General features: G+C 40.7%; 3 protein-coding genes across 5 annotated transcripts; 2 read left to right on the top strand and 1 right to left on the bottom strand.

Annotated features, from left to right (window-relative positions):
* The first annotated feature begins 26,854 nt into the window (after positions 1-26,854).
* CLN6 (CLN6 transmembrane ER protein) lies at positions 26,855-44,501 on the top strand. Of its 2 annotated transcripts, XM_058541934.1 has the most exons (7): positions 26,855-27,025; positions 33,727-33,841; positions 37,505-37,603; positions 38,708-38,896; positions 39,102-39,157; positions 40,797-40,919; positions 42,598-44,500. In XM_058541934.1, exons 1-7 carry the CDS (start codon positions 26,940-26,942, stop codon positions 42,866-42,868), a joined length of 939 nt encoding a protein of 312 aa, XP_058397917.1. In that variant the 5' UTR covers positions 26,855-26,939; the 3' UTR covers positions 42,869-44,500. The 2 variants fall into 2 exon arrangements, with proteins under 2 accessions (XP_058397917.1, XP_058397918.1); XM_058541935.1 differs by lacking the exon at positions 37,505-37,603 and having other exon boundaries at positions 42,598-44,501.
* A 2,882-nt stretch (positions 44,502-47,383) lies between these two features.
* CALML4 (calmodulin like 4) lies at positions 47,384-60,075 on the top strand. Its single transcript, XM_058541936.1, is given in 6 exon segments — positions 47,384-47,527; positions 47,529-47,558; positions 47,661-47,691; positions 53,842-53,982; positions 55,647-55,835; positions 58,710-60,075. Coding segments are annotated over 6 exon segments (594 nt in total). The 5' UTR covers positions 47,384-47,422; the 3' UTR covers positions 58,808-60,075.
* A 3,504-nt stretch (positions 60,076-63,579) lies between these two features.
* Positions 63,580-189,089, bottom strand: PIAS1 (protein inhibitor of activated STAT 1). 2 transcript variants are annotated; one of them, XM_058541933.1, is made up of 14 exons: positions 189,014-189,089; positions 158,537-158,981; positions 115,505-115,589; positions 115,196-115,243; positions 111,911-112,001; positions 111,112-111,246; positions 103,618-103,723; positions 92,112-92,185; positions 74,872-75,032; positions 73,041-73,171; positions 72,140-72,320; positions 68,423-68,565; positions 66,514-66,551; positions 63,580-65,888 (listed from the first exon to the last, which is right to left on the bottom strand). In XM_058541933.1, the coding sequence occupies exons 1-14, from the start codon at positions 189,035-189,037 to the stop codon at positions 65,595-65,597; spliced, it is 1,956 nt and encodes a 651-aa protein (XP_058397916.1). In that variant the 5' UTR covers positions 189,038-189,089; the 3' UTR covers positions 63,580-65,594. The 2 variants fall into 2 exon arrangements, with proteins under 2 accessions (XP_058397916.1, XP_058397914.1); XM_058541931.1 differs by lacking the exon at positions 189,014-189,089 and adding an exon at positions 185,802-186,333.
* Between the last annotated feature and the right edge of the window lie 99,269 nt (positions 189,090-288,358).

Raw genomic sequence — 288,358 nt, 5'->3', positions numbered from 1 at the left:
GAACAGTTGTGGTCATGTTGCTATGGGTGGTCTCAGTCCTTACTCAACAAGATCAACGTCTTAGCCTGAAATCCCCTTTCTCACAGAAGTGGAGGCCTACTTATTTTTGCTGTCTGTCCTTTTGGCACTGTGAGTTTACCATAGGCAGGGCCTAAATCTTATACTCCTAGATGTGCGGTTTGTTTGTTTTCTATACATTTGTATTCAAAATTTATAATATTTGCTTTATTTCTTGCTTTTTTAAAAACTTAATATTGTATCATAAACATTTTCCCATCATTTTATACAATCTTTATAAAAGCCATTTCAATGGTTCTATTATTGAACATCAGGTTGTTGGGAATATATTCTTAGCTAGGTTCTAAGAAATGGAATTACTGAGACAAAAGGTATAAATATTTTTAGGACTTTAATAACATTACCAATTGCTTTCCTAAATAATTTTGCCAATTTACACACCTTCCAGACACAGTGAGGAACCCTATTTCACCAAACTCTCCATAACACTGGATATTAATATTTTTTCAATATTTGCTAATTTGATAGTATAACTGATATCTCATTGTTATATGAATTTATATTTGTTTGATTCCTAAAAATATTGGGATTTTTTTGTGTATTTGTTTCCTAGTTCTATTTAGTTTTTGAGATTACTTATTGTTTTCTTTTATTCATTTTTTTTTAATTGGAACTTAGGTCCTCAAGTACAAAGAATTAATAAATCACTCTCCTCAGTCTATAGTTTATTGTCTTCACAGGTTGGTACAATGGCTTTCTCAAAATTTTTCTCTTTTTTCTCCCTCTCCTCTGATATATAGATGAATAAAAGAAGCCACATTAAAGAGTAAATACTATGTGACTCCATTTATATGAAGTTCAAAAGAAATCAAAACTAATCTTTGATGATAGAAGTTAGAAAAGAGGTTACGTTTTCCAGGGGGTATTGACTGGGAGGAGACACAGAAGTTTCTAGCATTCGAGAAATGTTCTATTTTTGACTTGGGTAGTTGGTTACATGGGGAAACTCATTTGTAAAACTCATTGAGTTTAGTGTACTTAATGTTTATGCACTTTACTGTATGTAAGTTATACTTCGACAACAATGTTTACCAAAAAAACCAATAAGATGCCTTTTTATACATGGGGATGTTCTGTTGATGAGGATTCCTTGTGCTGTACACTTTCCATATGTATGCAATATTTGAATAATTGAATTTCCTTTTAAAAAATACTCTTCTATGGATCATCACAGCTATTGATTCTTTTTCCTCCTTTTTATATCAGAATTCCTAGAAAGAGCTATCTGTATTCATTGTTTCTAATTACTCTCCTTTCATTCTCTTTTTTTGAAATGAACTTTTTTATTTGGAGAATTTCAAACATACACAAAAGTAGAGAGAATTGTAGAGTATGCATACCCAAATTCAACAATAGTCATAGTCATAGTCAGTCTCAGTTCATCCAGACCCCATCCCACACACACTCCCATTGCATTATTTGAAGCAAATATCGGACGTTGTATCATTTCATCAATAATTATTTTGAAATATATCTTTAAGAGATAGGATTTTTTAACCTAACCATAATACTGTAAAGCTAAAAAATAAAACCATAATATCTAAAATATATTATAAAATATGATAATACCATACTTGCTTAAAAAATTAACAGTAATTCCATAATATCATTAAATATCCAATTGGGGTCAAGTCCCAACTGTCTCATAAACGCTAGCACATGTTTCTTTGTTTGAATCAGGATCTACGTAAGGTCTATATATTGCATTTGCTTGCTATGTACCCTAAATTTATTTTAATTTAGAAACTCCTTGTCCCTCTTCTATTTTTTTTTTTTTCTTTCATTTATTGAAGACACTAGGTCACTTGTCCTGTAGAGTTCCTTACAGTCTGGATCTTGCCGACTACATCCCCTTGATAAGTTGCTTAACATGTTCTTCTTATCCCCATATTTTCTCTAACTTGGTAGTTGGTAGTTAGACCTACTGACTTGGTCAGATTCAGGTTTGGATGTTTAGGCAAGAATAGTTCAGAGAGAGTGCTGGGGTCTCCTCTCAGGAGCATAGGATGTCGAGTAGTCTCTTTCTCACTTTGTCTCAGTCTCTCTTGCAACCATGATGATCATTGCCTACATCTATGATTTCCTTAGCAATCGTATGATTCCTTCCTTATTTATTAATGAGAGTACTTTTATAGAGAGAAACTTCCTCTCATCAACTATTTGGTTATCCTGAGATACAGTTTACATAGAAAAGGCAGATCAGGGGCTGGCCCCGTGGTGCAGCAGTTGAGTGCATGTGCTCTACTGCAGCGGCCCGGGGTTCGCAGGTTCAAATCCCCAGTGCGCACCGACGCACTGCTTGTTAAGCCATGCTGTGGCAGCGTCTCCTATAAAGTAGAGGAAGATGGGCACAGATGTTAACCCAGGTCCAATCTTCCTTGGCAAAAAGAGGAGGACTGGCATCGGATGTTAGCTCAGGGCTGATTTTCCTCACAAAAGAAAAAAAAAGTGGCACATCGGGGCCCACCCCATGGCATAGTGGTTAAGTTTGGTGTGCTCCACTTTGGCAGCCCAGGTCGGTGGCTTCAGATCCCGGGCATGGATCTACACCACTCGTCAGCCACGCTGTGGCGGCGACTCACACACAAAAGTGCAGGGAGATTGGCACAGACGTTAGCTCAGGGTGAATCTTCCTCAGCAAAAAGAAAAAGAATAAAAATAAAAGGCAGGTCATACTTATTCTTTCCTTTTGTTTTCCAATTTGTTTTCAAAGTAGTGACATGTTTCTCTAGCATCCTCCTGAAGTGAACATTGAAGATTTGGGGGTTTTTTATTGTATCATTATAAACTCATGGATTTAAACACATTTCATGTTTCTGTTTATTTTTATTGGTGGGAATACCATTTTTAATCTATTATATTGTCAAAGATCAAAAAAGTTGAAAACATACAGTATTGGTGAGGCTATGTAAATTGGTTCAACCTTTATGGGCAGCAATTTGGCAATATAAAACAAATTATAAAATGCACATTTCCTTTGACCCAACAATTTAACTTTTAGCAATTTGTCCTACAGATACACTCACATATGTGCAAAGTGGTATATGTACAAAGATATTAATTGCAACCTTGTTTATTTTAGCAAAAAATTAAAAAGAGATAGTTGTACACTCTTGTTCATAGCAGCGTTTCACGATAGCCAAAAGGGGGAAGCAACCCAAGTGTCCGTCAATGGATGGATGGACAAACAAAATGTGGTATATACATACAATGCAATATTGTTCGATCTTAACAAGGAAGGAAACTCTGTCACATGCTACAACATGGATGAACCTTGAGAACATTATGCTAAGTGAAATAACCAGTCATAAAAAGACAAATACTGTACAATGTCAGTTAAACTCATGGAAACAAAAAGTAGAATGGTGGTTACCAGGGGCTATGGAGAGGAAGAAATGGGGAGTTGGTGTTTAATGGGTATAGAGTTTTAGTTTCACTTGATGAGAAAGTTCTGAGCCAGCCCTGATGGCTTAGTGGTTAAAGTTTGGTGCTCACTGCTTTGGCGGCCTGAGTTCGCTTCCCAGTCGCAGAATCACACCACCCATCTGTCAGTTGCCATGCTGTGGCGGTGGCTCACATAGAAGAACTAGAATGATTTACAACTAAGATATACAACCATGTACTGGAGCTTTGGGGAGGAAAAAAAAGAATAAGATTGGCAACAGATGTTAGCTCAGGGGGAACATTTCCCTGCCAAAAAAAAAAGAAAAAGGAAAGTTCTGGAGATTGGTTGCACAACAATGTGAATATACTTAATGCTACTGAGCTGTACACTTTAAATGGTTAACATGGTAAATTTTATGTTATGTATATCTTACCACAATTAAAAATTAGAAAAATATTTTTTTCAACCATTTAAAAATTAAAAATCATTCTTAACTTGCAGGCCATACAAACAGGTGGTGGGCTGGATTTGGCCCATGGGTTGTGGTTTGCTAACCCCTGATTTAGGGTAACTACATGCAAGATATTTGTAAAGTAACAACAACAACAAAAGATTGGAAACAACATAAATTTCCATCAAAAGGCACAAATTAACGAACTTTCCAACAAGGGAACATTCATTATTAAAAAGAATGAGTTAACTCTGTATTAGTGATATGAACAATCTCCATACTAGTGGGAGAGGAACAAAAGAGAAAAAAAAAAGTATATACTATGCTACAATATCTTACAATTTATGTAAAATTTTTACTAAACTAAATAGAAATATATGTGCTTGCAGATGCATAGAATTTGTCAGTACAAATATAGAAAAAGCTGATAACAGTAGTGGCTTCTTGGTAGAGTTGGAAGACAGATGTGAGGGAGACATACTTTTCGCTCTATATTCTTGTATATCCTTTTTTGGGGCTTTTTTGTGGTAAAATACATATAACATAAAATTTGACATTGTAACAATTTTAAAGTGTACAATTCAGTGGCATTAAGTACATTCACAATGTCATGTAATCTCACCACTATCTAGGTCCAGAACTTTTTCATCACCTTAAATGGAAATCCCATACCCATTAAACAGTCACTCCCTCATTCTCCCTGCCCCCTAGCCACTGGAAACCACTACCCTGCTTTCCATCTCTGTGGATTTGTCTGTTTTGGATATTTCACATAAATGAAACCATACAATATGTGGTATTTTGTGTCTGGCTTCTTTTATTTAGCATAATTTTTTCAAGGTTCATCCATATTGTAACAGGTATCAGTACTTCATTAATTTTATAGCTAAATAATATTCCATTGCATGGATATACCACAATTTGCTTATCCATCCATCTGTTGATGGACATTTGTGTTGTTTCCACTTTTTGGCTATTGTGAATAAAGCTGCTATAAACATTCATGTACAAGTTTTTGTTTGCTCTGTTTTTAATTATTTTGGGTATATACCTAGGAGTGGAATTGGTGAGTCATATGAGAATTCTATGTTTAACTTATTGAGGAAAACCACCAAACTGTTTTCCACAGTTGTGTATCTTTTTAATTGTATACTGTGTGCATGTCCTACCTATTCAAAAATAATTTTAGAATAATCTTTCTTTGAAGATTTAAAAGTGAATTAAATGGTGGTATACAAATTTTTGACCTTTACAATCTAATCCAGGGTTTAACATTACTATGTTATCATATTATATAGCATTTCTCTCTGACTTAATGGGATTTAATATATAAAATTAATTTTACAGTTTTTTGTTAAAGGGGTTAAATTAGTCTGTAGTCAATATGTAGTAAAGTTACAGAATGCAAATTTCTTGAAAAACAGCAGTTATTGTTACCGCCCAATGTGGGGCCTTCTGCTCGCTGCAAGACCTGCCAATAGTCAAGAGGCAAGGTGGTAGGAGAAAACGGACTTTTTTATTACAGCTTGCTAGCAAGAGGGAAGATGGCCGACTCATGTCCAAAAGAACCATCTTAAGGGGACACAAAATCTTACAGCAGTTATATAGGCCATTGGGTTACTGGGGAGGGGGTTAGGAATGTTGACCTTCTGGTGTTACAGACTGGGAGCGCCACACCTGATCTTTCAGTTTTCATTGATGATGGCTATCAGCACAGATTCTCTGTTCGGGGGTCATCACATTCCTAAGGAACTCAGAAAAAACAAAGTTATCATCTTATCGCAGCTGGGAGGTACATGCACAAGCAGGGGTTGTAAAATCTACAGAGCAGTTAGATCTCCTGGAGGCTGCATATCCAGCTGGGTTAGTTAGTCAGAGGTCATTCAGAGTTACAATAGAGTTTTTCTTTTCTACAATATGGCTTCCCTTATGTCAACCTTGTCTTGAGCCAGCATCATTATCAGCCATGCTTATGTCACCTGATGCAAGTCTTCCTTATTTTAGAAGTAACCGCTCAAGTTAGGAGACAGCATAGCATTGTGGTTCCATGCTCTGGCTTTAGACAGACTTGGTTTCAAATCTGGATTCTGCAACTTCATAGCTGTGTGACTTTCTGCAAATATTTTAACTATTTTGTGCCTTGATTTCCTTACCTATTAAATGGGCTTTACACTACCTACCTCATAATGTTGTTATTGGAAACAAGTATTATAATCCATGTAAAACATTGTACTCAGTAGATGTTTAGTGTTTGTTTTTTGAGTAGTCCTTTTTAGTCGTGTATGGTGATCAAATAATCATAATTCTGGAGAATTCAATGACTTGACAAAGTTGCCTCTCTCCTTCCTATTATCCTAACCACCCAGGTTGCTGGGGAGAGAGTATGAAGTTAATTTGCAGAAACTAAGATGCCTTCCGGAAAGAGAAAAATTAAGATCCACTTTCTTTCCTTTTAAGGTTTGTGGTAAATTGAAAAAAAGGGCCACAAATTTTTCCCATCTCTCTACAAACACCCTGTCGGGGGAAGAGGGGGAATCTCCCTCTGCCCTCTTCCTTAAAGTTCTTATGGTTGGCCAAATAATTAACAAGACAGGTTAACAGGAGAAAATAATACCAAGTTTAATAACATGTATACATGGGAGAAAGCAGGGACACTGCGTTTCTCAACACAATAGCAGAAATTCTCGTGTTAAATACCATGTTCAACCAAAGACAAGGAGGATGTTGGGGGTGGGGGTGTCAGTTACAGGAGATTATCACTAAAGCACTGTAAACAAGAGTAAGGTTTATTATGCATTTTTAAGGCCTCACCTTCCACATTGATAAGTTTCTAGAAATGAGGTCATCCCCCCTCTTCCCAATACAGAGAGGGAATACCTTTACAAATGGAGACTTCCCTTGTAAATGATTGTCTGGCAACTCCTCACAGGGCCATCCAGAGAATGTGGCCAGAGAGGCAGAACTTCCGATAAGATGGGCTTGTTGGTGCCTTTTCTATTATCTACATTATCCTACATTATCCTACATTATCTTTATAGCAGTCATGATAACAACTCCTTCCTGAAACAGATCTTTTGTTTTAAATTCTTTAGGCAGTTTGGGAGGGGAAACTCAAATATTCTTCCTGAGTTCTCTGAGTCCTTATTGTCTTCAGCTTGAAATAATCCGCATACCAGAGTGGTGCCTCCTGGGGTAGCTTGCCCTGAGCACCATCAACCCCTTTGCAATGTGACTTTGTGATACCAAACCTCTCAATCTCAAGTTTGTGTGCCAGATGCCCAGCAAGCCAAACACTTAGATGTTGGTGCTTGGAGACGGAGAAAGATTTATTCGAATTGGCCAAAACGAGTAGGCGGAAGCCTGGGTTTGCTCAAATCCACCACGTCAAGAACAGAAAGCAGGGGGTGTACAGAGCTAAGGGGCTTGGCAGGAGGGGCTTCAGAGAAACAAAGGGGTCACTCCCAAGAAGCCCCTGGGCAATCTGACTTCTGCGCTTCAATGGCTGCAGAGGGCCAGCTATCCGGTGACTGCAACCTCCCTGAAGGCATTCTCTTTCTTCTGCACAACAAGCTCACGACTCCTCGAGACGCCTGAGTCACCCCTCAAGTTAAATGGGAAAACAGCGATAAGCTCAGGTACTCGGCTTCATTTGTAGCTTCTTCCATCAAGAGGTGGAGTCTACTTCTCCACCCTTTGAGTCTGGGCTTGGCCATGTGACTTGCTCTGGCCAATGGGACATTAGCAAGGATGACTAAAGCAGAGACATGAACCAGGCTTGCCCACTGCGTCTTCCTCTCTTGCTGCTCTTTGGAATCTGGAGACTGCCGCGTCAAGGAGCCAGGGCTGTCTGGTGGAGAATGAGAGATCACATAGCAGAGAGCTGGGTTTTACTGGAATTTGCTTTTGTCAGATGACAACTATGAAGGAAGACAAGAGAGTTCAGGGTGTATTCAAGGGCGTGACTATTAATAGTGGACAATGATGTAACCACAGGGCCAGGAACAGAATTTGTCACCCCAAAATATGCCTCTTTGGCATAAGAATTATTTTAGGCTGATTATTTTTAAGAAACAGCAGACGCAGGGAAAACTCTGAAAACCCAGAAGTTACCCATTTGTAAGGGAAATTTACATTTATAAGAGAAATCTCCATTTGTAAGGGTGCCTTCCTCTCAGAGCCAGGAAGAAGAGGACGACTAAATCTCTAGAAACTCTTATCAGTGGGGAAAAGGAGGACTCAAATCTACATAACAATTTCACCCTTGTTTACTGTGCTGACCTCATCTTAACAACAGAATGTTAAGGCTATTTCTCCGGGGCAGCGGGGCAGCGAGCCAGCCTGGAGTATGCGCGCCAGCCTGGAGTATGCGCGGATGAGAAAATTTTGGTCTACCAGTCGCAACTCATCCCATCAGCGCTTCCGCATACCAGCCTGCCCTCCCTGAGCCGTTAAACCTTACCCCATACCCTGGATCGGGGAGACAGAATTGAGAACCCGTCCTTCTGTCGCCTTGCCAATCGATTGCGTAATAAACTGTCTTCCCTCAGAGACGGGGTACACGGTATCGGTTTCTGTGTGGAGGGGTGGAGCGATCCCCTGCTCGGTAACAATGACATTATAGCTAGGTAAGGAGGGAAGGCAGGATATGCTGGGAAGTGAAGGACAGAGAAAAGGTGGTAAGACAGATGGATTGTAGGTCCCACTGGAATCAGAGGTACTGGACTGGGGGTGCTAGAGGGAGTGAGCTGGGCGAATAGATGGAGTAGTCAGAACGTGGGATGCTTGAAATTGAGATGATGGAAGCAGGACCGGCTACATAATTTGAGGGCCCAGTGTAACATGAAGATGTGAGGCCCGTTGTTCAAAAGCAGGAAAAAGCTTTTTCCTTTCTTCCAGCGATGTCTCTTGACTTGTCATTGTGCTATTTGCTACTTAATGTCTAAGTAAAGAAAAATTAAAGTTTTTAATTATCAGCACGAATTTTACCATTCATCTTTATATTGTGCAATCCCAGTTTTAAATGGAAATATCATAGTATTTAACTCGCACGTGGAATCACCAAATTCACACAATTTGTGTTATGGCTTGTCACCCGGTAGTACCTTGAGCTGTCCAGAAGAGACAAATACAGAAAGACTGAGGAAGGTTGGAAGAATGAAGAGAAGATCCCTCACACCCTTCCCCCAAGCTCGTGCCAGACTAGGGCGCGCTCCCGCGGGCACGCGGACACTCTCAGGGCGAGGGCAGCCCCTCCACGGCGCCCGGGGCGCGGATCCCTTTCCAAGGGGAGCTCGCGAGTGGGGACCGGCCTGCACGCTGGTGGGTTCCGGCTCCCGCCAGCCTCTGACCTCCGGGCCGCGCCGTGGCAGGGCGGAGTCTGGAGAAGTCAAGCCAGGCGCTTCTCCTTCCCAAGGGCCCGGCGCCCAAACCAGGGCAGACAGGCAACTCCCAATGGTATTGCGACGCCGGCGTGGGTCGTGCCCCGCACCTGGATAGGGGTAGTCGAGAGACCCTGCGCTGCCAGCCCGGGTAAGGGATGGCCACCACCACACCCCGCCCTGACCCTCCCCACGACTGCGCCCAGGACCCTGTCGGGGAGGGAAGGTGGCGGCAGTTGCGAGGCCGGAGCCGGGAAGGAGAGACAGGCAGGGCCGGGGACGGGGGAGGCACCGGAGCCATGCCTGGGAGGCGGCGGGAGGTGGGACAGCGCAGGAGCCGGGTCTTCCAACTCCTGGCGCATGCTCTATTGTCCTATGAGACTTCACTTCCAAACTCAAATTCAAAGATGAAATGAAGAATTTCAAGGCGATGACAGCAGAGTATTAAACCAAATGCGAGGCCATTCTGAACATGGGGCCCTGTGCCATTACACTGGCCACACGTTCCTGTAGCCGCCCCCTAGGTACCGATCACAATTGTTGGTAATAACATCTAGAGAGTGCTGTCCAGCAGAAATATGAGCCCCACACCTGCGAGCTGCCAGTATGTAACTGTAAATTTTCTAGTAGCCACATAAAAAAAAGGTAAAAAGAAACAGGTGAAGTTAATTTAATAATATATTTTATTTAACCTAACATATCTAAAATATTATCATCTAGTGAAAGATGACATCAGTAGAGCCATATTAACATAGAGCCAGAACGGCTATTTCAGAGGAATTGGCTTGCATGGCTTGTTTTCTTTATCTTCCAGACTGGACCAAACCTCCAACGTTCCAAGAAGTCAGTAAGGACAAGAATATCCTGTCTATAAGTACTGATAAGACTGTACTTTGCTCATGACCAAATCACTAACCAATCAATGAAGTACAAGTCTAGCTTTCTGCCTGATGACGGAATCTCAAGCCAATCTCTGAAGTGCAGACCCAGTCTTACCTCATCTAGCACCAGTGAACTCTTCCTTAATACTACTCACCTCATCTTCCTTCCTTTTTCCCATAAAAACCCTGAGCCCCTCTCCTGTAATCAGAGCATATTTGAGTTTCTACTCGAATCTGTGTCTCCCGAATTGCAATTCTTGAGATTCCAAATACACTTTTTCTTCTCTTGCGTTTACGCCTCTTGTTTGCTGACAATTTCAACATGTAATCAATATTAATTAAGAGACATTTTACTTTTTTTTCATACGAAGACTTCAAAATCTAGCGTGTATTTTACACTTACAGCACATCTCATTCCAATTCAATTGAGGCACATGGCTAGTGGCTAATGTAGGGGACATGGCAGGTCCAGAGAATGAAAATAGAAGTGGGTGGCTGGAGCACTGTTGGTGCTTTTGCCACTTGGTGGCTTAACATTGGCTGCTAAAAACAGAAATACCTACCAACATTTGTCAATCACGTCACATGAACGAGCTATTTGGCACCAGAATTTCTGGGAGTGATTTTGATGACTATTGTGTTGCTATTTTAACATTGACGGTTACTAAATGTTTCTTTATATATTATAACAGCATCATCCAGACATTCATTAAACAATGGTTCTAATGCTTGAGCTGAAAACAGCCCCAAATCAATAAACACAGGAGGGGAAGTTAGACATGTCAGTTGCCAAGAGGAGGCCAAGTACCAACCTCACGCTCCACGTTGTTAATTTAAGAATGAACACCTTGGGAAATACTGGAAAATTCTGAGAAATAAAAATCAACATTCAAGCAGATATACTTTTAAGTTTGCAAAAATGGTTATATAATAAGGCAAAAAGAAAGGAAAAAACAAAACCTGGACACATGGCTTCAAGATCCACTCCAGAGCAATGTGGGGATTACACACCTGAGCTGCCCTGGTCATGCATGTAACACTTTGAGAACACAAAACCCTGTTTTATAAGTGTTGCTGTGGGGGAAACTGAATGGCACCAGAATGCTGCCATGAGTACATTTCCATTTTCACCAGCCTTCTCCTTTCAGGAGTTATTTTACTGACAGACTGGCCTGCCATGTAGTGGTAAAAAGGGGAAACTACAGGCCACCTTAACAAAGTTTAATGCAGAGTATTTGATACACTAAAAGAATAAATGCAACCTAAATTAAACACCTGGAAACGCCATCCAACTTAAACTAGAACATTACCTGTTGATGCATCCTCCTGTATGCCTCTTTCCTATCTTATCCTGCCTCCTCACCAGAAATAATACTACCTTGAATTTTATATTGACCATTGTCTTGATTTTTTAAAAAACATATAGTTTTATCATGTGTATGCATCCCTAAACAAAATATTGTTCAGTTTACTTGTTTGAGCTTTATGAAAATGGTATTATGACTTTATGCAGTTTTCTGCAACTTGCCTTTTTCATACATTATATTTGACCAGCTTAGGTGTGCAGCTGTAGTTCATTCACTGTATGAATATATAGCTATTTATTTATCCATCCTCCTATCAATGGACATTTGGTAGCCTCCAATTTTTCGCTATTTTAACAATACTGTAATGAATATTCTTATGCATGTGCAAGAATTTCTCTGTAATATATCTAGTTCAATTTTACAAAATATTGCCAGTGTCTTTCGAAGTTGTACCAATCTACACTCCACATGTGGTATATAAAAGGTCTCCTTGATCCTTATCTCCACCAGCACTTGATGTTACTAAATTTCTTAATTTTTGCCCATAGAGTTGGTGGAAAATGGTATCTTATTGTAGCATTGGTTTATATTTACCTGATTGTCAATGAAGTTGAGCATATTTTAATTTTTGTTGGCAATGTATGTTTCCTTTTTTGTAGAGTACCTGTTAATATATTTTGCCCATTTTTTTACTGGTTTGTCTTTTTCTTATTTTAAGATTAAGATCTTAATCTGGATCTTAATTTTTTATCAGTTGTATGTGTCACAAATACCTTCTCCCAGTTTTTGTATTTAGCAACCTTGCTGAACTCTCATTAATTCTAATAATTTGTCTGTATACAATTACATTAGCTGCAAATAATGACAGTATTGTTTCTTCTTTCCCTCCTTAAATCTGTCTTATCCATGCCTTATTGATCAGAAGGGGTAATGGCAGGCACCTTTGTCTTGTTCTGCTCTTAAAGGAACAATGCTTTCAATGACTCACCATTATGAATGATGACTACTGTAGGCTTTTAAAAAAAGATTACTTTTTAATGTTAGGTAGTTTCGTTTTATTTTTGCTTTACTAAGAGCTTTTATCATGACTTTTACTGAATGCCTTTACTACATTTAGTAAGATAATCATATAACTTCTCCTTTAACCCATAAATGTGATGAATCAAAGTTACAGGTTTTTATGTTAAGTCATCCTAATATTCTTGAGAGAAGTCCAGCTTAGTCATGATGAATCGTCTTTATTATATACCATTGGATTTGATTTGCTACTATTTTGTTTATAATATTTCCTTCTATGTTCATGAGGGATTCTGGTCTGTTATTTTCTTTCTCATACAGTCCTTGATTGATTTTATTTCAAGGTTATACTAACCTCATATAATGAGCTGGGGAGTATTGCTTCTATTGATATTCTTTGTAAGCATTAGTATAAAATCAGAATACTGTAATTTGTGCTATGAAAATTTGCCAGGAATTGCCTGAAAACCAGCTCGACTTGATTTTTTTAAAGCTACTGATTCAATTCCCTTAATACTATTGGAAACTCAGGCTTTCTTGATACAGCTTTGATCAGTGACATTTTTCTAGAAATGTTTCCCTTTCTAATAAGTTTCAAATTCATTGGTGTAATGTTATTCGTGGTATGCTCATCTCATCTTTCTAATCTGCTCTGTATTTGCGGCTTTCTTCTGTCCTTCATTATTCCTCTCCCATTCTTGCTTATTTGCGCATGCTACCACCCTCTTTTTTGCATGAATCTTGCCAAAGCTTTGTCTATTTCATCTGGCCTTGGTTTGTTGATCATCTCTATTGTATCTTTGCTTTCCATTTCATTAATTTTTGCTGTTATCTTTATTATCTTTTTCCTTATACTTTCTTTGGGTTTATTCTATTGTTTTCTTTCTCTGTTAGGGTTAAATCTCGCTCATTAATTTTCAGCCTTTTTTCTTTTCTAACGTAAGCATCTAAAGCTATCAATTTCCCTATAATTACCATTTTTGGTGTATCCACCAGTGTTGATGTGTAGAATTTTTATCACATATCATATAGTTGTTTCTATACAACTTTCAATTTCTCTTATGATGTCTTACTTGACTCATCAATTATTTAGAAGTGTACTTTCTAATTTCCAAATCTCAGGGGATGTGTTATTTATCTTTCTGTTACAGACTTCTACTATGATTGCATAAGTTAGATTTATGATCATAGGTCATAAAATGTGGTTTATGTGAATCAGATTCTTTGAAATTTGTTGAAACTGATTTTATATGGTCAATTATACGGAACTACTCCATATGCTCTTGAAAAGAATGTCTATTCCTTGATTGTTGGATGCAGAATAATTTATAAATATCCACTAAATCAAGCTGGTTAATTGTGTTATTCAAATCTTTCTTGACTCATGAATAATTGAGAGTATTGTATTAAAATCTCGCACTATGTTAGTTGATTAGTCAATTTCTCTCCATAGTTTTATAAATTTTTATTTTATGTATTTGGATGCTATTTTGGCAGGTAGCCACAACTTTAGAACTATTTTATCTTCCCGATGAATTAAACCTTTTAATGATAAAAGGCCCTTATAATACTTTTTGCCTTATAGCCTATTTTGTCTAATATCAATATAATTATACCAGCTTTCTTTTAATTAGTATTTGCCTTTTTTCATCATTTTACTTTCATCCTTTCTGTGTCCCTTTATTTTAGGGCTGTCTAGATTTTTAAAAAAAATCTAGGTCTGAGAATCTCTTTTAATTCATTGCTTAGCCCATTTACACTTATTGTGAATACTGATAATATTTAGATTTCTACCATCTTACTTTTTCCTTTCTATTTCTTCTCCTTTTCTAAACTTCTTTTTCTCTCTTTTTTTTTTCTAAATTGGGGGGTGGTTTTTTTGTTTGTTTTCTTATTCTATTTTCCCTTCTACTGGTGAGAAAGCTATACTTTCTCTGTTTTTAGTGATTATCCTTGAAATTTTGCCATGCACATTTAATGAAGTCTAAGGTGAATCAATACTTGAACCTTCCAACTCCTCTCACCAGCCTCACCTCTCCTTCCCCCACCTATAAGTTATTGTTCAGTATTTGTTCCTGTCTTTTTTTTTAACTCCACAAATTATATACTATCATCATGTTTTAGTAGTAGTTTTTTGCAGACAGTGTTTGTTTGGAATTATCTTCATATTTACTGATTCCTTTGCTCACCATTTTTTCTTGCATCTCAGACTTTCCTTCTGGGATCATTTTCCTTCTTCCTGAAGTACATGTTCTAGGAGTTGTTTTAGTGAAGATCTGTTAGTGGTAAAATCTCTCAATTTTTCCTAAACGTGTCCCTTTTTCACCTTCATGTTTCTATTTTACACTCATTCTTGAAAGATAGTTTTGCTGGGTACACAATTCTGGATTAACAGTTATTTTATCTTGGAACTTGGAAGATATTTTTCTGTCTTCTAAGTTCATTGTTGCTGTTACTGTTCAACTGTTGTTTCTTTGTAGACAATCTTTCTTTTCTCTCTAGCTGCTTTTTTTTGTTGTTTTGTTTTGGTGAGGAAGTTTCATCCTGAGCTAACATCCACTGCCAATTTTCCTCTTTTTTTTTTTTTTGCTTAAGGAAGATTAGCCCTGAGCTAACATCTGTGCCAATCTTCCTCTATTTTGTATGTGGGTCGCCACCATGGCTGATGAGTGGTGTAGGTTCATGTCCAGGATCTGAAGCAGTGAACCCCAGGCTGCTGAAGCAGAGCACACAAACTTAACCACTGCGCCACGGGCCCAGCCCCCAGTCCAGCTGCTTTTAACATTTTTCCCTTTAGTGTTCTGTGGTTTCTCTACAATATGTCCTGGTGTGGGTTTCTTTCTTTTTTAATCTGCTTGATGTATGCCGTGTTTCTTCTATCTATGGGTTCATGTCTTTCATGAGATCTGAAAATTGTCAGCCATTAGCTTTTCAAATATTGCTTCTTTATTCTCTCTATTCTCTCCTTCTGGGATTCTGGCTAAATATTTTTCAGACCTTCTCATTCCATCCTCCCTTCCTTTACTTCCATTCATATTTTTCATCTCCTTGACTCCCTCTGCTGTGTTCTGGGTGATTTTCTCAGATCTGTCTTACAGTTTACTAATTCACTATCTAGCTGTGTTTAATCTGTTGTTTAGCCTGTTTGTTGAGTTTTTAATCTCAATGATTAAATTGTTAAGTTCTATTTGCTTCTTTTTCAGATGTGCCTGGTCATTTGCAATAGTCTCTTTGTCTTGCTTATTTTTTTAAATAACAGCTTTATTGAGATGTAATTCATAAACAATAAGAGTCACCCTTTGAAAGTGTACAATTCATTGGTTTTTAGTATATTCACAGAAGTTGTGAAACCATTACCACTATCTGATTCCAGAACATTTCTATCACTCCAAAAAGAAACCCTGTACCCATGAGCAGTCACTACCAATTTCCCTCTACCCCTATCCTCCAGAAACCACTAATCTATTTTCTGTCTCTATGGATTTGCCTATCCTGGATATTTCATATAAATAGACTCATACAATATATGGCCTTTTGAAACTGGCTTCTTTCATTTAGCATAACGTTTCCAGGGTTCATCCATGTAGCATGTATCAGTACTCTGTTCCTTCTTATGGCTGAATAATATTCCATTGTATGGATCTACAACATTTTGTTTATTTATTTACCAGTTGATGGACATTTGGGTTGTTCTTACTTTCTGGCTATTATGAATAATGCTGCTATGAACACTCATGTACAAGTTTTTGTGTGAATGTACATTTTTCACTTCTCTTGGTTTTATACCTAGGTCATGTGGTAACTCTATGTTTAACAGTTTGAGTAACTGCCAGACTATTTTCCAAAGGGGATGCACCATTTTACAATCCCACTAGCAATGTATAAGGGTTCTAATTTCTCCACATACTCCTCAACATTTGTTATTGTTTGTCTTTTGGATCCCTTGCTTACTCCTGTGATCCCACCTTTTACTTCCTTAAACACTTCCTATCTAGTTATTCTGTATATCTGATAATTACAATAACTAAAAACCATAGGGATCTAAATGTGTTATTTTTGTCTTCTGTTCATGGTGGCTTATCTCCTTCTGTATTTCATGATACATTTCTGTGAAAACGTAAGGTAAGGTTTTGTCTTGTTCATCGCTATATCCCCATCTTCTAGAACAGTGACTGATATGTAACAGGTGCTCAACAAATCTTTTTTTCTTTTTTAAAGATTTTATTTATTTATTTTTCCCCCCCAAAGCCCCAGTAGATAGTTGTATGTCATAGTTGCACATCCATCTAGTTGCTGTATGTGGGACGCAGCCTCGGCGTGGCCGGAGAAGCCGTGTGTCGGTGCGCGCCCGGGATCCGAACCCAGGCCGCCAGCAGCGGAGCGCGCGCACTTAACCGCTAAGCCACGGGGCCGGCCCTCAACAAATCTTTGTTGAATGAATAAATAAGTCCTGAGGACCTAAGCAGGAGAGGAAACCCCAAGAAGATATGCATTTGCTTCTGCTGGGTACCAAGATGCCTACAGACCTCGGGCTATGTTAGCCTCTATCGGTCAGGGTCTCCTTGGGCAAACAGAAGCCATACACTCTACATATTCCAATGTATCCATTTGTGTCCAATCAGAAGCTGGAAACCACACAGCGATTTAAACAGGGACCTTTAATATAAAGAATTATTAAACTATGATAAAAGAGTAACTATAATATGTCAAAATAACTATAGGACTGAGATAAAGTACTCAAGCAGACAAACTTTGGAGGGGGGCTCCCTCCCAAAAGCTGGGGTTCAGACGTCACTAGAGAAGATGGGGTTGCAGCCCACTGGATGGCAGAGAAGTGTGCAAGGTGGGCTGGGCCAGAGGCTATCCTCAGTCTCTCGAAAGGCAAGAGCAACCTTCTGGGACATAGGTGAGCTACATCCAGGGGACAGATGGGCAGGCACACAGGTGCACAGAGGGAATCTGGGCACTGCTGCAGGAGGGAGGCCTGAAACACCCAGGTCAGAGGGCCACAGGGAGGTGATCACCAGGTAGATCAGGGGCTGCAAGGTCACTGATAGATGTGTGTTCTGGTTATGCAGCTGGGACAGAGCACCACCAGAATTCCTCCCATCCATACCACACCCCAAAGGTACACACCAGAACCAGCAAGAGAAACCCTTCCTCCCCCAATGTCTTTCCAGTGCCCTCTACTGAAAAAGCTTAACATTATGCTCACAGTAAGGAGGTATGTTTAAAGGAATTTTGCCCATCATCACAGTGCAGGTATTGAAAGTGAATTTGGAATGGGAGGCAATAAATTGATAATTGGCACACCAAGCATCTAAGTTTTGGATATAGGTAAATTGAGGTTTATACAACCATGAGAAGTATTGAGGGAGCAAAGGCAAGGGAGACTTCAACTGCCACTTCAGTCTATGGCACCCCTGTGGATGGTTCTCAAGGCTTGCCCTGAGGCCACTCTAATCTCAGGAGCCCCTGGGAAGCTCCCACCTATCCTCTCAGGCTGCAGCACCATTGCAGGTGATTCTCAAGAAGCACACCCAGAAGCTACTGTGAACTCACATCTGCCCATGAGTCGGCCTGCAACACCTCTGGAGAATTGTGCCCTCTTCCTTTCACCTGCTCTCCTTTACAAACTCTACTGGAACCCCACGGGGCAGAGGATTCTGGGAAATGTAGTTTCTGCTTCTCCTCTGCCACTTGACAATACACAGTCCCTTAGAGAGCTGAGCTAAGGTGGAGTCTTGAGTCAGATCCCCCACGTTGCCACTGGCCCTAGGGCAGGCTTTCCAGAGCAGCTAAAATGGGCACTTGCCCTCAGGGCCGCCCAACCTTTCCTTTGCTTTCCAATCAGGGCTCCCTACTCCAGTGCCAGGTCCATGATTTTTTGTTTGTTTGATTTTAGTGGTGAGGGGCCTTGGAGATTTCCTCTCTTTCCTGCATTCCCAACAAGGATTAAAAATATTTTTTTCCAGGATCCAGTTGTTTTATAGGGAGGAAGCCCCTCAGAGAATCTAGTCCGTCACACTGCCAAAAGCAGAAGATTCAGGCTACTTTTTAAAAGAATGATTCCAACTCTGAACACTCCTCTAAAGTCAGTGGAATAATTTTAATGCCACTGCTCGCAACAGAAGAAACCTAAGAAATAAGTGGTTCAAACTCGTGGCTGTATCACAGAGGCTTTTGAAGATCTGACGAAAGCCAGGAATTCCAAAAAATATATATATCCTCAAAACATGTTGCATACAATTTCAGGTGGTTCAAAGACCCCTGACACCCATCTGTGAACCCTGTCCATGGAAAGTAAGAACCTGATCAAAGAGAAGCAAGGGCACATACAAAATCGCAGTCCAGCTTTTATAAAAAGGCCAAAGCCATCGGAATTTTTCTCACAATGCTTTTCTAAACACAAATAAAAGCATTTCTAAGTAAATGTTCACTGTTCACCATTTCTAGCATATTAGTTTTAAATTATATTAAAGACATAGTAAAGTTTTTCATGTTGCATAAGGAAATTTGCAGTGGAATAGGGCCCCTTGTGTAATTAATGTCTACAATGCCTTCATGCCTGTTTCGTAATGACTGAGGGTGGTTTTACTAATAAGTTATTATAAGGGTTTCTTTGTAATAACTTTTCTTATATGAGATTTTCATCACTTAATTTATGTCAAGGGCTTAATCAGGAACAAAGCCTCAACTCAAGCAATGTTCTTAAGGGGAAAACACAGTTTTATGCCACGGTTAGTTTTTTCAACTGTTTTCAGGAATCCCCTGGCTGAAAAACTGGATTGTCTTGTTTCATGCGTTGTTAGTCTTGGCCTTACATGTTCCCCAGGGAAGAAAAGGCAGAGCAGAAAGACCTGGGAATCCATTCTGGTTTCTGCTGGGTAGCCTTGGGCCGGTTAGTTCACATCTCCAAGTTTCCGTTTAATCATCTGTCAAGGAGAAATGACAATACTACCGAGTGGTCAGGCAAGGACAGTAAGGTTGCAAGAAACACTGGTGCCGTAGTGCAGCTCAACACACGCTTATTGACTGCTTGGGTAACTGAGAACTGGCTCTGCTTAATTGTCTAGCTAGCAAAAGGGATCCAGCTTTTGTCTGCTGGGTCCATTTAGAATTATGACTTGCCCATTGTTCAATGGGGGATCCTGTAGCCAAACAAATGAATAGTTAATTTAAAGTCAGGCAACTAGGGCTTTTGCTTTGGGTGGAAACTTAATTCCCAGACAATCCATACATTATGTATAGACTGCCTTGACCTGCTTGTGCGCTGGACACTCAGGCCAGGGCCAAGCACAGAAGATCATGGAAGGGCAGGGGAGGACGAGAGATGGGGTGCGGGTGAATGACCCAGTTTAGAGCTTCCCTCTCACATTGCAGAGTAAGGAACTTCCAGGGCGTAGGAGTTGAACACGCAACTTGATTCACCATGAGAGTGATCACGCTGCGGTTACCTCTGCTATAGTCCAGAAGGTAATCTTTCTTGCCCGTACCGCGAGGAGAGCATCTGAAGTTTTTAAGATTAAAGATCACTTGAAATGGTTCAGCTACTCTGGAAAACAGTTTTTAATTTCTTATAAAGTTAAATGTATACTTACCATATGACCCAGCAATCCCATTTACCTCAGAGAAATGAAACATTTGTCCACACACAGACTTGTACAGGAGTCTTCCCAGCAGCCTTATCAGAATAGCCCAAACTGGAAACAACTCAAATGTCCTTCAGCTGGTGCATAGATTCACAAACTGGGGTACATCCAGACCATAGAATTCTCCTCGGTAATAAAAAGAACTGAGCTCTTGATACGTACAACAACATGAATGAACCTCAAAATCATCACACTAAGTAAAAGAATCCAGACAGAAAAGGGTAGATGATTTATACGTACATGAAATTTAAGAACAGACGAAACTATAACGACCTAAAGGAGATCAGTGGTGTCAAGGGTTGGGGTTGGTGGAAGGGGGTGACTGCAAAGGGGCCCGGGGGGAACGTTTTGAGGTGAAGGAAGTATTCTGTATCAGAAGTGTGGTGGTGGTTACAGGAGAACACACATTTGTCAAAACTCATTGAATTGTACCTAAAATTAAAGAACTCTATTGTGTGTAAATTATGCCTCAGTAAAGCTGATTTCTTAAAAATTATATGACTTGAAGCTATCATGTTTATCTCTCAATAAAAGCTGAGATTAGCAAAGTTTACTTAAGTCTGATGTTAGACTCATTTTTCAGGCAGATTGGGGGGCCTCAAAAGAACTCCTAAGGACTTGCTTCTGAGCCTGGGGTGGAAAAGGCTGATGTGGGCTCTAAAACTAGAACGTAAGTGGTGTTTTCTGCTTCTGGAGTCCATAGATTCAAAGCCCAGAAAGGAATTCAGGGTGACTCCTATGACATGGAGCAGGATACCGAACCACCTGGTGGGGTTTGAGGGGACCCAGGAAGTTCTCCTTCAGATGACTCCCCATTGGAGCTGAACTTCTAGTCTTAGGCCTCCTTTGGATTAAGCACCGTCTTCCGAGAGCTTCCCCCGGGAAACACATTTCTTGCCACTAAGACCATGATCATGAGTTATCAGGCTTCTATCACCTTCTCTGAGCCTCCCAATAACCTTGCAAGGGGGCTGTTTCATCCCCATTTTACAGGTAGAGAAACCAAGACTCAGAGAGCTTGAGTGGCTTTTCCAGGATCACACAGCTCTGAATCGACCTAGATGGGGCCAGATCCTATCTATGGCTTCTCTCTTCAAAGCCCTCTCTTTCCCAACCAGCCTGGGCCACCCACCAAGGCGGGGCTCTGGGCAGCATGGCCATCTACATGAGTGAATTGCTCTCCTACTTTTAAAGGATTAGACCTATGAAGACGCCCCCCAGGAAAAGCCAAGGTTTTTCGAAAGACCTACAGCTCTGGGTCTCTGTAACACTTGAACAGATGGTTAAATTTCAAAGTCCAACAGCCCAGAGTTCAGGGTTGACAATTCTTAAATAGCTTTTCAAAGCAGATATTACTCATTGTTTGCTATGTCCATGGAAAAACCTCCCTCAAGCCTGCATGGCTCATCTGCTCGGGCAGATTATGTGGTGGTTTCTGAAGAGCGTGGGCCCCAGAGGCAGGCTTCCCCAGTGGACTATGACCACACCACAGACAGGCTGTGTGGTCTTGGGTGGGTGACTCAGCCTCCCTGTGCTTGAGTTTCCTCATCTGTAAGCGAAGCAAAAGTTATTCTTACCCCTTAGAGCTCTGTGAGGATTAAACGAGCTCATACGCATAAAGCGCAGAGACCAGGGCATAGCACACAGCAATGGGGCAACAAACGCTAGCTGATCAGAGTGCAAGAAGAGAAAAGGACCCTGAATTCCTCTCTGGGCTTTGAAGCAGACAACACCACATAAGTTCTGGTTTTAGAGCCCGCATCAGTCTTTTCCACCATGGGCTCAGAAGCAGGTCCTCTGGAATTCTTTTGAGGCCCACCAACCTGCCTGAAAAATGAGTCTAAAATCAAACTTAAGTAAACTTCGCTAGTGTTCCCTTAAGTGCTGGGATGTGACATTAGGACAGTGGCAGGCCCCGGGGCCCTCCCAGCTTCTCCCAGCTCTCAGCAGCAGATGGGAGGGGAAGGGACTTGCTGAGAACAATCTAGCTATGGGCTGCAATGGGCGAGGCAGGCTTCTGGACAAGGTCTGAATTTATACCCACATGCAGAAGAAAGTGATCTCTTCCAGTGAGGAGTGGGGAAAGAGCATAGAATCTCCTGTCTCAGGGCTTTGGTTCAAGTGTGCAAGCCCAAGGTAGTGAACTGCCACTTCTCTTGCCTGTCCAGTCAGAGAGGGAGCAGCCAGGACTGTGCACGGCCTGGCCTCACTGACAGACCTAGGGCAAGCACCTGCCTCAGGCCAGGCCAACCAGAATCCTCATAGGCCCAGAAGAGTCCAGGCTCATTCTGCCTCTCTCATGAATGGAAGAGAGGTGAACTCGGAACATGCTGGCTGAGGCCATTTGCTGCCATGCTCACTAGGATGGAGGGAAAGCCAGTCTATAGGGAGACAGAAGGATGGAACAGAAATAGAGTTGGAGAGAGGTGATTTTTTGGGTTCTCCAAGTCCAGACCCTGGTTCTTGTCTGATCCCCAAGGCCCCGCTGCATCCTTGTGCTTAGATTTCTTAAGAAGCCCCTGTGTCCTTATAAAATCCCTTTTTGTCATCAGCCTATCCCCGGTTGCTTCTAACAGTCACAACCACAAGAATTTTAATGAAAGCAATTTGAGGCCAACACCTCCTTCTGTCTCTTTCTCCGCAGTGTGACTTCTGGTCACCTCCCAGCTCCCTAAAGGGCAACTTCAGCCTGGAGAAGGGTGTCCTTAGGTGACACCAGCTGCCAGAGAAAGCCAGTCTCCATTTCCCTCTGTGGCCCCTCCCTCTTCCCCCAGGCCTGTCCCCGACCCTTCCCTGGGGTCTGTCCCTGTGCAGCCTTCTAACCACGCGCAATCCCTGCTTCCCACCTTTCCTGACTGCCTTTCTCCCAGCATAACTGCCCGTCCCTGCTCCATTTCCCCTTTGTCTGCCCTCTTGGGTCTCAGCTTCTGAGTTCAGGGGCTGTGTGTCACATCTCCCAGGTGGTGGCTGCAGTCTAACAGTGGTTTTCAAAGCCTTCCGGGGGCAGGCCAGTGCGGGAAGACGTTTTGGGAAAAGAAAATTTTTCAGAAGTTCTTACATAGACTTGATAGAAAGATTAGGATTAGTCTCACGGATTAGGAGGGAGGAGACTGGATTCTGGTCCTGGCTTTGCTTCTAACTCACTCTGTGACTTTAGGCTTCAGTTTCTCCAGCTACAGAGTGACAGAATTCAATGAGATCAGAGGCTTTCCAGGGAGCCTGGTGGAGGTGCCTCGGTCACCCCCTTGGAAAACGTAAGGGGAAAAAGAGATGGTACCCAGGGCCCTGTTTCTCTTCACCCAGAGAAGCCCCACCTGTATCTGTTTTATACACAGAGCGTTCTTCTAAGAAGTTGTCTTAGCCTGGTTTCCCTGAGGAGCAGAACTTGAGGCAGAAGAGTATGTGCTAACACTTTACGAGCGCGTGCAAGGCCAGGAAGCTGAAGTGAGGAAAAAGGGGTCGAGACAGAGAGAGAGGGAGAGCACACAAGCCTGCTTTGCTGAGCTGGCCACCATGAGCATCGAGCGATGCTAGATCTTGTGGGACCTTCCTTAAAGAGGTTGTATGAAGCTTTGGACAGCCCATCCAGAAACAGGAAGAAAGAATGTATCTGCCAAGCCCTGTCTCTTGTTGGTCAAACATTCACCCCATAGTGTCCAACACTCCTGCACTTCTGAGGCCAGAAGTTTGGGGAGGGGGTACAGTTGGCTTGTGCTGGAATGAAACAAGTGGAAGGCCCTGGAAGACAGGCATAGCGAGAAGATCTTAGCAGGTACATTAAAGAGTATTAATACAGCTCTAATTGGCAAGAGTGAGAATGTCTGCTAAAATGAAGGTTGAAACCACTGGGCTGGATAATCCCAAAGGACCTTCCAGCTGAAAAGCTCCTTGGTGCTGTTCACTGAAATTGCAGCTCAGAAACCTGAGGCCATTTGCCCTTCTGGTGTGCAGGAACCATGTCCCCGGAGAGTTGCAAGAAGATCCTTGGAGATGTGTACCCCTCTGTGCCCGTGGGTTGGTGCCAACTTTGCTCTACCCCACCCCCCACCCCACACCCCTCAAAATGTCCATGCAATTTGAGAACTAATGAAGACAGTGTTTTTAAAGAGTCCTGATGGGACGGGAAAGAGAGGGACTGATAACCCCACCGGGCTGGGGGAGTTTTCATTGTGTTCATTCAGGAAGGCCTGGCCCCTCCGTCAGCCTGGGCTCCCCTCCACTCAGGGGGCAGCTGCCGGCTCCAGAGAGGAGGCAGATTTGATGGTATTTAAGGGATTGTAGGATGAAACGGGTCAGAGAGGCTCCCTCCACACAGCCTCATCCTCTAATGGCTGGAAGCCCACCCCTGGGTGTTATTAAATCCATGGTTACATCACGGACTCTTCATGCCCCTTCCTTTGGAGCCCAGCAGGCATGCAAAGCCAGCAGAGAATGAGAGATTGGGGTCAGAGCGGGCAGCCTCGGTTCTTCTCTGGTATATGCATAGATCAATCTGTGGATGGAAGATCAGATTCACCAAAATTAAACCTGAGATTCAGTCTGACATGGTCACTGGCCGGCCTTGGGCACACTACTTCAGCTCAGGACATTGGTTTTCTCTGCTGCAAAATAGGGCATCACCTGCTCTGCTTACGACATGGTGAGGAGCAAACGAGAGAAAGCAAGCTATAAAGTACACGTGCCCTTTAGTGGGGCTAGGATAGGCATTGTGGTGTGGCCTGCGGGCTGCAGGAGCCCAGGATGGGGTGGATGGGAAATGACCCCGATGCAGGCACTAGCCACAGCCAAGACAGGACACGTGGGCTCTGTTCAAAAGGAGAAGGAATAAACCCAATAAGAGTCTCCCAAGAGAAAAGATAGGGAAGAAAACAGAATAGGCATAGCTCAAAACTCCTCACATCACGGAGGGAAACATCAGGCCCAGAGACAGACTACTGTGAATAACTAACCCACCGTGCCAGGCTCTGAGCTACGTGCTTCATGTACATTACTTCATTTAATCACCACACTCCAATGCAGTAGATGCAATGGCTTCTCCTTGTTACCGACGAGTACACTGAGGCTGAGAGGGGTTAAGCAATTCACTCACGTGTCACAGCTCATTAGCAATGGTACCAGGACTGCAATGCAAGGCTTGGGCTTTGCCCTTCTTCTCTCTTCTCCCAGGGACGCTGCCTCCCCACACAGCCTCTTAGGTCCTGGTTGTCATCTGTATTCCCATGACGCTCAAGTCTGTCTGCCCAGCTCCCAGGTCTGGCCTAAGCTTCAGATCCATGGGTCCAACAGCCTTCCTGACACACCTCCACTTAATGTGTCCAAGGATGATTCTCATGTACCCCAAACCTGCTCCAACCCACCTCCCCGGGGTGCCTCTGCCATCCACCCAGCTGCAGAACCTGTCGCCGCCTGAACTCTTCTCCCCTCACCCCAGACATCCAAGCACCAGCCACAGCCCCTCCCACACAGCTCTGGAGGTCATCAACTCGCTCCTGCCCACTGCCAGGACAGCAGTCCAGGCCCCTCACTAGAACAACTGTGCCCCACGTGTTCCACCTGCTTGTCTGCAGTCCTGCCTCCTCTCATCCACCGCCCGCCGTGGAGGGGACAAGTCTAAAATGCAAATATGATGGTGCCGCACGCGCCTGCTCAACACCCTGGCACCGCTTGCCCTTGTTCTCGGGATTCAGGCCCTCCTCGTCGGCACCAGTCCCTGCCGGAAGTCAACTCCTGTTGCTCCTCCTCCCCGCACTCTGCTGTTACCACTGACCCTTCCTTCCTCCAAACAGCAGCGTCTCGGGCTGGCTGTTTCCTTTGCCTAGAACACGCTTCCCCACCCGCTCTGTGTTCGGTGGACTCCTGCTCAGACTTCATTGTCAGCTCTGAAGTCCAAAGTCACAGCTAAGATGTCCGTCCTCCAGAAGCCTTGTCTGACCCCCTCCAAGTCTCTGCGGGCACAATACTCAGTTGTGGCCCCATCATACCACTCACCAATGCTCCCCACCACCCCACCCCGCCAATGCAAGCCCCACCAGAGCAGGGTTTATCCGTTCCCGCCCGCGCGGTGCTGCTCACAGCAGGCAGTTAATACATATTTGAATGGGAGAGAGGGGAAGTGACTTCTCCAAAGCCACGAAGTCCAAGAGAACGACAAAGCCAGAACTGGAATCTGCATCACCCCCACCTTGGAAAGAATTCGCTGCTCCTCTGCGTCCTACCCTCCTAGCCCACCAATTATTTAATTCCCAGCGTCAAGGGCTACAGAGTCGACATTTTAGGAAGAGACCGCTTCCATTTGAGGCAGGAAGGCACGTGAGCACAGTGGAGGAACCCCTCAAGCCTTCGTGTCCCCACGGACAAGGGAAATCCCACCTCGCCTCCTCCCCAGGGGAGCATCTGGGTCAGGTTAGTGTTTCCCCGGGTCCCTAGCCCACGGCAGACCGATATCCGGGCCTCAGCCCGCCTAGCCTAAGCCTCCCGCCCCGGCCATGCAGGCGACCCCAGCCAATCTCAGCCCCACAAGGCCACACGCCGTGCGCGCAGGCCTCCGCCCCGCTCCCCGCCGGGGACGCCACCCTGGTCGCGTCCCTCCTTCCCCTCGCGGAGCTCGCCCCGCCTCCCTTGCTCCCTCCGTCCCTCTCTGTGTCCCCGCCTCCCGCCCGCGCCTCTGGGCCAGAGCGCTCCCCCGCCGGCGCGCCCTCGCGCGCAGTGTCTGCTGTCGCCGCCGCCAGGCCAGCGGAGCCCGTCTCTCACTCGGGAGAGCAGAGCCGAGGCGCCGGCCGGCGGGGCAGCCATGGAGGCGGTGGCGCGGAGGCGGCCGCACCCGGGAGCGGCGGGCGGCCCGGGCGCGCAGCCGGGCGCCTCCTTCCTGCAGGCCAGGTGGGCGCGCGCCGGCGGGCGGAGTGGAACCGCGTCCCCGCCACGTGACGGGGGCGGGCGGCGGGGGCCGGGTGAGCGGAGCCCGGGGTGGGCCGGAGGACGCTTCCGGAGTCGGTCTTCCCTGCGCTGCCCTTGCGGCTGCTCGCTCGCCCGAGCCCACCTCCGCGATCCTGTCTCTTCCCACGGGAGCCCGGCCCAGTGAGGCTCAGCGGCCCCCGAGACCCAGCTGGCGAGACCTCTCCAGGGAGCCAAGAAACTTGGGGTGGGGGCGGCGGGCCCAGAGGACACCTCCGCTCACTCGGGCCCCCAATGCATCTGCACGCCCGGGCGCCACCTCCGATTTCTCAGGGCCCCTCCAAGCATGAACAGGACCTGGATTCAGGTGTTAATCATGAGGCGCACTCCTTGCCCCGAGGCCCCCGAGAGTGTAAGAATGTAAACGGAAGAGACAGCGAAGTTGGGAAGCTCCCCTCCAGGGAACAATGAGGAAGGGCTTTTCTCACGCAGTTGCTGTTCCCTTCTCTCACCAAGAGGAAGAAGATATTGGTTTGTGTGATTGAGACCAGGCGGCGCAAGGGAAGAGGCACCTTTTAATCTTTCCCTCTATTCTGCCTTCATCCCGTTTTTCTGACCAGAAACATTCGTCGCGTTGATCAGGCATTCATTAACCATCTCTGGTGTGCCCAGCGCTGTGCCAGGCACTAAAAGGGTGGGTAAGGTGAAGCCAGGAGGGGCTAACAGTCTGGGTAAGGGCTGGGAGGGTCAGAGACCCAGTGGGGCTGAGAGGTCATGTTGGAGGGCTTCGTGGAGGAAGTGGCACTTGAGCTGACACAGGAAAGAAAGGCTGTTCCAGCCAGGGGGTAAGCTTGGGGAAAGGCAGGGTGTGCAGTGGTGCTGGAGCCTTCTGGGAGTACAGTGGCAGGAGGATGCAGACTGATGGTGAATGGCCTTTATAAAGGCAGCAGGGCTGGGACTAGAGTGAAAGCCTAGCATGCAAAATTTAAGAGGAGGCTCACTCCGGACAGGGCACAACCCTGTGCCTACTTAAAGGTTGGGCCCTGTGTGCCTCACTTGCCTCACCCTAGTTCCTGCCTAAATAGCAGGTTAAGGATGCAGCCTTTATTCTGTAGGCACAGGGGAGCCATGGAAGGTTTTTGAGCACTATTGTGCTCAGAGTCAATTTTAGGAAGTTGTGGTATGATTTGGGATGAGGGAAGAATTCTGAGAGACTTGGCTGAGGGTAGCTCTTTCTCCTGCTGTGGAGAAACATCTCTCTTCTGGATCCCCTTCAATTTGGGGGTCTTTGACTGCCCTGAACTGTGGTAGCCCAATTAGAATAGTCTGTGGGTTTCCAATATGGTTGCCACTTTACCTCCTATGTGGGACTTCCAGATGCAGCATCTTACCCAGCCTTTTTGTATTTTGTATACACGGAAACTGAGGCCCAGAGAGGTTACACCACTTTCTGGCAAGAACCAGGGCCTAAACCCAGGGGTGCTGACTTCTGGTTTCTGCTCTTACTATTCTACTTTGTCTACTGAGGAGTGATGTCCCTCTTTATTCCTGCATGAGCCGTTCACCAGCCAGCATGCTCCCTGGATGGCACGAGGGGCTGGATCTCTTCCAGGGTATCTCTGCCCCCTCACTGGCTGCCTCTAGGCCTGTGCTCAGTATCATTGCTGCTCAAGACAGTAGGCAAAATCATCCTGGCCAATTCCTAGGATGCTCGGATTTCCTCTGCTGCATCCATGCTTTGCTTACATACCTCTAATGACAAGGTGCTCACTACCTTTCAAGGTAGCCCACTCCAGCTTCCGCCTGCTCCATTGACAGTGTTTTGTATTGTAATCAAAGTAATACATGCCCATGATCAAATAAAATAGCACAGAATGGCTTAGAGTAAAAAGCAACGGTCCTCTGTTCCACCTCTCCCTGGCACCAGGGAGATCACATTAGCTTCTTTTAGCTGTTTCTTCCAGAGTTAAGTTCATATTTCTAAATAATAATAACAAACATTATGTAGCACTTTCTGTGGACCAGGCCCTGCTCTAAGTTTTTACACATAATTTTTTTTTTTTTTTAATGAGGAAGATAAGCCCTGAGCTAACATCCATGCCAATCCTCCTCTTTTTGCTGAGGAAGACTGGCCCTGGACTAACATCTGTGCCCATCTTCCTCCACTTTATATGGGATGCCGCCACAGCATGGCCTGACAAGCGGTGCATCGGTGTACGCTGGGATCCGAACCCGGGTCGCCAGCAGCGGAGCACGCGCACTCAACCTCTACACCATGGGGCCAGCCCCTACGCATAATATTAATTCAACCACAACTCTTGAGGTAGGATCTACTATTATCCCTCATTTTACAGATGAGAACATTGAGGCTCAAGAGGTTAAGTAACTTGCTCAAGATCTGGTTAGTGGTAGGGCTGGAATAGGAACCCAGGCGGTCCAGAGTCCATACTCTTAAAAGCTATGTTCAACTGCTATTTCTTTGTTTATCAATTTTAGCCTCTAAGCTAATGTTTACCTACTGACTTCATGTTATTATTTGGCTCCCTTATACCTCCCTCATCTTCACAAGATAGTTCTTTTTATCACTATTTTTACTTTGTTTAAATATGTTTTGTGATCAAGAATAGTAATATTTTATTAGAACCATTTTATTTTATTTTTTTTTGTGAGGAAGATCAGCCCTGAGCTAACATCCATGCTAATCCTCCTCTTTTTGCTGAGAAAGACCGGCTCTGAGCTAACATCTATTGCCAATCCTCCTCCTTTTTGTCCCCAGGGCCCCAGTAGATAGTTGTATGTCATAGTTGCACATCCTTCTAGTTGCTGTATGTGGGACGCGGCCTCAGCATGGCTGGAGAAGCGGTGCATCGGTGTGCGCCTGGGATCCGAACCCAGGCCGCCAGTAGCGGAGGGCGTGCACCATTATTTCTATTTTGGTCAGCTGTAGGCTGTATCTCTTGACTCCTTTTTAAAAAGAGAATGTTAGTCCCCTACCCTAAACTTTAGCTTTCCTTACCCTTTCCCCCAACTCCTGTCATCTATAGTTTTGCTTTCATGTTGTCGAGGTTGACAGTATTTACCTGCTGTCTTTTAACCATAGTCTTCCATGTTTTCTTTGTAGATTGATTCTAAACTTTGAAAATCAATGTTTTTTTAATTAAGCCATGTAAATATTGTTCCCTGCAGAGCCAAGCAATGTTTAACAGTTTTCATTTGCTTTCTTATATTGCTTTTGTTTATCCTGGAGTTTCTAATTGCCTTTCTTTTTTTCCCTCTTCGATTTGCCTTCATTTTCTTATTTTTTGTTCAAACTTTCTATCATGTATTTAACTATAACTATCGTCCCTGCTTGACTCTACCATGGCTGAGACTCCTTCCTTTTCTGCCAGGCAGTCCTGCAGATGCTGCTCACTGCTTTGAATATTTCAACTGTATGGTATGCGCTCGCCAACTGTCATGATATCAGTTTCCCATATGGTAGACTTGTAAAGCTGTGGAGGAGAGAAAAGGCCATCCTTGTTTCAGGTTACCTGCCATTGTGCTTTTACCATTGTTCTCGGTGGCAGTTTCTGATGATTGAGACCCAGAGCTGGCACAGGCTGGGAGCTCAGTGTGTGAAGTCTGTGGAGTCAGAACTGGGGACAGGCTTGAGGTTGCTCATCCCCAGGACAAGGAATGGGGGAAAGGATGCCTTCACCCTCCATGATTTGCCTCCCATGGTCAGAGTCCCAACAGAAGAAAACCAGTCAGATGCTGACCAGTCTTGATTCGCAAGTTGATGTCTGCCCTGTACCTGCCCTTTTTACCTGCCCTGCTAAGCCAGGCCGGAATAATGACAGGGATCTCTGTTGACTGAGGTGCCTCCTGAGGTGAAGGAGAAAATAGTTACTGAGCCCTAGTATGTGCTAGGTATCCTCATGTTCTAGAGACCCACACCTAAGTGCTTCCTCAGGCTTTCAAAATGCCTTTATTCCCTGTACCAAACATGCTACTCTTTGCCCAGTTTGGAAGTTTCCAGAACAAAACACTGAGGGCTGTTATCCGCCTTCTCCATCCAAGTTCTTCAGGCCTTGAGGTTATCACCATCTGCTTTTTGAGGCCTTGCCCTGATGGTCACTAAGAGAAAGGGGCAGGGTGGGGCCTCTGTGCCAGTCTTATCTCAGAGCAGTCCTCACAGTTAGTTCTGAGTATCTGCCCAGTTTGAAGGCCCACCCTGCCCTCCCTTCTCTTCCTCTCCACCAGTGAGCCAGGCATCTCAAGTCCATGCTGTGCCTTTCTCACCTCTACCTCCAGGCCTTTGATCCTGCTCTCCTGCTGCTTTTCTGCCTAGTTAAATCCACCCATCCACGCTTCCAGGCTCCCTTCCTTCCTGAGCCTTTGCATATTGCTCAGGCCACACTGATCCCTCTCTGTCTTGATCTCCTAACATGCTACATAGCTTATTCTAATAATCAGGAACAGAATAGCAAGCTATTTGGAGCATAGGTCTTGAATTTCTATAGACCCAGGTTTGAATTCTATGTTATTCAGGATTCCTGGGTTGCAGGTGACAGAAAGCCAGTGGGAGCTGCAGCACCCTTAGCAAAAGGGAATGTACTGGCTCATGTGGCCAAACCATTGCCTTGGGGATGCCTGGAAGCGGCAATGTGAGCACTCTCAGGGCTGCTCCTCTTTTTCTCTGATCCTCTCTGCAGGGCTGCTTCATTCTCACCTGGCTGTCCCTTGAGGCTGGAACCTGGGCCACAGGCAGCCCTGGGCTTGCATCCCTAGCACCCCAGCACCAGAAAGGAAGGTGTTCTTTCCACCAAGTCTAGTTAGAAAAGTCCCACTGGGCTGGACTGGGTCACTGGCCCTGCCTATGGCTAAGGAAACATCTCTTACCAGAAGAAGCAGGGAGTGGGAAATAGGCTGACAAAAGGACTACCTGCTGCAGCTCCTTAGACAGGGGTGACCTTGACAGAGCACTTAACCCCTGTAAGCCTCAGTCTCCTCATCTGTAAAACAGGCAGGTAGGAGCCTCCTGGTATTGCTGTGAGGATTAGAGGAGGGTGCAGGTGAAGCTCCTAGCATAGCACACAGGCGGCACTCAGCAAGTGGTGGGGGCACTGAGTAGAAGGGACAGGAAGACTTAGTTGACCGAGGGAAGGCCCACTCTACCTGTCTTGCCTGCCACCAAGGATGATATGATCCCCAAGAGCTTGCCTCCCTGGCTCTGGGTTGCTCCACCAGCCTAGTGTGGACCATTGGAACTGGCTGAGAAGGATCCTGGATAGTTATGGAAGCAATAGCAGCATTGACAAAGGAAAATCTTCATGGTGTCTCTAAGCTAACGTCTGCCACTAAAAAGAATGAATAACTGGTAATTGAGATTGTTCTAAACCAGCCAGTAATCAGTGAGCACAAACCAGGTACTGAGCTGAGAAGTCGGGAGCGTACGGCCCCATGTCACACAGCTCCTGTTCTCAGCGCAAATGGGGCGATAAAACTCACACCTCCATCATCTTAAGAAGTAGCCAGCTGCTTGTCACTGGAGGTGTGCAAGTCGTGGCAGGGATGCTGTAAAGAGAATTTGGACTCTGATGGAGAGGTGGGTGAGTTGAGAGAACCTTAAAAGTCACCCCTCTTCTTGAGGGTCTAGATAAGAGAGCAAAATTCCAGCCCGATGATGTCATGGCCAGATGGGGAGTTAGAGATGAAGCACTACCTGACGTGGGGCTGGTGGGGCTTTGGGAAAAGCTTCATCAGAGAAGCCTTCCTGGAGGAGGCGGCACATGCACTGGCCCTTGAACTTCAGCTCCTCTGTGAAGAGCAGATGGCTAACTGCTTTGCAGGAGGGACTGGCATCCAAGGATGTGTTGTCAGATGGTGCTCCACTTCTGGCCATGTCTCTCACATCAACTTGTCCCTGCTGGCTTCCTTCTTAGGTTTCCCTGTGGACTGATGAGTAAAGGGACACCAGCAGCCCCATTCGCACCTCCTCATGGTTCAGGAACCAAGGAAGAAGGAGGCCCTGTTCATCCCAGTCCATAGTCTGTAAGACAGATCTCACTAGAGGGCTCTGACTGGTCCAGCTCAGGTCACATGCCTATCCCACGGACTAGTCACTGTGGATACAATGATGGGGTAGGAGTTAAAAGCATAAGCTCTGAGCCAAATCATTTAGGTTCCTATATTTAGCTATGTAACTTTGGGCAAGTTACTTAACATCTTGGGCCTCAGTTTTTTTTTACTTGTAAAATGGGGGTAATAGTCCAACCTCACAGGGGTTCTGTGAGGATTAAAAGAGTTAAATGAGACAATACTTGTAAACAGCTACCACAGTACCTGGAATATAGTAAGTGGTCAGTAAAGGTGAGCTACCATCATCCGTCGTCATGTTTCACACTTTTCAGCTGTATTTGCATCCTGTTCCCCACTTGACTTCCTCATTCTACAGGTGAGAGAGCCCCAGGTGTTATACCTGTATGGCAGTTTCCTTCCCGAATCACACAGAAGCTAAGGTCAGGCAGCTGGAGTCCACTCCCAGGACATCTTCCCCTCGGCCACAGGGCCAGACCCCAGTATTTCCTGCAAACGTGTGTTTCCTCCTGCCCCCAAGTCCCCAGGCCTCCCTGTGGCTCATCTCAGGGGGAAGATTCCCAGGGGAGGAGAGAAGAGCTGACCCCTCTTGTCTGGCTCCTTCCCAGGCACAGCTCCGTCAAAGCTGAGGAGGCTGCTGGCACGGCTCCCTTCCACCTCGACCTCTGGTTCTACTTCACCCTGCAGAACTGGGTTCTAGACTTTGGGCGCCCCATTGCCATGGTGAGTGTGAAGCTGTGGACAGAGCCCCAACCCGCAGGGAGGAGAATTGACGGAGTGACCTTAGACGAGTCACTTCCCCCACGAGTAAACTACAAGAATAGGCCTGGATGGGGCCGGCCCCGTGGCTTAGCGGTTAAGTGCGAGCGCTCCACTACTGGCAGCCCAAATTCGGATCCTGGGTACGCACCGACACACCGCTTCTCCGGCCATGCTGAGGCCACGTCCCACATACAGCAACTAGAAGGATGTGCAACTATGACATACAACTATCTACTGGGGCTTTGGGGGAAAAAAAAGAGGAGGATTGGCAATAGATGTTAGCTCAGAGTCAGTCTTCCTCAGCAAAAAGAGGAGGATTAGCATGGATGTTAGCTCAGGGCTGATCTTCCTTACAAAAAAAAAAAAAAGAATAGGCCTGGATGATCTCAGATCCTTTGGTTCTATAACTGTGGCCAAGGAGGCAACTGCCAGCAAGTGGAGGGCCTGGGGGTCCTGAATGGTCATATTGTGCCTCAACTCTCACGGGGGAGCTGGTAGCCCTGAACAGTCACACTTTGCCCCCCTATATCCCACATCCAGGTCTAACCAAATCACCAAGCCAGACAGAGGGGTATGGGAAAGGAAGCAGAGCATCCCACCGGTCTTTCCCGCTGCGTTGGGATAGCATTATTTTTCTGGAGGTGAAGAGTATAGGCTGATTTTGCATGTTATATAAGATTCTGAGCTCAGGTAATTTTTAGTGCCACCTCGTGAAACCATCCCCTTCCGTCTAAGGCTACTTCATGCATCAGCGTCCAGTGGTGGCTTCCGTGGAGGAAATTAATACTGGCAGAGCACCAAAGCCCCTCACTTGTGATAGATAGATAGATAGATAGATAGATAGATAGATAGATAGACAGATAGATAGACAGATAGATAGATAGATAACAGAATGTGAAAAAAATTGAGTGAGGTACCACCAGGCACCAAGTTGTTAATTTTTGTGTGTGGGTGGTAAAAATAACAACATCTACTGCTGAAACTAACACCTGGTACATGCTAGTGATAATGCAAATTAGCAAAGCTCTTGGAAAGCAGTTTGTCAGGGTGACAACTAGTACCTAGAATAGTGCCTAACGTGATAAGTCCTCAATACATTTCTATTGAATGAATAATAATAACAGTGAGGTAGAAATATCGGTTAACATACATTGAGTGCTGACTCTGTTCTAAGCTCTTTATGTGTTTAAACTTATTCAGTTTTCACATCAATGCTATTATTAATCTCAGTTTTATAGATGAGAAGACTTGAGGATAGAGAGGGTAGGGAACTGGCTCAAGGTCACTCAACTAGCGAGTGGAGGAAGCAGTATCTACACCCAGAGCCCACCCCCTTCCTGTCATGTGTGTATCCAGAACCCTAATATATTCATCCCCCCTGACCCAGTAAGACTCATTCCAAGAATCTGCCCTGAAGAATAATCAGCAGGAAGACAACAGCCTTTATCCCCAAAGATGTTCGTTACAGTGTTGCTTACAGCAGTCAAAACTTAGAAGTGACTTCAGCTTCCAGCAGTAGGGACTGGGTAAATCAACTTTGCTGTATTCAGTATAGAGAATCTTACCTGGCCATTAAACAGGAATTATGGATACTATAGAGCATCCTGGAATGTTTAAGGAGAAGAAAGGTGCCGAAGTGGCATGCATACTGACTGACTGCCAGTCCGTAATGATCCTAACAGTCTTGTATCCGCGGGATCAAGGACTTGAAGGGGATGAAGAGCTGTCCCGGCAGCTGTGTCAGGGAAGACTTACGGTGGATGCCGGCTCTCCCTTCTGCAGACTTGCTGTGAGGTTTGCGTGTTGTTTTCTAAATGTAGGAGAAAGAAAAAGGACTAAGCCAGGAGTCAGGGCCCCTGGTCAGGTTTGTGGGTGACCCTGGGCAAGTCACTGTCATCTGGGCTTCGGTTCTCTCCTCTGCAAGACTGATCGGACGAGCTGCTCTGAGCCCCCTTCCAGCGTGAAGGTCCCACATACTAGGGGACAAAAGAGCTGCCGGTCTGGTGCTACGGGGTGGGGAGACATGAGGCCAGGAGCAGGCTCATGTCTCCTCACTCAGTAGGACTCGGCCTCAACTGGCCTAAAAGGGGTCTGCTGTTGGGCAGATCCCTTCCCCTATCCTGCCCAGAGCTGCTGTGGCCGCTCTAACCCTAAGTGGGCTCGTTGGGAGAGTATACATTTGAAAAGCTCATGTGTATACTGGAACTTTTCAAATGTATGCATGATACTCCCAAGTTTGTAATAACTACAAAATAAGACCTTTTACAAGTTATAAAAGTAATATGTCATAGGTGTGATGTCAGTTCATACCCAGGTGTATAAAGAAGTGTGAGGCTCTCCCTTTCTAGGCCCACCCTGACAGTTTGGGGCACATTCTTCCACTCCTTTCTCCACTCATACAAACATATATATATATATCTTTTTTCTTTTTCTAACCAAAATGAGATTTTACTTTATACCTTATTCTACAACTTGCTTGTTTCACTTTAGAATATAGCATGGATATCTCTCCATGTCAGGACACATAAGGTGTCATTTCTGTTAATGGCTACTTAACCTTCTATAGTAAAGATGTACTATCGTGTATTCAACTAGTCCTGTGTGGTTGAAGAGTTGGCTTATTTCTGGTATTTTGCTATCACAAAGAGTTTTCAGCCAACATATATGTATTTTGATATAGATAAAGATATAGAGATACAATCACACAGCAAGTTAGAAAGAGAGAGATTGAGATTCCTGTATCCTGGGAGTTTTATTTCTGTAGGTTAGTTTTATCTAATGTGGCATTTTTTGAATTAAAAGAGAGAAACATTTACGTTTTTGATTGAAATTTTTGGTCATCACACGTGTTGTCAATCAACAGATACTGGAAGTACAATTTGGCGGGGGAGGGGTGTATGTGAAATGTTTGACCTCAGATAGGGGTTTTCCCACTGACCCCGACAAGGCCAGGACTCACTGGGGTGACCAGTAGGAGGAGTGAGGGCATTCCAGACGGAGGAACTGCCCCTGGCCTGCCTCTCTCAGAGGAAGCAGGAAAGGAAGAACTGAAGCTACTTTGTAAACGCACTTATTTTCTTCTTTGTTTCATAATGTATACTTTTGACCTGATTTGGAAGCGGTCCATCTGCTCACTGGACAGGGCACTTTTCCACCCCCGGGCCTAGTGGCCAGGAGATCTTGTCATCATCATAGGACCTGGAGTGCCAGATCCCTAAGGGTCCAGGTAGACCACCTGGGCCACACTTCTTGTGTTACAGATGGAGAAACCAAGGCCTAGAGAGGGGAAGGACTTGCCCAGGGTCACCCAGGAAGCTGGTGGCACACCTGAGTCCCAAAGTAGCCTTCAACTCCCAGTCAAGTACCCAGGCACATTTATTTAGTACCCACTGGGAGAGGGGCCCAGGGTAGGCCCTGGATTTGCATCTAGCGTGTGCCTGGGGACAAGTTTGTTTACCCTCTCTGGGGCTCAGTTTGTCTGTCTAGAAACACTCTTGCCCCAGGGCTGCCGAGAGGACCCAGAGAAATCAGAGACAGAATGAAGTGTGTGTGGAGGAGGTGGGCTGCCTCCCGAGGGCCTCGTGGGGCTGTGCTAGTGAACACCACTCCCCACTTGCTCCCCAGCTGGTGTTCCCTCTCGAGTGGTTTCCGCTCAACAAGCCCAGCGTGGGGGACTACTTCCACATGGCCTACAACGTCATCACGCCCTTCCTTCTGCTCAAGGTACAGTCACAGCCCTGCCCTCCCTTCCCGCCCTCACTCCCTCCTACAGCCGGCAGGGAACTGGTGCTGAGCCCTGGGAGTGCCCTGCATCCGCTTTTCTGGCCTGATTCCTTTTCCGGCCTGATTGGGGGGGGGCGGGGGTGAAGGCTGTGAGAGAGGGATGCATCAGGGCCTGGGGGCGGGAGGGATGGAGAAGGCCTCCCCAAGGAGGGCTGTTTGATTTGGGCCTCAGCCTGGTGTGCCAAAGGGTGAGGGGGAGAGGCGCTCAGGCTCAAGGACCTGGGGACAAGGCCATGCTTGAGAAGCCATCATACCTCTGGGGAGGCTGAGGGGGAAGGAGCGGCCAGGTCGCCCAGGGAGTGGTCAGGGACCGGCTGGGAAGGCAGGTGGGGGCCAGTTGGCAGGAACAGCAGCAACAGAGGGTGACCTCTGTCCTCTGTCCTGGAGATTCCTGACTTTGAGATGCCACTGGGCACACAGAGCTAGCTAGGGCTGCCGGCTTTGCACTTTGCCAAATAAGGGCTCTTAAAACAACTATCGCTATCTACTATCCCCATCGTTTTGTTTCTAGAAAGACATTTCAAATCTCCAAAAGTAGGAAAGGTATAATCTCAGAATTCAGAGGAGTCTTTAATTAAATAATTTAGTTTCAGATACACCCACCCCATCCCTGTCATTTTCTGTGTTTGCCGTGAACCAATCACTCAGAAATCAGAGGTTCCCTTCAGCAGGCCAGCCCAGCCACCCAGGGGCACAACTGGTGGCGGTGGGAGGGCTGGGCCTGAGGCCTGCACGCCTGTGTGGGAGGCCTGGCTGTCACCTCCAGCACGGGGCTTGTGTGTGATCTTGGGCAATGAACTGGCCCCTCTGAGTCTCTTTCCTCTCTGGGAAAAGAGGGTGCTGTTCCCCGGTCCCTGCTGAGTTCACAGGGATCATGTGAGACTCCAGAGGCTGGGCTGGCCGGCTAAAGGGACTCACCAATTTGTGAGTGACTTTCCAGCTGGGGGCGTCCTTCCCACCCCAGGTGTGAGGGAGGGAAGCAGGGGGTGTCTCCTATTGTGATGGACGCGGGGGTTACGCTGTCGGGCCTCCCTCTGACCTCAGCTCATCGAGCGGTCCCCCCGCACCCTGCCGCGCTCCCTGATCTACATCAGCATCATCACCTTCATCATGGGCGCCAGCATCCACCTGGTGGGTGACTCCGTGAACCACCGCCTGCTCTTCAGTGGGTACCAGCACCACCTGTCCGTCCGCGAGAACCCCATCATCAAGAATCTCAAGCCCGAGACGCTGGTGAGGCCGCCTCCCCCCACTGCATGTCAATCCTGGGGGCACAGTCTGTCCTGGGTTGCTAGTAGAGGGCAAGGCCCTGAGGGCAGGGAATGAAGGCAGTTGGGGAGAGGGCTGGTTGTAGGGAGAGGGTGGCCGGAGTGCTGCGGGCCCCCAGCACCCCCCTGAGCGCCTCCCCCTCTAACCCGCCATGTCCTGCCGCCCCCAGATCGACTCCTTTGAGCTGCTCTACTACTACGACGAGTACCTGGGCCACTGCATGTGGTGAGTGATGGGGCCAGTCTCGGCCAGAAGAGCACGCAACAGCCAGCCTGTCTACCCAGGGGCCCTGGCCCCCGGCCAGCTCTGCCAGTGGCCTCGGGGACACAGGACACGACTCTGGGCCTCGGCTCGCCAGGAGTGGAGCGCAACGGCTGAAGGCGCTCTCTTCCCCTGCGGGGGCGCTGTGAGCGCGGCTCCGGAGACGGGCCCGGGCGCTGGCTGCCCTCCGCCTCCCAGCCGGCAGTGCCCGCGGCGGCCACTAGAGGGCAGCGAGCGGCCGTCCCTCCCTCGCCCAGCCTGGAGCCCGCGGCGGCGGGAAGGAGGCGGCCCTGCGCTGATAAACAACCCCGCCCCCCGCCCCATGGTGATGGGGTGCGTCTCGAGGCGGGACCCCACACTGTTAGGCCGTGGTCTTTGCAATGGAGGTGGGGAGGAAGCCGAGGAGGGCCAGCTGGACCAGGTTGGGGGCGGTTTGTGCTCCCCCTCCTCAGAACTCCTGGCAGAGCTCCTCCCCCCTTCACCCTGCAGTGGGAGGAAACCTCACAAGTGTGGGCTCAGCCACAGGAGATTCGGGGCCCAGGCTGGGAGCGGTCAGCTGTTGCAACCCCACACTTAACGCAGGATAAACGGGGGCCGGTGGGAGGAGGTTTGACCGTGGGTTGACAGCTAGGTAGTAACAGCCAGCCCTGGACCTGGGTGGTCCTGAGTGAGGTGGGCCCACTCATGTCACACATGCCCTATACTTGTGTTTCTAGGGTCTGTTTTGGGGCATGGAAAGTTGATCCTCCTGGCTCAGGGCTCCCTGGACAGGCCTCTTGCCAGCTCTCCCGGCCTTGGCCAGAAGTCCGTTCCGTGGAAGGCTGGGGATGGGAGGAGGAGAGAGAAACAGAGGCCGGGAGAAGTGAAATAGCAGGAGAGAATGTGGGAGAGTATGGGGGCCCCAGGAGGGGGGAAGAGAGGAGGGTGGGTGAGGAGACAAGATGGTACATGAAAAGAGAAAGGGAGTTGTGTAAGAGACGGCACAGGTGCATGGGAAAAGCAGCCTGTGTGTGGAGAGGAGAGAGGGAGGCACTTTTTGGGTGAGATGTTGCGTATGTGGGAGGGTGAGGCTGTGGGCCGAGTGTGAGTGAGGGGGCTTCCCAGAGCTCCTTGAGGCCCTGGCAGGTGCTGTTCTCCTTTTTTTTTTTTTTACCTGGGCCTCAGGCTTCTCCCTCCTCAGCCCTGCTGGGTATACCTGTTTCCAGGCCAGTGATGGGCTGGGGCTGCTGGTGTTTAGGGTGCGTGCATGAGGCGGAGGCACTCCCCCCCCACACACACACACAGAGTGAGTGAGGTGGCCAGGGCAGTGTGGGAGGGTGCCCCCGCCTTGTGGCCTATGGGCCCTGATTGGCATGGGAGCAGGCTTCATCTTCCTGCTTCCTTCCTATCCACCCTGGCCCCCTAGCATGGGACAGGCTGACAGGGACGAGTACCCTCACCCAAACCAGGCATTTTGTAAACCATGAGGTGACACTGCATGGGATGGTGCAAGGAACCAGCACAGGAGAACTAGTACGGGGACGGGAGGGAAAGAGGCTCTGGGTGGAGGCGGGTGGGCAGGGCAGCTGGACGGTCCTCTGAGGCTCTGGCCTCCCTCCTACAGGTACATCCCCTTCTTCCTCATCCTCTTCATGTACTTCAGCGGCTGTTTCACTCCCACCAAAGCCGAGAGCTCAATGCCAGGGGCGGCCCTGCTCCTGGTGGTGCCCAGTGGCCTGTACTACTGGTGAGTGGACATCAGTCCTGGGGTGGGAGGAGCAGGGGCTCTGAGTGAGCCAGGCGGTAAGAGTTGCTTTTGACCACAGAGTTGCTGCGAGAGCCCAGGTGATACTCTCCCTCCTGGGACCCCTGCTTCCTTGTCTGCCTAGGAGGGACTGTGACAGTGCCTTGTGGTGGCCTCTCTGTTACCAGGAAGCCAGGCCTGAGTGTGGCCTCTCCATCCTTCAGTGCCTCCACCCTGTTCCGCACCTCCCAGAACCCCAGTGCCACCTTGGGGCCAATAGAATCCATCTCCAACACCAAGCCCTACAGAGCCCCATGGGCCTCAGTTTCCTCCTCTGAAATGGGGACGATACCTACCTGTCTCCCTCTCAGGAGATGGTAAGAATCCAGGGGGAGAGAGAGGGCTTCATAAACTGTAAAGCACCATGGAGATGACAAGGACAGATAAGGGGGGAATTCCTGGGCCTCAGGAGCTCCCGCCTGGTTTCTTATTCCTTCCAGCTCTCTCTTCCCATTACAGAGGACCCAGGCCTCAGCCGGGCTCTTACTCCTCCTCTGTCACTTCTCCTCCGGAGACAGGCTCCCCCTGGGGTTGTGGGTGTCGTAGGAAGGACTGGCCCTTCTCTGATGGGAAGCCTCTGTCAAAATGAAAAGGGCCTCCTTTCCTGGGGCCAGCTCCCGCCCACCTCCAGGGTCTGGCCCCTGACCGCTGAGAGGGTCCACCAGGGTGAATCTGTATGGCCCCTGAGGACAGGATTAAAAGGAATGGGTGGCAACACAGCAAGAGGGAAAGAGGTCAGACATGGGAAAAGCTCGCTGCCCAGTTCTTACCCACAGCGTGTTAGTGCAGAGGCAGCTACAGTAGGAGCAGCGACCATTTGTTGAACAATATGCTTTTCCAAGTAACAGAGGTACACAGCTCTTGTCAGTAACCTCAGGAGACAGGGCCATTTATGCCCCTTTATGAGTAAGAAAACAGACGCTCTGAGATGTCATGTAAATTCCCCAAGGTCACCCAGCCACTAAGTTGCAGAGCTGTAGTTCCTTGAGTAGAATGGATCCACATTGTGGTTCTCTCTAGAGGCAGGGGAGTGGAGCAGATAACCTATCAGAGGCCCTCCAACGAGTGTTACTGAGTTCCTGGCCATGTGCTAGGTACAGTCATAGGAGCTGCAGGGAACCCTGGGAGATCTGAGACTGTGTCCCAGCCTTCAAGGAGACAGTAACAACAACCCCCGTAAATTGCAACTGCAGTCCCAAACTCAAATGCCTATAGGAACCAAGCTGGTAACAGAAATGCATCAAGCAGGCATCAAGTGAGGCAGTAGGGAATGGTGGGGACTGGGGCAAACTGTAGAATAATGCTCTCTTGAAAGGGGGCAGCTGCTTTCTCCTCTAATCAGTTGTTATCACATGGGAATACAAGCCTAATTCACCAGAGAAATTTGTAATTTAAATATTGGCAACAAACTCAACATATTCAAAAATAGTAACTACACAAGCCAAATCAACATGCAGCATATGGGCTGTGGCTCAGAGCTGTGTGGGTCCCTGAGCCCTGTCATTAGGTGAGCTGTTCTGACTGACTGGGAGGGCAGCCTGGTACTGGAGGAGAGGGAGGGATGCTGGGCTGAATGTGGCTGTCATGGCAGCCGCCTCACCTCACACCCTGGCCTTTTCAGGTACCTGGTCACCGAGGGCCAGATCTTCATCCTCTTCATCTTCACCTTCTTCACCATGCTGGCCCTCATCCTGCACCAGAAGCGCAAGCACCTCTTCCTGGACAGCAATGGCCTCTTCCTCTTCTACTCCTTTGCCCTCACCCTCCTGCTTGTGGCACTCTGGGTTGCCTGGCTGTGGAATGACCCTGTACTCAGGAAGAAGTACCCAGGTGTCATCTATGTCCCTGAGCCCTGGGCCTTCTACACCCTCCACGTCAGCAGCCGACACTGAGTCCCTGGCAGCAGCCGCTGGTGCTCTGCTGGGCGGGAGATGGACCACAGAGGGTGTCTGAGCATGGGTGTGTGTGTGTGCGTGTGTGTATGCATGCATGGGGGTGTGTGTATGCATGTGTGTGTGTGCGTGTGTGTGCACACGTGTGTGCCTGCGTGTGTCTATGTCCACCCACGTGTGTGCAGCCCAAGACTGAGAACACGGGTGAGTGTGCATTGTGCACATGGATAGGGGTGTGTGTGTGTGTGTGTGTGTGTGTGTGTAGAGTGCATCACCATGAGACTCGATTGTTTTGGTCAAGTTTCTTTTTGGTTTGGATCTTTTCAGAGTGGGCTTTAGTTTTAGGCAGTGTGTCCAGGCCCAGATCTGGGCCCTGCCTCCCTGCGCACCTGACTGGAGTTGGGGCCCCTCTCCTCCCACTGCTCAGGGCCGGTCTCTTCTTCCTGGGATGTCTTCTGGGAGCTGAGAAGGTGCAGGAGAGGCCTGAGTGGGGCAGAAGCCGGGAGGGGACTTGGCATATCACCCACCGCCTGGCTCACCCTGAGACCCGGCCTGACCCTGGGCACTGGATTACATAGGAACTGTATGTGTATCCTTGAGCAAAGCATGGGCCCTCTCTGGGCCTCGGTTGCACTAGGTGGGCCTGTGGTCCCAAAGTGGATTGGTGGGCTGGTTGTAGTCTCCTCTTGGGGCAGCCCTGGGATGGATGAGTAGTGTTATCCTGTCACTGCCCTCTCCTACCCTGGGAGAGGTATGTGCACCCCAAACCCTCACCCAACCTCAGGCCCTGCGGGGTTTTGGACCACCCCAACCCCAGGGAGCCAGAGGCCAGCCCCCTCCCCTAACCACCAGCCTGATCATGGGGTCTGGCGGTGGTAGCTCTCCAGTCATCTGCCTCTGCCAGGAGCTCTGGCTGTCTCCTCTCCCTCCATGAGAACTGTGCCTCCGACTTCGTTGTCGGGCTGACTGCAGGTTTCTGAGCTGCAGCTGAAGGCCGAGTTCTCGAACACTTGCCCTCTTCCCGGAGCTCCATTATAGGGCTGGGGGGACAGCTTAGGCTCTCTCCACTTAGCCTTGTCTCAGCCTGAATCTCATGCCTTTTGCCAGTGGCCCTGCAGGAAAGGGAGGCCTCATTCCTAGCAGAACGTCCCCCACCCCACGCCTTCTCCCAGCACTGGGGCCAGGTCTCCTCACACAGCTGCAGGCACCACAGCCTCCTTTTCCAGCCAGCACTGGTGCACCTGTGCTCGAGGGTCTCAGGAGGGCAGCTTTGCCTTCCCTGAGCCCCACCTCCTCTCCTGTGTTCTCAGGGAGCCCCGTGCCTCAGATTCGCCTTTCATGTTGGGGTCCCTCTGCAGCCCCTGGTCAGTCCCTGTCTGCTGGCAGCAACAGGTGGTGAGAGATGTGAATAAAGGCAGTATGGAGCCAAGCCTGGCTGGGGGCTGCTGCTTACTTTGGGTGTGAATTTGGGAAGGAGGGAGGTCCTTGGAGCAGGAGAGAGGGCAGCTAGTCTAGGGCCCAGGCGGGAGTCCTGGGCAGACCTCAAGGGCCCACTGGCCCTCCATGCCACTTAGTAGGATCCTGGGGTTGGGGGGGTGGCAAGAAGGGCTCTCTTTAGAGGAGTCTGGGGGCTAAGGGGGGGGGCCAGGATAGGGCATCTCCAGACCTGCCCCTCAGAGATGTCATGTCAAGCCTCCCAGCTATGCTGCCAGCCCATTCCAGAGGCTGAAGCAGAGAGGGTGCCCTTTGGGGGAAGGTGGGCAGGCTGGTTTGCTGGAGGCCAGCACTTAGCCTTGGAAAAGTCACGTGATCTCCAGGGCCTCGGCTCTTGATATGCAGTCTCGGCCTCACCACGAAGCCACCAGGGACTTACTGCGTGACTATTATCAGACAACCCAGAAGAGGGGCCGCGCCGGACAGGAGACGCTCGCACTGTCATAGGCCGCGTGCCCCGACCTGCCCAGCAACCTCACTTGATTCCTTCCCTACCTCGAGGCCACTGCTCCAAACCCCTGTGCTGGGCCTGTTCTCCACAGAAGGACTTAGTGGACATCTTATGGGCAGGGGCGGCCTGGTTCTGTGGGGCCTGAAGCTTATGCAATCTGGGGAGCCCTTGATAAGAAAACAGTAAAAAATGAATAAAAAATTAGTTATGAAAGTGAATATTTAGAATGGAAAAGAAATCAGCAAATGCATGGAGCCTTGCAGATTCCATTCCCTCTTGACCAAGATATCTTTGGGCAGTTTACTGGAAACGTTTCCCTAGAAATACGTCTTAACTGCAAGCTGGCTTCACTCTGCGGCCAATGGGTCTCAAAGTGGCCTGACTGGCAGCATCAGGATGGCAGAGGAAAATGCAAACTCTTGTCCCCATCCACCTGCTGAATCAGAACCACCAGGTGAACAAAATCTCAGCCCCCAAGTGGTATCGGACGGGCTTCTGTTTTTTCCTGTTGGGTTGAAGTGTGGCACACACACAGCGCAGTCAAGCGTACAGCTGGATGGGTGTTTGTACAGCGAACCCTCATGTAGCCACCGCCCCTACAGGTGAGACTCCTAAAAACATGAGGAAGGAGTTGGCAAGTTGGGACGCCTTTGGGGGCACACAGGCCCAAACCCCATGACACAATGGCCTTTGTTGTTAGTGGCCTTCGAGTCAATTCCAACTCCTAGCAACCCTGTATACGGCAGGGCTGAACTCTGCCTGATCTTGTGCCGTCCTCTCATCTTCCTGCGCTATATCAGACAATGCTCCACCACTGTTCCTAGGGTTTTCATGGCCAATTTTTTCGGAGGTGGGTGGCCAGGTCTTTCTTCCTAGTCTGTCTAGTCTGGAAGCTCCGCTGAAACCTGCCCACCGTGGGTGACCCTGCTGGTATTTGAAATAGCAGAGGCATAGCTTTTAGCATCACAGCAACATGCAGCCGCCACAGTATGACAACTGACAGATGGGTGGTGTGGTTCCCTGACCGGGAAATGAACCCGGGCTGCTGTGGTGAGAGCACCCAATCTTAACCACTAGACCCCCAGGGCAAGCCACACACTGACTTAAACCCAAGGAAATGTCTTATCTCCCCCATGAGCCCCTTCCAATGTCAGGGTGATTTGGAGCCAGAGCTTTGGCCTGGCTCCTCCAGGCTTCCCCACAAGCCTCAGCTCTGTGCCTCCCACCCTTCCGAGGCCTCACCTGACCTTCCTTCACTTCTCCCCCCAAGGCTGTTAGCGAGAATCTCTCTTCCTCTCCTGCCTCCTGCAGCCCAGCCAGCCTTTCCCTTTCTCAGCCCAACAGGGAGGAGTCAGAATCCTTGAGGTGAAATTCTCTGGGTCTAGAAACAGGTTGAAGAGGTGACTCAGGAGACATGATTTGGGGGAAAAGAAAACCTTCCACATGGATGTGGTCAGGAAAGGAGGGAGGGAGAGTGGACCAAGGGCAGGCCCCACCTGTCCATGTGCCTTGTACAAACACCAAGAGGTCCCTCTTCCTCTGAGCACGTGCTGCCCCTCGCCAGGACCCACTGCTCCCCTGGGCCGGGAGCCCTTGTGCAGGGCACAACCTGTGCAGCCATACAAGCTGGTCCTAACAAAGTGGGCGGAGCCCTGGATTGGAGCCCCACAGACAGGGCGGCCACCAGCTGTGGACAAGGAGATGGAGGGTGAGAACCCAGCTGTGTGCGCAGCTCTAGGGAACGCCCCACACTGCCCTCACTTCCGGGGGAGGAGGGGGACACAAACCGCTGAGGAAATGGGGAGGCAGCGGTTTCTGCCGGAAGGGGTGGGGGCTGCGGTGGGGAGAGGAGGGAAAGGAAGAAAAGAAGGGGTCTTCCTGGCCGGGGAAAGAAACCCAAGAGGCCTCCGGCTGAGACCCCAGCGCAAGCACCCACCCCCACCCCCACCCCCACCTCCAGGGTCCCCGGAAGGAGGGAAGGGTTTGACACGTGTTGAGAACCGACTGTGCGCTGGCCATTTGATTCTCTCCACAGCCCTGTGATGAGGCCCGGCGAGGAAACTGAGGCACAGAGCAGAGAAATGACCCGCCAAGGTCACTCAGCAAATGGGCGTGAAGGGAAGAATCTGAATCCAACCTGACTGAGAACACCAAAGCCTGTGTCCCTTCTACATACCGCTTCCCAAGGCCTCGGCGGTGGGGGCGTCTGGCCCGGGCCGTGCCATCGCGGCGGGGTTTCCGTCCCACCTACAAGGTGGTGCGCGATGAGCCTTTAAAAAGACACAGTGCGCAAAGTGCCCGACACCTAGTGGGAGCTGGTCAGTGTTCCAGCTTAGTCCCAGGAGAGACAGAGAAAGGTCCCCTAAGGCTCAGGAGCAGCTCCACCCTGGGGCCCCCTGTCTGTGTGTCTCTGACCCCTTCTCTGTGTCCGCGGAGGGCTCCCAGGAAGGAACAACGGCGTTTGTCCGTTTGCTACAGAGCATCAGCTTACCGATGCAGGAGCGGCCCCAGGGAGAGCCCTTCTGCAGCCCCGCTTTCTCAAAATCCAACCTGCTGCCTTGGCCCGCACGGAAGCTGGAATCTGACCCCTGGCGCTGGGCCTGGTCTCCATGGCAGCCGCGGATTTATTACTGGGGCCTCCACCCAGCTTGGCGGACTTTCGACTTGAAGCCGGGAGGAAGGGGAACCGGGAAGGCGGTTCTGGGAGCAGCGAGCCCACGGGTGGCAGCCAGAGGCCCCGCAATGGTAAGTGAGGGTCTGCGTCACCCCGCTGGGCTGACCGGGGCTGGGGGAGGGAGGGGCGCTGTCACGGAGGCCCTCCCTGACTGTTTCCTCTCTCTGTTGCAGGCCAAGTTTCTTTCCCAGGACCAAATTAATGGTAGGTTGGGTTTGCTCTTTAATTAGCAACTCACAGCAAAATATGGGTCTCATTAGGCAATTTGCTCTGCTCATTTTTTGTTGGTGGGAAGGAAGGCGCCTGGTCGGAGAGCTGGGCCCACCCACAGGCAAGGGGCGGGCTGCTGCTGGGGGAGGTGGGGAGGTGACAGGAGAGAGAGCTCACTAGAGAGCTTCCTCCAGAACCTGGTAGTTGGGTTTGGGGGAGAAGGGGGAGAGGAGATGGCGAGGAACACCATGAACTGGCTATGGCCAAGGTTCAAACAAAAGAAGGGGGCTTTGTAATGGGCTGAGATAGGGAAAAGAGCCCAGCTCTGCACCCTCCGGCAGGATACTTCTACTCTCTGGGCCTCAGTCTCCCCATCTGTAAAGTGGGGGCGTCAGCTTAGGTGGTCTCTGAGGTCCCTCTGCCCTGACATCAAGCCTGGTTTTGGTGTTTGGAGCACTTTATTCCAAGTCCCCTAACCTGCTGGTCCCCAGGCAGGCTTCAGTTTCTCACAGTGCATAGTTCTATTTCCACAAAGTGAAGGAGAAAGGGTTGGGTTACATAGAACTCAGGAGCCCAGACCTGGACCAGGGGAGGCTCAGCAGAGCCCAGGTAACATCCTGCAGGCCTTGGAGGTGGGCTTAGGGTTACCTGGGCAGGGATTCCAGAGTCCTAGGTACCCAGAGCTTGGTCTAGAAGGGAGAGTGGGTGAGTGGGTTGCAGGCTCCAGGTGGCACCTCCCCATAGACCCCTTGCTATCCTCACCCCAAGAGGAGGGCCAGAGCAGGGAAAAAACACAAGGCCCAGGGCAGGGGCCTCTCCTGCCCAGGTCTCAAGGCAAGACTGAACAGGTCTCAGGGCTGGAGTCCAGCTGTCAGCCTCAGTGTTCCCTCACCCACACCTGGTTCTGAGGCTCACTGACCCTCCCTCCTGGGGCCCCGAAGCCCCCAGAAGGGAATAAGATAAGCTTCCCTGTGTATCCCGGTATCTTACATCAAGAAAGTGGCTAATAAATGAATGAAAGACTGGGCAGGGGTGGCCTGCTGGAGTAGGAAGAACAGGGGCCTTGGGGGCCACAGACCTGGGGTCCAATCACTCTGAGCCTCAGTTTTCTCATCTGTGAGGCGAGGATAATGACACTGCCTCACCAGGCTGCTGTGAGTGAAGGACAGAGAGGATAATGTCAGTCATGTACCCCACACTGGGCAAAGCCTGGGTGTCACTGAGCCCTGTGCTGGGGCCATCTTGCCCTAGCTAGCGCCAGCCAGGTGGTACAGTCTTAGGAATTTTGTGGGCTGGTTGTTAAAATCAGTCATTATTACACAGTGTAAAATGAAACAATATTCCAATCCTGCATCTATGCAACAACAGAAAAAAGATAGCCCTGTTGCAATCAGCAGTGCCGAAGATTTGGAAGAGGCTTCCGTTTAATGAATGTAATTTGTACAAGGGTGAGAAACAGTTTAACAGTAGATCGTTTATCAGATTTAATTACAATATTCATTCATTGGGAAAAGAGGTGCATTCATTGGCATGCAACCTCATTGGTCAAATCATGGCTGAATCAAAACCGAAGGTTGGCAGCAGATACGAGAGTTGGCCAAACTCACTTGTGATAATCAATTGGCTCGATGGAATTTATAATGCAGAACATGGCATATTTTATTATTATTTGTGAATTACGTACTCCACATCCTTTATCTCTGTAAAATTTATAATAAACTTATATACATGTGTCATCAGAGCCAGTTGTTAAACCTTCGCCAGCACATTATCCCAGGCCCTGGGGACAGCTCTTTCTTGCCCTGGAGCATTTGTGTCTTCAAAGGAAAGACGTAAAGGGGATTTTTAATCCAATTCATTTAACCCAATTTATTCTTTCGTTCAACAAGTATATGAGTCTTTTCTTTGTGCCAGCCCAGTTCTAGGCATTCAAGATACAGCAGAGAACCCCTACCCTCACGGGGGTCACCTTCCAGGGAGGGGGCAACAAAGGAAAACCATAAAACGTATAGGATGCTAGACGGCCAGCCTGTCAGGAGAGAAGGCCGGAAGGTGACAAGGAGTTGCGGGGGGTGCTGGAGGTGTGTGGAGAACTGCCCTGTCTTCTTGTTCTACCGCTGGAATTTTAAGTTCAGATCTGGCCTTCCAGGTCTTACGTGGTGTATTTGTCAAGATAGGAAGACAGAACTGCCTTATGTAACAGTTTGTTAGGAGGTGGGCCTCCATTTGACCCTGGCCCTGCTGATATCAGGAGCCGCCAGCCCCAGGTACTGATACAGGGTACGTGGGAGGGGGCAGTTGGCCCGTCTGAAGAGCCAGGCCCCAAGGATGGGATGGCCCCTTCCAGCACAACTGTCGTAGGATGAGGTCTCAGGAGGGCAGTGGGCCCACTCCTCGCCCAGGATCAAATCCTGACAGGAGACAAGGTGGGGCAGCCATGAGAGGTCCCCAGGAGGGGCATGCGGGGAGAGCTGAGTTTAAGCCCTGCGTGCAGGGTGGCCCCCTCTCTGTCCCCCTGATGTCAGGTGCTGGTCCGGCTGGCACTGGTCCCTCTTGGAGGGAATTGGGTTTTGCAGGAATCAAAGGTGGGGTCTTAGGCCAGGCTCTGGCCTGCTCCCCTTGGGCCACTGCAGCCTCTGCCGCCTGGTCCTGCCTGTGGTCTGCCCCTCCCGAAGCCCAGGCTCTGGAAGTTCTGAACCTGGCAGGGAGAGGGGCTTCCTCTTCAACCTCTCCGCAAGCACAAAGGCAGCGAATTGTCTCTAGACCTCACCTGCCGGCCGGCCTTTTATTAGCTCCCCCTCTGCAATCCTAGGCTGCCGAGAGAGGCCTTATTTAGGGAACATGCAGGGACCCTAGGCCTGGGCTGGGGGGGTTGGGGGTTTCCTTCTCCCTCCCCTCTCCCACTCTGCTGCCCTCTCGTGGCTCCTGCCTGGGAATCGAGGATCCGGTGTGGCTTCAGGGGCGGAGCTGGCTTCAGGAGCCAGGCTGCCCACTGGAGGCCCTCAGCCACTCCAGCCTTCACTGCCCCATCTGCACAATGGGAACAATGAAGGGACCACAGCACAGCAGCGCTGCGAGGATTACACAAGGGCCTGGGGCAAAGCGCTCAGTAGTGTGAGCTGTCGTCGTCGTCGTTTTGTTATTATTATTATCAGCTAAGGAGCCGCTGGTCCAGGCCTCTGAGGAACCAGCTGGGTGGTGTGAGAAGCAGGAGAGGGCAGGGTGCTGAGAAGGCCAGTGCAGGGCCCAGGGCCGGCAGGTTCCCGGTGGGGCTCAAGCAGGGCTCACCCTGTGGGCCTCAGGGATGGGACGGGGATCACCTGGGGAGCTCTTGACCAATTCTTTTTTTTTTTTTTTTCCCCCATTCTACTTGGTGTGTAGTGGCACCTCATTGTGGTTTTAATTTGACTTTCCTTAGTGAACTACTTTTAAACATCTGTTATTCATTATGTAATATTTGATAGATGTAAATGAACATGCATAACAGAAGTATAATTTATAAAATACCCAATTTAGGACCCAAAACATTCTCAATATCATTGCACCTTCTGGTGCTTTTTCCTTCATTCATCTATGTGTATTCCTCCCTCCCAAAGACAGTTGCTCTACCAAATTTGGTGTTTATCTTTGCCTTCATTTTATTGAATATGTTTTTGTTATAATTTTTTGCTGTCTTTCAGAAAATAGTTTTAACATGTTTTATGTACTATTTGCTGGTTCTTTTATTTTCAATTACTGTTTTTATTTTTAATGTTGATAAAAACACGTAACATGAATTTTACTATCTAAATCGTTTTTAAGTGTACAGTTCAATAGTTTTTAGTACATTCACATTGTTGCGCTACCATCACCACCATCCATCTCCAGAAGTCTTTTCATCTTGCAAAACTGCAACTCTGTACCCATTAAACACTAACTCCACATTACCCCATCTTCCCAGACCCTGGCAACCACCATTCTACTTTCTGTCTCTATTAATTTGACTGCTTTTGATACCTCAAATAAGTGGAATCATCCAGTATTTGTCTTTCTGTGATTGGTTTTCTACACTAAGTGTAATGTCCTCAAGGTTTATCTATGTTGTAGTATGTATCTTCTTTTTTTTTTTTTTTTTTTTTTTTTTTTTTTTTTTTTTTTTTTGTGAGGAGATCAGCCCTGAGCTAACATCCGCCAATCCTCCTCTTTTTTTCGCTGAGGAAGACGGCCCTGGGCTAACATCTGTGCCTATCTTCCTCCACTTTATATGGGACGCCGCCACAGCATGGCTTACCAAGCAGTGCGTCGGTGCGCGCCCGGGATCCGAACCAGCGAACCCCGGGCCGCCGCAGCGGAGCGCGCGCACTTAACCGCTTGCGCCACCGGGCCGGCCCCAGTATGTATCTTCTTTTTAAGGCTGAATAATATTCTATGGTATGTATATATGGCATTTTGTTTGTCCATTTGGGTTGCTTCCATGTTTTGGCTATTGTGAATAACGCTACTAACAACATGAATGTACACATATTTTTTTTAGACCCTGATTTCAATTCTTCTGGGTATATAACCAGAAGCGAAATTGTTGGATCATATGGTATTCTATTTTTAATTTTTTGAGGACCTACCATAGTGTTTTCCACAGTGGCTGCACCATTTTACATTTCCACCAAGAGTGCACAAGGGTTACAATTTCTTCTTGAGAACCTTTGTTATTTTCTGTTTTATTTTTTTGATAGTAGCCATCCTAATGGGTGTAAGGTGGTTTCTTATTGTGGTTTTGATTTGTGTTTACCTAATGATTACTGATATTGAGAATTTTTTCATGTGATTATTGCTGATTTGTGTATCTTCTATGGAGAAATCTCCATTCAAGTTTTTTGCCCATTTTTTAATTGGGTCATTTGATTTTTGTTGTTGGGTTGTTGGAGTTCTGTATATACTCTGGGTATAAATGTCTTATCTGATGTATGATTTGCAAATATTTTCTCTCATTCTGTGAGGTGCCTTTTCACTCAGTTGATTGTGTGCTTTGATACCCTGAAGTTTTTTTGTTTGTTTGTTTGTTTGTTTTTATTGATGTTTTAATGGTTTCTAACATTGTGAAATTTTGGGTTGTACATTTTTGTTTGTCCATCACCATATATATGACTCCCTTCAGCCCTTGTGCCCACCCCTCACCCCCCACCCCCCACCCCCACCCCCACTGCCCCTGGTAACCACAGTCCAGTTTTCCCTGAGCTCTTGACCAATTCTGATGGCAGCCGCACCCCCGGTCCCTGAATCAGAATCTCTGGGCGGGGGGGGGGGGCTGGTATTTTCTGGAGCACCTAGCCTGCTTCACTGTGACGGAGATGCAGGGGATGCCCACTCCGCTAGGCCGTGAGACTGGATCTAGAGGCCTTAGCTCGGGCAGCCATTTCATCGCCACCCAGAGAGAAGGGGTTCGGGAGAGCAGCCAGCCGGCTCTGGTCAGAGCCTGGGAGGACGTCCCGCAGCACCCCTTGACGTCATTGAGAACAGGACCAGGACTTGGGCCAGAGGGCATCGTGAGAGTTCAGCAGCCTGCAGGCTGGGGGCTGGAGCAGTGGACTGAGAAGTGCCCACAGTCGTGGTAATAATTGCCACCACATCTAAGAGCCACTCTCTGCCAGGCCCTCCCAGAGGAGATTTCTGGTCCTCTCGGTAACCCAGAGGCATTATTATCTCCCTTTCCCACATATATTGTCTTTGCACAGGTCCCCTGGGCGTCTGGACGCCCTGCTCTGGGCACCTGGTCCCCCTGGGCTGAGAGAGCCTTCCTCTGGTTTTCATCAGTTGTAGGAGGGCAGAAAAGGGGGAAAAGAGAAAGGAGAAGGAAGGAAGGAGGAAGGGGGGAGGCGGAAGGGGACTTGGGAGAGGGAGGGAATAGCGTCGCCAGATAAAATACAGGACACCCAGTTAAATCTGAATTTCAGATAAACACAAATACTTGTTTTGATAAGTATATCCCAGGCAAAATTTGGGACATAATTGCACTAAAAATGTATTCATTGTTCATCTGAAATTCAGTTTAAATTGGCAGTCCTGTATTTTTATTTGTCAAATCTGGCACCCTAGGAGGGGAGGGAGAGGACGGAGAGGTTGTGGGGCGGGGTGGGGAGTGAGTGACTGTCCGTCTGGGCCTGGCAGAGTACAAGGAATGCTTCTCCCTGTACGACCAGCAGCAGCGCGGCAAGATAAAAGCCCCTGACCTCCTGGTGGTGATGAGGTGCCTGGGGGCCAGCCCGACGCCAGGCGAGGTGCAGCGGCACCTGCAGACGCACGGGATAGGTGAGTGCGCTGCCCCAGAGCCTGTTGCCAGGGGAGAAGCCGCCGGGGCTGGTGGGTGGGCCCTGAGCCCTGCAGCTGTGGTCCTGCAGAGGGGCCCAGCAGAAGGGTGCAGATGGTGGGGTGTGAACAGCTCAGAAGGTTGGGGTCAGGTGGTAGGCAGAGCTCACGGGCTCCTGCCTCACTTGGGCTTCCTTGAGTCCTCACAGCAGCCGGTGATACCCCCATCTCACAGAGGACTTCCAGATCTAGGCATTCCAACGAGGTTAGCACAGACCTGCAGTCAAGACAGTGATCCCGGTGGTGTTCTGATAGAATGGTTTCCCTGGATTGAGTGTTAGTCCTGTGCTCAGCTCAAATAACCCCATGAAGTAGGCACTATCCTAATCCCTGGTTATGGGTAAACACCAAAGTTCAGAGTCATTAGGTAACTTGCCCAAGTGCTTAATTAAGCCGATGGAACCCAATTCTTCTGATTTCAAAGACTGACCCCCTAAAAACAACACGATACTGTGAGAAAAAAGGTAGAAGAAAACCCACCCAAAACTTCCCAAGTGGTTCTCTCTAGTGAGGGGATTAGGGGTGATTTTCATTCCCTTTATTGTTGTTTCCTGTTTTTGACAACGGGAACACAGAGGACTTTTATAACCAGAAACAAACAAGTGGGGTTTTTTTAAGGAAAAAAAAGGAGGGGCGTCAGGAGGCTGGGGTGGCTGTTTGCGCTGGTAGCTGGACACTTAGGAAGGAAAGACTGGCCCAGAGGAAGGGGGTGCCTGGAAGGAGCACTTGACCTGGAGCCCAGAGGCAACTTCTCAGTCTCTGGACCTCAGTTTCCTCATGTCTCAGATGGGTTCTACCATCTGCTAGGGTTGTCCTGAGGTCCCGTCAGAGCGTGCCTGCAGCAGCACTGGGAGCCATCCCCGGGCTGGCCAAGCTGGGCCTGGGGCGGGCCTCTGAAGGCCTGGAGCCCAGTGATGGGGCACTCAGCAACTGAGATCCCCCGTTTCCAGCTCCGAAGGGGTGGTGGTTTCCTTTGGTATCTGTCTCCTCCAAACAGGAAGTTGTGGTCAGGGGAAGTTCTGATTTCCTGCAGTTGTAGCCTGGCCGGGTCCCCAGGCGTGCTCGGAGAGGGGCATGGACTGAGGAGACTGGGCTGGAGGCTGCAGTGAGGGGAAAGGCAGGTGAACAGCCCAGGTGGGACTGGGGCTTGAGGCCCCAAGGGGGGTCGCCCGTCTATCTTGGTGGATGTGCTGCAGTGGGCACTAAGGTGGGGGGTGGGGTGGACACATAGATGTACTTCCCTCCAGTTCAGGGCAGGAGAGAAGCAGCCAGAAGGGAGCAGAGGAGGTGGCGCTCCATCTTGATCCTGCTGCTGCTCTGTGATGTGACTCCACACTCTGAGCTTCTGCCTCCTTAGTGGGCAAAATGAGATGATGATAACCATAGTCACTGAGGATTGTTGGGAGGATTAAATGAGGCGTATCCATGGTAGCAACTCAGTAGGAGGGGCTGCATCCTCTTCACCATGACCTCTGCCACCATCATGGCGGCTCCTGAGTTAGGTGGCTCTTGAGCTGGCCATGAAGGCTTGGGCAGAAGGCCAGTTGGCTTCCCCAAGCAGAGCCTTTTCCTCCCTGTTCACTCTGCTGTGTTTGGGGGTTTCCTAGAAAGAAATGGAGAGCTGGATTTCTCCACTTTCCTCACCATTATGCACATGCAAATCAAACAAGAGGACCCAAAGAAAGAAATTCTTTTGGCCATGTTGATGGCGGACAAGGAGAAGAAAGGCTACATCATGGCGTCTGAGCTGCGGTCAAAACTCACGAAACTGGGGGAGAAGCTCACCCACAAGGAAGGTAATGCCCTGGGTCCATCTTTCCCAGTAGCAGGAGTGGATTAGGGAGTTGGGGGGATGACGCCAAAGCCCAATCCATGCCACCAGGATTGTGTGGACCCTGCATTAGATGCACGCTCCAGAGGCTGCTGCTGGATGTCAAGGTGGGTGAACTCTGGGCTGGAGTCCAGGGGAAGAACTAGGGAGCCTGGGGGTGACAGTGGAGAAGTCGGCAGAGCAAAGGGACGGCCTGTGGAAACCCAGCTGGGATCCACGTGGGCATCACGCTGTGTTTAAGCTTTCACTGTGGGCCTTCATTTAGTGCTTATGGCATCCCTGGGAGCACTAGTGCCCCCCTTATACTGATAAAGAAACAGGTAAAGTGGGGGGCTTATGAGTAGCTGAGCTAGAAGTTGAATGCAGGCCAATTAGACACTTGTCCACCTCCCAGCCCATCTCAGGCTCATCCCCTCCCCACAGCTGTCTTTTGAAGTTGCTGCTGATGCCAAGAGTTTCCAAACTGAGATGATACTTTGCCCCTTTTCCTCATGGCTCAGCCAACACTGAGAGCTCTTCCAGAAGGGGTGTCCATGGCGGTCTTGGCAGGGACTGCTGGTCACAGAACCCCACCAGTGGGTCTTTGCCTGGAATCTTCCAGCAGCCCAGCATACCTTCCTGCTTCAGAACAGCACCAGCAGCCTGGGTCTTCTGGGAAAGCCCTTTGTACATGGGAAAGGGCAACCTCAATGCTGGGCCATTTGCCCGCATTCTTCCAGCCTGCCTGGCTAGCCCTTCGGCCCTGCCACAGCTGCCATCCCGGGTCACTGCCAGAGTCCACATCCACCAACCGGAGGCTGGGATTTCTAGTTAGGCCCCTGGGCTGTGGTTGGGATGGGAGGGTTGGGGTGGGACACAAGTGGCTGGAGAAAAAGGGCTACAATCATGACAGCCTTTAGCCTTTGGTTAAGTCACAACAAGCCAGTGGAGAGGTTACAATGTCGTGGTTTGAATTAGATTTGAATCCTGGCTCCCCCTCCTTCTGGGGGCGCTCAGGCGAGTTTCTTAACCTCTCTCACCCTCCTCAGTTTTCTTGTTGGGAAATGAGGTTACAATAGACAATCGCTCAGGTCCCTGCAAGAGCTAACGTTCTGTAAAGCAGTCTGCTTAGATTTTATCTGCAGTCACAGAGGCACAGTGCAAAAGCATTTAAAAATAGTGCTCCAGAAGGCCGATGCAGCTAGCTCTCCCCCACTTCTTCAGGCTGGCAGCTATCACCATCTCAGCTTTCACTGGGGCTGTTTTATGTGAACAGGGGAAACATGGGCTCTCCTTCCCTCTCAGACTCTCAGGACACTGCTTGGCCATTTATGTACCAGGTGGAGTGTTAGCTGAGAGGGCCAGTGGGGGCCTTAATTCTCAGGGTTAATGATCTCTGTCTAAAGCAATACCATGGCCCCCAAACTCACACACATCTCTCATTTGTTTAACCATTAAAGAAATAGTTCAAAGAAACTAGCAATGTGTTCCAGACAAGCAGGGAGGCCGATTTCCTTTCCTCTTGCTGTGGGAAACAGGAAAGATGATACTAGAAGTAGGAATCCTTTACCTTGGGTGATTGAGAGAAAATCTTCAATTTTACTAAGAAGCATCCTTGGAGCAGCTGGAGATGGCTGCTGGGGAGGCCTCCCTTCCGAGGCCTGGGACAGGCTGACTTCAGCACCCTGGTTCTTTATGGGTTCGCAGAGGGAACTGCCATTCTACCCAGAAGGCATCAACAGGATCCAGCCCCCGGCTATGAGGGGCTGCCCCTCTTCTGGACAGGAGGCAGCTGCAGTAGTTGGCACTGGAGCTGGTGTTGGACCTGTCCACAGGGACAGTTTTAACCAAGTGGCTGATGGTAGAAGCTTCCCCACGAAATAAGATAAATCAGTCTCCTCCACATTCTAAAAATACTCAGAACTACTATCATCTCAGGCACAGAGCACAGTAATTACATTTTAGAGGATAGTTAAGCAGAGAATCACAGGATATTTTCTTACTGCCCAGAATTATGTATTGGGGATGTCTAGGGGCAGGGAAGTTAACACAGGGCAGTGAGACAGTTTTGCAAGATGGTGCGGATGGTCCAAAGAGCCAAAGGTAGGTTGGCCCTGAGAGGCCGCTGTGGAGAAATGTAAGCTGAAATGGCGCTTCTTGCCAGCGCCTGGGACAAGCTAGTATTTTGTCTCAGGAATCCAGAACCAGAAGAAACAAGTAAATGAAGTGATTTTTTTGGAGCAACATGCGAGAACAATGGCAGTTTTGTATACTATGAGCTTTAGACACAGTTGAATTTATTTTCTCTCATACTACCCCCACTCTCAAAACACACTTTTTAAAAAAGAGGTGATGGTGGCAGACACCGCTTGTCACTAAGTGCCCTCTTGGGGTGGGGGGTGGGGGGAAATGCCCATTTGGAAGGGAAGGCAGGCAGGCCAGGGGCAGGCCAAAGCCTGGGCTGGGTGGAGGGTCTCTGCTTTCTGCGCAGAAGCTGAGAGGGAGGGCTGTGGAAGGTAAAATCCATGCCAAAGTTTTCTGGAAATATAGGCACGGGGTCAGATATATTCTAAAAACAAAAAACACAAGGTGGCTTCAGAGACTGAATCCTCATCAGTACACCTCCCTGCCCCCTACCCCGGCCCCTGCAGAAAGCCTGATTAACTCAAAATTGAATCCATGGTCTCCAAGGGGGAGGGGGAGTGTTGTCCTGTTCTGTTCACTGGTTTACTTCCAGGTCTACAGGAACAGTCAACTGGACACTCAGGGAATACCTCTGGGGAGCCCCAACCCCTAAGAACTCGATGTCCTATAATGTAACACTAAAGCCAAACTGAAAAATTAATGTGATTTATTGCAGTGGATGAACTTTTCAGGGAAGCAAATATCGAACCAAATGGCAAAGTGAAGTATGATGAATTCATCCACAAGATCACGATTCCTGTGCAGGACTACTGAATGAAGAGAAAGCAGGAGAGCCTCCCTGGGCCTGAAAACTCAGACTGATTAATCTTTAAAAAGAAGTGTTCCTTTCACTCTAGGGTGATGGCAGACACAGCAGCAAGATGACATTACCCAACTGCAGCAGAGGATAACTTAGCAATGAAAATAAATGATTTCAGCCATGGTGTTAGCATGTCTTTAATAAAAGATTTTTATTGATTTTAATAACTACCATTAGTTCAGCCCTTTACAGCTGGAAAGAGTCTATGATTTGGAGTTGCGCCTGGTTCCAAGTCCTGACTCTGCCATTGCCCAGCTACGTGACTTTGGGCAAATCATTTCACCCCTCAAAACCTCAGGATCCTCACTAAAGTAGGATTCCTACTTCTTACCTCATGGAGCCTGTTGAGGATGGTCTGAGATAATGACTTGAAAATGCCTTTGCAAACTGTAGAGCACTGTGCAATCCTCACTTACCATGGTAGTGCTTTTCCTAAAAAGGGCAATCTACCAAAAGACTACATGGTCACGTGTCGCTTAACGACGGGGATACATTCTGAGAACTGCGTTGTTAGGCGATTTTGTCTTTGTGCAAACATTGTAGAGCGTGCTTAACAAACCTAGATGGTATAGCCTACTACACACCTAGACTATATGGTACTAATCTGGTGGGACCACGGTCATATATGCGGTCCGTTGTTGAGTGAAATGTTGTTATGCGGCTCATGCCTATATTCTATATCTGGGTGCTGGAACCATCTTCCACATTTCCAAGATAAAGCCAGTGCTAGCTGACAAACAGCGACAAGCAAAGAGCTAAAACAAGCAAACAAAAAAACTATGACAACATTTCTTGCGGCACCATGCGTGGCCGCATAACAAATTCTCATGCCCATCTCAACACACAGTAACATAGTTCAGGATATTCACTCATTCCGAGGATAGGGTGAAAACACTCATGTTAAAACAAGGCAGCATCAGTTAAACAGCTGGCAGAGTGACCTGACTTTACAGCCCACACCAAAGGAAACCAGACGTGACATGTTGCATTCACTGAAGCCTTACAGAGCTTGAGACGGCCCTTTCTGACGCTCCTGTCAGAATTTCGAGCTTTCCACTGGCTTGTTATCAGCGAGGGTCACGGGACTAGGACGATCTGCTTACGTGGACCAAATTGATCATGGCTTCCAGCCATTTCCCCAGGACTAATGGAGAGTAACAAGGGATGTAACAGGCCATGGCCATGATGCAGCAAGAGCCCTAGGAAACAGTAGTAGGGGTACCAGTCCTGCTGAGAGCTCTTCCAGCTCAGGTGGCTTTTTAAGTGAGTTACGTAGCCAAGAAGTGCCAGGCTGGTGCTGCCTGCATGCTCATCAAATTTGTGGATCCATTGGTAGTGGTAGCACAGCCCTAAAAGGGGGCTGCCAGGGCATAGCTCTAAGTATCGAGGTTTTCATCTTTATATGTATCAAAATTGGGCTCTCTGGGCTGTAGCTTTGTCTAATGGTGCCTTAGTGGCTAAAGCAAAAGAAAACCAAATTAAGAGGAGGAGGTGTGTCTTTTGGGAGGTTATCCAAGACACAAACCTAAGGGCCAGGCATAGGGGAAACTGCAGAGGACAAAACAGTCATGGTCTTAGTGCAACTATCTCACGATGCCGCGTGGCTTCTGACCAAACTGAGGTCCTGAGAAAGGAGACTCATTTTCTCAACAGCGTAATCGCCCATGGGAGTGAGTAGGAATTCCTAGACGCTGTAGAGGATGGTTTTGTGGGGGGCAGGCAGTAAACAGCCCAAACACCAAGTGGGTGAAGTGATGGGGAGCGTAGGTTCACACAGTGCAGGGGCAGATCCCAGTTTTGTGGGGTCTGAGTCTTATGACTTGGCAGCCTTGTTTAAGAATACAAAAATAGAAATATAGAATTGCTAGGGCTGCTCTCAGGACCCTGGAAGAGGCCAGACCAAGTGAGGGGCCCTGGAGCTTGAACTTCATTACCTGCATGGTAAATTGACCTGAGGGCTGGTTAGGTGCTGGCACCCCACAGAGAACTGCTATATTTCACTTTCAGGCAAAGCTCAAGGGTCCTAGCTCCACATCTCTCTTTAACCCATCATGGACGTTAGGACGCAAGTCCTGCACAGCCAATCTGGAATACCAATGATTAGACAGTAGATATCTAGGATTTAGATGGCACAGGAAAAGGAAGTTCTGGGTTATAATAATTGAGGGTACTTTCCCTCAAAGCTTTTTTTGTGTTTGTCACTGAGTGGTCCCAGTATGGTTTTAGAGCAAGTTTTATTAATCTCATTTGCCTAACAGGAACCTGAAGTATAGCTTGCCAAAAACACCTAAATGGCGTGGAGTGGCCATTAGAACCTGGGGCTCATCTCCGCTGACTCGGTGTTCCTAATTAAGGGTGTTCAGTGGCTAGGATTCTAAGATCCTATGATGTGTTCTGATTTAAACCTCTACCCCAGGGAAGGCTTTTGCACTATCCCATATCTGAGTTTCATGCTCATTCCTGAAATTCCAGTTAGTTTACCTAGCACCTAGTATTGTTTACAAAAAACACCACAGTGCTCTGAGCACTCAAACTGGAGATTATTAAACAGATTTAAAACTAAACAGATGCTGTGGTTCATTACAAAGCTAGCCATATTTCAATAAGAAAGGGGAATGATGGCTGTATACTCATTACTTACCTCAAAGCATGTTGCGAGAGAATTAGTTACTTGTCATGCTTTGAAATCTCTGGATGAAAGGTGCTTTGGAAGCACAAAGCATTAGCACTTTTCTCATAGGGATTGTCCCCCTGTATACCGAGCAGTATATTTTACAGAAGACAAATTAACTGAAGGCTTTTCTTTTATTACATCTAAAGAGCTCTACATAAACAGGTAACATTCAATAGGTAAACAATTTTTTTTTTCCAATGCATGTAATAAATATTTTCACTTGGAACTTTTATACAAACTGACATTGGTCTACTATACATTTTTAAAAGCCATTTTACTGGTTTGGCATGCGGTATGGAAATTCTAAGAGAGAAAGTTTTAAGGCAATGAATCACAGATTTAAGTTCATGGAATTTATGGTAACTTTTATATCTGTTTATATACATTTTCCCCTTTGTTAATTAAACAATTAACAGCAGCACACTCTGGGACCACCAGCTAGTCTCCCTCCCTCTTTCTGAAATCTAAGCTTTGTGATTTTTTTAATTGAAAAACAGAATTCAACATGTATTGGTAAAACAAAATTCTTACTAAAATAATTTCAAATGTGCTTTAAAGTCTTGAAGATCTTGAAGTGTCTTATGCATTTAAAATTGGAATTGTTTAAAAAACAATGTTCTTTCCACAATTAGTAATTTAAAATTGGGATATATTTTCATTCAGTTTCAGACATTTGACTCAAAGGAAAATCTGCCAAGAAATCACATTTTTCAGAAGCTTAAGTGAATCTTTTCTAAGTCAGTAATAATACAGAATTGTGATAATGTCTAAATTAATAGAAGTAGAAAAATTTTAATGCTCAAAATAAATTAGTCAACCAAGTGTGGTATGGTTAAGGTTCAGATTGTTTTAAAAAGATGTGTCCAATAATGCCCACAAAATAATTAAAAGCCACTTCAACCTTGCTAGTCAAATAGCTATTTTATCAAAGATGTGTGTGCGTAATATATATATATACACACACACGCACATATACATACAGTACTGTACAGAAACACAAACATATGCACACCTATTATGAAAGACCAAGGCAAGGAGGATGGTGGCAACTTGCCTAAAGATTCTGAGAAACACTATTTGTCCACAGACAGCATGTCAATGTTGGCATGGGTGGGAGAGTGAGGGTGGGCTAAGGAAAAAAGAGATGAAATGACTATGCGTGCTTTTTTTAACTTAGAAGATAAAGATGCAGTGCATGACTCTTACTAATAATTACTACAGATCATGAAAGTTTGATAGACTAACGCAACACTGTGGAACGTCAACAACTGAAGGAAACAAACTCCTTAGAGTGGAATGAACTAAAATAAAAAGACAACCGAACAGTTAGTTTCTCTTGTGGAGACATGACCAAAGCCACTAGACATTTATTTCTCCCTATTACCTGTTCTTCCCTTAGGATGGTATAGAGCAGGACACTGAGGGAAATTAACCCTCTCCAAAACTTGGCTGAAGAAAGTAGAGGGATGGGTTTTCAACTGGATCATTCAAAGAGTTTGTAATTCAGCATCATACACAAAGTTATTGATCAGAATTTTGAGGCCACTAACAACGACAGAAAAAAAAGAGAAAACTATTCATTTTGTCTTAGGTATCTGAATTAATAGAAATGTCTCCTATTACAATGTGAAATAAGAAGCAACTCCCCACAATTTAAGTAATTTCTATCCCAATCTGAATTTAGGCACACATTATGATACTATTAAATATTAGCCTAAGTTAATATGGCAATGAGAGTTCTTAAAGTGTTTATTCAGCATAATACCAGATTCATTTAAAAACTCAACTATTGGGCCGGCCCCGTGGCTTAGTGGTTAAGTGAGTGCGCTCCACTGCTGGCGACCCGGGTTTGGATCCCGGGCTCGCACCGACGCGCTGCTTCTCCGGCCATGCTGAGGCCACGTCCCACATACAGCAACTAGAAGGATGTGCAGCTATGACACACAACTATCTACTGGGGCTTTGGGGGGAAAAAATAAATAAATAAAATCTTTAAAAAAAAAAAAAAAAAAAAAAAACAAAAAAAAAAAAAAAAAAAAAAAAAAAAAAAACTCAACTATTTCCTGTTTTAACCGACAATGAATCTTTTTTTTTTTATTGCAAATTGTTTAGTGACTATAACTCAGCCATGTATGTGTGGAATACACATGCGTAGGGGAAGACTATGTAACTCACTTGTCACTCACACACACTTGTCTATAAATACATATATACACACACACATATACATATCAACACCAACTTGTTTTTCAAAATTCAAGTCAACAATTTAGTGGCACAGAGATGCTGTAAAAATAGATATTATTTTTAGATGCCACACAGTCATGTGAACCATTAATTTTATCATACAACTGAAGATACAGCCATCTTGAATTCTACCTGGATTAAAGTAGGTCATTTTGTTACCACTGCAAGGTTTAAAACGACAATTTTATACACAAAGGTGGTCCTTCATCAACTCTGAGAACAATAAGTTGTGATATAAAAATTCAGTCTGGAAAACTGGTAATCATTATGCCTTCTTTATCTTTTCTGTTAAACCTGCTAAACCTCTCAATCAGCTAAAAAATATTTTCCGCACCTTCAGTTATTACCTGAAGAATGTAATACCTTCTCTGATGAGGATTTTGGAACACAAGTAGAGCCACTTTTCCTTCCCTCCAACCCTCACTCATCTCCTGAAAAACAGTTTTCAATATATTTACATGTTCCATTATTAACAAGAATAGATCAGACTGATCCATGAAGTCTAAAAAAACATTGATTTTCCTATGTCATGCTTGTCTTTAAAAGGTGAAGAGAAAAATAAAATAAACAAGATAGCCAGGCTATGAAAATAAGTACACTCAGAACCAGAGAGTAAAAATGACTAAGGATCAAGCCCATTTTGAATTTCAACCGTTTATCAGATAGTGGATTTCTATGGATTGACATGTGTGGTGCAATGTATTTTCTGAAAAGAATTTACTTTTAGAATAATTGACTTGCTTTCTTTTTTGAGGTTATGTAACCTTACCTCTGTCAGCTGCACAAGACACCCAACAGGGCTTTCTAAGCTATTTTTACTTCCTACTTTGGTATGAAGATCTTACATGAAAACTTGTTACCCTGTGGCCAAAAAAGCAGGTGTTCACAGACTTGGTTTTAATACATAATACTGGCAATCCAAATTTAGAAGGAAGAACTAGACTAAAGTGTATTATTCACAGGTCTGCTAAGTCTACTCATTACCCAGACAGCTTTATTCCAATCTCTAAAACATATTCTCAGGGGATATCTAGCAAAAAGGAGAGAATATGTGATGGAGAACATGCAGTTGGGATAGTCAATAAAGATGCTCATATGCGAGTTCAAGACCTTCAAAGCACTTTGAAAGAAGCAGGCAACTGATTTATGAACTGAATGCAAACTCGGGAGGAGAAGAAACAGTAACGACAGAAAAAGACACACAGATACACACACTGAACACACACCCCCACGAATTATGTCCTGAAAATACAGAGGGAATGCAGTGGGGCAGATGAGATTTATAACTTAAGGCTGGATAAAATATGCACACACACAAACAGAATCCAAGTCTGTCATTTTTAGAAAATAGAAATTAAAACTATCTCCCCCAGCCCCCTCCCACAACAAAGAAAAGCCCACAATTTAAAACTTCATACATGCAATTCCTTTTCTGCTATTGCAAATAAAATAATGCCATTGAAGTAAAATAAAACCAAAACCAGAGACAAATGATGAAAAAAATCTTCAGAATCCAGAAAAAATGAACTGAAGGTGGTTTGTGGGTACTTGTTTTTTTTCTTTTTTTCTTTTCTTTCCTTTTTTTTGTTTTTTACAAGTGTTTTATCAGACAGGCAGTCTTAAATTTATATACAAAAGTAAAACTGAAAATATAGTTTTGTTCTCTGTACATTTCTTTTAATTTTTTCCCTAAAAAAAGGAAAAAAACACACTTGTGTACTTTTCTAAACAGAATAAGGTAAAACATAGCACAAAGTTCTCTTCTTTCTGCCAAGTTCATTTAATCTAGAGTGGGGATGGGAGCGGCAGGGGCAAAGGAATCAGTCCAACGAGATAATGTCCGGTATGATGCCAAAGATGGAGGCCGTGTCTGTGCTGCTCCTATTTGCGACAGGGTGGCTGTGGCTCTCCCTTAGGCTGTTGGAGGATACGAGGCTGCTATTACTGCCACTACTGCTTCCATTGGTGGTTGGCAGAGAAGTACTGCCTCCTGCACTTAACTGATCAAGAAACATCTGTGAGGAGGTATACGGAAAAAACCGAGACGAGTGTAAGAGGTCTTGATCATCTGAAACTGCTGCTGCAGCTGCCGCAAGAAGGGAGGTGTTATAATGCTAGAGAGGGAGACAAAAGACAGAACAAAATGCTCATTATACTTAGACATCAGGAAACTTTCTTCTTGGCAGAACAAAGTCCTAAATTTAATATATTCTGAGTATCTGGTGTTTCTGAAATATTTAATAAAACATTTTGCAAAATCAAATGGCCTTATGTAATGCTCACATCACTGATCTTGAGAGACATTTTGGTATCTGAAACTCGGGAAGAAAGGCAAAATAAAATTTTTATTGTTTTTTGTTTCAATTTTTATTGCAATTGGAAAAATTCTATTTCCAAAGAGGTAATATGCTCAGAAGCAGCAGGAAAGAGGACAGTCCACCCTCTTTCTCTTATGGAGATATTTGGTCAAGAAATTTATCAGTCAATATGACTCACTGCCCTATTTCCTTATAAAACAGTACTGGAAACCAACAAATAGATACTGTTCTTACTATACACTCAGGCACAGCTGAAACAAAGGGATTTTTATTTAAATTCTTAAAACCTTAACAATAATGGGGATGGCTACAGTATTCTGAATTTTTTAAGGAAATTTATTTTCTCTTGACTACATATTATACTTTTAAATATTTTAATGTACAATTAAAATAACAGTAATTTTTCTTTCACACAACCTACCTGATTGTCTCCTGATAAGAAAGGAAAGAAATCTAATCCTGTGGGAGAAAAAATTATTTTAGTTCTGAAAATAAACAAAAAAAAAACAGAGAGAAAACCCTCCCACATACCCCAATACTTCAAAAACAAATAAAAGTCTTAAATGCTAATTCTAAATTCATTTAGAATTTATTTAAACATGAAGAGTTGAGCTGAATGTTTCACATCCCTCCCATCTGTAGACCACCAAAACTGAAGTCCTGGCATTAGCGATGATTTGTCCTCCCTGTGACTCCATTTGTGGGACCTGGCCACTGCTGCCCTGCGGATCTAACAATGATCCCTTAAACTGACACAGCACTTTTCACCAAATGCTCTCACTGACTCCTCTTAAGTAACCTTTCAATCTACTCTAATTTACTTCTCACAAGTACCTCATGAGGTTTGTAATTATTTTTGGCCTCATTTTGTGGATGAAAAAGTTTGAAGCTGAAAGAAGTTAAAAGCAAGTTTAAGTACAGATTTTCTTTTTCTTTCTCAAATTTGCTCACTTGTCACTCTCTGTACCGGGTTCTGAGAGACTCTTCAGTGACATGAGAGGGGGAGAGATCTGAGGGGGTGTCTGACTGCTGGGGTAGAAGGACCAACTCTGATCCCCGGCTGCCATGGAGTCATTGCAAACCAGCCCTTCCAATTCACATTCTTGTTCATATCACCCCACATGTAATGTGATGAAGAGCTGGTAAACCAATGTGAATAAAATGCCTCATTGTGACATCTACACTTGGGGAACAGTAAAACAAGCAGATGCAGACAAAAATATGACAACAACACAAATACTCTGGGGATCCATCCACTGTCTACAGTAGAACAGATTATAACATGGGGACCTGCAAAATGTACAGCACTTTGTTTCTCCATAGTGAGACTTGGCAGTGGGCTAAGTAAGAAAGAGCGCTGCATTGTCCAATAGAGTAGCCACTAACCACACAATGTAGTTTACTAAGATTAAGTAAAATAAAAAATTCAGTTCTTCAGTCACACTAGCCACATTTCAAATGCTTAATCACCATAGGTGGCTAGTGGCTACTGTACTGGCTGGTAGAGATTACATTTCCCTCACTGCGGAAAGTTCTATTGGACAGAGCTGAAATAAGGTTTTCATAACAATCACTAACAATCTACCCAACTATCTCAGCTCCCAAGAATCCTTGCCAGTGGCCATGGATTTTTCTGTAGGGGAGGGGTAGAGTGAAACTTCACTTTATGTTTTTATATTAAATTTTCTACAATAAGCATATATGGACTTTTGTAATAAAAAAGAAAAATGTTCTTAGATTATATGGCTAATACACAAATTACTAAATTACAGAAATATATGAGAACAACTAATAATTCTTGATAATGTAAATGACTATTATGAACTCAAAATACATTGTACAAATGAGTATACTGACATTTCAAACTACTTTTAAAAAGAAGAATCAGATTCACTGAAACAAAAACTAAAACTTTCTAATGTCTCACTTGAGCATTGCCTGAAAGATAATACAACATAGTTACCCACCATGCCTGCTGCATTATAACTGGATTCAGGGAACAAAAAATAATTTTCATAAATATAAGAACTGAAAGCAACATATTGGAAGTCATCCAAAAATAACTAGGCTACTTTGAAGCTCACAAATCCTAAAGATCATCGCACTAGTTTTACCACTGGTAGGAAAACACTGGCTATTGATGAAGATTCAAACAAGGAACTGGATCCATATTTATTTATGACCACAGTACATATTTCTCCCAGTTCCCTAGATCCAAGCCCCTGTTTTCCCAATCTTTCAATTCCTCCTTAGACTCACCCAGAAAACGACTATATAGATTAAAGATATTCATAATGCTATCTGACAATACAGAAGAACCAGTGACTCACCTTGTAAGTCATAAGGCATGGGTGTCATGTGGAAAGGATGCCTGTAGTCTTGGATGAGGGATGTGTTAATGTAGCTTGTGTCTACAGCAGGGAGGCTTGGGGTGCGGGACACTGGTGATGCTTGATGTGGAAGACTTAATATGCTAGAAGAAGGAAAGGTTTGCATAATTTTCATTTGTCAATTGAACTTGTAAGTTTAACAAACAAAAGGGTTGCATTTCATAATGAGTCCTAGCTTTTGTGCTAGAAATAAAAGACAGGAAAGCAATATATAATTTAGACGACCATAATTATTAGGAAATAATTTGTATACTTAATAGCATTTTGCAGAGGCTACAACAGGGAGAAATGGTTGGATACAATGGTATCCAACATTCCTAAGTTACATGCTCTCTTTGGAACATCATCATTTACACTCTCAGAATGCAGGGAGAAGGCATGGCTGAGCCACTTCTATGGGATATGAGTGAAAGGTATCTTCAGCAGACAACATTCTGAAACCTTTTAAAAATAAGCACTGGAGTGTTGGCTAGTAAAAAGCATAGGTAAGTGCTTGCAAAGAAAGCACATATAGACAAGACTGGGAGAATGGAGCAAAGTGAGCAGTGAGGAGTTCACAGCTGGCCCCCAGACTATAAGCTTTATGACAACAAAAACTAGGTACTGTTTTTCTTGGTACATGCAATGCCCTGCACAGTCACATAGTCATTAGCACACTGTCTGCATAAAAGGCCTGCTGAATGAACGAAGGCAGCAAGACAAGGAGAAGACATGCTTCAAAATGAACAGGTGGTAGAGAGTTTTTAAAGGGAGAATAGTGTAACTGGAAAAAGAAAAAAAAACCAAAAAGAGTGATTCTGGAGGAACAGAGTGAAATGTTTAAGTAGCTGAGTAGTCGAATCTTTTTTTCTTTACCAAAAATTAAGGAAACAGCAAAAAGGAGGGCGAAAGGAAAAAGACAAGGAAGAATTGAAATGATTTTGAAAAGAAAAAGAAAATTCTAATAGTCCTGAGTGCAAACAAAAGGTCATATGCTATCCCAACCATACAAGAGGCGAATAGGCATATTAAGTTATAGAAAATAGAGAAAAGAAGGTATAAAGAGGCTGTCTTTTGTTTTTAAAACTTTATGTAAAGTACTTGGAATGTGGAGACGCAATTTCAAAGGTACAGAATATTTCAGAAGATGCCAAGGTTGGATTTCCAGGAATAGAGTTCTAGTTATGACCATCTACCACATTTTTATGAATGGGATATGAAGTGTAAAATACACTCTCGTCAGCCTCAAAAATATGTTTCGTCTAATGGAAACTTAATTAAACCCCTTACATCTATAAAAAGTACCATTTTCCATTAGCTCTCTCCTCTGACAATGCCTAAGGGATTACAAGAGAGAAGAAAGCAGTTGAAATCCTAGTCTTTGAAAACATCTGGGTATACCAAACAGCAAAGGAAATTTCTGGATGAATACTAAACACTCAGTGGCTGAAGACAGCAAAATGTTTTACATTTACTGACATTTGCCTCTTTTTAATGCTGGGTTGGCTCCTTTTCTTTCAATTTTGTGATAATATTCTGAAATGCATTTCCACCTTTCCACTGCACAGTAAAAAATATAATATGCTGGGTTTAGGTTTCTATTTATTGGATAGTCATTATTGTAAAATGGCCACTAGTATTGAATATGGCGTTATCCTTCTAAAAATGTCATAAACTTTCAGGTTGCTTGTTTCTATCTGAAAATAGAGAGAGAAAGGTCTGGCATTTGAAAATACTATATCTGGGTTTAATTAGTCACTGGGAAGCTCAGGAAGCAGTTAATGCATCTAATGTAATTTTCCAAACACAATAAACACAGCTCTTTTTGAAGAAACAGCAATGTAAATATCCAAAGAAGAAGATTTCCAAACTCTCAAAAAAGTTGCCTTTACGGAAAAATCCATAGTCAGTAAAATTATTGCACAGTTTACATATATATATGACTATTAATATTCTAAAAAGTAGAACATATATAATGATGCATTTAATCCATACAGTATTTGTATACCCAAAGATTTATGAAATATCTTTTAATGTTGCAATTATGGCATTTAAAGAAATAATATGATAATATGTGTTTGGTAATACTATGGTTTGATGTTAAATATATCTTGGAATGGAAATTCTATAGAAATTTGCTCTAACTACATCAGCTTCCGATAATTTGACTTTTCTTTTTCTCCCACTCAGATTTATTATAAAATAAGTTGGTCTAATAATAAGGATAAGCTTGTTGGGTAACAGCCATCAAGGTAGCCTTTCATCAGAGGTAAATGTTTATAAAGTAGGATTTAAAGTAAAATTAGTGTTTAAATATTCACTTTGTTTAGAATAATGATACTGCTTTGAATGTCTTTATTTCTGTCTGTGTGTATGCTGAGATAAGCTACTCCAGAGTGAAAATATCAACTTGTGTAAGATGTTTGATTGTATTACAAAGATTCCTGAAACAAAGTCTCCTCACGAGTGAGCAGCTACATTTATCACGATTGTGTTCTTTACTGTCGCAACTTTATCTTTCAAGTAGCCACAAATATATTCAAATAGAAGATCTTTTTATCGCATGAAACAATATCAAACCTGAAAATGATCTGACTCCATGTACGGAAATGCTTGCTCTTGGTCTGGTGTTAACTTCCCCTCTTGCACCTTGAAATCTGTAACCATGCCTTCTGTGGACTTCCCTTCTCTCACTTTCATTCTTTCCCCAGGCACTACTGTTTGTTGGAACGAGATTTTTTTAATAGCCCCTACTCAGTTACCACAGGCCACATAATTCTCCTGGTTCTAAAAAGGGGCACCTCTATTTCAAGAGTTACTTCGAGTGTGCTCCAATCGGGCCTCAGCAAAACAGGAAGTCTTTTTGCTGAGAATCCCCAACATCTCTCGTGAGACTAACAATAATAGTCTGTTTAGGAGGACAGCTAGAGTTAGCTACTTGTTTTACCATCCTCTACAAAATGTTAAACTCTTTAAGGTTATAGACTATACTTATTTCATTATCACCATGTTTAGCACAGGGTGTTTTACATAAAGTAGATAACAGTGTTTCATGAACTGAACTGAAGCATAACGAAGATACATTATTATTGATATGAGACTAATGGGAAACAGGGGAAATGAGTCTATAAAATAGAAAGCACTGTGTACTGTAACTTCAGTCTTAGACTTCTTTTCACTGCCAGCCTTACACATAGTGAGGCAGGTTTAAAGCATCCATCTGGTCTTCTTCTGCTTTCCTCTTGAAACACTCAGACTAATTTCATAGCATACATTTTCCAGTTTGAGTAAATGTCCTAAATCCTATGAGTGGTATTAAGATCACCTGGGAACTTAAAAATACAAACTTTCTCTATTCCTATTCCTGAATCAGATGTGCGGGGATAGAGGAGCAATGTGTGTTTTAATAAGCCCTCTGGGTGATTCTGATGTATACCAAAGTTTGAGAACCACTGTACTAGAATCATCTTTTGGTATGATGAATACTGTATCCAAGTGACCCCTTTAATGCATTATCCCAACCCCTCAAGAAATATCACACACCTGGGAAAAATTCACCCTATTCTTTGATTGCTAAGTTTTTTACTACCATGCATAATCATTATATGTGCCAGATCTTTTAATTCTATTTGCAAAATTAACTTTCGCAAACTTTTTTTTTAAGACCTTAGCACTTACCCTTTATTATTTAGTGGTGATGTGGGAGATAGAGAAGGACAGGTCCTCTTGGCAGATGGCTCTTCCTCCTCTTCATCAGATGAACTGTCTATGGTTAGGTCTATCACCTCTACTTTCTTATTTTTATTTGAGGACTGGTGGTGAGAAGCCACCTGATGCTCCAATGTGGAGCTCAAGCATCCTGTGGGGGATGATTAAAAACACAAGGCAAAAAAGACCTATGACACCTCTTTTTTTTTCTCAGTGTGTCTACGGATTAATTTATCAGTTATAGTTTAGAGCTACAATATTGCTGGTGTCACAGAGCAGAAAACCAACAGCGGCTCTGTTCCTCTAAGCATAAAACTACTATTTATTATTGGTTGTTAAAGGATTCTTTTGAAAAACAATTCTGAATTAGGACAAACAATCAAAATGTATGTCCACTTCAGAATAAAAGAAGTTTGAGGACAAAGACTATCTATTACATATGTTTACCTGTACAGTACCTGATATACTTAAGGAATGCTATGGTAACACTGTTAAAAAGTTATAGCCTCCTTCCAGCAAAAACACACTAAAAGCCAGGGAAAAAATGTAAATGAAAAAGGAACGTTCACTAATCTGTACCAAATCTGCTAAAAATTTTAAAGGATACCATTTCAAAAGCATGACTTTACAAATGACTTATTAGATTATGTTACTTTGAAATCTATACCACAAAATTTTAAAAGCTGGCAAAAAAGTGAATTTAAAAGAAGTTTTACTACTTCTGAACATTTAATCAATAATTTAGTAAGAGTTACTGAGCTATCCATAAACTGCTGAATGTTTTTTAAAAATTTATGCATTTTAATATTGAAAACCAAGGTTTTACAACAGCAGGGAGATTGCCCCACTCTTTTGGAAAACTAACACTCACCATCAACTCCATTGTAAGAGGCAGAAACTTCCTGCACCTCCTTTTTTGATCTCATAGGTGCCCAAGAGCCATCCTCCTTAAACTGTATTTCATCACAATCTGTACAGTACTTTAGGATTTCCATAAACAAGCTACAAAAAACAATTTGTCCTTTGAATGTCACACTCTAAATGAAGACAGATTAGAATTATTACCGGTCAAAAAACATTCAGACCCTCTATGTTTTGCACAAGTATAAATGAGGAGGAAGAAAGTGGAATAGACAGTTATATTTGCTCTCAAATTCTAGGGCTAAATAAGAAAAATGTTACCTAAATTATGGTACTTTTATGCAAGGATATATTATGTAACTATGAAAAATGAGGTTTCCAAAGATTTTTAATAATACGGGAAAATAGTCACAAAAAGTGGGAAGAGGCCAAGAAAAGAAAACACTATATTTTAAAAATAAAATTCCACGTGCGAGTGGTATATAAATAGCAGTTAACTCTGAGTGGTGACATTATGGATATTTACTTTTCTTCTTTATACTTTTTTTTTACACACTACAAATTTCCTACAATAAGCATATCTTATTTGATAAACTGAAGCAATATAAAAATAGGTACTAAATGTTAAGTCTCCTTGATAAATATGCAGATATTTAAAAATGAGATTTGCAAAAATATGTGTAAAATTAATGGTCAAATTCTTAGGTTATAATGTTAAATGAAACCAGAGGATTAAAAATAATAATACTGCACAATCACAATTATGTGAAAACAAAAATCAGAAAATAACACACCACAAAAGTCTTTATTTTCCTGTGTTTTCCAATTTTTCTTTAAGTGAGTATGTGTAGATGGCTTTTATATTGAGAGAAAAATTCCAATTGATTGGGATATCCAAAGCTACATAATATACACAGCTGGTAAAATATTATTATTCAATTCAGATTTAGTGATCACTGTCATCTCTGAAAAATTAAGCATAAAACATTGAAGTTACATGTTTCCTTTTTTTCCCATGAGTGATCTGACATCTTTCAAGCTCTGGGTTACACTCGTATTGCTAAATGTATTCCACTCTTGACATTACACGCTCAGAATCCTATGTTTTCTCAAGTACTATAGGTAAGTTGCCTCAGTGTTTTGCTAGAGAGTACAGGAAATATTAAGATCTTTATTTTCACAATTTATCTTTGTTCAGTTGCAAAAAGCAGGCTAGAGAATAGAGGAAAATTTAGAGGAACATGCCAAGATCAAACGCAGGAGTGTTCAAAAAATAATTGATTGTTGTGATGCTGTAGGTGGACAAGAAAAAGAAAAGTATTTCAGAGGACATAGAAAAACAAAGTAAGCTGCTATTCAGTGTGTTGATCAGTTTTAGGAGCCCTTATAGTGGGGAATAGGTATGACGGACCATGACTGAAGCAACAGAAAATCTCCCAAAACAAGCCCAATTTTTGGTGAGCTTAAGTTAAGCAGTTTCACAATTCCTTCATTCTTCCTCTAATATGGTCTGTATGTCTAGGGATAGATGGATTCATGCTAGGAAAAGGTGTATGCATATCCTGCTTAGAATCTCTGGTGCTTTAAATGGGAAATGTCAGGAGACACTGACAGTCAAGAATGCATTTCCAAAACAAGAGGACAGGAAGTTAGAAAGGAAAAATGTTCACAGTGTTAATTACCTATTTTGAAAAATTACTGATTTCTAGAATCATGAAAATTCTAAAAATATATAACCAGAAAACACCACCAGTAGAATTTTTATCCCAAACCTGATGGATAAGAAACTCAGATAATAGATGGTCATTCCAAGGTACAAGGAAAAAGTTTAAGCGACATACCCATCAATAATAAGGTGTTCATATGGAGCCTTCTTATCACAGACAGGACAAACCCAGGTTGGTTTTTTCTCATTCATTTGAATATACAGAGTTGCATCAAAACATTGCAGATGAGAACATGTAAGGGCCCGACATGGAATTGTCAGCCGCATTTTACCAAGCTTTAAAAGAGGGAGACAAAAGTAAATATTAGATAGTAAATATTAGATAGTTACTCAAAATTTAAGTTTTGATAAAAATTTCCTGAAACACAACATGTCTGTGTTCTAATTTAAAGCATACTGTGTTTACTTTTCATCAATACGGAAGAACATTAAATAAAATTTCTGTAAAAAGTTATAGTATTTCTTTGGATATTAAACACAGTGACTATGAAAAGCCTATAGCAAGGATTATTTACTCCCAAGCCATAGCTCACAGATCGGCTTTTGAGGGAAAAGACCATGAACCCCTTGAAATTATATGCAAAATTGTAAGCGTGTGCATCTTTCTGGAGAGAATGCTTTCACCAAATTCTTAGAGTAGTCCCTGATCCAAAAAAGTTAAGAACTACTTTACTTGGAATTTGGGAAAGGAAAAAAGAATGTCTGACTAAATACTGCAGGATACCGATACAATGACATTTACTATCAACCTGATCTCTGAATGAGAGTAGTTCACAGGTCAAAATGAAATGAATGGCAAGCATTCCCCACGAAGTTTGGCATAATTGCCAAACGACAGGTCTGAGAAGGAAGCCAGGTGTGTTTGCCCTCTGTATTTCTTCCCTCACTGGGCACCATCACAGGCAATTCAGCAAATACTCCTGGACCTGTAGCATCTCCAGCATGTTATGAGACTTTCTCTTCCAGCCCTGCTAATGTTGCTTAAGTTGACATAGGTTGAGTCTGTCCTTTGGACAATAAAATCTGCTTCATCTGGTCCCTGAACTGCTAGCTTTGGCACAAGGCAGAGAAGCTGCCCAGAGACCTGCCATAGCATGACCTCCTTCCCTGGAGGACACCTCACACGGCACAGCTGGATTACTGCTGTGGGGTGCCCAGAGGCCACAACGGCCAGAGTATAGGAGTTATCTACTTTCAATAACCACATTATTTGCTAAATACCAGGAAAAGATTTTCCACATATTTGCAAGCTTGAAAAATATAAATGCTTTAAAAGGATATGAGTTGAATGAGGAAAAGATTCTTGGAAGAATTTCAGGGAAATGTGCAATTTCCTAGTCTACCAAGGAAATTAACTGTCATTTGGGGCCCTAAATTATTGTTCTGGTATCAATGATTTACTGTGCCTCTAGGAAAGGCACTTAACCTTTCCAGGCATTTTTTTTCTATCTCTAAAGTAACACTGTTTCCTTCTTACTTCAACAGGATGTAGTGATGAAGAATAAAAAAGGACCCAGAACGTGCTACAAACTCATGACAAGGGAGTAATGCAAGTTTACAGTATCAGAAGTACGGACAGCGGGGACACAGAGAAAACTGATAGCTCCCTTCTCTGCTCCCAACTTGACCCTGCATATGATTATACTATTTATTTATGTGTGTGTCTCCTCCTACTAGAAATACACCGGACTCATCTCCTTATCCTCAGCACTTGGATATGTACCTGCTATACAGCAGGAAGATGGCCCTGTGTACTGATAAGGCTCTGGTGTGCACACTGAGCAGCTCTGGCAGGCACCATCCAGGAAGGGTGTGTAGGATGTATGCAGCCCTTTACGAGGCAGCTCTGAGAATGAGTTCTGGAGTTAGACTACCTAGGTTTGAATCCTGACCCCATTACTTACCGTGTAAATCTTGAATATTAGTCTGTCTCTCTGAGCCTGACACATAGTAAGTGCTCAATATATGTACCTACTATTAATAAAAGTACAGAAACATATTTGCTTCAAATCACTTTGTAAGCTAATAAGAGACCCACCCAAACCCCAGCTCAGTTATTCTCTTCTATGCTCACACTATTAAATAACTTCATTACCCACTTTTTACACTTCTATTCAATTTTTATGATTTGATTTACTTAAGCACCTGATGAAAAGGCAAAAAAGAACAAACTAGCTCTTGTAACAGGAAAATCATCTATTTACCATGAGCCAAGACATGCTGCATTAGTCCAGAAACATTTTCCAAATAACAATCTATTTGGAGGTGCTAAATTACATTTTTATATCTTAAGTCAGACCTTAACTTACTTGTGAAGTGCAAATTCTTACTGAGCAGGTATTTTTGCTACTGCCTTAACACTAAGTAGAGAAATCATAGACTAAAAATCCTAGACAAATACAGTAATAGCAGACAAGGTTCATGTACTACAGAACTAGAAAGCTACTTCTGATAGTTTATGAAGATAGTGGATAAGAAGGCAAAAAATAAAAGATTGTTTCAGAATCCAAGCCATAGGCCATAAAACTTATACTCTGAAAAGCAGTTATTCTCTAAAGGCCTTCATCTCACATATCCTCATCCCTATAATCCCCAGCTGTTAGTTCATCTTTACGAGAGAGCAACTCTTAAGTCCTTATGATCAGCCACCCTGACAAGTTTACCAACAGAGTTTTTAAGGAACACTGCTACATGAATGGCACAGGAAGGACATTTATAAATGGGAATAGGAAAGGAAAAGCTCACTTTCAAATGCACTGTTTATTAGCTGTCACACAAATGCCTTGCTTCAAAGATTCACAAAGTAACTATTATATGATAATCCTCCTCATATTCCTGATTTTTAAAAACAATCAATAAATTCTAAATACTTATCTACAAACAGACACTGATTTCTCTAACTTGGCATCAGGAGAGATGCTGAGTTTTGAACATCTTCATCTTGTAATTACAAATTTTCCTTTTCCTTTTATAGGACGCAGTGGATATCTGCATCATTTGCAGATAAACACTGAAAACAACTCCAAAACAAGTTTTCTCATGCCACTCACCTTACTATAACATAACAGTGCTAGATTAGCAACTGATGATGCTGCAAGAGAAGAGAGAACGCCCTCCCTAGACATAAGTTTAAACCAGCTTGTATCAAAAGGATCCTAAACAAGTCAAAAAAATATGTATTTTTTTCCTTGTACAAAGAAAAGTGTGACATTAAGAATAATTTCTTTTCTTTCCTTTTTTTTTTTTTTGTGAGGAAGATCAGCCCTGAGCTAACATCTGTGCTAATCCTCCTCTTTTTGCTGAGGAAGACCGGCTCTGAGCTAACATCTATTGCCAATTTTCCTCCTTTTTTCCCCCTAAAGCCCCAGTAGATAGCTGTATGTCATAATTGCACATCCTTCTAGCTGCTGTACGTGGGACACGTCCTCAGCATGGCCGGACAAGCGGTGCGTTGGTGCGCACCCGGAATCCGAACCTGGGCCGCCAGTAGCGGAGCACGCGAACTTAACCGCTAAGCCACGGGGCCGGCCCAGTATAATTTCTTTTCTTCATCTTTTTCTTCATCATCATCATCATAAATAAATTTCCAAGAAGTTTATTTTATTTTTTTTCTTCTATCAACTCCAAGTCACTTGTATTTGAGTTTATAGGTCTGGGAAGTATCTCACAAAGCAGGTTTTCAAACATTCTTCTAGCTCTATTTTTAATAAATCAGAAGTAAAAAATTCCCAAAGAGTAAAAACATTTTTAATTATTTTCATTGCCTTTAGCTGAATGGCACACAAACAAGAGAAACTCATTTATTTTGAGCTGTGTATATCACAACAAGGGCAATTCAAATGCACAGTCAGACACCATATTTACATATTTCAAAGGGAACAAATCTCTTTTATTATTCTATAAATTTGATATATAGATGAGTTGTCATTACTAAGTTTTACTTTTTAGAGTAAAAACATACCTAAAATATATTGCTTTATTGTTCCAGAATAATTGTAAAGGGATTGCCCCTTTAGCCAAATAGAAATCCACAAAAGTATTACAATTATGGATTATATCTATAGTTGTTTTTTCTATAATCTGAATTTTGAAAGCAGATCTCAACTTAAAATAAACTGCTAAAACTGTTGAAACTAAAAAGGGAGGAGTAGGGGGATATGGAAAGAGAAATTAAAAACTGGCCCACTAAATTAAGAGGTGCAAGGAGCAAAATGTGATTAACATTTTCTAATACAGAGAAGATCACCTGTACTATAAAATTCAAAACTAGTCCTATAAATAAAAAGTCAAGATTCATATTGTAGTGCTTATTTATATGAATGCTTCGTTTAAATGTTAAATGATATAAACATCATATATATCAGCACAACTATAAATACTTGTAAAATGGGATTGCAGAAAAACAAGACTTCTTCCAGTGATTTAAGTGGAAAATGAGGCTTATGCACTTTTCTAAATTACTCATATTCTCTGAACTGGTGTTTTATAATGGAATGGAGTGACAAGGAATCATGTGGAGGGGGAAGGTGGATAAACTCGGATTTTGGGGAAAGAGGGTAGGATAAGTGTGTATCTTTTTTTTTTTATCTTTGCCTTCTTTGCACTCTCCACTTACCTGGTATGGGAAACCATTTTTCTAAATGTTTACCAGTTTCCTTTACACCACAATCTGTTATAACATTTATCTGGTTACTTAAGAATCCACCTTCCCCCTATCCCGGCCAATATTTTTTATTGTGGTAAAAAACATGTAACGTTAAATTTACCACCTTAACCATTTTTAAGTGTGCAACTGAGCAGTAAGTATATTCACACTGTTGTGCAACAGATCTCTAGAACTTTTTCATCTTGCAACACTGAAACACTATACTCACTAAATGCTAATTCCCCCTCCCCCCAGCCCTTGGTAATCATCTTTCTACTTTCTGTTTCTATGATACTGACTAGTTTAGATAATTCGTATGTGTAGAATCATACAGCATTTATGCTTTTGTGACTGGTTTATTTTGCTTATCATAATGTTCTCGAAGTTTATCCATGTTGTAGTATATGACAGGATTTCCTTTTTTAATTCCACATAATATTTCACTGTATGTATATACCACATTTTCTTTATCCATTCATCTCTTGATTGACATTTGGGTTGCTTCCACCTCTTGGCTATTGTGAATAACGTTGTGCTGAACATGGGTGTGCAAATTATCTCTCTGAGATCCTGCTTTGAATTCTTCTGACTATACATCCAGAAGAGGAATTGCTGGATCATATAGTACTTCTAGTTTTAATTTTTTGAGGGACCTCCATACTGTTTTCCATAACAACTGCAGCATTTTACCTTCCCATCAATAGTACTCAAGGGTTCCAGTGCCTCTGCATCCTCACCAACGCTGCATATTTTATGTTGTTTTTTTTTTTTAAAATATGTTCTATGGCTAACTTTTTTTTTTTTTGAGGAAGATTGGCCCTGAGGTAACATCTGTTGCCAATCTGCCTCCTTTTTTTCCTTTTTTCTCCCCAAAGCCCCAGGAGATAGTAGTATGTCATAGTTGTACATAGTTGCTCTATGTGGGATACCACCTCAGCAAAGCTTGATGAGTGGTGAGTAGGTTTGCACCCAGGATCCAAACCAGTGAACCCCCGGCTGCCAAAACAGAGCACGAGAATTTAACCGGTACACCATCAGGCCGGCCCCACCTTCTGATCTTTTGATAGTGGCCATCCCGATGGGTGTGAAGTGATATCTCCTCTGGTTTTGATTTGCATTTCCTTAATGATCAGTGAAGTTGAACATCATTTTGTGTGTTTGTTGGCCATTTGTATCTCTTCCTTGGAGAAATGTCTGTTCAAGTCCTTTGCCCATTTTTTAATCAGGTTGTTGGTTTTTTTGTTGTTGAGTTGTAGACGTTCCTTATATATTCTGCGTTTTAACCCCTTATCAGATATATGATTTGTAGTTATTTTCTCCCATTCCATAGGTTCTCTTTTCACTCTGCTGAGTGTTTCCTTTGACACGTAGAAGTTTCTACGTTTGGTGTAGTCCCATTTGTCTATTTTTGCCTGCACTTTTGGTGTCATATCCAAGAAATCACTGCCAAATTCAATTAAGGCTTTTTCCCTATGTTTTCTTCTAGGAGTTTAATAGTTTTAAGGTCTTACATTTTAGGTCTCTAATCCATTTTGAGTTAATTTTCGCCTATGGTGTAAAGGGTCCAGCTTCATTATTCTGCTTGTGAACATGCAGTTTTCCCAATGCCATTTGTTGAAGAGACTGTCTTTTCCCCATTGTATGTTCTTGGCACCCTTGTTGAAAGTCATTTGGCCATATATGTAAGAGTTTGTTTCTGGGTTCTCTATTCTGTTCCATCGGTCTATAATATCTATCTTTACATCAGTCCCACACCATCTTATTTACTGTTACTTTGTAGTATGTTTTCAAATCAGGGTGTGTGAGGCCGCAAACTTTGTTCTCATTAAAAGCTTGTTTTGGCTATTCGAGGTCCTTTGAGATTCCATAGGAATTTTAGGATGTTTTTTTCCTATTTCTGCAAAAAAATGCCATTGGGATTTTGATAGTGATTGCACCGAACCTGTAGGTCATTTTGGTAGTAGGGACATTTTAATAACATTAAGTCTTCCAATCCATGGGTACGGGATGTCTTTCCATTTATTTCTATCCTCTTTGAATTCTCTTAGTTATGTTTTGCAGTTTTTTAATGTACAAGTCTTTCATCTCCTTGTTTAAGTTTATTCCTAAATATTTTATCCTTTTTGATGGGATTGTTTTCTTAATTTCCTTTTCAGATTGGTCATTGTTAGCATATGGAAATGTAACAAATTTTTGACCATTGATTTTGTCCTGCAACTTTACTGAATTGGTTTATTACTTCTTACCGTTTTTGTGGAATCTTTAGGGTTTTCTACATAAAAGATCATGTCATCTGCAAACAGAGATCATTTTACTTCTTCCTTTCCAATTCGTATGCCTTATTCATTTTTCTTGTCTAATTGCTCTGGCTAGAACTTCCAGTACTATGTTGAATAGTCATGGTGACAGTGGGCATCCTTGTCTTGTTCCTGATCTGAGAGGAAGAGCTTGCAGTCTTTCCACATTAAATAAGATGCTTGCCGCTGTCTTTTATTTTTTTAATTGACGTTTTAATAGTTTATAACATTGTGAAATTTTGGGTTGTACATTTTTGTTTGTCCATCACCATATATATGACTCCCTTCACCCCTTGTGCCCACCTCCCACCCCCATTGCTCCTGGTAAGCACAATACAGTTTTCTCTGTCCATGTGTTGGTTTATATTCCACATATGATTGAGATCATACAGTGTTTGTCTTTCTCCTTCTGGCTTATTTCACTTAACATAATCCAGGTCCATCCATGTTGTTGCAAATGGGAAGATTTTGTCTTTTTTTATGGCTGAGTAGTATTCCATTGTATATACATACACCACATTTTCTTAATCCAATCGTCAGTCGCGGGACACTTGCGTTGCTTCCACGTCTTGGCTATGGTGAATAATGCTGCAATGAACGTAGGGGTGCATAAGCCTCTTTGGATTGTTGATTTCAGGTTCGTTGGATAGATTCCCAGTAGTGGGATGGCTGGGTCATAGGGCATCTCTATTTTTAATTCTTTGAGGAATCTCCATACTGTTTTCCATAGAGGCTGCACCAGTTTGCATTCCCACCAGCTGTGTATGAGGGTTCCTGTTTCTCCACATCCTCTCCAACATTTGTTGTTTTTTGTTTTGGTGATTATAGCCATTCTAACAGGTGTGAGATGATATCTTAGTGTGGTTTTGATTTGCATTTCCCTGATGATTAGTGATGTTGAGCATCTTTTCATGTGCCTATTGGCCATCTGTATGTCTTCTTTGGAGAAGTGTCTGTTCATTTCCTCTGCCCATTTTTTGATAGGGTTGTTTGTTTTTTTGTTGTTCAGTTGTGTGAGTTCTTTATATATTATGGAGATCAACCCCTTGTCAGATGCACGTTTTGCAAGTATTCTCTCCCAGCTGGTGGGTTGTCTGTTCATCTTGATTCTGGTTTCATTCGTCTTATAGAAGCTCTTAACCTGATAAAGTCCCACTTGTCTTTTTTTTTTTTTTTTTGATGTTTTAATAGTTTATAACATTGTGAAATTTTTGGTTGTACATTTTTGTTTGTCCATCACCATATATATGTCTCTCTTCACCCCTTGTGCCCACCCCCTAACCCCATTGCTCCTGGTAACCACAATACAGTTTTCTCTGTCCATGTGTTGGTTTATCTTCCACATATGAGTGAGATCATACAGTGTTTGTCTTTCTCTTTCTGGCTTATTTCACTTAACATAATCCAGGTCCATCCACGTTGTTGCAAATGGGAAGATTTTGTCTTTTTTATGGCCGAGTAGTATTCCATTGTGTGTTTGTGTGTGTGTGTGTGTGTATATATATATATACACACACCATGCCATCTTCTTCTTCTTCTTTTTATTTTTGTGAGGAAGATCAGCCCTGAGCTAACATCTGCCAATCCTCCTCTTTTTGCTGAGGAAGACTGAGCCTGGGCTAACATCCATGCCCATCTTCCTCCACTTTATATGGGACACCGCCACAGCATGGCTTGACAAGCGGTGCATCAGTGCACGCCCGGGATCTGAACCAACAAACCCCAGGCCGCCACAGCAGAGCGTGTGCACTTAACCACTTGCGCCACGCCACCAGGCCAGCCCTGCCAGGTCTTCTTGATCCAATCATCAGTCGAGGGACACTTGCGTTGCTTCCACTTCTTGGCTATAGTGAATAATGCTGCAATGAACATAGGGGTGCATAAGCATCTTTGGATTGTTGATTTCAGGTTCGTTGGATAGATTCCCAGTAGTGGGATAGCTGGATCATAGGGTATTTCTATTTTTAATTTTTTGAGAACTCTCCATAGCGTTTTCCATAGAGGCTGCACCAGTTTGCATTCCCACCAGCTGTGTATGAGGGTTCCTGTTTCTCCACATCCTCTCCAACATTTGTTGTTTTTTGTCTTGGTGATTATAGCCATTCTAACATGCATGAGGTGATATCTTAGGGTGGTTTTGATTTGCATTTCCCTGATGATTAGTGATGTTGAACATCTTTTCATGTGCCTACTGGCCATCTGTATATCTTCTTTGGAGAAGTGTCTGTTCATTTCCTCTGTCCATTTTTTGATCGGGTTGTTTGTTTTTTTGTTGTTCAGTTGTGTGAGTTCTTTATACATTACAGAGATTCACCCCTTGTCAGATATATGTTTCACAAATATTCTCTCCCAGCTGGTGGGTTGTCTGTTCATCTTAATTCTGGTTTCATTTGTCTTGTAGAAGCTCTTTAATCTGATAAAGACCCACTTGCTTATTTTTTCTTTAGTTTCCCTAGTCTGGGTAGGCATATCATCCAAAAAGATTCCTTTATAACCAATGTCAAATAGTGTGTTGCCTATATTTTCTTCTATGAGTTTTATAGTTTCAGGTCTCACCTTCAGGTCTTTGATCCATTTTGAGTTAATTTTTGTGAATGGCAATAGCAGATGGTCCACTTTCATTCTTTTGCATGTGGCTGTCCAGTTTTCCCAACACCATTTATTGAAGCGACTTTCCTTTCTCCATTGTATGTTCTTAGCTCCTTTGTGGAAAATTAGCTGTCCGTATATGTGTAGTTTTATTTCTGGGCTTTCAATTCTGTTTCATTGATCCGTGTGTCTGTTTTTGTACCAGTACCATGCTGTTTTGATTACTGTTGCTTTGTAGCATGTTTTGTAGTCAGGGATTGTGATGTCTCCAGCTTTGTTCTTTTTTCTTAGGATTGCTTTAGCTATTTGGGGTCTTCTGTTGCCCCCTATGAATTTTAGCATTCGTTTTTCTATTTCTGTGAAGAATGTCATTGGGATTCTGATTGGGATTGCACTGAATCCATAGATTGCTTTAGGTAATATAGACATTTTAACTATGTTTATTCTTCCAATCCATGTGCATGGGATGTCTTTCCATTTCTTTACGTCATCATCGATTTCTTTCAATAATGTCTTGTAGTTTTCATTGTATAGGTCTTTCACCTCCTTGGTAAGATTTACTCCCAGATATTTTATTCTTTTTGATGCAATTGTAAATGATATTATCTTTTTGAGCTCTCTTTCTGTTAGTTCGTTATTAGCATACAGAAATGCAACTGATTTTTGTAGATTGACTTTGTACCCTACGACTTTGCTGTAGTTGTTGATTATTTCTAATAGTTTTCCAATGGATTCTTTAGGGTTTTCTATATATAAAGTCATGTCGTCTGCAAATAGTGAGAGTTTCACTTCTTCATTGCCTATTTGGATTCCTTTTATTCCTTTTTCTTGCCTAATTGCTCTGGCCAAAACCTCCAGTACTACGTTGAATAAGAGTGGTCAGAGTGGGCAGCCTTGTCTTGTTCCTGTTCTCAGAGGAATGGCTTTCAGCCTTTCCCTGTTGAGTGTGATGTTGGCTGTGGGTCTGTCATAAATAGCCTTTATTATGTTGAGGTACTTTCTTTCTATACCCATTTTGTTGAGAGTTTTGATCATAAGTGGATGTTGTATCTTGTCAAATGCCTTTTCTGCATCTATTGAGATGACCATGCGGTTTTTATTCTTTGTTTTGTTGATGCAGTGTATCATGCTGATCGATTTGAGGATGTTGAACCATCCCTGCGTCCCTAGTATAAATCCCACTTGATCATGGTGTATGATCTTTTTAATGTATTGCTGTATTCGGTTTGCCAATATTTTGTTGAAGATTTTTGCACCTATGTTCATCAGCGATATTGGCAAGTAATTTTCCTTCTCTGTATTGTCTTTGTCTGGCTTTGGTATTAGGGTGATGTTGGCCTCGTAGAGTGAGTTAGGAATAGTTTGAGAAGGATGGGTATTAAATCTTCTTTGAATGTTTGGTAAATTCACCAGAGAAGCCATCTGGTCCTGGACTTTTATTTTTTGGGAGGTTTTGGATTACTACTTCAATCTCTTTACTTGTGATTGGTCTATTCAGATTCTTCATTTCTTCTTGGTTCAGTTTTGGGAGGTTGTATGAGTCTAAGAAATTTATCCATTTCTTCTAGATTGTCCAATTTGTTGGCATGTAATTTCTCATAGTATTCTCTTATAATCCTTTGTATTTCTGTGGTAACCGTTGTAATTTCTCCTCTTTCATTTCTAATTTATTTGAGCCTTTTCTCTTTTTTTCTTAGTAAGTCTGGCTAAGGGTTTGTCAATTTTGTTTATCTTCTCAAAGAACCAACTCTTTGTTTCATTAATCCTTTCCACTGTTTTTTTTTTTTGGTCTCAAGTTCATTTATTTCTGCTCTGATTTTTATTATTTCTCTCCTTCTGCTGACTTTGGGCTTTGTTTGTTCTTCTTTTTTTAGTTCTGTTAGGTGTAACTTAAGGTTGCTTATTTGGGCTTTTTCTTGTTTGTTAAGGTGGGCTTGTATCGCTATGAGTTTCCCTCTCAGGACTGCTATTGCTGCATCCCATATGATTTGGTATGGCATATTTTCATTTTCGTTTGTTTCCAGATATTTTTTGATTTCTCCTTTAATTTAATCAATGATCCATGCTCAGTAGCATGTTGTTTAATCTCCACATTTTTGTCACTTTCCCAGTTTTTTTCTCGTGGTTGATTTCCAGTTTCATAGCATTATGGTCTGAAAAAATGCTTGTTATGATTTCAATCTTCTTAAATTTATTGAGGTTTGCTTTGTTTCCCAACATATGGTCTATCCTTGAGAATGTTCCATGCGTGCCTGAGAAAAATGTGTAGTCAGCTGTTTTTGGATGGCATGCTCTGTATATGTCTACTAGGTCCATCTTGTCCAGTTTTTCATTTAAGTCCAGACTTTTTGTCTGGATGATCTATCCATGGGTGTAAGTGAGGTATTAAGATCCCCTACTATTATCGTGTTGTTGTTAACATCTCTTTTAGGTTTGTTAATAGTTGCTTATGTACTTTGGTGGTTGTATGTTGGGTGCATATATATTTATAATTGATATGTCTTCTTGGTGTAGTGTCCCTTTTATCACGATATATGGCCCTTCTCTGTCTCTCTTAACCTGTTTTATCTTTGTCTGATATGAGTATGGCAACACCTGCTTTCTTTTGTTTGCCATAAGCTTGGAGTATTGTCTTCCATCCTTTCACTTGGAGCCTGTGCTTGTCTTTAGAGCTGAGATGTGTTTCCTGGAGGCAGCATATTGTTGGGTCTTGCTTTTTAATCCATCCTGCCACTCTGTATCTTTGGTTGGAGAGTTAAATCCATTTACATTTAGGGTAATTATTGATATATGAGGGCTTAATATTGCTGTTTTGTCACTTATTTTCTGGTTCTTTTGCATTTCCTTTGTTTCTTGTCCCATTTGTTTCGGACTGCCAATTCAGCTTGGTTGTTCTGTCTTATGACTCTTCTAGTTTTCTCTTTGTTTATCATATGTGATTTTGTTTTGATTATTTGTTTAGTGGTTAACTTGAGATTTGTATAAAAAATCTTGTGTATGAGATAGTCCATTAACTGATGGCCTCTTATTTCCTTATACTAAGTCAATTCAATCTCTTTCCTCTTTCCCTTCTAAGTCGTTCTTGTTATACCTTATGCTATCTTGTGTTGTGGGTGTGTGTTCACAGTGATGATTTTTGGTGATTTCCTTCCTTTGATCTTTGATTTTGGTATTTAAGTGGTTGCTAACCTATTCCGGTAAAGAGCTACTCTTTTTCTGATTTTGTCTACCTATTTTTCTCCTTGCTCCAAGCTTTGTATTCCCTTTCTCTTCTTTTTTTCAGGCCTGAGGGCCTTCTTGAGTATTTCTTGTAGGGGGGGGTCTCGTGGCCATGAACTCCCTTAGCTTTTGTTTATCTGGGAAAGTTACTATTTCTCCATCATATTTGAAGGATATTTTTGCTGGATAGAGTATTCTTGGCTGAAAGTTTTTGTCTTTCAGTATTTTGAATATATCATTCCAGTCTCTCCTAGCCTGTAAAGTTTCTGTTGAGAAATCTGCTGAGAGCCTGATGGGAGTTCTTTTGTACATTATTTTTTGTTTTTGTCAAGTTGCCCTTAATATTGTTTGTCATTGACTTTAGCCAGCCTTACCACTGTATGTCGTGGAGTGGGCCTTTGCCTGTTGATGTATTTAGGCGACCTATTGGCTTCACTTACTGGTATTTCCTGCTCCTTCCCCAGATTTGGGAAGTTCTCAGCTATTATTTCCTTGAATAGGCTCTCTGTTCCTCTTTCCCTTTCTTCTCCCTCAGGAATACCTATAATTCTTATGTTACATTTCCTAATAGAGTCAGATATTTCTCGGAGACTTCCTTCATTTCTTTTTAGTCTTAGTTCTCTCTCGTCTTCCGTCTGGAGCATATCTGTATTCCTATCCTCTATAATGCTAATTCTTTCCTCCATATTGTCAGCTCTGTTCTTTAAAGATTCCAGATTCTCCTTTATCTCCTCCATTGTGTTCTTCACCTCCATCAGTACTGATTGGTTTTTCTTTATCATTTCAATCTCTTTTGTGAAGAAACTCCTTATCTCGTTGAATTGTCTGTCTGTGTTATCCTGTATTTCGTTGAGTGTTTTTATGATAGCTATTTTGAAATCTCTGTCATTTAAGTTATGGATTTCTGTGCCTTCAGGGTTGGTTTCTGGGTGCTTGTCATTTTCCTTCTGGTCTGGTGATTTCACGTACCTTTGCACTGTGGTTCCTATATTGGCTTTGTTTTTCCCCATCCTGGAAATATCTGGTTGCAATTTCCACCCGCCGCCACCGTGTGGGGGTTAAGGGCTGTGTAATCTGACCCCCTGTGCTCTGCCCCGGCTGCTAGCTGCGATCAGCCAGCCACTCGGTCTGGTCTGGTCGGCTAAGCTTCAGTGTCAGGCATGTGGAGGGGGGTGCTCTCTCTCTTGCCTGCTGGGTCCCTGGCGTGGGGGGCTTCTCGCTCACCCCTCATTATCCGCTCTCCTGGGGTGCTCAGATGTGGATGGCACCCCTGTAGCAGTTCTGAGTCCTCTGTGTGGGAGTTTCCCATTGGCTGAGAGAGCCCGAAGAGCTACAGTTTCCCTGCAGAGGGCCGCCCCTCCCCCCTCTCTGGGAGCCACACGGACCTGGATCGCTGATCTGATGGGGAGGGACAGGATTTCTCCTTACCTCTCCCTAATTCGCTCCAGCATGTCCTCTCAGCTGTGTGGCAGTGTGGATCTTTCCGATCTTCCTTTTTGCTGTCTAGGAGTCCGTTGTTGGTCTGTGACTGTTCTTTTGTTCTATCTCATCAGGGGAAGAGTTTACAGGAAAGCTTACTCTGCCATGATGCTGACGACCGAAAGCTTGCTGCTGTCTTTTCATATATAGTTTTTATTATGATGAGGAAGCTTCCTTCTAATCCTAGTTTGATGAGTGTTTTAGTCATAAAAGGGTGTTGAATTTTGTCAAATGCTTTTTCTGCATTGAGACAATCATGTGGCTTTCGTTCTTCCTTTTGTTAATGTGGTATATTACACATGATTATCACATGTTGAACCATCCTTACATTCCAGCTATAAATCCCACTTGGTCACGGTATATGATCCTTTTAATGTGCTCCTGAATTCAGTTTGCTAGTATTTTGTGTAGGGTTTTGGCATTAATATTCATCAGAGACACTGGTATGAATTTCGTTTTTTTGTTGTTGTTGTTGTGTCTTTGGCTGTTTTTGGTATCAGGGTAATGCTGGCCTCATAGAATGAGTTTGGGAGTATTCCTTCTTCAATTCACTGGAAGAGTCTGAAAAGGACTGGTGTTAATTCTTCTTTAAATATTTGATAGGATTCTCCAATGAAGTTATGGGGCCCTGGGCTTTTCTTTGTTGGGAGGTTTCTGATTGCTGCTTCAATCTCCTCACTAGTTATAGGTTTGCTCAGATTTCTTATTTCCTCGTGATTGAGTCTTGGTAGGTTGTTTGTTTCTAGAAATTTATCCATTGCTTCTAGGTTATCCACTTTGTTGGCATATAATTGTTTATAGTAGTCTCTTATAATCCTTTTTATTTCTGTGACATCAGTTGTAATGTCTCCTCTTTCATTTCTAATTTCAGCTATTTGAGTCTTCCCTCTTTTTTTCTTAGTCTAGCTAAGAATTTGTCAATTTTGTTGATCTTTTCAAAAAACTAACTCTTGGTCTCATGGATTTTTTTTTTCTATTCTCTCTCTTTGATTTATTTATCTCTCCTCTGATCTTTAATTATTTCCTTCCTTCTGCTGACTTTGGATTTTGTTTGTTTTTCTTTTTCCAGTTTCTTAAGGTGTAAGATTAAGTTGTTGATTTGAGATCCTTCTTTTTTATTTATTTATTTATTTATTTTATTTATTTATTTTCCCCCCAAAGCCCCAGCAGATAGCTGCATGTCGCAGCTGCACATCCCTCCAGCCGCTGCACGTGGGACGCGGCCCCAGCATGGCCGGACAAGCGGTGCGTCGGCGCACGCCCGGGACCCGAACCCGGGCCGCCAGCAGCAGAGCGCAAGCACTCAACTGCCAAGCCACAGGGCTGGCCCGAGATCCTTCTTTTTTAATGTAAGCATTTACTGCTTAAACTTCCCTCTTCCTACTGCTTTTGCTACATCCCATAAGTTTTGGTATATTGTGTTTATTTTCATTTGCCTCTTGATATTTTCTAAATTTCCTTGTAATTTCTTCTTTGACCCACTGGTTGCTTAAGAGTGTGCTGTTTAATTTCCACATATTTGTGGATTTTCCTGTTTTGCTTCTGCTATTGATTTCTAGCTTCATCCCACTGTGGTCAGAGGAGAAGATACTTTATATGATTTTCATCTTAAATTTGCTAAGACTTGTTTTGTGGCCTAACGTGGTCTATCTTGGAGAATGTTCTGTGTGTACTTGAGAGGAATGTGTATCTGCTGCTGTTTGGTATTCTGTATATGTCTGTTAGACCCAGTTGGTCTATAGTGTTGTTTAAGTCCTCTGCTTCCTTATTGACCTTCTATCTGGTTGTTCTAACTATCCTAACTGAAAGTGAGGTATCTAAGTCTCCTGCTATTATTGTGTTGCTGTTTCTTTCTCCCTTCAGTTCCGTAAATGATTACATCACATATGTGGGAAAGAATTTTTAGTAATAATATAAAAAGCCTAAAGTCAAAATACTTTCCATAAGAAAAAGATTGGCTATAGTAAGGAATAAAAAGATAGAAAGATATATATAAAATGATAGAATTTGGTGCTTATTAACTTCATTGTATTTTTTCAGTAATTTACAAAAGTTTAATAAAGAACAGGAGGTCCCTTAGCAATTATAAAACAAAAGTTTTTGTTGAAAAGAGCTACATAAAGTACAGTATTATAAACTAATTCATGAGCTAATAACTTTTTCATATTGTATTTGAGGTTTTATAAATTACAAAATACTAAGATGTAGGACAAATAACATCTCATTTCTGTTTAAATTCTTTGTTTCTTTAAGGATACGACTTCATCTTCATCTTAGATTCATAGGATATCAATATTAAAAGCTTTCAATATCAGGCCTGCCCGAACAATCCAGGCAAACTAGGAAACAGTTGTGTCCTCTTATTCTTCATAGTTTCTCCCCAATTTAGATATGATTAACTTGATTAATTATAGGAAAAAAGGTAATCAAAATGTCAAAGTAATTTACTCTTAGTTTTTCACATATTTTTGTATGAAAGCCACACTCAATTACTATTCCTACTATTGGAGGACCTAACATCAAATTAGTTAAGAAATAAGCCTTAACAACACATTTTTTGGAAACTTTTTCACTACACGTTTAATCATTTGGGATGTCTTGGGCCTTATATTTATTTTGTACAAAAGATTGATTTTGACCTCAATTTCTGGTTTAAAAATATTTCTAGGTTATTTTCATATGCATAACCAATTCAATTATTCAGGTTAAATAGAATAATTTTTAATTGGTGGATTCTCATAATGTAGTCATTGTTGGCAAAATCATTCAATTGAATGTGTGGGTAATCATGGCCAGATTTTTATCTACAAAGATGCTATAAAAATGAAATTTTTATAAATAAACCGAGATAACCAACATTTCTTATTTGGAGATTTCACACTTGAATCTGAGAGAGAGTCATTAATCACAAGCAATACTTAAATATATCTAAGAATAGAAAATTTTTATAGACTTATAAATTCGTTTCGATTACAAATCCTATGACTAAATAATGTTTTCCTAACTTTTCGTAAAGGTAGGCATATTTCAAAAGTAAAGAGAATTTCTCAAATACTGGAAATACTTAATAAAAACAGAAAATGTATGTTAAATCTTCTGGAAAGCAAGTTATTAGTTAACACTTACTGGGCATAGTAGAGAAACCCTTAGGCTGGTTGTAGCTATTTCACTGTCTGGATCCGCAGTCAATTTCTCTTTAACTGACATTCATTGAAGAGAAAACAAACAAACAGAACAAGTTTATTAAAGATACATTGTTGATGCAACAAAAGAAAAAGAATGAGGAACTTAAAATGAGAAACCTTAAAAAAAAAGGAAGTAAAAAATAATCTGCTCCATTATTTTCCAATCAATTGAAAGATAAAAACAATTATATGGTTTATAATTTCTACAATAAGCAAAGGAAGGAAAACAACTGTATATTATAGACTGACTACATTTCCTGTAAGTTTCCTATTTCTCACCCACAGAACTAAAACTACACTGCAGTAACAAATGAAATTTCTATAGCAAGTTGACATATTCAACTGATGGCAGACATTATTTTAAAAGAAATTCATAAATAGCGACAATAAAACTAACATTTAAAATTTTTGCCAAAGCTTGGGTAATAAACAAAATATTTATTGTAAAACACATTAATTCTAATTTCAAATTATGAAAAGAAGAAAGTTCAATTGCTTTTGTACCATATAATTATTTGAGTTTTACATTTATTTATACTAATAAATAAATTATACTACCATAAACTAATTATACTACCTTTGGCAAGTCAATCCTCTCTGAGCTTAATTTTACTTCCAGCAAAATAGGAACCCACAGTAGATAATCTCTAAGTCTTTTTTTTTTTTTTTGAGAAAGATTGGGCCTAAGCTAATATCTGTTGCCAATCTTCCTCTTTTTCTTTTTTCTCCCCAAAGCCCCAGTACATAGTTGTATATCATAGCTGTAGAGCTGTAGCTCTTCTATACAGGACGCTGACTCAGCATGGCTTGATGAGCGGTGAGTAGGTTCACACCCAGGATCGGAACCAGCGAACCCCAGGCCGCCAAAGCAGAACACACAAACTTAACCGCTATGCCACCGTGCTGGCCCCTCTAAGTCTTTTTGGTTCACACTTTCTACGGTTCTTAAGAGAGGAGGCACTAAGAGTTTTACTTTTAATGACTATTCTGTTATTCTCCATCAACCTAATGTAACAAGGACCTTTATACTTATCTGGAATCCTGAGTATCTGTTACTTCTGAAAACCTCAATTTAGAATTTCAATTAAACTTCAACACAGAAGTGAGACTGGAAATGCCTAAATGTAATATTCCAATAATTTTGGAAATTGTTCCACAATAACTTTAAAATCTATATGTATAAGGCGGGCCAAGTGGAGTGGTTGTGTACATATAGTCAATCACTGAATTTCAGAGCTGTGGCACAACTAAGTGTGACCAGATAGTTAACATATAGTAAAGAAAACGGGGTGGGGAAAACTACTCAGATAAGGAAGAATGATTTCACAGTAGACATCTGTTGTGCTAACAACCATTTATAAGAAGTAAGAATCCTACCTTTATTAAACATGGTGATCATACAGTCTGGATTTTTTGAGATGGTCCAAATCTTAGATATTCTATCCAACTGTCTCCATAAATTAGTGGATCTCATCTAAGACGCATATCAGAACTACCTATAGAGCTTTTAACTTATAACTACCCACTGAAATCAGAATGGGGAAAAGGGACACCAACGGGTAGTTTTTAAGCTCCAGATGTGATTCTAATGCCAGACTAAAAAGTCATTTCATGGCCTGGAAATTCCAAAATTTTAAAATCTATATAACTCATAGGCTGCCTCTCACACCTGAAAAGGCATAAAATTCCTAAGTTTTAGTTTGGAAAATATAGTCATCACATCACTTATGCCACTTAATATCATATGTAAATCATGAAAAGCATGCCTTTGCCGTTATACACCCAATCTTAGTCAATCCTTTCTTATAAAGAAACATTTAACGAACAGTATCTTTTTAAAGATAACAAATAATTGCCATACAAAATAAATATGTAAATAGAATTCTAATATGATTATTAACCATTCTAAATGCCTTCACTAACCACCCCTCCAGCACTCACCATACACACAACAATGGGAACAGTAACTGACTTTGGGTTTTGTCTAAACTTCCACTTAAATGAAGCAACACCATAGATCATAATATCAGCCTTAGGCAAAATAAAGTTCAGTATTTAGTACTTTGAAAAGAAATCAAAACAGGAGAGGCAACCTGAGGTAGCTGTTAACAATACAGGATCTACAGCCAGACTAGGTTAGAATTCAGCCTTAGTCAAGTCATTTAACCTCTCTTTGCCTCAGTTTCATCATCTTGTAAATGGGAATAATAGTACTTCATAGCACTATTCTAAGGATTAAATTAGTTAATACACATAAAACGCTTTAAAATAATCTAACATTATACTCAATAAATATTAGCTATTGCTACTTAAAATAAAATGTGATTTGTACATTCATTTTCAGAGGTGGGAGAATTTTCTGAAATTATTTTAGAATCAGCTGGTCAATTTCTATTAAAAAAAAAAAAAGCTTTGCCTTTCACCTTTGCCATTACAGACTCAATCTTAGTTAATCCTTTCATGTAAAGATACTGTTTTTTTTTTTTTTAATTAGAGGCAGTTATTTATTCTAATTAAAGGTACTTCACAGGATTCTTCATGTGAAGATACTTTTAAAGAACCTACCAAGATCTCGGTTGGATTAAGTTTAATCTACAGATCCATGTAGAGAGAAGTAAGGAACTGACATCTCCCCAATAACAATACTGAGTGTTCTGATCCATTAACATGGTACATCTCTCCATTATTCAAGTCTTATTTTAACTTCTCTCAGCAATGTTTTGTAGTTTTCAGCATACAAATCTTGCACATATTTGATATGTGCACCTATCCCTAAGTATTTCATATTTTTGGATGTTATACCAAAAATTCTTGTTTTTTGAATTTCAATTTCCAGTTGTTCACTGCTAATAGAAGTACAATTGATTTTTATAAACTGACAGTGTATTCCACAGCTTTCCTAAATTCACATATTAGCTCTAGTAGCATTTTTCTAGATTCTTTGGGATTTTTTCTACATAGACAATGAGGTCATCTCATAGAAACAAGAATTAAGACAAAAATTATTTATTCATTTCTAATCTGTATGCTTCTTTTTTCTTGCCTTATTGTGCTGGCTAGGATCTCAAGGGCAATGCCGAATAGACATATTAAGAGCAGATATTCTTGCCTTGTTCCCAAACTTAAGGGTGAAGCATTCAATTTTTCACCATTAACTATGATATTAGCTAACAGCTTTCTGTAAATACACTTCATTTCACCAAGGCAGTTACCTTCTCTTTCTATTTTGCTGAGAGTTTTATCATGAATGAATGCATACTGAATTTAACCAAATGCTTTTTCTGCATCTATGGAGATGATGATTTTTTTCTTTTTTAGTTTGTTGAGAAGGTGAATTATACTGATTGATTTCAAAAGTTGTATCAACCTCATATTCCTGGAATAAACTCTATTTGGTCACCATGTATTTTTTATATATATATTGGACTTAGAATTGTTTGACTTAGTCAAAACAATTCTGGAAAAAAAGGGAAAAACAACACAGTTGGAGGACTCTACCTGATTTCAAGACTTACTATCAAGCTACAATAATCAAGACTGTAGTACTGGCATAAAGATAGACATATATGTCAATGGAAAATAACAGAAATAGATTCATACATCTGTTGTCAACTGGTTTTTGCAAAGGTGCCAAGGTAATTAAATGGAGGAAAAGACAGTCTTTTTTTTTTTTTTTCCCCCCACTAAGGAAGATTCACGCTGAGCTAACATCTGTTACCAATTCTTCCTCTTCTGGGTTGAGGAAGATTCGCCCTGAGCTAAGATCGGTGCCAATATTCCTCTATTTTGTATGTAGGTCGCCACCACAGCACAGCCACCAACAAGTGGTATAGGTCTGCATCCGGGAACTGAACCCGGGCCACCAAAGCAGAGCGTGCTGAACTTAACCACTAGGCCATGGGGCAGGCTCCAAGACAGTCTTTTTAAAAACTGTTGTTGGACCAACTGGGTATCTATATGGGAGAAAATAAACCTCTAACCTTACCTTGCATCGTATACAAAAATTAGCTTAAAGTGAATTACAGACCTAAAACTAAGAGCTAAAACAATAAAACTTCTAGAAAAAAAGTATTTGTAATCTTGGGTTAGGTAAAGATTTCATAGTATACAAAATACACAAACTATAAAGAGAAACAGAGGAAAGATTTGAACAGCCATTTCATCAAAGAAGCTATAAGGATGGCAAATAAGCACATGAAAAGATGCTAAACAGCATTAGTCATTAGGAATGCAAATTAAAACCACAATGAGATACTACTACATATTGACCAAAACAGCTAAAATCAAAGCAGCTTGACAATACCAAGTGCTAGTAAGGATGGGGAACAACTCAAAATCACATACATTGTTGGTGAGAATGTAAAAATGGTATATGCACTTTACAAGAAATTGCCAATCTGTTTCCATATGCTTATCACGTGACCCAGTAATCCTAGTCCTAAGTATTTATCTAAGAGAAATGAAAACATGTCCACAAAGCTGGTATATCCATAGGCAAAATGTAAATATCTTAGCAGCTTTATTCATGATAGCACAAAACTAAACAATCTACATGTCCATCAATTGAGAAATGGATAAACAACTTATAGTACAGATAAATGGAAAACTACTCAATAATAAAGAGGAACAAATTATACAGATGAACCTCAAAAGCATAATATGAAGTGAAAGAAACTAGACACAAAAGGCGACATGCTATAGGATTTCAAATATTTGACATCCTGGAAAAGACAAAACTACAGAGACAGAAATCAAATCAGTGGTAATAGGAATTGGCGGTAAAGGGATGAGATGGACTACAAAGGGCCACAGGCGAACTTTCTAGGGTGAAGGATTGTTCTATACTTTGATTGTGGAAGTGGTTCATGATTGCATACACCTATCAAACTCATCAAACTGTACACTTGAAAAGGTGAATTTTCACTACTTATAAAACTATACTTCAATAAACATAACTGAAAGAAAGAAAAAAGGCATGGGCAGAATCACTATGTTAAATTTAATCACAAGAAAGTACAGAGGAAAAATAAAGTAAGTAAAGTATTTATCCTTTGTGGGTAAGGGAGTAAAAAATGACAATAAGAGGTAATATTCATCCTGCTGCATCAACCAATACATGGGAAGTCTTCTGGGAGTTCAAGTTTTCTTGTGTCATTGTGAGTTGCAGTGGTAACGGTATTTTATTATATAACCTATAATAAAGCTACAGCTAGCCACATTTAAAATTAACATGTTTTCAATCCCTGTTGTCACAAGCTATGAGAGTTAGCCACTAGTCACATGTGGCTACATTTAAATTTAAATTAAATGAAATTTAAAATTCAGTTCCTCAGTTGCACTAGCCACATTCCAAGTGTTCAATAACCACCTGTTGCCGGTGGCGACCACATGGGACAGAGCAGATGTAGAACATCCCCATGAACACAGATTGTCCTATTAGACAGTGCTGTTCCAGGGTTTTGTTTTGTTTTTATGTACAGTCATGTGCTGCATAAGGGCCATTTCAGTCAACCACAAACTGCATATATGATGGTGGTCCCGTAAGATTAGTACATATAGCCTAGGGGTGTAGTGGGCTACACCATCTAGGTTTGTGTAAGTATACTCTATGATGTTCACACAACGACGAAATTGCCTAACAATGCATTTCTCCCTTTCTAGAAAAAAAATATTTGTAATCTTGGGTTAGGCAAAGATTTCATAGTATACACAAAGCACAGACTATAAAGAGAAATGGGGAAAAGATTTGAACAGTATTCCCGTTGTTAAGTGACGCATGACTGTAATTTCTATCCTTCCATAATAGCAGATTATTTTATATTCAACCTTTCTGAATTTTAAGGCTGGAAACAACTGAACATATTAAGTCCAATACTTAATTTTATAGGCAAGGAAACAGAAGCACGGAGACCTGATTTTTACCCTAGCTCTCTTTTCATCAGTTTACTTCACTAAAAATCTGAGGATCTGTACCAGGCACTGTGCTAAGCACTAGGAATTCAAAGGAAAATAAGATTAAACTCCAGCCCAAAGGAATTCATAGTCTAGTAGACAGTACAGATGCTCAGTGAGATCATCTCTAATGGAAGTGTGTTCAGGAAGCTAGCTAAAAGTCAACTCATCTACTCTGGGGGTTCTGAGATGCCTCCTAGAAAAAGTGAAACATGAAGAATAACTGGAGTTAGGCAAAGAAGGCAACGGAGAAGTTCTGAGGCATAGAGAACAATACTGGCAAAGCACTGAGGAAAAGAAAAGAATTCAGTATTTTTGGAATACAAAGTATGAGAAGAAGAGTGGATACAGATGACACTGGAAAATAATAAAAGCGTGGGGCTGGCCCGGTGGCACAGCGGTTAAGTTCACGTGCTCTGCTTCAGTGGCCCAGGGTTCACGGGCTTGGATCTCAGGCGTGGACCTCTGCACTGCTTATCAAGCCGTGCTGTGGCAGGCATCCCACATACAAAGTAGAGGAAGATGGGCATGGATGTTAGCCCAGGGCCAATCTTCCTCAGCAAAAAGAGGATGATTGGCAACAGATGTTAGCTCAGCATTAACGTTCCTCACAAAAATAAACTAAAATAAAATAAAAGCAGGTGTCACACCATGGAAAGCTGTATATGTCATGCTAATGAAGTCGAAGTTTTTATTCCATTGGTGTTAAGAAGCCATGGATTGCAAAAGAATGGTAAGATTAGATCTGCATTAATCACTTAGGTTGCTCCCATAAGAGAGAATATGAAAAGAATCCAAGAAAGGAGAGGGATATATTATTTAAGAATAGGTTTTTAAAATAAAGGCAGGGGGCCGGCCTGGTGGCGCAAGCAGTTAAGTGCGTGTGCTCCGCTGTGGTGGCCTGGGGTCCGCCAGTTCGGATCCTGGGCGAGCACCAATGTACCGCTTGTCAAGCCATACTGTGGCAGCGTCCCATATAAAGTGGAGGAAGATGGGCATGGATGTTAGCCCAGGGCCAGTCTTCCTCAGCAAAAAAAAAAAAGAAAAAGAAAAAGAATAAAGAAAAAAAAGGAGGAGGATTGGCAGATGTTAGCTCGAGGCCGATCCTCCTCACAAAAAATTAATTAATTAATTAATTAAAGGCAGGATAAGAGAGTTTAAATGAGGGCAGTGATGATAGGAAGAGAGAGAAGACAGATTTGAGAAATATTTAGGGTATAAATTTGATAGGACTTGATGAGTTCAGTTTTAAATACTTAAATCTGAGGAACCAGTAAGGCAGTTAGCTATACATACCTATATTTGAAATTCAGGGGAAGGTCTGGGATGAAGATATGTATTTGGGAGTTGATGCTAGTTTAAATCACAAGAGTAGATGTGATTACCTCTAGGAAAAGTATATAGAAAAGTGGACCAAGGATGAAACCTTAGGGAAAACAAACATTTAGGATGCTTCCCTTAAGAGAATCCACTGAAGGCAAGTAATTGAGACCAAATAGTCAGAGAAGAGAATTTCAAAGAGAAAGTAGTTGGTATGAAATGCAGCAAAAATATCTAAGATGAAAACTGAAAAGATAAACTTGAAATTTGGCAATCAGGTTGTCACTTGTGACACCTGCAAGAGCAGTTTCAGTGGAGTGATGGGAGTTAAAAAATCACAATGGGTTGCAGCGAGGAGGTAGAAAGAGCAAGTGCAGAATACTCTTTGAAGAAACTAGGATGAGAACAGGAGGAACACAGAGCTCTATGCAGAATACTCTTTGAAGAAACTAGGATGAGAACAGGAGGAACACAGAGCTCTATCTAGAGAGGAGCTTGTTTTTGTATTTTTTAAAGCATGAAAGAGACTTGACAGGGAAGGTTGACAGGAAGAGCCTCTAGAGAAGGAGGAACTGAAAATATAGGACAGAGAGCAGATACATGAAGGAGCCAGATCTATAATACCAATTCTGAGCATCTTCACCTAGATATCTCAACAGACATCTCCAACACCAAAAGTCTAAGAGTGCACTCTGATCTTTCCCCTGCAACCTGATCTTTTCAACACTGTTCTCCATTTCAGTAAATGGCACTACCATGTAGCCTGGTGCTTGAGAAGCCCAGAACCTCTCCTTGACCTCTCCTTTTTCTTCACCCCCCCGAACACATAACCCATCAACATTTCTACCCTTCAACACTTCTCAAACTGTCAACTTCTCCCTACTTCCATCATCATTATGTTAGTTCAAGATACCACCCTCTCTTATCTGTACAATACGTTCCTAAATGGCCTCCCATGCATCAGCCTAGCTCCCCTTCAATTCAGTCTTCCAAGTGATCTTTTTATTGCCCAAATCTGATCATGTCACTCTGCTTAAAAATCCTTTAAGGGTTTTCTATCATCTGTCTTTATATCATCTATATGACCTCACCTCATGGCTATTTCTCTGGCCATTCTCCTCCTTTGTTCTCTCTGTTCCAGCTCCACTTGGCATATTCTCCTCCCATCTTGGGGCTTAACTCCTCCTCATCCTTATAATCTTATCTTAAACATCACAGTACCAGAGAGGACTATGTTCTCCTGTTTTTACCTCCAGAGTTCCCTGTCTGTCTTTTTTAAGGCACATGTCACAACTGTAATTCATTAATGACTTGTGTAATCATTTAATTCTGTCTTTCCCATCAGACTGCAAACTTCTGGGGGATGCAGAGACAGCGTGTATCTTGTTTAATACTATATTCTCCTGTGCCTGGAACACAGCAGACTCTTAATATAATTTCTTGATTGAGAAGAATAAATGAATAAAAGATTAATTTTGAGCAGGAAAAGGGATATTTCCACCTGAGACTGAAGAGAATAAGTAAGAACGGATACAAATGTAGACAAGTTGAAAAGTAGTTATGGTGGCACCAAGATTAAGGAAGAAATTGGCAGTTTAAACAATTCACATCTTGTAGCCCCAATTTTCTTGCGTTGGAATGTACCAAGAGAGGGAATTGTATCACCAAGGTTTAAAGTGAATGCTGAAGGAAGAGAAAGAGGAGACAGGAACTTGACCAAGAATTAATAAAGAACTATTTTTGTGAGAGTTGTGAGGAGACAATTCTACACAAAGGTGGAAACCACAATACAAAAATCTACTAAATCAAATTAATCAAAGAATGGCTTTCTCTGTGAAAAGCCTAAATACTATCAACTTCATTCTTACAAGAACATAATAGTGCCTGATTTGACTAATAAAACTTTGCCAGCAGAATTGATTGATAAGATTAAGAAAGACTTACAATGAACATATTTGCAGGTAATCTGATTCTTCAAAAATATCTGAGAAACCTGCCAACATTTTCTTCAAGTTGTTTTACGCAATGTTTTAATTATACAATTAATTTGTGGGGAAAGTTATTTCTTTACAGATAGCATCAAGGCAAACAATCTGTTCTTTAGTCAATTACAATAAATGTCTTATTGGTAGGATCCAAATTAATGTTTTGTTGGTTCCCCAGGCCAGTAAGTAAGATAAGATATAAACTGCCACAAAAATCCTACCCAACCCGCAACTACTGTCCACCTCTAGCATTGGATCAGAAAGGAAATAAACAGCTTTTGAATGTGGCTAACAGTGGTTCCTTCCAGAAAATAACATAATTCTAGGCTCAGCAGTTCCCCCTCTCCCTCCAGATGGTGCTACAGCTACAAGTGGAGAAGAGTTAACAGCTTGAGAAAAGACAGTTTGCCTTATTATTATTATTAAATATACCAGCTTCATCTGCCTTATTTCTTGGTATTACCTTTTCCATACAGGCTGACATAATTCCATAATGCTTTCTGACCAGATGAGATTCTAGCACTATGTGGCAAATATAAAGATTCTCATCAGAACAACCAGAAATAAACGTCAGCAACAGTGTGAAAAAAGAAAAGCTCTTCTCTTGCACTCTCCTTCAAAGCAGATGTCTGTCCTTTCTTTTCTTTCAGGATCCCCCACTATCTCCTTGTCCCTGCCAAATGGTGCTTCCACTCCCCTAGACCTCAAACCAGTGCTGTCGTTCTAGCTCTCCACTGTCTGTCAAGGAATGCCTACAAAGGCATTAGCCACAAGTGTGCTCCTCTTGACTCAGAACTATTTGCATTTTTAAAAGGGCCCTTTTAATACAGAAAAATCCTTCAATGACCTATTGAGGGTATACTGATGTTCAGAAGTAGTGGGATCTCTTCCTCTGGCATAAAAGCAGGTTAGAAAAAAGATAAAAGCTATGCCACAAAAGGAAGGGGGAGAAAAGCTGGGCTTACTACTTTAGTTCTTTCCACCAGAGTGTTCCTAACTACAAATCTGACAGTGGGCTTCATTAATCAACTCACATCAAGAATCCTTAAAGGGGGCCGGCCCTGTGGCTTAGCGGTTAAGTGCACACGCTCCACTACTGGCGGCCCGGGTTCGGATCCCGGGCACGCACCGATGCACCTCTTCTCCAGCCATGCTGGGGCCGCGTCCCACATACAGCAACTAGAAGAATGTGCAGCTATGACATACAACTATCTACTGGGGCTTTGGGGGAAAAAAAAAGGAGGAGGATTGGCAATAGATGTTAGCTCAGAGCCAGTCTTCCTCGGCAAAAAGAGAAGGATTAGTATGGATGTTAGCTCAGGGCTGATCTTCCTCACAAAAAAAAAAAAAAAAGAATCCTTAAAGGGTAGCTAGCTAACTCTTGTCTATACAAGTTTTGTTCCCTAAGTGCCCCAACCCACCCCCAAATCCACCCATGAATCATCTATCTCTCAGAAAGAAGAAAATAAAGGAAGAACTTAGCTAACCTCGTTGGAAAGTCTGCCAACCTCTGGCCTTAAGCCTCAAAAACTGAAACCACAACAGTCAATTTGCCGACCTTACTACATCTCAAATTCAACACAACAAAATGAACCATCTAGCTATTCATACCTACGAACCCAGACTTTGGAGGGGCTTTAGAAATCATGTGGTACAAACCTCTTGTTATAGATGAGGAATATGTGGCTCAGAGAGTAGAGTGACTTGTCCAAGGCCACATAATTAACAGCAGAACCTACCTACTTCATTAATATTTCTACCACCCCACTGACTCTCTTTTTACTTTGTTAATGCAGGGACGTAGTCATCACATATCCCTGTTTATTTTTCCTGGATAAACTTTAAATGTAAAATAATTCTCATAAAATATATGCCAAGATTTCCTTCCCATCTCCTAGAATTCCTTAAACGTTTACTTATCTTATGAAGTTCTGGTATAATATTCTTCTGTGTTCATGTACTGACTTCACAAAGTTAATTTTAAGATCAGGTCACGACAAAGATATTAAAACTACTTCTTAAGTCTTGATTTACTCTAGCTCACAAAACAAAGTTTTCAGTTTTTTAAATCTTCTATAACAAATTATAGTAAAAAAACAAACCCTAAAATTTCTTGAGTTAAGAAAATACTACTCTAACCTTTACCAGAATAGTTCAGCTGCATAAATAAAATAAGTTTATCATACGTACTTAAAGCTCTAGAATGATCCGGATTCCTTATTCCCTTTGCTCGTAACCTCTGAAGAAGAACTGTTGAGGACAACTGTTTTACAAGATATACTGCCATGGAATAGTTCTGGAAAAAAAAAGATGTAGAAAACAACATATGTAAGTAAATAGGACATCTATTTTAATCCCACAGTGACAGGGAAAGAAAATTAACACTTGTTAAAACACCTACTGTGTGCCAAGCACTATCTTAGGTGTTTTCATGAACAGTAATTCATTTAATCCTAACCAAAAAGCTGCTGAGGTGGTCATAAACCTACTTTTATGGATGAGGAAGGTGAAGTTTAGTTAAAGAACTTGCCCTAATTCTCAGTAAAAGAACTTGCCCTAATTTGCAACTGTCAAGCAATAAAGCCAGGTCTGTCATGCTTCTATATTACCTGACTGCCTATGTTTGAAGCTAATCAATTTAAAGCACTTACATAAAAGAAGGCTGTTAAAACTAAATATAAACCAAGGCCAATAGGATGTCAAAGTCATCATAAACCATATTTAGTAGGTAATAGATGTATCTAACATAGCAGCTATTAAAAATATTACAAATTAGATTGGCTTCCTAATCTATACCATTTAATCTCTCTGTATGCCTTTAACCAGTTCTTGAGAAGATCTTACTTGGGCCATTATCACAACAAGCAGAGGGAATATTAAAGACTTGCAAAGAGAAGCTGCTGGTTCGGCAAATGAATAGATGAATATCCATTACCAGCAAAAGGATTACCTGGAGATGGTAGTAGGAGAAGGGGACAAAGGAAATAATTAACAAGCCAAGGTAGAGGTGACGGGCACGTGATTAGATAAGAAGAAGAAAAGAGTGCTGAGGCTTATAAAGGGTAAGAGAGAGATCTAAATAAGAAGGCTCACTTTCCATTTGATGTTGGGATCAAGAGGAAGATCAAGAGATCCAGAAAGAAACAAAAGGAACAATAATTACTGCCATCTCCTATCTTATAGCTACATACAGTTTTCAAAGCACTCTTAACTACACTATACACTATCTACTTCATTTAAACCTCACCGAAGGCCTATGAGAAACAGGTAGGATGAGTATTTTTCTAAGTGAAGGACTGATGAAACCAAGGCATAAAAAGATATGTAATCTGCTCATGATCATGTATGTGCTTGATGACAGAGCCAGCACTAGAAAGCAAGAAGAAAGAGTAGGCAGGGATGTTAGGACAATGGACTTACTCAATGACCAAGGCCAGTGCAGTTCTCTACAGTTCTTGCTTTCACACACCTGGTTTGCTGTAACTCCCCTAAGCTAGACCAATGTTCATTCCAACTTTCAGTTACTTTCACACTTTTGATAACGCATTCCTCTGTTTTGGCAAAAGAGAAAATATCCTACAATGCACTCTGGAAGGTCAAATTTTCATTTAGAGTTTAGAAACCTATCCACATTCATATGTTACACATTTTCTGGGGAAAAAATGAAGTGTCAAAAAAGCTAATTTACTTTCATTAGTAAATTTCACAATTTATTAATGAGGAACAAGTAACCTTACGACTTGCCTAAATTTTAGAGCATACAACATACCAATCTAATATAAAACTAAAAACCTTCTTTTAGGGGGAAAAAAAACCTTATTCACCTTTATTATTTATTTAATGCTTCAGGTATAATAGAAACTGAAGAAATGCTAATTAACACTGTGAAATTATGTACTGACAGCTTGAATCTTCAGAACTAGGAATTACCCTAAGGCTTTACATAAATTTTTAAGGAGAGATCAAGTGGAAACTACAACTACAACTTCAGTGAAAAAGTATGTTCACTCTAGTTGAAACACGTAACCAAATAAGGAAAAAAAAGAATGCCAGGTATTAACAAATGCCACTTGTACTGGTAATATGGAATTAAATTTTATATCACATGAAGGAGATTCAGCAGCAAAAAGCCCCAAAACTTCATGATGATATAGTATCTCTTTTCAGTAGATGATATTATATTGTTCCCACTAACCCTTCAAAGTACTACCTAACTCCAACATTGATATATATTGCCTTACGCTGATGTTTTGTCAAATGCTTTTTTGAAAGCCTTCAAAATTGTTTATCAAATTCATAGGACATTGTCTCTGTAATTAAGATATATATAACCTACTCATTAAGTGTCCTTTACAACCAAGATCTAAATAACTTCTCTATAAAGAGTTTAATAGATGCTAAATGCAGCCATTACCCTGAGGTAGGATAAGACATTACAATATAGTTCACTTAGCTTATTTCCTTCAAGCACTGTACGAGCTCTTCTTTTATATATATATATTATTATGTTTTCTTTTTTAAAAAGTTGAGCTATAATTGACATATAACATCGTGTTACTTTAAGGTGTACAACGTGTTAATTTGACACATTTATATATTGCAAATGATCACCACAGCAGATTTAGCTAACACTCGCTCTTCTATTTATTTCCTTTGAAGACATATTTCTAACATTTCTCAATGGCAACTAATAATACAAATTAATCCCCAAAACAGTAAGAGTTGAATTAAAACTAGTGATTGAAAAACAGTCTACTATGTTATCTTCTGGGCTTTGGAAAAGAATAATTTTCTTTCAATCTTTTACTTCAAAAAGAAGGTCTCCAACTTGTAGATCTCACCTGGTAGATCTTCAAATCATTGAAGATACTGTCTTCTTTCTGAGGTTTGAAAGGCTTCCCATGGAGGAGTATCTTGCCCTCTCCCCTAGTGCTGTATATCAGCAACGAACATTTCCTACCTCTCCCACAGTTGCAGACTTCTTTCACAGTTCACTGTAAACATCCTGGTGTTTACCACACTTCCCTAGTAGGCTATACTTTTCACACACACACAAAAACAAAACATTTTCAACACTCTTCAAAAAGGGGGACAAAAGGGGTAAAATCCAAGGTACACTACAAGTAAAACATTTAAAAGTGTTTTTAAAACCTAACCATGACTTATTAATTAGGCAAAGAAAAAAATATATAACCTTGATAGATGTCAAAAAGGATACTGATAAGATTCAAAATCCATTTCTCACAAAGATATTCAGTAAAAGAGGAATATAGGAATACATCGTTGATATAATTAAGTTCTCTCAAAAATTAATAGCCATTATAATACTTAATGTTGTGACACTAGTATTCTCATTAACATAAGGAGTAAGTCAAGTATGTCCACTAGCACTCTCATTACTTAACATTGTTCTGAAGGTTCTAGGCAGCACAAGAGAACAAGAATAAGGAATTATGGCATAAGTATTAGGATTATCATTATTTCTATAATGATACATCTCAAACTTAAAGCTGCCTACCTGGAAATACCAAGAAACCAACTAAAAAGCTATTGGAAACAAATATGAATTCAGGTATTGAGTAAACACTCAACAATAACTAGCTTTTAAATAAACTGACAATAAATAAATACTTTAGAAAATATAATAGAAAAAAAGATCTATTTACAATAGCAATAATAATAATAAGCAACACAGTGATTAATAATATGGAAGTGGCCGGGCCTGTGGTGTAGTGGTTAAGTTTGGTGTGCTCCACTTCAGTGGCCCAGGTTTTTGGGTTCAGATCCCAGGCGCGGACCTACACCACTCATCAGCCATGCTGTGGCAGAGACCCACATACAAAATAGAGGAAGACTGGCACAGATGTTAGCTCAGGGACAACCTTCCTCAAGCAAAAAAAAAAAAAAAAAAAAAAAAGAGGAAGATTGGCAACAGATATTAGCTTAGCGTGAATCTTCTTCAGCAAAAAAAAAAAAAAAGAAAGAAAATTAATAATATGGAAGATTTATAACAAGAAACCTACTAAAGTACTGAGAAACATAAAAGAAGATTTGAATAAATGGAGAAACATACAGTTCCTGGAATGGGAACATCAAATATTATAAATAAATTAATCCTCCTGAACTTATATACCAATTTAAAGCAATCTCATTCAGATTCCCAGAAAGATTTGGGGAGTAATGTAGGGGAACATGTCTCACTCTCTGTAATTACCTTTCCAACATTTCCACTCTCTTCAAAGCCCCTATTTCTTCTCTCATTCTCAGCAGACTTACCTCACTTCCTATCTCACAGACATATGAGAAGTCATCAGATCATAACTTCCTCATCTCTCCAGGAGCAATCATATACACTCATCCAATCCTTTTATTCCTCCATTAACTAAAGAAGCTGTCCCCTCCTAGCTTCCACGAGTTACCACGCAATTCCTTATTGATTATCCTTTTTTCTTCTTTCTTGTATATTTAATCTCTTCCTCTCAAGAAGATATCAGCCCTTGTGGTCTGGTGGTTAAGATTCAGTGCTCTCACTGTCGTGGCCTGGGTTTGTTTCCCAGTTCTTCTTGTTGATTGTCATACTGTGGCAGCTGCATGTTGCTGTAATGCTGAAAGCTATGCCACTGGTATTTCAAATACCAGCAGGGTCACCCATGGCAGACAGGTTTCAGAGGAGCTTCCAGACTAAGACAGATTAGGAAGAAGGACCTGGCCACCCACTTCCGAAAAATCTGGCCATGAAAACCCTATGAATAGTAGCAGAGCATTGGCTGATACAGCATCAGAAGGTGAGAGGATGGTGCAAAAAGACAGGGCAGGGCTCAGCTCTGCTGTAAACAGGGTCACTAGGAATTGGAATCAACTTGAGGACACTAATGACTCAAAAAGATACCTGCCATCATCTTTTATACATGTTAAAGACTCTCCCATTAAAACAAACAACTCACTCTCATCTCACATTTCCCTCCAGCTCACCCTTCTCTCTTTCCAAAGCCACATTTCTAAAACTCGCTATCTCCATTGCCTCACCACTGGCTCACAATCTGGCATCTCTTCCTACCATCCACCAAAACAGCTCATGCTAAAGTCACCTTCATGTTCCTAATTCAAAGGGTATTTTTTTAGATTTCAACATACTTGACTTCTCAACATCTGTTAAATAATGCTCACCATTTCTTTCCTTTTTGAAACTTTTCCCCTGGCTTCTCATACTCACCCTCCATTTTGCTCTTCTCTGGAACTATATCCCCAGGTCCTCTGCAGGCTCATTCTCTTCTCCCCGTATTAAATGTTATAGTTTCTCAAGAATAACTCTTAGGCACTCTCCTCTTCCTACTTGATACATTTCCCCTAAACAACATCAGTGTTACTTGTGTGGCTCCAATAACCACCAATATGCAGATGACTCAGTTTTTCCTCTAGCCCAAACTTAACCTCTGAGCCTACATGCCCAAATTGCCTATTCAGAATGTCTCAAAGGCGTCTCAACTCAATACCTTAGAAACTAAACTCATAATTTTCTCCATTTAGTCCTCCAACACTCCTTCCTCCAAAGCAAAACAAAACCTAAACTCAGTCCTTTTTCACTGTTTCTTCTATCTCAGTAATGTTATCATTTACCTTGTTACTTAAGCCAGAAAAACAAGGAGTCATCCTTGACATCTCCCTTTCTCTCAGCCCCTACTTCTAATCTATCACTTAGTCCTACAGATCTACTTATTTATCTCCATCCCCACTGCCGCCATTCTAGGCTAATATAATGTCTCTCTCACTAATACTAAAGCAATAGCTTGCTCCTAAGAGGCAACCTCTCTGCATGAGTCTGGCCTCCATTCAAGCTGTTTATCACTCTGAAGAATGACCTTTTCTAAACAGAAATATGGCCCTGTAAACTTTCTACTTAAAAAGAGAACATCCTTAACATTAACATTACCTCAAAGGCCCTGCATAGTTCAGCCCTTTCTTACCTCTCCAGCCTCATCTTGTATATTGCTCTGACTCATTCTCTGCACTCTAGCCACAATGGCTCCCTTTCAGTTTCTTGAAAAGAACTAGGTTCACGGCTGCCCCTGGACTATTGTGCAGGTAGTTTCCTTTGACCTGTTTGCCTAACTGATTCCTTCTACCCTTCTCTCAATTCTTGGCTCATCATTACTTCCTCAGAGAAGCCCTGCCTGACCTCTCTCTAGTTCAAAGTGCCCTTTAATATACTCTAAAATCACCAGACACCTCTCCCTTATAGTACTTACATTAAGTAAGTTCACACTTTTGTGTGTGACCACCTGGCCCCTAGATCGCAGGCTCCAAAAGAGCAAGGACTTTTTTCTTGCTATGGTACTGTCAGTTTTCAGTATGATGCATGGCATATAGTAAGCATCAATAAATTTCAAATGAATTAGTGAATAGGTATGAGCTCATATGATAAAACTGCAATAATCAAAAACATTCTGAAATTGTCCCAGAAAAAGAATGCTCGACTAAGAAACAATGTAGAAAAAGTTCAGAAACACACCCAGGATAAATAAAAATCAAATATATAATAATGGTGGCTTCTGAATCAGCATTTATTTAGTTAATAGTTTTAGAACAACTGGCTGACTATTTAAAAGATGGAAATAAATCTTTCTTTCACACTACATATAAATTTACAGTGGATTAAATATTTAAAGGTAAAACAAGAAACCTTAAAAGTCTAGAAGAAAATATAAACAAATATTTATGTAAGCTTGGGAAGGGCAGATAGACTAGGCGTGATGGGGACTGAGGGGGAAAGACTCTCAAGGAAAACTGGTTAAGATTTGGCTCTATAATAATTGAAATCTTCTACACATTAAAATTAGTCACGTAAATAAAAATAAAAGGCAAACAAATAGGAAAGAAATATTTGCAACATGTGAAAGAGGGGTAAGTCTTAATAAATAAAGAAGTCATAAATCAATAATAAGAAAAACAGCAATAGAGAAATAGATACGGATACAATTTTCAAATGTTAATAATCACAAACATAAAATAGGTTCAATGTCAGTAATAATAAAAAGAGTACTAATTAAAGCAATAAGGTGCCATTATTTACCTGTTAAATTGGTAAAGATTTTAAAGAAGATAAAACTCAGCGTATGGGTTAACAGGCACATGAATAACATTGAAAGTTAGAGAATAAATTTATACAACATCTTTTGGTAAGACATCTGTCAATGTACACAAAATTTCTTAAAATTCTGCATGCTCTTTGGCTCAGCAATTCCACTTCTGGGAATTTACTCTAAGAAATTATCATGTTATGTATGCAAAGCTACAGCTACTAGGATGGTCTTCAAAATGTTCTTTGAAATAGCAATCAGTCAATCAATCAATCAATCAAATAAGTGCTCAACAATAGAGAATAGGCTGAATTATGGCATACTCATATTGGAATATGACATAGCCATTTAAAATCATGAAGATGAACACAGAACGACATAGGAAGATATCTGTGATAAACTGCTGAGTGAAAGAATCAGGTTATAAAACAATGGATACTGTATGATCTCATTTTTTAAATGGGAACATGCTGAAAATTCATTGCGAGACAAAAATAAGTCCTTTTGCAATTCACTTTACAATGTCATTTACATATAAGCTCACGTAGCCATGGAGATTAACCCATCCTTATGATACAAAACTCTGGTAGAAACAAAATTTACTTACTCTTCCAATTTCTGCAGTCCAAGAAACAACAATGGTGTTTGGTACTGTTGTGGACAATCGAACAAGTGAGGTGATATTAATTGGTCGGCTGGGTCGCTTTGGTTCCACACCATTTTTAGTAGGTGGAAGATAACCCTAAGGATGAAATATAATTTATTTCTACTTATTATTTCCACAACCATTTCTACTTCCCCAAAAAAACAAAACAAAAAAACCCCTACAAACTACATACTAGAAAATATGAATATTTTCATTGAAAAGTAGAGAAGTAAATATTTACAAGAGTTTCCTGTGTGTTTCTCTAAATAATTCTATAATTTCATTATAGTAAGCCTGAGAAAAATATTGATGATAGAACTTAAAAACCTCTAAAATTTAAGAATCAGAATGAATTCATGAAGAGTTTGGATAAGAGAATAAGGAATATTTTAAAGGTGACAGTAACAGCCCTCATTCTCATCCTCTGTTTAAGGCATAGCATTCCTCAAATCTCTATTCCACCACAGGCTTCCAGAGTCACATGAATACAGTTGAGGTTTTGTTGAAACAATTTCTCTCCCCAAAATCCAGTACAACACTAAACTACCACACCCAACTCCAAGTCCCAGACTTTGTCTCCATAGCTAATGTCACAGCTGTTAATTGTACATACTTGGTACAAGTGTTTCACTCAGTCACAGGAATATATATCCAAAAGAAAGATGTTTTCTTAATGAAAAACTATGATTAACAACAGCTGTGATGACTTACTTGATAGCTATGTTGGCAATGCATTTAAAAAATAGCTTTTAGGACTTACTGGAAGGCTGCAAGGTTTTGTATTCACTTTCACACAAAGATTGGGTGGGAAGTGATCTTCTTGTGGACAACTGGTTTCTGATAAACAAAACCTAAACAACAAAAGACAAGTTTAATTTCCTTTGTTAAAGGATGAGCTCATTAATATTTTTGTTCAATAGCTAATCTAAAGGATGGTCAAACACCAATAACGAAAAAACTATTAAAACTAGACAATGATGAATAAGCATATTTTAACAGGTTTAAAATAAATAATTCTGTCAATGTAGAGTTTCAGTGATCACAGCTGTCAACCTGCAGTTGTTTTCATAATATTTCCAATCATCTGTTTAAGCATGTTCTGAGCAGGGGGAAAAAAAGACTCTAGAGTTGAATAAATTTAAGAAATTCTGAAACAAAAAATTAAATTAAGTTTCCTTAATACAGAACTTCTCAGAGCTAGGCTAACATGCATTATAACTTTTTTAAAGTGAAGTATAATATACAGTACTAATCAAACTTATTTGCCTATGGAATATTTTTTTGGTTCTCAGCAGAACATACTGTAAATACTGAAAGTCCATTCCCAGGACCAAGTTCTGCCCACTAAGCCAAAGTACTCCACTATTCCCTGAGAAATAACATCATCTGTATTATATTTACATGTACTTACAATACTATTTTAGAAAATCATGAAAGTATTTATTTCTAAATTAAATGCATAATCTTTTAGGAAAACCAAGGACAGCTACATAATTTATAAATTCTCACTCTATTCACTCTTACATACATCAAGAAATAAATTATTAATTTACTATTTAAGCCATCTATTCTTAATTACCTCTTATTCCCAATATATGCTGAGGCTCATTCTACCTTTACAGAACGTTCACAGTACTTTTGAGTTACATGTTAAGAAGAACCCTCTCTCTGAATTCTGTGAAATAGTCATCACACACAAACATCTTCCCCTCAACATCTGTGGTGCAGGGTCTTGACCTGCTGGCTGTGAAATCTGTGTGTGGAGAGGGTCCACAAAATGGGACAATTTTCCATGTAAAATTTTATGAGTACATATATATGTTCATCTTTATGGGGAGACAATCTACAGCTTCCATCAGATTCTCAAAGGGATCAGGGATCCAAAAAAAGGTTAAGAATTACTGATTTACAAAGATTTTCTCGAAATATACTTAGCAAACAGATGTCAAAGCTCACAGGATCACCTCTAACCCCAGCAGAACCTTCTATTACAGGCCAGTTCTTTACACTGCAACAGTAAAAGGATGCCACAAAGTTTTTAATCAATTAGTCCAATGCAGTGATAAATTTAAAACATGGAGCTTGGCTGCCTGAAGGAAAAGAATAATTTATATGACAAGTTGACTCCTATTCAATTCCGTAAAAAGTGAAAATCTAAACCGCTCTAACAAAATAAAAAGAAAAAGAAGGAATAATAGCAGAAAGTTTCTGTGAAGGAGTTCATGCGGGTGGGGAGGTGAACAGGGACCTCAATGAAAACAGACTAGGAATCTAATAGAGAAAATACTGATCCCAATTCTGACTGAAGTACTTTCATGTTTTCAATAAAGATTTATAATTAGGATAGTAGATAGGTATACACTCCCAACTTAAATAATACACTGGGATTGCAGACCTAGCAATGGGAGGTGGGGAGGGGTGGATGCCTAAGAATTACCAAATATAAAATAAAATTGTTCTTTTCCATCAAGTTATGGCATAAATTTGAATTATAAACAGCTAAATCATTTCTAACCATCAAGATTCCCTTGGACTCTCTAAATTAGAAAGTTGATCCATATTAGGAAAAGAAACCTTCCTTTAGAATGTGAACCATACCTGTGCTGCTTTAAAGAATGTATGTACATTAATATAAAATACTGAGGGGAGTAACTAGATCTTTTGTTCTAGAGCTATGGTTTTCAAACTTTTAGTCTTGGGATTCTTTCTTCAAAGAAAACTAACCCAGAAGTCAAACATGCACTACTTTGGTTCAGAGTGTGTGTGTGTGTGTGTGTGTGTGTGTGTGTGTGGTGTGTGTGTGTGTGTGTATGTGTGTGTGTGTGTAGTAGACCCCTAAGGGTTGCCCCAAGCATCAGTTTGAAAACCAGTTTTAAAGGATAATGTCAAATATCAGTATTAACAAAATGTAAATTGTTGAGGCAGAAAGTAAAAAAGACTACAGCAATATATAATTAATTAGGAAGGCATCATTTTTAGTCCTTTAATTTATTCAGTCATTATCACAGTCTGCCCCGACAGAGGATAAATTACCTTTTACATAGGAACACCTTTGTCAGCGCCTTCCAAAACAAAGACCTCAATCTCTCCTCTCCTTTCTCACTGTTTTTATCACATTATTTTTTAAGCCTAGATCAGAGGTTTTCACATTGTTCCACGAAGCACTGAGCAAGTGCTTTAATCTCTTTTCTGACCTCCTAGTGTATTTATAATTTGTACATACAACTCAGTAACTGATTATTGAGACTAGGCTTCCTGTTTGACTTATCCTTCCCACTCTATGGGGAAAACAGCTTGTTGAAGAAAACAACTGTCTTGTAGTTCCTCTTCTATCCCTATGGCAATAGGAACAGTGTGGCGCACTTAGGTTCACACACGGATAGTCACTGAGTAAAAAGAGCAGCATAAGATGGTTTATATAAGCAAGAGAGAGAGAGATTAATGTAAAATATTTATTTCTTAGACAGAAGAAATGGGCTAAGAAGAGAAATTGATTATGGGGCAGTTGCGAATCCATGTTGGAAAATTTTCCATTCGTCTTTGCAAAACTATCAAGAGATGTCTCATGATGGAATCTAAATTAGAGAGTATTCAAATTAATGATTTAAAATATAGGGCAAAGCAAATTAGAATATTTTGGTTTTTGTTAGTCCATGAGACACTGTAGACTTAACCTAAGTACTAGTACCTTATCTACAGAAGTTCGTCACTCATGCAGATAAGGCCTATGCTTTCATAAAACTTGATATTTCTAAAGAGCTGACCACTATGATATTTAAACATATCATTAGCTGGAGCCTCTCAACCAACTGCGGGTAACCTAAATGGAGAAATGTGGTTAGATATATGGTACATGACTTGATGTATCAAAATCTAAATTGTATAAAAATTAGGATATTTCATAACAGGAAAAGTTTTTTCCTCAGCCAAACATCTGAACCCAATACTTTCAATATACTTATTGGAAATTAGGTAGATTTTTAAGAAAATCTTTAAAGAATATTAACTTTTAATCTTTGGCTATATATTGTAGTCAACACTGTACCTTAACTGGACCTGTACTGTGAAGTCACATTTGGTCCCAGAAATATCCCTAGAAAAGACAGAGTAAGAACTACAATTATTTTAAAAATATGCACATGAAAGCTGATTCAAGGACAGTTACTCCAGAAAGTTTTTCTAATTATCAGAGATATAACTGTTCTTAAGAGTAACTAACACTATAATAGTATTTTCAATACTAATATTTGCATGACACTAATACTCACCCAATAACTGTTCTAAAAAAATCACTTATTATAGACAATACTAGATTCAAAGACCAAAATGCAAGTTACACTTGAAGACAACTTACATGGAACTACTGATTTGCTGCACTTGTTGTGGGGTCAATGCAAATGCAAAACAGGTTTCTCGAAAGCGCTGACTGTTGTCTGATGCTAAAGGAGAAAAGAATTATACTTTTAATTACCTTCAAATTCATCAGTAGAGAACAGCAAAATAACCAGAACCATTCACACGCCTTTAATTAACTGGGGTGTATTCTAGATACATCCCAATTGATAACAAGGCAATTAGCGCCCTGAAAAACAAAAAAAAAGTGCCAGTTGTAACATAACAGAAATAGGCACAAAAATGGCTAATTCCAGAAGATATATCAGGATTCAAATTCAGAAAATACATAATCAAAGAAACAATAATAAAAATTATCTAATCATACAAACGTTTGCATCTAAAAAGCATACGTGATATTAATTTTACTTAAAACAGAATAATATAAACCCATTTAAAGATACACAGTTTCAGAGCTAAGCAACAAACATACGCACCACGAGATCTGCACAGGTCAGATGCCATTTGGCCTTTTAGGGAAATTAAGAATTTTATCATCTCCCATCTAACTATACCATGCAAGTTCTATACAACAAATATCATATATAGTTTTTCCTATGCTTAGATGACTTCAGTTCAAAATTTGCCCGTGGTCACTATTTCAAAGAAAGAAACAGTTACAAGAAGAAAGGAAGGAAGGGAAAAGAGAGGAAGGGAGGGAGAGAAAGGGAGGTGAGGAGAGAGAAAAGAGCAAGACAGCAGGCAGGCAAGCACAGGTCAGTGTAGAGCAGGGATTCCTATAGTATGCTGCTGTGAGCAACAATAGCGCTACCGGCTTTTAATACAACTTATATTTCAAAAAACAGCGGTCAATATCCTTCTTGTTCACTAATGTTTCCTCAGGGCTTTGCACAAAGAAGCACTGAATGACTGCTTGTTGAATGAATAAAAGAATATGAAAATTAAGAAATACCAGATTAAACTATGTAAACTGTACTTTTCCAGGGTAATTTTCTAGAACAAAAAGATCACTAAAAGTTATTACCAAGAAACTCCTGGCCTGTGGGCCACTTAAACTAGTGCAGAAAACGTAGCTGAACTTGGCCATCTCTTGCTTAAACTGCATTTGATCCTAACTGCAAGCAACACTTCCACTACAACCAGCACCAAACTGCAGTTCGTTATGCTGAAAAATCTGTCCAAATGTATCAGAAAGAGAAAAAAATGGAAAAGAGTACTGCTGATCTACAATTTCATCTCAATATAGGAATATCTTTTAAATGCTAGATTTGTGTTTCTGCTTTGTGATCTGGAAAGGTTCTTTTCTTAAGTAATCTACCCCTAAGAAATAATTACTAAACAGAAACTTATCTTAATTGTGAAGTATCAGCCTGGCAAATGGCTGATAACCAAGGACGGGAATGTAGAAAAGCAGACAGCTTCCTCTGTCAGGCAATGCAAATAATTCCTTTGCTTCTTCAAGGATATATCTTTATAAAGATTTTAGTCCAGGCTTAGCCTAATTTAGCTTTCTGATTCCATTCTAAAAACAGTACTAAAATAATTTCCCAAGAACAAAAATTCATATTACTCTCATGGCAAAATTTCAGACTCATTTTAGAATATATGAGTACAGTAAGTTTTAGACATACACAGGCAGATTTAGACAGAGAAGATGTGACTAAAATAATGAGGCTGTTTCTTGTGCCACACATAGAAATCAGGTTTATTACTTAATAAAAAACCCCTATTTATACCCTCTTTTATATATAGATTGCAATGCTCATAGGATTATTACTACTTATCTGGAAAAGCATCTTTTCATACTATGTGGTTTTCAGGTTTAATTTCTGCTTTGAATGCCAGTGAAGAATTTATACTTTTGGTCTTAGATAACAGACTATATAAAAACTTTTCTGAAAGTGAATTAAGCTATCATTATCCCTTTCAGAAAAATTCAGGCCAAATAGAATCATAAAATCTTCATACTGAAAAAGAGGTCTTACAAATCATCCAAAACAATGACCTCCGATGTTGGGGGTATGCATCTCAGGGGGTACACAAGACAATCCATAGGGATACAGGAAAAAATATCTATCTACCTATAAAATAGAAGTTTTATAAAAAGTTAAGATTTTACACAAAATCTAATTTATGAAAATACCTAAATTTTACATAAAATCTTAACTTTTTTAACTTCTATTTTTTGTTTTATAACATATAATATTAGTATAATAGTTTAATATATATAACAGATATATATGGCATATGCTAAATTATTTTGCTGAGAGGTGCATGTAATCAAATAAGTTAGCAGACCACTAATCTAGAGTTCAACCTTCCTTTCAATCCTTCCATTCATACTTTGTTGGAATGCTTTTAGAGATGGGTTCTCACTCTTTTAGAGTGGTCATTACTTTGTCAGGCAGAAGATGGCTGGTGATGAACAGTTTCACTGTAAGAAAGCTTGCAGCCCTATAGAGAGTAGCAAAGTTTAGTGGGAAGAAATGAGATCACACAGACCTGGATTCCAAACTGGTTTTCCCACTTACTTGCCATGTGACCTTAGATACTTATCCACTCTGAGGTTGTTTCCTCCAATATTTTAACATAAACACACACATACACACAAACTCTCAGAGGGTTATTTTGAAGAATATAAATGAGGTAAGATATTTAAAACAACCAACAATTTCCTTCTCTGTCCCCTTTCCTCCTACGCCCTTATACTGAATCAAAAAATACAATGCTGTAACTTCCACCCACTGATGTCATACAGCATGTCTAGTAACATGCTTGTATGTCATGCTTGTAGTGACAGCTTACATTGCTTGTAAGCTGACTGATGTGCCATTCTTCGAATATTTTAAACAGCATTAATGTACCCCTCTCTCTCCATCGATTCTTCCCACCGTATTTCAGGTGAGATTTCAGAATTACTCACCATCCTGATCTTTCTCCTCTGGACATACTCTAGCTTGTCACGCCCTTAAAGTAACAGCCAGAACTGGACACACTGTGTCATACCATACATTATTTGTTCAAAATACTTGCTGCCCCTCTGTACCCGCCCATGCCCAAGTGAGGATTATACTTTCAGTGCACCGACACTGGCCTTGACCAATGAAATGTGAGTGGAAGTGTACCATTTCCAGGCAGACCTTTAAGAGCTATCCTTTGGTTTCCCCATCTTTCTTTCTAGTCTGCCTGGATACTAGAACGAAGAGAACAGAGTAGAGCCACAGTCAATCTGTAGCTAGTATGTAACATAAGCAAGAAATAAACCTTAGTTTTTCGCCATTAAGATTTATGTTTGCTTTTTGTAAACTGACTGAAATATTATTCTAGATGTGATGTGACTAGAATAGCATTTCTATCAACAACTACCATCTACTATTGGTAATCCACACAACAATATTGAATAAAAGGTACCTGCTGCTTTTTCAAATTTAGAAATTGAGGTTCGAAGTAGTTATGTAACTATGAGGGCCTCATACTAGATAGGCAGAACCAGAACTGGAACTCAGATCTAACATCTCCAAAGCGCATGCTCCTCTCATAACATAGGTCTATTAGCTCTCCTTATCTAGGTGCTGTACTTCTAGTAATACAGTCTAGCATTATATTGGATCATGGAAAACAGGAAAAGAATTACCCACTAACCCCTCATCATAACTGCTTATCATTTTTACATACTTCATTTCAGTCACTTTCATACTGAATTGTACATACAATTTGAAAGTTCACTTTAAAAAATTACCCTTGTATTTTTCAATTACAATCTCTATCACCATATTTTAATTATTGCATTGTAGTCTATCTACAAGGTATATGAAAATTTTAATTATTCCCTTGATTAGTCATTTAGGTTGTTTTTAATTTTTCATTATTTGAAACAACTCTGTGAACATCTTTGGGCTTACACGTTTATTTTTTGGAAGGAGTGGCCAGTTATTATTTTCTTTGGATCAATTCCCAGATGTGTGATTTCTGGTTCAAAAAGTATGGAGATTTTTATGAACCTTGACACATCACAAGAGTGGTTTTCAAATGGCTGTAACACTATTTACAAGACCATGAACAATTTACACGTCTACTAATTGCATGCTTCTCTGGCCTGAATGGGAGTTGTTGCTAATTTAATGGGTGGATCCTGGTAACTCCTTAGTCGTTTAATTTGCATTAAGACTTTTTCCCTGTTTGTTTGTTTTTTTTTTTTGTGAGGGAGATCAGCCCTGAGCTAACATCCGTGCTAATCCTCCTCTTTTTGCCGAGGAAGACCAGCTCTGAGCTAACATCTATTGCCAATCCTCCTCCTTTTTTCCTTCCCCAAAGCCCCAGTAGATAGTTGTACGTCATAGGTGCACATCCTTCTAGTTGCTGTATGTGGGACGCGGCCTCAGCATGCCCAGAGAAGCGGTGCGTCGGTGCGCGCCCGGGATCCGAACCTGAGCCGCCAGCAGCGGAGCACGCGCACTTAACCACTAAGCCACGGGGCCGGCCCCCGCTGTTTGTTTTTAATTTCCTATTTAGTTAACTGTCCAATCTTGTCCTATGCCCATTTTTATATCTGCATAAAGGTTTCATATATAAGAATATTAACCCTTGGAAATTTGCTGCAAATATCTCCCCCCAGTCTGCTATATTTTTTCATTTTGGCTACATTTTTGGATGATATAAAAGTTAAATTTTTACGTAGTCTAATCCGTCAACCACCTCTTTTGTAAATTCTAGTTGTCCCCCTTCTTAGGCTCAATCAATACACAATTCAGTTCTTTGGCTTGTTGTTTCTGTGTAATTATTAACCCATGTGGAACTTATTTTAGTATGTGTTATTTAAAAAATCTAAATTTCTGCTGCTCCAAATTGCTTAGTTATACTAATACCATTTGTTAAATAATCCTTTCCTTTCCTATGGATACATGTGCTTTATCATTTATTAAATCCTTATATCCAACGTGTTCCATTTCCAGGCTATTTTCCCATGGGTCTTTTTTATCCTGGCTGACACTCTGTTTTTTAATTATTATACATTCATTATGTTTTAATATCTTATAGTTAGGTTTCTCTCCATCCATTCTTCTTTTTTTCAGAACTTTAACATCGACTCAAATATTTATTCATCTATATGAACTTCTGAATCCTTCTGCTATGATTTTTAAAATCCACTGGTATTTTGAGTAGAATTACAATAAACCTATGAATTATTTGGAGAGCTGACATCTTTATATCTTTACATCTTTAGTCTTCCCATCCTGGAGAATGGTACCTGTGTCCATTTATTCATATCCTCAAGGTTTTGTCATTTTCATCACATAGATTAGTTATACAGTTCCCAATAAGATTATTTTTATGCCAAATATCAATCAATAAGAGAAAGACTGAATAAACATTCATATAATGGAATACTCTGTAACCAAAAAAAAAAAAAAAAAACAGAAAAATCAGTAACACCGCAAGCTGGTTTCTTTTTGAAGATCAATAAAATTGTTAGACTTCTAGCACGACTAATAAGAAAAAGGAGAGAAGACACAAATGACCAATATCAGGAATAAGAGGTGACATCACTACAGATTCTATATATTAAAAGCATATAAGGGAATAGTATGAACATTTTTATGTCAAAAATTTTGACAACTCAGAAAAAACAGACGAATTTCTTGAAAAACAAAACCTATCAAAGTACACTCAAGAAGAAACAGATAACCTGAATAGTCCTATATCTAGCAAAGAAACTGAATTTCTAGTTAAATATCTTTCATGAAAGGAAACTCTGGGCAGGCCCAGCTGTCTTCTTGAGGGAATTCTACCAAATATTTAAGAAAGAAATAATACCAATTCTACATAAACTGTTTCAAAAAACTGAATAATTCTATCAAACATTTAAGAAAGAAGTAATACAAATTCCAGATAAACTCTTTCAAAAAAAATTAAAAAGGAGAGAATACTTCTCAACTCATTCTACGAGGCCAGTATTATTGTAGTACCAAAGCAAGACAAAGACATTATAAGAAAAGAAAATTACCAACCATTACCTCTCATGAGCATAAACACAAACATTCTTAACAAAACCTTAGCAAATCAAATCCAACCATATATAAAAAGGATAACACATCATAACCAAGGGAGATTTATCCCAGGAATGCAGGCTGATTCAACATTCAAGTCCCTAGATTAACAAACTAAACAAGAAACACCACAGATGTAGTAAATACATTTGACAAAAATTCAACATCCATTCCTGATTTTAAAGAAAACCTCTCAGCAAACCAGGACTAGAAGTAAATTTCCTCAACCCAATAAAGGATTTCTACGAAAAACTTACAGCCGACATTATAATTAAAGGTGAAAGACTAAATGTTTTCCCTAAAAAATTAGGAACAAAGCAATGATATTCACTCTCATCAATTCTATTCAACAACGTACTGGAGCTTCTTGCCAGTGCAACAAGGCAAGAAAAAGAAATAAAAAGCATCAAATTGGAAAATAAGTAAAACTGTCTATCGACAGACAATACGATGATCTATGTAGAAAATCTGATACAATCTATAAAAAGCTATTAGAATAAGTGAATTTAGCAAGGTAAAGATGACATACAAAAATCTGTTATATTTCTATATACTAGCCGCAAACAATCAGAAACTGAAATTTAAAAAATACATTTACAGGGCCAGCCCAGTGATAGTGATTAAGTTTGCAAGCTCCACTTCAGTGGCCCGAGGTTTGCAGGTTTGGATCCCCGGTACAGACGTACACACTGCTGATCAAGCCATGCTGTGGCAGTGTCCCCCACATACAAAATAGAGGAAGAGTGGCACAGATGTTAGCTCAGGGCCAATCTTCCCCAAGCAAAAAGAGGAAGATCGGCAACAGATGTTAGCTCAGGGCCAATCTTCCTCACCAAAAAACAAAACAAAACAAAACAAAAACCACATTTACAAGAGCATCTCCTCAAAATGAAATGCTCAGGGATAAATCTGACAAAAGAGGTGCAAGACCTGTGCACTGAAAAATGCCAAACACTGCTCAGAGAAATTAAGGACCCAAATAAATGAAGAGATATACAGTGTTCATGGATCAGAAGACTCAATGCTATTAAGGTAGCAGTTATTTCCAAAATGTTCTATAGATTCAATGTAATCCAATCAAAATCCTAGCTAGATGGGTTTTTTTGTAGAAATTGACAAGGTGCTTCTAAAAGCACCTAGAAGAGCCAAAACAACTTTGAGAAGAAAAGAACAAAGCCAGAAGGTTAACATTAGTTGATTTCAAGACTTACTATAAAGCTACAGTAATTAAAACAATGTAATGTTGGTGTCAAAATAGAAAAAGCGGGGCCAGCCCCGTGGCTTAGCGGTTAAGTGCCTGCGCTCCGCTATTGGCGGCCAGGGTTCGGATCCCAGGCGTGCACCCACGCACCGCTTCTCCAGCCACGCTGAGGCCACGTCCCACATACAGCAACTAGAAGGATGTGCAACTATGACACACAACTATCTACTGGGGCTTTGGGGGGGAAAAAAAAGGAGGAGGACTGGCAATAGATGTTAGCTCAGAGCTGGTCTTCCTCAGCAAAAAGAGGAGGATTAGCATGGATGTTAGCTCACGGCTGATCTTCCTCACAAAAAAAAATAGAAAAAGAGATCTGTGGAACAGAATAGAGAATCTCAAAATATACACACACACACACACACACCTGATTTTTTTGTGTGAGGAAGATTAGCGCTGAGCTGAGCTAACATCTGTTGCCCATCTTCCTCTTTTTGCTGAGGAAGACTGGCTCTGGGCTAACATCCGTGCCCATCTTCCTCCACTTTACATGGGACACCACGACAGCATGACTTGACAAGTGGTGCGCCGGTGTGTGCCTGGGATCTGAACCCAGGGCCACTGCAGTGGAGCGTGTGCACTTAACCACTACGCCACCGGGCCGGCCCCCACACCTGATTTTTTTATATTTATTTATTTATTTATTTTATTGATGTTTTAATGGTTTTTAACATTGTGAAATTTTGGGTTGTGCATTTTTGTTTGTCCATCACCATATATATGACTCCCTTCACCCCTTGTGCCCACCCCCCACCCCCACTGCCCCTGGTAACCACAGTACAGTTTTCTCTGCCCATGTGTTGGTTTATATTCCACATATGAGTGAGATCATACAGCCCACACCTGATTTTTGACAAAGGTACAAAGGCAATTTAGTTGAAAAAGAACAGTCTTTTCAATGAATGGTGCTGGAACAACTGGATACCCATATGCAGGGAGAAAAAAAAAAGGAGCCTGGAATCATTAGCATACTATGTACAAAAATTAACTCAAAATAGATCATAAGTGACATCAGGAAAAATGGTAGAGTAGGAAGCTCCAGGAGTTTGTCCCTCCTCCAAAATAACCATTAAGCTGGAAAAAAAAAATGATCAGAATCAATGATTTCAGAACCCTGGGACCTGATCAGACACTCACAGCAACCAGGGGAGTACTTGACGAAGACAGACTGCTGAAATTTGTTAAGAGAGCCATGTGAGTGATTTAGCAACTATCCCCCATTCTTCAGCGCCACTGTAGCTGTGGGGACCGTGGCCTGCCTTCCTAGAGAGGCTGACTGCAGCAGTATGGACAGTAAGGACCTGGTCCTCCAAAAATTTGGGGTTGAGCATTTTGTCTGGTCTGGTGGTTCCCTGAGAGAGCAGAGCAGATATTTCCATTTGTTTCAATGCCCTCTCAGGCTTCAGAAGCTTTCCTAACAGGATCTATCAGAAGACTGAAAGAGATGTACACATCTTTTTTTTTATCTTGGATCCAGACATTTGCAGAAATCTGTCAGTTCACAGGCTGACTGAAGAGACAACAGAAGAGAAACTTCACAGACCACACAAAACAAGGAATGCAGACTTTGCAAAAATAGTGTGGAAAATTCACTATATAAACGGACAGCTGCAGCCCTCAACAAGCAATAAAAGCAATCCCTGAGAAGAAGGAGAGTCTTGACTTCCAGAGTTAGCATATTAAAATACTCAGAACAGCCAGTTCTCAACAAAAAATTTACAAGGATAGACACAGAGACCGATGGAATACAACTGAGCGCCCAGAAATAAACCCTCACATATATAGTCAATTGATTTTCAACAAGCATGCTAAGACCATTCAATGGAGAAGGAAGAGGCTCTTCAACAAATGGTCCTCGGAAAACTGGATTACCCACAGGCAAAAGAATGAAGTTAGACCCTTACACCTTACCTCACATAAAAAATTAACTCAAAATTGATCAAAGAGTAAACTTAAGAGCTAAAATATAAAAATCTTAGAAGAAAACAATCTTCATGATATTGGATTTTGCAATGGTTTCTTTTTTTTTTGTGAGGAAGGATCAGCCCTGAGCTAACATCCATGCTAATCCTCTTTTTTTTTTTTGCTGAGGAAGACCAGCTCCGAGCCAACATCCACCGCCAATCCTCCTCCTTTCTTTTCCCCCAAAGCCCCAGTAGATAGTTGTATGTCACAGCTGCACATCCTTCTAGTTGCTGTATGTGGGACGCGGCCTCAGCATGGCTGGAGAAGCGGTGCATCAGTGCGCGCCCGGGATGCGAACCCAGGCCAGCAGTAGCGGAGCACGCGCACTTAACCACTAAGCCATGGGGCCGGCCCCTGCAATGGTTTCTTAAATAGGACACCAACAGTCCAGGAAAAAGAAAAAATAGGTACACTGGACTTCACTAAAATTAAAAACACTTGTGCATCAAAGAACACTAAAAAGAGAGTGAAAAGACAACCACAGAATGGGAGAAAATATTTGTAATCATATATCTGATAAGGGTTTAACATCTAGAATATATAAACAATCACTACAACTCAACAACAAAAAGACAAACAACTCAATTAAAACATGGGCAAAGAACTTGAATATATATCTATCTAAAGAATATACACAAAAGGCCAATAAGCACATGAAAAGATGCTCAACATCACTGTCATTACAGAAATGCAAATCAAAACCAGATACCACTTCATATCGACTAGGATGGTTATAATGAAAAACAAACAAAACAGAAAATAACAAGTGTTGGTGAGGATACAAAGAAACTGGAACCCCTTTTATGCTGATGGTGGAAATATTGAAGTGGTGCAAATACTGTGAAAAATAATTTGCCAGTTCCCACAAAAGTTAAACACAGAATTATCATAAGACCCAGATATTCTACTCCTAGGTAGACACTACCCCAAAGAATTCAAAGCAGAGACTCAAAAAGATACCTGTATGCCAATGTTCATAACACCTTTATTCACAATAGCCAAAAGGGAAGAAACCCAAGTGTCCACCAGCAGATGAATGGATAAATAAAATGTGGTATATCCATACAATGGAATATGTTATCCAGCCATAAAAAGAAACGAAGTTCTGATACATGCTACAACATGGATGAACCTTGAAAACATTCTTCTAAGTGAAACAGGACAGACACAAAAGGGCAAATACTATATGATTCCACTTATACGAAATATATAGAATAGGCAAATTCATAGAGACACAAAGTAAATTAGAGATTACTAGGGGCTAGGAGGAAGGAAGAATGGGGAATTATCACTCAATAGCTAAAATGTTATTGTTTGGGGTTGTAAAAATTTTTGGAAATAGTGGTAATGGTTGCACAACCTTGTGAATGTAATTAATGCACTGAATTATACACTTTAAAATGATAAAATGGTAAATTTTATTTACATTATATATATTTAACCACAATAAAAAGATTAATAAAATAAGTCATAGACATAAATGTAAAACCTAAAACTACAAAACTTCTAGAAGAACACATAAAAGAAAATCTTTGTGTCCTTGCATTAGGCAAAGATTTCTTAAGATATAATAACAAAAGCATAATCCTTTTTTTTAATTGATGAACTGGACTTCCTCAAAATTAAGAACTTATGCTCTTGGAGAGACACTATTAAAAGAATGAAAAGAGAAGCCACAGACTTGGGAGAAAATATTTACAAATCATATATCCATTAAAGGACTTGTAGCCAGAATACATAAAGAAGCTTATAAGCCACCAATAAGAAAGCAAATAACCTAACAAAATTTAAAGTGGGCAGAAGATCTGAACAGACACTTCATCAAAGAAGATAAATACATGGATGGCAAAAAAGCACATTAAAAGATATTCAACATCCTTAGTCTGCGGGAAATGCAAATTAAAAGCACAATGAGATACAACACCTACTAGAATGTCTAAAATTTTAAAAATGACAACAGCAAGTGTTGACAAAGATACAAAGATACAGAGTGTAGAAAGCTCCTACACTGCTGGTGGGAATGTAAAATGGCCCAACACTCTCAACAGTTTGGCAGTTGCTTAAAAAGTTAAACCTATATCTATCATATGATCCACTTATTCCATTCCTAAGGAATTTACACAAGAAAAATATAAGCATATAACTATACAGAGGTTTGAGCCCAAATTTTCATAGCAGCTTTGTTTTCAACAGCCAAAAACTGGAAACAACCCTAACGTCTATCAATAGGTAAATAAATCGTGTTATATTCATACAATGAACTACTACTCAGCAATAAAAAGGAATAAACTACAGATATACACAACAACATGGATAAATCTTAGAATATAATCTTGGTATAACAAGCCAGACCACCCTCTGCTCAAAAAAAGAGTATATGCTCCATGATACCATCACATAAAATTTTAGAAAATGAAAACTAATCTATAGTGACAAAAAGCACATCCAATCTAGAGGCTGGGTGGGAATGGAAGGGGTAGGGCTAGACCTACCCCTTCGGCTGGACCTCTTTCAGTGGAATGGTAGGAGCAAAAGCCGGACTGCAATGGGTTCAGGTGTGAATGGTTTATTAAGTCACTGATTTTAACAGTGAAATATGAGATCTTTAATGTAATTTCCTATTGTAGATATGAAAACAATTAATGTCTCAGATTTGTGAATTAATTACCATACTGTTTTGAATCATTGTAACCAATCTTGAAGGTCTCCAAAGTTCTATAATGTACAGTAATTTGAAATTTTGGTGAGACGAGAGTGTGAATATTGGCTGTTTTGGGGATATAGGATGAGTGTCCCTCAGGCAGAACCTCAGCCTCTCAATGCGACCTGAATTGTTGTATGCTTGTTGTCAGTAGTTCTCGCTGAAGGTAAAAACAGAAGTCATTCAGATTTTCACTTATCCTATGCTCCAATTCAGGAAAAAGATGAAATGCTCTAGTGGTGTTCATAATTAAGGGAACTTACAAAGGTTATGGGGGATATTTCTTGTGAATATTAAGGGCATATTGTACTCATAGGAGAAGATTTTCAACAACCACTCCCCCATAAGTATTAATTACCTATGTTTCATCTGTAAGAAAGAAAAGAAATGCCTACAATAACCAGAATATAATTACAATTCAAAATACACAAAATGTGCAGAAAGTTCAGGTTTTAAAATTTCATCTTTTTAAATATATTGTTCCACAGAGAGATGAACTAGACTAAAAAGAGAAAGAGGAATCATGTTGCAATTTACATAAACTCAAAACATTGGAAGGTAAAACCTAGATACATAAAACAAACAAGGTTATTGAGATTCTGATGATAGAAACACTGAGCTAATCTAAGTGGCTGTACTTTCAACTGCTCTAAAAATATTTGCTAGTCCACCTTACCAGCAGAAAGAAAAGCTAAAAATAGTCATCTTTCTGTTATAGAATATTTCTTGCTATCTTGGGGAAAGTGAAACTAAAGTACCTATCTACAAATGTCAGCCTTAAATCTTTATGAGCTCTCGGTTTATTCAAACAAACAAAAACCTGGAGAACTATGTAATTTTCTAAAACACAGCGGCACTGGTATAGTTTCATCATTCGGCTGCTAACTATCATTAAGACAGAAGGTTGTGGAAAATTTGTTTCCTCCAATAAAAGGCATATACCCAATCATCAACAAATTTACACTGCTTTGACTAACTATCTTTAAAAGGGGAACTTTTTTAAGCAAACAATATTTAATGACAGGAGAACACAGTCATAAAATACTAAGGGGAAAAAAGACAAGATATATACTTGAAATGTACAGCATAGCAAAATTACATATATACATGCATTGAAAGATCAAACGAGGCAGCAAAAATTGATTTCTTTGTATCTTTTAAAATTCTTCACACTGAGTATGTACTGCTTTTATAATAATTTTTTGTTTTGCATATCTTGTACAATAACCAATGTAATATCACACACACATTAAATATACAGCTGTGATGCCAGATTTTAAGAATTTTCATGGTGACAAATATTTCACAATAAAACCTGGCTAAAGTTCTTTGGGGTATAACAGAAGTTACACGTGAATTTTTCCACTCATACAGAACAAAAATTACTAATACTGAGCAACAGGAAACAACAATTTTAACATGCGGTAACTATTGGACTTTAGCTCTATAAAATCCTTTGATTTCATTTTATCATACCCTATTGCAGGTTCCTAATAAACTCATCTTCAGTAAGCTTGACTATGCTTTTTATCATCTTTCTCCTCTAGAGTTTAACTCCACTTGTCCTATTTACTTTGTCTTTATATTATTTCTCAGATACTGTATTGAGTTAGTAGCTGGTTTCCTGATGAACTTAACTGAATGAGTCTATACAGACTTCCGGGCAACTTTAAAGCTAAAAGTATGGTAAATATTTTATCTGGTCCATCTATTCTCTTACAGCTGGCATGCCAGCAGGCTGTTTTAAGTCCAGTGGGGTTAAAAAACAGGAGTGGGTCAAACCAAGCCAACCAGCTATGAACCAATGTACATCCACAAGTATAATATACACATCGTTTCCCACAAAAATTGCACTGAATACTTTCCTCACTTAAAAACACACAATAAAAAAATCTTGGGCCAGCCCTGGTGGCCTAGTGGTTAAGTTCGGCACGCTCCACGTCAGCAGCCTGGGTTCGGCTCCCAGGCGCAGACTTAAACCACTTTTCTGTCAGTGGCCATGCTGTGGCAGCAGCTCACGTACAAAAAGAGGAAGATTGACAGCGGATGTTAGCTCAGGGTGAATCTTCCTCAGCAAAAAAAAAAAAACTTTCCATTCAACAAAAATAGCTTTGTCATCATTTTAAGTGGCTACATGGTAATCTATTATATAGATGTGCCATAATTGAACCAATCTCTTACTGCTGGACATTTAGGTTATTTTCATTTTTTTCCTTCCAGAATCAACGTTTTTGATGACTCCTTTCCTCCCTTCCTAAGTGCATGTGCGTGCGTGTGTGCACGCAAGCACATGCATGTATTTGTATGACCTTTATTTTCTTAGACATCCTCTTAGAAAAGGAATGGATGTGGCTCAAAAGATATACACGTTTTTAGGGCTTTTGTAAAAGTTGCCAAACTGCTTCCAGAAATATTGTTCACTTGCATAAGTAAGTGGTATATGAGAGTTCTAGATTTCTTTGCCAACACTGGGCAGTAGATGAAAAACACCTTATTGTCTTAAGTTTGCATTTCTTTGGCTAGTCTACAACTTGACTACTTTTCTTACCCTCATTGGCTTTCTTTGTGTTGTGAACCACTCTATTCTGCTCTATTAGTCATCTTTTAATTTTTTCTTTTGATGCTTCAAAACTGAGAAACGACCATTGCTTTTAGTGACATAATGGTCACTGATGACCTAGATAACAGCAGTTTCTTTGGCATGGGGTAAATGAAAACCTACTTGGAAAGGGTTCACGAGAGAAAGGGAGGAAAGAAATTGGAGACAGTAAATAGAGACACCTCTGACAAGGAATTTTGTGGTGAAGGAAAAGAAAATGGGGGGAGCTGGAAGGAAATGAGGAGAAAAGTAGTTTGTTTTATAAGATGGGAAAGTTAGCATACAGTTGTTTATTAATGGGAATGATCCAGTAAAGAGGCAAAAAATTGATGGGTAGGAGAGAGAGGTAAGAATAACTAAGCAATGTCCTTGAATAAGCAAGTGAATGAGATCTAATGCACAAGTGTAAGGACTGGCCTTAGCCCAGAGATCAGAGAGCTCATCCAGGGTCACAGAAAAGACGTATATAGCCTACTGGCAGAGATGTAGCTAGGTGGGCAGGTATAAGGTACTTATGATGGTGGGAACTTTTAGAAGTTAACTTTGGTTCTATTTTCTTTCTTTCTTTTTTTTTTTGTGAGGAAGATCAGCCCTGAGCTAACATCCATGCTAATCCTCCTCTTTTTGCTGAGGAAGACCGGCTCTGAGCTAATATCTATTGCCAATCCTCCTCCTTTCCCCCCCGCCAAAGCCCCAGTAGATAGTTGTATGTCATAGCTGCACATCCTTCTAGTTGCGGGACTCGGCCTCAGCATGACCGGAGAAGCAGTGCGTTGGTGCGCACCCAGGATCCGAACCCGGGCCGCCAGTAGCAGAGCGCGCACACTTAACCGCTAAGCCAGCCCTTTGGTTCTATTTTCTTAGTGAAAAAGAAATAAAATGCAAAGTTATCAGCAAAGAGTTAAAGTGGAAGGACAGTTCATGCAAGAATAGCGAGTCATGAGAGAATAAGACATGAAATAGTCATCTAGCAAAGTGGAAGAGCGCACAGACTAGGGTGACACCGTATGATGGTGAGATAGGGTTAAGCACTCCTATCCACACACAAATTATTTCTAACAGTCTTTCATATATTAAAGATAAGTAATATGGTCATATACAATAAATATTTTCCTTTGGTTTATTTATTTTGCCATTTAATGCAATAAGGGTGTTTTTTGTGTGTCCTCACAACGAAATCTTGTTTTTTTCCTTGGGGAAAATTCTCTCCTCACCTTAATATTATTTAAATATTATTTATGCATTTATTTAAATGCAACCTATATTTCCTACTGATATTGTTTTAGTTTCATTTTTAAGCATTTAAACCTTTAAACCATCTTGATATTATTCTGGTAAGTTGCAAGGTAGAAGTCTTACTTTTTAATGATCAATTAGGTACTCCTGAACAATTTAATATCTAATTCATGCCACTAATTAGAAATTTCATTTTTATGTTTTAAATTGTACTTCTACTCATTAACTGCTTATTTAAGCACCAATTCCACAGTTTCAATTACCATACCCTTGCCATATATACAGTATATTTTATATGTATGGCATACACCCCTTTTGCAGAATTCCTCTATGTTTATTTTTTCTTCTAGATTATACTGGACATTTTAATCATGGTACCTACCATATCCAACTTTCCCTTTTAGTTGAATCTTCTCAGCCCACACCTCCTACCACGGAAGCAGCTCTAGGCTGTTTTCTGTACTGAACAACCACTGATAGGATCAAGGAGCATAATTTTCCCAGGGTGGCCTATCCACCAACTTCTGGGCAGTCCATAAAATGACTAGGCCTGAAGGGATCCATCCATTAGCAACATATTAACTAAAATCAACTCAAACTAGCTTCTTCTTAGGATTTGAAGTGTGGAATATGGAGGGTCTCCAAGAGCTCTCTGTAGCAAAAGGCAAAAAAAAAATAGACGCTTAGAAAGATACAGAGGTGCCACAGAGGGAGACAAAGCACATTACCAGACAGAAAGTACATAATCATAACTTTCTGACTCTGGTTTTAATTCCTATGTATCCTTACAATATACTTTTCTTAGGTGACCTGAGGTTATCCTTCCTTACAATCAAAAAAGTCTACAACACAAATGAACTTCAGAATTATTGGTAAAGCTCTTCTTCTCTTTCCTTCACCTCCCTCTCTATTAAATTAGATTTTTAATCACAATTACACTAAATTTACTGAGAACAGACATCTTTCAAAGGATTGTGTCTTTCTATATATTGAAGTCTTTGGAGGTCTGTAAACATTTTTTTCTTCAAATAAGTCCTGTATGTTTTGACAACTATTCATTTGCATTTTATGTTTTTATTGTTGCATGAGATTTTTCTTCAATTTTCTAACTAGTTCTTAGCAAACATTATCAATATTTCTCATAGTGTGGTCCATGAGAATATACCTTGGGATGTTCTGAAGAGAAAAGGGTTCTATGTTCAAAGAATTTGGGAAGTTGTTGCATAACATCTCCCACTTAGAGATTCATATCACATATTATCATATTTAAAACCCTGAGAAATTCTGCAGTAACAAAGCTTATTTAAATTTAAGTTTCCAAACTTAATGGGACATGGTCAAACAACACCTACTGACATCCCACGGAACCAGTATCCAAGGATCACATTTTGTAAAAAAGTGGTATATAAGCTAGTAGATATTTCTTGTATACTTATTTAAGAGCTTCTATTCTCCAATACACATTTTTGTTTGTAGCTTTACTTCCAGTCTCAGAATGGAGTGTATGAGCAACGTTTAAGCCAAAAAGTGCATTGTATTCTCTGGCCAGGGTTGATTGGTCAATGGCTGGACATGACATTTAAAGTAGTTCGATCATAGTGAACCTCAGAACTTTTCCTGGGAATGTTGAGACAAAGACTTTTCTTCCTTTTGGCTAGATTTAAATCTGGAAGGATTCCAGGAACTGCTGGGGAACCACAGAATGCCTATAAAAATGGGACCAACATCAAGGAAACAGCCACAGAATGAAGAACATGAAACAGATCTGTTACACACACATTCATTCAACAAATATTTATTGAATACCTAATATGTATAAGATATTATTCTAGGTGTTTAGGATAATCAATGAATAAGAGACCAAAATCTCTGCCCTTATGGCACTTACATTCTAACGAGAAAAGAAAGATAATAAACAATATCATAATAAATCAAGCATGTTAGAAAGTGATAAACAATATGGAAAAAATAGGGCAGGGTAATGGAGATCAGAAAGAATGAGGTGGAATATTAAATAGGGTAGTCTGGATATGTCTCATCAAAAATAATACCTTGACTTTAAGGAGGTGAAGGAGATAGCCATGTGAATATCCAAGGGAAAGGCATTCCAGGTAAAGAAAACACCCATGCCAAGGCCCTGAGACAAGAGTATACAGTATATTTGAGGAACAAGAAAGCCAATGTGGTTAGAGCCAAGTTAACTAGAATACGAGTAGATGATGATATCAGACAAGTAACAAAGAAAGGGCAAGATCATAAGGATTTTGGATTTTACTCTGAGTCACATGGGAGGTCAATGGAGAGTTTTAAACAGAGAAGTAACATGATTAGCTTACATTTAAAAGAATGACACTTGCTGCTCATTGAGAATATTGTAAATGGGGCAAAGGTAGAGGCAGAGATCAATGTAATGATCCAAGTGAGAGATGGTGGCTCAGATCATGATAGTAGCAGCGAAGGTTAAAAGAAGTGGTCAGACTCTGGATATATTTTCAAGACAGAGCCAAGAGGATTTCCTAACTAATTAGACTGGATATAATAAAAGAGAAGAATCCAGGATGACTGTAAAGATTTTAGCTTGAGCAACTAGAAGGATGAAGTGGTCTTAATCAAGAAGGAGAAGACTGTGGGTAGAATCTGTTTTGGAAGAAAGAACAAAAATTCACTTCTAGATATCGTAAGTTTCAGACAGACACCTGAAAGGCGATTTTATATAGGCAGTTGGATGAGACTCTGGAATTTATGAGAGAGGTCTTGGCTAGAAATATAAATTTAGGGTCATTAATGTTTAATTACTATTAAAAGCCTTGAGACTAGATAAAATCACTAAGGAAGTTAAGTGTAGACAGAAGAGAGATCTGGCAGAAGAGGAGGAACAAGCAAAGAAGTGTAAGAAGAAATGACCAGCGAGATAGAAGGGAAATCAAGAGAGAGAGCAGAGCCCTGGGAGTCAAGTGACACAGTGCTGCAAGCAGGAGACCCTGGGAGTCAAGTGACACAGTGCTGCAAGCAGGAGAACCTGATTAACTGTCAAATGCCACTAACAGATCAAGTAAGCTGGGGACTGAGAAGGAATCACGTTCTGGCATCATAGATCTTCTTGACAAGAAAAGTTTCAGTGGAGTGACTAGAGCACATGCCTGACTGAAGTGAACTTATAGGAGAACAGAAGGTGAGGAGCTAGAGACAGACTACAGAAGATTTGTTCACGGAATTCTGCCACAATGAGAAACAAAGCAAGGGGCAGACACTGGCAAGGGAAGTGGAGGGTCAAGAAAAGGATCTTGGTGATGGTCACAGAGCTCAGCATCAAACCCCTTATTCTTTGGTTATATAAACTAATGCATCAGCTTTTATGTTTACGCCAGTTTTAGGTGGATTTTCTATCATTTGCAGTAATAAGAATACTGATTTTTTTAACATTAACTTTTAATTAGCTCTCATGCTGAACTCTTAATTAGTTCTAACGGTTCCTCACGGTTGATTCTCTAGTAGTTTTCTTCTACAAGAGTTCTTATATAAAAGTAACTAGAAGCTTCTAGCTACACTACAATTCTAGACTAGAAAGGGAAATTATTTTAAATAATGTTTCACTATCTATCTGGTAGTATAAACTGAAACAAAATGACTGTGCACTTAGTTTTTTCTTAAATGTATATTTTCCCTAACTAAGTATAAGCATTAAGTACCACCAACGTTCTTCCTGTTTATAAATGTTGGCCATTTTATCTTTCCTCATACATTACTATTAGTTGTATAATTGCATTTAGATATAGTTTAATAGCCATTTTCAAATCCATTCTACACTATCCTTTCTTTCTTAAATGAAGTATAAGAATAAAATATTAAAATCTGAGTAGCAGCCTAAATTCATGAACACAGAAAAGGCTCCAAAGACTATAATTATCTAGTGTAAATATTAGGCATTTAATAACATTTACCCATAACTGATTTTATATTTACAATAGATGAACTAGAAATTCCAGGCATTTGGGCAAATACTGATTTATACTTCTGAAACATACTGCCTAAAGAGAACGCAATCTTACAAACTATTATGTTTACTCTCCCCCAGGAAAAAATGGAATTTCCTTCTGATAAGGATTAAGAGGACTCATGAGGTAAAGGTGGTGGCAAGTGAACCCACACCCAAGCATACTTGCTATAAACAGTGACCAGAGGGAAAATACCTATAAGTTAATGGATAATCCCTGACAAACACCAAAGTTACAAATAAGCAAACATGTACAAAGAGCTACTACTATCCTGGACTCCCAACCCTAAGCAGAGACCCTATAGGTTCAAAGCTAGAAATATTATGAATATCAAGATTAATTTAACGGAGGTGACCCAGAAGAATGCTCAAGCAAAAGTAGGCTCCTTAGATTTAGCTCCTTGCTCAAAACCATCTTTCCGCGATGCTGAAACTGCAGACTTAGAAAGGCTAATATAGTTAGTCATGAGGTAGTAAAAGCTGCAGCATTTTTATTCTAGTCACACTAAATTAAGTGTCATTTTCCTCCAAATATTATTCTGATTTAGCAAATAGAAATCTTATGGGTGGGAAGGTAAGAATTAACATGAAAAAATCATCACACGCATACATATAATCTTGACTTAAAATTGACTTCAAAAGCACTCCATAATCTACATAAGCATAAGCAAATTATATACAAATATACAAATGATAAATACAAACATGCCCTGATTTACTTTACCTAAAAGTAACCATGGGATGAATTCTAGAGAAATTTCAACCTTAAGTAAAAATATAGTAGTCCCCCCTATCTACAGTTTTGTTTTCCATAGTTTCTGTCACCCACGGTCAACTGTGGTCCAAAAATACTAAATGGAAAACTCCAGAAACAATCAATTCATAAGTTTGAAACTGCACACCATTCTGAGTAACATGATGAAATTTCTCCCCATCCTGCTACATCCCACTCGGTCCTGCCGGAACGTCCAGCATACCCATGCTGGATACACTACCTGCCTGTTAGTCACTTAGAAGCCCTCTGGGTTATCAGATCAACTGTGGCAGTATGGCAGTGCCTGCATTCAAGTAACCCTTATTTTACTTAATAATGGCCCCAAAGCACAAGAGTAGTGATGCTGGCAATTCAGATACGCCAGAGAAGCCATAAAGCGCTTCCTTTAAGTGAAAAAGTGCAAGTTCTCGACTTAATAAGAAAAAAAATTGTATGCTGAGGTTGCTAAGATCTACGGTAACTTTCATTACAGTATATTGTTATAATTGTTCTATTTTAATTATTGCTGTTAATCTCTTACTGTGCCTAATTTATAAATTAAACTGTGTCATAGGTATGTATATAGGAGAAACCACAGTATACATAGGATTTGGTACTATCTACTGTTTCAGGCATCCCCTGGGGGTCTTGGAAGGTATCCCCCCGTGGATAGTGGGGTTTACTGTATAAGTTATAGTGTCAAGGCTATCTGTTAAACAATAATGTATTATTTCTACTAAAGAGGAAGTTAACAGTTCACATCTAGAGTGAACTTGAAAATCTGAATTTCCTAATCTGCTAGATGGATAAAATTGCAATCTGATGCGTTAAATATTGCTATAGCTCCACTCTCTTGGTGAGCTTTAACTCAAATCTCTATGTATTCATCAACTTTCTTAGCCCCTCCCAACCCACCTTGAGTTGAATGACTACTTCTTAGTTTTTGGATTCTATACACTAGAGTCCTCAAAATAACCTGAAGTAAAGCAACAAAGATGAATGTGTATTTCTCCATTTGACAGCAATCCTTTCATAACCATAATTATTGAATCTATTAAGATTCTGACTTTCATCACGCAATGAGGGAAAATGAATCTTCTGTCAATGGCTCTTATGTAAGCTTTAATTGCTACAAATTTTGAAGAAATAACCATCAACACATTCCTGATAAAAGAAATTAATGAATACATTAATGAAGAGGAAAAGAGGCAAGACACATTGATTACACTGAAAAATTACTGATGTTGGTAGGAAAATTTAGGTTTAAAAGTGTTTCATAAATTTTAAACAGTAACTACTTATAGAATAGAAATAGAAGGGAGAATTCCCAAACCACAAGAAGACAGAAAGATTAACAAAGAAAGCATAATTCATCTCACAGAGATCAGGAAAGAAAAATAAATGACAAAAGGAAACAAAGATGGCAGAACAAAGAACAAATATAACAGTGATAACATAAAAATGAGAATAAGTTGCATTTTTAGATAGAGTTTTTAAAAAGCCAGCTACATGCTTGCTATTTATAAGAGAAACCCGCCACAATAAGATACCACTTCACACCCAGTAGGTTGGCTAGAATCAGAAAGACATACAATAACAAGAGTTAGCAAGGATGTGGGGGAAACAGGAACCCTCAGACATTACTGGTGAGAATATAAAATGGTGCGGCTGTTTTGGAAAACAGTCTGGCAGTTCTTCAAAGGTTAAACATAGAGTTACCATACGACCCAGCAATTCCTCTCCTAGATATATACCTAAGAGAAATGAAAACATATCCATACAAAAACTTATACATCAATATTCACAGCACTATTATTTATAATAGTGAAAAAGTGGAAACAACCCAAATGTCCATCAACTGATGAATAGATTAAAAAATGCGATATATCCATACAATGGAATATTATTTTGCCATAGAAAGGAATGAAGTACTGATACATGTTACAACATGGATGAACCTTGAAAACACTATGCTAAGTGACAGAAGCCAGTCACAAAAGGTCACATATTGTATGATATCACTCATATGAAATGTCCAGAATAGGCAAATCCATAGAGACAGAAACTATATTAGTAGTTCCAAGGTCTGGGGAAGGTAGGAATGGGAGGTGACTGACAACGGACACAAGGTCTCTTTTTGGGGTGATGAAAATGTTCTAAAATTGATAGACGTGATGGTTGTAAAACTCTGTGAATATATGACAACCAGCAAATTGTACACTTTAAAAGGGTACAATTTTATGGTACGTAAATTATATCTTAATAAAGCTATTACCTAAAAACACAAAAAAAATCATAAAACGCCACAAAAGGTTGAAAAAAACAAAGAACAAAGTTTCTATCAGGCAAATGCTAACAAAAAGGAGGCTTAAAAAAGAATAATAATACAAAACAAGGTAGACTTCAAGGGAAAAAGTCCGAAAACAGGAAAAAAAAAAAATCAGTTTATCTTGAGGCTTTCCCCCTAAGATTGAAAACAAAGAAAGGACGTTCATTCTCACCACTATTATTCAACACTGTATTGGAATTCCAACCAGTGCAACAGTCAAGGTAAACAAATGAAAGGCATACAGATGGTAAAGGAAGAAATAAAACTGTCCCTATTTGCAGATGAGATAGTAGTTTACGTAGAAAATCCCAAAAAATCTAGAACAAACTTTCTAGAACTAAGTGAGTTCAGCAAGGTCACAAGACACAAAATCAACAACCAAAAAAAATCAATTGTACATCTATATACTAGCAGTGAACACAAGAAAATCAAAATTTAAAATATAATAACATCTGTAATCACTCAAAAAAGTAAAATACTTAGGTATAGCTCTAACAAACAAGTGCAGGACTTATATACTGAAAACTACAAAATGTTGATGAACAAACTGAAAAATCTAAATAAACAGACATACCACGTTCATATTTGGAAGACAACACAGAAAAACTGTTAATTACCCCTAAATTGATATGCAAGTTTGATGCAATTCCTATCAAAATCCCAGTAAGATTTTTTTGTAGAGATAGACAAGATAATTCTAAAATTTGTATGGAAAGGCAAAGGAACTAGAATAGCTAAAAGAACTTTTAAACAAAAGAATAAGCTTAGAGAAATTACTCTACCCAATTTTATGACTTATATAGCTATGGTAATCAAGATCATGTGTTACAGGTGAGAGACAGACACAAGGATCAGTGGAACAGAAGACCCAAAAACAGACCCACAGACATATGGACAACTGATTATTGACAAAGGTACAAAAGCAATTCAATGGAGGAAGGACAGCCTTTTCAACAAATGGCACTAGAGCAATCAGACATCCATAAAAGAACTTCAACCTAAACCTTACTTTATATAAAAAGTAACAAATGGGTCATAGATTTAAACGTAAAACATATAAACATTCAACTTTTAGGAAAAAAGCACAGGAGAAAATCTTTCAGATCTAGGGTTAGGCAAAGAGTTCTTAGACTTAATACCAAAAAGCAATCTATAAAAAAAAATTTTTTTTTTCATTTTGCTTCACATAAGACCCTATTAAGAGGATAAAAAAACAAACTAGAAAGTAGGAGAAAATATTTGCAAACCACATACTCAACACAGGACTAGTATCTAGAACATATAAAGAACTGTGAAAACTCAATGGTAAAAAAAAAAATAAAAAACACTCCAATTAGAAAATGGACAAAAGATGACAAATTTCACTGAAGAGGATATTCATATGGCAATTAAGCAAATAAAAAGATGTTCAAAATCATTAGCCATTAAGGCAATACAAATTAAAACCACAATGAGATACATTACCATATATCTATCAGAACGGCTAAAATAAAAAATAGCGATAACATCAAATGCTGCCAAGGATGCAGGGAAATTGGATCACTTATACACGGCTGGTAGGGATGTAAAATGGTATAATCATTGTTGAAAATAATTTTGTATTTCTTTTTAAAACTAAAAATGACTTATCATATAGCCTAGCAATCGAACTCTTGGGCATTTATTCCAGAGAAATGAAAACTTATTTCCACAAAGAAACTTGTATATTAATGGTCATAGCAACTTTATTCATAATAGCCAAACGCTGAAAACTATCTAAATGTCCTTCAGTGGATAAAGTGGTTAAACAAATTGTAGCATATCATATGATGGACTATTTCTCAGCAATAAAAAAGAACAAACTACTGATATACACAACAACTTGGATAAACCTCAAAGAAATTACGCTGAGTGAAAACAGCCAATCTTCAAAGGATATATAAGGTATGAACCCTTTTATATAACATCAGTGAAATAACATAATTTAGAGATACAGAACTGATTAGTGGTTGCCAGGGACTAGGGATGGGGGTAGAAGGTGGAGTGAGGCTATGAAAGGGTAGCAAGAGGGAGTCTTACTGTGTTAGTTAAGTTAAATAGCTTGATTGTGGTGGTGGTTACATAAAGCTACACGTGTGATAAAACTGCACAGGGCTACAGATAGACAAATGAGTGCATAAATAACTGGTAAAATTTGTATAAGCTCTGCGAATTGTACCAATGTCAATTTCCTGGTTTTGATGTTGCACTACAGGTAGAAAAGATGCTAACAACGGGGGAGGCTGGGTGAAAAGTACACAGGATGTTCCTTCCTACATACTTCTTCGCAACTTCCTATGAATCTATTAATTATTTCAAAATCAAAAGTTTTTTTAAAACTCAAGCTACAGACTGATGGAAAATATTTGCAAACCACATAACTGACTAAGGACTAGTATCTAGAATATATAAAGCAACTCTCAAAATTCAACAGTATAAAAACAAACAGTGCAATTAAAAAATGTGAAATATATGCACAGACATTTCACCAAGGAGAATACAAAGATGGCAAATAAGTACAATGAAAGATATTCAACATAATTAGCCATTAGGGAAATGCAAATTAAGAATACAATACGATATCACCACATACCTATTTAAAGACCTAAAATAAAAAAGTAACAATAACAAATATGCTGGCAAGGATGCACAAAAACTGGATCTCTCATATGTCGCCAGTGGAAATGTAAAATGGTACAGAGACTTTGGAAAAATAGCCTGATGTTTTCTCAAAAAACTAAATATACACTTACACATACAATCTGGCAATCTCACTCCTTGGCATGTTATCTAGAAAAAAGGAAATGTATGTCCATGCAAAAACCTGTACATGAATGCTTATAATAACATTATTTTTGAAAGAAAAAAATTAGAAAAAACCAAAATGTCCTTCAATAGGTGAAAAGGTACAGAAACTATGACACATCCATACCATGAAATACTACTTAACAATAAAAAGGAATGGATGGCAAATTTCCAACACCAATCATAAATAAAGTCACAAGATATCACATTGGAAAAAATAGTTTCAATTTATATCTCAAAGTGCTATCCTTAATTCTATAATTCAGAGGAAAAAGCCCAATAAACTAATTTTTAAATGTGCGAAGTTCATGAAAAAGAAAAGTTCAAAGAAATACAATCATCTCAAACGTAAAAAAAAAAGAAACTTCACCCTCACTCTTAAGAGAAATGCAAGTTAAAACTACAATGAATTACAAATATTCACCTCTTAATTTGAAATGATCAAAAACTTTAATAACACACATGGTAATACTGAAGGCACATGGGAAAAAACAACTCTCTACATAGCCAGTAGGATTATGAATAAGCACAAACCTTCTCTGGAGGGAAATTTGGCAACATCTATCAAAATTTTAAATCCATGCTCTACTTCTAGGAATTTATCTTTAAAAATATTGGATATACTTAGACATGTGCATAGTGATATATATCACAGAAGATTCTCTGTAGTGTTGTTTTTAACAGTAGGAAAATACTTAAATGTCAATCAATAGGAGAATATTTAATAAAGCATAGTCTAATCAATCATATATTAAAGTAGATGCTAAAAAAAGAATGAGGCAAATATGTTTATATATGCAGAGAATTCTCTGGAAAGACATAAAAGGAACTGAAAAGAACACCTGTGGTCGAGATAAAGGTAGGAGAGGGACTTTCTTTTCATTATAATCTCTCTGTAGCTTTTGATTTTTGTATCAAGTGAATGTTATTACCTATTCAAAAATTTTAAAATAACTAAACAATTAAATACAATCATTCCATGTTAGTGGAGAAATATACAAACAGATCAGTGGAACAGAATAAGTTTCAGAAAAATATTCATTCAAAAATGGTCTTGGAGAAATAAGACCCTTATCTCTTATAAATAAAAATAAAATCCAGAATTGATTAAAAAAAAAAAACACTCCAAATGTCAGAAATGGAAAATGTATGGGACTTCTAATTTACTCATCTCCGAGATGGGACAGATCATCAAAAATCAGACAAAATCCAAAGGCCACTGCTGAAACATATGAAAAGCAATCAATGTAATAGACCATATTAATAGAATAAAGAAGAAAAACCACAGAATCATCTCAATAGATGGAGAAAAAGCATTTAAACAAATTCCAACACACTTTCATGATTAACAAAAATTCAACAAAAAGGAGATCTACGAAAAAAATCCATAGTTAACATCATACTCAATGATGAAAGACTAGATGTTTTCCCTCTCAAGAGCAAGATAAGAATGTCCACTCTTCAAATTCAACAGCATATGAAAAGGGTTATACACCAAGACCAAGTGGGATTTATTTGTGGAATGCAAGGATGGTTCAAAATATAAAAGTTAATCAAGGTAATATACCACATTAACAGAATGAAAGAAAAAACCACACGATCATCCCAATTGATGGGAAAAAAAGCACCTGACAAATTCAACACCCTTCCGCGATAAAAATGCTCAATAAACTAGGACTAGAAGGAAATTATCTCAATATAATAAAGGTCATAGATGAAAAACCCACAACCAACATCACGCTCAATAGTAAAAGACTGAAAGCTTTTCCTCTATGATTAGGAACAAGGCAACTTCTACTCAAAATTGTACTAGAGTCCTAGCCAGAGCAATTAGGTAAGAAAAAGAAATAAAAGGCATCCTAATTTGAAATGAAGTAAAATTCTCTCTGTTCACAGATGGCATAACTTATACGTAGAAAACCCTAAAGAGTCCACAAAAAAAACTACTGGAATAAACAAATTCAGGCAAGTTGCAGGATACAAAATCAACACTCAAAAATCAGTTGTGTTTTTATACACTTACAATGACCAATCTGAAAAGGAAATTAAGAAAACAATCTCATTTTCTACAGCATCAAAAAGGATGAAATACTTAGGAATAAACTTAACTAAGGAGGTGAAAGACTTTTAACCATTATTGAAAAAAATTAATAGAAATAAATGGAAACACCTCCAGTGCTCATGAATTAGAAGACTTAATATTGTTAAAATATCCACACTGGGGCCAGCCCTGTGGCGTAGCGGTGAAGTGTGCATGCTCCGCTGCTGGCAGCCTGGGTTCGGATCCCGGGCACACACCGAGGCACCGCTTGTCAAGCCATGTTGTGGCGGCATCCCAGATAAAGTCAGGAAGATGGGCAGAGATGTTAGCTCAGGGCAAGTCTTCCTCAGCAAAAAGGAGGATTGGCATGAATGTTAGGTCAGGGCTGATCTTCCTCACCAAAAAAAAAAAAAAAAAAAAAGTCCATACTTTGAAGTGAACTACAGATTCAACGCAATCCCTATCAAAATCCCAATGGCATTTCCTGCAGAAATAAACAAAATCATCTTAAAATTCATGTGAAATATATCAAGGGACTCCGAGTAGCCAAAACAATCTTGAAAAAGAAGAACAAAGTTGGAAGCCTCATCTTTCTTGATGTCAGAACATGTAACAAAACTACGGTAATCAAAACAGTGTGGTACTGGGATAAAGACAGACATATAGACCAATGGAACAGACAAGAGCCCAGAAATAAGCCCTTGCACATAAGGTCAAACGATCTTTGACAAGGGTGCCAAGACCACACAAAGCAGAAAGAACAGTCTCTTCAACAATGGTATTGGGGAAACTGGATATCCACAAGCAAAATAATGAAGTTGGACCCTTCCTTTATGGCATATACAAAAATTAACTCAAAATGGATTACAGACCTGAAACTATAAAACTTCTAGAAGAAAACATAGGGGAGATGCTTCATAATACTGGATTTGGCAACAATTTCTCGCATATGACACCAACAAAAGCAAAAATAGACACTTGGGACTACACCAAACTTAAAAACTTCTGCACATCAAAGGAAACAATCAACAGAGTGAAAAGGCAACCTACTGAATGGCAGAAAATATTTGGAAAACACGCACCTAATCAGGGGTTACTATTCAGAATAAATAAAAAACTCCTACAACTCAACAACAAAAACACAAATAACCCAATTAAAAAATGAACAAGAGGGCCGGCCCGGTAGTGTAGTGGTTAAGTTCGTGTGCTCCGCTTCCGCAGACTGGTTGACAGATTCAGATCCTAGGCGCAGACCAAGGCACCACCCAACAAGCCCTGTGCATGCTCCGGCAGATCCCACATACAAAACTGACGAAGATGGGCACAGATGTTAACTCAGGACTAATCTTTCTCAGCAAAAAAAGGAGGATTGGCAATGGATGTTAGCTCAGAGCCAGTCTTCCTCATAAAAAAAACAAAAAACGAGTAAAGGTCTTGAATAGACATTTCTCCAAAGAAAATACACAAATGGCCAACAGGCACATGACTAGATGCTCAACATCACAAATCTTTAGAGAAATGCAAATCAAAACCACAGTGAGATACCACCTCATGTCCATTAGAATGCACAATCGAAAAAACAGAAAATAGTGTTGGTGAGGATGCCGAGAAGCTGGAACCCCTGTGCACTGTTAGCGGGAATGTAAAATGGTGCAGCTGCTATGGAAAACAGTATGGTAGTTCCTCAAAAAATTAAAATAGAACTACTGTATGACCCAGCACTCCCACTTTTGGATATTTATCCAAAAGAACTGAAAGCAAGATCTCAAAGGGATATTTGCACACCCATGTTCATAGCAGCATTATTCACAATAACTGAGAAGTGGAAGCAGCCCAAATGTCCATCTATAGATGAATGGTTAACCAAATGTGGTATATACATGCAATAGAATATTAATCAGCCTTAAAAAGGAAGGAAATCCTGTCACATGCTATAATATGGATGAACCTTGAGGGCACTGTATTAAGTGAAATAAGCCAGTCACAAAAAGACAAATACTGTATGATTCCAATTATATGAGGTATCTAAAGTAGTCAAATTCTTAGAAACTGAATGTGAAATGATAGTTACCAGGGGCTGGGGGCAGAAGGAAATGGGGAGTTGCTCAATGGGTATAGAGTTTCAGTTCTGCAAGATAAAAAAGTTCCAGAGGAGTGTTGCACAACAATGCGAATATGATTAACAGTACCGAACTGTACACTTAAAAATATTTATAACATATAATAGAGAGCTGGCTAGTATGCATTATATACAATGTACAAACCAATAAGAAAAAAAAATACAGAATAGGAAAATGAGCAACGAAATGAACAAAAAATTCACAGATTACAAATGGTTAACGTTCAACTTCAATAGTAAGCAAAGGTACGAAAATTAAATCAAGATATTTTCATTTTATCAGTTTATAAAATTTTTTAAATTATTGATAAAACTGTGGGTAATAGGCACTCTCATAAGAATGTTGGTAGGAGTGTAAACTTTTTTTGGGGAGGGGGGATTGCAATTTGATAGTAGCAAATTAGAAGTATACATATCCTTTGACCTAGCAAAACTACTTTGGATTCAAAGAATTACTCATATAAGTACAAAAATACATATTCTTATATATGAGGATGTTCACTGGTATAGTAACAAAAAAAACGGAAACAACCTATATGTTCATGGAAAGGAGAAAACTTAAGTTTATGATTATACTATGATACATTCTGTAGGAGTTCAAAGAAAGGAGGTGATCTATATGGGAAGATGTGTATAATATACTATGATGTTAAATAACAATTCAGAAGATCTGGGTTTTTGAAAAATCTCTATTTTTAATAAGCCCTCAGTAATTCTGATTCAACTATTCATAAGACAAAAATGTTAAATTCATGCTTCCTGGTAAATATAATCCCTTTAATTTTTATCCCTAGATTATGTCTTTAGTTTATTTTGCCTTGTCTTTGCTAAGATGAACTAATGTATGTTTGACTGCTCCACTACATCCTGAACTCCTTGAATAACTAAGTCTTACTATTTCCCAGCAAAAAGAACATTGCTTGGCAAAAAAAGGCACTTAATAAACATTAAATGAATAAATTTTTAAAAAATGAAAAATAAGTTATTTTTATATTTATGTTGTTTAAAAAGCCACAAATCTCTTGGAAAGAAAGGATGGAGAAGATTCTATTTCCAGGACCATGGGTCTTCACATAAAAATGAAAACACGCTTTATTAAGATCTTTGTTCTTTTGGAATGTTTTACTACAGTGGCTTGATCCACATGGAAAGGAAAAAAATAAGAACTGAAGAAGAAAATAATCAATAAAATAAATGATGAATCTTCTATAACTCCATTTTATATTTCTCTTTTATTCAAGTAATTTTAGAAGAACTTCAAAATTTTGCTCATGATTTTTTCCCTACTGGTTTTGAGGAGCCTTACAATCTTCATTTTATGTTTAAGGTCTCTCTACATCTTAGAAAATGCTTTAAATTATTTTCTTTACAGCAAAAAAGGTTTTGCTCTCCCACAATACTAGAAAATCATCAAGAAGATTTTGAGATTAATTGCATATACATGTCATTTCAACAGAATGAATCTTGGCAAAAATCTGAAATCTAGACTGGACTGGAAAAAAATTGAGTTTTTCTTTAAAATATTTAGGTATTGAATTATGAAGGGTCTATTATTTTAACAAAATACTTTTTTTTTTTGCTGAGGAAGATTTGCCCTGAACTAACATCTGTCACCAATCTCCCTCTTTTTGCTTGAGGAAGATTAACCCTGAGCTAACAACATCTATGGCAAATCTTCCTCTCTTTTTTATGTGGGTAGCTACCACTGGCGAGTGGTGCAGGTCTGTGCCCGGAACCAAACCTGGGCTGCCGAAGTGGAACGCGCCAAACTTAACCACTAGGCAACCAGGCCAGCCCCCATTTTTTTTTTAATCCGGAGATTAACATCTAGAGGTAATAAATCAGAATTCCTCATATGTACTACGAATTTCACACAGGTCCAAACTGATCTGTTGAAATAAAATTCCATTTCATTTATAGTATGTACTGGTAAAGATGATCATGTAAAATTGAAGTTTCAAACCCTTTTTCAATGTATGTATGGAGTACAAAACACCTTTAGTAGATCCCCATAAAGGATCTACTTTCAACACAGTGATCCCATTTGTAGAGCCAATGAATTCTACTGAAAAAAATTCAAGGAGATTTTTCTAAATAAAAATGAGAGTAAAAGATGTTATAAAGTTGCTAAATTACTTTAAAGTACAATTTTAAAATCTTATTCATTTTTAACATCTTACGTTATATAATAGGAAGAGCACTGGCTTTGAAAGCAAATGTGCTTGTGTTCAAATTCTGACCGTTCACTTAAGTTTTGTGAATTACGTTCTTCACATCTTAGCTACCTCTTTCATAAAATTTAGGTTATTGGTCTAACCTTCCAAAGTCGTCTGGAGGCATAAACGAGATAACAGATATAAAGCTTCTAGCTTAATGCCCGTCAGAGTAGATGCCCAATAATTTTTAGTTGTCTATCCCATTATTTTCTCCCCAACTCATGTATTAAAGACTTCATGATAATCATTTTTAACTGAGCCTTAAAATATTCCACGTGGTATATATATCTCAGGTTAATTAAATATTATTCTATTATTGGAAATTTAGGGTTTTCTGATTTTTATACTAGAAATACATAATGTTGCAATGAATATTCTTAGGCTTTGGGTTTCCAAAGGTGGAATTAATAAGATCAGAAAGTATTTTAAGCTCTTGCTACATATTGCCAAAGTGTACTCTCAAAGAACTGTATTATAATTTATATTGCTACCAGCAGTGAACATACATTTTAACAAATCTCATCAGTACTGGATAGAAATACTTTTTTTTTTTAAATCTAATACTATAGACAAGATTTAGAACCTCGTTATCGACTTATTTTGAATTTTCTTTAAGAACTAGTGAAAGTGAGTATCCTTCATGTTTTCTAGTTGCACTTCCCCTTTAATAATTTCCTATTCATACATCTTGCCTAATAGTCTTGGTACCCTCTCCATATTGAGTTTTCCCCTTTAGTCTTATGTTTGATTCAAACATTTTTATATGTGGTATTTACTTTTATACTTGGGTTTTTTTTAAAAAAAGTGAGGCACAGAATTTAATATTTTTATGTATCTACTCTATCCATCATTTCCTTTGTGAGTTTTTAAATTATATGTAAACATAAATTGCTAACTTTACATTTAAACTTTACATGAGGAGGTCGTGAAGAGAAACACAAAATGCTTATGAGTATTTATATTACAGATAAGTGATTTTTCCCCTCTAATCCATATCTTATAATAAAATCATTAATTTTAAAATTATAACAATAAAGTTTAAGAGCAGAAATAAAATATTCAAAAATATAGCTCCAAAATACACATTGAGACAAAATTCTAGGAACTGCAGAGAACATATAGAGGTGATAAACTGAATTTGTTTTTTAAAAATAATTCAGCCTTCTTATTTTTACCTACCTTAAAGTGATTTAATTCTAATACCACGTTCAACGTGCAGCTTCTTTTGCACTGCAATATTCCCATCTTTGGCACAACTAAAGCCTATTTATACTTTAGTTTTAATAAATTTAACAGCAGTAGTGCCAAAGAATTAGAATGACTAATCTCCACTCAAAACTATTGGGGTCATCTGCAAGCACTGTCAGCACCAAAGTAATACGGCTCAAGAAAGGGAATGGCTTAAAATTATCTTCTAATCACCCAGAGAGCTATCAACAAAATTTCTTAAAACAAACAAACAAACAAAAAATAGAAAGAAATAGATTGCCAAAATTGGGTTCTTCCTTTGTTGTACTATCCTACCTGCCTCATGATTACCACAACCAAGTCCTCCAGCTGGCTGGTCTGCAACTCAATTTGCGCTGGGGAGACTGAGCCAAAGTGGTATAGAACCCAGTGGCAAATTCTGAAATGCTGCACTTAAAACAATACTATATATGCTACATGTCTGATCTTTCAATTTCATCCCAGTAAAATCTTGTATGTTAGATTTCTTTGTTAAACTGTACTTGCTTCTGAACCTAAATGGCTAGCTCATTAATCTCACAATTTAAAATTTTTAATTTCACATTTACAATTATACAGAGGAATTCTTTACTGAATCTGATTGTCAAGATTCCTTTACAACCAAAGAAGATCTATTAGTTTTAGTTCCCAAGATAACACGCAAGAACACAGACATTCATTTATTAAAAACACACTAGATGCCTTTGGGCTTCTGGGTCACTACACAAACAGCAATGAAAATATTAAATTAAATTCACCAGATAAAAAGACAGACTATTATCTTCAAAAGAATGTAGATTTAGAAGGTAAATCTTAGATTTTGTTTTGAAAGTCAGAAACCAGTGCTGCCAAATTGGGAAGAAAAGTTTCTAGGGAAGAAATCTGCCTACAGAAAAAGTCAGTGCTTTTGATTTCCCAAAATTCAAGTACAGGAGAGCACAACTTGTGTTGAATTGTTAGAAGGCAAATTTTCTAAAAGCAGAGTAGAGTGAATCATAAAACCTTTGAATGCCCTTTCCAATACTTATCAGAGCCTGCGTCCTTGAATTTACATCACCTGATCTCCAGGCACTGGCTATTAAGCATGTGGAGGAAGGCAAACTCAATTATAAAAAATGAGAGAAGCAAACTGTGAAATCTAATCCAATGTCAGAGAAGCCCTTGGCAGAAAACACTGGTAACCAATGTTATTAAGATGTAGCAGAAACCTTACCCACACTGCACAAAACAAGATGGATCATTTTAACTATTCAGAAATGCTGAAGCATCTGCCACCTTTTTTCCTAAGGCAAAAACCAAGTTTATAAATATTTTTTAAAAATTCAAACCTTTTCGGGACCGGCCCCATGGCTTAGCGGTTGGGGGCACGTGCTCCGCTACTGGCGGCCCGGGCACGCACCGACACACCGCTTCTCTGGCCATGCTGAGGCCGCATCCCACATACAGCAACCAGAAGGATGTGCAACTATGACATACAACTATCTACTGGGGCTTTGGGAGGGAAAAAAAAAAGGAGGAGGATTGGCAATAGACGTTAGCTCAGAGCCGGTCTTCCTCAGCAAAAAGAGGAGGGTTAGCACAGATGTTAGCTCAGAGCTGATCTTCCTCACACACACACAAAAAAAATTAAAATGTTTTCTATAAATTATTCATACATCTTCCCAAATGTAAAATAATTGTAAATTTTCTCTACAGAAATGTTCTACTAAAGGTAAGAGATTGACCTAGCTTTCTAAAATACTGAGACTACAAACCCAGTACACCTAGGTTGCCAGTCTTCCCTAGCAAGTACTGGTATATTGTCCCATATCAAGTTAGAACTAGTTGTAACAGAACTCAGGAAAATCCAAATATATATAATCCAGACAACTGGATTTATGGTGTTTAAATGGAAAAGACTGTTTGACAAACATTAAAACTTAAATAGAAGCACTTTCCAAGACTTAAAAGAGAGAGATAAAACATAAACAAGTTATTTGTTTAATCACAAATTGAAGAATGACACCCACATGATCAATTAAAATGTGCCTCGGTGTTTCAGATTCTTCAGTCTGTAGCATCCAAATACTTCCCAAAAAATATTAGGACACTTTTAGAATCTAGGAGGACCAAGAAGAGATCATCTTTACAGATAATTTCCAAATTTTTATGACAATTTTTAGTAAAAAAACAAATTTAAGAGAAAAAGTCTGTGAAATCGTTTCATTTTACCCGCGTTATTTACTGTCACTGTCCTCAAGGAGAAAAGGGTTAAACTGTAATGAGTTCTAAAACAAAAGACTACAAACATAAAACTGTATGATAAAAAACATAATTTGCTTACTTCTCTACTTCTCTCAATCCTTCACCCCATTATAACCCTCCCAAAGAAGAGACAGGGAAATAAAAGTAGATTTCTTAAAAAAAAAAAAAAAAAATTCAACCATAAAAATTATGATCCATCTTGTTCCTCCAAAGAAGAAACCACTTGAATTATTCTCAGGCAAGAGAACAAATAAACTTCTAATTTCATTGTCTTTGGAGAGTTTAATAAGAATGGTGCAAAAGAAAATCAGCAGAAGCCTTCTTTTTTTTTTTTTTTTTTTAAAGTGTACAATTCAATGATTTTTATTATATTCACAGAGTTATCAAATCAATTTTAGAACATTTTCATCACCCCAAAGAGAAACCTCATAACTTTTGGCTATCACACCCCAGCCCCCCCAGCCCTATACCTCTCCAGTCTTAGGCAACCACTAATCTACTTTCTATCTCTATGAATTTGCCTATTCTGGACATTTTACGTAAATGGAATCATACAATACGAGGTCTTTTGTGACTAGCTAGCAGAAGCCTTCTTAACTGGATTAACTGATGCTCCCCATTGCCTTTATCCATCCTGACTGATGCTCTAGCAAGCAGACAGCTCTCCAGTGCTTTTGCACACACCACTTGGTGTGCGTACCAAAAACCAGAGGTGTTTATTCTCAAACCTGTTTATGCCAGTTGCACTTGTAATTATAAAACTTAAATATTACAAAACCAATGAAATATATATGCAAAAAGAAAGAATTTCTGTTTTTATGAAAACTAAGCTGAATGCTCTGCAAAGATCAAATAAAAGTTGCTTAAAACACACAATGGAGGGCCGGCACCGTGGCTTAGCGGTTAAGTGCGCGCGCTCCGCTACTGGAGGCCCGGGTTCGGATCCCGGGCGCGCACCAACGCACCGCTTCTCCGGCTATGCTGAGGCTGAGTCCCACATACAGCAACTGGAAGGATGTGCAGCTATGACATACAGCTATCTACTGGGGCTTTGGGGGGAAAAAAAAAGGAGGAGGATTGGCAATAGATGTTAGCTCAGAGTCAGTCTTCCTCAGCAAAAAGAGGATTAGCATGGATGTTAGCTCAGGGCTGATCTTCCTCAAAAAAAAAAAAAAAACTACAATGGAATAAGGTGACTGACATAACTATAAAAGATTTTTTTCCCCAGTTGTAACAGATTCTGCAATCAAATTGCTTCACAAAAGTCTTTCAATTCTCTCTCTGCTTTAAAGAAGCTGAAAGTGGGAAATCAGTGATCTCAAAGAAAAGGCCTTGACCTACATCAAAAGACTGTCAAGTGAATATACATTAATATGTTTTACATTAAAGTAAGATGTTTAAGTTATTATGTATCATTTTATCATTCATCACTTTTATCAAGTAACTGTTGGTTCCCATTTGGATAAGAGGGGATATATTGTATCCTTCTATAATCAACTAGCAGAACACCGAATTAGAACACTAATAAACAACACTCAACGTCAACAATTATTATTCCTCATATCAATCTATAAGAAATCTCTAATCCATAGACACATGATGTGAACTTATTCAGATGTATTTGCCAAAGATCTTTAAAAACCTGAAAAGACATCCCTTGAGAAGATATGATCTGGCTTTTAAATTTGATATAAAGCAAACCTCGAGATGACTCACCAAACTTTCACATGACTACTCCAAATGAATGCAAAGCTGTCTGTTCTCCACACGTTAGTCTTTGAAATTCTTAAAACTATTAAAAATATTTAAAGTCACTGTTAAAAACTGTATTTTCTCTTTGAAAATTTACCTCAGTCAAGGAAGACAGAAATAACTAAATTAGTAACAAATATAAAACTGAGTATTAATGGATGTGTTTATTCAAGTCTGAATCAAATCAAATAATGCATCCTAAAGAATTATTATCCTTTCAGTCACTGTGAAAATATTGTGTTTTTGCCATGATGCTCTAACATAGGTCAACATAAAAAATAAATATAAAAAATAATATTCTAAACAATTTTATTATTTTAAATAAAATAATATTAAAGGGTTGAGGCGAAATATCTTGCCTCTGAATGGACATAAAATATCTTAATCCAAAATTATTTGTCCTTTTCACTTTCATAATTGCATAAATTCCATAGCTCATCAATACCAATAGTGGCACACTATGCAAATAAGATATTTCAATACACTCTAACACATGGTGCTCAATCTACTACAAAGATTAAAATTTTCTCTGCCCCATTATGTATACAGATCAATAACATAAGTGGAAACCCACCCTGCTGGGTGGGTTAAGTCAGTTAGTATTTGAGGTCCTCCTCTTCATTAAAACAAAAACACACACACATACATAACACACACACACAAAATAATGACTGACTAGAAGAATACAATAGAAATATTTTAAAATTTATCTCTAAAGTAAGTAGTGTCTGTGGATTTTACATTAGACGTGACATCTTTGTAACTAGGGAAAATTTTTTTTAAATAGAGTATGTTAAATATCCAAGTCATTAATTAACCATAGAGATCAGAGTGAGGGCGGGAACAATAAAAGGAAGGATACTCCTTTTCTCCTTACTCTACTTCTCATCCTTATCATAAGCCATGTATCATAAGTTTATGATACATGGTGTACCTCAGTTGTGTCTGGATGTTAAAATGGTTAAAATTCACTAAATTAGAGTGAAGTAAAAGACTCCATCTATTATATTGAAAGGAATTGAAGAGCTAATAAAAGTTTACTGAACAACTACCATGTAAGAGGTTCATAGCTAGCTATTATGGGAATATACAGATGAATACAGCAGAGCCCTTACTACTTTGAGGAACTAACAACAACAAAATGTTTTAAAAGCACGCAGGAAAGTGAAATCAATTCTGGATGGGGGAAGGAACAGATAGATATAAGGGAGAAATCTTAGAAAAATTAATGGAAAACGTTTTAAAAAGCATGTGAAATGGGCCTCATAGAACAAACAGGATTTTAATACTGACAGGCAAAAATACACAATAAGTCAAGCACTTCACTTTAAAACCACCTTTACTTCATCTCCCAATTCTTCTAGTTAACTAAGGCCAATGAAAAGAATTCTCTTTAATACATGGTTCCAAAATGAATAAAGATTTTAATATTACTTACTGTTAAAGAAATAACAACAAAATGATTACAAGAGTTATCTAATAAAATGGGGGATATCATAACTATTGTTTTGATTTTAGATAGAACAAAACTATGCATAAAAATATTCAGCTTATATCAGAACATCTTAAAATCTGTTTAAATCTAGTGCTTAAGCCTAAAATGGAAGGGAAAAAAAGAAAAATTAAACTTACCTGCCACATTCTAGACTCAAGTCATAATTGTGGTAAACTAGCTAGCTATATACAGCTCAAAACTAAACTCTTAAGAGTTTATAATGATTTTGAATGTACTATGTTTAGAACAAAGAGAATGCTGGGAGCCATTTAATTTTTCAGAAAGTATTGTCTTCCTAGATTCAAAACAAATGATCTACCGGCAAAAGTAATTCTTTAGAAAACTGAATTCTCTGATGAAGTAGTCACTTCATTTAATGAAGTACACAGTTTTTTAATAACATTAAAAAAATCTTGCAGATTCTTTTTTTTATTCTGTTTTTTATAAAACAGGGCCTTAAAATATATTCAACCTATACTCTTCAGGTAATCTTTTTTCAATAAATCTTTTTCAGATTCACTGAGCATTCCCTCCCTAGAATATTTACTAAATCAATAAACTTCCATAAATTACTTTCTGGTGAGATCTTTTTATGCATAACCAAAATGTTTGCTTTTATTTTAATTCTATGATAACAATGAGAAATTAGAAATCTATTTACTTACCACTAAGCAATTCTATACCACCTATTCATTTTGTGTGTATACCACAAACAGTGGATTTATTCATGAAAACTGGTATTCAAATCAAATTATACTTTAAATGTAGAGATGATTTTTATTATTTGTGGTAGTTATGTTCTATAAAGTCACCACAAACAACGACTTAGTGAATACTGAACCATTGCTCCTAGGGGAAATATAGGGTTAGGTTCCTACAAGCCTCTGATCACAAGATTTTCATCCACTGATCAATATGTAACCTTCTTCTATGTGTGTTTCTGTTTAAAGACACACCTTATATATATTGATGATTCATTAACACTGACCTCACGGCCAATAGTACTTTAACTCATGCCTGAACAAAACTGATCTAATATTATCTCCATACAGCACATCATAGCCTTCTTGCATTTAGGAACACTGGACAGAACTTCAGCACTATGCTTGGGGGCATAAAACCAGTGAAATCACCAATAAAAAGCACGGGGCCATGGTGGTATAGTGGTTAAGTTTGTGAGTTCCACTTTGGTGGCCCAGGGTTCACAGGTTCTGACCCTGGGCACGCACCTACACACCACTCATCAAGCCATGCTGTGGCAGCATCTCATATACAAAATAGAGAAAGGCAGGCAACGGATGTTAGCTCAGGGCCAATCTGCCTCACAAAAAAAAAAAAGCATAAAAATGTGGCACTAAATAGAGCACAAAGAGGACACATGTTTACAGTAGGAGAGCTGAAAACAAGAAGGCAAGAGTCACCTTATTTAACCACAGGTGGGAAAGTGTGCATCAGTCAACTCAAATTTTTCGCCACTCGGTGCATGTCTATAAATGACTGTGAAACTGTTGTATTGATTTTGGACTTACAAATAAATTTGAAACAGGAGACATTCACAAAAACAGAATGTGCAAATAATGAGGAGTGACCGTATAAAGAAAGCCCAATTAAATAAATCTCATGGGAAACACTTTACTACTTCAACCCTGTCAATTTTGTAAATGCAAGGGTTTACTTATTGGTTATCAAACAAAAGGCAAAACTTTATGACACTGTTTTTAAATTGTCACACAAAAACACCCCATTGAAGCATTCTAGAAGTTTTCAGATGAAGAGAAAAGATGGAAAAATTATTTAAAATTTACTGCCTATTCTTTAAAAACAGTCATTGGGGGAAAATACTATAGAAAGATATCAAAAACTGCAGCTTTAACAACATAATTTCTTATGAACTATCTTCTAATATCTTTTTGGGGGAAAATTAGATATATTTACCCATTATTATTACACATTAAAAAGTTCATAAGGATAAAAGTATCCTGAAGTATTAAAGCAATAAGATATAAGATGTAAATTATGATATATTAAGCTACAAAGGCATGAAAAGACAATTAGCATAGACAATTAAAAATGAACACATAACATATATTCAAGCAAAGTACCTCAGTAAAATAAAAATAATCAACTTAAAATTCTCTTAATTTTAATTTATTTAAAATATTATCCAACATAACCATAATGTGTGTCCCGTTTGCATTTCTACTCTCCATAACAAAATTTAGATACATATATAAACATAATCTATTCACACTGGTACTTGAAATCTGTATTAGCAAAAATAAAAACAGCCAGATACATTAATTATTAAGACCAGAAGAAAATCTGACAGCTAGAAATCAAATCAAATAAAAGCCGCCAATGTTTTTTCCTTTTAATTTTCAGATGATGTTCTCCGAAGCATGTTTTGGGCAGCAAAAAACTAGAAAAATTTGTCTTTTAATAGAGGACTTATTTACATCATGGAATAGTATGCAGTCTTTAATAAGAAATAAGCTAGAATATATATATACACACGCACACGCTCACATATGTACACATACACACCATATATATGTGTGTGTATATATGGCCTTCAATTAAAAATGGGAAATATATATATATGTATTAAATGTCTATAACATATTAGTAAGGGGAAAAAAGGCAAGTCACAGAATATTGTGTATAACAGGATTCCTTCTTGGGGCGAGCCCGGTGGCGTAGCGGTTAAGTTTGCACGCTCTTCTTTGGCAGCCCAGGGTTCGCCAGTTCAGATCCTGGGCGCGGACCTATGCACTGTTCATCAAGCCATGCTGAGGTGGCGTCCCACACAGAGCAACTAAAAGGATGCACAACCATGACATACAACAATCTACTGGGACTTTGGGGAGAAAAAAGGAAAAAAAGGAGGAAGATTAGCAACAGATGTTAGCTCAAGGCCAATCTTCCAAAAAAAAAAAAAAAAACAAATATGATTCCTTCTTGAAAAACAAGAAACATAATTTGCTTATATATGCATACACATTAAACTGCTAATGAGGAAGAGACCTTGGCACTTCCATTTTTTGTAACAAGCATGTATAAGTTTTATAAGCATACAGTAGATTCTCAACAAGTGTTAAGTTTTCTTGTTATGGTTATTTTAAAAATAAAATAATGTGATATAAAATTCATGCTGTTTGAAAATGACTCCTATACTCTTAATTTATTCAGGTAAATTCTGCTAAATAACTAAAAACAGTATTTCCTAGTTCAAAGAATTTCAGTAAATGGTCTCAAAATTCAACACTGATCAATCCCCCAACTGAAATGTTTAATGATTTGTAATAGAGTCAGTAAGCTTTTCCTGTAAGGGCTAGACAGTAAATATTCTTTTTTGTTTTTGTTTTACGACCCTTTAGGAATATAAAAAAGACAATCTTCACTCAGATCCACAAAAAACAGGCCGCAGGCTGGATTTTCCTCGCCAGCCAAAGTCTGCCAACTACTGATTTATAACAACAAATCAGCATCTGCAAGTCTGATATTTCAACTATATTACACCAAAGGCATCAGAGATCACAACAGGGTCAGTTTTATTCTACATTAAATAAAGTAAGGTAGCACTATAGCAATTAAAATTACAAGCTGATTAATACATTGAATTCTATTAATATGCTAGACACTAATCAAATAATGGGAAAACATAGTAAATGAAATTTCAAGTATTCGTATTATATAACCATGATCATGTGTGCACCCGCAAAGCACACATATCCACTTGAAAACGGCAGCTGAAACTGAAATACTACACAATCAAAGCTCAAATCTCCTTTTATAATAATTAAAACCACTTATTTAAATAATCAAAACTAGTCAGTCATTTGTTTCAGAGATCATCAACACTTGAAAATTAAGAACTAAATACAGAGGCTAGTAGTAATTACTGGGTTTTAATTTTTTAATTTCTAAGGGTTACCGTACAATATCAATCAACAATCTAAAACATTACACTTTAAAAGTTTATATTCTTGGCAACTTTTTAATATTTACTGTGTCAGCAACCATCACTGGAAACTTGACTATACTTTTTTTCTTTGTCTAAAGACAGCTTTTATATATTTGATTTTGTCTAAAACTGAATGCTCCTTATTATCATCTAGATGCTACTACCAAATCTAAGTTTCATTATGAATAATAAACTGGGTCAAATTAAAACTCTAAAATGAAAATGTATCCCCCCAAAGTAACGAAATAACCATTATAGAATAATCTTACCTAGACTGGTGGGTTTTATCAGTTCATCCAATAAATCATAAAATGGTAATTTTTGAAGTTTTATATCCGGATGGACTGGGTGAAGAGCTGATGCAAGATGCGGAAGTTCCAGTTCATGTTTAGGTCCCAGAAGAGAAACAGGGAGTAACGGTGATGATGCAGGGTGACCATCATAAGTGAGTTGTGGAATGGTAGATGGAGACAAAGTTGCTGGCATAGGACTTGAATGTACGTTGGGGATGGACAAGTCCGCGGGCGTCATGATTTTCTGGGGGAACCTCCGCCTATAGAGTTCTTTAATTTTCATTTGTACAGCAGGACTGCAGCCAGCCTTTAGCAAATGAAGGGCTTTTGTGAGAAGTTCGTGTTTGCGTCCGTGCTTGTTTCTCCCAGCGTAGCCCAACAGTACTTGGAGTTCAGAAACTCTAAGGCTCATAACCATTTGCTTAGAGACAAAACAAAATATAAAACATTAGTGTTCCAATAATATAATTTACAATACTAGACAATACTTTATTATAATCCTTTCTCCTTATGGTTTGCTTAAAGGCTGGCTCACTTACAGTCAATTCTAGTTACTTCAAACTTAAAAGTTAATCATTTAACATAAATAACCAACGAAATTTAAAGTTAATATTCACAAATTCACTGACTTCTATCCAGGGCGTAAAGGTGAAAGTATACACCAGGCAGAACCACATCTCACCTCATTCCACTGTTTTGATGAAACCGTCAGGTATTTATCAAGCACTTACTGAGTCTCCAAGAGAGTGCTGAGTGCTATGCGACTAGCAAAAGATAATAATGAGCCCTCAAGAACATTGGTTTTCTTGGGGGAAATTATATAAGTATATACGAAACACACGAACAGCCCACCTCAGACACCAGATGTAGGCAGGTTATAAATAACATATTATAAAAAGTATTACATACTATTCTAACTCTGAAATTTGTAGGACTTACACTATACCTTTTTTGACCCATTATATACCAGATACATTTGATATTTTCAAGAGTTGTCACTAAATCTTTACAACTCCACAAGGAGTTATCCTTTTTGCTTTACATAGGAAGACACTAGTTAAGAAAAGTTAAATAACTTACCTATGGCCACAAAGCTACTAAGTAGCAGTCAGAATTCAAACCCAGATACGTATGATTCTAAAGCCCATGCTCGTTCCACTAAACCATTAGGAAAAGGACGGAGCTGGAAACATATTATTGACTCACTCTGCTGGCAAGTCCAGGCTAAAAAGTCCAGGAATTCAATCCACATGCCACAATGCATAAGGCTGTAGTAAAGAAATCTATTTAACTTTGTTTAACCCTGTGTTCCCAAACTTATTTGGTCACTGCTTCTCTTGCCTCAACTACCAAGAGACTGCCAACAGGAAATGCCCATCAATACCAATCCTCTCATTTTAAAGTAGAGGAAAATGGAATCCAAAGAGAAGAAATGGCTTACCCAGGATCATACAGCTATTAACAGCAGAATCCTGACTTGACCACCACTAACAGGGAGGTGTTAGGATGGAAGACACTTGTAAGCTTACCATTTGCTCTCTATTTCCCCAACTGTTTTATCCCATCACCTCATACCAAATACCAATACACAAAAGCTAAGCTGCCATCCCTAATTCACCACCACTCCCTGAGATGACACCTTCCTCCAGCCAATCATCTAGAAGTTCTTTGCAAATTGCAAAATATATAATTAAGTAAAAATAAAATAGTGAGAAAAAAATGTATAAAGAGCTTTATATGCATTAGAGCTGGTTAATCAAAGAAATGTGAGCTCTTCCCCTAGTTCTGGCTTGGAAAATGCTTTGTGTCCTCAAAGTCCAGCTTTCATCAGTCTTTGCCCTTCAGGCCTGGCAAAACCAACGACTCTCTCCTCACTATTTTTACAGGCCATTTTTCATATCTTTATCTTAGCACTTATCTTGCTGAATTATAATCTTCTGTTTATACAAGTAATTCTATGACCAGACTGAGGTCATCTAGGGCACAAGGTCATGTTACCCTTAGCATCTAACACTAGGGCCTGACAACAGTAGTAACTCATCAAATGCCTGGACAATGAATGAATGAATGAATGAACAAAATAAACAAGAAAGCCACACCAGAAGAAAGGGTGGGGTGGAATCTACAGTGATAAGTTATTCGTATAACTATAATATAAATCCAAATGAATTCCAAAACTCTTATGTTCTCTATAAGGTGTACAAAGATATAATATAGGTCTTAAAAACAAATTCTACCCCAAATCCTATAAATGTTTCTCTTTTTAGATAATATTATCAGAGATTATTATAATTACTAACTACGTCAGCAGGATACCAATTTCTCCCTACTATCCAAAATGTCCTAAGAGTACAAAATGGTTTTAAAGATTTTTATTACTAATTTTAAAAGGAACAGGGACTTCAACAGAAAAGCACCATATTGATAAGTAAACTGCTTTTAGAGAAATAATATGAATTATGCTTCAAAGATTATAGGTTAAAAATAAGTTTAAGTTGGCATTGGTCAAATGTACTTCATTTTACAGGAAAACAGTATACATTTAGAAAGAGAAGAAGGTCTTTCCATTTCAATTCAACTCCATTATCCTAAGTCAAACACAAACAAAAACGGAAATGAAGTGATTACCACAAACTCTTCATTGATGACAGCTTTCATCCCTACTCTATGGGTATAAGAATTTAAATGCAGCACAGATGTATTATTGTTCTATTTTTATGGAAAAACACATTGACAATTCACATAAAATAAAATCTTCTGCTTGATGGTCAAAAGAAAAAAGTTAATGACATAAGCATAATTTTTATTTTTGTTTTCACAGGATGCCTACTTAATCATCACAATTATGAAGTAGGTATTGTCCTCATTTTACAGGTGGGAAAACCGAGGCCTAGGAAGGTTAAAAATTTGCTGAATGTTGCACTACTAGTTCTACTCCAAATGTGCTTTTACACTATGATACTGCGTTTTAGAGGAAATAAACCACATGCCTTTTAATTAGGAAACAGAAAAACCTTTTCAAAGATTAATTTATTTAACATTCAATCTCCATTTCAAGCTTCAACACTCCAATTTAAAAAAAAATTGGTGGTTAAGAAAAGATGGGCTGGCCTGGCGGCTTAGCGGTTAAGTGCGCGCGCTCCGCTACTGGTGGCCCAGGTTCGGATCCCGGGCGCGCACTGACGCACCGCTTCTCCAGCCATGCTGAGGCCGTGTCCCACATACAGCAACTAGAAGGATGTGCAACTATGACATACAACTATCTACTGGGGCTTTGGTGGGGGGGGAGTGGGGAAGGAGAAGCATTGGCAATAGATGTTAGCTCAGAGCCGGTCTTCCTCAGCAAAAAAAAGAGGAGGATTAGCAATGGATGTTAGCTCAGGGCTGATCTTCCTCACACACACAAAAAGATAAGAAAAGAATGCATCTGGATTCAAATTAACCATTGTACCTTATAATCAGGTATAGTGAAAGATGAGGTGCTATCGACTGCTATCATTGGAGCAGCTGCTGCATACTCCTAAGGACTGTAATAACCATGCAGTATTTTAAAAAACTAAATAAAAGGGAGCAGGAAACACAAACATCTGAAGCATCACTCAACTGAAAAGCTTCAGAGAAGCATGAAGCAGTCAATTCACAATGCAAAGTGTTGACAACATAGAGGAAAACTAAACACTTACATCTGAGATGTTGAAATGTAATATATTTTGATCTGTCATTTGCCTAAAAATCTCCATTTGCTAGCACTACAACAAAATGAATATTTATAACTAAGGATAACATCAACCACTGCTGCTACCAGAAATCACTACCTCCTCAGATAGCATTCTGCTGACTCTACATCCCCAAATGACGTAGTTCTCAGAATCCTAGGGAATTTAGAAAGCCTGAGAAATGTATATATTCTGTATAGAAAGCATTCTGTGAGGGACATGTTTTTTAAATTAATTTTTTTAAATCAGACAGACATGCACACAGTTTAAAAAGTCAAACAGTTTTACAAGAAAAACAGATGTCCCTTGCCTTGCCCCCATTTTTCACATCCCTGAGGCAACAACTTTCAAGTCTTTTTAGCTATTTCTTCTGGCATTTTTCACTATATTCTATGTGGAGTAGGTCTATTTGGCTATTTCTTAGTTTTTCCTTTTAGGCAAAAATGACTTCCTATTATAAAAGATAGTTTATTTAGCTCTGTTACATCTGCTCTACCCCCATCTTCCCATCATAATTTTTGGTTAAATCAATTGTTGATGTTTATGTTATTACTATGGCTGTAAATAATATTCACAGCTGAGCCAAAAGTACATCATGATTACTCTTTCTTTTTTGTCTGACCTTGCTTTCTTATAGTTAATAACTGCACCATTTTTGCATTTGCTTAGTTCTCTATGTAACTACTGCTAATTCATCTGCAACCTGAGCTAAAAGTGTAACTCTCCTTTCAACATATTCAAATACATCAGGTAAATCTGTTTCAATTTCTTTCTTAAAAATATACCTCCTTTGGGGCCAGCCCAGTGGCATAGTGGTTAAGTTTGCATGCTCCACTTCGGCAGCCCAGAGTTTGCAGGTTTGGATCCTGAGTGCAGACCTATACAACACTTGTCAAGCCATGCTGTGGCAGCGTCCCACATATAAAATAGAGGAAGACTGGCACAGATGTTAGCTCAAGGACAATCTTCCTCAAGCAAAAGGAGGAGGATTGGCAACAGATGTTAGCTCAGGGCCAGTCTTCCTCACCAAAAAATAAAATAAAATAAATACATATACCTCCTGTAACCCTCCATCAGGTTCCAATTTGGACTGCTTGCTCTCTAGGCCTAGTTCACAACTATGGTCATGGAATTTCCCTTTAACTTATCCTGGGAATTCTCTTGTCTCTCTTCCATATTGGATCCTCTGTTTCCTTAATCTCACTTCTTCCTCTTGATTTTCTTTTTAGTAGAGTATTTCCTCCAGTAGCTTCCTAAGAAGGGAGCATGGGAGGTATATTTTTTCTTCCTCATATTGTCTAAAAATATCTTCATTTACCCATACTTAATAATTGAGTTTGGCTCAGTATAGGATTCTAGACAGGAAAGCATGTTCTATCAGAATTTTGAGCGCCTTTGCTCATCGTCTTCTGGCTTCCAGTGTTGCTGTTAAGCCTGGCACCATTCTGATCCCCAATTCTTCATAGTCACCTGTATATTCCCCTCGGGAAGCTGAGAGAAGCTCCTCTTTATATGTTCTGAAATTTTACAAGGCTGTCTTGGGGTTGGGTAGGTTTTTTTGTTTTTTTTAACTGCATGAACCGATAACTAGTGAGTCTTTTGAATTTAGAGATGCATGTCCTTCAGTTCTGGGAAGTTTTCCAACAATAATCTTCCTTTGACTTTTTTCTATTCTCTTTCTTGTATACCTATTATTTAGATACTGGCCTTCCTAGACTGATTCTCTAACTTTATTTTCTTTTTCCTCTTGAACTTTACATCTCTTTGTCTTTTAGCTCTATTTTCTGAGAGATTTCCCCAACTTTATCTTCTAACTTTTCTATTAAAATTTTAATTTCCATGAGCTCTTTCCTCTTTGCTACATATTTCTTTTTCTGCTACACCTTGTTCTTGTTTTTCAGGAATGTATTATCTTCTTTTCTCACTGAGGATGTAAATAAATTGTGTGTTTGACATCGTTGTTGTTTTCTTCTGTTGCCTGTACTATCTCTGTAACCTCTGAGTTCTCTTTTGCTATTTACTTTGGTCTTTGCTTTTCATGCTTGATGTTTTCCTCAAACAAGAGGGAATCCTTAGCCGTACATTTTTATCTAAGAGTAAGACATTAAAAAGAGGATCAGATGATCTGTGTGAGTGAGTAGACTAGGGTTCTTCATTAGGATGATCAGGCAGGAACCTGGCTATTTTGGCCTTTTATCTAATCACTTGACAAAGAGGAATCCTTCAATCTCCTGCTTTGGCAGTATAAGATTGGCTTCCAGTATTCTCAGGGCAGAGTAGGGAAACTGGGAGAGAGGAGGGGGAGGTCTTCATCATTCACTAAGAAGACATTTCAACTTAATCTCCTTTTCAGATATGTAAAAATTTACAAACACTATTCCAACTACAGAGGCAGGGACTATATTCTGACAAAGATAAATACAAGAGAATATTCAAGCAATATCAACAAGTATTGTAGACAGAGTGCTTTTTTGCAAGTAAATAAAAGTGCCGGTTTTATTGTCTCATTAGCTATGACCTTACATTATTAAAGGTCATATCTAAATTGTGAATAAGAATTACATACTTCCTGTTGAACAACATAATTACTCTCATTCATATATCCCACTGCAGTAGTTTAGAAGATTAGTCATAAAGCAGATTCTATACTAGGAATCTTTATCTACTATCAATTTATAACCAACTGTAAACCAAAATGAATTCTGAAGATAGACAAATAGGCATTTAACAATGTCATAATATTTCATTTATACTTTTGCTTTCTATCCACAAAAGCATTCATCAAAAATTCTGTAATTGCATACATTAAAGCCCCTACAGGACAACAAAAATATTTTATTCATTATTTTCAAAGTCAGATTCTTCATTCAATGGAACTGACTTCTGGATCATTTCTAATTCTCTCCATCTGACATAGTTAATAAGCAGCTGTTAGATTAGCAATTTGTCAACAATGCCCAGTTCAACCAGAAAACCTAGTTAGACAGTTTCTACTAATGCAGCATATCAGGCTGGTTACACACTTCTCCATAATCTTGTTCCACCCAATTTCTCATCTTTTATTTCTTTCTCCATATAAGATAACTGAAAAATGAACTGTACTGCCTACTCCTCTAGTTGATTATCTTCCTCCTCTCCTGGTCTCTATTCCACCATACGGGTTGCACTGAACTCTCACATAATGACAAAATATGGAGTTTCCATTCTCATTTAAGCAAAGTATAAACCTAACACTCTGTTGAAATAGTATACCATGGCTTCAACTTTTGATAGATAATTTAAACATCATCCCCCTTTATGTACTACCACATTTCATGAAACAAGGGATATATCTTTCAAAAAGCTCCTTCTAGATGATAACTTGACTACTAAAAATAACAAACCCAACTCAGAACATTTTAAAATTTGGATAAAAAATTTTTTCTAATAAAAAACTAATTTAATTTAAAAATTTAGAGTTTAAAATTCTAACACATTGCCAAACTTCTTATACAGAGGTAGGAAAATATAACTTTTATTTAAGTAAAAAGTTACTCTGCACACAGGTGTTCAATAAATGCTTTTTGGATCAATGCACAGCCCCAAAATGAGTATGTAGGAAGAGGGAATATAGGAACAAAAATGAACATATAGAGATAAGCTAGTCTTCAGAGACGGACACACATAATCATCATATTAATTCAATTCTCGAAAGTTACTGAACACTACTATGCGCTAGGTACACATACAATATTAATATGGTATTAGTATATATAGAATTTGCATTCTAGTACTGACCTGACCACTAATTTACTGACTGACAATCTTTGAGGGTCTGTTTTCTCACTTCAAAATATGTGACATTAACTAAAGGTTCTCAAAGGTTCCTTAAAATTTCAAAATTCTATAATGCTATGTAACTCTATTAAATGAAATCTCTTCTCATTCTTCTACTTTTCCATGGGTTAAGGAAACACAAGCAATCTGTACAGTCAGTGAAATCTATCTATTTTAGCAATGTTTTCAATCAAAAATTTAAGTGTCATTTACATGGGTTGATAGAATAAAAATAGTGATAAACCTAATATATGTTAAATGCTTACCATATGCCAATTACACACTAATTATAATAAACATTTTATTTAACCCTTACAGGAACCCAAGAGACAGACCATTATTATTCCCATTGTTTGGATAAGAAAACTGATGCTGAGGGGCTAGCCCGGTGGCACAGCGGTTAAGTGCACACGCTCCACTTCAGCAGCCCAGGGTTCACAGGTTCAGATCCCTGGCGCGCACCCACACACCACATGTCAAGCCATGCTGTGGCGGCGTCCCATATAAAGTAGAGGAAGATGGGCACGGATGTTAGCCCAGGGCCAATCTTCCTCAGCAAAAAGAGGAGGATTGGCATCAGAAGTTAGCTCAGGGCTGGTCTTCCTCACCAAACAAAAAAAAAAAAAAAAAAGAAAACTGATGCTGAACAGAAAGTCAAAGAGTAAACAAGTGATGGAGACTGGGCTCAAACCTGACCTGACTCCAGAGCCTAAGCTCAGAACTACTAACCAATACAAGTGTCTTACCACAAATCTCAGCCAAGGCAGACGATGTGTTACACTGGGACAGGGGGCACTAAACAACTGTTAAGGAATTTAGACTATACAGAGTGAACAAGTGGTAAAATAAATACATATTTAGGGGCAGTAAAAATGTGATAAAAATAGTGTTTAAGACTTCAAGTAGCCACCGACAGGATGCATGAAACAAGAAAAGACTAAGAAATAAGACTTCTAGCTAAAGGATATGGCAACAAGAATTACTTATTTACATATAAGGTAAGAAGGAACCGTGACAGTCAAAATAGAGGAGACAGGACCAAGAAATACTGCAAAAAAAAAAAAAAAAAAAAAACCCAAAAACCTGCAGGTGACATTAAATATTCTAGCTACAGGTGAGTCTTTTAAAAATTAGTACTACACATGATCATGAGAACAATCATTATTAACTTTTCAAATAAAATCTAGAATTTAAAAATAACAAGCAGGGCTTTGAGAAATTTTAATTCTATCAAATCATAAAAGATGAGTATTCTTTCCCAATACTGCCCCCCAACCAAAAACAAACAAAACACTGCATTTGCAACTGGAGATACCATCTCATCTAATTCAAGTTTCAGACAAGAAGCAATGAAAGAAACAGTATACTCTATCTGAGAGAAAGTTAAGAAGCCTAAAAGGAGAAAGAGACAAGTATTAACAAAACAAAAAGTGGGGGAAAAAATGCATTCTATAACTAAACAAAGTCTTGAAATCACAGCCTTCAATCTGGGTCCCAGAAAAGAGATTAAGGAAAGCCCTACAGGAAAAGTATCAAGACAACTATTTCAGAGTAACAGGTGTAATCTACTCAAGGTTACAGAGCTGGCAAGTAATGGAGCTCAGACTCAAAAGTCAGATGCCCAAGTCCACACAGTCCTGCAGAGCACTGACAACAACAGATACTATTACATAATTTGAAAACGGTGTTTTCGGAAATAGTAGAATCATAGATAGGATCATAACATAAAATAAAACTAGAAATCTTCTTGTCCAACTCTCCGTCTAATATATGAAGTTTTACTGTAAGCTCCTTAATTGATGGTCTCCCAGCCTCTGCTGAAACACTTTTTAAGAGTTCATAACCTAATCTTAAAGCAGCCTACATTACTGAAAAACTCTATGAATCAAAATTTTCCTTTAACTTCCACCCAATGGTTCTCAAATTTTGTCCTATTGGTGTACCAGAGTCTATTCATAAAATGTGTTAAGAGGGCTCTTTCCTTCAACTGGTTTGGTTTCTAGACCACTTCCCACCCTGATCACTGTTCTCTGAGCATTCCACAGTCCATTGCACTCAGAGTGAATGAAATAATCCAGACAATGGTCTGACTAATCTTGAATACAGCAGTATTACTGCCTCTCTTTATATCAACACAGTATTTCTACGAATGTAACTTACCAAGGTATTCACATTTTAGGCTGACTGGTTTGTTTTATCTGGGCAAGGGGAAGGATGTGGTATGTGTTATGTTTTGTTTCAGCAGGATGGGGGAGTTGCATTCACATCATATTGTTGCTCACATTAAGCTTAAAGTTAACTAAAATCTTTATTCGATTTTTTTCACATGAACTGTTATTAGGTTAAACCTCCTCATCCTCTAATATAATTTTTTTCTATTTAAAAGTAGAACTTTATATTTAGTGCTGTTAAACTTCATTTTTCCCCGTTCATCATCGCAGCCTTTCAAAACCCTTTTGAACAACTGCACCCTACACCCTCTACTGTAGCGCTTATCATATGGTGTTGTAAATCGTTGACTTTCTAGCCTACGTCCTCCCCTAGACTTAGAGTTTTTCAAGGACAAGCACTTATCTCCATATCATCTAAGTATAGTACATGACACCTAGTAAGTGCCCAAGAGATAATGACGATGAACTAACTCCCTTTGATTTTGTCATCTCATGTATTCTTCCCAGTTTTGTGCCATCTACAAAATTTGAGAGTTTTGCTTCTTAACTATTCATACAAGTCATCCTTAAAACTTGGGATATAACAGGGTCAAGACCATAGAGTCCTACGGTGCATTGTAAGAGAGTCCCCTCCAGATAACATTAAAGTTTAAGGTCACCAATAAGATTGCTCAACTAGTTAGGATTTGGATGACTATTTTTCCCCAGGATTCCCCAATCTTAAGGTAATTATTCAATAAACACTGTCCAGGGTGCACAAGAAAAATAACTAAGGCCACTATACTTCAGTCTTGATTTATAGACTTGTTTTTCAGAGAAAAAACAGCTTAGAAAAAGATGTACACAAATGTTCTAAAAGCCCTGGGAATGATTCCCCACAAACTACAGAGAAATATTAAAAAGAAAAAAATAGGCTGCAGGAAAAGTTGTTCCAGTCTTGTAATGACAGCTTGCCTAAGTAGTCTTTTAAATCCCAACAGAAATCTATTAATGATAACACCTCTTCCTTCTACACAGAATAGGACACTTTCACCTGATTATTCTACCAGTTATAAATAAGGGAAACAACTTCACAACAAAACATCCTTTATTCTACATAAAGTAAAACTGCTAACCTACTGCAAAACTTGACACAGATCATTATCTTCAGAACAGATCATTATGATGAATATTTACATGCAAAGTTTTTATAGTAGTGAAATCAAGTTTAAGAAAATGTTCATATGCTCTTTTGAGAAATTCCATTAATGAACACAAAAATACATTTCAAGATGACGACTGTGAAAACACTCCAACACTCTTCCTGAAATATACAGAGGAGAGGGAAGATAAGCTCTTCACAGACCTCTGATGCTAAAAACCCTAACAGTATCCATTTTAACATATCCAGAATACTAACAACAACAACAAAAAAACCACAAGTAATGCTAAAGCTACTGACAAGGAGTAAATTTTTTTAAAGCGTAAAAATAGGAGAAAAAGTGTTTAACTGTTATGTCTAAAGGACAATTTATAAACTAGCCAACAAAAGAAAGAAATGTACTATGGTTATGCAAAAAAATATTTTAGCTTTTGTTGTCATTAGAAAATGAAATAAAATATTATCTTATCATAATCAATCAAAAGAAAAGTAAGCAGAAACTCATTCTTAATGCCATTCCTTAAACATATAAATAATCAAATTCTAGAGCATTTCTCCAAATACTCAAAGTAACCACCATTCTTAAAAGTAGAAGTTCAATTATTTCCTAAATCTAGAAGGCATAATTTCCATTTGAGGATCAAAAACACAGATTCTGTGACAGAGGAGGAGCAATACCTATCAGTGCATCCTAAGTCTAAAATGATAAAAAGGAAGAAACGAATGCAGGCATATTGCCTAGTTTGGAAGAAATAACACAGAACAGTCCTTTTAAAAATCTGTTCAATAAATTAGTATTCAATCCCCAAAGTTCCCCTAATAACAAAACTGCAGTATTTTTCAGGAAAATGTAATTGAGGCTGTAATTTACCAAACCTCAACATTTACTTTTTTTTTTTTTTTTTTTTTTGCTGAGGAAGATTCGCCCTGAGCTAACATCTGTTGCCAATCTTCCTCTTTTTGCTTGAGGAAGATTCACCCTGAGCTAACATCTGTGCCAATCTTCCTCTATTTTTTTTGTGGGTCGCCGCCACAGCATGGCCTCCAAGTAGTGTAAGTCCGTGCCCGGAACACAATCTGGGCCGCCAAAGCAGAGCACACCAAACTTAACCACTGGGCCACAGGGCTGGCCCCAAATTTACTTATTTTAATATAGTTAGCTGCCTGGACATCACCAATCAAAATCTCAAAATAAAACTTATAACTAAGAAGCAATCTGACTGGACTTCACATCAAAGAGCTCTAATTTAAACGACAGGATACTCTAAAATCAGCAGTTTCCTAAACTGAATATCTTTTCATAGTGTTAATACATAGTCAGAGAAATAGAGTTCTGCAGCAATACATGTTCAGGAAATTCAAGATTCCATAACCCCCCACCATGCTCTCCCTTCTCAAATCACATTAACACATTAAAGGTCCAAAAAGTCCAGCAGAAAGAAGTATATTAACTTTGCATCTAACATTTTGCAAATTTACTTGGCCACAAAAACCCTTCTTCATTATTATTATTGTTTAATCTATTATCATCTCCTTTCTTAGCACTTCACAAAAGAAAAATTCTGGGAAAAATTACAAGATCTTCAAGCCTTCCAGGAATTTCATTTTATGCCTGTTGTTCTAGCAAAATTTAATAAAGCACCCCCTTCCACTCTTAAAAACATCCCAGTTGGGATGATAAATTATATGCTCACCCTAGAATTAACACTCTAAAACTGAACACATATTATAAAACATGTGAACTACCTTTACCAAATGTCAAATTAACATAGCCATGTTACTGCATGCAGTTATGCAGATGATGATTAATCTCAAACTCTTTTCTCAAACTTCTGAAATAATTCTCCAGTAGCCATCTTATATATATTTTCAAAATACTCTGGCCTACTGAATTCTAGCTAACTGAACTCATGAACCAAACAGATTTAGACAGTGAAAGATATCCGTAACGGCATAATTTTATAAAGAGTCCATTACATCTAACCGTAAGGAAAGGAAAACTCTTAAAAACATTAAAGCAATCCATAGAAGACATTTAAAGTTTTAAAAGATATTTTAAAAAATTATTCTGGGCCTTAATTATGAGAGTTCCGCAGAATTCTTGACTTTATTTTCACTCAGCCCAGTCTTCCTCGGTGACCTCATCCATCTCATGACTTCAAAATGCCATCTCTAAGTTAATAATTCCCAAATCTTTATTTCCAGCCTAGCCTTTGTCTCCTGAATTACAAATTCACTTTTGCTAAACACCTCTATGTCCCAGAAGCACTCAACTTAACAAGTCCAAAGCTAACACATCAAATTTCTCTCAAATCTTCCATTCTCCTAACCAGTTGTCCAAGCCAGAAACTTCTATACCACCTTCTCCTTCACTCATGTCTATTTACCATGTCAATCTCACCTCTTTAAAATGTCTAAGTCCTTCTTACTACTTTAATACAGACTACTATGATCTCTTCCCAGATGTCTACAAGAGACTCAACTGTTCTGTCTCCAATATAACCCCTCCAAGTCATTCTCCACATTAGCGATCTTTCTAAAATATAAGTCTGATCATGTCACTCTCCTGCTTAAACCTTTCAATGGTTACCAACTGCACTCAGGATAAAGGCCAAACTTCTTAGCACAGCCTAAGATATACTTCATGATCAAGTCTCAGCCACTGCCACTAATCCCCTTAACCAGCTCTCTATCCTCCAGGACTTTTATATACGTGCTGTTCTTTTAGCAAGTAACTCTTCTCCTTCTACCATCCCAACCTTTTTCTAGCTAACTGCAACTCATTCAGGTCTCAACTTAGATGTCATCACCTTTGGGATACTTTCCTCAGGCCACCCCCAACATCAGTAAATTTACCCTCTTATATGCTCTGCAGTTTATCCCAATACAGTCCTTACGCTATATCTAGAGAGGTCCTATTTACCTGTCTAGCCTCTACCAAACCATAAGCTCTGTCTATACAGACTGTGTCTTGTTCATTGTCAATATATAAGTAATAATGGTCTGGCATCTGTCTTAATTATTATGAACCATAGGGGTAGTGCAAACCTATTAGCGATTATACATATTACCTTCCACAAATAAATACATTATATAATTCTGCCCAGTGCCTACTCACCATGTTACTGGTATCCAAACAATGAATTAGTTAGTTTGGACAGCTAAGTTAAAGAATTTTGTTCCTAATCCTATGAACAATGGGAAGTTATATGAACTTTTCAAATTGCAGGAAATGTAGGGGTGGGGAAGAGACTGAAATATAATCAAAAAGTCAACCTGACTGAAGAGTAAATAAATTGAAAAGGGAAATTAAGATATGAGACCTAAGTCAGAGGTTGTTGATTAATACCAATATGAAACTATGAGAGTCTGAAATAAAGAGTAGTTGGGAAAGAAAGGATGGCATAACATTAAGAAAGACTTGGCAAGACTTGGATGTGGAGGAAATTTGTAGTTTAGATGGTTCAGAAATAGGGAAGCCTTCCTTGAACACCCAAACTAGGTCAGGTCTCCTTGTTACATGTGCTTATAGAATTCTGTCCCTTTCCTTTATAGAACTTAGTAGAGTTTCAGACTCTCATAATTTCAATGTGGTGATAACAATCTGTCGCCAACTTCCCAGAATTTGCATTACTCTCTTATATACATCTCCACACATGGATCTCCTGGGCGTTCCATAAACATACCCAAATGTTTTCTCTCCACATCACCTTCATTCATGCTGTTCCCTCTGCTTGAAATAACCTCCCTGTAATCACCAACTATCAAAAGTGCTCTCTTTTAAGGCCTAGTTTGAAATAAGCTTAGCCAGAAGTGACCTCTTCCGCTTATAAAGATACTGTTAATTATTTACATGGTTACTCTTTTATATTGCTGTCTACTATAGTTGTTCTAGACATTTCTTTCCTCCACAAGAATGAGACAAACTCCTTAAAGTTGGCTATGGGGCAAAAGGAGTAAAGGTAGGTGTGTAGGGACTGAACAGAAAGGAATTCCAACGCACAAAGAATAGCAGAAGAGAAAGCACCAGGAAAGAAAAGAAGTCTGGGAGATGTCCATTTTCTCTCACAAAAGATTCTTATACTGGGTTCAAGAGACCTCTACAGATGTCTTCCCTCCTAATCCTCATACTACTTATTGGTGATATTTCTAGAAAATCACTCCTCAAAAGAAATATAATGTAAGCTGCAAATGAGAGCCACACATGTAATTTTAAATTTTCTACCAGCAGATTTAAAAAAGTAAAAAGAGGGGCCAGCCCAGTGACATAGTGGTTAAGTTCACGTGCTCCGCTTCAGCGGCCCAGGGTTCGAGCGTTCAGATCCCGGGGCGGACCTACACATCGCTCATCAAGCCATGCTGTGGCAGCGTCCCACATACAAAATAGAGGAAGACTGGCACAGACGTTAGCTCAGGGACAATCTTCCTCACCAATATAAAATAAATAAATAAATAAATAAAACGTAAAAAGAAACAGGTAAAATTAATAATATATTTTACTTAACCCAATATATCCAAAATAGTATCATTCCAACACGTAATCAATATAAAACAATTATTAATGAGATATTTTCTATTCTTTGCTTCATACTATGTCTTCAAAATCCAGTGTACATTTTACACTTACAGCACATCTCAATTCAGACTAGCCCCATTTGAAATGCTCAATAGCCACATATGACTAGTGGCTACAGTACTGGACAGTGTAGTTCTAGAACAACATCCCTGTCATTCACTGAAGGTCTTAGCACCTGCTCAATTATCCAGGCTCCAACCCAATACCCTGGGCTGTATTTCTTAACTTCTCATCATTACTCTCCACCCTCAACCACTCACTCCCGCGGCCACACCTTGGACCTTTCCACCAGAAACTGCACCACCTCCAAAATCACTAATCCAAACATTCCATTCTCCAACCACTACCTGCTATTCTGACTTGCTTCAGTATCTCCACTCCAACAATTCAACTTCATAAATATCTCCAATTCATTGATGCTAACACTCTCTATCCATCAGCCCCCTTCAGTTTAATAAGATTCCATGGTCCACCACTCAACACTCCTTTGCAAAATTCCCTTCCTCCTCTATACCCGGCATACTCAACTGGTTCCAATTTTACATCTCAGGCACACAGAAGAACACATTCGCACGGGCAAATAGATGTTACTATACATCCATAATCATCAATCTCAATGGGCACAGGAATCCCACTAAATTTTCCAGTAAGCCAGCAAACTTCCCACAATAATTACTTTATATCTTTTCCTTGCTCCTCCCACATCTCATTCCTTCAAAAACTACCTTTACGAAGCATACATAAAACAAATGACTCTTCAACTTTCCTTAACCATATATTCAACATTTTATTTGATACTCAAAAAAAAACTTCTATAATTAAAAAACAGCATTTTTTGCTAATTATAAAAACATGTGCTCTTCATAAAAATTCAGATCCAGAAAGATGCAAGAGAACCAAACTATTTTTCATATACTTACCAGAATACTAGAATGTAAGTTACACAAGGGCAAAGACTTGATCTATTTGATTCCCAACTGACTATTGAGCATCTAACACAGTATCTGACACATAAACCAGCCCTCACTTTTATTGATGGAATGAATAAGAACCTTGCTTTAAGCAACTGCAATATGAAAGGTCAAACTTGAAACAGGCAAAAAGAAGGGGGAGGGGAGAATGTTTATTTGTTTTCAAGACTTAGCACAAAATATCTATAGCCCAGTAAAGGAATAATTATTTTTACTTTACATAAAACTTTTTTAAATGTATCAAACAAAATAATGGACAAAAATATATAAAGTATAACACAGACTTTAATGGTTTATGCTTCCACCAAAAAGCTAGACTTTTCTCATAACTCTGATTTATGTTCTTCATGGATTACAGCATGGACACATATAAATCTAAGCACTTTTCGAGACTCAACGAAGTATGGATCACTGCGGCAATTAACTTAAGTCTCTTCTTCCTCCCCAAACATTATTAGGCGTAATTGCTAGATTCTATGGGCATGTATTTTTGCCACAGTTATGCATATTTTCAAAATGAGGTCTCCAAAACTTTTCTCTCCACCTCCAACTATGGAATCCACCTCTTTAAAGAATATTAAATCAAATTTGGAAATTTATTAGACTATGATATAATTAAATAGTTTAATTAGAAGCAATGGCTTAAAAACAACCTTACAAGTAAAAAATATACAAAACTAATATCTCACTACCAGTTTTGATTTTAAAAGTGACCTATTAATACAAATTACCTGGGAGAAGTGGGAAGGAGACAGGATGAGAGTACACTAAAGAAGACTTCAAAGTTTTAGAATACTCTACTAAGTTTGATGTTTGTTTCATTAGTCTTCTATAAATAGGTTATACATTCTTCTACAAAGTTATACATATTATTTTGTATATACATTTTTTTTTAAAGCAACCTAGCTTTCTCTCAGAAAAGAGCACTTCTATTATCACTCAACATAAATCTTAATTCAACATTGGCAATTATTTAAGAATGGTTATCATATACTAACACAGTTTGTATTATGAGCTTCACAGAAAGTTTACCAAGTCCACCAGTTAAATATGAACTGACCATACACAAACATCTACCATATTCCCTCCCTCAAAGGAAACAAATGCTAGTTTAAAGAAAGACAAAGGAAGAAAAAAGAAAAACTAATTCACAGGCGCAAAGAGTAAAAGACAATAATTGACGATTTAGAAAAAAAAAAAGTAGGGCCGGCCCCGTGGCATAGCGGTTAAGTGTGCGCGCTCCGCTGCTGGCGGCCCGGGTTTGGATCCCGGGCGCGCACCGACGCACCGCTCCTCCGGCCATGCTGAGGCCGTGTCCCACATACAGCAACTAGAAGGATGTGCAACTATGACATACAACTATCTACTGGGGCTTTGAGGGAAAAATAAATAAAATTATAAAAAAAAAAAAAAAAAAAGAAGTAAAGGCAGAAGTCCAGTCCTCTGACAAGAGAAAACAGAGAAAATGAGAGAGAGAGAATTACAAAAGGATTAATACAAGAAAATTTCCTAGAAATAAAGGACATCTGTCTCCAGACTGGGTCACCAAGTACCTTAGCACAGTAACTGAAAAATACCCACACCAAGGCCTTTCATCACAAAGTTTGAGCACACCAGGAACAAAGATCCTAAAATCTCCAGAAAGCTCCCACGTAAAGATTCAAGAACTGAAACGGCACTCTGTACCCTGTACAATGTGGAAAGCATCTTTATGTTACAAAGGTAAGTGTATAGAAGAGAGAATGTCTAACTGTTCAAAATTATAACACACCTCAAATTGTCTAGAGTTTCATTTAAGAGATAAAACTAGCCGTTAGAGAAAACTTTCTGAAAAGCTAAGATCTGTCAAAGATTTAACAGCACCTTTGAGTAAGATCATTACTACAGTTCAATGTTAACTTTATTTAAACTCCTTTTGCTCTTAATAGATTTTGGTTACTTTAATTTAGTTTGGCAAAATAACTAACCCAAAAATGACACTTTTTTAAAACCATGGGGAGGTGGGCAGGGGGCAGATAGCTGGATGGGGGAGAAACAAAGGAATCCCAGAACGACTTTATGTAAGTTTTTTAAAAAATAAGTTATGGTAACTAATTTTTTAATCAATTTAAAGCATTCATATGTGAAAGCTGAAGAGAAACATTTAACTTTCTTAAATATAATAATTCAGGAATGTAGAGATTCAAAGTTAAGTAAAAAGTACAGATCAATCACACATGGCTCTATTATTGGTCTTAAGCAGATAATTATGATGCAAGATAGTATGTGTCCATCTCTCCACAAGACTGAATTCCTATCAGGAATTATGTTTTAATTATCTTTGTATACTGATGACTAGCACAGTACCAGGCACATGGTATATACTCAAATATTTAGTAAATAAATGAGTGCACGAAAAGGCCTACCCATATAGGAAGTAAAACAAATTCTCTTCAATATCATGTTTTTAATGAGCTAAGACTCTAAAAGGCAAAATTTTAAAGGATCAAGTAATTTTTAAATCAAATGAAAAAAATTGTTTTTGTATTCATAAGATAATATTTACTTCTTCAAATACCATAAACCCGTAGCTAATTAATAAGAGCTTAACTATTTGCACTTCAAGTCGATATCATTTTTTTCCTTGATTAACTTTATTTGTAGAATTATCTTTGATGGAGGATGACAAACCCTTTGAATTCCAATAGCATTCACAGTATCCTCACCACTACCACCCCCTCTCTACACACACAAACACACATCACCTGTCGATCCCATTCCTTCAAACGGATTATGTAGTTAGGATGACAGATGTTTGAACAACGAAAAATGGGCCACTTTTACTAAAGGTACAAATAAAACTAAAATCTGTCTGCAAAATAAAATGTTCAGTATCACCCTCCACATTCAATAGAATCACCTGTTAAGATCAGCAGATTCCAAAAAATAACTCTACCAGTACAGTATGAAGTGTTTACCTACAAGAAAATATGTTCTAAATAATTATCAACCAACCTATAAGTAGCAAAGTTTAACCTACTCAACAGAACAAACTATTCAATAGTTATAGCACATTTTGTTTATATGCAAATACTGCTAATTACAAACAAGTCTTAACTAATATCCTTTCCATTGGGCACAGCAGGGTCGCCACTTGGAAAAACTTTTTACAACAGTTGCCTGCATCAAGAAGTAACTTTTTAAAAATAGTCTAGGGGCTGGCCCAGTGGCGAAGCAGTTAAGTTCCCGCGCTCTGCTTTGGCGGCCCAGGGTTCACCAGTTCAGATCCTAGGTGTGGACCTACACACAGCTCATCAAGCCATTCTGAGGTGGCTTCCCACACAGAGCAACTAGAAGGATGTACAACTAGGACATACAACTACCTATTGGGGCATTGGGAGGAACAAAGGAGAAAGACTGGCAACAGATGTTAGCTCAGGGCAAATCTTCAAAAAAAAAAAAAAAACACAAAGGAAAAAATAGTCTAGAATTAAGGGTTATTAACTTTGTGTGTGTGTGTGTGTGTGTGTGTGTGTGAGGAAGATTAGCCCTGAGCTAACATCTGTTGCCAATCCTCCTCTTTTTCCTGAGGAAGACTGGCTCTGGGCTTACATCTGTGCCCATCTTCCTCTACTTTATATGTGGGATGCCTGCCACAGCATGGCTTGACAAGCAGTGCGTAGGTCCGCACCCAGGATCCAAACTTGTGAACTCCAGGCCGCTGAAGGTGAGCACGAACTTAGCCACTATGCCACCGGGCCAGCCCCAAGGGTTATTAATTTTAACTCTTCATCCTTCCCATTAGTCTGAACTATTCCTGGGATTGCTATCTAAATTAAGGAGTGAAAACTAATGGCAATCCTAAAATCCATGTTCTCTTCCCTAATTAATACTATACACAATTAATAAACAGTCTTCCTTTGACAGGCTGGGGAAAGATGCTTAAGGAATACAGAGGCTGAAGTTTTTCAAATACAACTCTACAGAAAGGTAGAAGAGAAGCTGAAAAGCATTCAGAATCTTACAATCTCTAGGTCCCACTTCAATCCTACAAAAGTGAAAGGAAGAAAACAAAACAGGTTGAATGCAAATCAGTCATCTCAGATATTTGGTAAAAGCTAATAAGATCTGCTGAAGAGGAAATTATGGGCTAAAATTAGGTTAGGAGACATCTGTACGGATTTTTCATTTATCCAAGTTATTCCATCCCCTACTACAGAAAAAAAGGCAATCAAGGGTTGAGACATAAGCTTGAGAAAATAAAAAGTTATACAATTCCCACACCATTACTGATTTAAAGTACTATACTTGGACACATTCATTCAATGTGCTTAGTATTTTTACTAAAGAGATGCAGGATACTATTAAGCAGCTTCTGCTTAGCAAATTTGCCTTGTAAATGAATAACCATTAACTAAAGGCAAACTATTTTTTCTTTTAAATTATAAAAAATATCGTAAGTGAGAACGTGAAAGAGATGTTCCCATTTTAAACTATAGACTCCTGTACTGTAAATCTTATATAAAATGTGTGTTCCGGTTCTCAAAAGTTTTTGCTCTCTGTACTCTTCTAAAATCTTGAAAATAGAGTACCCAAAAAATTTGGTTGATTAAATCTATCCATATTTACTGTATTAGAAATTAAAACTGAGAAATTCTTTAAAGATACACTATCATTTAAAAATAATAATTCATTACTTAACATAAATTACATATTAAATTTAAAAAACTATATTCCAAAAGAAAAAAATATTAGTGAGAAGACTGTCACTGTTTTACATTTTTGCACATCTCTTTAATATCTGGCTTAATAATAAAGACAGCCTGATTCTTATATTTGCTTTTGCATTCTCTGCTGCATTAGGTTGTTTTGATTGAAGTATATGAAGAAAATTCAGCCTCACACAGATACGTAGTTGGAAAAGCTGGGGTAGTTCAATAGCCTTTTCACATAACTGCAGATATTCTTGATCCTTCACCAAAACTCGAGAAGTGGCAGTTTCTTAAAGGCTGTTGCAATATGGAATCTGAAACCATACCAATGAACATTTCCTACTCTGATGTATTGAAATCCCTTGGTCTGTTTTCCATTTCCAATGGATCTTTTTACCCACACACGATTTTATAGCACCATGCATTGGTTATTTAGAAAATATTGGTTCACAGAGTTATGCAGTTCTTCCAAATGTTAACACTTTCACTATACAACTTCAATATATCACATTCATTAATACCACCACTGATCTTATCAAAAAAAGTCAAGTATTGGGAAGCTGTCAAGCTCATAGAGGCAAATACAAGTCTTCCCAAATTCTATTTTTGCTTGAAAGCTTGAATTTTATCATTAGCAACAAATACTGTCAGTTGTTTTGCTTGCAGTGACAGGCTCACCTTGTTTAGTTTTGAGAAAACGTCTGCCGAATACCCAAGACTGTATAACCATACTTTGTCAACCACTCTTTCAAATAAAAATGGTATTCTATTAGAAAAGCAGCTAGTTCAGCACACAACCCAAACTACTGCACAAGTTCTTTTCCTTGAGTTAACCATCGGATTTGGTATTCAGTAAAAGTGCTTTACAGTTACTTTCCATTTCATCACACAAAAATATATTTTAAAATGTACTCAGAGATTGAGCCATAATAAAATTAGTAAGTTTTATTGCTTCATCAAGGACATTACATGTAACTGGCATTTATTTTTTAATTCAAAGGGCATAGTGATGTTCTAAACTAGTACAGTTTAGTGCCACTGCCTTAATTTGAACTAGGGCACCAGCAATTTTAGCCCCCATGGATTTTGCAAATGTCAATATAGCAAATAATGCCTTACTATTATTAGAAAAATAGTTTTGACCTAGAGGACTCCCAGAAAGAGTCTGGAGAACCCCCAGAGGTCTGGGAAATAGACTTTAAGAACCACTGTAATAGCTGATGCATTACTTGTATGATTAAGAAAAAGATAATATTTTAGTAAATATTCCATTATAACAGAAGTATTTAAATAAATACACATATGTACATGGTGATATACTCTAACCACTGATAGCCTGGTACCTCACACACAGTTGGAACTCAAAACATATAATGAATGACAGAATGTGATAGATACTTCTTGAGTAAATAACAAATAATTACCAAGTACCTACCATAGGCTAGGCTCTGAGCTAGGTGCTTCTTATTCCCTTTCTTGGGTAACTTACAGAAGCCCCTAGACCAGAATGATGATTTTAACATATGAGAAAAATATTTATCCTGAAATCTTTCAGATCTTTTTTTAAGATTAGACCTACATGACTGTAAGAAAAAAGTCTTAAAATTCACCATAAAGCACAAGATAGCATGTTAAATTCTATTTTAAGCACCATGCCATGAAGCTAAAAACAGTCTTGCTCATATTCAGAAACCCAAATACAAAATGAATTGCTTTGGTTGTGCACTGCTGGAACCCTACAAAGAGCCTACATTCCATTTCTCCTCGAGCCAAATAACCCTTCCCTGTTACAGTTTTCATTCCTATTTTTAAGTGAAACTCCAATATTAATACTACAGTGATTACATTAAATGTGACAACTATTTTTTTTCAAAACAGTATAACAAAATCATCAAAACAAGTTAAGAACTTTCAGACATATACACTGATAAACTCAAGAGGTAAACCTCTACGAACATACATATGAGATATTTGCACTGTTAAAAAAGAATGAGACCATCTCATTTTGGGACATGTCATGGAAAGATCTCCAATATATACTGTTAAATGAAAAAAGCAAGTCAAAGAATACTACGTATAGTATGATCCCACTTCTGTTTTTAGAAAATATACTTACGTACATGTACATTCATTTAATAAATACTTATTGAGTTCCTTCTATGTACCTAGTTTGTTCTGAATCTAGACATACACGTACAAAAAATTACAAATATTATACAGATATACCTAACTGATAACCACAAATAGAAAAATGAATAGGTCAGACACACTAGGCTACATATTATATGATTCCATTTATATGAAACGTCCAAAACAGGCAAACCTACAGAGACAGAAAGTAGATTAACAGTTGCCTGAGGATGGGGTGGAGCTGTGGGCAAAGGGAGTGAAAGCTGAAGGGTGCAGGATTTCTTTTTGGGGTAAGAAAAATATTGTAAAATTGTCGTGGTAATGGTTGCACAACTTTGTGAATATATTAAAAACCATTTTATTGTGCATTTTAAATGTATGTGATGTAAATTATATCTCAATAAAGCTGTAATGCTGCCCCCCCCAAAAAAAGATACCAAAGTGTTTGCCTGGGGGGGGAGGGGATGAAGATGATGAAGGCCTTTAAAATTTTACTCTACCTACTGCTATATCATTCCAATAAGAAATGTATTCATTTATTATCTATATAACTTAAAGAAATGTAAAAGGTAAACCTAAAACAGTCTTTCATAAATTATCCTGGATTTAATATTATTCAAGTTTATCTAAGAAGCAGCCATGAAAAAAAGTGTGAGGATATGACCTTATCTCAGAACATTTACAATTTAGACTGTCATATAGACATGTGCACCTGCCCTTCACTAAGAGAAACAAACCCTGAACGTAATCTGTTCATTTGACAAATATATCTTAAGCACCTACTGTATCCACAGGGTAGGGACGGGGGAGAATGGAGTGGTGTACAAAGCAGAACACTAGTCAACCGAAAGAAGGAAACTAACAGCTCTGGTTTTAGTTAAGGACTTTTGCTATATGTATAGTGGAGGAGACAAAACACACACACAAAGTAGACTGGGGTTAGACTATAGAAAATCCTGAATACCAAACTAAGAGCTAAGACTTTATCCTGTTTTTGATGGAAAGCCATTGGAGTGACAGGATGAAAAGAATGTTTTAGGAAAATTAACCTGGCAACCAAAGGGGGGAAATTGAAAGCAGAGAAGAATAGCAGGAAAGGTAAGGAAGAGATGAAGTTTTTAAAAAATAGGAACATTTGCAACAGTCCTGTGAGAGTTATTGATATTTCAAAATTACTAGTTAATGTTCAAAGGGTTTATGTTTGTTTTGTTTGCTTGATCTAAGGTGAAGTAGAAAAGAAAAGAAGGTGGTTTTTTCATTTTGATGAATTTTAGAAGTTCATGCAAAGAATGAAGATTTACCAGAAAATTCTGAGGGGAAGAGGGGTTTGGGGAGTTATCTTTTCATGTGACACCACTGAAACCAAGAGGAGAGGGAATCAAAAGTAATAGGAGTTCCATAATTTTTAACATGGAAGGGAAAGTATAGTCACAAACGTCTTGCAGTGAGAGTAGCAAAATTGCACGGCAATTAGTACTACTCCTGAAATTGACAGTAAAGGCCAGCTAAATTCTTTAAAATTTCTCTATCCCCTATTTCAAAAAAAATCCTAATGGGGCCAGCCCGGTGGCATAGCGGTTAAGTCTGCATGCTCTGCTTCGGTAGCCCAGGGTTCACCAGTTTGAATCCTGGGCGTGGACCTACACCATTCGTCAAGCCATGCTACGGTGGCAACCCATATACAAAATAGAGGAAGACTGGCACAGACATTAGCTCAGCAACAATCTTTCTCCAAAAAAAAAAAAAAAAAAGACAATAAATAAATATACAAACTGTGTTCTAAAAAAAAAAAAAATCCTAATGATACAATTTGTTCCATAAATGCAAGTGTAGGTGAGGACCAAATTTAACATGTCAATGTCACACCCTTAATTTCATCAACTGTTCCTTCTACAGTGCAGTACTTTTCAGATGCTGCACAAATAATATCCTTAACTCAATTCACATATGCATTTATTAATTGATTTAATCCATAAAGCTTCCTTCTTGAAATAGAAGAATGTTTTCATTGCCTATGTAACCTCCATTCTATAAAAGCCTCCTCGAAACAATGTTACCTACCAAATACTATGGCAACACTTTGCTTTGAGATTAAAAATCTGAGTAAGGCAAATTCTCATATCCACTTTCTTCATATTAACATTCAGCAATGCTTTTTTCTTAACGCTAATTAAAAACAGATGAGCACATAAACTTGCAATATTTGTTACTGTGTTATAATTTCCAAAATCAAACATACTCAATATAAATTATACATGTTATTCTATAATATATTTCATACTTTATCAAATGTTCTGATTCAGAAGCAATGTTTACTTACATTTTATAAACTCTATCTCTGCCATAATTCAATAATCTTATCTGACAGGTTTATAGAAACTGAAACAATAAAGGTATAGACAATGAAGAAATAAAGAATTAACTTATTTCACTCACAACACTTCATGTAATCAAAATACCATTTGTATTGCTCTCTGAAGCACAAAAAAAGTTCTGTCATATCAATATATTTAGTTAGAATAAAACATTTGCTAACTTTTGTATCAGGCTGTTTGTCAAGAAACTGTTTAAAATAGCAAAAAAGTGGAAATCATCTAGTTGTTCAATGACAAGAGACTAGTTGAATAAAATACAATGTTACCTTTCAAATGATCATATAGACCTATATTTACTACCTGGAAAGGCAGCCAAGAAAATAGCAGATTACAAATAAAGAGTAGTATGATCCCTTTTTGTGATGAACATACATACACGTATGCTCACAGAGAGATGCTCACAGAGAGACAGTCTAAATGGACAGACACCCAGATGTTAACCATGAGATTTCTAAATGCTGGGATTACAGGTGCTGTTTATTTTTCTGCTTACTTCTCAGTATTCTCTGAAATCTTCCCAAGCAAAATTATATTTGCATGAATTAATGTCTATGATTCCAACTAACAAACTCCAAAATCTTCCTTGCAAAAAGCCCAAGGAATATCCAAAAATACCCTGGCATAGAGCAAGAGGGAAAGTATTAGCAACAACATAACTAGAATTCTTTGTGAGCAAGGCACCCTAGAGAGCTCCAGGACTGACAGGGCACCTTTAAGGCAGCCTACAGTACAAAGTTTTGAAATCACAAGACCTAGGTTTAAGTCTCTGCCACTTTTATTTATATGACCTTGGACAAGTCACTTACCCTTTCTGGGCTCACTGCATGGATAAAAAGGGAGATATTACCTGCCTTTTATACCTCAAAGAACTGTTAGGAAGACCAAATGAGATAATGTGATAGACTATGAACTGTCAAGTACTGTATAAATATTACTCAAATATTAAAAAAAGAAATAACAAGGTGCTTAATGCCACAGAATACTTCAGAAAACACTACAATCAATCCTATGAAGTAATCAGGAGTTTTGTTTGTTTTTAAAGGCTACATTCATCATAAACACCCAGTTTTTCAGAAACTTGAGATACTTCCTCTCAGTTCCCCCTACAACCACGAGCCATTTTATTTTCTTATCCCTAGTTACCAGCAAGAAAGGGCACAAATTACACTAAACTCAAAACTCTCAGCAAGAACCCTGGAGCAGCATGCTGATGGAGTTCACCAGGAGAAACCCAAGGTTAATCAGCTATGGCCTCACCACTCAGCACTACCGCAATCAACAGGGATTACAAGAGACTCTTTGAAGAGAAAGACAATACAATCAGCCAGAGAAAACGGCGGAGGAAAAGGCGGAATTTCCAAACAATTATATGAAATGCTTAAAAACTGTGTTTTATACAATGTTTTCAAATACTGTTCATAAGAATGGTGACTTAAAACAAAAGCCATCTAAATGTGGCACTTGACAAAAGCAAGTTATGGAGATTCAAATCAAATTTGTGAATAAATTGTCAGATTTACTTGCTTCTATCTGAAATAAAAGCAAACAATGACACCACAAAGAGCAAAATTAAGTGGCTATTTCTTGAAAATAAAGAGGCAGAATATGACAACAGAATTTACTGACACGCTTATAGATACTTTTAAAACTATACTTTTAAGCGGTTTCTCTTCCCATTGAAATCCATTATTTGCTCCACTGAAATGAAGAACTTCTTCCTTCCCACTCTTCCTCCTGTGAGTTAAAATGGCAATACAACTTGCTTTGAGTTTTAAAGCAAAAAACATTTGTGATTTTTTTTTAAAAAAGTACTTTAAGAGGAGCTACATGAAGCTGTCAGATTATTAACTTCCAAGATCATCTGGTCATCACACCCTCCTGCTTTTAAATTCCTAAACATAACAAAAAGTTCACTCTCTACATTCTTACAAATGTCATTTATGGGTATATAAACAAATATACACCGAGAACTCTTTTTGATATGCATGACTCTTAATCTAATTTTTATTGGCAATATCTTTAAGTGTTGCAGCTTGCACTAATACTACAGGGGATACAGATCTATCCATTTTCCCATCTGATCTTTGCAGATTTGTTATAGATTTACAAGGACTCAAAAATGGACCATGAGGAAAATAATTATGAATACAATCCACAGCAAAATGAAACATGGGTTGTGAATTAAGATACCAAAAAAGTCAATGTATTTATTCAAAGCCTCATAGTTGGAAATTCATTGGAAGTACCGTATTTTCACCTAAAACTTTAAAAAAATCTGGGTTTTTCTTAATTCTTACTCTTTTCCTACCTTATTAGGAATAAATGCTATTTACCTCCAAAAACCACAAACAAAAAACCACCAGAAAATACAATTTCCAAAAGCAGTATCTTCCAAAGCTTACTGCACAGAAAATTATATACACACATTCTCAAATAACTAAGGTAGGGGTTCCTAAGATGATCTCCCCACTCCAAAAAAAAGAACAGCAAATCTAACCACAATCAAGTATTAACAAAAATTTTAACACAGCTATCACCAGCTAAGCAATTTATCACACCTCCTCAAAGTACTGGGCACACACAATGACAGACCTGAATGTCAAAACAGTTATTATAATTTGAAAAAAATGTACAACAGGAACATAAAAGTAGAAAACAACTCCTCTGGAAAAACTCAAGTAGATTTTGGAAAGAGCAAAAAAGGAGACCAATTTTAGAAAAATAATCTTTCCCCCAAGTTCTTAGCGTTTATCTGATACAGGCTCATTTTAGCAAACAGAAACTTTACCTAACAAGACTCACACCAGGGATCTGATCTATCCCTAAAGGCACTTTCTTAAAATGAGAAAGAACAAAGGAAGAAATCTCCCAGCATGTGCTTTCCACATCAGTTTCTTTGGACAGCATCAAGAGTGACAATATAGCCAGCACAAGCTTTTCAGCTTTACTCTGTGGTCCCCGTATAACAGAACTGATTACCTATCATTCAAAAGGATGCCTAACAAAATAAATATTAGAAGGCAAAGATTACAGCCACATAGGGACTACATTTCAAGAATAAAACTATAGAAAACATGTATCTTAAAGTTGTGGACTTTTTTATTTCAAGAGTTAATTACCTGCCAATATTCAAATTCTTGAGGCTTTTTCACTTCGGTCACTAGTTTGAAACAGGAAAAAACGAAACCAACCATCCTAAATCTGCTCTCCCTTAAATTTATTTGTAATTAGCAGTAAATTTAAAAAGAACGACACTCAAAGCCAGCGCCTTAATATACAAATTGTGGAGTGTTAAAATTGCAAAATTACTGGGGGAAAACGATCTTTCAGCGACGCTTTCCACAGAAAAACTCTCCAGAAACAAACCTGGCGTTTGGTTATTCTAGAAGTTGTCGCTTCATTATAACGGAGAAAATTTTTTACACAATTTTTATTAATTATAAAAAGAGGACTCTCCCCGAAGATTTACAACTGTATATCCCAATCTCCACTCTGACAGAGATGTCAGTTCTCTGGGTCAGGACACAACCAGCTGCTTGGATCACACACAGGAAGCCACAGAGTAGGGAATATCGCATTCAGAGCCTCGAAATAATACGCGTTAGTTAAAAACTGCTTGCTACTAAACCAAAATTATTCAAGCGGAGCCCCATTTGTCACAATCCAATCACAAGGGTTCCACCCTCCTCCCCCAACTGCTTGTGTAGTGCTATATCTGCCTCGGTAAAGAAGCCATCATCAGGTAAAGAAGATTGGGGCGGGAGGATGAGCGGGGAAAAGGGGGCACCCTTTCATCCAATTTCGCGAGGCGTGAGTAATTGGCACAGTTGAGAGGAACGGAGGAACGTTCTATTTATTGGGGGTTGAAGTAGGATGACGGGAGAATTTCGTTCAAATCAACATGGCCAGCAAGATGTCCCCACAAACAAAAGGCAACGGGGGGATATAAACACGAACCATTCACCTCCATCAGCTACAGCATCGCCATCATGGTGTGTGCAGAGACCCCGACAGGCTCCTCTTACCCTCCGCACCAGCCAAAGGAAGAGAAGGAAAAGAGGAGAGAGGTAGGTGCTTCCCACCACCCACCACTGCTTCCCAACACACACCCTTCGAGGGGGTTTCTACCCCCCGCTTACCAAGAATCAGAGAGAAATAGTAACGTCCCGCCCAGGCACACCCCCCCGCTACCCCTCAGCCGAACCCCAACGCCGGCCCGAGGCTCACTAAACTTTCCCGGAGCTTCTCTTCACATCCCCACCCCATCGCCCCAGGATCGCGCTGCGCACAAGCGGGGCACCCCGGGCGCCTCCTGACAGGCAGGCAGCCGGGGAGAGCCGAGTCCGGGGCGGGGGCCGCAGGGAGCCACGGAGGGGCGGGGCGGCCGGAGCCAAGTTCCCGGGGGTCTGAGCCGAGCGCCTGACAGGAGCCCGGGACTGCAAAGGAGGAAGAGGAAGCGGCGGCGGGGAGCTTTCCCAATCCCCCCGACACGAACACCCTGCCCTAGCCCCCGCTCCCCATGGGGGGGCGGGGAGGCTGCCTAGAAGGTGAGCACGCCGAGACCCGGGGGCGGCCGCGGCCCCCACCTCCCCACTGGCGATCTCTTCCCCCGCCTCCCCCGCCAGAGGCGCCCACAACAATAACACGCCGGGGACGACCCGTCAGCGCCCCCGAGGCACCCGGGGCCCGCGGCCCGCCGCTGCCGGGCCCCCTCAGCTGGGGCCGGGCGCGCCGCTCCGCCCTACAACTCCAGGCCTGGATGGAGTCAAGCCCGAGCGGCCCCCCAGGGTCGGACCCATCCCCCTCGGCACCAGCGGCGCCGTCTCCGCGGCCGAATATTAGAAGTGAATTCGAGCTGCGCTTTACCTTTAGTTCCGCACTGTCCGCCATCTTGCGTCTGTCAGCGCAAGCGCAGTGAACCTCGCCGGGGGCCGCCGCTAGACCCGCCCCTCTAGCCAGCCTGGCCCCGCCCCGGCCCGTCCCCTCTCGCCCCTCCGCCTCCTCGGCCCGCCCCCGGCCTCCGCCTCGCTCCGGGCGCTCGGAGCCCCGCCCTGGGCACGTACAGCTGCGACACGGACACGTACTATTTAAATAATGGCGCCAAGCGGAGAGATTTGACAGTTACTCCCTCCTAGGCCTCCCCGCCCCCCATCCTCGCCCGGCTAGCGCCTCCAGGGAAAGGCCGGAGCGGGAGGGCTGCTGGCCTGAGCCCCGCCCCTCCGCAGGCACAGGGAACAATAATACGCCCTCCCCCAATCAGCAAGTCCTTTTCAGCACCTGCTACCTGCGAGGCTACACGTGGGCTAAAAATAACAATCAGTTACATTTAAGAATCACTTGATGAAGTATTTCCAGGTTTATTAGCTCAGATCCTCCTCATGACAACGCGGTGAGGTAGGCAGGGAAGAGACTACTGTTCCCGTGGTATATATTCAGGAATAAAGCTCAGAGAGGAAAAGTGACTTGCACAAGCAAGTACTTAACACGAGTGGCCTAAGACAAAATTCTGAAAACTTTCATTCATTAATTTCTTTGTTTCAAGTAATTATTTAGTGACTTTGTACCGGCCCTGTTTCTAAGGGCTATATATACACTGGGAAACTAAATACAACCAAGTCCTTGCCCTCCTGTAGTTCTGTAATGGGGGAACAGACACGCGAACCTATAAAGATACAGTTACAAAGGATGATGAGTACCTGAAAAGCATGAACCGTCCAGTGAGAGAAAAAGGGGCTGGGAGGAGATGTACTTAATCCTGAGAGAGCTTTCGCCTCTAAATTGACATTTAAGTAGACGTGATGAAAGAATTATTTGACACCTTTTCCTCTCTACTAAAAGCCTCCTATCTCCTCTCCAACCCCACTTTTTGCTCCTCAACTTTGCCTCATATCTCATGGAAAAAATTAAAAGATAACAGATAACATGAACTCCCTTATCTTCTCACCGTCAAAACTACTCTTATTGGCGTAGTAACATTTGAGTTACTATGAATGAAGTGTCCTTGTGCCTGTGAAGGTCAGTCCCTCCACCAGTGACCTGGATTCCTTTGCCTCCCACATTCCTAAGGATTTTACTCCTACAATTACCTCACCATCCAGCACCATTGCTTTCTCCCTTCTCTATTAGATTACTCCTATCAGTATATAAACATACTGTAATTCCTCCCATCTGAAACAAACCTCCCTTGACTTCAAAATCGCCTCCAGAACTCCCTATCTCTCTGCCCTCTTCACTGCATGAATTCTCAGAAAGGTTTTTCAAGATCTCTCTACAGTGCTTGTTCCCTTCCTCACTTCATTCACTTCTCAGCCTACTCTGATGCTATGACTTCCCTCTTGATCACTTATCAAGATTACTGTTGATCTCCATGTTTCCAAAGCCAATTGCCAGTTCTCTATTATCTAAACTAAACTCTCAGCAGAACTGACAAGCATCCTTTCTCTTAAAACACTTTTTTCCCTGAACTTCCCTCAACATCTCACTGTCCTGATTTTCCTGTCCCCTCGCTGGGCCTCCTTTTCAAAATCCTTTGCTGATTTCTCCTCTTTGGCTCAGTTTTTAAATGTTTCAGTGCTCCAGGGCTCAGTCCTTACCCTATTCTCTATTTTATTCTCCCCAGGTGATTTCATCCAACTCCTTGACTTTAAGTCTATAAACTGATGACTTTCAAATTTCCATCCAGCCCAGACATCTATCTCCACCACAACTCAGATTCATAAATCCAATGGCTACTTAATATCTCTACTTCATGACTCATAGTCATCTCAAACTCATCGTGTCAAAGACAGCCTTGATTTCCCCCCTAATCCTGCTCCTTTCCCAGTGTTCCCAGTGGATGGTACCATCATTCATCCAGTTGTTCAAGCCAAAAATCTGGAAATCATCCTTGGTTCCTCTCTTTCATTCACCTCTCTCGTCCAATCCATCAGCCAGTCCTCTGCCTCTAAAACATATCCCAAGCCTGTCCATTTCACTGGATCTCGACTGCCATCACCCTACCCCAAGCTGCCATAATTTCACAACTGGACTGCTGGGAAAGCTATTTAATTGATAGGATCACATTATGACTTTTGTGGCCCTAGGCACTTTTGCCTTCTAGGGACTTTGGTATAATAGAAAACATGATTTGACTTTGTCCCTGGTTCTTGGCACAGAGCTCCTAAAATCCTTGAAATTTCCTGAGTGGTAGGACTGTCTTTTGTTATTCATAATGAGTCCCTTTCCACCACAGCTGAGTTTATGCTAATGGAGTGACTCAGGGTGGGGCTCCTAGATAGCTTCAGGATGGGGCCTGGTCACTAGAAAGACCAAACGTGATTAAAGGGATGTCAGTGAAAACAGGGAAGTCCTGGGAGGGGAGTGCCAGAGAGAACATGGAAGCTCTGCATCCCCTCCCCCACCCCCACTCCCGGACCCCGTATTGTGCCCTATGCATCTCTTCCATTTGACTGTTCCTGAGTTGTTTCTTTTATAATAAACCAGCAAACATAAGTAAAGTGTTTTCCTGAGTTCTGTGAGTCATTCCAATGAATTATCGTACCTGAGGAAGGGATTGTAGGAATCCTCAAATTTGGTCAGTCAGAAGTACAAGTGACCCATGGGCCTGGTGACTGGTATCTGAAGTAGAGGTAGTCTTGTGGGACTGAGCCCTTAACTTAGGGGGTCTGAACTTACTCCTGGAGTTACTGTCAAAATTGACTTGTTGGATATCCAGTTGGTGCTGGAGAATTGGTATGAAAAGACAACACGTATTTGGTGTCAGAAGGAATCTCAGAGGCCTCTTCTTCCATAAAAAAATATTAAAAATTATGTTTTACAACTACATTAGTATAAAGACTAATGTAATCCAAGCAAGTATACTTATTTTTTTCTTATGGTTTTAAAGATTTAAAGCATTTTTGTGGGACCCTAAAACTATTGTGGTCTTCACCCAACACATAAAAATTAACTCAAAATGAATCATAGACCTAAATATGAGTTAAAACTATAAAACACTTACAAGAAAACTTAGGAGTAAATTTCCATGACCTGGGGTTAGGCATAGCTTTCTTAGATATGGATCACACATATATTATTGGTAGGAATGGTTTAGCCACTTTGGAAAATAGTGGGCAGTTCCCTTGAAAACTGAAAATGTGCTTACCGTACAACTCAACAGTTGCATCCTTGGACATTAATCCCAGATAACTGAAGACTTATTTTCACACTAGAGGTTGAACAAGAATGTTCATAACAGCTTTATTTATAAGAGCCCCAAACTGGAAACTATCCACATCTCCTTTAATGGATAAATGGCTAAACAAACTGTTATACATCCAAACCATGGAATACTACTCAGCAATTAAAAAACAAAACTATGGGGGGCCGGCCCAGTGGCGCAAGCGGTTAAGTGCGTGTGCTCCACTGCAGTGGCCCAGGGTTCACCGGTTTGGATCCCGGGCGTGCACTGACGCACCACTTGTCAAGCCATGCTATGGTGGCATCCCATATAAAGTGGAGGAAGATGGGCATGGATGTTAACCCAGGACCAGTCTTCCTCAGCAAAAATGAGGAGGATTGGCAGATGTTAGCTCAGGGCCAATCTTCCTCACAAAAAAAAAAAAACCTATGAATACACACAACAACTTGGATAAACCTCATGGACCTTATGCTGAATGAAAGAAAACAATCCCAAAGGATGCTTATTGCATGATTCCACTTATGTAACATTAGTGAAATAACATAATTACAGAGATGGAAAACAGACTAGTGGCTGCCAGGGGGTTAGGGATGCAGAGAGAGGATGGTTCTTACCAATGTCAATTTCTTGGTTTTGATATTGTGTTATAGTTTCATAAGACATTAACTTTTGGGGATACTGGGGAAAGGATGCATGTGACTTCTTTACACATTTCTTTGCAATCTCCTGTAAATCTACAATTTCTTCAAAATGAAAGTATGTATATATATTTTTCATATATATACACATATGTATATCTGAAAAGTATACTTGTGTGTGTTTGTGTATATATATATGATGCAATATATCAAAATTTGTGGGGAGAGGGACATCAGCAAAATGGCAGAGTATGCAGCTTCAGACTCCCACACTTCCACAGAAACATTGGAAAAACAACCAGAAACTGTCAGACCAACCTTGTCAGAACTCTGGAAAATAGTCAGAGGTTTGCAGCAACCAAGCAAATCCTGAATCAAAAAACAGGCAACTTAAAAAATGGTAAGAAAACTTTATGACATTTTTACTTGCCCCTGCCCTACTCCCTCCCTGACTCAGCAGCAGTCTTGAAGCTTGCAGCCCACCTTCCCAGGGTGGAACCCTGGTTTCTGGCAATCATTGTGTTTTTATGTTCTAATCTGTCTGGGGGCTAGCTGAAAGACTAATGCAAGACACTCATCTCTGTTTTGCCTAACCTGGAACCCACAACAGCAAAGCAGCAGGCATTTCTTGAAAACACTGTAAGGTGAACAATCTGCAATTGGCTGGGGCCGAAGGTACACTTGGTACATACACTAGACCACCTAAAGCCTGGGAGAGAAATTCACTGGAAATTGGGACACTCAAATTCAAAAGTACTCGTGAACACAAGGGCATTTAGAAAGCCACACACATGCCTGAGACAAGATGCATGCTCAGGAAAGACTGAGAAGATCCTAAGATTCCACCACTGGCTGACCTATACGCTCAGTGCAACCAGGAAGTGAAGAGTGAGGAAGAATTTCAAATGGCCTGACTAAGTATTAAAGGAATACCCACACACAGAGCCAAACTGCAAAGATTGGGAAAGGTGTTGTTCTTTTTTTTTTAAGTTCCCATTGTTCAAGGATATCTCAGTAAAAACACTGGCTGAACACAAGCTCAGACTTCAACAATCAAGAACAGCAAATTCTGGGGAAGGGAGAGAATTTGATTTCCAGAAATACCATAGTATAATATGCAAATGTCCAGTTTTTTTACCACAAAAAAAAAGAGATACAAAGAGACAGGAAAATATGGTCCATTCAATGAAAAAAACTTTGCAGAAACTATTCCTGAGGAAGCTCAGACATTGGACTTAATTATACAAAGACTTTGAAAGCCACTGTCTTAAATATTTTCAAAGAGCTAAAGGAAACCAGGAAAATGATGTTTGAACGAAATGAGAATATCAGTAAAAAGACAGAAATTTTTAAAAGGAATGAAGTAGAAATTCTGGAGCTGAAAAGTACAATAACTAAAATGAAAAATTCACCAGGATTTGAGCAGTCAGAAGAAAGAATTGATGAACTTGAAGATAAGACAATTGAAATTATCCAATCTGTAGAGCAGAAAGAAAAAAAAAAGAATGAAGAAAAGTGAACAGATCCTAAGGGAACTGTGGGACACCATCAAGTGGACCAACATACATATTTCCAGAAGAAAAAGGGACTATTTGAAGAAATAATGAACAAAAACTTTCCAAATTTGATGAAATATATGAATCTACACATCCAAGGAGCTCAAAAAACTCCAAGTAAAATAAACTCAAATTGATCCATGAGACATATTATACTCAAATTGTCAAAAGTCAAAGACAAAGAGAGAATCTCGAAAGCCACAAGAGAAAAACAATTTATCACATACAAGTATCTTCAATCAGACTAACAGCTGATTTCTCATCAGGCACCATAGAGGCTAGAAAGCAATGGGAAGAAATATTTAAAGTGCTAAAAGAAAAAAACTGCAAATAAGAATTCTATATCCAGAAAAACTATCTTTCAAGAGTGAAGAAGAATATAAGACATTCCAAGATAAAAGCTAAGAGAGTTTGTTACTAATAAACCTGCCCTGGAAGAAATGCTAAAGGGAATCCTTTAGACTGAAGTGAAAGGATAGTAAAGACAGTAACTCAAACCCATGTGAAGAAATAAAGAACACTGGTACAGGTAACTACAGAGGTAAATATAAAGGTCAGTATTATTCTCCTTTGGTATGTAACTTCTTTTTTTTTTTCTATATGATTTAAAAGACAAATACACAAAATAATAACTATAAATCTAGGTTAATGGACACACAATGTACAAAGATGCAATCTGTGACAATAACAATATAGAGGGGGAGGACAGAGATGTATGAGAGCAGAATTTTTGTATATTATTGAAATTTAGTTGGTACTATTCAAATTATGTTGGAAAATCACTAAAATATGCACAGAAAAAGAAAGAAGAAGGGAATCAAAACAAAACACTGCAAAAAAAAATCAACCAGATACAAAAAAAAAGGCAGTAAATGAGCAGTTGAGAAATGAAAAGTATATAAATTGTCCAGAAAATAGTTAAATGACAGAACGAAGTCCTATCTTATCAGTAATTACTTTAAATATAAATGGATTAAACTCTCTAATTAAAAGACAGAGATTGGCAGAATGGATTAAAAAACATTATCCATTTATATGCTATCTACAAAAGATACTCTTTTTTTGTTTGTTTGTTTGTTTTGTGAGGAAGATCAGCCCTGAGCTAACATCAATTGCCAATCCTCCTCCTTTTTTTTCCCTTTTTCTCCCCAAAGCCCCAGTAGATAGTTGTATGTCATAGTTGCACATCCTTCTAGTTGCTGTATGTGGGACGCCACCTCAGCATGGCCTGACAAGTGGTGCGTCGGTGCACGCCCGGGATCCGAACCCAGGCCACCAGTAGTGGAGTGCACACACTTAACTACTAAGCCACGGGGCCGGCCCCCAGCATAAAAGACACTCCTTAGATACAAAACCACAAAAGAGGTTGAAAGTAAAAGGATGGGGAAAAAATATTCCATGCAAATGTAACCAAAAGAGAGCTGGGGTGGTTATATTATTATGAGACAAAATAGATTTTAAATCAAAAAAATGTTATAGGAGACAAAGAAGGGCATTAAATATTGATAAAAGGTTTTTTTAAATCCCTTTTGCCAATCTCTGTCTTTTAATGAGTTTAATCCATTTACATTTATATTGAGGAAAGAGTTAATCCATAAAGGAGATATAACACATACAAACATATGTGTACCTAATGACAAAGCTCCAAACTATGTGAAGCAAGTACACATGAAATACTCTCCAGACTAGACTAAATGTTAGGCCACAACACAATTCTTAATAAATTCAAAAATATTGAAATCATACAAAATATCTTTTCCAAACACAATAGAATAAAACCATAAATCAATAACAGAAAGAAAACTGGAAAATGCACAAATATGTGGATATTAAACAGCACATTCATAAACAGCCAATGGATCAAAGAAGAAACCAGAAGAGAAATTAGAAAATACCTTGTGACAAATGTATACAAAACACAACATACCAAAACGTATGGGGTGCAATGAAAGCAATGCTCAGAAGAAAGTTTATAGCTGTATGACCCACATTAAAATAAGGGGAAAGATCTCAAATCAATAATCTAATTGTACACTTTAAAAAACTAGAAACAGAAGAGCAAATTGAACCCAAAGATAGCTGAAGGAAAGAAATAATGAAGAATAGAGTGGGGGCTGACCCTGTGGCTTAGCGGTTAAGTGTGTGCGCTCCGCTACTGGTGGCCTGGGTTCGGATCCCGGGCGCGCACTGACGCACCACTTGTCTGGCCATGCTGAGGCGGCGTCCCACATACAGCAACTAGGAGGATGTGCAACTATGACATACAGCTATCTACTGGGGCTTTGGGGAGAAAAAGGGGAAATAAAGGAGGAGGATTGGCAATAGATGTTAGCTCAGGGCTGGTCTTCCTCAGCAAAAAGAGGAGGATTGGCATGGATGTTAGCTCAGGGCTGATGTTCCTCACACACACAAAAAAAGAATAGAGTGGAGGTAAATGAAACAGAGAATAGAAAAACAATAGAGAAAATCAACAAAACCAAAAGTTGGCTCTTTGAGAAGATCAACAAAATTGACAAATCTTTAGCCAGATTGAGTAAGGAAAAAAGGAGAGAAGACTCAAATTACTAAAATCAGAAATGAAAGAGTGGACATTATTATCAACTTCACAGAAATAAAAAGGATTATAAGAGAATACTACAAACGACTACGCTCCAACAAATTGTGAAACCTAGATGAAATGGACAAATTCCTAGAAACACACAATCTCACGAACTGACTCATGAAGAAATAGAAAATCTGAATAAACCTATAACAAATAAGTAGATTGAGTCAGTAATAAAAAAATCCTCCCAACAAAGAAATCTCAGGACCAGAAGGCTTCACTGGTGACTTCAACCAAACATTTAGAGAAGAATTAACACCAATCCTTCACAAACTCTTCCAAAAAATCAAAGAGAGGGTAATACTTCCTAATTCATTCTATAAGACCAGCAGTGGCTTGATACGGAAGCCACACAAAGACATTACAAGAAAACTACAGACCAATATGCCTTATGAATCCCTTGATTAAATTCATTCCTAAGAATTTTATTCTTTTTGATACTATTATAAACGAAATTATTTTCTTAATTGCCTTTTCAAATTGTTCATTGATAGTATATAGAAATACAGCTGATTTTTGTGTGTTGCTTTTGTATTTCACACCTTTGCTGAATTTGTTTAACTTTTAAGTGGCAACTTTTGTGTTATATAATTTACCACAATAAAAAAATAGTAAAACAAACAAGCTTAGAGGGAAATTTATAGCCATATATGCCTATATTTGAAGAATTAAAAGGTTGAAAATCAGTTATATAAGTTTCTGTCTCAGGAAGGTACTAGGAGAACAGCAAATCAAATTTAAACTAGCAATAAGGAAATAATAAAAATGAGAGCAGAAATAAAATTTAAAACAAATGTAAAATACAGAAGATCAACAAAGCCAAAAGTTGGCTATTTGAAAATTTTAGTAAAATTGGTTACCCCCTGAGAAGACTGATCAAGAAAAAAGAGAAAGAAATTATCATTATCAGGAATGAACAAAGTATCACTACAGATCCTAGACACTGAAAAAGATAATAAAATGATACTACGAACAGCCTGATTCCAATATAGCTGATGATTTACACGAAATGAACAAATTCCTTAAAACATATAACTTACCAAAACTGACTCAAGAAGAAATAGAAAATGAGAATAGTCCTACATCTAGTAAAGAAATTGAATCCATTATTTAAAACCTTTGAAAACTCCAGACACAGATGATTTCACCAGTGAATTTTCCAAACAGTTAAGGAAGAAATAATAACAAAGACTTAAACAAAGTCTTCCCCAGAATAGGAAAAGATATAACATACTCAACTCTTTATGAGGCCAGGACCTTGAAACCAAAACCTGACAAGGATACTATAAGAAAAGAAAAATATAGACAATTCTCTCTCATTCGTATAGGAGCAAATATAGTAAGCAAAATATTAGCAAATTGAATCTAGCACTATAAAAGCATAATAGAATATAACCAAGAGAGGTTTATTCTAGGAATACAAAAAGTTGTTTAACATTTCAAAACCAACCATTTTAATTTACCACATTAACAGAAACAGAAAAAGAAAAATCATATGATCATGTTGATGGATGCAGAAAAAGCATTTAATAAAAATTTAACACCTATTCATGATACTAACTTTAGAAAACTAGTAATAGAAGAGAATTACTTTATATGATTACAAGTATCTACCAAAAACCTAAAGAAAACAATGGTAAAATATTGAAAATATTCCTTTTGAAAATGGGAATGAGACAAAGATGATAAGGTAAGTAGAAGAAAATACCAAAATTAGAAAGAAAGTAATGAAACTGTCGTTCACAGGGAATGTGATTGTGCGTGGAGAAAATCTAAAAGAATTCTTGGAAAAACTATTAGATATTAGAATTAATAAGTGAATTTATCAAGTTCACTGGATACAAGGTGAGCTAACAAAAATCAATTATATTTCTACATATCAGCAATAAACAAATAGAATATGTAATTCAGAAAAAGATGCCAATCACATTTTTAAAATAAAAAATTTCTTGGGCACTGGCCCTGTGGCATAGTGGTTAAGCTCGCATGCTCTGCTTTGAGGCCCAGGGTTCACAAGTTCAGATCCCGGGTGCGGACCTACACACTGCTCATCAAGCCATGCTGTGGCGGCATCCCACATGCAAAATAGAGGAAGACTGGCACAGATGTTAGCTTGGGGGCAATCTTCCTCAAGCAAGAAGAGGAGGCTTGGCAATAGATGTTAGCTCAGGGCCAATCTTCCTCACCAACAACAACAAAAAAATCTTGGAACATATCTTAAGAAAAAGGCCTCTATGCTGAAAATTATTAAACTTTTGCTGAAATTAAAGAAGACCTAGAAAAATAGAGGGATTATACTCTTTTCATAGATTTGAGTACTTAATATTGTAAAGATGTGAGTTCTTCCCATACGGATATATATTCAATTGGAATATATTTATTGTAATTACAATCAAAAGCCTAGTAAATTTGTTGTAGATACTAGAAAACTGATTCCAATATTTATAAAAATGCAAGGATTCAGGAATAGCAAATGCAATCTTGAAGGGAACCACCTAAGTGGAGGCCTCACACTACCAGATATCAAGACATTACAAACCGGCAGTGATTAAATCATTGTAATATTAGCTCAAGGATAGATAAATAGACCAACGAACCGAATAGTTCAGAGACACTTGGGGAAGGGATGATCTTTTCAATAAAAGATATAGGTCAATCGAATATCATCTAGCAAAAAATGAATCTTGACCCCTACCTCAAATCACACATAGAAATCAATTCCAGATGGATTATAAATCTAAATATGAAATTGAAAATAAATAAATCTTCTGTAAGTTAACATAGAAGAATATCTTCATGACCTTAAAATAGGCAGAGATTTCTTAAATAGGATACAAAAAGTGCCAACCACAAAGGAAAACATTAATAAATTGGAGTACGTTAAAATTTAAAACTTCTTCATCATAAGACTATTAAGAGAGAGAAAAGGCAAGCCAATGGTAGGAGAAGATATCTGAAATACATGTATCCAAGAAAAGAAATCATCTAGAATATTATACTAGAAGTTTATAAAACTCCTTCAAATCAATTTAACAAAACAAAACAGACAACCCAATACAGCAGAGATAGGAGATTTGAATTGGCACTTCACTAAAGAGCATATTCCAAATGGCCAATAGATATGGTGGACAAATCTTAACCACTAGACCACGAGGGCTGGCTTCCCTCTGATCCTAACAGCTCCCAATGATCTTCCAATAAGTTTTCTTTTCTTTTTTAAAGAGCATTTCCTGGCATGCAATCAAGAATCCTGACTGATGCACCATTCTCTTGTTCATTTTTTTCATCGCACTTATCACAGCGTATAATTACTTTATTCATTTGTTTGTCTATGCACTGCTGACTCATACCTAAGAATAAGCTCCAGGAGGTCAGGGTTCATATCTGTCTTGTTTTCCACTGTCCTCTCCCCTGCACCTAGAACAGGGCCTGACATGTAACAGGAACTCAATACATGCCGGGTGGATGAGTGAATGAGTGAATGCCTCCTTTCCTTACTACACTGCTGTCTTGTGTGTTTCTTCAAAGACAAGGAATTTTCAGCAGCCATCTTCACTGAAATGTTTAACTTGACATATTTTCTGTCAGGCCATTTTAAACCAATGATTAAGAAGCCTGCATTTAGTGAGCCTAGCTTCAAGATAGGCCTAGGATCTAATTTCAGGATGAAAGATTAGAAAGCTGCCTCGTGTTGCTACTTCTCAAATATGCCCAGATATTTATATTCTCCTTTTAGTCGCTAAAAAACAGTTCAATTTTCTTTCTCACTAACATTCTTCCCTTCAACAAAGTAGATTACTACAACTTGAAGAATATCCATCACTTTAGTGAATTAAATTAAGCCATTTTTTATCTTGAATAAAAACAAAAACAAAACAAAACTTTTATTTTGAATAAAAACAAACATTTTTAATTTTTCTGAATTCACATCTTGCCAAAACACATTATTAACCATGGTTTTCAGTCTTTAATAGAATTGCAGAATGAAATATCGGGGATGGAAGGGAGGACAGAATAAGGAAATATTCCAATTATAACATATTTCGAGCAACTGTGACTTAGAGGAAGGAACTCAGTCTTGAAGATTATGTATTTTTATTCAGCTTTAAAGCAAAAGTAGATTTCATTTGAAGGTGGCTCAGAATATGGTGACCTACCCTCAGAACCATAAAAATAGAGTAGCAGAAGCTACTTGGAGTTAAAAAACTAGACCCAGGGATACGGATAATGAAAGGTTATTGTTACCTACAGTCTATTTCACTGCAATAAATCCTCAAAACAAAAATACATGTGATAGTCATTAAGTTTGTTCTCAAATACCCAGGGGTTCTCTTTTCTGTGAACCTAATAAGATGGACATTGCCCCACACCTTTTGAAGTTAGGCGTACTCATGTGATTTGCTTTGAATAAGAAAGTGTTAGGAGAGGGAAGATGTGTCACTTCTAGGCATCTGTTCCATGTCCCCCTTCTTCCTGCTGTGATGATTGTGGAAGCATATGTTGAAGCGGAGCTTCCACCAGCCGAGGTTCTTGAGTGACTACAATGAACAGATGCCCCTGCTGACCCACGCTGGACATGTGGCATAGGCAAGAAATAAACTTCTATTGTTTTAAGTGATTGAGATTTTGGGGTTTGTTACTATAGCATAACCTACCTTATCCTGACTGATCCATAATATGAGATGCTGTCAGAGCAAAAACCTAAAAAAGTGTCATCGGCTTAGTGGTCAGATGGCATTGACAAGGATGGTGAGCCATGTTACACAATGGTGAAACATTTGGTAAAGCTCTTGCCTGAAATTACTTGGAAGGTAGATTATGTATCTAATGAACTTGTAGCTCTAGAAGAAGCAATAAAAAACATAATGTTGGCTGTATTTGACAAGGTATTAGAGAAAGAACTGGTTTGCAAGCAGGAATGAAAAGCAAAAGAGAGTCCAGAAACTCAGAGACTTGCAGAGTTGGAAGACAGACTGCTTCTCAATATAATTTAGATAATGGATATAACAATGAAAACTCAGCCTTACAGCAAGGATATATTCCTTGGCTTTGCCCTCACATACGTGTTTAAAACCTCTGAATGAATTAAGTCAGAATAAAGGTCCAACCAGAATGGTGCTGTGGGGTTGACTTCCTTGGGAAAGGGTGAGTGAGGGTATTTTGGTTGTGGGAAAGGCATTTGGTGACTAGAAATGTGGATTATAGTAGTCCTTATGGCTGTTCACAAATATTTTTGTTCTCTTCTCCTAAGCACGTGGTAGGATTATAATTCTCCATTCCATTTGAAATTAATCCTGACCATCTGACTGAGTTTGGTCAATAAAATGTGAAAGGAAATCATGTATGTCACTTTGGGACAGAAACTTTAAGAGCCAGTGCTCACTCATCTTCCTCATCTTCCCCATCTTGGTGACTGTAGAAGCACATCTTGAGATGGAGCCTCCTGAGTGACTACAACCCATACAGCCTTCTGCCAACCCACTGTGTCGTGTCAGCAAGAAATGCTTTTATTGAGTTACTCCACTGAGATTTTAGAGTGTTTTTTTTTTTTTCTGACTATAGCACCCATAACCTGTCTAGACCAATATAGTGACCAGTGTGCTTGTCTTTGCAGGAGGAAAACATTGTTAAGCAAGAAAGGAAATCCACAAACCATAAAGTAAAAGAAAGTTACATCGGACTATATACTAATTTTAATTTTGTACAGTAAAAGACACTATAAAGAAATTACATACTGGAAAAAACAATTGCAATAAATATACAAAGGGTTAACATTAGCTATCTTCAAAGACCATCAATAAACTGATAACAAAACAACCCAATAGAAACACTAGGCAAAGGATATTAGGAAGTCATTTGTTGTTTCCTTCTCCAGCATTATTTTTCCTTCTCCTGCCGAAAGCACCTAGATTTTCCTTTGGGGAAACTGCCCTTCTCGCAACACATGCCAAATCCTGAACCAATCATTGTGACTGGGAGTGATTGGGTAAATTTTGGCATTTCTATGAGAAATTACTGAGCAGTTTTTAAAAATGAGATAGCTCTAGTATGCTTACATGAAAAAATGTGCGTGATATATTGTTTAATGAAACGAGCAAGTTTCCAAGCAGTGTGTATAATATGACTACATTTTTTCTGAATAGGAAAGGAAGGGGAAAAGCCTATAATAAATGTGAATATATCTTTGTATGAGCATGGAGAAAAGTGTGTAACGATACAGACCAAATCGTTAGCATTGTGTGCTAGTTATTAGGCTATTGTCTCAGGTCCAAAACAATCCTTTAATCTGCTTTGTGATGCTGGGACTGAACCTCTTCAAACCACATTTCTGCTTTGCCAGCTGCTCTCTGCTACACTCTGTTAATATGGGGGGCTAGAAAGCTGCAGGAGAGACTTCCTATTCGCTTCCTGACGGCTTCCTGTTCCTATCAGAGTAGCCCCAGTAATTTTTTACCCTGGTAGTGACACCTAGTTCCAGTTTCCAGTATCTTCCACGTCCCCAGAGTAAGCTTCATGGTGCCCCCTCATAGCACCGGTACTCCAGTGCCCACTCCTCAGAGGTTGAGGTTCCAGCTCCATGGGGCCCCTTCTCCAAGCTCCGGGTTCAAAGGACCCTGGCCAGTTCCCTTTTTATTGGAGCACTAGGGGTGGGAGCCACCTCCTGCAGCTCCTCTGTTATCTCAGTGCCCTTTTTTGCCTTCTCAGTCCTCCAATACCTGTTAAGTCAATTGTATTAGTTTGCTATTGCTGCTGTAACAGATTACCACAGACCTCTTGGCTTAAAACAACACAAATTTATTATCTTACAGTTCTGGAGGTCAGAAGTCCAAATAGGTTTCACCGGGTTAAAAGCAAGGTGTCAGCAAGGCTATATTCCTTCTGGAGGTTCTGGGGAGAATCTATTTTCTTGCCTTTTCCAGCTTCTAGAACCTGCATTCTTTGGTTCGTGGCCCCTTCCTCCACCTTCAAAGACAGCAGCATAGCATCTTCAGATCTCTCTCTGACTCTCCTTCCTCCCTCTATCCCTTATAAGGACCCTTGTGATTACATTGGATCCACATAGATAATCCACAGTAGTCTCTCCATCTCAAGATCCTTAGCGCAATCACGTCTGCAAAGTCCTTTTAGCCACGTAAAGTAACATAGTGACAGGTTCTGGAGATTAGGACATGGACATCTTTGGTGACAATTATTCTGTCTAACACCCCAAATCCCTAGATCAGGGGTTTGCAAACTGTTACTGTAAAGGATCAGACAGTAAATATTTTAGGCTATGCAGGCCATACGATGTCTGTCATAACTATTCGACTCTGCTGTTATAGCATGAAAGTAGCCACAGACGATACAGAAATGGATGAGCATGGCTGTGTTCCAATAAAACTTTATTTACAAAAATAGGTGGTGGGTGGAATTTGGCCAGTGGGCCTTAGTGTGCTGACCCCATCCTAGATAAAATTATCTTTGTTAAAATACTGATGTATTTTCTGTTTTCTTGACTGATTCACTTTAATTACCTTGGAAGGGTGAAATTGGAACAGGATAGTGAGGAGATTATTCGATTTTCTGTATACATATATCTATATTGTTTGGCTTGTCACAATTATAATACATTACTTTTATGATTAAAATATCAAATATCCAATAGACAAAAATGTGTCTATTGTAAGATCTTATCTATATATAAGAATATGTTCTTGATAATAGCAAAATATTGGAAATAACCTAAATGTCCAACCAATGCCTGAATTGGTTGGATAAATTACATGTTCACACAATGGGCAGTGCAATGGTTCCCCATTTTGCTCACAGTAAAAGTAAAAACACTTAGAATGGCCTATAAGGTCCTACATTTATTTATTTATTATGTTTCTTCTTCTTCTTTTTTTTTTTTAATGTCTATCTCCTCCTGCTAAAATGTAAGTTGTTTGAGGACAGGGATTTTTCTCACTTTTTTTGTGTGTGTGTGGGGAAGATCAGCCCTGAGCTAACATCCATGCCAATCCTCCTCTTTTTGCTGAGGAAGACCGGCCCTGAGCTAACATCTATTGCCAATCCTTCTCCGTTTTTTTTCCCCCTTTTTTCTCCCCAAAGCCCCAGTAGATAGTTGTATGTCATAGTTGCACATCTTTCTAGCTGCTGTATGTGGGACGCCGCCTCAGCATGCGGACAAGCGGTGTGTCGGTGTGCGCCCGGATCCGAACCCAGGCCGCCAGTAGTGGAGCATGCACACTTAACTGCTAAGCCATGGGGCCAGCCCTGTCTCATTTTTGTTAATTGATGTATTCCAAGAGCCTAATGACAGTACCCGTCACATAGTAGGTACTCAATTAATATTTATAGAGTAAGTGAATAATGGAATACTTTGCAACCATTAAAAAATAATTTTCTAGAATTAAATTTCCACATTTAATCATGTGGGAAAATATTTAAAATATATTGAATGAGAAAACCCCATTATAAAATAATATATACCCTATAATCTAATTTTCAAAAGGTATATTTGTACATAGAAAAAATATGGACAGGTATGCTCTAATATATTAAACAGCAGTTATCTCAGAGTGTGAGATTTTGAGTAATTTTTATTTTAAAATTTTATTTCCTTGTATCTTTTAAGAGAAAAGTAAAAATATACATATATATATATATCTTTGAGATACATTTTAGGAACCCCACTGCTTTTTCTCATGTGACTCTTTAGCTACAGAGGAATAATATAATTCCTAAGTTACTGCCTTCTCCCGTCCCAAACAACAAAAACAGGACAATCGAAATAGCTCTGAGAAGAACCAAAAGGCAGTCCTGATTGCAGGAAGGATTGCCCAAGAGCTAACTAGCTATTCTTCAAGGTCTAGATGGCAAACAGCAACCCTTCCATCCATCAATCTCCTCCTCCTGTCACTCCAGGTGGTTGTCACTCTTCCTCCTCTGAATGCCCTAGGTACTTTACTGGCACCTCAGAGGCACTTATTATATAAAGAATCCTCCTACCTAGAATGAAGCACCTTGTGGGCAGGAATTCCATTTTAGGTTGAAAATTAGTCTGGGTTAGTAATAAGAGTCATAGCTTTGGAATCATCAAGACCTACTTGATCTCGGGCAAGTTTCCTGACTTCTTGGAGTCTCAGCGTTCTCCTCTGCAGTTTGGGATAATACGGCCCACATGACGTGACTGTAGAGTTATGATTGTTAAGAACAAAGGTTTTGGGGTGGACTGGGCTTCACATCCAAGCTCTGCCACTTGTGTGCTCTGTGTCCTTAGGAAAGTCACTTTACCTCTGAGCCTGAATCTCCTCCTCTGTATGTGAAGGATCATTACAGAACCTATTTCAAAGGTTTGGTGGAACATAAAATGACATTGTAATCACTGTGACCTCACTGGTCCCAGAAGCATCATCACCTCTCCCCTAGTTGACTGCAGTGGCCTCTTCATGTCTCCCTGCTTCTTCTTCCAGTCTTTTCTCAACACAGCAGCCAGAGTGTTCCAGTTGAAGTTCAATTAGATCATGTCATTCCTTTAAAGTGGGGCAGCAAACTATGGCTCACAGGCCAAATATAGCCCGTAAGCTCAGAATGGTCAGTTACCCTGACCTCCCTGCCGTTCATATACCAGTCACACTTGGTCTCAGGGCCTTTGCTCTGGCTGCTCCTGCACTTTGGAATGTTCTTCCCTGTGATTCTGCATAGCTCACTCCTTTACCTCCTTCAATTGAATCTTGGCTCAAATGTCACCTTCCCACAGAGGACTACCTGAACCACCTATTTAATATTCAAGCCATCTTTGTGCCTCCTAATATGGGCACTCTTGATCCACCTAACTCAGCTCTATTCTTTTCCACACTGTCATCTTCTAACACTCCACTTAATTTACTTATTTATTACACCTATGGGCCTGTCTTTCCCACCAGAATGAAATCTCCTCTGGGGCAGGATTTTGTCCACTGATGTCTCCCAGCACTTACTACCTAGTATGTAGATGCTAAAACAAATGTGTTGAATGAGTGAATAAAAGAAAAGAAGAGAAAACATAAAGCATTAAGTGCAGTGCCTAGCCCATACTAAGTACTGCAAAGCACTTATTACTGTTATTATTATTGGTTGAATGTTAGTATGTATACAAGTGCCTAACGTAAAACAAACAATAGATTTTAATCTTTCTTCCCTTCCCGTTATATCTTACAGCACTTAGGACAGTGCCTTATATGTACTAAACACTCAATACTCATTCACCTTTGTGCCCCTCCCTTTCACTAGGAGGACTGTCTACAACGGCAAGCCAAATAGTGGGCCTCTGATCCTTGTCCCAACATTCAGCTCTCGGGGCTCTGTGACCAGGGGGAGAGTGTGCATGTGATGAAGGTGATGCTAGTGGCCCCACCTTACCAGATCTGCCTGAACTGCTGTGGACTGTAGAGTTCTGTAGAGAACTACCTCTGGCGCCAACCTCTGAAAGACTATTCAAATGCAAAACACTTAGGAGGTATGGATGCTTGGCCCTAAGATAAAATTGTTATAAAGTCTCTAGGGGTTGGCAAAAACCTGGCTATGTAATCATCATGGCTAGGCTTTGTTTAAATAAGAGTGTTTGAGGAATGTGTTCAGGACTATTTAAACTCAGGCCATTTAAATTCTAAAGAATTCAAAAAAGAAGAGTAAACACTTAAATGATTTTAAAGATTAGCAAAGTAGGCATCTGTATAACTTATACAGCCTCCACCCACAGTTCTAAGGATCAAATCATTCTATGTGGCATGTCTAGGGGAAACAAAGATGGGGGACAGGAGAGAGAGAGTCCATCTGTAGGTATACACTGAGATCATACATCCTGGATTTTCTGGGGGCATGCTCAACATCAAATATTCTGGCATTGGCAGACAGTATATCTTGGATTTTTATTTCTGAAAATATGGTCACCATTTTAATTCATTGAGATCATCTACTCTATCACTCTTATTTTTACGAAGAAGAGTGGAGCCCAGAGAGAAATTCACCAATGCTAGGCACAGTTCCTGGCACATAGGCGCTAACTAGATATTTGCAGACTGACTAAGCTTGGGCCAATTACTTGCTTAAAATTAGTAAGTTGTGGAGTCAGAACTCTTCCTTAGGCCCTCGTGGCTAGAGACCATCCAGCCCACTGTGTGCAGCCTCAGCTCCACACAGTTTCCAGGCCAATATTGAGCATAGTAGAGAGAGTATTAGCAGCCACTGATCCATCAAGCAGTTGGGTTTGGGATTAAGTGAGCTTCTGCAACCTTGTTGGGGCCTCTGGACACCAGTTACATATTTCTCTAATGCCTGTCTTACTGGTAGCACATGAAATCATTCTTACAGGCCCTTCTGAGAAAGTTGTCTTGCTCTGAGTCAGGTAGCTCTGCAACATCTCCCCCAACTGATTAGATAGAGGATGAAGCCCAAGTCAACGGTGGCCATCTTTATAGACTGGAAATGAGGGAAGTCTGTAGGGTGTCAGGCATGAGAACACTGACAAACAGGCACCTTCTCTACTGCAGGGTGACCGGTGAACCCATCAGAACTGCTCTCTAGGGGACAGTCAGACAGAAGATGTAGGGGATGCTGTGACGTGCCATCACATCTCCCTTCAGGACTGAGGCGCTCATTCCCCCTGCTACTGGCGTTACTGGCTGCTGACAACCCACAGCTGAGTCCTCTCCTAGAATTGCCCTCAGCCAAGTTATACTCCTTCTCCAGGAGCAGCCAGCATCTAATGCCTAGTGAGAGTACAAAGGCCTGATCCCACTCTCTCAATTTGGAGCCACTCTGAAAGGCCATCCCAGTTCCAGAATTCCCCATGGCGTTGGCTGAGGCCTTTGTATTAACTGCATTGAAATCCAGCTTCTCCCTCATCCTTCACTCCTCACAGGTGTTGATCCTGGGAGTTCTCCCCAGTAAACTTCCAGCACGCAAATCTCCACCTCAGAGTCTTTTTCCTAGGGTATCCATCCCAAGACAGAGGGGGAAGCAGACAGTGGAGTGAAGCCTAGAGACCATCAGAGAAGACAGTGAACAAAACCCGTGAGGTAGTAGACACCATGGCCTCACAGAAACTGTTCAGAAGTCAGGAGCTACAGATAAAAAGAGAGAAGAAAAGTCGAGAGCGGTCAAATCACTTTCTTAACGCATCCTTAAAATCAGTTGAAATAACCTGCATTGTCTCTCTTTCTTCTAACCAGAAAGAGCCTTAGGATCACACTCAACTGGGCATCTGCCTTGTGTCCTTATTATATTTCCACTTCCTGCCTTGACCCTGGAACCGCGTGACCAGGAGACTGCCTATATTTGTCAGACTCTCCCTTTGAGGAACTGGCCAGTGTTCTCTAAACCCCCAACTTCTAGCTGCAGTCTTGTTCTGAATCAACTGATGACCCAGAACAAAGATGCTTCCGCCTGTCTGACTCTGAGCACTGCATGTCCCTTTGGACACTGTCTTGGACTGCTGCCGGCTCCCCTGAGGTCTCGTCTGATGGCAGGCTCATTTTCTCTAGCTCCATCCTCTCAGGCTCTGGTGCCCCTTCTCTACCCATTAATCCATGATGCTGACGGTACAGCCAAGCACACTCATGTTCTAATAAGCTCCTTCTCCTTTTTGGCTTTAGGTTCACCTCTGAGAAAGTATAGATATGGCTGCTTACCATTTTAGTTTTTTTCCCCTCATTGTTTGCTCTCTTGGTCTGCATGTTTCATTCTTTAGCAAGAGACCTTCTTAAGTTTCACAGATTCATTAGGTCAGACCTAAGGGCAATGGAGAACATCTAACTAGTAAAATGAAACGTTCACATTGAGTCTGAAATATTAGTTCAAATATTTCTTGTCCTACTATAAAAGTTGATGGATCATAAAAAGTTGCTTTTAAAATAGATTTATTTATTTTAAAAAGTTAGTATGCAAAATTTTAAACATACACAAAAGAAGTCATATGATGAACCCTCATGTACCCATCATCCAGCCTAATCTATCTAAAATATACATATTTATTTCTACTGTGTTCACTTGAGTGAGCGCAGTCACTAAATAGATAATGAAGCAACTCATTTACTTGCAGGCAACTGAAGGTCAAGTTAAAATGACAACTACTGATTACATCGTTTGATTGACCTGGGTCATATTGCTACTTCAGACATGCAGTCTGTGATTCCCACATTGAATTGGTTGGCAGAAATTAATAATTCTTTCTTCACATCACTTGAATCCATCCCCTTCTATCTCCACCCTGCTTCTATAGTTCAGGGACCTCAGTTGTCTCTGGTCTGTGTAGCTAGATTTTGTATTTTGAGATTTTAATATGTTGTCCCTCCACCCCACCGTATTTGCTCCTCTCTCTTCCTCCCATTTGAGCAGAGGATCAGCTCTGAACTATGAAAACTTGAGAAAGGTCTGAGGCAGAGCAGAAGGCAGAAGCAGGCAGAGACTTCTGGCTTTTGTTTTCCCCAAACCCAAGGAGCTTGAGGGAAAATTAGAGGGTTTGCAAAGGAAAAAAGGGAAGAAGGCGATTTGAAGGTATAGATAGTCTTTAGGGGCAGAAATAGAGCTCCTTGGCGGGGGAGGTCCCTGATCAACAGGGAGCCTGGTTCTGCTTCCTGGGAGGAATGGCTGCTGGCTGCATCTAGGCTGGGTGGCTATAAGCAGACTCACAAAATATGCCCAAATCTCCAGTGTGGCACAAAGGGAACAGAGAATTGCTGGGCCTGAAGGGACCTTGTGGGCAGGGCCCATGGTTGTCTCAGTGGTACCACATGTCTGATGAGGAGCACACTGCCGCCCACCCCCATCTTGGTGCTGGGTGAGACTCAAGCTGTGTGGCACCACCCCTGCTAGTGAAGTGGGGAAGAACTCTGGACAAATCTCAGCGGGATGGCCTCAGAGTCAGTTAAGTAACTTGCCCAAGTTCATATAACTGCTAATGTGTGGCAGGACTGGTATGTAAGGCCAGGTCTATGGGCTTTAGCACCCACGTGCTCAATTACTCTGCAGGATTGCAGAAATTCAGTGCCTTAATATTTCCGTCAGCTCCCTGAGGAACGACTGATACCCTTTGCCTCAGAGGCTTGAGAGTTTATCAGACACCTTTTCAGGTGACGCCTCTCCTGAGGCAGCTGTGAGGAGTGAAGGAGCTCAGGCTGGTACAGCCCCAGACTCCCTAAGACTCACTGAGCCATATGACAATGCCTCAGGCTCCTCATCTGTGAAATGGGCTGCAACCCCCACCTCATAGAGTTCCTGGTGAGCATGTGTGATAAGGAAAACGAAATAAACTGTACTTACAAATGTCTGGGTTTAGGAATAATATCAGGAAGAACTATAACAACTAGCACTTTCACACGTAATAATCACAGCCCTAAGGCCCTGCTGGACCTTCAAGGGCAGTTCTGTTCCTGGAGGCTCTGCTCTCTGGTGTCTCAGCATTTGCACAGCCCGCTCCCCTTTCCTAGAACATCTTGCCCTGCCCTCCCCTCTCCACTTTCACTTTGCAAATCCGTATTGATCTTCTGATCTCAATGTAAGATGTCACCTCCTCTGAAGGACCTTCCTGGACCACACTCTACCCAAACATCTGGGAGAAACACTCCTTCTCTGGGCAGTCCCAACATGTGTGCACTGCCCCTTTAGCACTGAAATCCCCCCATTGACCAGCCCATCAGAGCACTCCTCTTCCCCTACAGCACCCCCTCTCCAACTAACCCAGCAAGCTCCTGGAGAGCAGGGATTATGTCTTGTTTATCGTTGTATTTCTAAAGTCTAGAATGGGACCTCACACATAATGGATATGTAATATTTGAATATCTCTCAAATGAAGGAAGATAGAGATATGCTCTTGGAGTTATCAAAGACAGATTCATTGACGGCCCCAGCAGTTTCAGTGCCAAGTGTGTCTTATTATACATATATATATAATTAATTGAATTTCCTGAAAATTAGTAATCCAAATACAGCTTAAATATAACATAGCTAGTCACCAACTACCCACAAGAAGATCATAAGTTCCTCCTTGAAGGGCTTGATAATTCTTTGGTGTGCCTAAGAAATGTTTTCAAGAAATATTTGCTGAGTAATTGGTAAACATAATACACCTTTCCTTGACCAACGTGGGGACAGAATTAACTGCATAAATTCTTACTGTTTACCACGACTCAGAGCTGAGGGGTGTTCTATGTTTCATAAATTATAGGAATTGGGAACAGGTCTTTTCCTCTTAAAAAAATATCAAGGTCCAGTATATGTGAGGCCTGATGTCAGGAACTATGGGTTGGCCGAGATGATCTAGAATCTAGATTCTAGACAGCTCTACCTTCAATTGTTTACAGTCTTATACTGGAAGATAATAAACAGTGCACCATTCCCAATCTTAACCTTGGCTTCTGCTCAAGTCCACAGATTTATGCTCTGCTATCCATCTGTACCTTAAGCCAGTCAATGAGAAGTTAATGAACTAAGAAGTCAGCCAAGCCCTAAACCAGCAACTGCCCTAAACATTGACTAGACTGATCATTCACAGACATTTCACAATGAACGATGGGGCGAGATTCAGTCTTTCTCACAGCAAAGAGTACTAGATTAAAATGTCTCCCACAAAACCATGACACGTAATTGGGCCACTAAAATTACAAATTGCCACTTGGACTAAGGTATTTTGCTTGCCTGATGCCCTCTGGAGCTGTTCATATCTCTGCCAGAGATGACACAGATATGTGATATCTTAGTTTTATCTTAGGCTGAAGTAAGACCAATGAGGTCTCCTATAGAGTTTTGGATGGCTGGTCTCAGGACACAGCTGTCATCTTTTACAACACTCAGTGGACTCTGGGCACGAATGATGCATTTCCTTCAAAGGGAAAAATGGACATAGAGATGTAGACTTTTTTCTGTCTGGCTTCCATATCTCCCCAGCCTTATTTTATAGAAGAAGAAACTTTGACTGATGGACCCAGGGCTGGGCATCTGGACCAGGCTGAGCCAATAAGATCTTTACGTGGGAATCTAGAATCAAGACTAAGAGATTCCATTTTCAGTGTTACTTGTTTATAGATAGGACTTATAAACTCAGGATCTGGGAATGGTGATTTCTGCCATATGGTCTGTGGAGCAAAGAAAAGCAGAATTCAGTTAGAAAATAAAAAAGAAGGAGAGGATGAAAAAGAAGAGGGAAAGTTCTGACAACATGCTAGTTCTTTTCTGAGACTTGTTACTTATTAGGATTCTATGAGACTCTTCTGTTAGCTTATAATAAATCCTTTCTTTTTGCTTAAGTTAGCACAAATTGATTTCTATTATCAATTTGTAATTACCAATTACATTTATTTTACTACCAATTTGGTTTAATCTAATAGTTAAAAGATTCATAACTAATACACAGGCCATATTATACACAGGTAAATATAAATTGCAATGGGAATTTGAGAAGACGAGACATTACTGACACCACTGGTTACTGCTGGAGCTGAGGTAGAGCGGGGCCTACAGGTTTGCAGTTCGAGGATTTTCACACTTTATTGCTACATTTAACTCTTACAGTTCTTTGCTTTTGTCCAGAGGATACCATGGTGCTAGGATGTTGTCAAGAAATACTTGTGGAATAAATTAAGATCAGTGATATGCTGGTAAATGTTTAACAACTGGCTTTGTGTGTGTGGGTGTGGAGGAGGAGTGGGCCCTAATTTGTAGCATTTGCCAATTTCCAAGGTGTGAATACTCTATTCGTGGCCAATTTCAACCTGTCAATGTGAAGTCAGCAAATGCACAGTTAGGAAAAGATGCACAGTAGCATGCTATTATCCGGTATTTCTATCATACACATGCAATAGATGTAAATTACCTCTAGAGCATCGATCATAGTAACATGTAGTAAAATAATTAGGAAGTGATGAGTATTGAATGAGTATTTATTACTTTTGTTTTTAATATCATGTATTTAATATATTCAAATTTATGTAATTCAGTTTTAATAATGGCTTTGTTTTAATAAGTGACAGGCAAAATTCCTATAAATTTGACCCTCTGCTTTTGCAAACAGGTACAAGCTGGCTCCGCCACACCACTGATTGAGATGGATGATTGTTGGTCAAATTCACATACAGGTTTAACACCGGGTTACTATTACAGCTGATACAGAGTAATCTCACCTAACCTCTCATTGCTAGTGCTTGAGACATATATTCTTTTGTTGTTGTTCTTCCTAACTCAGACCCTTATCATTCCCTTGGACGCTATTCTAAATCTTTACCCATCTTTCTTTCAGAAGAAGTGGTACCCCACCCTTTCCAAGGCTCCCCCACCCCCAACCCCATGCGCCTGCTCTCAGCTACCTCCTCCGGACGTCAGGCCATTAATTGCAGTCAGCACATCCCAAACCAAACATTATTTTCTGCCTGAACTTGCTCCTCCTCCCCCTTCTCCACCTATTTTACACTCTAACCACAAAGAACTGTTTGTTCCCTATCTCATTTAATACCATCCCAATTGACTCTTGTTTACCAAGTTGGAACTCTTAATGCAGTAGTTCTCAACCTTGGCTACATTCAAAATTACCTGTGCCTGAGTACCATGGCAGCAATTCAGACTTAATTGGTCTGAGGTGTGGCCTGGGCACTGGGGGAGGGGAGGCTTAAAGGATCCCCAGGGGATTCTGATCTACAGCCAGGTTGCAAACCACTGCTCTTGTGTCATCTTTACCTACTCCCTGTTAGCATTTGTTATTTTTAATTGGCTGCCAAAGACCAGTCAATGCTGCCTCCAAAATGTCTCCCAAACCCACTGCAAATCTCCATTTCTACTGTCCTTGCTGCATTGCCCCCCCACCTGAACTACCATAATGGCTTCTTGACTGATTTCCCCACAGTCAATCTCTCCTCCTCTCGTACATCCTCCTCCAATTACCAGAGCGATCTTTCTAAAATACAGGTCTGGTGGTGTCTTAACATCCACTGAAAAGCCATTATAGTGGCCAGCATTTGCACTGCAATATTTGGATTCCAGAAATATAGCATCTCATTATCTTTCTAAATCAAATTAAATTGAGTTTGAGCATCCATTTTCCAGGAGAGTGGCTTATCATTGAAAGTTTTCTTTCCTAGAATTGTACAAGAATCCCAGGACACTCAAAAGTCCAGAAAGTGTGGGGAAAGCCCCTTTAGGTTCATCTTGGTCACTGCTAAGATGCTCTTTATCCAACTTGTGAGGCAGCTCCATTCCCTCCAATTCAAGCAGGTCACAAAGATCTTTCACCCTAGACTTCCATGCCACAGTGTCTGGGGTCTAGCTTCCCTGGCCCAGCATAGCCACCCTCAATCTGGGGCACTGTGTGCCAATGAATGCCCAAGAGTTCGCCATCCATGGGCCCCCTACCCCTGAACACTCAGTCCCTTCCCTGCCTTGGGGAAACTGACTGCCTCCTCAGCACTGGAAAACTTCCTTCTCTCAGAGGAACTAGTTTCAGAATTCAACACAAAGTCCTATTTGCTGAAGGGCCCCAGGCCTGGCAGCCTGAAGCAATCCATTTGGCATAGAAGAGAGTCCTGGCCCTGGCCTGATCTGAGCAAATCACATCCCTGGGCCAGGGCTCTGTTTTCCCCAGATAGAGCATGGGGTGAGCACTGCCAGTGCAAGTAGCTGTGACTCTCCTTTTCTGGGCTTTTGTTGTAGACTCACCCATTGTCTTATCAACACATTCCTCTTTTACTTAACCCTGTGTAGTTGCAAAATAACAGAAGGAAGGAGTGGTGTGGTCAATGGTTAAACAACCTATTGTTAGTTGGTCATATACTTGCAGAATCCAGCATCAACCTAAAAAGAACTCACAGGGGATGGGAGTTTGGGAGGAATGTCTCTATTCTATTCAGCTGGTCCCTCAGTATCCCTCTAGGCCACTTCTGGCCACTCACCCTGGGTATGCTGGGAACATAATGAGCTACCTGTAGTTCCCCCAACATGTAGCCTCTTGTGGCCTCCATAACTCTGCTCACGCTGATCTGCCTCTAATACTGCCCTTCCTCCTTTCTATACCTTGTGAGCTCCTATTCTTCATTTAACACTCACTTAACTGTCACTTTCTCTAAAAAACTTCCAAAGTCATCTCCCAAACATTTGATTCACACCTCCATTTTAGGCCTTATCGTGTTACTATCATTAATATCATACATGTTGTCTCACACACACACGCCCTCATATACCTACATGCACACCTCATACCGGTGAATTATTATTTTGTGTGTGTGTGAGGAAGATTGGCCCTGAGCTAACATCTGCTGCCAATCTTCCTCTTTTTGCTTGAGGAAGATTGTCCCTGAGCTAACATCGGTGCCCATCTTCCTCTATTTTGCATGTGGGACACTGCCACAGCATGGCTTGATGAGTGGTGTGTAGGTCCACGCCTGGGATCCAAATCCACAAACCCTGGGCCGCCAAAGCGGAGTGCACGAACTTAACCACTATGCCACCGGGCTGGCCCCCCAGTTATTTTTTATGGATAGGAATTGTGTTTTTTTAAATCTGTATCTTCAGCACCTTTCACAAGTCAGGCATGTGTTAGATGGATTCCTAGAGTTTTAGAGCTATAAGGCACCTTGGAGGTCGTCTAATCCAGTGGTTTTCCAACTCTATTTTAGTTCTGCAATTGTTTTTTTCAAAGAAAATCTTACATGGAAACCCAACATATAAATAGGTGACAGCAGAGAAGCTCTAGTTAATGCAGGGGAGACATGGTGCTGAAAGAGGTCTCTGGACCCACCCCCACAGGCCAAAATCGAAAACCACAGGTCTCACCCAATGTCTTCGTTTTGCTAATGAGACAACCATGGCCAGGGGACATTTTTATTTCACACAAATCTATTCCACCCTGTATCTTTAGAAAGTTGTCACCTTATTCTCTCCAATCTTCTAGAATCCTCCTAGGCTCACAAGAAGCAGCGATGGGCATTTTTAAAGACTTTGTGGGATAAATGATTTCCTTTGCCATGTATTATACATCCTATTAACCAATTCTTCAAGGAAGGTGTTTACAGGCAAGTTATTACTGTGTCAGGATTGCAGAAACATGTATAGCAATTATCTGGGGGATTTTTTATTGCTTTTTAAATTTCCCCTTATAATATTGTATGGGTGTTTATGAAATTAAATGGCTTGAGTCAGTGCCATAGAGCTCTGCCAGTGTGCCTCAGTGAGCCATTCCAACCTGCAGAAAGACTCTTCCAGGCTGAAGATCCTCAGGAAGTATCTGAAGTCTCTTATTATGAGATCCAGTTTGGTTTTGGCTCTTGTTTTTAAACAATCCAGGAAGCTGACCAAAGCACTCCCTTCCTTTAAAAGCCACAGTGCACTGAGATGCAGCTCCCTGTGAGGGTGGAGGCATTTGCTGATACCTATCAGGTCTTGGGTACTTTGAAATTATAAGGGAAGCCATTGGAAATTTTCAGGGTCAGATCACAATCGCCTTGAGGAGTAAATGCATATTGTGAATTCCTGCAGAGGGGATATTATCACATTCACAGTTCTTTGGATCTGACCCTTTCTCTCCTTTTCTGTCTTCACCACCTCGAGTCTGGCCTCACCATCTCTTGCATGGACCATTGCTGTTGCCTCCTAACAAATTTCTCAGTCTTCAGTTTCAACCCCTCCGACCCATCTCTCCAGTTTCTGCGAGAGAGGGCTTTTGCAAATGCATCTGTGTCCTTGGGAAGGGGTGGTAACCAAAAGGGGCTTCTGGGATGCTGATCTTGTCCTATTTCTTGATTTAGGTTCTTGGTTACATGGATGTGTTCACTTTGTGAAAATTCATCAAGCTGTACATTTACGATCTGTGCGCTTTTCTGTCTTTGTGCATTACTCTACCATATCCAGTTTATTTGTCCTGTTAGATTGTGATCCAGGGACACTTCATCATCTTTGTATCCCAGTATCTAGCACACAGTGGTTATTCTACAAATTCTTGTCGAATGTTATAGGAATAAATGATTAAATAAATGAATGAATGGAATTGAAGACTTAGGTTGCAAGGGCTATAGGATCTTTCCTTGGGCTGGCTGATTAGATATTCAAGAATGGAATGATGAAAATTTGGGAAGGGAGGGAGTAGAGAGCATGTGCTTGTCCTGGAGGTAGGAAGGGTGTTTAGAAGTACCGTGTTCAGACGGGAGGAAGGCCAGAGTGAATTGAGGCACTTGTGGAGCACCTGCCAGCACGAGCCACGCTGGAATCACCACGCCTGCCCCACTTCCAGGCCAGCTCTTCTTGACTTGCCTATTTTGGTTTCCGGGACTGCCGTCCTCCCAGTCACAAAGGCTCCAAAACTCTTCCTCTTTTCTTTTTTGCCCCCTCCACCTTCAATTTGCTGCCAAACTAAATGTTTCTCAAATCAATCCTGTTTCCATTCCCATTATTGGCCCCTTTGTTAAGACTTGCATGGCTTCTTAGTCTAATAGCTCTAACTGGTCTCCCAATTAGGACTTTTTGGGAAATGGAGCCAATAATGGAAACAGACTGATTTTTAAAAAAGAAAAAGAAAAAAGGCTGGAAGGGAAGACTCATTGAAAGATTACAGAGATGACCTACAAAACTTCAAAAAAAAAAATGCTCGAGTCAGGGACAGGAAGTCACCAAGGCTCTTTTGGTGCCTCTTTCTGTGCACGTCCTGGCGATTTTAGTCCGTGCATCTTTCTCCTGTTCCTTAGACCTCATGGTGTGAATCATGGCCACTGACCCACAGTCAAAGTTTTACATCTGCTTTCAAGAGACCAGAATTGACAGAGACTAGAATCTCCCAAGCTCAATTCCAAATTCCCAGACAAGGAACTCTGATTAGCCCACCAGGTCAAGCTCCCACCCTTGGATCACTCAACTGTGTTCTGGGGACACGGTCCCACTGTCCCAAAGACTGTCCATGATCGAGCACTGTTGCCATGTGGAAAGGGCAGGCCCTTTCCTGGAGAAGAGGAGCTAGACAACCCAAGGATGAATGTATACTTTTGGCCTTGAGTCTGCCTGGCAAGCTGCTGCAGGGTTATGCTTCCCAAAGGAGAGGTCTGATCAAGACACTTTTACTCAGCAACTTGACCTTGGCTGCAAAGTCACCTCACCCGCAGTCACTCCACAGGACAGCCTATAGCTGCCTTACAGTGAGACCGAGTGAGATGGGGGTATAAAGGCCTGGCCATTGCAACCTGACCCGGGACAGCTCTGCCAGGCACTACTCTTGGCAGAATTCCCTACCCCGTTGGCTGAGGCTTTGTCAAGCCTGCGTTGTAATTCGCCTTTTTCCTCCCCCTTCCTTTCACAGATGTTGATTTCTAATACACTCTGTCTCAGTATCTGCTTCCAGAGAAGCCAAGCTTTAGCAATTGCACACATCCTCTGCCCACCTGGATTTCCTGTCTCCTACCATCTTTTCCTGCCCCAATTCATCGTACCCTTCAAATGCCACCTCTTCTAAGAAGCCTTTCCTAGTTGCCCCAATCAGATGTGCTCTCTCCATCTGGCAATCTCTGTCACCACTTTAGATGGTGCACCTCTCCTATTGAACTTGCCTTTTCACATCCTGCCTCCCACAATACACACTAATCGGTAGGCTCTTGGAGTACAAGGCCTATTTTTTCCTCTCTCTTCAGTGCTCTGCCCAGTACATGGTCAATCCTCAGTGAATGATTATTACTGTTGCCAAAACCTTGGGAGAATCAGGCAGTAAATGAATACAAACCACTAAAGCTCTTAAAAATTTTTTTTTCTTGAACAAGACAGGATAGAAATACTTTTTTGTGTTTTTTTTTTTGAGGATGATTCACCCTGAGCTAGCATCTATTGCCAATCTTCTTTTTTTTTGCTTGAGAAAGATTAGCCCTGAGTTAACATCTGTGCCAGTCTTCATTTTGTATGTGGGTTGCCACCACAACATGGCTGACGAGCGGTGTAGGTCTGTGCCTGGGATCCAAACCTGTGAACCTGTGCTGCTGAAGTGGAGCATGTCAAGCTTAACCACCACCCCATGGGGCTGGCCCCAGAAATTTATTTTAAAATACCAAATGTTTGTAAAATTTTTGAATCTTCTCTACTAGCCTATAAGCTCCTAAACAACAGGGAATATGTCTTATCCATTTATTCATATCCCTCCCAAGCACAACTGTAGGTAAGTGCAAGATAGGGGATAAACCCACCAGGTCTGCAGCCCACTAGGCCTGGGGTCACGTCTTGACTCCATCGCTTACTTCTTGCATTACCTTGAACAAGTCACTTCACTCATTTAACCTTCAGTTTTTTACTTGTAAAGTAATACCTGCCTCATACAGTTGTTGAGGGATTAAATGAGATAACTAACTCATATAAAGTATACTGTCTAGGTCAGGTAAGTGTTTGATAAAAATTAGCTAATTTTATTTATTATTAAAGGGTGTCCTATAATGTTTATTAAATGAATGAGTAAATATAAAGAAAGGAGGAGGAAAAAAATAGCTTGGAGAAAATCTACTCAGACATTTGCTGAAAGTAGAGACCAGGAGTCAAAGGCTGAGATCACAAGTCACATGAATTTCATAATTGTTTCATCCTCCTTATAAATGAGGAGAAACTGAGTGTTTGCCCATAGTAGGTACTCAATAAACAGAACTCTTCCAGACATCAAAATGGGAGAGCAGATAAAGGGAATAGATCTGTCTTGGACCAGAGCAGCTGTTCTCAAACCATTTGGTCTCAGGATCTCTTTATACTCTTAAAAATTATCAAGGATCCTAAGAACTTTTGTTTATGTAGGCTGTATCAGTTGATATTTACAATATTAAAAATTAAAACTGAGGGGCTGACGTGGTGGTACAAGCAGTTAAGTGCGCGCGCGCTCCACTGGGTGGCCCGGAGGTAGCCGGTTCTGATCCCGGGCGTGCACCGGCACACCGCTGCACCGTTTGTCAAGCCATGCTGTGGTGGCGTCCCATATAAAGTAGAGGAAGATGGGCATGGATGTTAGCCCAGGGCCAGTCTTCCTCAGCAAAAAAAGAGGAGGATTGGCAGATGTTAGCTCAGGGCTGATCTTCCTCACACACACGCAAAAAAAACAATTAAAACTGAAAACATTTTAAAATATCTATTTTTTATTGTTTTACAAATAACAATAACAAACTCATTACATGTTAATGTAAATAACATAGTTTATGAAAAATAACTATATTTTCCACACACAAAAAATGGTGAGACAAGTGGCATTGTTCTAGATTTTTGCAAATATCTTTGATGTCTGGCTAATAGAAGACAGCTGGAGTCTCATGTCTGCTTCTGCAGTCAATCTGTTGTGATATGTTGTTTTGGTTGAAGTACATGTAGAAAATCCAGCCTCCCACAAATATGTAGATGAACAAGGAGGGAGTATTTTAATAGCCTTTGCATATAATTGTGGATATTCCTCTTTGCTACCACTCTAAAACTCATTAAGTGAAGTTTCTTAAAAACTAGTTGCAATGTGGATTATGAAACCACATCTATGAACTCTTCCCACTCTGTTGCATTAGAATCCAGGTAGTTTGATCATTTTACTCATGTATGATTTTGTAACATTATGCTTTGTTCATTTGGGAAACATTGGCTCACCGAGTTATACAGATCTTCCAAATGTTCACATAGTTCATTACCTAATATCAAAAAATCACATTTGTTAATATCACCACTAATCTCATCAGAAAAGTTTTTAAGTATTGGAAAGCTGTGAAGTTCCCAATAGCAAATACACGTTTTCCAAAATTCTAGTTTTCAATTAAAAACTTGAATTTTATCATTGGCCACAAAGACTATCAGTCGTTTTCCTTAAAGTTATTAGCTCACTTTGGTTATATTTAAGAGAATGTCTGCCAAATATTCAAGCCTGAATAACTACACTTTGTCAGCCTTAAGTCCTTGCAAGTAAAAATGGTGTTTCAGGAAAAAAGCGGGGAATTCAGTTTGCAACTCAAAACAACTGCAAAAATGCTTCTCCTTGAGACAACTATTGTTCTTCACTTATTTAGTAGAAGTGCTTTACTCAAACTTTCCATTTCATCATACAGGATAGTATTAAAAAAACATGTACTCAAGGGTCAAGATTTAATAAAATTAATACTTTTACCGCTTCCTTAAGTGCACTCTTAAGTGAATCTGGCTTTGCGTGTGTGTATGTGAGGAAGACTGGCTCTGAGCTAACATCCATTGCCAGCCCTCCTCTTTTTGCTGAGGAAGATTGGCCCTGAGCTAACATCTGTGCCCACCTTCCTCTATTTTGTGTATGGGATGCCACCACAGCATGGCTTGATGAGTGGTGCGTCTCTCTGCGCCGGGGATTTGAACCTGCAAACCCTGGGCCGCCAAAGCAGAGCACAAGAACTTAACCACTATGCCACTGGGCTGGCTCTTGGCTTTTTTGTTTGTTTGTTTTTTGTTTTTAACTGAGAGTGCGTAGTGGTGAAGAGTGCTATGACTACCAGTACAATTTGGTGCCACTATCTTAATTTGTGCTAAGGTCCCAGCAGTTTTACCCATCACTGCTTTTGCACCATCAGTGCAAATGTCAACCTAGGGAAAAAAACAAATAACATCTTGGTATTATTATGAAAACAGTTTTGACAGACCCCCTGGAATGGTCTTGGGGATCAACAGGGGTCCACGAACCACTTTGTAACAGCTGGACTAGAGGAAAGAAATTGAGAAAACAATAAGATGAGTCATAACTCAAAGGGTTATGGCCTAGAGGAGGGATTTGGGGAACTACAAGGGAGGCATGAATACAGAGAGTCCCCGGAAGGGACTACAGAAGATCCCTAGGGTTGGGAGATTTCAAAACTGAGGTTTGGGTTATCTTTAAGCAATGATGTACCCAGCATATTTGACTCTGGAGCTCATCTTTTTACATTTTTAGTAAACTTTTAATTTTAAAACTGCTTTAGATTTACAGAAATTGAGAGTTCCTATATGCTCCACACCTAGTTGCCTCTATTATTAACATTTTACTTTAGTATAGTATGCTTGTTACAAATGATGAACCAATATCGACACATTATTTTTAAAGTCTCTACTTTATCGAGATTTCCTTAGTTTTTATCTAACATCTCTTTTTATGTTCCAAGTTCCCATCCAGGATCCCACATTGTATTTAGTTGTCATGTCGCCTTAGGATTCTCTGGGCTGGGACAGTTCTGATCGTTTTCTAATACTCCTCTATATGACAAAATTCTTTTCAATAACAATAGTTAAATAAAATGAATAATATTAATGGCCAGAAATAAAAAAGAAGTCAGCAAAAACTTTCTTTTATTGAACTTCATATATACAATCATGTCAGGGAAAAGTAATTAAATATTACAAAACAAAAAAAGGAAAATTTTTAATTACATTAATGTGTTTTTTAAGAGGAAAAATTTATATCTACTTATTAATTTGTTGTAGTAACGAATAATATCACTATATTTTCTGTTTTCTTGATTTGTCCTTTGGTTTTTAAATAATTAACAATTTTAAAAGATGAATAAATTACAAATATATCACTCAAAATCATTAAAATATTTCATGTGTGAACTAAAATTTCTATTTGCTACATAAAAATGTTCCATCTCACAGTTCTTATTCTGTTTCGTTTTACATTTTAAACATAAATAAAAACTCCATGTTGTCATATAGAATGACAGAATTGAAGTAACTCGAGTTCTTAAAATCATTGTGCTGTCATTATTTATTGCAAATGTCCTGTTCAAACATAGGAAGGCATAGTACCACAAGGGTTGGAGACATGGATTGGGTCCAAAGTGGGCTCAAGATGGATTTTGAACTGAACGCATGTAGCTGAGTCTGCTTGTGTGTGTGATGGGGACAACTGTAGAGGTGGGACTTCTCCAAATTAATTTCCAAGTAGAATACAAGGTTTATTAAGGGATATGCAATCATAATGCCAATTTTGTGTTCATTTATTTGCTATAATTTATTTATAATTAAAACAATAACTGCTACAATTGTTTAGAACTTAGACCAAGAAAAGCTTTTTTTCAGAGAGGCTTGTTTTATCATTGACATTGTTTAGAATTGCCAGCACATTCTGATCATAAAAAGCAAAAGGCTTCTTAGAAGGTTTTATTTTTGTTTTTAAGTTCTCTAGAGATAATCCACCGCATTGTCGCCCGTGCCCAGGGAGAACCACTCGCCCGGGTTCTTGGCGCACCACTACCATTCCTACGACATTCAACACCGCTGTTTGTAAGAGACCTTGCAGGCCTGTTTTGCCTGCAGTCACTTGCCCTTTACCTCTTCTTCACTTTATCATTTTCTACTTTTGGTCACAGTTGCATTTTAGGGGAGATAACATCAGCTTTGCTGTAATACATCGATTCTGGTACCTACATTGTTGTCACATTACAACACCTCTGAAATTGAGACCCCTATGGTAATGGATGGCATCTTAAAATTGCTGTCGGCCACAGAGCCGTGAGGGTGCCGTTGGCACTGCCCACGCACGTCTGAACTCGGTTCTTGTTTCCCGAGCGTGACTAGGCGGCTGCAAACCGTCAATGTTTCCATCCACAAACCATTTAAGAACCATTTGGGGAAGGAACATGGGTCCTACTTGTTGTTTGAAAACCTCTGTTGACACCTTCTGGTAAGATCAACTGACAGAATGGGAGGCAGGGGCTTGGCACAAAATCACAGAGACAATCGTGGAGCGCTCAGGGGAAATGCTGCATCACTAATGCTCTTGGCAGCAGAGACGACATTGTGCGGAAAATACAGGTATCAGTTATTCTCGGTTGAAAAGTGACCTAGGAGTGTCGGCCTTGGAATGTGAAGATATTTTAGGAATACCTTAGCCAATTTATTGTTTATATTTCCCTTTTTAGATATGAGCAATATGTAATATAAGTAAATGTCTAAATGAGTCTGAGAGCACTTTCAATAAGTATAAAATAAAAAGTCTAAGTGATAAGAAAGCATTGTGTCGCAGTTTGTCAACAATTTTTTCATTCTTAGTGATACATAAAATGATAGTGTATCATATAATTGATGGTATCTTAGATTCAATGAATTATGGTGGTAGTATTTGGATTTAGGTATTAGGATTGAGGTATTTGAAACACAGCCCTTGTGAATGAAAGGACTCATATTAATATATTTGTTCCTTGTTTCTTTCGTTATTGTTTTCTTCCCAATACAAACATTTGCATATGCATCATGAAAGATTAAAAAAAATTCAGAAATGAAAAAGAAAGTCCCCCATAAACTCAGTCGCCAGACATACCATTGTAAACAGAATGGTGTATATTCTTTTTAAAATATACCAAAATATATTTTAAATATATTAATTTAATTTTGAAGTATTTGATACTTATCAAAGAATATACATAATGTATATCTAAGTTATGAAGCATAAAACCAATAATGATGAACCCATCTCCCACTTTAAGAAGTATAACATTCCAAAGCGTCACATTTTCTTGTATATGCCTTCCCAAGCCCATCCCCCAGTCTCCCCACCAAAGAAACTGATTTTGTTGTTGTTGTTATTTCTCTTGCTTTCAGTATAATTTTACTATATATGTATGAATCCCTAAACAATATATTCTTTTTGTTTTCTTGCCTTTGAACTCTTAAAAAATAGTATTATACTGTATTTATTCTTCTGCAACTTGCTTTCTGCACTCAACATTATATTTATGAGATTCATCCATATTAATACCTATAATCCAGGGTTTCTCAACCTTGACGCTGTTGACACGTTGGACTGGATAAGTGTTTGTTGTACGGAGCTGTCCAGGGCATTGTAGTCTGGTGTTAGAGCCTGACACATAGTAGCTTCTCAATAAATGTTCTTTCTCTTGTAACTCAATAGTAATGTTTGTGGAATGAATGAATGAACTAAGCCTTTACTCTTCTGGGGGATCCTCTTAGGGCTGATGCTGCCCTAGCTCTTCACTCTTGGCTTGGTTCTTCTACTTAAGCTTTGAATTCCAACTGGATTAGAACTAAATGGTGCCCTTTCACCACAGCTCATCTCCCTGTGGGAAATCACAGCAATCAGGAGAGTACTTGACCCATCCAAAGAAGGTAGCTTCTGGTCATCTCCATCTGAGTGTCAAAGGCCAGAATCTAAAGAGAATCCCCAAATTTTAGGTTTTATGGATATCTTCTGACATTTAAACGTTGGCAATGGAGTCAATTTTTTTTTAACGTCACATGGGACAAATTGGAAGTGTCTACGGTTGGCTTTGGCCAGCAGGCAGCCAGTTTGCAGCCTCTGCTTAGAGCCAGCCACCATGGCCCTGCTTGCACGTGACCATGGAGGTAATGGCCCTTGACCTTGAGAATAAGGCCTTCACATGCGCCGCTAGAACTATCCTTTGTACTGGAGCTTCTCCAGGCTAAAGACTAAGGGAAGGGGAAGAATGCCAACATTTGTAGGTGCACCCTGCAAAATGCATTCACTATTTCCTTCAATTCTTATAGCAGCCCTGTGAGGTAGGTATCATCAATCACCTCCATTTTGACAGAAACAGAAGCTCAAAGATTGTTACATCACATGCTCAAGTTCCTCTTTGCTACTAAGTTACAGGACTAGGATTTGAACCCAGGACTGGACTATAAATTCATAAAGAAAAGAGGGAAACAATGCCTAATTCCTCTCTATATCCTTCCACAGCCAGGCCTGGGCACGTAGCCAGTGCTCAGTAAGCACTGTTGATTGATGATCAATTGGTTGACTGCATGCTTATGGCTACATCTTCTCAACACTTAATCAGCAATCTGAAATTCAGTTTCTCTACGCCAGACAGACCGACTTCTTCACCAAATGAGAAAAACACCACACACCTACAAAGAAAGTGAATTATCTGAATTGAGTCATTATCTGAATTGGCATCTAAGAGATATCGAGTAAATGTTTAAAAGAATAGAATTGTGATTACCAACCAACTTTTCATAAGCTCTTTGCATTCTCCCTGATCCTTGTCTCCCCAAAAAGAACATTTTCATGGTAAAAAAAAAAAAAAAAAAAAAAATTCTCCAGTTATTCTTTCATGAGAATATCCTGAATGGGATTCCATACACTATAAAACTTCAGTTAGTCTGAGTGGCTGGGGATGATGACAATGATACCTCAGCTATGCACAGTGATTAATATCTCTCTGTCAGTATTTCACAATATGGAGCTCAAGTTACAGACTTAATCCAATGGAAAAATATGAGAGGTATTTACAGTCAAAATACCTGTTGAAAGACTCCCCACCTATAGAAACATACAGGATAGCTCCAGGGGAGTATATCATCATTTTCCTAAAATTTTGGCAAGAAGCTGTTAGGAGTCCTGATAAGGCTGGCAACAGGGAAGAACATTTCCTCCTCTTGGTGGCACCCAGCCAGCTTCTGACAGCCCTGTGCCAGCTTCCCAGAGCTGCAAATGGCTTGGGTGATTTTATCTTAACTTTATTATCCTAACTCACAACCTATAGAAGTAATAAAAGAAGAAACACAACGGATGAAAGGCAAAGCAATATCAATGAGCCATGACAAATTTAGGATGAAGTCCAAAACGCAGAACCAAGCAACAGACTCAATCTAAATTCAAACTGTGGGTACTAAGGTGGACAAGCCCCAGAGAAAGTAGTGGTATTAGAAAAATACAAGGAAAAAGAACTAAAATATTCCTTTGACTCCGAGTGGGGCCAGACAAGCAGAGATTCTTTTTCCTCTCTCTTGGGAGGCTTGAAGTGGAAGCCATGGATGATAAAGACAAGTTTCTGTGTAATCATTGCACTAAAATATCATTTGTAGTATTACAAGAGACTGGCCATAATTTATTCATGCATTCATTTATGAAATATGTTTCGACACTGACTCTGCCATATTTCTGCCCTCAAATCGCTCACAGTCCAGGGAGGGGCTCCGTCATGAAGACAAATAGATACAAGACAAAATGATAAGTTACAGAACAAAAAGCTGGGGAGCACAGGGGAAGGAGCAGCCTGACTCTTCCCTTGAGAATGGAAAGCTGGTGAGGACCTGAGAATTTGAGGCTCGGCAGGGAATTCCCCATGATAGATAGTTGGGCCACCAAAACCAGAAGTTTGAACCAGGATCCACGCAGAAAGCCAAACTCCAGAGCCAGAGGGAAAGTCCTAGGGTGGACGAGACAAAGGGCTCAGAGGCAACACGCAGTGGGGGAGCACAGAGCCCCAGATCTGGGGAACCAGGAAGGCCAGACTGACCACAATCACCTGAGTGTCCCCTGCTGCTCTCACACCCCTGTCTCTCCCCTGGAACCTCCCGCTGATCCAGCAACCAGTGGGTTAAGATGGCCCAGCAGGGGCCCCCAGGAGGGAGCTGCATGCTAGGCTTGCTTCTGTTTTGATTGCTTTTTCATGCTTGTCAGGGGTGGGAGGTGTGGGTGGATCAGCCGAGTTTGAGGGTTAAGGATGCGATGAAGGGGATATCTTGTTCTTTGAGGGGAAAAGGGGAAGTTTTCTCAGAGACATTGATAAATAGGCAGGTGTTGAGCTGGTGGAAATAGGGGGTGAGGGAGACGTGTGTGCAAAGGCAGGAAGTGTGTGAGGGGCTGGGCTCTGGGCCGGGGGGGCGTGTTCCCAGCAAGCCTGGGCCAGTGGGCTCGAGCCACGGGGAAGGGAGCCTTGGGAGCAGGCTCCAGGGCTTGGCTTTATCCTACAGACAAAGGGGAGACCTTTTTTCCAATCAAGAAGAGTTGGTTCTGGACCCTCAGGTTCCAGGAGCTCTCACTGCCTTACTAGGTAGGCCTGAATGCTGGCAGTCACCATGCTCTTTTCTATGTCCCAGAGAACAAGCCACTAGGAAACAGACAAGTTATTTGCTACTATGTCGCTGCCTCTGTGCTGAGCAGGGCTGCAGATGTTCCAGTCACAGGGAGGCTTTGCTTGAGAGAGTGCCCAGAGGGGTGCAGAAGTCAGCAGTACCTGGTGACCATACCACAGGGGCCTCAGGAGGGTAAGCAATCTGGCTGCCCCAAGTCCTCGGATACAGCCATTTCTCTGGGCCTTGACCTTTAACCTCTTAGCCTCTCAAGGGCCACAGAGTCTGTAACTGCCCAACAGGTAATTTTCACAGGCCCCTTGTGGCAAACAATGCATCTTCATATTGAAAGAATGCTATCTTACTAGAGACACAGCTCCTTTGTCCTTGGTCTGTCCCTTGGGGAAATAGCTGAATTATATCCAAAGTACAAACACCATCTGATCATCTGAGAATCCAACAGGTGTTCCTTACCTCCTATCTGGGTACAAATTCACCTGTAACACCACTTTATGTTGCTCAAAGTTTCAGGGACTCCGAGGGACTATTCCACGTGGCAGCTTGGTGAGGGAGGTGCCATCACCCCATCCTACAGGTGAGGAAACTGAGGCCCAGAGAGGATAAGTCTCACTGTTTGTGAAGCTGAGATTCAAACCGAGACTTGCCAAGAAGCCCCAGTCCATGCACTTCCCACTGGCCCACATTCTCTCTCCTCCCAGGAAGAGAGGCAAGGCCAATGCAAGGGCTGCTATTTCCCAGGGCATAGGGTTCCTCCGAATATTTGCTTGTCAGGTCGGGCGGGTTTAATAATCTTTTGACTCAAATCATTCTGACTGGGCCTTACAGACAACATCTCATGGAGGTAAAAAGTGTGTGGGGAGGGAGGGTTCATAATAATATTTTGCATTTATAGGACTTTCTATTTTCCCCAGCATTTTACAGTTTCCACTGCCCTGAGTCACCCAGCCCTCCCGTGAGGGAGCTGGAGCATTTATGACCAGGTCCCTTCTGAGGATGAGGGTGGAGATCAGGCAGGCTGCCTGAACCGAGCTGCTCAAGCTTCAGCAGCTTTCCCCTTCAAGGGTTAGTCCTCCACTGTGCATTAGAATGGAGGAGGTTTGCATGGCAGGGCCCTCCAGCACCGCAGACTCCTCCCTGACAGCTCCTGGGGCCTCCTGGAACCTTGCTCGTGGTCCCCTCAAGAGCAAGCTGCTTTCTCAAAACGGGAGAGGCAGGCCACGCTCTCCCTTCTGCCCCCTCCCTTTATTCTCCACAGAATCATCATGTGAGGCTAAACTGGGGGGGTGGGGGCAACTAGGGGGAATCTCAATGTAGCAATGGAAAAAATTTTAAGCATGCATGCTAAATATGATTTTTTCCCCATAGATTGAGAGAGAGTGCCAAGAAGTTAAACCCTTCATCCCAGGTATGTCTGTAAGTACCACAAGCCCCCCAGGGCTGCCACGTTGCATAGCTCAGCCCTACCTGGGGCCTTGCCAGTCCCTAACACTGTTAGCCTCATGCTTCTCTGAGAAAGCTTCCTCCTTTTTATGTTTGCCTTGCAGATCTGACTTGCAAATCTTTCCATTCTGCCTTGCAAATCTGCTCCCACTTTTTAGGTAGCTCCACTCTCAAACCCCAGGGCTTTATCTCACCCCAAAACATTCCCTTTCCCAGCAGTACAATTCCTTAAGCCTGAGTTATTTAGTCGGGAACGATATCCGGAGGGTCAGTAGGACAGACCACAAAGGGTAGTGGCACTCTGTTCCATGAAATAGTCAGAGAGGTTGGGGAACACTTCACCAGTCTCCTTTACAATCTCCCCTCTCCCTCCACTACCACCACCCTGTATCAGGTATGCTTCTTTATTTTTCTGATTAACTAGTGGATAACTATTAGATCAGATACACACACGTATCTCTAATGAACAGTTTTCAATCTAAAGCCCTAAAGCTAAATAAGTCTGCAAACATCTTCTATTTGGCCAGTGCTGTGTTTTCAAAAAAGTTTGAGAATCTGAACTCCTTTAGGAAGCGCATGCCCTCTCAATTAGCTGTAGTCTCCACTGTTCCCTGGTACCCTACGCCCAGGCTGATTCAATCATTTATATTATCTCTGTTGCCCCTATAGGCATCTGGGTTTGCAACCACTCTTCCAAACCCACAAGGAAGAAGAGAAACATTTTCCTAATTGTCCCTTAATTTGGAAATCTGCTTCTCTCTCAGTGGAGTTGGTACTGCACATTATTACTGGCATTGTGCTTGATCTTTTCCTGTAACCCGCTTCCTCCTTTCAAATAGGCTTCCTTGGCTCTGTTGGAATTTTAAAATTCCATTACTGAGCTGCTTGTCTCTTAAAGGTTGTTCTTCCAATTATACAACCACACTGTCAAAGTTTTGAAACTGTCTGTGGGGTTGGAGCAAGATGGTGGGGAAGTGTAGGCAACACCGTATTCGTATCACCAAGCTAAGCCAGGGAGAGGTCCTGACCTGGCTCTGGGACCTGCCTTCAGATGGTGGTGTTCTTTTCAGTGTGAACAGAAGGGAGTTGCCCTGAATCAATTCACTAAGCCTTGGGAGAGTGAAGGGGCAGCCAACATCAGTTGCAGTAGAGGATTCAGGTCAAGTTAACCAGAGGTCCCAAATGTTGCAATGTAAGCCACTCTCCATCTCACACACTCCTCATTCCCACAACCTGGCAGACATGATTAAATGATCGAAGCGTGCTTTCCCACCAAGCCAGGCTACTCCTTCACAAGCCTTCTCAGTCCACCACTCTGGGCGGCTACCACAGCTTGAGCAAATAGATGAAACCTATTTCCTATCGTTGGTGTAATGGGGAGCACTGGACGGCTCATCAAAAGGCCTGGATTCTGCTTTCAACCCTGCCATTGACTCACTGGGCTATCCGGGGCTTGGGCAAGGCTGTTTGCCTCTGTAGCTCTATTTCCCCATCTGTTAAATGAGGTGGTTGGGCAGGTGATTCATTGGTTTCCAACCTCATGTCAAGGCTAAGTGAATGGAGTGATGATTTGGGTGAGGAGTGCTGGAAGAGTACAGGAAAGGAAGGGATCCCGGTGGGTCTACGGTCCTGAGAGGGTCCCTAAGTTAGTAGAATTCATGCCAAAGCTGATGGCCACATTTAGATAAGCAGGAGGGTGTTCCAAGCAGGCATAATCAGCAAAGGCATGGAGGTGAGAATGTACTGAACAGGGAAAGGGGCCATAAATTAACAATAATCTCATAAAGTCCTGCGCTGGATGCATGTATTCGCTCTCTCAATAAACCTTCCTGTGTCCTCCCAAGTATTGGGCATTGTGCTAGGTACTGAGATCCTACTGTGAATAAAAGACACACACAGAGCTACTGGTGCTGTAAGCTGGCTCTTCACCCACACTGAAGCCTAAACAGGGCTGGAAGCAGCTTGCCCTGTGGCCCTTCTGGAGAGGTAAGGAGGCGCATTTTAATAGTTCGGTAAGTAGACCAAGTCACCTAACTGCTCTCAGCATTTGTGGAGAAGATGAGTGAGGCAATTCATGTAAAAGGCACTTTGTAAACTGTAAAACCCTCCACAGATGTTGTCTACCAATCTTAACTGTAATAACGGTAACAATAGGATGAGCGGCTGATGGTGGAATTTCAGGCAAGAGCCCTCAAGTGGCAGAAAGCACTCAAAGTACCTGGAAATCAACTCATCAGAGTAAAGCCAACATTGACACTTGCTCCCTGACCTTTCACCTTCAACATTTTGACCCAGTTTAGGCTTCCCTTTTAAAAGCTCATAGAAATATTTCCTCACTATAATTACAGGCGAGGCTCAGGATCTCTGTCGTAAGAAGAGTTGGTGGAAAAGGGACAATTAACCAAGGCATATAATTGAAGGGTAGACAAATATATCCGGTGGCAGATGAGACCTCTTCCTATTGAATACTATTCCCAGTTTCCAAGGGCAAAGATAGGAACGGGCTTCATTTAGACCAGAGGATGCTGAGCACTTTATTATTAAAGGCTTCTGTCAAGAAGAGAGGTGCTTGTGAATGTGGGCGATGGAGACTTCCGGGTGTCTCCTGCATGTACTGAGTCAACACGCTCCCTTCCCTACCCCAGAGGCTTTCCACGCTGCCGGCAGTGGCTCCATTTAAAAAATCTGCTAATCATGAGATTGGAGGGAACATTTGGAGTAGAGACAGTGTGACTCCTGTCACTGAGCAGAACAATGAAAAGTTCAAAAATAGGAGTATCCGCCTGTGGAAAACCAATAAACATATAATTTCCAGGTAATTACTATCATATAATTAGCTCTCTGCTTTTATATGCCCCAGCGGAATCTGGGTCGACGAGCAACTGTAACACAGCTTAATAATCAGGGTACATTCCACAGCAAAATGAAGATTTTTTTTTTCCCAACAAAAATTGACGACAAGAGAGCATCAAGACTGGCTGAGCCTAGGCCCACTTCCTACTGACTGGTGAGCAAGATTCTTGGGTGATACCAAATGGACCCTGGTCTCAGAATCTGAAGAGCTGCCTGATCCCATTGGGTGACCACTCCTCTAGCTCTCAGTGTCCTAATCCGTAAAATGCTGGGGTTGGACTAAATCGCGCATTCTCATCACATCCAAGGGGGTGAAAATTGGTTCTTGGGGAAGCAAAATAATCTTACATATTACAATGGTTTGTGGCCCTCCAAAGCTCAACCCTATCAGGCAAAATCTTATTCCTTAGTGTTTAATTTATTTCTCTCATTGGGTTTTCTTTGGTATCAAATGAACAGCATTGACGTTAAGTTCATGGAAGATACAGAAAAGACATGCAAGATCAGTGCTGCAAAACTATGGCGAATGGATGGCTGCGATTGGAGGACTTTCTCTTCATCGTGGTGCCATCAAAAAGTCCTATCACAGGGGTCGGCTGGTGCATGCCTATTGGCTGCCATTAGCTGCCTTGTGGGTGTTGTTTATGTTTATTTCTCAGTGCTTTTGTATGTGACTTGGGCTTTGAGAATTAAAGAAAAATAGTTTATATTTTACTATTTCGTTCTACTAAGTTATTCAATCCATCAAGAATTATGTCAAGTGCTTAAAAGAGAAAGTGTCAATAATATCTGAAAGATATTTAGCCAAGCACACACATACACACAGTGCATAAACAGATATACAATATACCTGCGGTATTAAAATTTCATGGGGGCAGTGATTAGGAAAAAAATGTGTAAAAAGACTCTTAGGAAGGTAATAATAGATTGAGAACACTGTACTAGATGACTTTAAGGGTCCTTCCAGCTATGAGATTCTGTAGGTCCATGATTGAGAATTGTCCTGTGAGTTGGTATCCACCCAGCACAGCAATGTTACTTATTGTGAATTTGAGAAGTTTCTTCAACCATTCGGAGCCTTAAATTTCTCATCTGGAAAGAAGGAATGCGTACATGCATGAATAAATAGCAGCATCTTCCTTCTAGGGAAAGAGAAGTAGACCACTTTGACCAGTGTCTTAATTTGTGTTCTACAAAAAGCAGAGCCTGAGACGAGGACTTGGGTGCAGGTAGTTTTTTGGCAGATGATCCCAGGAAGCAGGAGTGAGGGAATGGAGAGAGCAAGACAAGGAGGGGGAAAAGCCAGTAAAGGGTGTGTAGGGGTTACTGCTATGGACAGGTGGGCTTCAATCCTGCTGATGAACCTCTGAGACATCATAGAGAATGCACATGAGAATTTTTTCTTTGAAGGGTGGGAGGCTGGGGCATTTGAGCCCTGATTTTCATCCTCTATGGCAGAGGGTTACCTCTGAGGATGTACTTGAAGGCTGCCCCGCACTGTGGCTGAGTGAGCTTCTGAAGCTTTGGAGAAAGACTTGAGGCAGAAAAAGCGGTAAGATGCCTGAGGTGTGGCATTGTCAGTGTGCATGGAAATATCCATCATGGCTACAATGGTGGCAGAGGGGACAGAGCCTCTGCCTCAACCACAACAGAGTGTGTACTGAGGAGTAATCCTGGCCATGGCACCATTCATACATCCCTGCATCCATTCATGCATGATCTATGCATCCATCCATTCATGCATCCATACATCCATCCATGTACCCATCTGTCCATCCATCCATCCGTTCAACATGCCCCCTCTTATTATGAAAAGGATTTGAGATGAGCCACCAACATGTGCTAAGACCCTGGGCAAGTCATTTCCTTTTTCTGAGATTGCTTTCTTCTCTGAAAAAAAGGAAAGGGATTGGAATGGCTGATCCTACAGCCCCCTGCCAGCCTTGGGTTCTAATGTCTAATAAGAACCAGGATTGAAGAGGCAGGTGGAGTATGGATTGTCAGCAGCCTACCACAGCTGGAGAATTGAAGTAAAGACGTGTTCTAGTGAGGAGGGCTCGTTGTGCAGGTCCCTCATTCCAGAATTTGGTCCTCCACATCAGAGCTTCAGACACCTGGTTATTGAATCTGGCTGTGACTGGGCCCTGGAAATGGAAGTGCAAGTGGTTGGGGAGCTATAGAGTGGGACCCAATTCAGAATCCCCAAGTTCGTCAGATACACCAGAGGCCAGTTTATTAATTTACAGTGAGCTGTAACTGTCAAGAGAATCAGAACCCTTCATGGGCTGATCAGCACATTCTCTCTCTACAGGAAAGCTGTGTGGGATGTCAAATGCTAAACACAAGGCTGGCTGGGGAGTCTGGATTCAGAGCCATGGGAAGGAGCAGGTGGTCTTCACAGCAGGTGTCACTAAGCTATGACAGTCTGATTCATCCAGCCCTCTTTGGGGGCAGGCTCAAAGGGGGACTGACGGTGAGCCTACCTTCTCCCTTGACAGTGTTGAGACACATGGCCCAATTCTGTGCTCTGAGTCCTCACCCAGCTGTCCTTACTCCTACTGAGAGTCCTTACAACTCCCAGACTGGGTACAAGGCAATCAATTTTCAATCAAGTTCCATAACTGAAATCACATTCCAGTTCTTCCTCCTGGGAATGACATCCAAAGCACTGTGGCTGGAGTTTTGGGTGCACTCAACCCTTTGGGTCATCTACTAACAGTTGCTTTAGAGTGACTGATGGCATCCACCATGTGTAGTTTTTTTAGTTTGGCTCTCAGAGAGTGTACTGGCTAGCCATCTCCTGCTCCTGGCAACACACACACATACCTTACCCAGATCTATTCTCTGCCCTACTCTGTGTCCCCAAATCTGCCTCTGTGGATGCACCTCCCAGCCTCCCTTGCCAGTTTGCTTCTGGTTGGCAGGAGATTGGGGACAAGAAGAGATATGGGTCAGATCTTTTTCTTCCCCTCTATCTCCCTGCTGTGATGGCCTGTTTTTGGCAGCAGCTGCCTCCCTCCATGGCTACAGCTCCTGATGGGCAGTCTTTTCTTCCATGTCCAGCTCATACTGGGCTCCAGTAACACTACTTACTCCTCTTGTCCCTAAGGGTGGTAACAGCTTCCCTCCCTCCCTCAGATGCTGCTCTCTAAGTGTCCCGACATCCCCTGTTGGTTCCCCGAACTCTGCTCATACCTCTCTAAGTATCTCCTTCCGTCAAGTGTCTTCATTTGAATCATCTGGGGTGAATTCTACTTCTTGCTGTGACCCTGATCATTACAGAGGGGAATCCTTACTCTCAAAGTCTTGGTAGGCACCCATAGCAGTTTCCCATATCTTCACAAAGAAGGGCCTTACGTTTTCATGTGATGACACATGTTAGCATAAGAGCAAAAGCAATCGACATTGACAGGTTTAGAAACCCTGGACAAGTATAAAGTGTCTTAAGAAATGTCTCAGCTGGACAAGAGCACATAAAGGAGGAGACAATTATGATCATCGGTGACCTTCTCAATGACAAACCAAGGAGGATGTGCCTGTCCTGTGAGTAATCACATCACGTTTCCCTTTATGAGAAAATAGAGGTATCAGGTTTAGAAATTAAATAGCTTATCAAATTTTAACTCTCAATCATAGATATTAAAGTTATTAATTATTAAAATTCTAATCATGCATTAAGGTACTTTAAACATTTAAAAATACACTGAGCTTCTAACAAATTAACTTTTACAAAAAGAACATTGGTTGAAACAAATGGAAGTTACTTTCTCCGGGTCTCCGTTTCCTCTTTTGTGTGGCAGAACAATTTTTATTATCCGTCTCACTAGTTTAAAAAGTCTAAGATTCCATGATGCCATGGAGAGACATTCTGCCCATCAATGAGTCAAAGGCTCAGCCTTTCTTTAGCTTATTTGACCACCTAACACTGTTGCCCAGTAAGTGCTGTGGAACCCACTAAGGGGAGAGCTTTGTCCCGTGCCCAGGTCTGCTTCAGACCCCCGAAGCCTCCTCTGGCACCCCTGGCCACAGGATGTCACCCCTCTTTTCCTCCTTGACACTCAGAATTTAAACCACGCAGTTTGGCATCTGACTGCATATATTTTGTTCTCTAATTGCGTCATGGGTGTTGCTTCTTGTATTTTCAATGAAATTATGAATTACTCTGGGATAGGCACATTGTCATAGGTCACTGTATGCCCTCCGCCACCCAGAACAAGGGCAGATTCATAGACATTACACACCCATTCACTGACCATCTATTGAACACCTGCTTTGTGCCAGGCACAATATGAGGCTCTGGGCACATAAAGATGATGAAGATAAAATCCAGACTCTTACAGAACTCCGAATCTGGAAAGGACAATAGATTTGTAAATATAAAGTTATAGGACGTCCTGATAAGTGCTCAAATGAGGCTATGATCCCGAATACCAGGGAGAGCAAAGAAGGTGAAATTTGACACAGATGTTGAAGAATAAGAAGGCTTTTCCAAGAAGGGCAGTGGTGAAAGAGCATGTCAGTAATGGGGCGTCGTAGGACACGGGAAAGGAACCATGTGTCTGCAGAGTAGCAAGAAGCGGGCTATTTGGGCATAGGGCCTTGGAGGGGTGGAGAAGGCATGACGGTGGGAGATGAGGTGCTGCAGAGGCCTTTCATGGCCTCCTGGAGCTGGAGTCCTAAAACAAGGGTCTGAATGCTATTTTTGCCTTTTCCCTCTGTGCCCGTGGGCACATCAACCTTCGTAAGCCACCATTTCCTTATCTCTAAAATGAGGACAATAACACTTATTCTTTATTGCTGTTGCAAGGATTAAACAAAGTCATGAACGGGAAAGCACCAGTTTAATTTCCTGCCATACCACTTACTGGTTATGGGATATTAGGCAAGTTGCTAAATCATTCTGAGCCTCAGTTCCCTCATGGGACAATAATAATGACACTTACATAAAATTATTTTTAGAATTTCACGGCAAGCCTTCCCCCCTGCATAACTGACATACATCCTTCTTTCTGATAAGAAGTGTTATGGAAGGAATAGTGTTTTCCTTTCCTCTCTCTGGCTGCCAGGAAACTCAGAAGCACATTTGATGCCCAATCCCAGCAAACATAGTCCCTCTCTTATGTGTCTGCCATCCCCTCCCCCTGGACTCCATTCTCCATGTTATTGTTCTTACTTTAAGTTTGTCCTTTGTTGTAAAGTTTTGATTCTTGATTCTTCTTTTCACTTAAACTGCTTCTTTTCCATGAAAATATATACTCCCTGGAAGATAGGAGTTTTAATGCTTGGGGAATATTCTTATGAGTTGAAGCACCTTTATTTAACCAATGTCTTGTTGCTAGATATTTAACGATTTCCCATCATTGTATTTAAACAAGGTAGAGAGAGAGAGATAGGTGAAAAGATGGGGAAATAAAAATAAAGAGATATAATCATACAAGTATCAAGACCCAAAATTATGGCAGTGCAGCGCCAAATACCACCTGGGCCTTTTAATTTATTATTGATTATTATTTAATTTTTAATTATACAAATAATACACGGATACATTCTTCTGATAAAAACTGAACGTTGCTGATAAGGCTGAAGTCCTTTTGGAGCCCCTGACCCCAGTACCCTCCCCACCTCCCCAAAGAAAACCGTTATTGTCAGCTTGGTGTGTAAATTTTTCTGCCCTTTCCTATCCATTTACATTTATATATATGTATTCCCATAGGAAATGGACTCACGTTTATATTTTGACAGCTAATCTTCTGGGCTGTGCCTAGGGTTGCCCTTCATATTCATGATGACTTTTTAAGCCAGGCCACATGTATATAAGTGGATGTAAGTGAAATAATTTATGAAACCTACGAGAGAAAAGGTATCACATGGGAAATGTCTTTATTGAAACTCCACAGCCTTCAAGAAAATGGAGAGCTCACATTCGTGCCAGTACCTCCCAGACACTTTCTCTTTTCCAGTTTAGTCTCTGAGATCCGAAGGCTCTCAGGAACTGTCAGGTGGGGCAGGGCAGTTGACACACTTTGTGCCAGAGGAAGAATGTGTAAGGAGGAGAGATCCCTGGAGACCACCTCCAACTCCCATTCTACAGATGGGTATATCAAGGCCCAGGGAGGAAGAAATGAATTTCCAAGGTCACACAACACAACAGGGGAGCGGCAGGGCTGAGGCAGAAACCCAGGCTTCCTGATGCTCAGTCTGGTGCCCTTTCCACACCCACATGCTCAGTTTCCGCTTTCCCCTTAGGAACGTGCCCACGGACCGACCTGTGTGCGATCACTCAGAGCTGATAACACCTAGTCCAAGCTTGTACACACGCTGCATGCATTGCAGATGATGTGGGAAAACTGTGAAACTGAAGGGCAATGTACAGATGTGTTCACTCATTCACTTATTCTGATACTCACAGAGTACCTTCTCCATGTCAGGAGCTGTGATAGGTGACACTGGGATATCGAGTTGCATCAGACCAGGTCCTGCCCTTTAGGAGCTCACAGATTAATTGAGGACATATGACAAGTACAATAATAGCTGCAGTGCCAAGTCTAAAGTGCTGAGTGTCCTGGGAGAGGTGAGAGTACAGAGAGAGCCCAGACATCATTGTATCTAAGAGTGGGGAGTCAGAGAAGCCTTCTTGGAGGTGGTGACATCTGAGTGGGCCTTGAAGGATGATTAGGCTAGCTGAGAGGCAGTAAGTGAAGGGAACTCCAGGCACAGCAAGGTGCCGAGGAAGAGAGCAAGGAGGGTTTCCGAAAAAAGGCAGAGCTCAGGTTGGTGAGCAAGGCAAGGTGCTTATCAAGGGTGCTGGGGCCAGGCTTAACCCCTTTCTCTGGAATCATGAGGCACATACCTTGTTGCCTACACTAGAGCGTATGCCTCCAGAGGAAAGGCAGCTGGCCTCACATCTCTGAATCCTCTTGACGCCTGGCAAAGTCTTATATATATTATATTATCATGGATTATATTACATTACCATAGATTTGTTATATTAATAATAATATATAACATTATATTATAATGCATACATTATATTATATATACACAATATATTATATATGCATACAAATATTTAGAAGGAAAGAGTGGGGGAGATGTAAAGAGGGAAAGAGAGGAGTGAGTAAACAAACAGGGAAATTCCCTCCTCCTGTCACCCACTCTTTATCCTTCCCTGGAGATACTGGGTTTCCTTGTTCTAGGAGTCTAAATAAATTGTGAATTCCATGCGGTGCAGTAGAGTAGTTGTGTCAGAAGTGATTTGACAGCAGGCTCTACTATGGTAATCACTATTTATTACTTCCAGGAAGTTAGAAACAGCTTTGCTGTTCTCACCCCCAAGAGGAATGTGTGACTGTCAGGAATCCCCTCAGGAACCAGGAACAAACACTTACAAAATCCACTATTTTTAGGGGAAAAAACCATTCTTTCTCATGATTAAGGGAATGCCGATTAAAACAACATGAAATATAATTCCCTACTTCCCCCTCAAATTAGCAAAACTGTTAAATGAATGCGAATATGCATGAACATGATTGCACTATTCAAATACGTATGAATCAAGTATGTATTAAGAATTAAAATGTTCATACCACTGGAAGGTAATTAACATTTCTATGAATTTATCTGAGGGAAGAAACCTGAAACGTGGACAGAGCATTAAATATAAGGGTGTTCATTTCAGTATTACTTATCACAGGGGAAAAATTAGAAATAATAGAAATGTCCTACATGAAGGTTATGATTAAGTAAATCACAATGTACCCAACCAGTGGAGTATTATGCAGGCCCTACAATGGATATTCATGGAAGAGGTTTTAATGGCATAAAAATGCGTGTGTGTCGGGGGGGTTGGTTTGCTTATCCCTAAACACTTCAGTGTGTTTTTTCTAAAACGAAAGACTTTTTTACATAACAATAATCAAAATCAGAAAATTAATAATGATACGATGCCATTACCTAATCCACAGATGTACATATTTTACCATTGTCCCAGTAGTATCCTTTATAGCAAAATGGAAAAAATGTTTCTTCTGGTCCAAGATACCATCTAGGATCACACATTGCATTTAGTTGTCACGTCTCTTTAGTCTCCTTTAACCTGGAACAGTTTCTCACTCATCTTGTTTTTCATGATTTTGGTACTTTTGGACAGTACAGGTCAGTTATTTTGTAGAATGTCCCTCAATTTGGGTTTGTCTGATGTTTCCTCATGATTAGATTTTGGTTATGCATTTTTGTCAGAAACACGACAGAGGTGATGGTGAGTCCTTATCAAATCAGGAAGCACATGATGTCTCCTTGTCACATTACTGGTGATGTTGACTTTGATCACTTGATTAAGGTGGTGACCATCAGGTCTCTCCACTGTAAACTTAGTACTTTTCCCTTTATAATCAATGAGCATCTTGTGGGGATGCTTCGAGACTATGCAAATACCATTTCCTATTAAATTTTTACCCACTAGTTTTAGCATCTATTGATGATACGTATTTGAGACATTTACTACTATCGTGTTTGCCAAATGGTGATTTTCTGATTCCATCAATCTTTCCTCACTTATTAGTTGTGATTCTACTCTAAGGATGAACTTTCCCTTCTCCCCCATTTACTTATTTATTCATTTTTTATATCAGCACGGATTCTTATTTTACTTATTTTTATTCTGTGAGTTACTACTTATTATATCATTATTTATTTTGATGCTCAAATTGTCCAAGATTTGGCAATGGAAGCCCCTTCAACTGACTCCTTTGTCCTTTTGATATAACCCCAGCATTTGTTCTGGGGCTTCCATACTGTCTTATGGAAAAAGATGTTCCAGGCTTCTGTTGTACTGTCCATGCCTCTGTCCTAGAATCAGTCATTTCTCCAAAGAAGCTTTGGTTACTATTAGTGGATAGTGGTACTTAGAAACCAAGATTTGGGCAATAAGTGTACTCTTTGTTAATAAAATGTCATTGCCTCTAGGCCCTGTCAGCAGACACAGCTGGGAACACACATATTTAAACCTGCATATCTGAAAATATGTTTTTAATACAATATTAAGTGGAAAAAAAAAAATATATATATGGCAGACTGAGCCCACTCATAACCTTAGAAAAGATAGTGGGACAAGATATATGTCCAAAAGCAATTAGGGGTTCTCTCTCTGGTCCAAAAGGCTGAGGACTCTCTGTGAGACTGGAAGCAGAAAGGATTGGATTTGAGGAAAGCAGCAACAGCAATAGCTGAAGTAAGCCTCCCAAAATTAGGGCGCAACACCAGATGTTCCATGTCTACAGGTGATGGGGGAAAGTTGGAAACAAGAGTGCCCAGGGTAATTGATAGGGCAATTAATTGGGGGAACTATAGCAGGAACAGCCAGGCCCATCGACTGTGCATCTCTCCATGTACCCTGTGTGCACGAGTACTGGTGGAAAGGGCTTGGATTAATGAGAAAACGCTACGTACTGAGTGGCTGTCAAAATCTGGAAGGAATGAAAAACATCCAAGCCTAGAAGATCACCTGCTGAGGTTCCCACCCAGCAGCAGGTCCTGCCCATCAAAATAGTATGGGATACAAGTTTCAGCAGCTGTTTTTCCCCTCCCTGTAAGCAAACTGCTCAACCACAGGCAGCCCTCAGCCTAATAGGACATTGCATCTACAAAAATGCACACACGGTCTAGAATCTCCAAATGCTTGAGGTGTGTAATATTATGAAAAAAGAGACTATAGATCCAACAAACAGATAAATAAATCCACATATGAGGAAAGAGAGTTAATAGGGTAACCAGAACTAGACTTAAAAATAAATGCAGGGACTGGCCCAGTGGCGTAGCAGTTATGTTCACGCACTCTGCTTGGGTGGCCCAGGGTTCACAAGTTCGGATCCCAGGCGTGGACCTACACACCGCTCATCAAGCCATGCTGTGGCGGCGTCCCATATAAAGTGGAGGAAGATGGGCACGGTTGTTAGCCCAGGGCCAATCTTCTTCAGCAAAAAGAGCAGGATTGGAATCAGATGTTAGCTCAGGGCTAACCTTCCTCAAAAAAAAATGTAACTATAAACCCTCAGAGAGAGAAAGAAGAGTATTTCATTCATGAAACAGGAATGGCTGGTTGTAAAAAAGAAACAACTAGAGATTTTGTAATAAAAGACATAATTATTGAATTTAAAAACTAGTTGGGCTAATAGCAGAATGAACACAGTTAAAGAGTGGAATCAGGGAACTGGAAGATGAGGTCTAGGAATTCTTGTAGAATGCAGCATAAGGTAATAGAGATGGACGGTAAAAAGAAAACTGAAAGATATGGGGGATAGATTCAGAAGTGCCAATATCTATCTAATAAGAGTTCCAGAAATATAAGGCAGAGATAATAGAGTGGATGCACTATTTGAAGAAATAATAACCAGATTTTCCAGAATTTAAAAAGAAAAAAAAAGTAAGTCTGCAGATTGAAAGGGTCCACCAGGTACCAATAAGATAATTTTTTAACCCACATCTGGACTAATCAGAGTGAAATTTCAGAATATCAAGGATAAAGAAGAAATTCTAAACTAAATGCTCATAGAAAAAAAATCATATTTACCTACTACAAAAGAATGACATCAGATTCTTTTTGACAACATCAGCTCAAGATCTTCAAAACGCTAACATCTGAATTTATTACTTAATAGCCAAATTATTATTTAAATGTGAGGTTGAAATAGAGGCATTTTCAGACATAAAAGTACTCAGAAAGTTAACTCACCTCTCCCTCTCTAGATTGCTTCTGAAAACAAAACAAAAAAAGATTAGATATTGTGCTCCAGTTAAGGAAAAAAGTACATCCGAGAGGAAACAATGTCATGCATAAACCAAATGTGAGCAAAAAATGTAAGAAACCTTAATAAGAACTTCCTGAAAAAGTTATAAAATAACAATCTGGAACTAAAATTTCAGATGTCAGCAAAGTAAACATATGTAGGAATATCCTACAAAAAGTGGAGGGAAATAAAAAAGCTTCTTGTTAACATTTTTGCCTTGTTTGGGTGAGAACATAGGTACCAATGAATTCTTTAAAAATATATTTGAATACGTGCATTAAAAATGAATGTTAAGGGCTGGCCCCGTGGCTCAGTGGTTAACTGCTCGAGCTCCGGTACTGGCGGCCCAGGTTCGGATCCCGGGCGCGTCCGCACCGCTTCTCCGGCCATGCTGAGGCCGCATCCCACATACAGCAACTAGAAGGATGTGCAACTATGACATACAACTATCTACTGGGGCTTTGGGGGAGGGGGAAAGAAGGAGGATCGGCAATAGATGTTAGCTCAGAGCCAGTCTTCCTCAGCAAAAAGAGGAGGATTAGCATGGATGTTAGCTCAGGGCTGATCTTCCTCACAAAAAAAAAAAAAAAAGAATGTTAATAAGCATGTGAAAAGATGCTCAACATCATTAGTCATTAGGGAAATGCAAATCAAAACCACAATGAGATACCACTTCACACCCACTAGGATGGCCATAATAAAAAAGATAGATAAAAATAAATATTGGTGAGGATACTTATGAAGAAATTAGAAGCCTCATTCATTGCTGGTGGGATTGTAAAATGGTACAGCCACTTTGGAAAACAGTTTGGCAGTACCTCAAAATGTTAAATATAGAGTTACTATACAATCCACCAATTCCACTCCTGGTATATACCCAAGAGAATTGAAAACATATGTCCACACAAAACTTTGTACACGAATGTTCACAGCAGCATTATTCATAACAATGAATTCCAGGTAAAAACTGGAAACCACTCAGAAGTCCATCAACCGATGAATGGATAAACAAAATGTGGTACACTCATACAATGGACTATTATTCAACCATAAAAAGAAATGAAGTTCTGATCCATGCTACAAAATGAATAAACCTTGAAAACATTGTGCTCAGTGAAAGAAGTCAGACACAAAAGGCCAGATATTGTGTGATTCCATTTATATGAAATATTCAGATGAGGCAAAATCAGAGAGAGAGAGAAAGTAAATTAATAGTTGCTAGGGGTTGGGAGAGGGGAGAATGGAGAGTGACTGCTAACAGTTATGGAGTTTCTTTCCAGGATGATAAAAAGGTTCCAAAATTAGATAGTAGTGAAGGTTGGGCAACTCTATGAATATACCAAAAACACTCAATTGTATACTTGAAAAGGGTGAATTTTATGGTATGTGAATTATATCTCAATAAAGCTGTTGTAAAAAAAAAATGAACGTTACTGTGGAATATTATTCAGGCTATAAAAAGGAAGGAAATTCTGACACATGTTACAACATGGATGAACCTTGAAGACACTATGCTAAGTGAAATAAATTAGTCACTAAAGGACAAATATTGTATGATTCCACTTATAAGAGGTACTTAAGAGTAGTCAATTTCACAGAGACAGAAAATACAATGGTGGTTGCTAGGAGCTATGTCAAGGGGGAATGCAGAGTTAATTTTTAATGGGTACAGAGTTTCAGTTGGGAAAGAAGAAAAAGTTCTGGAGATGGATGGTAGTGATGGTTGCATAACAATGTGCATGTACTTACTGCCACCAAACTGAACATTTAAAAATAGTTAAAATGGTAAACTTCATTTTATGTACATTTTACCACAATAAAAAGATGAGTATTAACCACTAGAATTCTAGAACAGAATATGCAACTTTCAAATCAGTAGGTGAAAAAATTGAATAGATAAAACTTAATGATTCCAAAAAAAAAATCCACAAGAGTGGGGAAGAAAATAAAAGAAACTCAGAGAAAACATGGAAATGAAAAATACAAATAAAATGGTCAGGAATAAGTGCAAGAATATCAATAATTATAAAAAATGTGAATGTTTAAACTCACCTATTAAAAGAGAGCTTTCATTTTAAATTTTTAAAAAATACAGCTATATATTATTTTTATAGAAAATACACAAAAAAATTACACAGGAAAATTTTTAAAAAACCTGGAAAATAATTAGCAAAAATATTTTTCATGCTGATAAAAGGAAGAATTTGCCAAGAAGTTATAACACTTACGAGATTGTATGCAGCTAACAACATAGCTATGAAATGCACAGCAAGATTTTATAGAACTACTCAGAGAAATTTATAAATGTATATTTATATTGAGAGACTGTAACACGCATACCTCAGATCTGACAAATAAGTAAGACAAAAAGTATAAAGGGAATATCTGAGAGCAAAAATGTATTGGTTTAGGTCACCTTAGCAACTATAACAAACTCTTAAATATCAGGAGCTTAACCCATAAACAATAGAGGTTTATTTCTCTGTCATGTAAAGCTCAGTCTTTAATCATGGAGCACTGAGGAAGAGTATCTGCCCCACACAGTCATTCAGGGATTCAAGCTGATAGATACCCTGCCAGCTTCAAAATGTGGCTTCTAAGGTCACCTGGGTGTTGAGACCCAGCCGACAGTCACGGTAAGAGAGAGAATGGAGAATCACGAGGGAGCTGGTCCTGGGAGTGACACATGTAACTTCTGCTCACATTCCATTGGCTGAAACTCAGTCATATGGCCACATCTAATTGCTAGAAAAGCCAGGAAATGTAACCTAGTGGTGTGCCCAGGAGGAAGGTGGAAACAGGCTTGTTTATCGGTTAGCTAGTCTTGAACACAATAATTAACAACCTGTGAATCTAACGGATATTTGTAGAACTCTGAACCCAATAGAGAATGTATGTTCTTTTCAAACACAAATGGAACATTTACAAAAATTGACTATTAGGCTGCACAGTTAAGTCACCAACATTTTTTTAAAAAATTGATGTAATACAAAACATTTATTGATGACACAGAAATAAAATTAGATGACAAAACAATATAAAGATGGCTAGAAACTTGTATATATCTGAAATTTTTAAAACACAGGTCTAACTAATTAATGGGTTAAAGAAAAAGTTATGATAAAATTAGAATTGAATGAAGTACTACTTTGGGATGCAGTCAAATTAGTTTTCAAGGAAATATATAAACTTATCTGCACTTATTATAAAACAAGAAAGACTAATGATAAAAGAACTTAGCTTTTGTATTAGGGCTGCCACAACAAGTTACTACCAACTGAGTGGCTTACAGCATCAGAAACTTATTGTCTGGTAGTTCTGGAGGCTAGGAGACCAAAAAAAAAAAAGGTGTCAGCAGGGCTATGCTCTCTCTGAGGGCTCTAAGGGAGGATACTCCTTGCCCCTTTTGGTGATTGCAGGCAATCCTTGGCACTCCTTGGCTTGTAGATGCATCACTCCACTCTGCCTCCATCATCACATCATGTTCTCCCCGTGTGTCTGTCTCTGGGTCCAAATTTCTTTTTTCTTATAGGGACACCACTCATACTGGATTTAAAGCCCATCCTAGGGCCGGCCCCGTGGCTTAGCGGTTAAGTGTGCGCACTCCACTGCTGGCGGCCTGGGTTCGGATCCCGGGTGCGCACCGGCGCACTGCTTCTCCGGCCATGCTGAGGCTGTGTCCCACATACAGCAACTAGAAGGATGTGCAGCTATGACATACAACTATCTACTGGGGCTTTGGGGGAAAAATAAATAAATAAAATTATACAAAAAAAAAAAAAAAGCCCATCCTAATCCAGTATGATGACCTCATCTTAATTTGATTACATGTGCTGAGACTCTATTTCCAAATACTGTCACATTTCTAGGTGCTGGGTAGACATCAATTTTGGGGAATACTATTCAACCCAGTACAGCTTCCAATAAAAAATAAATTGGAAAAAGAACTACAAAATATAAATAAAGTAGGATAAAGGAAAATGGTAAACTGCAGTAGAAAGTAATAAAATAGGAAAAAAGTTAATTATTAAATAAAAAATGATTCTTTGAAAAGACAAAGAAATAAACTTTTTCAAACTTGATCAAGTGACACAAAGGGAGGGAAAATTAACGTATAGATTGACAAAATGGTCAAACTACAAACTGCTGACTCAGAAGAGATTTTAAAGTTATAAAAGACTACTAAACAACAGTATACAAATAAACGTGAAACCCAGATGAAATGGAAACAGGAAAACATAAATTATTAACTATAAAAGAAACTGAAATGATAGTCAAAGATCTATCCACTAAGAAGATACTGGTCCATGTGGTTCTATGGGAGAGTTTTACCAAACATAATGGAACAGATAATTCCTATATTTTATATAAACCTTTTCAGAGAAAAGAAAAAGAGGAGAAGCTATTCATCTTATTTTCTTGGTGGATATTCCACATGAACTTGAGAAAAATGTTTCTTCTGATGTGTTTTTGGATCAAGTAGTCTGTAGATGTCAATAATACTCAGTTGATTGATGGTGGTGTTGAGTTCAGCTGTGTCCTCACTGACTTTCTGCCTCCTGGACCTGTTCATTTGTAACAGTAGAGTGTTGAAGCCTCCAACTATGATAGTGGATTCATCTATTTCTCCTTGCACTTCATCAGTTTTTGCCTCATGTAGTTTGACGCTTTGTTGTTAGATACAAACATGTCAAGAGTTGTTATCTCTTCTTGGAGAATTGACCCCTTTATCATTATGTAATGCCCTTTTCTTTTTTTTTGTTGGCTGGGAAAGATTCGCCCTGAGCTAACCTCTGTTGCCAATCTTCCTGTCTTTTTTTTTTCCCTCCCCAAAGCCCCAGTACATAGTTGTATATTCTAGTTGTAAGTCCTTCTAGTTCTTCTATGTGAGCCGCTGCCACAGCTTAGCTACTGACAGATGTGTGGTGGAGTTCTGTGCCCGGGAACCGAACCCAGGCTGCCAAAGTGGAGCTCACCAAAATTTAACCACTAGGCCATCAGGACTGGCTTGTAATGCCCTTTTTTTTTAACCTCTGATAACTTTCTTACTTTGAAGTCAGCTCAGTCTGAAATTAATATAGGTACTCCTGCTTTCTTTTTATTAGTGTTAGCATGGTATATTTTTCTCCATCCATTTACTTTTAATCTATGTGTGTCTTTATATTTAAAGTGGGTTTCTTGTAAATGGCATATAATTGTGTCTTATTTGTTGATCCACTCTGACAATATCTGTCTTTTAATTGGTGCATTTAGACTATCAACATTCAAAGTGATTACTGATATAATTAGATTAATATCTACCATATTTGTTACTGTTTTCTATTTGTTGCCTTTGTTCTTTGTTCCTATTTTTGTCTTCCACTCTTTTTCTGCCTTTTGTGGTTTTAATTGAGCATTTTATATAATTCCATTTTCTCTCCCTTCTTAACATATCAGTTATACTTTTTTTTTAGTGTTTGCTCTAGAGTTTGCAAAATACTCGTGTAACTAATCCAGTCCACTTTCAAATAACACTATACCACTTCACAGGTAGTGTGAGAACCTTATAATAACAAAATAATCCTAATTCCCTCACCTCATCCCTTGTATCATTGCTGTCATTCATTTCACTTACATATAAGTATACATAAGAAAACATATATACGAGTAACAACAGAGCGCCAAACTACCTGAGGCAAAAACTGATAGAACTGCAAAGAGAAATAGATGAATCCACTATTATAGTCTGAGATTTCAACACTCCTATCTCAGAATGCATAAGAATATATATAGTATTTACGTAAGCATACTTAATTGAATACATTGTTGCTATTATTCCTTTGAGCAAACTATCATCTGTTAGATCAATTCAGAATAAGACAAATAAAAGTTTTATTTTATCTTCATGTATTCCTTTTTTGATGCTCTTCTTTTCTTTATGTAGATCTGAGTTTTTGACCTATATTATTTTTCTTATCTCTAAAGAATGTATTTTAGCAGGTCTATTGGCAAGAAATTCCCTCAATTTCTGTCTATCTGAGAAAGTCTTTGTGTCTCCCTCTCATTTGGAGGATAATTTTGCAGGGTACAGAATCCTAGGTGGCTAGGGTTTTTTTCTCTCAACACTTCAAATATTTCACTTCACTCTCTTCTTGCTTGCATGGTTTTCTGAGGAGAAGCCAGATATAATTCTTATTTTTGTTCCTCTATAGGTAAGGTGTTTTTTTCCTCTGGTTTCTTTCAGGATTTTTTTCTTTATCTTTGATTTTCTGTAATTTGAAAATGATAGGTTGAGATGTAGTTTTTTAAAAAAATATTTATTTGGCTTGGTGTTCTCTGAGCTTCCTGAATCTGTGGTTTGGTATCTGACATTAATTTGGGGAAACTGTCAGTTATCATGGTTTCAAATATTTCTTCTGTTCCTTTCTCTCTTTCATCTCCTTCTAGTATTCCCATTACATGTATGTTATACCGTATGTAGTTATCCCACAGTCCTTGGATATTCTGCTATGTTTCTTTTCAGTCTTTGTTTTCTTTATTTTTCAGGTTTTGAGGATTTTGTTGATACATCCTCTAGCTCAGAGATTCTTTCCTCAGCAATGTACAGTCTACTAATGAGCCCATCAAAGGCATTTTTCAATTCATTACAGTGTTTTTTATCTCCGGCATTTCTATTTGATTCTTTCTTAGGATTTCCATCTCTCTACTTACATTGCCTATCTGTTCTTGTATACTGTCTACATTATCCGTTAGAGCCATTAGCATATTAATCATAGTGATTATAAATTCCCTGTCTGATAATCCAACATCCCTGCTATATCTGGTTCTGGTGCTTGCTCTGCCTCTTCAAATTGTGCTTTTCACCTTTTGGTATACTTTGTAATTTTTTCTTAATAGCCAGACATGACACACTGGGTAAAAGGAACTGCTTTATTAATCATTAAATAAAATTATTTTTAAAAATTACAATATAATATACTCTGTACAAGGAAAAAAGTATAGAAAAAAGACTGAAAGGAAATGTACAAGAACGTTGAACAATAGGTGCACTGGGTGATGTGCTTATGGGTGATTTATTTTCTGCCTTTTTTTTTCATTTTCTGTATTTCACAACAGTTTTTGGAATGGCCGTGTGTTACGTTATAAATTGCCATGAAAAATGGAAAAGAAAAATAACAGGCTTTTTAAAAACCCACTGTCAAATTCAATCCTTAAAGAACAGTGTGCTTACTCCCTTTCCCCCTAAAGGAGGCCCTGACATTTAGAAACAATATAAAACACTCTGAAGCACCATTTAATCCTATTACTCTTCTGGACCGCTTACAAACCAGGGGCTGATCCTTTTGGCTCTTTAAAATAAATCTCCCAAGGTCATGGGGCTTGTCTGTAATAGATGGGGATGAAACTCCCAGGCCAGTGCTCCTCCCCTGCACCATCTGGCACCTCGGAATTTCATCAAAGGCTGCGTGAGCTAGCCAAAAAGCTAAATGTTCAAATTCATCTTCTTTCTAAAGGCGTATGACTCCCTCTTAGGATCACTCCACTAATAAGCCACTGCCCCTCTCTGGGCCTCAGTTTCCTCTTCTATAAAATGAGAGAGCTGTGTCGTCCCAGCAGATGGGCAATTCCAGGTTCCTAAGACAACCCGTGCCCCCTCTTCTCTTCCCTGCTGCCTCAACGGTTCTGCTTCTTTCTGCTGGCTCTATTGTGGTCCTGGGAAGGCTGTTTTCTCTCCTGGTTCTGCTACGAACTCATTTGCTGAGTGACCTTGAGCAAGTAAGTGGGCGCCCGGGGACCTCATTTTTCCCGTCTGTACAATGATGGTTTGGGCCAGACCAGAGATTTTCACATTCTGGGTGTTGCAACCCTAGAGCACTGGGCCGGAGGGGGTGGGTGCGGTTGTTGGGGGAAGCTCCCTATGTGCCTGTTTTGCATACTGGGGTTCTGGGTAAGATTTCCTTTGAAATAAGGATCTATTGCTACAAACCTGCTTGAAAACAACTGAGCCAGGAGACTTTGCAAGCCCCTTACCAGGGCTGAGATTTTAGTCTTACGGGAGCCACAGAACACCGGGTACTAGGGTAAAAGAACGGGGAAGGCTCCCCTGGGCTCGGGGTCCCGCCTCTGCTTCCCCCATTGCAGCTGAGCTCTTGGGAGCAGAAGAAGCGGAGATGAGTGCTACTCATGGTGTTAAGATCTGATACACTCTGATCAACAGCTCACACACTCTGATCAACAGCTCACTCAGATACTTCTCCCTCATCCACCTCCCCCTCCCTCGTCACCTAGGCAACCGGGCGGGGCACCGGGCCTTCGTTTCCTCCTTCCCTCTCCCTCCTCACCCACTCAAAGCCAGGCCCCAGTCCCACCTCTCTATTTTTGCCCACAGTTTCTCTGGGTCTAGAGTTGCATATGCTTTATAAAGTTTTATGCTTTAGGTGAGCATAAAAACCAGATTCCAAATGGGGGCCCCTGACCCCTAAAATAATCCTGGTTTGCATGCTGAATTTGCGTGTTTTCCTGGCAGGCATGTTGCAGGCAAAAGGTCTGCCCTTGCCAGGGCAGCGCGTGCAGCGCTCTGGGGGCTCTGGGAGGCCTGAATTAGTGCTGGGGGAGACCAGGGTCGGGGGAATACCGGGAGCAGATGGGGTGGGTCCCTCAGCAGTTCTCTGCTCCAAGTGGGAGGTCAGGGGCAAAAGGTTCTGAGGTTTAATTTACTGCAGGTTATCTCCACGACGAGGTGGCCAGAGCTAGGGGCCAGAGACGAGGTGGGAATCCAGCTGGGCTCATGATAATGGTTAAAGGGGGGCAAAGGCGGGGTGGAGACTGGGGAGTTGGAAGGGATGGACAGGAGGCTTTCTGGAGGAAACTCCCTGGAATTTGAGCCTGCAAATTACACTGAAAAATCCCAGGTTCAATTAAGGGAGTGAGCTGGTGCTCTGAATATGGAAGGGAAAGCGCTAAGCTGGGCCGGACCTCAGCCTTAATGGGCAGCAGGACCTTGGGCAAGTCCCAGCTACTGGTTTCTTCAACAATTAAATGGAGGTGGAAGAAGGTGTCTGGATTAGAGCAAAGGTCAAGTATTAACGCAATTAGAGCTAATAAACATATTCAGCCAAGTTGCAGGGTATAAGATCAATGCATAAAAATCTGTTGTATTTCTATACACTAGCAATTAACAACCCCCAAGTGAAATTAAAACAATTCTATATATAACAGCATCAAAAGGGATAAAATAAGAGGGTATATTGGAACTCCGTGTACTTTCTTCTCAATTTTTCTGTAAACCTAAAACTGCCCCCCAAAATCGTCCATTAATTTTTTTAAAAATTAGGAATAAATTTAACCAAGGAGACGCAAGACATAACGCTGTAAGTAAACATTGCTGAAAGGAAATAAAGAAGATCTAAATAAATGGAAAAACATTTTTGGTTCATGGATTCAAATACTTAATATTGTTAAGATGGCAATACTATGCAAAACAATCTAAAGATTCAATGCCAACCCTATCAAAATCCCAAAGGCATTATTGCAGAAATGGACAAGGTGATCCTTAAATTCATATGGAATTGCAAGGGACTGCAAATATCCAAAACAATCTTGAAAAAGAACTAAGTTGGAGGACTCACCTTTCCTGATTTCAAAATTTACTACAAAGCTACAGTAATCAAAACAATGTGGAACTGGCATAAGGATGGGTATATAGATCAATGGAATAGAACTGAGAGTCCAAGAATACACCCATATACCTATGGTCAATTGCTTTTTGAAGGGTGTGAAGGCCATTCAATGGGGAAAGAGTCTCTTCAACAAATTGTGGTAGGAAAATTGAATATCCACATTCAAAAGAATAAGTTTGAAACTTACCTTTCACCATATTAAAAAATTAACTCAAAATGAATAAAAGATTTAAATGTAAGGGCTAAAACCATAGGAGAACACATAGGGGTAAACCTCCATGATCTCAGATTTGGCAGTGGTTTTTAAAAAAATGACAGCAAATGCACAAGGAACAAAAGTAAAAAATGGATAAATTGGACTTGATCAACATTAAAAACTTTTGTGCATCAAAAGATGCTATCAAGAAAGTACAATGACAACTCACAGAATGAGACAAAATATTCACAAATCATATATCTGATAAGGGACTTTTCACCAGAATATATTAAAAATTCCTACAACTCATCAACAAAAGACAACCCAATTAAAAATGGGCAAAGGACTTAAATAGACAATTCTCTAAGGAAAATATACAATGGCCAATAAGAACATGAAAAGATGCTTAATGTCATTTGTCATTAGGGAAATGCAAATCAAAACCACAATAAAATACCACTTCATACCCACTAGGATGGCTATAATTTTTTTTTCCTGAGGAAGATTCACCCTGAGCTAGCATCTGTTGCCAATCCTCCTCTTTTTTTTGCTTGAGGAAGATTACCCCTGAGCTAACATCTGTGCCAATCTTTCTCTATTTTGTACATGGGACACCACCACGGCATGGCTGGTGAGTGGAGCAGGTCCATGCCTGGGATCTGAACCCAAGAACCCAGGCTGCCGAAGCAGAGCACATGGAACTTTAACCACTGGGCCAGGGGGCAAGTCCTGGCTATAATGTTTTTGTGTGTGTGTGAGGAAGATCAGCCCTGAGCTAGCATCCATGCTAATCCTCCTCTTTTTTGCTGAGGAAGACCGGCTCTGAGCTAACATCTATTGCCAATCCTCCTCCTTTTTTTTAGCCCCAGTAGATAGTTGCATGTCACAGCCTCACATCCTTCTAGTTGCTGTATGTGGGACGTGGCCTCAGCATGGCCAGAGAAGCGGTGCGTTGGTGCGTGCCCCAGATCTGAACGCAGGCCGCTGATAGCGGAGCGCGAGTACTTAACCACTAAGCCACGGGGCCGGCCCCCGGCTACAATTTTTTAAAAATAGAAAATAACAAGTACTGGCAAGGATGTGGAAAAATCATAACCCTCATATGTTGCTAGTGGGAATGTAATATGGTGCAGCCACTGTAGAAAACATTTTGGCAGTTCCTCAATAACTTAAACATATGACCCAGCCATTCCTCTCCTGGGTATATATCCAGAAGAATTGAAAACAGTTGTTCAAGCAAAAACTTGTTCAGAATTGTTCATAGCAGTATTATTCACAATAGCTAAAAGGTGGAACCAATTCAAATATCCATCAACTGATAAATGGATAAACAAAATGTGGTATATCCATACAATGGAATACTGTTCATCCATAAAAAAAGAATGAAGTACTAATACATGCTACATCCTGGTTGAACTTTGAAAACATTATACTAAGTGAAAGAAGCCAGACAGAAAAGGCTATGTACTGTATGATCTCATTTATATGACATAGCCAGAATAGGCAAATCCATACACAGAGAGAGTAGATTCGTGATTGCCATGGGCTGGGGAGAGAGAATAATAAGGAGTGATTGCTTAATGAGTATGAGGTTTCCTGTTGGGGCGATGAAAATGTTCTAGGACTAGATAGTGGTGGATATTGCACAACACTGTGAATGTACTAAATCTTGCTACTGGTAAATTTTACATTATGTGTATTTTGTTCTAATAATAAAGTGTTCAATGAATTATTTTCCAAAAGAAAGCTAACTCCTGAAAATTTTTGCTCACCTCTCCATAAATAAACAAACTTGTTTTAACAGCAGAACTATTTTGTTCAGGTATGAGTTTATGCCAAAACTCCATATCTGAAACAGACAAAAGTGGAAGTTCCAGGGCGGGAGGCCCCTGTGCCCCTTTTACTCCATATGAAAGTCCCTAAGCAACTGGATAGTTTCTGAGATGCCTTCCAGCACTGATCTTCTGAGTGTCAGGTGCTTAGTAAATGTGTGTTGAAGGAATGCTCTGCTGAGGCCACCAGGACTAACAGTCCTGGACTGTTGACCACACCAGAGCTCCAACTGTAGTCCAAGTCCACTGTGGAATTCTGGCTGGAGCCTGCTGAGCTCAGCACTGGATGGCATTCTTTGAAAGGATGGCAAAATGAACTCACGGTGAAAGGCCTGAGAATGTCTGGGAGGAGGTGTAACTGAACTCAATGGGTGCATCTCTTGGTGAGCGTGGAGCTGAAAAGCACAACCAAGGCTGAAATGGGTAAAGAAGAAAGTTTTATTGCTTGCACAAGCAATGGAGAACACTGAGGATAGCTCCCAAAGCAATGCCCCTCTCCCCACCGCCCCCACCCAGCTTAGTGCAGTTGGAGATTTCATACACCAGAGTGCACAGGATATGTTACAACTGTGTAACAACTGGGCCTAATCAGGGCGCATGTGCAGGCCCTTACATAATGAGTTCAATGCTATTACATAACAGGTCCAAGGTAACTTTTGGACACTTAGAGCTGGAACAGTTTGCAGGGGTCCTGTTTGCACCCGTGTAAGTTTCACTATGGGATAGCAACATCTGCAGAAATCAGAACATCAAATCCTGAAAAACAGCACATTTAGTTTTCTCCTTGTCTGGAAAACATTTCACAGACTATGTTTAGTTATGGATCAGATTTTCATTAACCTTTTCGTTGCGTGGTTTGTGGTAACAGAGGGAGGTGTGGCGTTTAAGAGTTGGGGGCTCTGGAACCAATCTGCCTGGCTTTGATTCTTGCATCCACACTTATTAGCTATTTCCTGGAGGTGAAGTTCTTGAACTATCAGGGATTAATAATACTACATATTGCTTGGTGGTGTTGTGAGGATTAAATGCATTAATTGGAGTAAAGTGCTTTGAACAATACCCAGCATATAGAAAGCCCTCAGTAATTAATCTTATTTTTATTCTAGAATTACAGTGGTCCCTTTCATCATATGACTCCATACAGTCCAACTCTATGGTGACTGAGAATCTCTCACCAAGGAGGGTCCAAGAGATGGCCTTGGACCACAACTTGCCCCTCATCTTGGTTTCTCCTATAGTACACATGGCTGTGGCAAACTGAGGTATTCTCTCCAAAATGTCTGCATAATTGGATTGTCTTGAGTGTGTTTCAAACTATTGGTCTTAACCCATTGGTCTTGAAGTCAACTGAGTGAGCTGCAAGTAGTTACGAAAGTTTCAAAAAATGATAAAGGAATAGAATGGAAAACAATCAGAGTGCATCATAGAAATTAGGGTAACTATTAAGTATTATTCATTGAAACTTTGTTTCAGCGTGTGTGTGCGCGCCCACGCTAACGAACACCTGTGTAGTGGGTTGTGGTATAATATGTATTTCTTGCTGAGGGTTGCAATTAAAAAAGTTTGAACACCATGGTCTGGTAACACCCAGGGACTTTCCAGAGGCCCCTGAGCTATACAGAGGAGGGCTGCCTGCCCTAGGATAGCAGACCTGATTTGGTGGGTAGGACTGAAGATCTTAGACAATTTACCCATGCCCCAGAAAAGCTGGGACAGTGGCCTGCACGGGGGGGCTGCAGTCGAGGAGGAGGGAAGATGCTTCAACTGGAAGGTGGCGAGATTCAAAGGGTGGGACAGGTGCTGTGATACTTGAATCAAGTCATCAGAACTTGGAAGACTCCACTCCACACACATGCACATGTCAAAACACACTAATATCATTTAAGCACAAACCAAGGACCTGTCTCAGGCGTTTAGCTGTCTCTTTCATGGTATTTTGTATTTTCCAGGCTACCTTATTTCCCAGGATTGTTTTGTGGCTCCAGATTTTTTAATGACCCATGCAGACTCATTTCAGAACTACTGGCTCTCTTGCTGTCTTTACACCCCCACGCTTCTCGGATGTCTCCTGCTCCCCTGGGTCCAGCTCCTCCTGGCATCTTTGGCCCTACACAGACTCCCCCCATGCCCCACCCCAGCATGGAAGACTAGCAATCCCTCCCTATATACAGAATTAGATTCACCAGAGGTCTGGAGTCATTGCCACAGCCCTGTGCAAGGGCTGTCAGCTTTGTGGAAGAGGGGTTCTGGGGATTTCCCAGCTGGGGATGTGTCCTGAGAAAGAGGTGGCAAAGAGCCAGAAGTGTTGTTGAAAATGTGGGCAGTTGACACAGCTCGACTACCATTTGGTATTGCTTAATCCAGGATTAGTGGCGGGAGGTGAAGTTGCCCTCTAGTGCTGGGGGCTTCAAGTCCCTACTCTCACTCCACCCTCACTCGGGTTCCCAGGCTGGGGTATGGCTGTTAGATGAAGCCAGGACATCAAAAGCCAAAAGGAAGAAGCCGGGGAAGGATACATTGAGACTCAGTTTTTAAAGACTCGTCACGCCCTTCAAAGGGGGTTCATCAGATTGGAGGCTTTAAATCCAGTCCTATGACAACCTAGGTGTCACCTCTGTAGATCACACCTTTGCTTCAAATTGCCTGTAAGCCATGACCACAGCCAAAGTCTGTGGACAAGTCACTTCAGCTCTCTAAGTTCCATCCTCTTCACCTACAAAATGGTTCTAATAGTATCTTTCATGGAAGGTTGTGAGGATAAAATGAACTAACACATGGAATATCCTGGTACAGTAACTAAAGCATAATAGGCATGCCATGGATCGATCAGTTATCACAAACATCCTTACGAAATGATATCACATTTTATAATTTGGTTGAAAATTAGTGAAAACACATAAAGCAAAAACCACCCATAACCCAACTATGCCTATACACACACAGACTCACAAGACCCCTCTTTCCACTTCCCAGATTAACAATTTGCTGTGTATCCTTCTTCATCTTTTTCTTCAAGTTTACATGGACCTATCCATTGGTCACTTTCTATCTCTATGCTTTTTTAAAGTACAGAAATTGAATCTTGCTATCATCTATCTATCTATCATCTGTCTAATTTTTCAGCTGATATATCATGAACTATGTATGAGTACAGCCATTTCCTTTGTGAATATTATGTCTTTTTAGTTTTTTCCAATCTGATGGGAAAAAAATAGTATTTCATTTTTTCATGTTGCATTTCTCTGACTAAAGTAAGGTCAAGCATCATTTTATGTCTTTTGGAGGTTTGCATTTTCTCCTCTTTGAATTGTCTGTTAAAATCTTAACCCATTTTTCTCTTGGGCTTTTCATGTTTTTATTATTAAATTGTAGAGTGCTCTTTGTATAGGAAGGACATTTACCTCCTGTCTGTTACATGTATTTCAAATACATTTCTCCACTCTGTCATTTGCCTTCTGACTTTATGGTATCTTTTGCCCTTTAGAAGTTTTAAATATTTTATGTAATCAGATGTGTTCCTTTTTCTTTATGGCTTCTGGATTCCTTTTCGGTTGTTTAGAAAGCCTTTCTTTTCTGGCTTCCCTGGGCCCATAGCTATGTTCTCTACTCCCCAGTGACAGCTGGCAATGAATGTCCTCACTGAGCCCTGCTCTGTCTCTCACATGGGCACTTTGGGTTCCTTGTCTATCAACACGGTGTAATAATGTCTGGTGCTGGGAAGTATTACATTCTGTCAGAAGAACACAGAGAAAGGCAGGAGTGGAGGAGCCAAGACAGTCTGAGAAGGCAGCGGAGGAGTAGGGTGGGAGTTGGTAGAGCTGAAGAGTTGAGAAAGCAGAGATGAGCAGGGAGAGGAATTCCGTGACCTTGAATTGAGTGTCTAAAAGTCATGCTAGCTGATACTCTGACTAGGAATTTTAAAGCCAACAGCATCTTGGAAAGGAATTTCCTTTAACTTTTTTTGAAACCCATTTCATTCTTTACAAGCTCTACATAGTGGCTGGTCCCACACCTGGGAGGCAATATAAAAACCTCCTGCCAGACCAGAAAGGAACGGAAAAGAAATTGGAAAATAGGACCTCAGCTCAAAAGTATGTCTCCTCTTGAGAGAATTTTAATATATATTCCAGGCTCCATAGATAGAATGCTTAAATTAAAAAAAAAAAAAATCAAGAAAGTAAGGTACTCTAGTTAGAGCGAGTCTGAGTTCCTTACCTCTCCACAGTTCACCTTCCCAAACAAACAAACCAAAACAGCCCGGGCAGCCACGTACTCCGGAGCACCTACCCTGCACCAACTCTCTCTCCTTAATACAGCCCTGGAGGTAAACAGGACATGGTCTAGGTATCGTTTGGGATCACTGCAGCTCTGACGCCTGGAGCATTGCCTAATGGCCCCCAGCATGCATTGCTCCTGACTCTGGGGCTCCACCGTCAGGCAACAAAGCTATTCTCTGCCTCTGCCATTACTCCTCCTACAGCCTTGCTCTGTGCTGGGGCTTCTGCTCACTGCCTTCTTTCTGCACTTCTCTAGGCTTCTTCCTCCTCCCCAGCCTCCTCAGCATGGGATATCCTCTTGAGAATCACATTCAAACTCTCCAAAAGAGAGGGTCTGATTGGTGCAGTTAGTTACTGGTGTCCTTTTGGGGTCGTCTCATTGGCTGCTGGTTGACCTTTAGCCAGCTATTCTTGGGTTTGTTGCCCGTTCCTGCTCCACGGTAGCAGGGTCACGCGGCCAGCTTTCCTGAAAAGGAGCTCCACATGGGCTTTAGGGCCCCAAGAGTAAAATCAGCTGCTTTCCAATACTGACTCCTTCCAGCACCATAGCCAGCTATAAGATTTGATATCGGGCTACCCAGCTTATAGTAGATTTGAAGCAGTTAATGATAAAGAGGGAAATGGAAGATGAGAAAGCATTTACGATCATTAGCCAAACATTATTTTTATTTTTTGTTTTCTTGCAGGGAAGCTAGGGAAGAGCAGGGCAAGTGGGGGTCTCTGCAGGAACTCCCATCGCTGAGCAGGACAGCCAGGCTCAGGTCTGTCTGGAAGTCAAGAGAGGATCAGTGTCTTGCCCGCTTTGGTCCATCCTGTGGGCCCTGGGCCCAGGCGCTCGCTACATGGGGCTGAGGTAGGAAATGGCCCTTCCTGTTTTGCCCGGGGTCTCCAGCAGAGTGTCCATGCTGTGCTCACAGTCAGTGCATACCTTCTTGGTAGGCAGGTCAATGTCAAAGTGAACTCCTCCCAGCTTGTTGAGGACCTGAGTGACCGCATTAGAGCAGCCTTCACAGGTCATGTTCACGGAGAACTAGTGCTTCTTCAAAATTCGGATTCTTGAGCTTTGGGGTTGTCTCAAGACTCCCAATAACTCTGATGTGGGTAGGCCCCCATACTCTAGCCAAACACTATCAATCAACCAATATTTATTAACATTTCAACATATTTCAACACATTTATCACTTTCTAAGCAATAAGGTATGGTTGCTAAAAGCCTACACTGAGGAAACAGGCCAAATTGTAATACAGAAAAGTATAATTGAGATATAAGAGCTCAAGAAGCTACCAGTTGGGGCCATGTAGTGTCAGGGCAAGCCTTGCACCTTCAGTCATCCCAGTCTACCCCTATCTTACAGCACTGAATAATACTTGAGATTCAGAATAAACCTGAGCCATGGAAATGTTAAACTGGGTTCTAAAGACTCAGTGGTTAGGAACAACTTAAGTCTTTGATTATTATTCTGTCATCACGCCTTTATTCTATTAACAAAAGTCATCTACAGGCCAACTTGTATAATCTCTGTGCAGACACCAGGCTTTTAATGCTGTTTCATAGTCTATCCCAGACCCTCTTGGGACTGTGTGTTTAGACACAGGCTCCTGGCATAAATTCCAACCCTAAATGTCAAAACACATGTCCATGTTCCAAACCCATCATCTTCACTAATAACTACAGCTTCTGCTGCTGCCATTGAAAATAGCACCTACTGTGTGTCAACACTGTCCCAGACACTTTACATAGATGAATCCTTTCGACGACCTTACAATAGCATTATGCCCACCTCGAAGGTGAGAAACTCAAGCAAGGTGCCTGTGAAGGTGTGCTGGCCCCAAGGGTGGGACAGACCTTGGAGCCTAGAGAGAGAGTGAGCCAGTCTAGTAACAGAAACACACTTCGTAATCTTCCACGGTTCTAGCTCAGGCTCTTTTTATTCTCCTTAAATATTTATAAAATTGTTTTTGTTGCTGTTGTTGAAATTCCAGGAGAGAGCATTAAACGGAAGCAGCAGCGCCCTGTGGGCAGGAGGGGTGGGACTGAGAGTAAGAAACGTCCACTGGGAACAAAGTCAAGGCTGGGCCTGCCTCCTTCCCCTACTCTCCCTCTCTCTGCTCTCCTAACCCGGCAAGGCTCCTTCCAAAGCTGACCTTGGAGGTCCTGGGTTTTGCTTTTATGAGGGAAGCAAGGTCCCTTCCATACCTGCAATATACACATTTGCCAGAGAAGCAACTTGGGACATTCTAAACAACCATTTGTTGAGATTTTTCTAAACTCAGTCTTATATTTATTTGGATTCTTAGCAGTCTTTCAGATTATACCATGTTTTTTTCCAGGATCATTATTAAAAACAGCCACAACTAACAATGCTACATCATTTCTAAGCTGTGTGTGCCACTCAGGATCACCGCAGGGGATCTGTGTGATTTGAGGAGAGTTTAATAAAGGGACTATTTACAAAAGTATGAGGGCAGAGTTTAGGGAAACTACAAAGGGACAGTGCAGCACCCTGGAGCTAGCAACAGTGGGGAGCAGTTCCCACCCCTAGGGCTAGGGGGAGAGGGGAGGAAGTGGCAACCAGCACGAAGGTGTATATGGAGAGGGTCCCCTGACAGGGGCTGTGGCCTTAGGTAGAGGCACAAAGCCAAACCATGGTGACCTGGCAGAGAGGAACCCCAGGAAATATACCCGCTCCTGACTTCTCTCTGGCCCCGCATCTCCAGCATTCCCCATTGGCCAAAGCCTACTGGAGGCCTGAGTGTGAGAGATACAGTCCGTGGAGGCCCGTCTCCTGAGGCACAGAATAGAGTGGGAAAAGGTGAGAGGTGGATGCAGAAGGGCAAATAGATGTCGGGTGCTTCCGTTATTAATGATAACAATATTAATAATATTAATATTACTATATTAATAATGCAATGACAACAATATTACTAATAGCTTCCATTTGAGCCCCTGCTCTGTGCCTTGCACACCAATTTTGCCTTTCGCAGACAAGGAAATGATGGTTCACAGGCTACTGTGCTCTTCAGTGTCCCTGTAGAAGTTGAGATTACCATCTGAGAAGGACATTCATAAGAATTAAAACAAAAAAAGGATGATCTCAGCCATGTAGGGTACGTTAGTTATCTGTACTTTAGTTATCTACCCCAAAACTTAGCAGTGTAAAATAATAAACATTTATTACGTCACACAGTCTCTGTGGGTCAGGAGCTGCTTGGCTGGGTGGTTCTAGCTCAGAGTCTCTCATGAGATTGTCAGGAGGTTGGCCAGGGCTGCAGTCATCTGAAGGCTTGATTTGGGCTGAAGGACCCACTTCCTGTGTGGCTCACTTACTCGCCTTGCAAGTTAGTGCTGGTTTTTGGCAGGAGGCCCCAGTTCCCTACCACATGGATCTCTCCACAGGGCAGGTAGAGTGTCCTCAGGACATGGCAGTTGGCTTCTCCCAAAGTGAGTGATCCAAGAGAGCAAAGCGGGGGGGAACCACAATGCCTTTTGTGATCTAGTTTCACAAGTTCTTCATCATCATTGCTGCCATTCATGCTATTCATTAGAAGCAAGTCACAAAGCCCAGCCCACACTCAGGCCCATCTCTTAAAGAGAAGATCAGTAAAGAATTTGTGGACATATTTTAAAACCACCATATATCACAATAACAATATCAAAGAGATTGCGGTTATACGCTTGAAGAGTTTGGGGAAGACTTAAAACTACACTGAAACTTCACCAAGCTAGGTGAAATCTCCCTAGCATACTGTGCTCTCTCTGAAGAAAGAGCATGTTAACAGAAAGGGTTTAGTTTCCAAGGCATCTATGAAAAGATGGCCCAGAGGGATAATATTGTGCAGAGAATGGTGAACCCAGTGGATGTGAGTTATCTGATAAGAGGAGAGAGGTATGCTTGGTTTGGGGACAGGAATCTATCATGTCTGGATGAAATATCTGTCAGGATTATTCATTTCCCATGGGTGGGAGATGCCTTTTGGGAAGGCAGTGTCCTAGGCAGTAGGCATGAGGATTTCAGAAAATCTGAAGAATCATCTCCATTTAATATCAATTAATTGCTAATTTTGGATGCCCATCAGTGTCTTGAGTGTGGCTAATGTGACTTGGGCCTGAGCATTTCCAGACCTGCAAAGCTAATGACTGGATAGACCCATGAAAGTACAGATCCCACCCTGCAGAGTAATCACTGCCTTGGGTGACATCCTTATCTCATCATGCCTTTTGTGATTGCAGAGCCCTTCTAGAAAAATTCACGTGCCTTTTACCTTCTTGCACCCCTGAAAGCAAGATGGGTCACCAACAGCATTCCTGGAGCCACCCATGAAAATTCAGCCAGGGTTCTTTCTGTTAGTACACGGAGGATACTGTCTTCATCAAGTTGGACTAAGTGATCTTCCTTGAATGGATCATCCAAGACATCTACCCAGTGAAAAAAACAATGCTAGCTCTTTGTACATAAAATTAAAAAAAAAAAAAAATCAAAAAAAATTCATGTGATATTAGGGCACTGTTTATGACAGCAAAAATAGTGCAAATAACCCAAATGTCCAGAAATATGGGACTAGTAACATAGTAACTAGCATAGACTATGTTACAACCATGCGGTGGAATACTATTTAGCTTAAAAAGGAATGAGGAAGATCTTTATAACCAGTGCTTTCCAAAGGAACTTTCTGCGATGCTGGAAATATTCTACTCTGTCCAATATGGTAGCCACTAGCCACATGTAGCTATTGAGCACTTGAAATGTGGCTAGTTCAGTCAAGGAATTAAATTTTAATTTTATTAATTTTAGTTTAAATAACCATATGTGGCTAGTAGGCTATCCTATTGGACAGTGCTCCTCAAAACACTGATATCATATGATCTCCAGGATAGATTGTTAAGTGAAAAACAGGAAGCAGGAAGTATACACCAGTGTATAAAGTATGTTACTTTTTGTGAATGAAAGGGAGAGAAATAAAAAATATATTTATATTTGCATGAATTTGCACAAAACCACTGAAAGGATAAAAAAGTAATTACCTCTTGGGCAAGGGGAACAGGGTAGATGGGGATGGAATGCAAGTGAGATTTCTCAGTGTGTACTTTTCTATATTATTTATATTTTTAAACTATACAAATATATTGTCTGCTCAATAAAATAAACCAAAATAAAATAAAAATTTTAAGATAAAAAAGGAAAAAAATCCACATGAGGAAATACTCAGCACATGAATGTTAAGAATAGATCTCTCTCTTTGGGTGCTCATTGACTTCCTGCTATTAGATAAGACAAGATACATAAATCACCATGTTTCTTTTCTGTCTTAGTTGCCTGGTAGGGCAGAGCACAATTTAGTGCTTAGCTACAGCATCTTCCATTTATCTAGATTTCAAGTATAACCCCCTGCCATGTTCCATCTCTTACCTGGCTTTTGTTAATTTATCCTTTTTTCTGACTTTCATTGTAAGCCCACTCTAATCCTTTCTGAGGCAAAATAGTCAAAAAAGAAGGGAAAGAATAAACACAAAATACCTGATTTAGGAAGACAAGAAAGTGGGCACTCTTACACATTTTTGACAGAAGTTTAAAATGATACAGTCTTTTTTAGAATGTAATTTGGAAGTGTCTGTTAATTTTCTAAATGTACATGGTCTTTGATTCAATAGTTCTTCTAGGAATCTGTCTTACAAAAATACTTGCAGAGTGGGCCGGCCCTGTGGTGTAGTGGTTAACTTCCACATGCTCCACTTTGGTGGCCCAGATTCACAGGTTCAGATCCTGGGGGCAGATCTACACCACTCGTCAGCCATGCTGTGGCTGCGACCCACATCCAAATAGAGGAAGATTGGCACAGATGTTAGCTCAGGGTGAATCTTCCTCAGCCAAAAAAAATTAATAGGGGCTGGCCCAGTGGCGTAGTGGTTAAGTTTGAGTGCTCCGCTTCGGCAGCCCAGGGTTCACGGGTTTGGATCCCGGGTGCAGACCTATGCACTGCTTATCAAGCCAGGCTGTAGCAGATGTCCCACATATAAAGTAGAGGAAGATAGGCAAGGATGTTAGCCCAGGGCCAATCTTCCTCACCAAAAGGACGAGGATTGGCAGTGGATGTTAGCTCAGGGCTAATTTTCCTCACACACGCACACAAAAAATTAATAATAATAATGATATTAAGGTTTAAAAACAAAACCTTGCAGAAGTGTGTAAGATATAAGTTCGAAGGTCATTCATTGTTCATTACAAATAATAATGAAAAATTATAAGCAATCTAAATGTTGATCAATAGGGAAGTGGTTAAGTAAATTATGAGAAAATGTACAATAGCTAAAAAGAGTGAGCTAGACCTGTGTTTACTGACATGTAATAATGGTCAAGTATGACACAATATGTAGAGCAGCAATTTTCAAACCTTTTGGTCTCAGGACTCCTTTATATTCTTATAAATTAATGAGGATCTCAAAGAGCTTTTGTTATGTAGGTTATGGCTTTTGATATTTACCACATTAGAAATCAAAACTAAGACATTTTATTTTATTTATTAATTTTTTTGGTGAGGAAGATTGTCCCTGAGCTAATATCTGTGCCAGTCTTCCTCTATTTTATATGTGGGATGCCACCACAGCATGGCTTGACGAGTGGTGTGTAGGTCTGTACCCAGGATCCAAACCTGCAAACCCTGGGCCGCCAAAGCGGAGTGCACAAACTTAACCACTACGCCACCGGGCTGGCCTCAAAACTAAGACATTTTAAAAATGTGTTCATTAATTTATTTAAAGTAACCACAATAAACTCATTACATGTTTACATGACACATCCTTTTTATGGAAATGAACTATATTAAAACATAATTTAGTGAGAAGGCTGGCATTGTCTCACATTTCTGCAAAAGTATTTAATATCTGGCTTAATAGAAGATAGCTGGATTCTCATGTCTGCTTCTGCATTCCATCTGTTGTGATATGCTGTTTTGGTTAAAGTACAGGAAGAAAATCCATCCCCATACACATATATAGTTGGAAAAGGGAGGATTATTTCAATAGCCTTTTCAGATCATTGTGCATATTCTTCTTGGATAGTTCACCAAAATTCAACAAGTGGTGGTTTCTCAAAGGTTAGTTGCAATGTGGACTCTGAAACCATACCAATGAACTTTTCCTACTCTGTTACATTAAAATCCATTGGTTATCTTCTACTTTGAATGATTCGTTTACCCAGGCATGATTTTGTTACATGATGCATTGGTCATTTTAAAAATATTGGCTCATTGAGTTATAAAGATCTTTCTAATATTGACACATTTTATTAACAATATCAAAAATCACATTTGTTAATATCACTATCAATCTCATCACTAAATATTTAAGTTTTGGGAAGCTGTCCAGCTCACAATGGCAAATATAAGTCATAGAGCACCCTTTGAGAATTGCTGATGTAGCCTATAAACCCTTTTTTGTAAAAAAAAAAAAAAAAATTTCTAATTTTTGATTGCAAGTTTGATTTCTATCGTTAGTAATAAACACAGTCAGTTTCCCCTGAAGTGATAGGCTCATTTCATTCATTTTTGAGAAAATGTCTGAAAAGTTCCCAAATCTGAACCACCACTTGTTTGCCTGTTATTGTAATTTCAAATAAAAATGATGTTCCGTGAAAAAAACAGTTCAATTCAGTTTGCAAGTCAAACAATTGCACGCGTGCTACTCCTCCAGAGACCGTTGTCCTGTGGAATGCAGCTGGAGTGCTGTATGTGTACTTCTCATCTCATTATACAGAATCTTAAAAAGACAGGTATTCCAGGATTGAAATTTAATAAAATTAGTCATCTTTACTGCTTCATCAAGGGCATTTTTAAGGAAACTGGCATTCCTGTTGTTCTGAGTGTGCGGTGGTGAAGGATACAATGACCACTAAGACAGTCTGGTGCCACCACCTTGAGCTAAGGTGCCAGCAGTTTTACCCACTTTTGCTTTTTGTAACGTCAGTGCAAATGTCAACACTGTGAAAAAAGCAAACTATGCCGCCCTAGTATTATTATAAAAATAGCTTTGGCTTTGTGGACCCTCTAAAATGGTCTGGGGGACCTTCAGGAATTCATAAGACCACTCTTTGAGAACTGCTGATGTAGTATATAATCCATTTTTCGTTAAAAAAAAAAAAAGGCAAAAGAAACAAGGTACACATCAAAGTGCTAACAGCGGCTACTTCTAGCAGTAGAAAGTGATAAAGTGATGTTTACTTTTCACTTCATACACTTTTCTATTTTTTGAATCCTTTACAATGAGTGTGTATATCTTAAGTAATTAAAAACACTAAAGAAAGAAAAAGGTTAAATTAAATTTAAATTATAAACAATTTCAACACAAAGAATGTAAAATGCCCTTAGAACTATTTTCATATTGAAAATATGAAGAGATTAGATACATAAAGCAGGGAGCTTAAATTATTAAAAAACAAAGTAAGACAATACAGAAATTTCACCCTGAGAAATACCTCATTTCCCACAGGGCTAGAGGGAGGAAGTGTTGCTGTGCATGAAAGCTGAGGCAGCCACCAAACCCAGGTAGCTGAAATGAATGACCCTGCTGATACCTTTAGATGCTGTTTGAAAATAAATCTAAAACACATTCTCTCTAGAAGGCAACAGGATTAGACACGAAGAGTGATTTGACACTTGAGGAAGCTCACAGCTTCCTTCCCAGAGGAAAGAGAAAATCAGGCACAGGACCCAGGGCTACAAAGCAAATATTAAGTTTCTCTTTGGTGCCTTAGGCCTCCCAGTTCGGTGCCCTCCTCCCTCTAGTGTGAGCCCCAGTCACTTCTTGCTTTTGCAGAATCCAGTGCCCTCCTCTACCCCCAACCTAAACCTCTTGGTGTCAAAAACTACGATATCAGTCATCTATGCCCTAGCAGACATGAATCTCCATTACCATGTTCCCCTGCCCCCTCCCATGCATTTGCTTGTTAGGCTGATCTCTGATGGTGAGCTAGAAGGCTGGGTCCTATGTGAGGCAGCTTAGGCGTCATTAGTAACTGGTGGGGAACTCTCTGAAGTGGAAGTCTCTTCCCAGGGCTTCTGAAACCATGCTCCGTGAATGGCTACCTTAAGCAAAGCTTCTCCTTTCTGCTGTGTGACATCAAAGAAGTTACTGCCCCTTTCTGGGCTTTGTAAACCGAGTGGGTTGGACTAGTGACCTCCAAGGTGTCCCCTGCTCTGAGGTTCTGTGACTGAGCTCCTTTAATGTGAGTAGTGCTAACTCAGGAGGCCTTGGGAACCAGCATCTTGTTGTCAGTTCCTGAATTAAAAGACATTCAGAGGAAGCTCCCCACACACTCCCTGCAGTTTGCACCCCTCCCCCTTCTCTTCCTCATGACCTGTGTCTCCAGGGGGAAGATCAAACAAAGAGGTTGCAGAGGGTGGTGGCAGGCTGTGTTTGGTTAAGTCTAGGGCTGGATGTGATTACAAAGTTCCTGTGACTGGGGAGACGCCATGGGGAATGTAGTGGGAGGGATTCTGCTCAGGCACACCCCCCACAGCTCCGGCACACACACACACACACACAGCCCTCAACACAATTGTGAGTTGCTAAAGTTTGTGCTCCAACCTCCACCCCAACCCCACGTGTGCCCTCCCCCACCTCCTTAAGAGGTCTTAGGAGTATTTGTTTTTTCCAGAAGGGCTATTGGCAGACTGAAAAACTTTCACAGATTAAAGGAATTATAAGTGCCTTTCTGCTGTGGTCGTGTCTCAACGCCTGTCTTCCTGCATACTGTGAATTTCTCAAGGGCAAGAGTCATGGCAGGTTCTTCTCTTTATCTCCACCCCTTTCATCATGCCCGGCACACATTCCATGCCTCACAAAATTTGTTTGATGTACAGATGCATGAATAAATGAATGGAGAAATGAATGTTTCCACTAAGGTTCAAAAAAATATTTTTACAGGTAATGGATTATTCTCCATCAAGTGTCACCATGTCACTCAACATGTCATCTTGTCTCCATTTTCTTCACTATAATTCACAAAAGTCTGGCCCTGGAGGAGTGTTCATGTTAGCTAAGAAGAGCAGAAGAAAGATCCTGGGCTGGCACTTTTAGCTGCGTGATCTTAAGAAAGTCACTAGCCCTCTTTAGACTTCAGTTTCAACTCAAAATTAGGGTTTAAAAAACCTGCCTTGAGTCTATAGGGAAGCTATGAGAGTCCAGGCGAGTGAACACGATTTATAAATTGTCAAGTGCATTGTAGCCACTATGACTTAAAACAATTATATTATTAATATTAGATGAGCCATCTAAGGTCCAGATTGATCAAGTGATTTGTTCAGGGTCACCCAGTGAGTTAATGACAGACATTGACACCCAGGCTGCTTGACAGTGCACCTCCACTCCTCACTTGGTGCGTGACTTCCTCACCCCGTTGAAGACTCACAGCAACATAAGAGGAGGGAGTGATGTATCTTCATCATTCACCAGCCCCTTAGAACGTTCTGGAACTGTTTATAGGGAGATGGCTGTCTGGCTGGGAAGAAGCCAGGGTCACAGACTCAGGCTGTGCCCATCAGATAGCTTTGCTGCCTCCTGGGCATGCCGCACCTGCAGACGTCCTGGGCTGGTGATGAGGAAGTGGGGATGACAGTGTAGACATCCCTCCAGCAGACACAGTCAGTGTCCCACCCCTATCCCCATGGCCCACCCTGGAGGTCACCTACAGCTGTGGTGGGCAGTTCCTGCATTCACAGGCTTTCTGTCTCAAAGCTGGCTAGCAGCAGGAACATGGGCAGGCCAAAAGTAGAAAATCAGCAGCCCCAGATGTAAACCTTGCCCAGTGAGGAACAGGTGTTGATGGATAAAGCTCTCTGGCCCCTCAGAGGCTCCCCGCGGACTGAGCCCCAGTTGCCCAGGGGAATAACCTGCTCATCAGTACCCTTAATAAAGGGGTGACTTTCCTGCCTTCCCTGTCTCACTGCCCCACTCCCTCACCTTGACTTCATGGGATCATCTCCCAAATAAGTAACTACCACCAAACCCTTGTCTTAGGGTCTGTTTTAGGGAGATCCAAGTGAGGACCACTGCCTCTGTGCTCCCCATGTGGAGAAATAGCTAGGAGGGCAGAGCATCTTATCCGTACACCCATTCGACAAATCCAGTCCCTGGGCAAACTTCCTCTGCGCTTCTTCTCTGCAAAGGCTACCGTGTTAGGCAATGGGGACGCCGAGATGTAGCCCCAGCTGGTGAAGTGACAGGTGGCGGCATGAGAGGCTTAGCTGCCACCTGTGCAGTTGGTTTGCCTCGATTCCCTGTCAAAGCAGCTCTTTGAGAGGCAAGGCCAGGTCAAGGCAAGACCACCTGAGAAACAAGACAACAGCCTCCAGGGCCTGCTTGGTCTGTTCATTCTTTCATTCATCACAAAACTTTTGAGAGCAGACTATAGGCAAGGCCTTGTGCTGAAGCGAACATACAGCTCCTCCCTCCCTGGGGCATTCCATCAGCTCAGGCTCTGCCAGGCCGTGGGTTCTTGGACAAGCTCCTTCACCTTTCTAGGATGAACTAGACCATCCCTAAGGGCCTTTCCATGCCAGAGCATCCACACCTCTAAGTGGAAGGCCCCAGCCCTCCAGCAGCAGAAACTCAAGTGGTTCCTCAAGGGCCTGAATATTCCCCGGTGGGACTCTCCGCACGGCGTGAAAGTGGTCAATGTTATAGTGCACAAGGGAATTTCTTCCCTTAAGAGAAACATATAATGGAAAAGAAGTTTTAAAAAATTTTAAATTTGGCAATAAACTAGCCGACTCTGGCTCCTCCACGTAGAAGGTACTACCATCCTGGATCCCCGGCTGCCAGGATCCCATGCTCAGGGTCAGAGCGTTCAGGGCCTGGCTACAAGGGACGTCTGCCCCGGCAGCCTGAGCACAGTATTATCAGTGCCTGCTGCACAGAACATCCCAGGAAAGCTGAGGGTGGGAGACAACATTCTTGCCACCACAGGGACCTCGGCAAGGAAAAGTCACTACCGTGGACTCCAACCCAGGAGTCTCAAGGAAGGTGGTCTTGTGGTCCTGGCCCCTTGCTGGGCTTCCAGGTCAGTGGTGTCAGGGGACAGGCAGGAGCACCTGCAGGGTGGACGCTTCAGGTCAGGATGAGGTCATGAGAGCAAGTGGCTGGGCAGCAGGTTTGGCCAGGGCCAGGCTGCCAAGCCTGTCCACAGCCCCTTCGCCATCAGCCTCTCTGTAATTGGTAACATTCTGTGGGACACTTGATCAGATGTCGTGGGAGGTGTAGCAGCTGCCGTTCTTTGTAAAGACACTAGGAACAGAGTTGGTTTTGAACCCAACTGTGGCCTCCAGAGTCTGTGACTTGCTGGTGGTAGTGGGCTTCTCTGCCTCTGTGCCCCCTGCCCTGTCCCTCTTGTCTACACAGTGAGTAGGAGAGGGGAGTCTCAAATCCAGCTCTATTTGTCCTCAAAGCCCACAATCTTGACCTCTACAGTACAGGGTCATTGGGGGAAATTGTCTTCAGACCCCCTCCTCCTCTCTCTGCTTCTCTTCAGCAGCCCCAGCCCCTGGTGGCCAGGGCCCTCTTGGTAAGCAGAGGCCTTCCCAATGGGAGGAAGGCAGCAGACAATAAACCCATTCAGACTGAAGTTTTGTGGAGTTAGTGTATTCCTCATTCAGGCCATGAGTGCAATCTCAAAAGGGAAGATAGAACAAGAATGATGTTTAAGAAAAATGGCCTAATTAGCTTTGTGACTTGGGTTACTTACTTAACCTAACTGAGCCCCCATATCCTAATCTATACCCTGGGAATAATACCACCTTCACCTTGTGGTTGTAATGAATAAATGTGGAAAATGCCCAGAACATAATAGGAATCCATATATTTAGAATCTCAGGTATGCCAAAAGAGAGATTTGGGCTTTCTTTACTGATTTCCTTGTCCATCATGAGACCCACCACACTGAGTTTAAGATTCCTGTGTTTACCCATGGAGGAGGGGGCTGTTTTTCTTTGGTGAATGGTTTTTCACAGGTTGCCCATGATAGTAATGGTAATGAGAGTCTGTGAAAGATGTCAGGATAACAGGGCTCTGAGAGGCCCCCACTTCTGGCCCAACCCTAAAAGGAATCTGCAGGTATACGGAGGAAGGGACCTGGATTAGAACAGTCTGTGTAGTTTAATTAAAGCTCCCCATACCACTGCTCTGTGTTTCTCTAAATTTCCACCAAAGAACCCTTTATAGTTGCAGAGAAGAATGTATACTGCCAAAAGGTTTAGATATGCATGTGGAGTTGGCTTTCTGCCAGTAGGAAATTTCTTAGAACACACTTGTGTTCTCATAAAAATTCCTGCAGATTCTTATATTCTATGCCAAAATATATATGTATTTAATTAAAAAAAAAAAACCATGTCTCCCCACCACCATAAAATCTTCAAATTGGCACTTACAGAAGGCACAGTGTGTTCAGCCTGTGGTTTTAGGCTCTGCCTGTATCTGCCACAGGTCCCCTTCCATGGCTGTGTAATCCCAATTTGACAGCATGGCTCAGGAACCGAGATATGAATCTGACTGACCACACCATCTGTCTTAGCCCCTGACACCCAACCTGGCCTGCCCAACCACTGCCCACACCACATCCACAGCATAAATAGGACACGACCAGAGTTAGTAAGACCACACATGCGCACACGTGCGCGCACACACACACACACACACACACACACACACAAACTGAAAAGCCTGAACTATTGTTTGGGGAGGAAATGGGGCTTGAGAGATCTAGGTGGCATGGGTGCCATATTAGTCAGGGGTCTTAGGTGGTAAGCAACAGAAATTGACTCTGGGTAACTTACTCAGAAAGTACTTTATTGGAAGCTGTGAGACAACAGAGAACTGAAGGAAAAGCTGAAGCCCAGGTTCCAGAAGAAGGAGGGCAGTTCCAGGAGTCTAGGAAGCAGACACCAGAGGGTATCACCAGAACAAGGATGAATTGGCCTCAAATGTTTTCTGTTTTTGTATCATGTACTCAAGATTCAACTTCCTAGGAAAAGTATCTGAGTGGCCTAACTGGGGCGACATGGCCCATCCCCTGGCCAGGGACAGTGGGGTCCCCTGATGGGTAGCCTCACCAAGACTGGATCAAATGAAAGAGGGGTCAGTCACTAAGGCAAAATTGTAGTGCTGTTACCAGAAAAGTGGGCAGGAGCAATTCAAAGCTATTCACGACGGATCCTACGACTTGTCTCCATAGCCAGCCTGGCCCTCCCCAAGGGTCACAAGCCATCACCAGATCACCAGCCTCACCAGCGCTGCTGAGTGTTCCTTTCTCAGGACACACAGCCTTTCACTCTGAGCTTCTAATAAGGTCCAGCATAAAGTGCAAAGGCCCCAGGGGAAAGAAAGCCCATCTGGAGAGACCTCCATCCTCAGCAGGTTGACCCACAATCAGAACCAGAACCATTCAAGGGAATGGGTTTCAGTGAGAGAGGGGAGGGGACATGCCCACAAAGGGAGCACCCAGACAGAGAGGCCTGGGTTCCTGCAGGCAACCTGACCCCTTTCACAATTTGGCCAAAGGCAGGTGCTGGCCTAGAGGTCTTCACTCTGAAAAGTCTCAAGGCAGGCCCGGCTTGGCAGCCAGTCTTTTTTCCACAATGCCAAAAAAAAAAAAAAGATATAAACAAGCAAAAAAACTCACAACAGCAACAGCTAGACATGCAATACACACATCCCACGTGTTATAAAACACTCAAGTAGTGCAGAACTACGTAGAGTAAAAAATTAGAGTCTGTGAAATGACTCTCTTTCATTCCCCCGAATCCCCCAAACATGTGCTCGGTTTTATGGACTCTCCAGGTACCTGCTTCCCCTTCTCTATTGACAGTGAGAGGAGTCCCTCGAGTGAAGGGACAGAGGAGACAGGGCAAGGAGATTCCAACCGCTGTTCCAGATCTGAAGCCGGCACTGAGGAGAAAGCAGGGCCGTCTCAGACACACGCCTGTGTACTCCAGGCAAGTAAGGAAGTGGTGACAAAAAAGGGAGGGAGAAGGAGGGAGAGAGAGGAGGGAAGGAAAGAAAGAAAATTCAAGGTCCCATTTATTCCCCCATCTTCCTCCCTCCCAGAGGTGACAACTGTCACCAGCGGTTCCTCACTCATTTACTTATATTTGGCAGCTATCAGATGCGAAATAACTGAGTGTTATTTTCCTGTAGGCGTTTTATGAAAGGACAAGAGACTCATTTTGCTCCTCCTCCTCTCACGAAGGCAAGTCCGCTCGGTGCCTGGAGGCCCAGGGCTTCCCCGCGGTCCTCTCTATAGAAAGGACACTTGCCAGGGCAGGAGCTCTGTGTCCTTTTTTCTTCCTTCTCCAGCACACGGAGCAGAGCTTGGGATAGGGGAAGCGCTCGGTAAATATTTTTGACTGAATGGGATTTCTTCTCCCTCCTCAGATGTCGAGGAGATTTCTATTTAACAACACCCCTCCTTCTGATTTGACCAAGTTTGAGGGGGTTACTGTTCTTTCCAACAATGATCCCTAGCTGGAGCCCATGCTCTTGGTTGTGTACCCTGAGACAGGGGAGCACATTATGGAGCTGGAAAAATAGGGCTAACCATGTTAGGTTTGGAGTCCGAGGACCTGCATTTGTGTTCCCGCTCAGCCACTAGCTGTGGGGACGTGGAGAGATGCAGTGGGTGCTATGGTGTGTCACCCAGAGCCGAGCAGCCAGTCCCCCAGCAGCGGAAAGTGTTGAAGGCTGAGGGCTCTCAGCTGAGCCCCCTGGGGGAGTTGCCCTTGGCCAAAAGGACCACCTCACTCAAGGTGACCTCCTCTTCCTGGGACAGGCCACGCCCTGCCTCCACATAAGAATATAAAGGCTTGGCTCCCTCTTGCCAGCAGGGGACAACTCTGCAGAGCCATCCCAACTCTAGGGCAACCTGAGGGATTGTCTGAGGCCCAACCTCCCTCCCTGCCCAGTCCTGCCTTCTCCACTCCCCCTGGGTTGCTGATCCTGAGAACACTTCCCAACACACTTCCTGCAGGCCAATCTGTCTCAGATCCTGCTTCCCTCTGAACCCAATATGCAGCAAGAGGTCACCTAATCTCTCTGTTCCCAGGCTCCTCGGCTATACTACACAGGTATTGAAGAATACAGGCTTTGAAGTCAGACAGAACTAAATTTTAATCTTAGATACACCACTTGCAGCTCTGTGTTTTTGGACAATTTATTTAACCTCTCTGAGACTTAGTTGCCTCATCTGTAAAATGGGGTAGAGTGCCCTGTGTCACATCCCCTCAATCTACCTGTGATATCAACCACAGCTGTGCGGGACAGTTTCACGCGAACTCAGACTCACCTGTGCTGGCGATGTCCCACCGTGTGTTCTTTACATTCTTAACTTTGGAGGGGATGTCCCCAGGCCACTGGACCTCTACACGCTTCCCTGATGTGTCTGGGCCCTGAATCTGGGTAGGATTTATTTCCCACCCTCTAGAGTGAACGCATCATACTTGTCATTTCTTGCTCATTTGGTCTCATTAACATGATGTCATTGATATGGTGCCCTAATGCGATGTTCTGTGGAATGTCCAGATGGTCTAGGTCCCTTCGGACTAGGTTATGATAGAAGGCCGGAGAGTTAACATAGCCCTGATGCAAATGTGCCCTGTGGTCTGCTCCATGTGAATGTGAACTGCTTTTAATTCCACTCTTTGATAGGGTAGAAAAGAAGGCACTAAACAGATCAGTGGTCATGCACCATGTCTCAGAGGCCGTGTTGATCTGCTCCAGCTGAGATGCTGTACTCAGCACCACAGCAACGATTGGAGCTACTACTTGGTTAAGCTTATGGTATTTGCTCTCATCAGCCATTTCACCCAGTTTTTGTAGGGGCCAGACTGGTGAATTAAATGGGAACATGACAGAGACCACCATCCCTGCATTCTTTCATCTTTGAGGGTGGCATCAATTCCTGCCATTCCCCCTGGGATACAGTCTTGTGTTTGATTTGCTATCTTGGCCCGGGAGAGGGAGCAGTTTCAGAGACTTCAGCTGGCCTTCCTTACTACACTAGCTCATATTCCGCAGGTCAAGGAACCAATGCTGGGGTTCTATCAACTACCAGGTATGGCTGTTCCAATTACATGCACAGGCACAGGGATAGAACCCTGGGGGACCCGTGGACCCAGTGAACTCACTGTGAGCTGGAGCAAGGCGAGGGCTCCGTTATTACCTGGCTCCCATCCTCCCTCACTCTAATTGGGGGGTGCATAATGGCACTTTGGGTCACCAGATATCAATGTTAGTTCAGACCCTATGGCCAACAATTCTTCAAAATCCTTGCTCTTCCCCCTTTCTCACGCTCAGTTACACAAGTAAATGGCCATGGATTCTTTTTGAAAAGGGCTGGGGAAATACTACTGAATACATTTGCTGTGATGTTGCAGGTCCCTTAGTCAGTGGCTCAGGTCCAGAAACAGGGTAAGGAATCATGCCATTTTACTGGGGGCGGCTGCCTTCAACCTCCTGATCATCCATCCTTGATTTATTTTGATTGTCTAGATTAAGCAATGCACTGTTGGCCTCCCATCTGTCTTGCCTCTAGGAACACTGTGTTCTATTAACCATCTCCACAGCCCTCTGTGGGTCAGGCCCTCCTGACTTCCACTCCAATTTTGCTGCTCATTGCAATTGTTGCACCCACCCGGGTTCTAAAGGTTAAGCACCGCCACCTGACCTCTACTATTTTGAGATTCTATAATCCACCAGTGGGTATCAGGGAGCCCAGTTCTGTAATGGCATCTCCAACTGTCAGTAAAGCTGGTGCCCCCACCACCAGCTCATTCCTTCTTGCTTTGATAAATAGACTGTTCTCCAGGGTGCCCACAGAGAAGAGTTGGCTGGTGGGTTTCTGGCTTCATGTACTACAAACGCTTTAGCATGCCCACTTCTCTGAGCCTTTTGATCTCTTCCTCCACTGTCTGCTACGGCAGTTCTAACATCTCTACTTCACTTCGGGTGGACCGTTGCTTTTCCTAAGCTTCTAAAATCCATCTTTAAAGTGTGTTAGCACCTTGCCAGGGTGTTAAATCCCTCATGGGAGAGTACTTCCATATCAACACCTGCTCTTATCCAACTTCACCTTCCTCTTCTCTTGATCTGGCCTCCTCAGGATTCAGTTCTGTGCACACTTCCTGCCTGAATGGATTAGCCAGTTCCTGTAGATCCTTCAGCGTATGGTCCCTCTCGTCCCTCAGCAGGCCTCGCACAGTTGGGATTTAACTCTTGTTGTCCATCAGCTAGTCAGAAAGGAGGTGAAGGTAGGTTCTGAGGGGGACATGCATGTGATCTTCCAACAAGGGGGAACACTATTTGTCAAGAAGAAGTGGGTCACTTCTGCAGGCCCAGTGGGCTCAGAAGCATCTGAGAGTTCAAGGTTCTCAACTGCATTTACTCATATGTCCCCAGTATGAGGCCTGTCTGGACTAAGAATTCCACCTTCTCTGGAGCTCTGCTACTCTTACCATTGAGTCCTAAGCCTGGTCCTCCCTCTGCAGCAGGGATTCCCTTAAATGTTGCCCGGGAGGCCCTCTGGCTTTTGCCTTTTGCCTTGGTGACTTTGCACTTTGAGACTGGCATTACCCCTCTTCAGCATATCAATGGGCTCACCAACAGTCATTCATTCCCATAGTCCTTATATTCACTACTTCCCTCAATTGCCAGAGACACTGCACCAGCCAGTGCGACCCCTTCCACCCATACCCCACCCTGGTTAACCAGCAGTGAGTTTTAACAATCGTGAAGTGACAGCATGCCAGGGACTAACCTTACTTCTACACCAGGGATGGGGGCTTCACTGATAGCTGGCTGGCAAATGATCCCTCTCCAGATTCCTACTTTGGCTTCCTGGACCACTTCTGGCACCAACTGTCTTGGTTTGGGTTCCCGGAAAGCAGACTCTGAGATGGAGAATTGTCTGCAGATGGTTTATCAGGCAGTGCTCTTAGGAGATACACCTGTAAGTAAGTGAGAGGACAGGATTGGGAAGAGGGACAAGCTGATCCCCAACGTGGTTGCACCCGAAACCTCAGCTGATCCTACAGGAAGCGCTGAGCTAGGAGGGCCCTTCAGAGAGTCCCAAATTGAGGCAAGGATGCCAGGCCTTTACATTCCTGCATCAGAGTCATTGGCTGCAGACTGTTCTTGGGGTCTGGGCCTCGCCTTGGTGGAGGCAGCAACTTGTGACTGAGGGCAATTCCCAGCGAGGGAAGGAGCTGTGAGACATCAGTACCAGTATTCCCAACAACTGGGAATGGGTGTGTGGGCCTTAAAGGGAGATCCAGGAGGAACACTGCTATATCCACTATAGTACCCATCTCATCAAGCTCTCGTGAGAAGTAAGATAAAACTCTAAGAGCTTAGCGATATGCCAGGCACATAATGTTTTTTTTTAAAGGTACCTATTATTTTTGTCATTTATAATACTTATGGTTATGATTTGTGTAATAATATTAAGCTAAACCATAAAATTGTTGACATTTAATCACATTTGACCTATAAATATGGAGATTTCATATGTTTTATCCTGGTAATTAATAAGAATAATTATTCTAATACCTGTTCTACATATCTTATAGGATTATTGGAGGATCAAGTAGAGATGAGCATATGTAAAAATGCTTTGTGAACTAAGTTCTGTTAAACTGTCGACACACTAGATTATTGGTATTGTCTGTATTTATTACTACAACATCTAATAGAATGGTTATGTTCAGGCTTCCCCAGCCAACAATAATAAACTGTCTTATCTCCATTAAATACTCAAATTACATTTTCCTTTGAACGCTGCTGGCCCACACGGACACTCGGCCCCTGCAGAGTGTCCCAGGCTATTTTGGAGAGCCCCTCCTGCTGGGCTGCACCAGCCCCAGAGCTTGCCCTTTGTGTTCTTCCCCTCCAGCTTCCTCAGTAGCTCCCCACGCCCTCTGTGACACCCCCCCTGCTGGACGTGGCCATCCTCTGTGGGCGGCTGCCACCACTGAGTCCACCACTCTGGCGTCGTCTTAGCCACTCAGACCCAAACACGACGGCGGCCCTGTTCTCAAAGCATCATACTTAACAGAAACCAGGCACAGCTTCTAGCAGGAGCTGACAAAATTTGGGGACCATGGAAGAAGAGTAAAACACAGTCATACTCACAACCTTGATCCGCGTGGTTTTTCTCAGGGCCCACAGATCCCAGGCTGGTACCCAGGTAATCTCACAGGGCACCTACCTGTCCAGCCCCAGCTTGCTCCACCTGGCAGGGCCCAGCTCAGTCCACCTCTGGGGTTGCTTGGAGCACGTCTTCCCTCATAGGGTAGACTCAACTTTCGTAAAACAGAAAGAAAGAGAAAGAGAGCACCAACTTCCCTGTCATCCCAAAGGCCCACATCCTAAGTCCTCAATTTCTGTCCCAGGACAGTCTTCCTCCCAGGATGACTGGCAGGGGGAGCTTTCCTGTGGTGGAATTTACCCCCCTCCTAAGGCCATGGTCTTGCTCTTTGCGAACAACAGGACAATTACAGAAACACAGAAGGGCCCCAGATCAGTCCAGTCCAGGATACTGTGTATATATTATGTGTGTCCAGCCCAGCCTGGTCCAGGCCCTTTTCACAGTTTCTTTTCCAGGTGACAATCATGTCTGAATGTGCTTTCTGCAGTCCTCTGGATAGGGGTTTCAAAAATCTTCCAAAACATCCGTTCAAAGCGCCCACAGTTCCATACAGAACAAGCAACAGTTCATCACCCAGTGCACTCCTGATTAAAACGGAACCAAGAAACCTTTCTCCACCCTCCACACATCCAAAAGAGCACAGGATTAGCTGAGTGCCAGCTACATGCACCATATACACAAGACCCCTGCTCTCATGAGCTTCCCAGCCAGTGGGGGTAAAAGACATTAGCTCATCAACCTATCAGAGGAGCCCTGGTGAAAGGGACAAGGCCCGTCCACATGATGGAAGGCTGGAACTAACCGAGCATGCTTTCCATTATGTACTGCTAGAGAACTGTGGTCGGCAGCTTCTGAAATAGCTCCCGGTGATCCCGCCTCCTGGTATTCAGACCCTTGTGTAATCCCCTCCTTGTGTGTGTGCACGCCTGTGGTGGCTGGGCTGGGGGAGGGGGGCAGCTGGAACAAGCGCTTTCTTCTAACAACTAGACAACAGCAAAAGTGATGGATGTCACCTCTGAGATTAGGCTCTAAAAGCCTGGACTTCCAACTTCCTTACGCTCTCTTCCTTCTCATTACATTCACTTTGATGCTGTAAGCTGCCGTGTTGGAGATGCTCGTGTGGCCAGGACTGAAAAGGAACTAAGCCACTGTGTCCAAAAGCTCCCAAGGAACTGAATCCTGCCAACGACTTTGTGAGTGAGCTTCGCATCCGATCCCAGCCCAGCCTTGAGATGCCTGCAAACCCCGCCGACGCCTTGATGATGGCCTGAGAGGCCCTGAGCAGAGGACCAGTCAGGCCGTGCCCAGGTTCCTGGCCTATAGAAACTGAGATTTAAATCTTGTTGTAAGCCACCAAGTTTTGGGTTAATTTGTTATGCAGCAATAGATAATTAAGACAGGAATAATCTTCAAGATGTATTCTTAAGTAGAAAAATTAAGGTATAGAAGAATGTGTATGTTATTATTTGCATAAAAAGGGGAAAACATATCTATATTTCCATATGTGTGTGTGTCATCAATACATATGCATCCATATATATATTTGCTCTATATGCATATAATACATTAAATTTGTAATTTGGATTGCTTCCAGGGAGAAGACCTGGTGGTTGAAGGAGGGAGAAGTTTTGCTGTATACCTTATATATCTTTATTTTGTATCATGTGAAATTGTTAATGATTCAAAATAAGCACAATATACTTTAAAAACAATAAAAAAGACTAAGTCACTAAACCACCCAGGGAAAAGAAAATGAAGATAAATTTTTTTAGAAAGCAATTAATTAAGCCCCAAACTGAGGAGCTATTATTGATTTGTCCCTGCCTCTTATTCCCCACAGCCAAGTGCTCTCAACGCTACTTTCAGAATATCTCAGGTCTGTCCCAGTTCTCTGTCTCTGTCTTCACTCCTACCACCCTGGACCAAGCCACAGGCATCTTTTGCCTGAACTATTGCAATAGCTTCCTAACCATTATCCCCACTTCCAGCCTTATCTCCTTTCCTGACTATGTTCCACCCAGCCACCAGAGGGATCTTTAAAAATTAAAAAGTGGATCGTCTCACTCCCCTTCTTCAAACTGGAGTTTTTAGGCCAAATTTTCACTTTCTCTTTTACCACATTTGGTATAGGAGATAGCTTCCAATTTTAGAAATACTCCTGGAAAAACAAAGGGAGAAAGGAACTAATATGTATTAGGTGCTTGTGTAAAGCAGACTTTACATATATTATGCTGTTTACTCTTCATAACAGCCCTCTGGTGTGGGCACAATTACTGTCCCCATTTTCCAGATGAGGAGAGTTGAGGTCAAGGAGGCTGCAATGTACGTCCATGGGAATTGTCTGCTCAGCATCCCCCTCTCCTGGGAATTACCTCCCCTTAGTTCCATCCACTGGCTCATTGTAGGAGCTGCCATCATCTGCAATTACTCTGCCTCTTGGCCACAGCTGATTGGTTCAGGGGCAGGCATCTGACTCTATCTGGGCAGCAGAGCACCCCCTTCCCCAACTGCTAACAGCTGCAGAGAGACCCAGAAACCCAGAACAGGAAGGGGGGGCCTTTGACGACCATCACTCTCAGCTGTGAAAATGCTGAACTGTGATGGTCAAAATTCCCTGGATTTGGACCAGGGAAACTGGCCACTCCTCCCCTTCTGCCCTGAAATCAAGTTTGTCACTTTCTCTGCACCTCAATATCCATGTTTGGACAATAACAGGGTGGGGACCAGTGGGGTGGTTCGGATTGGAGATGATCTCCAAGGACCCTAACTTGCTGTGTGACCTTGGGAACTCTGTTTCCCTGCTCTGGGCCTCAGTTTCCTCAACTGTAAAATGAAAGTTGGAGAGCAGTAGGAGGTGGGGAATGGATGAGATGATCTCTAGAAGGACTTTCCAGTTCAACAAATCATGGGGCCATCACGTCAGAGGCAAAAGGAGAGACGTCTTTTCCCCTAAGTTTTTGGCTGAGCCCCTCTTCGCCTCTTTAATGAGAGGATGGTAGACTTTCTAATCCAGGACTCCTGACTCACAAGGGGCCCATCTAACCCAGAACAAATGAACCACAGAGACGAAAACCATCTGTGGTGTGGTGGAGACCCTGCCAGGGGCCCCTTAGCAGCCTGCCTCTTGCCAAGACCCAAGCCCCCGCCCCCAGCTTCTCCCCCCAGATTTGATTAAATGTTACATTTCCCATCATGCTCTTGGGCCGGAGGTTACTAGCTGTTCTTAAGAGTTCTTTATACAACTCCACTTGGGCTCCAGCCACCAAATTCTTCCTGCTCATGCATTACTTAGATTAGCTAAGGATGTTGGCATTTAGAGCCAAACTCCAGCATTTATCTCAGAAGGCGGCCTCGTGACTGCCACGGCTGTTATTTCAATGCAGCACTCCTCTGCAGGGACTGTTCTTTGTAATGTGAGGTGCTATATAGGCTTGCACTGTATCCATAATGCTGTATGTTGTTACAATTAGTTGGCTAGGAGTACATCCCACCTTGCCCTCTTGCATGCAGCAGCAGACTCCAACCACTTCTGTTTCCTTGCTCCTCTTCAGATGACCCCACTCTGCCTCTCAGCTGAGATAGAGCACGTCTAGTGCCCTCCACTGCCCAGGATGCCAAGGGGCCCTCACCTTTGTATGACATTTGACAATTCATGACACGTTCACTTACACTCCTCATACTTCTGTAGTTGCCATTTTACAGACGAGGAAACTAGGTCTCACAGAGGAAATCTTTGTCAGCTGTAATGCAAAGCACAAAATGTTAATTATTTTCACTAAATTTCATTTCATTAATTAACATATAATGTTAATTTCCTTAATTATTTTCATTTTCATGTTCAAATTTCTTAACTTTGAGGCTAGGGCTATTTCCACTGTACCACAACTGCCTGTTGTTTATTAAAAGGAAACCAACTTTGAGAAATGGATGCCCCATCCAAGAGGGTCCATACCAGATGTTAGGGCAAGGCTCAGCTGCTATAACAAAGAGATCCAATAAAACTATGGCTTAGGGAGCAAAAGAGTTTATTTTTCTCTCACATAATAGTCCATGATGGCTGGCAGCTCTGCTGCACACAATCTGTCAAGACCCGGCTTCTTTCCAAGTTGTTGCTCTGCCATCTCCTGAGCCCATTCATGATATAAGTGATTGAAGCTGGGTTTGCAGCCACATCTGGGTTGCAGCTGGTGGGAAGGGAAAAAAGGAAGAGATATGTCCATGATCTTAAGGCCTGAGCCCCCAAATGCCACATATCATTACCACTCACATTCCACTGGAGGGAATTTGGTCACATGGCCACCGTTAACTGCAAGAGGGGCTGGGAAATATAATCTAGCTATGTGTCCAGGAAGGAAGGGAGACGGATTTGGCTGCGTAACTAGCAGAGTGTCTCACACAAAGCTTTGAAAATCTCCAACTATTCTCCTTGATCCCCTCCCAAGAAAATAACTCTCTCTCTCTCTTTCTCATTAGCCTCTCCTTGTACCTGAAAACCAACAATTTAAGGGCCACCTTTGGGTTTTGGAGGCCTTTTGGTCTTCTAGTGATCATTATTTAATTATTTTTTCATTCTTTCAATTACCATCCATCCTTTATACTGAGCACCTAATAGCATCATCTTTAATCCTCAAAATACCCCATTAAGAGAGTGTCATTATCCATCTTTTATAAGTGAGGAAATTGAGACTCTGGAAAATTAAGTGTCTGATCCAAGGTAGAGTCAGAGTTTGGACGTGGTTTTGTCTGACTCCAAACACCAACCTCTTCCTGCCACACCCTAGTGATCCTAGGCTGATGTATTTCCTTTGTCACTATAGCTTTTCTTCTTATCCAGAAGCACCTTCTGAAGACTGGTGCTGGGAGACCACAGGAGACCACAGGTGAGGGTCTGAGGCCTCTTTCTAGACCACCTGCATTGCTGCGGGAAGAGTGTGGGGCCTCAGGATAGTAGCATATTGGGAGCATCTTTTATTTCAGGACTGTGCTACAGCTGCCATCCAGAAACTCTGCAGGGCTGTGACCCAGACTCTTCACATTAAAAAACAATTCTTAACAAAATCAAAGTGCGTGTTTTGGTTCCAGATAATTGTTTTATAGAAAAGGCGAATCTAATAAGAAAAACGTTTTTCAGTAACCCTTGGAAAAGCCCACTTCTGTTATAACCCATGGACCAACATGACTTTCAGCCCACGTCCATTGTGTTTTGGACAATCTTGTAATTAGCTTCTGGGGTGTTGCTACTGGGCCCAATGGGGAGGAGGAGGAGCCATGTGTTTAATGTCTTCATGTGACAAACTTATTCTCTGCCTGCATCAGTCAGCACAGGCAGAGAGTCCCCAATTCCAGACCAGAGGGAACTACAGAGTTATCTAGAATGAGACTCATACAGGGCTGCCCCTTTGTTCTCACTGTATACCCACCCCCCCCCGCCGCCCCACGCCTCATTCATTCTCAAGTCACCACTGTAACTCTGGGCTGCCTCTGAGGCCTCGACATTTTTCTTTCAACTGAACTGACATCTTTTTCCTGAAAACATTCATCTGCTGGCCCTCATGTTCCTTCTTGCATCATCTAAAGCAAATCTAATTCCTCTCCCATGTGACAGCTCTGTACATATCTAAAGATACAGTCCTGTCTCCCAGAGGCTTCTCTTCCTCGGAGTGAACATCCCAGGTCCTTTAACCTTTTCCTAGATAACAGCTCTGAGTTTCCACAAGCAGCTTCTCTCTATCCACTTTCCATTTTGTCCATCTTGCTTACAGTAGTCAGGAATCTTTTGGTAGCAGGTGATAGAAATCCAATTCAAATCAAAGTAAGATTAATAAACAAATAAGGGGGGAGGGGTTGAGAATTTTTGGGCTCACAAAGCTGAAAATTCCAGAAAATGGATCTTTGCCTTCAGGCATGGCTGGATCCAGGAGCTCAAACAACGTTATTAGGACTCAGTTTCATTTTGTTCATTTTTAAACTCTGCTTTCTTATGTCTCAAATATAAGCTTTTAATGCAGTCAATCATCATAACTCTAGGCTAACATTATCCTAGTTTTGCTGACTCAGTGGAATGGCTGCATTTCTTTCCCCATGGTTGCAACAAAAGTCCCAGACTTCTTTTATTGGCATGCCTGGGTTGCTTGTGTTTCCTTGAAGCCAGAGGATAAGCTGGATCCCTCAGAACCACATAGACTGAGAGTGGGGAAGGAAGACTCCCCAAAGGAAAATCTCATTGCTATTATCAGAAAAAGATGAGTACATATTGGGCAGAAAAAAAACAAGGGAAACAGATTTCCACTCCATCACTCTTACCCTCTCAGCTGTGTGGTTTCACTGTCTTATCTTTCTATCCCCCAGAGTGCTCAGCACAGTGGGAGCTAAAAATTCCTTGCTGAATGGACAAGTCCAGCTCAGAGAAGAAGGCCAGCTCTGTACAAAAAGAGGAAGTTACCCCAACAAGAGGCAAGTTACTCAACAAATATTTATTGAATCTTACTCTGTGCCCAGGCACTGCTTTACAGGAATGACAAAACAGACAAAGCTCTTGCCCCCAAGGACCTTCCCTTCTAGTGGGGGGTGGGAGGGAAGACAATAGCGATAATAAGCAAATGAACAAATAAATATATTAAATGGCAGGTGATATGAAATTCTAACACAGGCGACAAGAAGGATGAACCTTGAAGATATTATGCTAAGTGAGATAAGCCAGACACAAATGGACGAATATGGTATGATTCCATTTATACAGGCAAGGCACCTAGAGTAGCCAAATTCTTAAGAGACAGAAAATAGAATGGTGGTTGCCAGGGGCTGGGGGAGGGGGGATGGAGAGCTAGTGTTTAATGGGTACAGAGTTTCAGTTGGGGAAGATGAAAAAGTTCTGGAGATGAATGGTGGTGATGGTTGCACAACAATGTGGATGTACTTAATGCCACTGAACTGTATACTTTAAAATGGTTAAAATGGTAAACTTCACGTTATGCACATTTTACCACACACACACAAAGGCAGGTGGTCATAGATGCTATGAAGAAACAAAAGCAGAGGAAGGGGAATAAGAAATGCTGTGGAGAAGAGGGGAAATGTTATTTTAGACAAATGGTCAGGAAGGGTGTTTCTGAAGGGCTGACACTGAAGCAGAGTCCTGAATGAGGCACAGGGGTGGCCCGTTGACTATGGGGGCACGGGGAGAACGTGCCAGGCAGAGGCAACAGTACATGCAATGGCCCTGTGGCATCAGTGGTGGGCTTGGTAAGAACAGTGAGGAGGCTGGTGTGGCTGGAGCCCTGAGAACCGGGGAGAGCAGCGGGAGCCGAGGTCCAGGGGCAGCTGGGACCAGACCTCGCAGGGCCTTGAAGGCCACGGTAAGAGCTCTGGGTTTTACTTTAAGGAGTTGGGAAGTCATGGAAAGGCTTAAATAGCATAATATTACTTCCCCCCTCCCTTTTGTTTTTAACTTCAACATATGTAAAAGTAGGGAAAGTAGGATAATGCATACCTACCACCTGGATTTAACAATTATTAACTTTTTGCCATGTTTGCTTCATCTTTTCTTTTGCTGAGTTTTTGAAAGCAAATTTTCAGACATTGTGACATTTCATCATAATTAAATATGCATCTCCAGAAAATAAAGACGTTTCCTATATAACCATGATACCATGCTCGTTCCTAGCAAAATTAATGGTTCTTTAATACCTATATTCAAATTTTACCAATTGTTCCAAAATATCTTTTTACAATTGGTTTGTTTAATTCAGGGTCACACACTGCATTCTTTAGTATGCCTCCTGAATATTTTGAATCTAGGACAGTCTCTTACCCCATTCTCTGCCCTCTTTTTTTTCATGCTTTGACTATCAAAGAGGTAGGGCAGTGTCCTATGGAATGTCCACATTCTGGTATTGTGACTTACGTGTTTAAAGGACCCCTCTTGCTCGTATGTGGACAATAGACTGTAAACGGACAAGGGTGGAAGCCAAGAGACCAGCTAGGGGGCATTGCAACAAGCACAAACTCTAAGCCCACAGGGGCAAGGGTACAAGAATGGAAACAACAGGGGAAAAGAGTTGTCAACATGTTTGGAGGATGCAAAGCTCAAAGAGGGATCCAGTCTGTCTATCAGGATAGAAGAAGCTGACTCTTAAGAGACTGTACATTGGTGCTACCATGAGAAGCAAGCCCCTTCACCCTGCAGAAATCTAGAAAGGCTCAGTAACTGGAGACACAAGGTAATGCATACGGTGAA

Source organism: Diceros bicornis, chromosome 5 (assembly GCF_020826845.1).
Source record: "Diceros bicornis minor isolate mBicDic1 chromosome 5, mDicBic1.mat.cur, whole genome shotgun sequence".
Taxonomy (NCBI): Eukaryota; Metazoa; Chordata; class Mammalia; order Perissodactyla; family Rhinocerotidae; genus Diceros; species Diceros bicornis.
This window is presented reverse-complemented; position numbering and strand designations above follow the sequence as displayed.

Bases quoted from the DNA above. Each gene is read 5' to 3' on its own strand.
- CLN6 (XM_058541934.1), top strand. From the start codon at position 26,940: ATGGAGGCGGTGGCGCGGAGGCGGCCGCACCCGGGAGCGGCGGGCGGC. The intron at 27,026-33,726 runs GTGGGCGCGCGC...GCTCCTTCCCAG, and splicing joins GCCTCCTTCCTGCAGGCCAG to GCACAGCTCCGTCAAAGCTG. The intron at 37,604-38,707 runs GTACAGTCACAG...CTCTGACCTCAG, and splicing joins CGCCCTTCCTTCTGCTCAAG to CTCATCGAGCGGTCCCCCCG.
- PIAS1 (XM_058541931.1), bottom strand. From the start codon at position 185,834: ATGGATTTCAATGGGAAGAGAAACCGCTTAAAA. The intron at 75,033-92,111 runs GTAAGTGTTAAC...CCTCTTTTAAAG, and splicing joins GGGTTTCTCTACTATGCCCA to CTTGGTAAAATGCGGCTGAC. The intron at 66,552-68,422 runs GTGAGTCACTGG...TTTCTCCCACAG, and splicing joins CATGCCTTATGACTTACAAG to GATTAGATTTCTTTCCTTTC.